Source organism: Notechis scutatus, chromosome 1, assembly GCF_049901735.1.
Source record: "Notechis scutatus isolate UNSWTSFEM ecotype Mainland chromosome 1, rNotScu1.2, whole genome shotgun sequence".
Taxonomy (NCBI): Eukaryota; Metazoa; Chordata; class Lepidosauria; order Squamata; family Elapidae; genus Notechis; species Notechis scutatus.
In genome coordinates this window covers 70737869-70959704 of record NC_142009.1, presented here as the reverse complement: position 1 = coordinate 70959704, position 221836 = coordinate 70737869, and the positions used below count along the sequence as shown (strand labels likewise).

Sequence of the window (221836 nt, the reverse complement as noted above, 5' to 3'; positions counted from 1 at the left end):
TAGAAAAGGAAAAGCTTACATTTAAAAGAAGTGTTGATTTTTTTTAAATTTTTTCATTCTAAACTGAATGGGATACTTTCTGCAATGACTCAGCATAAATTAGATTCTTTGCTAGCTAGAGGTTTATGGGAAGTATTTTAAAAATGTCATGCAATGAAATCCTTGAAGGTTCCCAGCTAAACTTGGCAAGGTTAATCTTCTCTAAAAAGTTTACTATCCCAATTTCATCATGGTCTACCCCAAAATGAAGCAGTTGGAATAAGATGTTATCCAGGTAGATCTCACTTACACAGCTTTCTTGCTCCAGAATAACAGATAAATAACAGATAATCAGAGTTGGAAGGGACCTTGTAGGTCATCTAGTCCAACCCCCCGCCCAAGCGGGAGACCCTACACCATTTCTGACAAATTCCCATCTAAGAGACTTCAAACTAATATGAATTCCTCCTAAATATCAGGACAGTTGTCCAAGCTGACAAGATACCTCAGATGTTTTAGCCAGAACTTGGACTGCAACTGCACTGACGGGGATTTGTGAAGGATCAGTTATATAAACTTTTCCTAAGTCAAAAGGCAATAAAGAAATCAGGCAAGCTTCCCTTGGTATACAAGAACCCATTGGTATTTCAGTCTGAAGCAGCCAGCATATCGTGTCCAGACAACCTTACGAAACCTGTTACACTCAAGAAATAGTATTGAAAACATATTGACTTAGAATATGATTTTGCATTTTATAGATATACCAGACAGCATTTCCTAAGTAGACAATACCAGATCCTTGAATCATTTATTCCACCCAGATCATAGTGAACCTAACTTATGACATTAACCCAGGTGTCTTTCTTGTCTAAAGTTTTCCGTAAGATATCTTTGGCTTTGAAAGCCAAAACAAGCAAACCAACACACACAAACACATGTCAGAACTCAAGTAATTAGACCAAAATATATCCTAATCAGAGAGCCTCCTATTGTTTTTAGGAACATCCACAAGCACCTCAGTGATAATAACACTCCTTTGCATTGGTTCCAACTAGTATCTAAGGGTCCAGCTGCTTTTCAGACTGAATCAGTATATAGCCCTTGTGATTAATATTTATAAAAAATAAAGATGCCGGGCTTGAAATATTAGGCAGAATCATTAAAACAACACCCTAAGAAAGTTTCTCACCAAGTCAGCCTCAGATGACCAAATGAACTTTTTACAGTACATTATATTTGTGGAAATACCTCTGTTATCTTCCAGATGCTTTCCCCCCATGTTCCACGCCAATTTACAGACTCTGGGATTACTTGCTACTCCAGGAAGTTCTAACTAGAGTTTGGTTTAGTTTAGTTTAGTTTAGTTTAGTTTAGTTTAGTTTAGTTTAGTTTAGTTTAGTTTAGTTTAGTTTAGGTTTAGGTTTAGGTTTAGGTTTAGGTTTAGGTTTAGGATTACTTTACTTTTTACTTCACTTTACTTTACTTTAGTGTCACACTCCTAAGTCACTAAGAACTAAACTGTTCTTAAGTAATATTCTAGATATTACAATCTTTATCTCTTTATAGGAGATGATTGAACTATGCTATGTTATCTACAATATTTCCTAGCAACTTGGTATTTGTTTTTGCTCTTTGATCCAGAATGAGGAAGCACCAATACAGTGATTATTGGCAGATTTTGATATGTTTATGTAATATTGTTTCTCCACAAGCTACCTGGTTAGGTATGTAATTCAAGATGCGAGTTGCGAGTTATAAAACCCTTCATGGCAGAAGGCTCAGATGTTTACTGAACTGCCTCTCTCCCTTTACTTCTGAAAACATCTGACTGGGTGGGCATATTACAGGTCCTGTCAGTTATGCAGTGCCATTTAGTGGGACCCAAGAGATTCATCCTTTTGGGATGGCAATCTTTTTCCTCTTTTTCCCCCTTCCCCTCTCCTTTCCCCCCCCCCTTTTTATTTCTAGCTTCTTCCGCACATCTTCATGCCACTTGCCTACTACTTTGTCAGCTGGAATAAAGGCAAATATGGGAACAGGTAATCTTCTTCAGCAGTAGCTCCTGTCACATAGTTCAAAGAATGTCTGTCAACTTGCGCTGTCTTTGGGGAAAATTTTAAGATACTGTATTCCTGATGAAGTCAAACCCAATGCTGCCATCTGCTGGAGTGATATGCTTCTGGCAAAGGCTACAGCAGTGTATACTTCAAAGAACTCTGGTTTACCATTATTTGTTGTTTCTCCAACCCTCATGTGAATGCAACAGAGCCTCTCCATTTATGAAAACAGCTTTTTTTTCAAGACTTCCCTATGTGGCTGCATTAAGAGTTTCTTTCAGTGCCTTTTCTTTTTACATGTGGAAGTTTGCATAGAATTGGGCTGTTTTAATGAAGAGTAGACATTAACTTGGGAGTCATTTCTGAATAATCACAAAAATTTAAAAATCATGCTGAAGTGCACAAATGGAAAGGAAGTTATCCAAGCAAACTCCATTTTCTCTTCTCAAACTTGTGCGTCACACTTGACTTTTTACCTTTTTCCCAGTTATGAATGGGAAAGGATATCTGAATTCCCTATTTGGTGAATAAACATTCAACTTGATAAGCTGAATGTGGGAACTAATTTCCACAACAGCTTCAATAAGTAATTTCAAGGCTTAAAATGAGCCACAGTTACCATGGGAAGAGACCTCCTAGGGTTGAATTCTAAAGCGTGCCACCAAGCATATGCAGTGCCTGTCCTTAAGCAGTGATTGAATCCCATACCACTTTATTTTGTGTAGAATTTATAGCTGCTTCAGCAACTCCACTTGTGTGAAAATCAGTGTGTGACTTCTAACTCTATTCCACATACAGACGAAAGTGGAAGGCAGGAAAATAACATGTATTTTTATTTACTGTATTCCCTTTTATAATTTTTACAAACCACTCAAGGTGGTGAAAATTTCTAATATTCCTTCTTTCTCCTATTTCCCACAAAGCAACAACCATGTTGGTGAGTTGGGCTGAGAGAGAGTGACCAACTTAAAGATAACCAGCTGGTTTTCATATTTAAGGTAGGATTAGAACTGACAGTCTCCTAGTTTACAGCCTGATGCCCTAACCACTAGACCAGGGGTGTCAAACACATGGCCTGTGGGCTGGATGCGTCACATGCTGGCCACACCCACACCCAGTTTAGCAAAGGGGGGAAAGTCCTGATACATCCCATGATGACAAAGTGACGCCTCAAGTTTGACACCCCTGCACTAGACCAAAATACATATAAACACACACACACTCACACACTCCCTCCATTCCTCCCTCTCCCCAACTCTCTTTCTCGCTCTCCCTTTGCATCATCCCTTAACATCTTCAAAAAAGAAGTCCAACTCCCAGAATTCCAGGAGTTGAAGTCCACACTTCTTAAAGTTGTCAAAGTTGAAAAACATTGATTTATACCATAGAATTGGCTTACATAATGTGCTGAGCCACACACCCCTCTCCCCCGTAAATCCAAAACAATGATTTGCAACTGTGGAGGCCAAGTTTATTCCACATGCTAAAGCCAAACCCACGTTATGCTTTAATAATGTGGGAATCCTGCCATAATGAGGTTGCCTTGATTTAGGGCTTAATAAGTTATGTGATCTCAGCCTCTTGGATTTCTACATTAGAGGCTATGGCAGAGTACAAAAAAGTAGATCCAAGCCCAGGGCAGACTTCCCTTATGTCTTTGGTAGCAAGATATGCAGGAGGCTGTAACATTTAAAATATTTGGAGGGTAACTGTTTACCAGCATCAGTTTATCTCCTGCAACCATTGAGTTCTGTCTCTGAATGTTTCCATCTTGTTACTTGAATCTCCATCGGTTCCTTCACATGTATATGTACACTCTGCTTGCAGGAGGTTAAAAGGAAGCTGCAGTATTTCTGAGTTGGCTTTCACAATTTCACAGTGGGAGTCATTACAGGAACTTCGCTATGAGTTGTGAACACAGAGATTGATCCCAGTAGGACAGTGATATTAATCAGCAGAGCAGCTTGCTGATGATTGAGAAGGTGCAACATTAGTCCAAGAGAGAGCCCACCACATGCGGAGAGGATGATTTTGTGCCTTCCTTAGATGATAGAGAGAAGAGTCCATGGGGGAAAGAAAAATAATACCTGTTTTGAGTTAACCCTCACTGGATATTGATTCAAAATGGTTTTAAAGTGGGAGGCCAGAAATAGCAATTTACTGGTCAGAGGTCCTCAAAAAGTTTATTCACCATTGTGTAAATTTGTGTACCAGTGTGTATATTTATGTCTGAAAACCCCCCCTGAAGCTGTGATTTTGCAACCAAAGGCTGAATGCGTTTGAAATAATCTGAATTTCAAATTGATGACCGAAAGTTGTACTGTAGCTTTTGAAAAATAAAATGTTTTCTATTAAAACTACAATAATTTCTCCAGGAGATAAAGTAATTAAATCACAATAGCCAATGTGCTAGGAATAAAATATTGACCTGTCCTGATAGAACCCCACACAGTTGGGTTGGCTGGTGCCATGAGAGCCCTCCGTTTGATTTTGTCAACTAATTTTAAGAGGGTGTCATTATTCTTGCCTCTTGGAAAATATTTACAATTCTATAATTTTTAACAGTTTTAATTCTAAATTTTCAACATTTTAATGTGTATATATTGTTTTTATTTACACAGCCCCGAATCCCTCTTTGAGTGAGATGTGAAATATAAATACATAAGAAAAAGAGAGGAGAAACTAATACACTTTATCTTTGATTAAGAATGGTTTATTAGTTAAATTTGTTTCTGAGCATACATATATGAATGCATTGCAATTTGGGTAAATCTAACTTCATTTTAAAGAATCCCTGTCTTTCTTCCACCTCAGGCAAATAAAAATGGAAAAAAATGGAATGGAATGTACTGTATGTTGTACAGGAAACAAATTAATTATTAAAGAATAGATTAATAATGTGAGCAAATTCAGAACGATCTGGCAAAAGGATCAGAGGATGGCAGAAATGGCAGCGTTTGCATTTTCACAAATTACTTTCTCTGACAGGAGGATAAAAACAAGATAGCCAAACTGTTAGGGAGAAAGTTTTGACTACAAAACTGGTCTGATATAAAAATCTGGTTTCTATAGAAATAAAAACTTAATGAGCCTCCAAAACTGCTTTTCTGCTATCAGGCAAGGGAAAAGGAGAGGTTGATCAACAGCAGGAAAGCCCAAAAGGGAGAGAGAAACCTGTGAGGGTTAGACACACTATCAGTGGATTTCCTATAAAACCAAGAACTCTACAATGTTTGAGGAATAGGAGCCCATTTTGGTGGACATTGTCCTTGGCCATGTTGTGGCACCAACCAGGTCAGGTGAACATGGTCTTTTCTTTGTGACTGCCATACATTCTCTTGTCTCATAACAGCAGCATTCAGAGCCTGCTGTTTCTTCTCATTACATGAAGGTCAGGGAGAAAATTGAAGGTGTAGGCCAAGATGAACAGGCAAACCAGATTGTTTCACATTCTTTGGCTGTTAGATTTTGACATGTGATTGGAAAAGTGAAAATCTAGGACTACAAAAATGTTTACAAACTGGGAAAGAAGAGGTGGAGGAGACCCCCATTAGACTGCAAAAAGTCCTTTTGACTGTAATTCTATCAGGTGAAGGTGTTAACAATAAAGGAGAATACTTGTAGCTCAGGATTGAAATGAAGAGTCCTTGGTGCTCTCTGAGCTTGGTTTTTGTCTTGCTGATGTTTCATTACCAAAACTAGATTACCATCATCAGTGTTAGTTCTTTCACACCCAGATGAAGGTATAATGTGTTAGCAAATATAGGTATGTGTCGTAAGTCAGAGTAATTGGGGGGCACATAAAACATTCCTTTAGTATGTTGTTTAAATTCATTCTCTACCTGCTGATAATTACCTGTAACTTTCTCCTAGATTGTTTTTAATTTGGTTAATGTAATTGTTGGCTTCTTAACTGGAGAAAAAAATAAAACTAGCAAAAAAAGAAGAATCAGCTGATGGGAAGAGACAGGTTAAGCATTTTATCTATGTTGAAAATATTAGGCTGCACAATACTTTATTTATATCCCGCTTGTATTATTTTTACAAATAATTCAATTTGCACCATCAACAGAGTTTTGGAATCCCATGTTCCTTGATTAATCTTTAGCTTTGCCCTTATGCTCAGGCACCTAATGTTACTTCAGATGTATTCAATATATTTGGAAATTGTACAGCATATTCACAATAAAAGACTTCTCATTTTATGCATTATATACCAACTAATCTAAGATTGTTACTTTGGGTATATGGATGACCCCAATTGCTCTCTACTGAATGTCCATATCATGAACATTGTCCCAGATATGATTGTCACATTTATACATTATCTGAATATGAAACAATAATTGGAAGCAGCAACCTTGAATTTTGTTAGCAAAATTGGGGTGTGGAGTAAAATCAGTTTAGCAGTTTTGTCATGGATGGTTTTCTTTAAGCTTTTTCCTAATTATTTCTTGTTTTCTAACAACATGTCCCTCCACAATCTCCTAAGTGACCAACTCATACAATTTGTTTGCTAGCATTCTGAGAACTTCAGATTATACTGATTGTATGAACATCTGGAAATTATCACATACCATTGTTGGCAGAGAAGCTCTGTAGTTCATCCAGCAGGCTTTAAGAGACACAGCCTTCGTTAAGAAAAACATTTTCAAGACCATTTGGGAGAGATTAATGTAAAGACACCAGAAGGGGACATTATAAGGACACTAACAGAATATTTCCATTTGCGATTTGGGGTTGCAACCTCATGCTTTACATCTTGAACAAGATATTCCTGTTCTGCTCAGGACTGCAGTGGTCCAATTATAAGATGATCCTTGATATTGCTGTAGATGGTGTTGAAGCACAACTTTTGCATTGCTCAATTAACCACTTAAATTGCTTGTGCAATTGAACTGGCCTTGCTTTTAAGCAGTTGCTAAATCAATTCCTATCGCTATAATGGTTATAATAAAATTCTAGGAGCAGCAGCAGCTTTCCAAAGCAAATGAAATCAAGGAAGCAAAACTGATTTTGGCCTAATTCTGTGAACTGGTGGACTAAAATACAAGATGTTGATTCCAAACACATCTGATCCTAACCATATACTAGTAATGCGAAAAAGATGAAACAGGCATTGTGACATTATGACACATTTTCTACCCTTTCATATTTGCATGGATATTGTATGCAAGTACATAATGGATGGAGTTTGTGTTTCTATGTTGCAACACTCATTTTGTTACCTGTCTCTCCTCCCACCATGCTGGCAGATGCTTACAGTTCTAGAACCCCATAACTGTCACTACTTGTGTTTTTATCATATTGTTGACAACTGCCTTCCTTACTGTGATTCATTTCAGGAATGGGGTTTAGTGTGACCATCATTGAAGAAAATGAACGTATGGCCAAAAGTTATTGGGGTTAAACACCCCTACCGTACCCCCAAGTTAGCTTTTTTTTTTTCCAGTAGATGTTGCTAAAACTGTAACGGAGAATGTCAATACTACTGATGAAAAGAACCTTAACTAGGATTTTTCTGGTAACATACATATTTTTAAAAAGGAAGCAGAAGTGGGAAAAGACAATAAGTTACAGCACAGACACTGTGATGTCAAGCTCCTCTGTAAAATTCCATGGAAAGCCACACAGTAAGACATCATCTGGATTGTGACAGAAAGCCCAGTGTACAATGAATCTATTCTGTCTATTAATAAATTGAAGAACACAAACTGGATAACTTTGAGGGTTCTTAAATAAAACATTTGGATCTCAGCCTTCCAAGATTCGAGCAATGTTTTATATCAAGGTGATCCTACAGCATCCATATCTAAATCCTAAATCTAAGCATTTTTCTGTTCATTACAACATTTAACCTCATTGGAATGGATGACAATGAACATTACACTGGAATTCTAATGAAAATAGAAGTCCGATAATATGTGAATAATGGGGAAGGGGGAGGCCTTTAATGTAATTAATCAATCTCACTCTCCTCTTTCCCTGTTTATAAACAAAATATGTTCTTCGCAGTCTTCTTGTAATTCATGCATTTTAAGCATCACTGAAATAAATGAAATATTTTGAATTATTTCATTTGTGTTTCTATCAAGTCAAGAAGTTTAAGTCTACCAAACGGAAGAGATTCCGCATATTTTAATGAAAGATAAAACAACAATATAAACATACACAAATTTACAGAGAAAGGATCAGTTTTAATACATTTGGAATAAAAGGATTTCTTTTCCCCCCCTTAAAATATGGTATAAAAATAAATGCAAGAAACATTAACAGAATTTACAGACAACAGACAAAGACACAGACTTTCTTTCTTGATGTGAATACATCTGTGAGACAGAACCTTCTGTGCTAATTTATTGTGCAATAGCTGTGATGCCATATTAGGTATATTTATTAATATATTCTTTTTTTTTTTTTTACATGTCTTCCAGTTTGTGAATGACAGCACTGTGAATAAATTGTGCCTAACAGAAGCTTTAAAAAAACTGTACTGGAAATTGCAGAAAATAAATAGACACAGATCCAGCTTGATATGAAGGCGAAAGTGAGCAGAGAGTTTTCAAAATGGAGGCATCAAAAGGTTACAGTAGTGAGTTCCTTGGAGTCTGTAATGCCTTGATATACACAAAAGAAAACAAGTCAGGTCCTTGCTCATGCAACATCTTGTTCTATTGTCCTCTGATTTCAGGCAATTAGTGAGCTACGAAGTATGTATAATGACTGAGTCTGCTTCCATGCTACAAGATGATCCTTTTAGTAGGACTGCACTAGACTGGTTAATCTCTTTGATGTGAGCGATTTTCCCTGAGGAAAAGATAGAAACAAACAAACAAAAGAAAACAGAAGACAGAGGCATGTTCACTGAAAACCCAGTTCATTATCAAGCACCTTCTTGTCCGGCTAACGTTTTTCACACGACAACCTTAAATATAGGATGCCTGTCCTTGGGTTCTTTCAGATATGAAGAGTTTATCACTTGGTGGCTGCATCATCAAGCAACATATTCATATTATTTCATAGGTGGAACACTGGACCACTTCAAACGGACTGGACTTAGTTCACCAAACCAGCTTCCAATTATCATCAAAAGAATCAGAACCAAATGCAAATGCAGGGGAGATAGGCCTGTTTTGATCAATATTGGCTTGATCACTCTAAACCAGGGGTGTCAAACTCACGGCCTATGAGCCAGATGCATTACGTGCTGGCCAGGCCAACCCCATTTTAGTGAAAGGGAAAAAAGTTGTGATATGTCACGTGATGACAATGTGTCATCGCGAGTTTGACACCCCTGCTCTAAGCAAATCCAAGTCCAGTGATTGAAAAAGTGCCACTCTCTCAAAACACTCATATTTTATCTGGTGGAAGCCATTAAAATTACATTGCAAAAAAACCATCCAATTTCACCTGCACATTTTCAGATTTCTCATTATCTGATGTTAATGTCCAAATGTGCTGAAGGCAGCAATGGAGAATCTAAGCTTCATGATGAAACCCTGAATTTTAATGGAATGAGTTGAAACAGTCAAATGGCTAATTCATTATGCACTATTGCTAAGATGGTTTACATTTTAAATTCAAAACATCATTTATATTGCTGATGGTAATTAAATGCATATAATCCCCCCAACATCAATTCTGCATTGTTATAAAATCATCAGATCTGAACTTTCATTTTTTTTTGGTGATTACCACTTGTATATATTAACAATAATGGCAAGAGGCCATATATTAATGACACCTCAATGATGTAGCAAATGATTGTTATGAGGAGAAAAACAAAGTCATTTGAATTTCTCATATGATGTAGAATGTAGAGCTGAGGGCAGCACCAATCTAGATATTTGTACAATACCAGAGGTTTTGCCGTTCTAAAAATCAAAAGTTTCAGAGCCATTAATAGAAATTATCCAAGTAATTTCTATTTTTTCTAATTTCTACTCTAGGTGCATATATAATTACACTAAACAATACTTTCTTGACACTGAGATAACAAGGCAAGTGAAATATTTGAAGCTACCACACTCATTTTACAAATTCTGAAATAAACCATGTCCACACTCAAATTATCTTGTGATGACAAAAGGCAACTCTAGGGAGATTCCTTTGCTTAATTAGCATGTCATGTCAGCTGGTAATGATATCTCCCAAACTGCCTCACCAGATAAAGTTGTGTCTGGCTGTTATAATAGTAGCCAATTGGTACAGAAGCCCAGTAATCAGAGAATGGGCATCAGTATATATACAATGCAAATATCTGCAAAAGAAAGTAAACAATAGAAGGATAATTAGATGAAAATGGCATTAATTTCATTGAGCTGGATTGTTTTTATAAACCTAGTTAGTTATTTGAGATCTTCGTGTTTCTTAGCACTTCAGGATCAATAGATTGATTAAAGGAAGGAAACACTGTGTTAATTAAAAAGGACATAATTTCTACTGACATACATAGTATTAGAATGATCATTACCAACATCTTTTATACACCTTAATACTTTCTCTCTCAGTGAACATCTGCTGTTGATCCATGGCTGGAAACATTCTGTCAGGAAAACCTGCTGGAGCTTATGCATTTGATACATTGATTTTAATAAGTGGATGGAGTTAACATTTTAGAATTTTTCATTGCCTTAGTTCTTCCACTAGCATAAAGATACATAATTTACATTTGGTTCTCACATTCTGACAAGCACCACAACTGGCTAATATAAAACTCCCAGCTACCTACCCCTTCTTCTATCCTTACTGTCACATCTCATCAAATCCCAATTATACTTCTGCTGAGGAAACCGGACATCCAAACCCTGTTCTTAGTAGTTCCAGTAAGTCTCATCTGAATTAATAGCTATTTTGCAGATGGACTCAAGCCATGCCTGGAGTTTGTTGAAACTTGATCATCTATGCTAGCAAGAAAGGAAAAATAGAGGAAGTTTTTTTTTACAATGGTGCAGCGGATGTGTGGTTATGGCTTTGAAAACTCTCATAGCTATTGCCAGATGGGATATTTTTAGGAGTTCAGAGGTGATAATCTTCTATTTGAGACTTGGGCTTAATGATTTCGTGAGTTAGAAATTCTCAGCAGATGATAGCATTTGAACTTCTCAGGATTCAGAAGCTAAACCTGGTTAGTATTTAGAGATCTTCGGACAACACAAAGTTCCGTTACAGGCTGCTTTTTCTAGGTTACATTGAGGATTGAAACAAACAAACAAACAAATCCTTGAAATAGCCCATGGCAAGTTACTTCTGCACTACTGCCAATAAGCAAGCCACCCGGGGTTGAATTTGACCCGAAGGAGATCATTTTATAGTTATACGTAATAGAGAGTTCAGTTACACATCTACAAAATGTGCTAGGTCCTTTTTGCTCCCAAACAAAAACAGAATTCACAATATAACATGCTGTGGTGAAACCACCATGCAAAAATAGGGGTTTTTGTTTCAAACTCTCCACTATTTTTTGTTGTTATTTATTTGGCCGACAAGCAGGGATGCAATTCTGAAACAATTCTTAATGTCCAAAGTTATTTAAACATAACAGGATCTGGATGAGAGGATTACGAAGCCCCAAGTGCAGTAAATTCTTAAATTTATATTTCATTCTATTACTATTAGGTTTGATGCTTTCCCCCTAAGTATCCAATTTCTAAGTCCCATTCTTCAAATACCTAATTTTCCTTGCAAGCATTCAAAATACTCCAGATCATATTGCTCATGGTAGAGATATACTATGTCTGCTATGGGGTTCTTATCATTATATTAAAAACATTTAAAACCTTGCTCATTTAGATTTTTTTTTAAAGGGAATTGGTTTATGAAGACACAGAAAACAAAAACCATGATCTTTGCTGATGGTCTTCATAAATTATCACTTCAGTACACACGGATTTGTTAACTGACTGCAACAACAAAAGCCACAGTACAGCACACTTATGCACACTCACACACACACACGTGCGCACAGGAAACGCACACCACTCAGCGGAGGACAAGGTCAACAAACTGGAGTAGAAGCCAAGATCTTTCTACCTCTTTTTATAACAGGTTAGTGCTCGCTCTCAGTGTTGGTGTACAGTTTTTATGGCAGGGGAAAATTGGGATGTTTCTGGCCTACAAAAATAAATGTGTTGAATGCTTTAGTTTGAACTGGTGCAAAAGTTGAAAAGTGTGAATCCAAAGGCATTGGCACACATTCATTGTTAAACAAACCCAAAGACCCATGTCTATTTTTTTTTTTAAGGTGGCTTTGATAAGAAAATGTAGGGTGAAATGGATCCAGCCTAATAACATTCTATTTGTCATATTCTCTTAAAAGAAAAGGTTTCTGGGATAGCACCGAGGTGGCATCATTAAGCAGCTTCTTTGCACCTGCTGTTTAAATTATTCCCAGCAGGGCCTGACTTGTAACATTGTCTGGTAGCTTGAAGTCTGCATCAGCAAAACCCACATAATATCAGAGGACAGTCTGTCGGTCATAAGGCTCATGAGGTTATAAACTTACCACACTCCGTGTGAATTTCTCAAATGATGTTCGGCGATCCAGTGTATTTCCCAACTTGTGAAAGAAAAAAAAACATAAAAAGCAAAAGAAGCAAAAAAAAAAAAAAAAGACCATGAAAATAAAAGCACAATGAAGCAATGGGTTGCTAAAACACAAAAGTCATAAAAAGAAACCCACAACACAAAAGCAAGTGCAGAAGATGAAATGCTCGTAGAAATAGAAGGGGAAATATATTCCACCACCACCACCACCGTTTTCCCCTGATGCAGAGAGGTCCAAGTGCACAGAGGTATATAGGTCGCCCACCTGAATGTAGTTTTAGGCATGCAGAGGAGCACAGAGGAGCTGGAAGGGGCGGGGCAGAGAGAATAACACCTGGCAACCAAAGCAGTTGTCCCATGCTTCATCCATCCTCCCCCCCCACCCCTTTACATGGAGGTCTGCCTGGGTCAGCTTTGACAGTGCTGATTCACCGGGTGAAAAACAGCACTGACGTACAAGATCAGAGGTTTGCTTAGAATTAACTGCCAAGCCGATCAAACTGGGATAATACAAAACAAAACATTGAATTAAAACAGGACAAGGAGCCCTGAACATTCTGCCAATTACATGACCCCTTACACAATCGAAGAACATAAAGCTTTTTTTAAAAAAAGATTAACCCTCTTCTGTTTAAGAAAAATTTCCATTTATTTATTGCATTAATAGTATCTCAACAGCGAGGAGGAGTGTTGATTTTAAATAGTTTTCAAGGCACGCATGCCATTAAATGTTAGGGCAACTCATTACTTTAAGTTCTTCGTATCTTTTAAATGCTAAATAGCACAGGTCATACCCCTGATGTACAAGGAGTTGGTTAACTCTTTTGTCTGCTGCCACAGGCCCAATAAGATGCCCCACCATATTGTTATTAGTCCTCAGAATCAAGACAAGCTTTGGAAGGGAAATTATTTTTATTGTATGCCTAGGTCAGGGGTGTCAAACTCAAGGCCCGTGGGCCATATCCGGCTTCCAGGGTGCTTAGATCTGGCCCACGGGATCAGCCTGGAAATAGCAAAGGACCGGCCTACAGCCCCCTGTGCCCCATTTTGGCCAGCAGAGTGCTGCAGGAAGCCATCCAGGCTAAAACAGGATGTGGCGGGCTGCCCATGGCCCTCTCGGGCCCCATTTTGGCCGGCAGGGTACTTGCCAAGGCATCCGTCCCATCTGCTGTCTGTCTCATCTCACCACCCCCACCCCCACAGAGGACAACTACAATACTGATCCAGTCCTCCAAGAAATCCAGTTTGACACCCTTGTCCTAGGTGATGCCTTCTCACACTTGCCGTTTGGATTGTTTAAATTTTTTTTCTTAGTTTCCTATTGCTTTTTACCTTTGAAAGGGAACAACACTGGATTATGAATTTGCACTATTGATTTCCTTACGTTCTGTCTTTCTAATTTTGCAGACTGACACAACAAATCATTCCTATACAAGCATTATTCATTAAATTCTACATATAGCTGGCAAATCTGCTCTCTATTGTTTCTGCACTAATTTTTTTTTCCTACAGGATCTTTTTATATTCAACACAAGGATCAGAAACAAGCTACATAAGTACATTATGTTGAATCTAGAGATCTGATGATTATGAATTCTAAATCATCAGAGTAACTGAACCTCCTTTTAAGATCTCCATGTAGTGTGGACAGATGTGCAAGACCAGTGGAAGCAGGCTATCCATGCATACCCATTCTCCACACCCCAAGGAAGTTCTCTTTGTGCATCCATGTCATTGCATTATTTATTCGGGGGCTTACACAAATGAGTGTCCCAGTAGATGGATTTAGATCATCCAGTACTAGTAAAAGTAATAATTAGTAACACAGAGCCTGTATGTGCTATGGTGCTCATAACGCCCTGGAAGACATCCATGGACTTCCAAACTTAATAGTCATAGTATAATACATATTTTGAAGAAATATAAAAAGTCCAAACATTCCTAGCATCAAACTTCTCAGCCACGGAAGGTCTTGGTTTTCCATTAACACATATTGTGGGAAGATCAGAAGGAGGCAACAGCTTGTTTGGCTGTGTTCAGAAATTGCCCATGACTAGGAACTTTAAAATAGGGAATCTAATCCCAGATTCTTCTAAACTACATAGACTATTTTCAGAGTTTTCTTCTCAAAAAGGAAGCTCAAAGGTAGAGCGGGAATGGTGGCTCAGATTACCTACCCTTACCCCTAGAATTAGGGTAGCCAGTTATCTAGACTTATGCAGAACAATCTGGAGTTTTTGAAGTTTGCTCTCTGGACAATTCTTTTGTGTTTGATTTTGCTTCTGTAACCTTTCTGGTAGGGTTATTTAGTCTAAACTGCAAAAATCCAGACGATTTCTAGATGGTAGCAAAACCTTAGGGTTTTTCTCTGCCACCTATTGGTCTGTGTTTCTGCAGTCTGCATCTGCTAGACCTATTCTCCAGATGTCTAACAGGATGTGAGATAGAGGCAGTAAAAGTACAAGTCTCAGGCATGAGACTGATATGGTTGTCTCCAAGAAGTTTTTGCATTGGTGAGGCAGAATAGTCTGATCAAGACGAAGGTTAGTAAGGCAAAGAAAATGGCTGTATTAAGGCAACTCTTTCTTCTTTCTTTTGGTGGCCAAAACTCCCGCCAAGAATGAATAGGAAGAGGATAGAAAAAACATACAAGTAAGTGTATGGGTAAGAGTACATAGAGTCTAAGTAAGTGTGGTAAGTAAATTATTTGTTATTGCTATATTTTGGGAGTATTAAGCTCACTGTGTGTTCTTTCATTGTGTTCTCCTTCCTTACTGTCACTGTTTACCTTTCTAAGGATGTTTTAGTGGCCATCTTACTGGAACTCTTTTTTTCAGACACAGATCCTGAACAAGACTAAGAAAATATAATTTCCAGTAACCAAGAATTTATCATTCTAAAGTTTTGTACCTTTATTAGTTATGAATTGAGTCCTGATTGAACTTAGTGGGACTTATCTTTGACTGCAAAAAACTTAGATGAAAGAAACTCGGTGTGGGTAGCTTTATACAATCAAATTATATCTGCTGAAAAGTAAGAATCATACTACATTGACTATACTTGTATATCTTTCTAAAATGTTTTGACCTGCTCTTATCTGTTTTCCTAAATTATAGTACTACAATTCCTTTTAGAATGATACAAAGTAAATGTCAACATGAAATTAATTTGCTCATGCAAAGATGCAAAATAAATATAGGCATGGATCCCACCAGCATTATGGGATGCTCAGATTGAACTAAACTCTTCACCTACCAGATATACAGCTCATTTATCCAAAGAGAGAAAGTACAGTAGATTGGAACGACTGCTGGAAGAATGGAAATACATAGAAAAGGTGGAATAATACCTTCTTCTTGGCCTGCAGTAATTCCTGATAGGCACTGGATCGTATAAAACGTGGATATGAATCACTTTTCATCAACTTGTAGATGTGCTCCTAATGTAAAAGAATATAGAAAAGTTTTTCACTTTTAAAATCTGATCTTTTGAAAGTAGGGGTTTCTTTTTAAAGAAGGATACAGGAAAAAATAATGCAGATTATTATGTATATGTAAAATTCATTCCTAGGGCAGCATAGAAATCTGGTTTTGTTAATACAGTGCTTACTAAATGATTTCTAATAAAGTTGCAAACTTTAGGGTTTTCAGTTAAAGAAATTAGCAAGAATTGGCATCAATCCAAGCATTATGAGGGTCTTCTGCACAAGCTAGTTTACAAGGATTCTGTTTCAGCAAAAAGAGGCTTTGAATGACCATTTATCTAATTTGCCTGAATTAGTCCATTTTACACCAGTGTAAAATTTAGTGCAAAAATGTCAGGAATACCCAGAACTTTGGCTATGTGATATTCTTAAAATAATGACTGCTTAAAGAAAATCTACAAACAAAAGAGATTCTTTCCAGATCACTGAGTTTGGGATCATGACAATCGGTTTGGTCTGATGCCATATTGCATTGTGAATGAAAGGTTCATAATGCTGAATATTTTATTGAAATCTTTGTCACGTCTACAGGAACAACTATATGGGTCCTTCCCAAACAAAGAAAAGGAGGGAAGTGAGTGTTTTCTGAAAGCAGACTGAGAGACAACACAATGTGACACAGAAGACCAAGTCAGAGCAGAAGTTTGATCGAAAATTGGCTAATCAGAAACCTCTCTTGGGCAACCCTATTGCAGGACATTGAGCTGTTACATGTTTTCAGTGTTCTGTGTTTCACTTATCAATAAACCAAGCCTCTTCTAACATAGGTGAAGAGTTTTTGTTCCTAGAACTTTTCACTGCTCAGGAAGGTGAGAACGTGGCTGGCAACAGTGGCATTTTTTTTAATTTGGTTTGTCAATTACTTACAAGATAATAAGTATATGTAAAAACGTAGTTATGAATACATGGATACATATAAGAAAAATAAAAGAAACAATAGGACAGGGATGGTAGGCACGTTGGTGCCCCCCCTACAGACCTCTTACAAAAGGGGTGAAGTCAATAGGAGACAGTCTAAGGTTAAAGTTTTTGGGGTTTGGGGAAAAAAACCACAGAGTCAGGTAGAGTATTCCAGACATTGACCACTCTGTTGCTGAAGTCGTATTTCCTGCAATCAAGTTTGGTGCGGTTTACCTTGAGTTTGTATCTATTGTGTGCTCTTGTGTTATTATGGTTGAAGCTGAAGTATTCATTGACAGGTAAGTCATTGCAATGTATGATTTTATATACCATACTTAGATCAGACTGAAAACGGCGTAATTAAAGGTTTTCTAGGTCTAGAATTTCAAGTCTGGTGGCATAAGGTATTCTGCAACGAATAGAGGAGTGGAGAACTCTTCGTGTGAAATATTTCTGGACTTACTCAACTGATACATAATGTGGGTTCCAGACTGATGAGCTGTATTCGAGTATTGGTCTAGCAAATGTTTTGTATGCTCTAGTTAATAGTGTAAAATATTACCAGAGAAAAAGCTACGTAAGATTAGGTTAACAACTCTTAATACCTTTTTGGCTATGTAGTTGTAGTGGGCTCTAGCACTTAGATCATTAGAGATGAGTACTCCAAGATCCTTGACAGAGTTTGGATCATCAACAAGGTCTTGACTATTCAGCCTGTATTTTATTTTCTGATTATTATTTTTTGCCAATATGTAAGACAGAGCATTTATTTGTTGAGATTTGAAGTTGCCATTTGTTTGACCATTCTGATACATAGTCGAGGTCTTTTTGAAGGGTAGCAGTATTGTCTGTGGTGTTGAATAGCTTTACATCGTCAGCGAAGAGGACGCAGTTGCTCTTAATATGACCACAGAGGTCATTTATGTAGAGTATGAAGAGAGTTGGTCCTAGAACACTGCCTTGGGGAACACCACTGTTGACAGGTACAGAATTTGATAGGACGCTCCCAATTTTGACCATTTGTTCTCTGTTTGACAGGAATGCTTCTATCCAGTTATGCAGGTGTCCAGAGATACCATAAGATTTTAGTTTTAGGAGTAGGTTGTCATGTACCACTGAATCAAAGGCTTTACAGAAGCCTTAAATTGAGTCTATTGCTTTGCCCTGATCGAATTGTGTAGTCCATATGTTTTTACAGTGTAAGAGTTGCAGATTACAGGATAATTTTTTCCTGAAGCCAAATTGTTTATTAGAGAGTAGGTTGTTTGTCTCTAAGTGGAGGATGATGGATTGGTTAATAATTGATTCCATGACTTTACAGGTGATGCAACATAAAGAGATTGGTCTGTAATTTTCAACTAGGCTGGGGTCTCCCTTTTTGAAGATGGGGATGACCATGGCTAGTAACCATAGGTTTGGCAAGGAGCTGGTCCTGAAAGATTTTTCAAAGATTATGCTTAGAGGTTCAGCAATGGCAGTGGATAGCTTTTTTAAGAAGTAGGCACATATTCCATCCGGTCCAATAGATAGAGATGGTTTTAGATTGGGTAGTGCTTTTTCAACATTGTCTTCTGTAAAATCGATATGTATTAGATAATTGTAGTTGTCTGTGGTTCGACTAGGAAATACTGGGCATGATCCATTGCTGTTTACAAATACTGAGCCAAAGAATGTGTTAAAGAGGTTGGCTTTAATGGTATCATTGTTGCAGTCTTTACCATTAGGTCCTTTAAGGGGTGGGATGGACCTTGAGTCTTTTAATTTGTTTACAAAGTTGTAGAAAGTGCAGGCGGAATTGGTGCATAGAAAGTTTTCCTCTTGTTTAATGTGATAATTGGTGCATTCAGTCTTTATCTGGTGACATAAATTTTTGTATCAGATTTTGAAGTTGGCAACGTGACCAGATTTGTTTTTCCTCCAAAGAGATTTCTTTTTGGATTGAAGCTTCCTTATTGTTATGGGTAATTTGTTTTTTTCTAGTTTTGGGAGTTGTTATTGGTACATATAGTTTGATGACTCCTTTGACTTCAAGTAAAAATATGTTGTAATGATCTTCAACAGTATTGCATCCAGTGAATAAAAATTGCCAATCAAGGGATGAGAGATCATTGTCTATAAGATCATAGTTGCCTTTTTTGAAGTTATGATTGGGGATCCTGTCATTGTGATGATTTTTGTGTGGACGTATGTTGAGACAAAAGTCAATCATGCTGTAGTCACTGTTGGAAAAGGGTTCTTTAATTTGTATTCCATAAATTGAATTCAAACTATTGCAGAAGATGAGATCGAGGCAGTTGTTAAGTCTAGTATTGTTGGTTACTAGTTGTTCCAGTCCCAGGTTTGTTACAGCATTGTAGAAGGTTGCATGTATGGGTTCAGTTTTACATTCGTTTAGGGTCCAGTTAATGTCAGGTAGATTGAAGTCACAAAGAAAGATAAAAGTGTGTGGGCAGGATGTTGCCCGTGTTAGTAGTGAATTTAGCTTGTTTACATGTTCGATGTCATAATCAGGGGCTCTGTAATCATGTTACTCTGTAACATAGTAAGAATCGAAATGTGATATTTAAGGACAGTTCACAGACAATGGTCTCAGGAAGAGCAAGTTCTTAGGGTAACTTGGATGTTTTTTAGATGTAAGGACTTTTTATAGAAGATAGCAACACTACCTCCTCTATGGATTTCACGGTCTGATTGGTAAACATGATAGTCTCTTACTGTGGAAATGAAGTCAGGGAAAGATGCATTGAACCATGTTTCACAGACAAATATCATGTCGAATTTAGCCATATTTGTAAGAGGAGAAATTCAGATATTTTATTCACAAGGCTTCTTGCATTGAGTAGCTTGCATTTAAGGCCAGCTATAGTTGGAATTGAGGTAGTTAGGGGCATGCATGCCTAGTTTTGAGTGATGGTGGGCTGGATGAGGTAGGGTTGGATGTGGAGTTGTGGGTTGTGTGATTTACTTTTTATACAATCAGCGCAGTAGTCAATGTAAAGATCCTTCTCTCCATTATCTAGATGTCTTTTGAGTTCATTGCAGAGTTCACGGGAGCAGATTCTTTGCGGTATGGATTTTATATTGGACTTTATATTAGCTTATTTAGGTTTTTAATTTATATAGCTTTATAATTGTAAACCACCTAGAATTATCATGAGGTAAGATGGGCGGCCTATACATTTTATAAATAAATAAAATAAACACTGTTCATTTGGCTTATAAAAACATTTATTTATTTCTAAGATTACTTATTTGTCCTACGGCTAATGTTATCCTGAGTGATACACATAGTAAAAATATAAATATAAAATATATAAAAATATAAATCAAATTCCATATAAATCAAAAACTAATAATCTTTGATGGCAGGACAGTTTTCTCAACCACATATCCCTGGTGTTTATCCCCACAGGGATAAACCCATGTGGGCTGAAGGAAACAAAGTTATTCTCCTCTATGGCTGACCCCAAAGTACTTGTTTCACACACCCCGCCCCCCCAAAAAAACTTAGCCTTTTTCAAATGGATGAAAACAATTTTATTTTGTAGAGGTTTTGAATGATGGTACATTTGGGTTTCTAGTTCTATGGTTCTAATGTCATTGTATTATAAATTTCTTGGAGTCTCTGAAATGAGTAAGTATACAGAGTTTTGTATAATTGTAAAATAAATAAAATAATCCAGTAACAGAAACAGAGGATAAAAGAGACATCATATAATAAAATGGAAGTAAAGACTGAGCAGCAGGATAAAGATACAAAACATTAAAAGAGATTTTTTAAAGTATTTCCCTGATGCTGAAAAGATAACACATGATAGTGTAATTTGTAAAATGGCTACTGAAAAGTCTTGCTTCCAAGAAGTCACCTGCTAAGTTAATATTTGAGGATTTCTATAATTTTTAAAGGTGCAACAGGATAAAAAGTACATAAAAGACCTCTTCATTTTTAAACAGTCGCACTTCTGTTTAGACAACTGTCAGCTGATGTTTTTTCATATAACACAGCTTCTAAAACAAGTGTGCTCAAGCACACAGCTCACATCAGCCCACAGCCTTAAACACAAGCTGTACCTCAGAAAAACAAAGATAGAGCAGTGTTTCTCAAACTTGACAACTTGACAACTTGACATGCTGGCTGAGGAATTCCAAGAGTTGAAGTTCCCACATCTTAAAGTTCTCAGGTAGAGAAACACTGCACTTTCCAATCACTTCCACTACTGCAAACCTACCTAGAAACCAACAAAGCACTGGTATAGAAAATACGTATATAGACAGCCATCTAGTGGCATGAAAAATTATTAGTATTTTCTGTATAGATTTTTAGCAAGTAGAAAAGTTCAGATGCATTTTTAAATAATCTGTGTCACCCTGCATTTCTGGCCCTTGTCAGTAAGTTGCAGATAGCTGCAGCCGATGTCTCTGGCCAATTTACTATGAGTTGAAGATAATGTTCAAGACATTGGACAGCTGTCTAACATTCAAGTACTATTAAGTTGATTTAGCTTATACACTTGAAGAAGACTGAATTTGGGTATGATTCTCCAATTCATTTGAGGAAATAAATATTTTTTAGTGAAAGTGATTTAGGGTGATTTGGATTAATTAAGTAGCTTGTTTATAATTGTTATAAAACAGCTATTCGGTTTGTATCTGAAAACTATGTGAGTAATCCCAGTGCCAAATAAACATACCGAATCCAAAGCAATATATCACAATTCACAGAACAATTTGCTATTGCAAAGCTCAATAACATGTAATATTTTGGATGAAAGAACATCTATGAAAATTGAACTTTTGTAGAAAATTTGTTTCAATGCACATTAATACATTGTCAAGTTTGGCAGGCTCAGCTTGGCACCTCACAGGCATCCTGCCACCAAAAGCTAGAATGGGGGAGGATAGATGGGCAATAAAGCCCAACAGGGAGATGGGGAGGATGGGAGATGATAAAGACCCGAGAAGCTCAGAACCAGTATGAATCAAAATCCAAGGTCAGGCACCCCGAGAAAGAATGTCAATCACCCCAAAACATCTCAATTGGCTGAAGATTGACTGGCCATTGGGTGAGGGCTGAGATGAGGGAAACCTTTCTGAATCCTTTGAGCATGAGAAACCCAGAGCTAGCCTGATTTTACTGTAGCCAATATCTTTTTAGTAAAAGAACCTTTCAGTTCAACCAAATGGAGTCAAGGGTCTTTCTTTCCGAAGGGATAAGATTAGGGCAGGTCTGACATATGTAATGTTGAGTGAAAGAGATAATTTGTCAAGATAAAAGGAAAGTGCTATTTCATTTTAAATTAAATTGAATTATTTCAGTTTAATCAAATTCTTCCCTAGCCAGAGGGATTCTCAGAGGAGATGAGGCAAGCAAGTGACAAAAACAGCACTGTGGCATCTTGACACAAGCTTCATCATATGTACAAAAGAGGTATGGCTTCAACTACTATAATACAAGTCTGCCTTTATCATACTTTCACCTTCTGTTGCATTAAAAGATACAGTTTGGAGTAGCTCTGTGGCCATTCCCAAAACTTTAGGAGCTGACTTGCTGCTTAAGATCAATGTGCATCTCTAGGTGCAGTGGAGGGGGGGAGTTATAGTATATTTCCATTACTTACATAGTATTTCTAGAATGTAAAGTAACTTGATTAGCCTATAAACCATAGCACATTATATGCTTATTAAGAAACTTTATTATTACAAATAAAAATTTGTTGATTCGGGGAAATTATATCTAGGCTTTATTGGCGGGTGCCTATTTTTAATTAGTGGACAAGTTATTAAAACAGAATGTCAGCTGAATTTCTAGCATATTGCATGCATATATGGTAATGCTCTTTATTAAATACAGATCGGGAATATATTGGAAAAGGAATGGTAAAGCCAGAAACAGTTTTTCATAGCTATATTTCTCCATCAAGACATCAAGACACTGGTACACCAACCTGAGCATCGTCAAATGTATATCGCCCTGGTTCCTTCACATTCTGTGTGGTTTTGTCATAACTTTTTGAGTCTAGATTAATGGCACTTGGTGCTCCAGGGGCAAGGAATTCTTGCCAGATTTCTTGTACTCTGACAGGAACCTCTCGGATGGGTCTCTTCTTTAGATCTTCTACTGCTAACCAGAACCTGTATAAGAAAATGGGCAAACAGCAGTAATGGACTGGATACTGAATTATCTTGAAAGGTTGGTTTGATTTTTAAAACATCCCTTTAAAAATACATGTAGAATCCTGAAAGCATTTCATCATCTCTCTAGGGTCTCATTTCACTTTAATGTGAAGTAGATGAATCCATTTCTCATCCATATTTGTGGTTTGTTTTTTTCCTCTTTCATAGTTCTTGTCCGTATTCACATTACTTTTGAGATGTTTCAAAAATAACTCCAAGCATTAACTTAAATACAGATTTAAAGTATTTTTTTCCTCAAAAATTGGATAAATAAATAACTTCAGAGTAAGGACCTAGTAAATTTTGTATAGACATTTCAGAATTTGCAGTGACTGATCTCTGCAACTATCTTACTGTAGTTGGGAGTTCAAAGCCGCTGAACATGGATCTCCAATACAGGGCAACTGTATTTAAGGCACTGTTATTTTAATTATTAGACATATCTTGTGGACAGAGACAATTCAGGAGAAGTAGACAAATGATTTTAAAAAGCTGCATTGTTGTGATTAAAGCTCTGCCACTTTTATATGTGCATCATGGTGCCACATGTTGGTTTTACCATTTTGACCACCAGAACCTATCAGTGCTATGGTTATAGATAGGGGAACTAAAGGCAATATTGGCTCATTTTGTATTGAGTGACTCCTTTCAGCAATCTATAATCATACTTTAAAACTAATGACCATATGTCATATAAAAATGGAGAGATTGCAGTATTATAATCATGGTGGCATTTTAAATAGCCCTGGTTTTAATTAAATCCATAATTAATCAACATTAAACATAGAATTTATCAGTATAAGAGAGGTACTGAGTTTGATTTGAGAGGAAAAACAATCCTCTCTCTAGAGTTTTCTTTAGGATTCTAATTTGATTGGCCAAGAAAAGAAAACATCAGAGTCAGATGGGAACAAGTGGGTTCTATCTAGCGATGGGTTTGCCTTCTTTCCTCATTGAATACTTCTGTTCATGGAAGGCAGTATGCTCAATTTTCATCATCCCTTTGGTCTTTTGCAGCCTTCTGTGATAGATGTCATTTCAACCCCTAGATAAGTACATCCTACATTCTATGTGTAAGTGAGCAAGGTGAGATCCAGTTTGGTGTAGTGGTTAAAACACCAGCTGGAAACCAGAACCTGCATTTGTGGGAAGAACATGAAGGAGGAGGGGGAGGGGGAGGAGGAGGAGGAGGAGGAGGAGGAGGAAGAGGAAGAGGAAGAGGAAGAAAATCCTTGACTCTGTGGTCAGTGGGACATGAGGTGCTAAGAATCAATGTGCCTGGATTTATACCTTTAAAACTCTAAGCCAGGAGTGGGAAAATATGGCAACTTTATGACCTGTCAATCTCATGACTGGCTGAGGAATTCTGGTAGTTAAAGTCCACAGGTCATGATTGCCCACCCCATCCAAATAATCTTCAATACTTCAGAAAGTAGAAGAAGCCATGAAAAATAAAGCTTGTCCTCTTGATTATTCCATTAAACCAATGCACTGACTGTAAGGAGTATGTCACTGAATTAAAATTCTTTGGACAGTTTGGTTTAGAAGAATATAATTACTCTTGTTTATACACAGTATAAATAAGTCAATATTTAAATATCTATTTAAATTACATAACAGAATATTTCACACCAAAGAACAATTTCTTTCACATAATCAACCTTAAATAACCTCCTCAGTTCACAAGGATATGTCAGTAACAATATCCAGTTGAGGCCTCTGATCCCTCTTCTAACATGGAGTATTCATCAAGCAAAAGATCTCTTGCATCTTCATCCAGCTGGCCTTTCAATAAGGTCACAATATGGTACTCCTTTCAATATGGTACTCCCAGTCAGGAAGGCAAGATGGCTACAAATGCCCTCTGTGCTTTCAGCAATGCTGTCCTAAGAAGAGTTGTCAGGTGTGTGGGACGGGTTTCGCCTTTTTTGATTTTACATTTTAAGAAATAGATACCCACCTATAAACAAAATCCACGCCTAACAAAAATTGATACCAAGAAAAATTCAGCAGTAGTGAATGCAGAATGGGGTCCTAACATTCATGGTTAAAGAAATGCAGTAAAATAACAGTGAGGAAATGAGAGCTGCATTTCACTATATATGAACCTGTACCCAATATCTATCAAAATTATAAGAAAAAAGGCAGACAGCTAACAGATATCTAAGGGTACCACTTCTAAGCTTTCTATGTTTTTTTCCCCATGTCTGCTTGATTTCAGAGTATTTTGTAGCAAGAAAATCAATGTTTATTTATTTTTCTGCAGAGAAGAGCAAACAAGAATGATTAGAGGCTGGAGGCTAAAACATACAAAGAACAGTTACAGGAAGTCTACTGTGTAGTCTAATGAAAAGAAGGACTAGGGGAGACATGATAAGCAGAGTTCCAATATTTGAAAGGCTCCTACAAAGACAGGGTGTCAAACTATTTTCAAAAGCACCAATAAGCAAGTCGAGTAACTATGGATGGAAACTAACCAAGGAGAGAAGCAACCTAGAAATAAGGAGAAATTTCTTAAATGTGAGAGCAATCAAACAATGGAACAACTTGCCTTCAGAAGTGATGGGTGCCCCATCACTAGAGGCTTTCAACAAGAGATCGGATAACCATTTACCTGAAATGGTATAGGGGCGCCTGCTCAAATATAGAGTGTAGACTAGAAGAACTCAAAGTCCCCCCCAATTCTATTATTCTATATTCTATGTTCTTTCTCCTATGAGTTACATAGGAGGTAATCACATATTGGAATGAAAATGGACAATGCAAATAATAATGATAAATAACAACAAAGCTGAGGCCAAGAGTAAGAACAAGTCAAGGCAGCATTGGAAGAAGAGGTCTGAGTCTCAGAGGAACAACAGTTGCTGCAAACAACTCAAAATAGAGGAATTTTTGCTGCACAAAGAAATGGCAAGTGAGTCATGCATCTTCTTATTTTTCAATAAATATGCTGTTTTGGATTTGGATAAAGAGCTGTCATGCCTAGAGGATAAGGAACAGTTAGAAAATAGCAAATAACCTAAGGAAAAAAGGACCAAAGGGCAGAGGAAGATAAATTTATCTTGAGAAATACATGACATTGCAAGAAGCATTATCAAAAGATGAAGAAGAACCCAAGCTATAAGAAATATTATAGGAATGAAAATAAAACAGAAGAGAACTCATCAGAGTTCCTTTTTGATTTTTGGCTAAATTTTAGTGGGCTTTAATTTTATCCTGTGTGTATGAATATATGGCATTGATGCTGAGTGCAGAGAAGACTGACAAAGACAGTGAGATTTGAGGCTCAATCCTACAAACGACATCAGTTAAAGGAACTTGGTATGTTTACCCTAAAGAAGAGAAGGTTATGGAGAGACATATAGCCATTGTCCAATATATGAAGGGCTGCAACAAGGAAAAGGGTGTGGATTTATTTTCCATAGCTCCTGAAAATAAGATGAGAAGCAACAAGTGGAAGCTTTTCAGTGAAGATTTAGACTTGAAATAAGGAAAAATTTCCTGACTGGGAGAGCCATTAAACAAGTGAACAGTCTAGCTCCTGATGTAGGTGGAAGTAGTCAAGAAAAGATTGGAGAGCCATTTGTCTGGCTTGAAGATTCCTGCATTGGGCCGGGTTTGAACTAGAAGACCTCCAGTAACCCTTCAACCCTATGAATCTATAATAATGTGTTGCAGGCTCTGGTGCTGTATCCATGCAATTATCAGCAAATTTATAATGTGGATACAGCAAATTTCAAATCTTCTATGACTCCATTCTACAAACAAAACACCTGTATTTCTACAAATTTATGTGTCCTTAAGCTCAAAATTCAGCTCATTATTTTTCTTACCCTTAGGAATCTCTGACACTCAAAGTATATTTTAAATGTTACCTTATATTGACATCATGTTCCTGTATTGTTTGCTTGTTGGTGCAATAAAACTGTATCTCTATCCTTAAGAAAGTACTCTTCTATCGCTAACATCTTCAGAAAAAAAAACCACAAGGAAGTACCCAAACATGCATAGCCACATGGTTGATATCTTAATTCACCTACAGCTCCTTCTGCTACATTAAATGTTACTCCACTGTTCAGGATTAATCAGTGGGACAAAGTATACATTGAACAGCTTCACCCTAAGGAAATGTCCCAAAGGTGCGATTTAAAAGGCATTTTGCTTCTTATCCAAAAATCTTTTTATTCATTAAGCTTTGTAATGGATAAGAAGTGAAATGTTTTCAAGGAAAAAAAAACAAGGAAGTCCAGTTGCCTTTTTAATAGCACCTTTGGGACAACCATGACTTGGATGATTTGAGAATCTCCATAGATAGGAGATTCTAGGGAAATATTATTTCAACCCGATACTTAACTTTTCTCTAGAATGAGTAAATTTCTTTTAAACAGGGAACAGAAAGAAAATTGGCTTCACAAAGTAGGCAGAAACATTGATCTTAAATACATCTTTTATTTCTCCTGTTCTAGGCTTCAGAAAGAAAAATAATAATAATGCAGCAGAGATTATTAACATGATGATAATGATCACTGGCCAAATAATACATATTCTCAGGAAGGCTCAACAATTCCCCTCTGACAGATTACTTACTGGTTATACTCTCCTAACCAGGAAAAGAGAAGTGGAAACATCACCCAGGTCTTCCCAGAAGGATTATATAAGCTAGGCCAGATGTGAAATTGGACTCCTGCTATTGCCTCATTTAAAAGCTTCCATGGGTGGGAGTTGAGCACATTGAGGAGAAATAACAGATTCATCCCAGTTATACTATTTCCTTAGACAGCCCAGATATCAATGAGTGGAGGGAAAGGCTAACCTTAAATTCTCTGAACTAAATTCAGACTCCAGGAATTTGAGGAACTGTTCTCTTCCCACCGGGTCTTTCAGAGCTTCATCCATGCCAAAGCCCCATCGCTTTACTCTTTGCTGATGTGGCTCTTTGCTGAAAGGAAACAAACCAACCAACAATCCCTCAGACTTGTTGAAATAGCTCAATTGGCCATGTATCTGCCTCGCTATGGGGAGAAGATGATGCAGGCCATGCAGAGTAACCTAACCACATATAGGGCTACTTCAACTGCATATTACTTTAACAGCAGTAAATGTGTGCCGCACTACAACTATGGTAGAGACAGATAACTAAAGCTTTTTTTCATGCTAAAGTTCAAAGAATGTTAATCTCCTAAATAGCATCAGTTCAGTTCAGCATTTTGGCCAAGAAAAATAATCCTATTAGTGTATTTGGTTCCACTATTATTAGGCCTCTGTTGTTTGTACATTCATATGGGTGGTTATATGGAAACTGTACTATTTTCGGCATGGTGCAATTCCTCCAGCATCTCTCTCTCTCTCTCTCTCTCTCTCTCTGTGTGTGTGTGTGTGTGTGTGTTTTTTTTCCTTGCTTCACACTCGCAAGCAATTCTAGGGAGAGAGCACTGCTTGATAACACAGACAGAATTTAGAAACATAAAAACTGGGTCCCTGCTGAAGTCCTTGATTGTCCTTTACTAAGGAAAACCTTTAACAGCAAAACATTGTGAAAAATATTATTTCTTCTTCTTTCACGCAATCTGATTTTTTAAACTAATGCTGCTGAATATCTGTTAGTTATTTGGGAAAAAAAGAGCAAATTTACTCCTGACATACCTTATTTCTGTTTCCCAGAAAGTAGGATCATCTGACAGCCAAGGATTAGAGGGATCAGATGACTGCAGGAAAGGGTCATATTCCACATACTGCCCGGTATAAGTTAATAAACTAGAAAAACACAATCAGCTAACATTTTTACAATGCATTTATTACAAAGAGTGTTAAGAACCTATTTTTACAAAGGAAGGTCTAAATGTATTTTTCTCAGCTATGTTGGAATCATTCATTTAATAATTGCCCTCCCCTTCCCCTCCCATTTTTTTTTGTGAGTACAGAAAATGGCAGCTTTTTGACAAATTCATGGTAATATACATACCTTTCTGCAACTTTTGACATTTTTAACCGATGTCTGTCTAGCTGTATTTGCCAATATTTTATCTACAAAAGGCAAAAAAAAAACAACCTGATAAAAGTCTAAGGTTTGAGTAAGCAGAGATTAATTTGGCCTAAGAAAAATGGAGCATTTTATATGAACTCATGCTAAGCCATGAGATCTTTTGCATTGAGCTGTTTATAAATTAAGTCAAGAGAAAACACAATCCAGCTCAAGTAAAGATCTCATAACAGTGCAGTCATGGTCAGTAATATTGAAAGGACTTTTGCCATTAAATCTAAAGGGATGTGGATTTTTGCAGATCCACATCCTTAAAACTCCCATTAAAACTAAAAATATACAAACGCATGTAATTTTGGTAATTATTTTGTATTTAGAATGCAAATATATTTAGTTTTGGGTAATTAGATTATCATCAATCTAAGAGGACAACCCCACTTTCACTACCCCTATAGTCACACATACAGGTATGTTACACAATATTTATTAAAATCAAGATTCAAAGCAAGTCTGAGCATAAAAATCACTCCGAAGTTCAAGTATGTAAATATAGTTGGATCATACCCTAAAATAAGATCAACAGTCCACGTTACTTTGCAGCTCATGGAAAACTGTTCAACTATTGGGTTTGCAACAAAACGTGTATCGTTCGTTGGCCTAAGGATTGTTCCATGAGAATAACTGGGGCACATAGAATCCTCGTGGTTGGCAGGAACTGCAGTTTCGCCTCATCCTAAGCCCTCTGTAGCCACATACCTTGAAGTTAGGACTGCCAAGTATGAGAGAGGCAGAAATAAGTGAGGGGAGCACAGATTGGAACTTGAAGTATCTATCTAAAGAGCCCTGGTGGCCCCGTGGTTAGAATGCAGTATTGTTCAATCCTGACGTGGCTCAAGGTTGACTCAGCCTTCCATCCTTCTGAGGTTGGTAAAATGAGGACCCAGACTGTTGGGGGAAATATGCTGACATTATAAAACACCCAGAGAGTGCTATAAAGCACAATGGAGCGGTATAAATGTCTAAGTGCTTGTTGCTATCTGTTAGAGAATAGCATTATTTCCCAGGGATTGATTCTTGAAATGGAATAGATAGCTTGATAGCTAGATGACAAATAGCTAGATGATAGATAGCTAAATAGCTAGCTAGCTAGAATATGAATAGATAGATAGATAGATAGATAGATAGATAGATAGATAGAGAGAGAGAGAGAGAGAGAGAGATGTGGGTGTGTGGATGTGTGAGTGTGTAAAACACACAAATAAGCACACACACAGAGAAAGAGAGTCAGCTACCTCTATCATCCACTGAAATTCACTGAAATCTATAGAATATAATAAATCAAAATTATAACCTTTAATGTTTTTAGGAAAATGCATTTTAATATGAAATGGAAGCAACTGGTGATGGTGGTAAAATGTAGCCTCTTGTATTATATTTAAACATGTTATGAATCAAACCTTAAAAACAATGCTATTCCCAGATGGACATTCCCTTTTTCTCCCATCTATGTTTTCCTCACTTGCTTCCAACACTCTCAGCCACGACTCCCCTCCTATTAGCACAGAGCAACATCAGACTGAGAGCCTGGGAGCCCTCTGGGTTAGCCATTATGGAACTGGACCGCCATGTATTTTGACAGAATGGAGCATTTCATTCAGTTCTGACATTTTCAAAATATTCCAGGCATTCGTTTAAAGTAATACATAATATGTTTTATACTTTGATTTTTCAGAATGCAATAAGTTCAGTGTTTAGTTTTGCTATATGGGTGAGTAAATCAAATAAATATAGTCTCACAAACCTCTTGACACAATTGCTCTTCTGTGGGAGGTTTTGTTTCTGGCATTGGTGTGTGTGTAGGACTATGACTTCGAATATCATTCTGTAATCCATAAACAGACTGCATATAAAAGTAGAAGAGATGTTAATACAACAACAGAGTTCTGCTATTCCTATGCAATTCCCTCAGTGGTCATGGGGAGAAGCATTTAAGTCTATGGGTACTGCTATGAGGGGTTCCAGAAGGCTCAGTGCTCTTCTCTATATTGCTCAACATCTACTGAAAGAAGTCAAATGTCAGACTGGGGTGAACTCTTATCAATATAATAATGAAATTCAGGTGTACATTGCTACTTTGGACCAAATCAAAAATAGTGTAGAAGTCCTGAACATCCACATCAGATGAGGCAAAACATACCCTGGACAGAGTTGCTCTTCATCAGTAAAGAACTAGATAATTCAAAAACATTGACCTTGCATTATTCTTAATAGGGTTGTGCTTTCCCTGAAGAAGGTAGTTTGTGACTTGAGGCCTTCTTGTACTCTCATCTCCTGCTGAAGCAACTGGTGGAAGTATAGCCAAGGGCACTTTCATTCATGATGTTACCTAGTTTGGCTAATCAAACATCTGCTAGGAAACAACCAAGCTCAGAGAGCACCAAGGACCCCTCATTTCAACTCTGGGCTACAAACATTCTCCTTTATTGGAAAAAAACAAGTATATTACAAGGAGATACAAACCTATGTGAGAATTATATTAACATTGATTATTGATAGAATGGTAAAGTGAAAAAGTGAACACTCCAGTGTTTTATATGCTGGTCTATGAATAAAGATTTGGTTGATTTATAAAAGTAAATTGAATGGGTGTGTGTGTGGAGACATAACAAGAGAGGGGGTGAAGAATTAATGAGAGCTAAATGAATTCCAACTGAACAAAAACGTGAATGATCAGAAATCAAGAAGTATGTTGAGGTGGTTTGACCATATAAAGGCAATTAATGTGGATAGAAATGTAAACAAATGTTTAAAGATAAGGTGAATGGTTTGAATAAAGCCATAAATGAATGTAAGGGAAAGAAGTATAGTTTGCAGGTTTAGAAAGATATAGTGCAGGGTTGTCAAACTCCCAGCCCACGGGCCAGCTGTGTCATGTGTTAGCCACATCCACACTCAGTTTGCAAAGGGGGGGAAGTCCCAATATATCACGTGATGATGACGTGACAACCCTGGTATAACGAATGGTATTGGTATTAATAGGTTTAAGGGGACTTCCTTTCCCTATCTCACATCTTAAAGTTGTCTGGGTTGACTGTTTCTTACTCCTTTTCTGTGTTTTGTATAACATTACTTAAATCAGTAAAGAGAGGTTGATGGTTAGTGTGGGGGTGTTTCTATCTATCTAAAGATCCAGAAACAGCTGTGGTGCTTGTGGGCTAATTTTTTTTAAAGTTACGAATGCTGTGATGGCCTATTATTTGTACATATCTTCAGCGTATGCCAAACATTTGAGATGTGACTAATTCTTGGCACAACTCTTTTACACATACAGCAGCCAAAATGTCATTATAACCTACTGTAACAAAGCTGATTATTGGCTTAAACACTAATATTTTAACCGAACCACATTGCATTTTGGATTGCCATCTTATTTCATTCAAAAAGGTACAATACAGTGAAATTCTAATCCAGTATAACAAATATGTGGTTTTAATTCTAATATTTGAAAATGTCACCACTTTTTCATTCTCACATTGGATAGTTTTGTGGTCAGGACTGGGAACCTCTCTATGTCATTGCAGTTTCTAATTTAAAAGGGATGATTATTGTTCCTTCAAAGACTAAATCAAGGACCAGTTTCTCTACTGCAGTTATGTAGCCATACTGCTGGAACTCATGCCTGCTATAATATAATGCTGTTACAGTATAATTCTTTCAGATGTATAATTACTATTGCCAGAAAAATTTCATGAACACCATGACTAGAAATATCCATGCTCCAACATCTGACCAAGCAGTTACTAGCCATATCAGGACTTGCAATTCCTGAGTTTACAGCCGATGTTCATGATGGTGACATCCATCATTAAATAGATCTGTTCTTGATGAACAGGATAAAGGTAAAAGTTGAGTCATTACTGCAGAAACTATTTATTGAAAGGTCATGCACTAATGTTGCACTTGCTGTCACAGAAGAAGTGCATGGGAAGACTCCTACTGAGACCATCCGCAGAAGTTTATGTTATTTGCAAAAGAGTTGAGTTTGCTAAATAAAAATGAAGAACTGGCGAAGGGATGGAGAATATTTTTTCTAAATATAAAAAAAACTAAGCATTCATTCCATTGGGGAAAAAAATACTTGCTTCTAGAATAAACTTGTTTTCATTTTTTAAAGAATTGTATATACCCAGAATTATTATAATGGATTTCTTCACTATAAGGGAAAGCAAAATATGCTTATATGTAGATAATTACTAAAGATAAGAACATACCTTTCTTGTTTTGTGAGGATTTCTCATTCTTGAAGACTTTTTAATATCAACTTCCGTCGTATTTACACATCCAGGCTAAAACCAAAATATAGATAAACGTGATTGCTTTATGTTAGCATCTGAATCCACAACCAAATTAAGATATTCTGTTTGCTTCTGTAATGTGTTGGAAAGGTTTCAGCTAGTGAATGGTCTCATAAACTCAAGCTGTCTTCATACAAATATTCTTGGTGTTGTTAGATTTTGTTTCCCATGAGCCCCATACATGTAGCCTAGCAAACAGGCAATATAATATAATACCATCTTATGTGATTATCTGTATAAAATTACTCTTCGTGATGGCACCCAAATGTAAATAAAATTCCTAAACCAATTATCACTTATATTATAGGAACCCAATGTTTTTCCATGCTTGTTTGAAAAGTAACTATCCATCTATTGTAAAATAAGAAATACAGTTTATTTACTGGTTGAATGAATTGAGAACAGAAGTCCAACAGCAAAAGAGTTTAAGGGGAGAATCCCTTTCAAACTTCCCATCACTGGAAAACTTGAGAAGGGAACAAAAAGAAGGGAAGAAGAAGATGAACAAAAAAACAGACAAAGTAGGACACCTCCTACTGGTGGTTTTTACAATATAAAACTAAAGTTGTGGAGTCCTTGGTATTCTATGTTCATGCTCTTGCCTGGAAACAATCTGGCAAATGTTTGCAGAAAATATGAAATGTCAGTTGTACTTGAATAAGTAGTAAGAACTATAGCAACAAATGGGCATACTTCAGCTCATGAAGATAAAGTTTTATCAGACAGGCAAAGGAAGTACTAGAACATGAGTTGATAGAAGAAGCAACTCTCGACAGGGAAAAACAAGCAATGGAATTGTCCCTGTGGGTAAGCATTGTCACAAAAAGGAAGAAATTGCGAACATCCCTGAAGACAAACATACAATTTAAAATTATCTTGATAGGGTGGAGAAATAGATAAAAATGAAGAATGAAATTCAAAAAACTTGCAAGAAGCTCTTCACACAGAAATGAGATGCATAGGTGTAATTGGTAATAAAGTGCTTATAACAATTTTGGAATAATATTGTCTACAAACCAAATAAATGTCAACATCATGAGCTAGCTATAAAAAAGGCACATGGAATTTTAGGACACATGAAGAAGCTTCCAAAGCACAAGAAATAATCATTCCATTTTATTCTGCATTGATCAGAAACTCAACTTGAGTTTTATGTCTAGTTTTTAGCACCCTACTTTAAGAAGCATTCAGACTAATCGGAAGAGGTTCAGAGAAGATTGATTAATCAGGGAGCTAGAAATTAAGTTATTTGAGGAGAGTGAAAGAACTGGAATATTTAACTTTGAGGACAGAAGACTGATGAGGGACACAATAGCATTCCTTGTATATCTCAAGCGACATTACAGAAAAAGTAAAAATGCATCATTCTTCTAAATCCAAAACATGGAAAAATGGATTTCAGCTACGTGTAGATTCAGAATAGATTCAGATTGAATAGAGTCAGAGGTTTAAAAAATCCTGACAGTAAGAGCAGTCTGACAGTGGAACCAATTACCCAGCAACTGGCCTTATCTTCACTGGGTGTGTAGAAATAGAGGCTGGACAGCTTTTATTAAGAATCTTTCATTTAAGTTTTGGCATTGAGGAAGACGTTAGACCTGAAGGTCTAAAAAGCCCCTTCTAACTTCATGATTGCATGATTAAATATTATAATCGAATGGCAAATAAATATAGAGTTATTGATCCACTGCTCCCATCAGTAACCATAAAGCATCTGTTTTTCATTTTACAAGCATGGTTTTGTAATTACTTTATTGACTTTAATTAAATATTCTTGTTGCAACTGCTGCTTTATATGTCAGTGGCTCAGGGGAAGGTTTTGGAAAACAAATGTAGACACTCTGTGGGAGAATGTCACAGCCTGGATATGATATGATATGATTTTAAGTCAGCATTTCCTTTAGCATCATTGTAAGTTTTATGGTAAAATAATAAATATACACGCAACCAAGTTGCTGGTCCCAATTGTGGAGGATGATCTGTACAATGCAACAAGCACAATCGACCCCCTCTCCCACTTCCAATTTGGCTATACACATACACACATACACACAAAACTTCCATATTTATTCCCATATTTCTTCTTCTCATAAGACTTACATTCACATGGAAACACATAACCTCCATCCATACGAAAAATTATATGCAGATAAATAAACACACATCCTTGAACATAACCATCCCTGCTCATTCTCATTCATACTTGTTTTTATAAAAGTGAAAGATTTGAAAAGAGAGGTAACATATACAGGCCATTACTTTTTAATCTTTTAGTTATATTATTCTATTTTATTAGGATTGGCTTATTTTCTTTAACTAATGCTGTCTTACTCAATCAAATGAGTTTGTTAATTTTGTGTATGAATACAGAACAGGATGACTGGCATCAACCAGAGGGACTCTTTTAGTTCCAGCTAATATTGGAAATGGTGTCTAATAAAACAAACATGTTTGTAAACATGGAGGTCATGCAGTATAGCTCATTCAGGGCAATCCCATCTCCCCAATGCATGATTCAGGATACAACTTGGATAACTAAGAGCATTTCCTCAAAATCACAACCACTTCTGGTATTACTCAGGCCAGCTATTTTTAAAAGCCCAGGAACATGTCACAGTCCAGATAATGCAGAGGTCTCCAAACTTGACAACTTTAAGACTTGTGGACTTCAACTCCCATAATTCCCATAGTATAGCTGGCTGAGGAATTTTGGGAGTTGAAGTCCACAAGTCTTAAAGTTGCCAAGTTTGGGGATCCCTGAGATAATGTCACTGGGAGGACAAAGAATCCTACCCCTGCAGTGTATGTTTTCCTCAAACCCTTTACGCACTCCTAATTTTCTAATGCTGTAGTGTTCCAGAGCCATAGCATGAAGCATTTTCCTTCCTTTTCTCTAGCTGTTGTAACAATAGTTATGGAGAGAAAGGTAAAAGAAAGCTTTCCCTCCCCTCTTCCTGCCATTTCTTCAGTGACAGAGATCCTATAAATAGGTAAGTCTATTCCCCAAACAATTATACCACAAACAACTCTCAAAATCTCTCTGGAATATTTTAAGTCAAAAGATCCATCAGCCCAAGAAGAAAAACAGGAATGAACATAAGGTGTTAGGATCATAACAGCCACTAAATAGGCCAGACAGGCAGAAGATTAGTATAACATACCCATGAGCACCAACTAGCAGTCAGATGATGGGATGAAAACTTCTTAATCTTACGACACATGGACAGACTCAACCACTGTTTCAATTGGAAATGTGTGAGCATCCTAGACCAAGCCAAGTCAAAAATGCTAAGGAATTCCTGGAAGCTTGGCATTCAGATAAATCAGCCATCAATAGAAACATAAAAATAAACCATATTTACACATAATTCAAAAGAGATAACAAAAAAAAAAGCTAGGAAGGAAACAAACCCCTTCATCAGCCAACACCCAAATAAGGAGAATTAATGCCAGGTAAACAGTCAAGTGGAAAACAGGACACTAATCAAAGAACTAGCAAGGAGAAAACTACACTCCCACTAAAACTGACAAGTCAAGCTACTGTGTATAAACAAAGGGCAAATGCCAGACTCACTGGCAGGGATAATGCTACCTAATCTAAGCTATAAAACAATCGGTTCAAAATTAAGTATACCACTTAGTCTTTAACTCAGTATTGTGCAAACTTTGCCAGGAACAGTTGGAAGAATGAGTTCTTTTTCATTTCAGATTACAATTGAACTGAAGGAGAATTCAAGTGGGCAATATGCTTATTTTGGATTAGGTGTGAACATTGCAAGTTCCAAGCCAAGTAATTGGAAACAGTGATGTAATAATTATAAATAAACTTATAGATAATGAGTGCACTCGCTGTTGGGAATGCAGGTGGTATTTACTTAGAGAATTTGGTGTTAAATTAATCCTATGACACCCACATTAATCCATATATTTCCCATGTTCCTAGGCATCTACAGTGAACTGTGTTGGTAGAACTGTGAAAACATAAGCACAAACTATAAAAGCACAAACTCCATCCCTAAGTATTTACAGGCTGACAGCTGATGCAATAAATCATGTGGTATCCTTGTGCACCTTTTGGGGGTCAGTAACTGACTTGTGAGTGCTTGTGTCCTTCCTTCATTTTTTAAAATTAAATTAAATTAAATTTATTTCATTGATTTTATATCTCAACTTTTTTTGTCCAGTGGTAACTTAAATTAGTTATTTCCTATTTTAATCCAGAGATAAGATTCTTCCATCCCTAGGTTTGGATGGGGAGGCATTGCCCCAGAGAGACCATGGCTAGGAGAGAGTTCAGCCATTTTTAACTTCTGGGGGCCAGTATCACTGCATTTGTGAACCTACCTCATATAATCAGTCAATAGGGGGAGAGGAAGGAAGGAGGGAAGAATATATTTCCAAAACTGCACACTAACTACACAACCGTTTCTGAATGTAAGGGCTGACAATATTAATTTACAAACCACTGGCCGGTGTACATCCCAGAATGCTCTCTCTTGGCTGTCAAGGATTTTTCTTTCTATCTTGTCCCTTTTCTTGTCCACTCTGTAGATGATGAGGTAGATAAATAACATAAAAAGATAAATTGAAATGCCTCGAAAGACAGCAGATGACAAAGCAAGCAATAAAATGTCTGTGGCTACTCACTTGGCTTGCGCTTCTGCTTGCATAAAAATAAATTCCCACTTCCGTGCAAATGCTCGTTGCAACCTGGCCAAGCTTTCCTGAAAACACAATACATATTAGCAAGTTTCTTGAGTAGGAAGAACTTTGGAGAGTTCGAAATCTTCATTACATAAATGTAATTTGGATCCAAGTCATTGCAATTTTCTTCTGACATTTCAAGATTCCAAATAAGTATTACCTGAGCAGGTGGCAAGATTCTGGAATCCTAAGCAGGGTCTGATCTAGTTAGTACTTTAATGGGAGATCATCAGAAAACCTCACAATTATAGATTACACTGGAAAACTGGATGCCTCCTGAGAGAAGGCAACAGTCATCCATTTCAGTGCCAGTGTAAAGAAAACTAGATGGATATACCCATTATTTTAAAAATTAGAAGGTATGTCTTTGTTCACTGAAATGTTTCAGTTCACAGAACCTATATTCCCCAGGCATTCCTTTGTGCCTGTCAAATTTTGCCTTCTCTCCTCAGTCCTAAATGAGATGGGAACTTGTTTTGTTATTGGAAACATGGTTTATACTGCCTCCACATCCATGCTCTCAGAACAAAATGGATCAAGACAAATCTTTTTAAGCTACTAGTGGTTTTTGTCCCACAGATCAGACCTAGTTCTAAAAATTGCTACATCACTTTCTGTCACTTTACTTTATTGATTAGCCCTTGGACCTTACCAAAGTGCAGAATTCCAGACACAAATTATTACTAAAATCTGATTTAAAACAATTTAAAATGGAATTTGATAAAATACAATTTAAAATGAAATTGGAATAAAATACAATTTAAAATGAAATTGGAATAAAATACAGTTTAAAATGAAATTGGAATAAAATACAATAATTTAATATATAGATAAATAAAATATGATAAAATTATATTTCGGTATCACCCCTACAATTTACCCCAAACAGTCCCACATATGCCAATCTCAACTGAACCATTTTGCTAAAGTACTGTGCTATGTTACATGTAATTTTCAGATTCTGGCCGCACATAAGGTAAGTTGTATTGCTGTGTAAATAAGTAGATATTGTGTGCATGTAATGGTGTACTTCCAAGAAAGATGCAACAATTCTGTTTCTTATGTTCCATAGCAAATCAAGGCACTTTTACTCTCCTACAGTAGCATGCAATAAATATATAAGTTCTGAGCACTAACTGCATTCTTTTGGGATAGAAAAACACGCTGTCCCCTATTTGAAGTGTGGGTACAACCAGTAATCAGGTTGGCAGGAAATAAAATTGCACTGACTTCCCAATCTACATTCAGTGGAAAGGAAAGAAATCAGCCTCCATTTTAGACAGTGTAAGTAGAGCATTCAGAGTGAGCTTGAAGTCAACATAGACCAAAGCAGACATGGAACCCTTGGTTGTTACCAATGTTTCTGAACATTTTAGAGATCTTCATGGGGGCGACCATAAGTCTTCTGCAATTTAAGTGAAATGATCTCTATTTTTGCCATGATGCTCTTCAATCTTTTTAAAGGCAATGTTATTCCATTGGCTCTGCCATTCTTTTTAATGTGCTTGTTTCAAACCAAGAAGCTCCAATATCGACGCCTGCCCGCAAGTTGAAGCTCCCAAATATCTAATTTTCTTTTCCAAGACCAGGATTGTTTCAAGGCCTTTGCTTTTGTTTCTGGAAGTGTTCCAAGTCTCATGACCCAATTTTCAAGTCTCGCTTCTAGGAAAGGGTCCAGGTACTTACTGCTTCATAGTCTGCTAGCTCAAGCCGTGCTTTGTTTTGCATTGTTCGCTTGCAGAGGTAAACCGCTGGAACACAAAAAAGAATCAATCATTTCTTGCTATCTCAGATACTATATCAAAGGCCAGACATCAAGACCTAAAGATTTAATATATGTTTCATTGAGTAAAAAGGTTCTGACCATCACAGCTCTGCCTGTGTTTCTTTTCAAGACATGAAGATCTGCCCAAAAGCATTAAAATGCAGTAGGTGTCAAAAGCAACTAGCCATTGTCTAGCAGTTTGTCTATAAACTAGTGAAAAACTAAATTTTGCTTGTTTGCTTTTGTGTTTTACTTAAGAAAGAATGTACTGCTACTAAACAAAAAAGAATTATTGGTGGCCTATGCCTAGATCTTTGGCTCAGCACAGCCGAACCTCCCTTAGGACTGAAGGTTTGCTTGCAAGCAAATTCAGTGCAGACTCACGGCAAGCAAATTTGAGATGGCAGATAGATAGATCACTGAATGATTCTGTGAGCAACTCAATCTGCCTGCTTTGCCTGATTTTGGGTAAAAGTTGCTCTTTTTATATATAAAAAAATCAATATTTACATGCATGGTTTGTTGTGAGTTAATTTTGTGAGTTTGCTTGCAAGCAAATTTTATGTGACAGACTGAGCTAGTCAATGGCAGATAGTTTTCTGAATGAATCTGTGATTCTGTGAGCAACTCAATCTGCCTGCTTTGCCTGATTTTGGGTAAAAGTTGTTCTTTTTTATAAAAAAAATCAATATTTATATAAATATTTATAATATTTACATACAAGCCATGCCCAGCCAGTCATATGACCACCAAGCCACACCTACAAATTAGGCCATGCCCACAGAACCAGTTAGTGGTCTCTGGGATGTAAAATTATGAGTTTGGTGGTCTCTAAGATCCAAAAGGTTGGCGACCCCTGTTCTAGTCCAACCCCCTACCTAGGCAGGAAACCCTACACCACTTCAGACAAATGGTTATCCAACATCTTTTTAAAAAATTCCAGTGTTGGAGCATTTACAACTTCTGGAGGCAAGTTGTTCAACTGATTAATTGTTCTAACTATCAGGAAATTTCTCCTTAGTTCTAGGTTGCTTCTCTCCTTGATTAGTTTCCATCCATTGCTTCTTGTCCTGCCTTCAGGTGCTTTGGAAAATAGATGATAGATAAAATGATGAAAGAGAGAGAGAGAGAGAGAGAGGATAGATAGATAGATAGATAGATAGATAGATAGATAGATAGATAGATAGATAGATAGATAGATATGATTGACAGATACATAGATACTGTACATAGATAGATAATCAATTGATAATCAAAACCCAATTGATAATCAAAACCCAAGGACTGCAAGGGTGGAAATGCTTTTGCCACCTGGAGTGTACGGATTCAAACTGTTTAAGATATAAGTGAATGCTATTGTTTATGATGTTCTTGTAAAAGAATTTATGTTTGGTGCTCCTTCAGCCTATTACCTTTCAATGTATACTATTTTGTGGTGTAAAGCTCCCACAGACCAGTAAACCTCAGAGTGGGGAGGAATATGCTTACATTTTGAAACAGGACATTAGTAAGTACTTCACATAGACAACCTTGTCCACAAAAATAATTCTGGGCCCTTTGACAACGTATTTTTTTACATGAGGCTCCAAATCAATGTTCTTCAAACTTGGCAACTTTAAGATGTGAGGACTTTAGCTGCCAGCATTTCCAAGCTGGCTGGAGAATTCTGGCAGTTGAAGTCCACACATTTCAAGGTTGACCGGTTTGAAAAACACTGCTCTAAATGCTTATCTACGAAATGTAGTCAGGATAATTTAGCAACCTGTTTCAGCCAAGAACAGATTTTTTTGGGGAAAAAAAGCACGTACATCAAGGTGGGGCGGGGGGAACCTGCAATTTCTCTGTAAGTAAATACAAACTTCTGCCTGTTTTCTTATCTGGTAACTCAAGCTTAAAGGCAGACAAAAATCAGCCTGCTGAAACAGCCCTATGACGTTTTCTATATTCTTGGCAAATATTCAAAATGTACTAAGTTTAGTTATATTTTCTGTGTTGAGCTAAGTCTTATTTTCTCTACCTTTTGTACAGGTTTTGATACAGAGTGAGTTCCACCTTCATGTATACCTCAGCCTGTGTACATGAACTTACATTTCTTTCTTTATAAGCTTCTTGGGATACGTAATATTTTGAATTGTCTTTTCATAACCTGTACTATTTCAGGCAGAAAGCTATTCTCCTTTCGCTCAAACTGTCCAGAATATTGTTTGTAATCTGGATTTGTTAAAAATTAATTTGCAAGCTGCTGTGTTCTAGGCAGCTTTGTAATTATCTCCTTTCACATGGAAGGTGTGCATGTTAATACTTATAGTTTTTAAAAAAGCGGGATTACATTTTACCTTTTTGTCACTTTATAAGAAAGTTTTGTTTTGTTTATCTCTTATGAGGAAAGAGATGACAAAAGAAAGAGCTGAGTCCTCTAGTTACCACATCTATATGTCACATGGCTGGGAAGTGGCACTGTTTCTATTATTTCATTTTCTGTGTTTTAACTTTTAATCCTTAGAATGAAACAGGAATCCTACCTCTTATTGATACTAGAAATTGGGTGCGGGTACTAGATAAAATGCCCCTCTAGAACAGGTACCGGTCCGTGGAACAACTCCTACCGGGCAGCGGCTTGCTGAGCGCCGCCATCTTTTTGATGAAAAAGTGCTTCCGGTGAGCTTTTCCGGTAGAAAGCTCACCGGAAGCACTTTTTCATCAAAAAAAGATGGCGGCGCCCAGCTGATGCCGGTACCGGGCCGCGGCATCAAAAAGGTTGGGGATCACTGCTCTAGAAGATGGGGTAGCAGCAAGAATTCCAAAGCAGGTGAGGTATCAAATGTGAAGATCAGAGAACCTCTGAGAGAGGTGGTTTGGGACCTCCAGTCTTTCACCTTGCAAGCCTTAGCATTCATTACAGAAATGTACAGGTACTCCTCATTCAACGACTGCCCTGTTTAGTGACTGCTTGAAATTACTACTGAAAAAGTAACTTTATGACCAATTCTTGGTGTAGCATCCCTGTACCCTCATGTGATCATCATTCAGGGGCTTTACAATCACTGGGCATTTATGACTGTTGCAATCATCATCCCAAAGTCACATGATCACCATATGTAAGCTTCATAGTTGGCTTCCAACAAGCAGAGTCAATGGAGAAGCAGCAATAAAATTGCAGTTGTGATCCTTTGATGTCTCAATTAATGATAATGGGGAAAATGACATTTTATGTCAGGTGTGATCACATGATGCCACACTTATTGTGTCATTTAGGCATTTTGGTCCTATATTTCCCAATCAATTGCGTCCAGTGATGTTCCTTAATTTAGAAGTATTTTAATCAGTGGTGGGATTCAAATAATTTAACAACCGGACCTCTGCCCTAATGATTTCTTCCAACAATCAGTTCACCAAACTGCTCAGAAAGTTCTCCTGAAGTGGTGCAAACTGGCTGAATCCCACCACTGATTTTAATATTGTCAACCAAATTAATCACCAATCTAGAAAAAATAAAAATATCACATTGCAGGTTGAACATCCTTGCTCAAGCTCAGAAAACCAGCATTTCTAAAGCAAGAGTTGATTCCAATACTATGATTAAAATAAAATTAAAACTTAATATGTAGGCATACCAGAAGTATTCTGGCTTGGTCTCTTGGCCTGGCATGAATAAGATCTTTTTTTTTCTACCTCATCCACCTCTTCTCTTCCTACTACCACCCCATTTAAAACTGAACACAAATACAACCTCCACTATGGTATTCTGACATCTACTGTGGAACTGTGATGGGATAACAAAAGTCATTGCATTTGTGTATCAGAGGAAACACTGGAGGAACATCACAAGTAAAACCAGTTAAGTGCTTGGTGCACTTACGAGTTGGTGGGATCCAGTTCATTTTTGTGCTGATGGCCTTCTTTTCAACTATACTTGAAAAGGTACTCCTTTTCAGCTATATTCTCTTGCAATCTTTTAGTTTTAGTCTATATATAGATCATTTCCTTTTATCACTGGCCTCCTAGCTAGAATTGGAGACTACTGAGGTGCACATTGACCATCCTTGACTTAATATTTTCTGATTTTCAAAGAAATTAAACAAAAATATACAACTCGTAACAAGGTGGAAGGAGGAAAAAGATGTCTGAACTGCAAAGCATTCCCTATGAATGGGCAGCCCTGAAATGTTAATAAACCAAAAAAATGAAGTGTGCCTTCTTTCTATTCATGGAATGTTAGTATTTACAGTAAAAGAACAAATGTAAAGCAACTTGCTTGCAATAGGGAATTATTATAATATTTAATATAATTAAACAGATAAAAACTACATAAAATAAAATAATAAAAATTAGAAAGTGCATAAAATATTAGACAGAAAAACAGAAAAGAGAAGAAAAAAGAAAAAAAGAAGTATATAAAGAAATTACTTCCCCCGTCATCACAAGTACAAAAACTTTTATCAATTGATCACCTTCTCTTAAAATATAAGAAAACAATCTCTGAATCCCATATGTCCTTTCTTATCTATAAGTAGATCCTTATAATCTTATCGTTCAGTCCTGATCAGAAGTGGATTACCAGAAATAACACCATTTCTCTTTTAACCTTTATTAAATAAACGCACCTTTATTCCTTCTTTTTACTCTTAACAATCTTGATCTTTAATCTTTTCAAATAAAGCCCTTGAACTTGTTTGCTTTTTCATTCTTCTTTGTCCCTTCTCACAAAATCCGTCAGAACTCTACCAGATCTCTTTTGCAAATCCAACATGAAAAATTATTTGAGTTATCTTTTGGTTTGCTATTTGTTCACCCCTTTTAATTATTAAAACATCAGCTGATTTCTTTTATACATCCAGTTTAACATCATTTTCCATATCATTCTTGTAGCTTGTCATTTTTAAATCTAATTTCCGATCAACCTTATCTGGTAAGAAATTGTACCTCTTCCAAGACATCTTTTAAAAGCAATCCATCTATAATGGCAGACACGTTAAAATTAAATTGTGGATCCATTCCTTAGAAATATCCTCCAATATGTCCAGGATTAAAATATTTTGCTCCATTCTGTATTAGTAAATCAAATTTAAATTTTCCTTTAATTGTAATCTTTAGTTCCTTCTGGTTTCCTCTAGTATCCAATATTCAGCGTTCTATGCTATAGAATGCTTTCTTTTAGGAATTCAAAACATTTTCTGACAGGAAGGTTTGTTATGATTAGTTTCAAAATCTTATCAAATCTTATCTGGATCCTTAGCCCATTTATAACTTTCCAAAATCAACATTCTAATCATTCTTTTGCTGTTTATTACAAAAATGAGGGTTTCTTGTGTCCTTAAACTGTTATTTAAAACTTCTTTTGTTAAAGATTAAAGGAAACACACATTATAAAATTTGTTGACTGATGGGTTCTTAATAATTGAAAAGCAGCTAATAAGCATTTTCCAAAATTGATTAAAATAGTTAGGAAGAACTTTGTGTCCATAAGGGTAGATTGCAGGTATGAGCTTGACAAAAATCTCTCCACTCAGACCCGCACAATTCATGGTGAGAGTTCACGGTAAACTAGGTGCCTTCAACGGATCAAAGATGAAATTGCAGTGAGATTGGTGGCTAAGCAAACTTCTGGCCAGTCAAACCTCTCTGGATAAAGGAGAGATCATGAGATTGCCCACTTGCATTCTGAATAGCTGCTGCTCCTGAGTAAACTACAGGAACTGAGGTTTCCCCTTCCTATAGAAATATAGGCCTATTTAATGTCGGCTAAACTAGAATGAACTTCAATGAAGTCTTCCTGGAGTGCCACAATAGACTATAACTCCTGTAACTCACACCTGCATGACTATTGGATTATATTTAAGAGAAAGAATCACTTTATTCAAATGAGACAGGGAAAGTGCTAAACTCTCTGCTAAAGCTTCATCTACCATTGTTACTGCAGATATAGTTGTTGCTGAGATATTTTTCTCGATACCACAATTGACAATAGGGAAAAGAACATCATGCAATAAGAAGGGAAGGGAAGGGAAGGGAAGGGAAGGGAAGGGAAGGGAAGGGAAGACAAGACAAGACAAGACAAGACAAGACAAGACAAGACAAGACAAGACAAGACAAGACAAGACTTTATTTGGCCAAGTAGGATTAAATACACAAACAATTTGTCTCTGGTGTAGAAGGCCTTAGTGTATATGCAAAACAACCAAGTAATAATAACTATAATAATACCAATAAGAGGAGGTAGTAGGGATCAGAAGGATCAGGGGTGGGATGCTACCGGTTCTGCCTGGTTCTATAGAACCGGTAGCTCTGAAGAGCAGCAGACGCTGAACCGGTTCTGTGTTTGCTTCTGTTTGGCCCATCCGCCTGCCTAGACTATTACCTGTCCTTTATTTCCTGCTTTTTCAACCTCAGCTGCTTTGTGCGGCACAGCTGAGGTTGAAAAAGCAGGAAAAAAAGAGGCTTTTCAAATGCTGCGCACCTGCGCACAGCACTTTTCAGCTGCCCGGGTGGCAAAGCTGATGTTTTTTTTACATATGTGCGCAGCAAAACATAGTCACTGAACCGGTCGTAACACCGGTTGAATCCTGAGAAGGATAATAATACTATAGCCATACTAGATGGGTAAATATGCTTAGACATAAAAACAGTACTCTGGGAATTAGATGATCAGCAGAGTGATGGCATGAGGAGGAAAATTGTCTCTGTATCTAGTTGTTTTAGCATTCAATGCCTTGTAGCAGTATCCCGAGGGGAAGAGTTGAAACAGTTTATTTCAAGGATGTGAGGAGTCTATAGATATTTTCTCAGCCCTCCTTCTGATCTATGCAATATACAGGTCCTTAACTTTTGCCTCAGAAAACAGTGACAGGAAAAGCAACAGAGATGAAGAGTGAAACATTTGTCAAATTCATCAGGCAGAAAATAAAATTAACATCCAGCATGCCAACATCAGTGGCAGTTCTGCACACTCCTGTTGTTTTCTGATGATTAGTTGAAAACCTTCTTGTTCTGGCAATTATTACATATACAAAAATGTGAAATCACAGCTGCCAGTTCTTAGCTGGTGTTGGCTTTTATGTGCATTGAGTTCTTCCCAAGAACCTAGGATGTCATAATGTATCAGTATAGTACAGTATATATGCAGATCTAAGCAGAGGGACCTTTTATAATAAAGAGATGGAAATGTTGTCAATTCATATGGCATCCAAGAGTTTTTGCTATGACACCTAGTGCATTGATAATCACTGGGACCACCATATTATTATTTCTTAATTTTGCTGATTAGCTCATGTCTCACATGGTAAATTCTGAACTAAATATATTTCAATCTACTGAGCTGTCTTTGTTTTTATAATTTTTTAAAATATTTTTTATTTCATACTGTTTTATTATAGTATTGGGAAAGTTTAAATGTTAGAAACTTTTTTGAATGTGTTCTATCATGTAAGAGCTGGCTATAAATCTCTTAAATAAACAAACAATTCAATTTTTTAAATTGAAAGTTGTAATTTTTCTTCTTGCATTCTGCATCTCTATCATTCTTTAAGAGCTAATTGGACAAAATTGCCATTGCTGAACTTATTGCTTTAAAATTTTTACAGAACTCATTACATTGTAAGTTTCAGACACTGCTGTAAATAAAGTTATGAAATTAATCTTAAAACTACATAACTCCAAGTTCTTGAGGGAAAACATTTTAGGGAAAATTGGCTTTTTCTCTACTCTTTTATTATATTTAAGATGTGTGGTTTTCAGCTCCCCAGAATTGGGAACATGCAAACACATCTCCAGACCAAATGATATAAACGTGCTACCAGGAGTCAGATTTTTGCCAACAGATCTGGTAGACAGCATTTAAGGGAATAGAAACAGCAATAGCACTTATAGACTTATATACCACTTCACATGCTTTACAGCCCTCTCTAAGCAGTTTACAATGTCAGCATATTTTCCCCAACAATCTGGGTCAATGTTGGAGTAGAAGGTTGAGCAGGGCATTTATAATAGCCATGACGGTATGGATCAAACATTTTTTAAATTTTGTTTTCAGTTAAAACATGCATTTAAAAAAAGGATACTGATTTGTATACTGCTGTAAACATGAACTTTCCCTATGCGTTGCCCTGAAGCTGATGGCGGGATTTGGGAAATTAAAATGTGGTTGACTGGGTAGAGGTTCATTTGTTGTGCAAATCCTATCAACCTGGAATCCTCTAGATGCGTGGACAGAAACTTTCAGAATTTCCCAGCTAAAGGTTCTGGGAATAAACATTTATACTTTTTATACATTTATACTTTGGATGGTATCAAGTTGGATATGTACGGACATGGGCAATGAAACTGATAAAGGGGGAGACCTTGCAATGGTGTATGGGAATGATCGTTGGAGACAGAATGAAGAAACTCAGACTGGCCTGTCGTCAGATAAGAAGCAGATAAGCCTGCAGAAGAAAGGAGTACATGGCAGAAAGGATACACCAAATTTCTAGGGATTGCAAAGCTACACTTGACATACAAGTTTGCCATACTTCCTTAAGTGTATCCTTAATGAAATAATGAAATGCCTACTAGAGTTTAGTCTGGATGACAGATAAATACTGAAGGGAAGAGCCACTAAACTTTTTATTTTCCTAGTCTATGCTATGGGATGGGGGAACCGCAGTGCAATTTTCCATGGACATGGGACAAAGAAGGAAAAACTTCTCATTTCAAGGAGAAATGATTTGCAATTGTCTTAAGAGGAAACCCTCATGGCTAAAGGTGAGGTGGCCCAAAGATGCTTCTTTTTCAGGAGGCAACTGGGTTTTCTTGTTTTTTCTTTGAAGACTTTTTGCTTTTCATCCAAGAAGCTTTTTCAGCTCTGACAGGATAGTGGGGAATGGAAGGATTTATACTCCTTGCAGGCAGATGGACATTTGCATCCTTTTAGAGGGTCGTTGAAGCATTTGGAGGTTTATCTGTGAGCTCAGGGTCACCCAAGTAGTGCTCCTGGTTCCTGTAGTCTGCATTTTTTTCTCTGGAAATCCATTCCTACTTCCTCACCATTCAAACAGTGTTCATCCCAAACATCTATAGAAATTCTCAGTCATCCAGGTCATGGTTGTCCCAAAAGTGCTTTTTCAGGAGGCAACTGGACTTTCTTTTCTTTTTTCTTTGAGCTGAAGAAGTTTCTTGGATGAGAAGCGAAACATCTCCAAAGGGGAAAAAAAAAAAACAAGTCCAGTTGCCTCCTGAAAAAGCACCTTTGGGACAACCATGACCTGGATGACTGAGAATCTCTACAGACCTCATGGCTAAGAAGGACAGGACCACAAGTAGTTCCTCCTAGACACAGAGCTAAAATTATGCAACTCAGTATTAATCCTGTTTCATGGAATTGAATGATACAGTAAAATGAGAATTATTAAACATAAATACCCAATATAAAGTTAACTTTGCTTTGTTGCGAAAATATAGTATGAGTCTTGAAATAGCAACTGAGATCTGCATGCCAATATGCCGTGCTTAAGGGTACACTGAACTTGGCCAGATATATTTTTATTTAAATACAGATTGAGTTGCACATGGAGTGCCACAGGGTATTCATCATTACATGGAATTCAGTCACTGGTCTGAAGCCAGAAAACGTCATATTCTGAACAATTCCTTATAATGTTAGCTACCCAGAGCCTGATTTGTTGTTGCATTTTTCTAATTAGTATATTTGCCTTCTGGTAAAAGGCAAAGTATATAGCTTGGTTTATAAATAATTACAGCTGATCAGAGCCATAAAAAACAAAGATTGATCTTACTTGAAAGGTTATATAAGCCAATGCCGATGTGTATATACATTATCCAAGCTAGGGGGGAGACAGTCCCACAGCTATGCAAAAGTCACAGTGAATTGTAACTTTAATGTGACATAATGGAAAAATATTGATTATAGAGAGAGTTAAATGGAATAACTATACTGGATTTAGTCTGAATTACCTTTAATTTAGAACAAATGTAGTTGTCCTCACTCCATGTCTTTGTCCTCGTCATATTAGCTTTTTGAAGTATGGCCCCTGACACATCCCTTTATTTATTTATTTATTTATTTATTTTTAATTTCATGTATTTATTGGTGCCTGACACATTTCTCAAAATTAAGGGGTCTCTCTCAAACCCTGAAAAATAATTGACTCCTGATATGAATGAAAAGAGGGCCCAGCTTGGGATCCTCTGCTCACACATACCTACCTTGAACTCTTATAATAGAAGCCCATGGAGAATGGAACACCTCCTGGGTTTTTTTGGCAGGTCTTGAAAGCATCCAAATGTGATAGCAATCTGCAGAATTGTACTCGCCTCAATGTTTCATTGTTTTCAGAGGAAGAATGCAAGAATGCTTTTCTTTAACAGATTTTACACATTAGCTATAAAGAAGAGAAATAAGCAGAACAATGCAAAGGGAGAGGAGGGCTTTGGGAATTCCATTTTACTCTTTCTATTGAAATTACTACATCATTGCCATAACTTTGCAGCCCTTTGAGGAGGAAAACAATAGCTTTGAAAAATAAAAAATCAATAACCACAGAGGTTATCTGCCCTCAGATATCAGCAAATTATATCAATAATTAAACAAATAAATAGGTAATGCTGGATGTTATTATGTACAGCTAAGAAAGGCTGCTTCTAAAGAAACAGGTGATGTATAGATCAATTGATGGAAAAGATGCACTCTGTGCATTGCCCAATGAAATCTTGTCATCCCAAATCATGATATGCCGATATATATTTTCACCTTGCACTAAGATATTAAATCGGCTTCTAACTCTATACTAGACATGAGATTAGGAGACATGAATTAACTTCTGCCATCTTTTGATCAGTATGTACTACTTTACAAGCTTTCTGGCTAACAGCATCCACTTTTGTAAATAGTATGCAGCATTTGTTGGATTTTCTAGTAAAGTTACATGGATGCACATACACACAGTATTCCTGCTGCATACTGAACATGTGCACTAAATTAGGAGAAAAAATGCATATGGAAAAACAAGATCACACTGTAGTGTGTTAGAGATTACTCTCATATTAAGAAGTTCTACAAAGAAATATATTTTAGATTCTGCACTTTTACTTTCCTAGCAACAGATTATACAGTAAATACATTCCAACACAACAATTGCTTTTTAGATTTATTTGGAGATGTTTTGCTTTCTCCCTCTGCTCTGCTGTCAGCGACTTAATTGTACCTTCAAGCTCATCAAAGCCATATGTTTGTTTTTATTTTAGCATGTCTTTTTGGCCAGGAGAGACCAGATAATTATGAGATTCCAAACTATGAGCAAACAAGTGGACTAATTATACTTTATCTGCATTTACTTTGCAGGAAACCCACAGCTTTCTATATATAGTGGAAGCTGAGTCAGTGATTGAAGTAGAGTACTAGATGTTACTTCCATTAAAACAATTATATCCTACTAAATTTTAATATCTATTTGACCAGATCTCTGCTCCATCTTGTTATCATTATCTTCAAATGTGCATCAAAGAACAAGAGGGTATATTATTTTGAAGAATAAAAGATCAACCAATCCAAGGAAGTTGAAATTTTCTAATAATCCCCAGGAGCTGTAAATGTTAAGAAGACTTCCTTGAGGAAATTGAAAGCTTGTTCTAATGAGAAAGACCCAAAAGAAGCATAGAAAAAGTGTCAGGGAGAGAGACAGAAACAGAGACAGAGAGAAAGAAACACACAGAGAGAGTGAGGCTGAGGAATGTGTGGTTAAAAAAACATAAAAGGGAACAGTAAGGACTTCCTTAAATACATACCAAACAGAAAACCACTTCTTTACATGGTGCATTAATTAATTTATGGCATGGCCACTTAATATGGATGATGTTAAAAGAAACTGGATAAATTCATAGAAAACCAAGTCTATTGAGAGCCATTGATCTTGAAGATTCACTGTGTTACATTGGGATTGGAGACAGCATGTCTTCAAAATAACAGCCTCAAAGGAATGACTGTGGGAGATGAGTGATGTCTCTGTGTAATGGAACACACCCAAGTATGGGCTATGGTAGATTGGGCCCCACTACGGTGGGAGAGGCATGTGTTATAGACTTTCCCAGAATGAGCATCACAGGCTTATTGAGCGTATTAAATGCCTATTATATATAGCAAGAAGAAGTTGAAGAAAAAAAAGAAAATGGGAGAACTGGAGAAGCCAGTTTAGTGTAGTGGTTAAGTAATCAAGCTAGAAACCAAGAGACTGTGAGTTCTGGTCTCATCTTGGGCACAAAACCAACCATGACTTTGAGGTAGTAACTCTTTCTCAGTCTTAGAAAAGAAGCAAGGGCAAACGACTTCTAAAATTTCATCAAGAAAACTGCAGGGATTTGTCCAAGCAGTGAATAGGAGTCAACACTGACTGGAAGGCAACAATCTTCTGGAAGGCATTCAACTGAAAAGTTGACTGTTGGACAACCAGGCACAAAAACAGCCAGGGAAATGATTGAAGCCTGGGAAATGGGCCCCATGTCAGTCAACAGCAGTGCTGATTTACCCCCAGCCTATCAAGTACTCAGAAGGTGAGGGCTGGGCAGCACAAGCAAATGACAGCTAATGACTTAAAAGCCAGCCATCAACACACCCCCAGCCACTTACAACAGGCACTATAAATACTACACACAAATCAGCACACATTCTCCTACAGAGAGAAGTTTCCTGAAGAATGACTCCAGCATGAGTCTAAAAGCTCAGAAGACAAAACATCTGGTCCCAATGATCGACCCAGATTGGATCCTGCAATATTGTCCTTGGACACATATATTCATCTTCATTCATAAGAATAAAATATGACTAAGTTGCAAAAAAAATTGTACCCACACAAGCCAAAACACCTTCACCAAGGGCCTAGGCAAAGCAACCCCAATCTAGCCCATAAAATAAAACAGAATCTATTTCATAACTAGTTCCACTGACCCTACCTTTCTATCTAAATGCAAGTTGCCAGAACAGCTACTTTAAGCTGCACATTCCTATTCTTTGGTTTGTAGCCAGCTTTGACATTAACAAATATTCTTCCCCAAACCCCAAAATTAACCTTAGACTGTCTACTATTGACCCCACCCCTTTCCTAAGAGGTCTGTAGGGGGCGTGCATAAGCGCACCAACGTGCCTACTGTCCCTGTCCTATTGTTTCTTTTTTATTCATATCCATTTCATGTATTCATAATCATGCTTATACTTATACCTGTTATCTAATACTTGCTTGACAGATAAATAAATAAGTAAGTAAGTAAGTAAGTAAGTAAGTAAGTGAGTAAATAAACAAACAAATAAATAAATAAATAAATAAAACAATGGTAAAGGAGAGAGAGACTTCCTGCCTGTGAGTTTCTGAATTTCTCTTCACCACTTGATTTTCCCTGCCTTCAGTTTGATCCACCGATTAATCCTTAGAGAGCTTGGACATCTGAAAGTACATGTTAGGTAGAATTCCTCTACCTTAATCTGATCCAGAAGGGTGGCTTATCTGGGACTGTTGTGATAATAATCAGTTCCAGAGTGCCCACGCAGAACTATCTTGCTTCATACACAGATATTAATCAAAGCAGCATTAAATGATGTGTTTCAAGGAATGCAACACTTGATATCACCTCAGACATAGCTTGTTCATAACTTTGAGGTGAAAATTAAAGAATGACTCACAAAAGGGATGAGGGACTATTTCCAAATCAGTTCTAAGCAGTTTGAGAGCAAGAAAGAATTCCTTGAATTACAGTTGTTAAAAAAACAGAAAGATAAAGGCGAGTTTGACCTTCCAGTTTCTGTAAAAGTGGGTCCTCTTGGAATTAACATTTCATTACGATGGGCTAGCTTCCAAAGAATGCAATCCTATGCTATGCTCCCTACTTTGAAATCTGAGTCCTGGTGGAAACAGGCCCATAGCATTGTCATTCAATCTCATTTTTACTGCTTCATCCTTTAAAGGACTAAAACGGCTCTAAAGTATCTGTGCGGCTAGCAACATTAATTCCTTCCCTGTAACTTTATTCCGCGTTATTCAGAATATGCTTTTCAGTGATTAATTCTTGAAGACAAGGAAACACTACCTTATGTTAAACAGTTGGGTTCCTTTCTACATAACAAAAACAACCAGAATGTGCCATTCTTAATGTAGTCACGTCTAATAATAGTTAACATGTGAATCTTTTCATGGTGTGGAAGTCAGTTTCAGTATATTCTTAAAAACACAGGAACAATTGATTGAAGGATTATTCAGGCTGTGCAATCTAGAAAAATTAATTTACTAAATTGAAATATTATATCCCATGGAAAACAGAATGTACATGTGTTTTGCATACCACTGGATGCCATATGTTTTGATGCATTATTCGCTAGCAGACTGTAAAAATATTGTAAGTTTTACTGAATGAACATTTTTATGGTTTTCTGTAACTAAAAACTTATCTAAATAACTATTAATGCCTAAATAATATAAGTAAGATATTACCACATGGGGACTGTACTATCCATTACTACATTCATATAACTTCTTGTTTGACTGGCTCTGAATTAGTTTTCAGCTTTGGACCTATGTTGCCTACCATAATATTAATGTCAGGTTTGCAGTCTCTGAATCTTCTTCTAAAATGTCTGTAGCTTTGCAAAAGGAGATGCATTTTTTAATATTCCCAGTCTATGCACAGATTTGACCTCTGCCTTAGTAAACTTTGTAAACCAAAGCCAATCTTGAGCTCAGCATTAGTAGTTCTCTCCCTAGCTTTGAAAAATACAGCTAAGAGTTGCTTAATTATAAAGTGTAAATTAACAGATTAGTCCATTCACTGCAAGACTCCAGACTGAAAGAAATGAGAGGCACACTGACCATAATCTGTATTTTCCGGCTCCCAACAATTAGATGGCCAAAAATAGGGTGTCTGCAAAACAAAACAAAGAAAAAAATTAGACAATGCAACACATGATACATATTCTGAATGTCAATTTTTGAGTCACTGTGAGATGGGAAGCTGTAAAATATGATAAAATTAGCTATTCTTGGGAATTATTGATTGAATTCATTTGCATACTTGAATAGCTGTGTTGATTAATCAATTAATTTCATTCAATTGAAATACCCAACAACTCTTATTATGTGATAATGCTAAGGCTATGAGTTTTTGATATTATTGTCGTTGTGTTTGAGAGTGTTGTATTGAGAGTTGAGACACTGTGGGTGGGGCATTAAATGCCAAAAAAGCCTCTTCTATTAGCACTCCCCAATCTGAAATTGTGTAAGTAACCCAATATTAAGCTGAAATCAGTTTCTTCTATAAACAGGGATTCTTGATCTTTTCTAAATATTTTATACTGTTCTTCAATGCAAGGACTTACCTGACTGTAATGAATAGCTTGAAACCAGGTTTTAATTGCATAACTAAACCCTGTGGCTCACCTGTTTGTCAAAAGGCCCTAGCCTATGCCTAGAACTTGAGTCATGCCAAGTTTTGGTTTGAAACCAAAAAAGAAAGAAATCTAGTTTCCTTGAATCAAATTCCAGACAACTCTTGCTGGCTGACTGAGAATCTTCACTCACATATCGCCCTAGTGCTAGTCTATGCTTTTTTCATACAATTAATCCAGCTAAGGATTAGAAGACAAAAGCTGTTTAATAATCTGTACATGGGATGAAAGAGATAACCATCTTTCTACTGTTCTTCTTATTAATGTTTGGATGGCATAAAGCAGACAGAGTAACTCCACAAAGCATCCATACAAAGTCTTTTTTATTGGTTCATCAGGCATCCTATCAACTCACATTTATGACGAGGTTCTTCTTAATGTCCAATCCTTTACATATCTGAATTGTGGTGTAGAAAGATGGTTATCTCTTTCGTCCCATATTGTAGAGACAGGGGATAGAGCTGCTACCACGACGCTGTGTTCAGGCAAGAGTGAGGGAGTCTCCCCCAACCCAACAAGGGTCAATTTAGTGACCAATCAGGATTACAGATGTGGCCACATGAAATGAACTACATTTCCCAGGATACCTTAACTACATTTACCATGATGCATTCCCTTAAGGGAACAGCTCTTAAATCCTAACTAACTATCCCAAATCTCATTAACTCTAAACTGTCTGGACAGCACAATCAGTGGTGCTGATTATGAACAGCCAAATGTATAGACTTTCCCAATAGTATTATTTCCATAATTCACATCCACTGGTCATATTTTCTAGGAGTTCTAGTTATTATAGATCACATCGTTTAGGAAGCATAAAGTGAAGGAAGAGTATTGCCTTAACAAAATATTAAGAGACTCTCTGTGGGGAAAAGAAAAGTATCTCTATCTGACAGAACGGGGTACATGTTGATTAAACTATCACTTTATGAATGGAATTGCTTATTGTTTGGGGTGAATAACTGCTCTTCTAATAATTAGTTAAAGTTTTAAAAAAAAACAATGCTGTAAAAACTTACTTGGAACCGATAAAAAGTACCATCATCCTTCAGGGTTAGAACATGGTCTGAGATAGGAAAGAAATAACCATGGGCTGCCATAAGTGTTCCCAAATGAAGGGCTTCCACTATATCAGAAGGAGACAAAAACATTGTAATGTTTTATGTTATGCATTTTTTTTTCTACTTGAACGATGTTAGAACCCTTCCTATGGTAGAATTTTCATGAGTCAGTGACAATTTGGCTGATGAAATATCAGTCATAGGAATTATAGGGAAAAATCATTCTTACAATTGATAGCAATCATAATAATATTAAAATAAGAATGTTTACCACCACTGTGCATAAGCAGTAATGATACAATGATGTCTCATGTAAGGACATTCTCATGATGACATCATAAAGCATGTGTTGTCATTTGCCCATGATCTCATGTCAACACCCACAATCATGAAATGTTTTTTAATTATTATTAGTAGTATCCTTGTATTTACCGCTTATTAAGAACAGGAGGCAACAAGAGAAATCAAACACTACATTGTATTGAATTTAGATTGGAAAAACTCTATTAAAGAATGCTCCTGTTTTTTATTTTTCTGCATTAAAAAAAAACCTGGACATCCTAACACAGATAATGGAATGTTTATTTACAGTCAGAACATTAAACACATTATAAAATCAAACATTGGTATTCCACAGAAATAAAGTGCTCTAAGAATATATTTATATGCACAAAGCCCTTTCTGCAGTCCATTAATTGGTTTGATATTCTTTGAATTTGTGTCTGTTGGGATAATCCATTATAATGTTCATTACCACATAGTTGCTCTTTGTAGGATATTTAAAAAAATCCCTCATGGATGACCTTCACTGTTATAACCCTGCTGCAAATCACAAATACAAGGCAGCTTCATACATTACCCCCTTATGAAGACACAGTCATATAATAGTGAAGAGATGGAACTTGGACTGAAGAGATGCATTTTCAAGTCCCTCGTCAACTACAAAGCTTACAGGGTGACATTAGGCCAGTTATTTTTTTTTTCCAAGGTTGTCCTTGTAGGGATAACATTAGTGCATATTGCCATGTGTACTTCCAAAGGGGGAAAAATGAATGGTGATGACAAGGAGGATACAAAAACATTAATAAGGAAGCTCCATGCAAAAGACTTTGTGGTGATAAAAGAGTAATTCAAAGGAGTTACATGAGGCTTCTTCAGCAGTCTTTTATAGTAAGACCATGTTTTTATAAAAATTACTATCAGAAAATAAGTTGATCATAAGGTATTTCAACTATTCTGGCCAGTAATCTTGGGGACACACATCTTTTTAATAGCAAGCTTCAATTCTCCCACTTAATGAAGCTAATGCATATTCAAGAAACTTATTCTTTTTAGTTACTACTCCCAAATTAAAACTGAGTCTCAAGAAATGTGGAAATATGCCACAGGGACACTCTACTCTGTGTCCAGTTGTGTCTCGTCCAGTCTGACCTTAAGCACAAGGGAAGGAAAGCTATGAGTAACTGCTTTCTTCTAAAGATGAGATAGTCAAAGCCGGCTGGCATGCACTGCATGGGACAGGAGCTCCTCCCCCACTTCTACTGTCTCTCCCTCCCTTATTTAGAGTCCCATCTGTTTTGTCACGGCTTGTAAGAAGAGGAGATTGGGAAAAGAATTGTCATCTCCTCCTCCACCACCTCCTCTTCTCCAAACCTGTCTGGGCATATGGAGAGAGTCTTGCAGAGTTTAGTTGTCAACCCCTTTTGAGGAGGCTTAGAGTGGGAAAAGAGATGAGGCACTGGAGGCGTATTGCTGTTACCATTAAGACGTTACAGTGAATTAAGCAAGCAAGCAAGCAAATAAAACATAGCACTGAAATTATAAATGCATTCAGCCAAGGTGGAGAATCTGTTGTCTTTCTTCTCGAGGGATGGAAAGGTTAGTTTTCCTACTGCCAATTTCAGCTCCACCACTCAATATTGGGAAATTTCTACCAGAAGGAGGCTATGACCCATCTCCATTGTTCCAGAGGGCTGAACATGAAATTTGCAGGAAGGCAGATTCTGACTCAATGCTAGGGGGAAAAAATCCTAACAATACAAGAATGGAATCAATTATTGTTAATTGATTCAACCATATACATATACAGCTTCAACCATAACAACACAAGAGCACACAATAGATACAAACTCAAAGTAAACCGCACCAAACTTGATTGCAGGAAATACGACTTCAGCAATAGAGTGGTCAATGTCTGGAATACTCTACCCGACTCTGTAGTTTCTTCCCCAAACCCCAAAAACTTTAACCTTAGACTGTCTACTATTGACCTCACCCCTTTCCTAAGAGGTCTGTAGGGGCGTGCATAAGCGCACCAACGTGCCTACCGTCCCTGTCCTATTGTTTCTCCTATCCTTTTATTTTTCTTATATGTAACCATTTCATGTATTCACAACTATGTATACATTTATACTTATTATCTTGTAAACAATTGGCAAATCAAATAAATAAATAAATAAATAAATAAATAAATAAATAAATAAATAAATAAATAAATAAATAAAATAAAATAAATTATACGATGAGCTCCCCTTCACTGGATAGTGAAACTAGATTTATTCCAGAGATGCCTTAAGTGAAGTCTCTGCATTAAGCAGCAGGATAGACTGAGGAGCCTAATGGCTTCTCCCCTTTAGGATTCTGTGACTTATCATCATAATGATAACAAAAATGATTCAGGTTTGATCCCAGATATCTCAGGTAAAGAAGGCAGTTCACTATTAGACTTCTTTTGATGTTGGTAAAGCAGCTTTTCTCAACTTCATGATCTTCAGCGAACATAAGTCAACAGGGAAAAATAAAAATTATTGTTAACAAACCTCAAAGGATGGATAGTCCTAAAACAACCTAATACAATTTTCAAATTCCTTTTTTTAAATTTCTTTTCCAGATTATAGATAGTCTTTATTTACTGGCTGCTTCATTTAAAGTTAAAGTTATAGTAATGTAAAAAAAAAGAAAAACCCACCAAGCTTTGCAACCAATTTTATTACCATTGCAGATCAACATCCAAGGGCTTTGCAACTGACGCACATTTACAGTCTGTGCAGTATCCTGTGATCATACAATCAATTGTATGCTTGACAACTGGCTTGTAAGAAGTAAAGTGTCAAGGCTCCAACTAATGAACCCAAGCAAATCAGAACTCTGAGACTTGGTTTCTTCTCAAAGATCTTCTTTATTAAGTACATCATATTGGCACAGCTTCAATGGAAAATCAATTCTAAATCTTTTCTGTGGTTTCAGTATAATTAAACTAGGAAGTAACCCCATGCCCAAGTGTCACAGGTCATGTTGCCCAATTGGGTTAATTGGTGGGCTCTTCAGGCACTCCTTCCCCAACCTTATCAGTTGCCAGTAGAGATTATCTTGGTTCTCACAAGAAAGCTCTTTGTTGGGTCTAGTAATGCAATCCAACCTCACTCCCCCCTTCCTCCTCTGTGTGGCAACTGAGGAATAGAAAGATGGCTGTGGCCAGGTTCAGTTCGAAGTTGACACAAAGGTAATGGAGGACACCTAAGTAAAATTGCAAGTCACTGTCATATGATGTTTCACTTAATGACCAAATGGGAAGTGATGTCATAGCAGATTATTTTCCACTTAGCAACTGTGGCACTTAGTAACAGAGCCAGTGATCCCAGTCATTGTCGCTAACAGAGGACTATCTGTATTTCTTCAATTTCATTTATAGTCCCTCTTGTTTGGGGATTTATTTATTTATTTTTATTTTTATTACTTTAATAATTTTTTATTGTATATAAATAAAAAGAAAGAGCAATGTTTTCAAAATCCATACATAGAGTGTGCTGCCTGGTTACATTTCTTGGAGTAATATTCATCATAATCATAGTAATAGTCTTCTCTAATGATAATTTCATAGTGACAGTGCTTTTCCCTCATAACATTGATACATATTAATTTGTAAAACTAATCAAAATTAATCACAATTAATAACTTACAATAAACAACCCTGATCGTGAGATTAATCTTTCTCTTGTAATCTTCGAATTTCTAACTCCTGTTTCTCTTATTTAACCAATTATAGAACAGATCCCATACCTCAAAATATTCAGTGTCTTCCTTTTCTTTAATTTCAAATGTTAGTTTATTCATTTCTGCACATTCTAAAATATTTGTTATTATCTTTTCTTCTGTGGGAATCTTCTCGCCCTTCCAAAGTTTTGCAAACACGATTCTGGCCACTGTTAACACATGTACTATTAAATATTCATTTCTTTTACAATATTTATCCAGTATGATGCCCAACAGGAATATTTCTGGTTTTAAATCTATATGTTCCCTTATTGTTTTTTCTAGCCAGGTGTATATTTTCGTCCAGTATTTTTTTTGCTTTTGAACATGTCCACCACATGTGATAATACATGTCTCTTGTTTGGGGATTTATAATGTCTTTCCACAACTTTATCCAGTCTCGTAGGAAAGTTATCAAAGGATCATTTCCCCCCAGAATTATAATTTAGAAATTTTTGACATGGTTCTTGGTAATTTATTAATTCTTTAGCCATTCATTTTATTTATTATCAGAAATCAATTTATGATCTTTATTAGTAACTTTTTAATGTGTTTCCTAAGCAGTGCACATAATGCTATTAGTCATCATATAAATTACTAAAATAACTGTATGCTGTAGAGAATAGTCTGTTTTCCTAATTCAAACACAAGTACCTCTCTCTTTCTAAGGCATCACAGAAGGAACACCTGGAACAGGAGATAGAATAGGCTCTTTTCATATTGAAATTCAGCTAATAAACACTTGAACTGAAGCCCACAATTACAGTTCCAGAATGATATTCTGAATATAATAGAACATATTTCAAATAATGATTTTTCAGAAATATAAATATAGCTTTCATTTCCAAAATACAAATATAGCTTTTGCTTCATGGTTACTATAGCAGTTAAAAGTTCAATATTTTATGTGCAGTGCATTTTGTGAACAGAAAGTTTCAATCTTTCTGGAACACATTGAAGCAGATTTTTAATTAAAGTGCTCCTCCAATCAACCAAGCAATGTTACTTGGCATTTATTTACCTGGATGATGCACGTAGAGTACACATACCCATAACAGAGGCATATTATTTTATTTTACTTTTTTAAAGATTAGATTTATTATTTATTAAAATATTTCTACTCCGCTCACAATCCTAAGATCCTCAGAGCAAGTTGCAACCCTTAAATATATTAGATGAAAATTAAACTGAAGTAAAAACAATAAATTGTTAGAATAATACCCAACAATTAAAAAAAAAATCAATGGGATAACAGCCAGGTTCAACTGCCAGCTAAAAAGCAGTCACCCCTGACACCAGTCTAGCTTTCAGAGAAAATTTTCCAAAACCAGGGATTTTTAAATAGAGTAACCCTCACTTGTAGCTTTACCAACTGTGGGAACTGTTCCCTCAACCAAAATTAATATAATACACACTAAATCCATCTCAAGCATCAAGATGCATCAATACACTCTCAAGCATCAAGATGCTAAATCATTACAACTTTTAATCTCATTACTAAAGCTTGAAGTCCAATTTTCAGGATAAGTATTTTTGAGATTTGGCAGCTGGCAACAGGATGTGTTCTTTATTTGTGGAAAAATACCCTAAAAATGTCAGGAATAATTCAATTTTATTATATATGATTTGCATGGTTGCACTTATGCTCAAGGTTTATTTCTTAGCCAGAGAGTGGTGCATTGTAAAAGACTGCAACATCAGAAGGCCTATAAGGTTTCTAAAACAATGAAATTACTATTACTGTGTATTATTGTGTTTATAAAGCTAGATATGTAAAATAGCCAGAAAAAGCCATGACAGTGGTTAAAGGTCCCCAGATCAAATTTAAGTAGGGTAGTGGAATTTCTTCAAAGATGACCAAGCAAAAATGGTGGGAGTTCTTACACATAATGAAGAGGGAAAGATAAAGAACATTTTTTCAGGCCCTAAACCAAGGGCCCTGTTCACTCTGCTTTGGAGCAGAATATTGTTATTACTGAATTTGCCAAGATTGGGTGTCTGGATGGGAACCAAACAGGATAGGATGAAGATGAAGCCAAGAATGAATAAAATGAACTCTGAATACTGAGCTTCCACTCTACTGTTATTCCATATTTGTGAACTGTTTGAATACAATTTTCATTTGTCCTTGGGCTTCTTTAAAAATACCTCTGGAATAACTGCAAAGGTGGGATAGTTGAAGGATATTTGTGCTTTAATAATGGGTGGCTCAGTGGCTAAGATGCTGAGCTTGTCGATCAGAAAAGTGAACAGTTCGGCAGTTTGAATCCCTAGCACCGTGTAACGGAGTGAGATCCTGTTCCTTGTCCCAGCTTCTGCCAATCTAGCAGTTCAAAAGCATGTAAAAATGCAAGTAGGAAAATAGGGACCACTTTGGTGGGAAGGTAACAGGGTTCTGTGCACCTTCGGCATTTAGTCATGCCGGCCACATGACCACAGAGACGTCTTCAGACAATGCTGGCTCTTTGGCTTGGTAACAGAGATGAGCACCGCCCCCTAGAGCCAGAAATAACTAGCACGTATGTGTGAGGGGAATCTTTACCTTTACCTTTAATGAGGAATAGTTTGCTAATTATGAAGCTGATTTCTAAAATGTAACTATTACTACTGTGTATTCATCCATCATTTCAATTTTTCTTCTAGTTAATCTCAAGGAACAATAGAAACCTGAGTCTAACATGAAAACCCAGATGTCTGCTTTTATCCCACATTTACCCCAACATCACTATCACAGACCCCCCCCCAACAACTTTGCACACAGGATTAGAGGTAATTTTGTCTGCTCTTCCTTTTAAGTCATCATGATTTACAAAGTCAAAGTAGTATCAGAACATGTTAACTGCCAAGGATGCTCAATTATAGATCTAAAGGTATCATTTTGGAACAGCAAAACTATAGTGTAAGAGACTGTGGAACTCACACACGTCAAAAGGTTTCAGGCTGTCCCAGAACACACAATTAACCAACACAATGGGAATTTAATACCTTACAATTACTAATTAATGAGGCATTTGTAATCTGCATTTCGTGTAGCCTACTACCCTTTCTCCCCCTGTCCCTTGCTTCAACTAAATTTAAATCCTACATCAGTTTAATAGTCCATGGATCTGATGATATGAGCCCAGGTCTCAAAAGCTTACGTGTTTTTTTTTAAAAAAGTCAGTTAGTTTGAACAGGTGTCAAAACTTTTTCTGATTTTAGGCATTTTATCAAGTTATTTAATCTGGATTGTTATTATTTTACTTTGGGTGAGCCACCTTTTTGTGTTATTAGAAAATTTGTGTTTATTTTCAAGATTTTTTTCTCCAAGAAAATCACCTGCCTTGTTAATTTACCTGTACTGTTGATACAGTATAAGACATATATTTTAATGTTGGCCTTTCATCTTTCCTGTGATGTTTTTTGCCTCTAACTGATCAACAGGAGGCAGCATATGAATGCTTTCATTCTTACTGAATTTCATCAGATACATATAGACTCTGTAATCAGTTTTAGACATCATATAGTCCAACTTCTTTTATCAAAAAGCAAGTGGCAAAAATACCACAGAAGCATATACAGTAAATCTACCCACATCCCTGTGAGGGAGGTGGGTGGGTGACAAGATTCAAAAAATGCATAGCTTGAGTTCATGACATGTATCAACTTGTTTTTCTAGATTGACAGCTTAAAATAAAGAAGGCATACTTCCTTACCTCCATCCTTCCCCACTTATAAAGTCAATTATAAATTTGACACATACATATTTGTAGAGTGCCCGACAGAAGTGCTCTGTATTTTTAATATGCAAATGGAAGAGTTTAAATTTCACCTCTTGTAATGTTTTTACAATTTTTGATATGTGGAATCGATCTTAAAATCAAAAGTCAACATAATAGAACATAGAATAATAGAGTTGGAAGGGATCTCTGAAGTCTTCTTGTCCAACCTACTGCTCAAGCAGGAGATCCTATACCATTTCAGACCAATGATTGTCCATTCTCTTTTTGAAAACTTCCAATGATGGAAGCTTATAATAATAATGAAAATTAAAATATCACAATGCCCCAAAAAACCCAGGTCATAATTGTACGCAAAGGGAAGTTTGAAAACCGAAATTTTACTACAATGTGAGTAGAGCAAGAGTCTTGAGCTGGGCTAAGGTGGGTGAGTTGCAGGAAATCACAACTGGAGGGATGTAGCTACCTTGCTATTATCACGGAACATTGTTTGATATCAATGTGAGGAACTAACTGCTTTTTCTGGAGAACTGGGATCAAAGCGCCTTCTACTTGTTACATAAGATGCACAGAATCATTTTCCTGGAAGCAACTCCAGTGCAGTTGGCATTTTTAATGAAGTAACCTTAAGGTAGTAAATAATCATCCATGTGAGTCGTTTTAACAGAACACCAGGTTTAAGGATTTTCATCCTTCTTCTGCTACAGGAACCTATGAACATATGAAGCTATGTGCAGCTTGAGAAAACGTATATGACAGCATAATCCCCATTTTCTTACCCAAGGAAGAGTTTGAGAATAGGCACTAACTCTCCTGTATATCTTTATTAATTTATTCACTTTAAAATATTTGAAACTAAGGCATCTGTTCACGTCATATTATGACACACGGCTCAAGACAATAGAACTAAAAAATCAAAGCAACCAAATTTGAAAAGTAAAGTTGAGGAAGTTTTGAGGGCATAGGTAAGACAACCTACATCTGAGCTATATAAATCTTTTATACCTGCTAAATTAGAAATTCATTCCCTTTATACCCTTGATACTTAATACAGAATACTCATTGAACTGCATAAATCATTGCTATTGCAGTAGGAAAAAGAGGGACTGGCCTGATACATAATTGGCCTTTAGAATGGAAGAATAAACCAGTATTATTTCCATGACTCCAATTTTAAAAATCATCATGTTTATATACATGATATTGAATAGATCGGCTAACAGGGGCGTTAATATTATCCTGGCTGGAGAATAGCTCCAGTTTGAAAATTGCAGGTAATATGTTTTTCATGCATTGTTAGCATTAATAACAATAATTAATAATTGCATTAAGTGGTGATGGGAAATAGATCAATTGCATGGCCACAAGAGATTCCAATTTCAAATTAAATGAGCTATCATGATACATGGAAGTGAAGTATGCACTTTTAAAATAGTATATTCTTGAAAAAGTTTCCTAGCTCTGAAATTTTCAGTCCTTGTTCCAATTCTGTCATAAACTGACATAAGAACATTTAGCATTAGCCTATAATTAGAAGTATAAGATTAATTGAATGATATTTTTAAAATGATTAATATCACAATCCGTACAGTCGATGTCCCAGATGGTGCTTCTGGTCAGAGAGGTTTTTAGGACTTTGTTCACCTGTACCATTGATGTATTGGTACATGTGTGGAAGATAAATGCAAGATTACCAGCTAAAGTATTGAAAACTGAATATACAAGCACAGTTACAGGAACTACTGTGTGCATTAACAAGTGCGAACTATCTATGCCATTTCAGAGAATAACAAACGAATATCACAATAGTTAAACACTGATACTAACATCCAATATAGACATATTCTACTATGTTTATGTAGATTTTGCAATTCCCTTGCAGTGAGTTCTTAGAGGAGTTAAGACAAATGCTCTAACACTACTTTTTTGTGTTTGCCCTGCATTTGCCATACACTGTCGCCAATAATAAATAAACATTGGGATAAATATCAACATTTAGAAAGGTGGAGAGAAGCCCAACATTGGTGGAAAGGTGGAATATCCCAACATTATCCAGCTATGAAGCTTAAACAAAGGAGCCAATGGTTTATTCTTGCTCTCCACTGTGCATGGCAACAATCCTGTCTGAGTTTGCTCACTTCCTCTCTTAATCACTTCTGCAAATGGCATGTAAGTTGCTTTAAGGATACAAAGAACCTTCAGAAGGACAAGTTTCATTATGCTGAGTGGTTCACCTTCAATATTCAGTAATAGAAGTTTCCTGTAACTTTAAGAACTTAATGAAAAGGTTTTTTGTTAATAAATAAGCAGCAAAAGGGTGATTAAAACATTGATTTTGGACAGTTAATCAATGGACAAAGGGCCCAGACTGAATGGAAATAAGATTTTGGAACTAATTATAAGAATCCTTCCTTTTGTTTGTCTAAAATCCTATTAAAACATATTAAGATTACATGTAAAGGAGAAGACCCACTAATATAGAATATAAGTGTTTTAATTCTGGAAGAATTCAAGGATATTGTTTCTGGTAACTCTTAATGGAAGTTTCATGATTAAGTTTGAATGACAAACTTTAAAGATTTGCTTATAGATTTATGATGTGGAATGAAGCTATTTTTACTGTACCTTTTAAAAACAGCTAAGTTATGACTTTTTAATATAAAGGGATATGAAAGATACAACATATATATTATCATAAAATATACATTATGTATTATATATAATATTTTGATAATATTTAAATGACTTTTGGTGATTAAGATTGAATGATATAAAAGCAACATAAATTATCACAATAAACTTAACTTTCCAACTTTCTTAATTTCATATGAAAACAACTAACAGTGCTAAGGAACATTATTGCACAATAACAGAAATTCATTTACACAATTGTCATTAGTGCACTTCGCCCACAACAATGAAATACTTCTCATCATTCTTAAATGATCTTTTAATGTAACCATTTGTGACTGGATAAAATGGGTGATGAGTAAGACATAGCCACGTACTTCTGCTGAAGATGGAGCATAAGAGATTTAAGGCCTAAAAAGAAAACACGAGAGTTTTTCACTTGGACTACCGTACTTCTCTCCTAAAAGAATGCAAAAGGCTTCTTCTGGTTCTAATGCAAAAAAGAGCAGCATCTCGTTAAATTAAATGTAAAAAAATTCAAGCTATATGAATAACGAGAGCTATATGTGCTGCTAACACATTCACACCATACAACGGCATTTTAACACTGTGAAGATGAGATCTCTCAGTTCTGTGCCCTAAAAAGCAGCAAGCTGTGAGGTACTTTCACCCGTGACATTAAAAGCACCCTTGCTGCTCAACTGATAGGTGCTTCGGCAGAGGACTTGAAAACACATATCTCCATAGCCAAAGGAAGCAGCAGAACTGATGGTGCCAGACACTGTGTGGAATTCACACCAATATCTATATCCACATCTATATCTACATCTACATTTATATCCTGTGTGTGTGAGAGAGAAAGAGAGACAGAGAAAAAGAGTGTATGTATTTTTACAAAGGAGTTTGCAATCTTTCTCTCAATAGCCAGAGCAAATTTTACAGAGGCCCAAAAGTTGCTGCTAGTTCTCTAACCTCAAAAACAGCAAAACAGTATTGACCCTGTATCTGTGAGAGAGCTGGAATTATAGAAATATTAGCATGCTCAATGCCTGAAAGAGTAATACTATTTAATAAGATGGATCTTGACAGACTAGAACACTGGGCCATATCTAATAAAATGAAATTCAATATAGAGAAAAGTAAAGTCCTACACTTAGGCAAGAAAAACCAAAAGTACACATACAGACTGGGTGAAACTAGGCTCAATAGCAGTAACTGTGAGAGGGATCTTAGTGGACAACCAGCTAAATATGAGCCAGCAGTGTGCAGCCGCAGCCAAAAAAGCTAATGCAATCCTAAATTGTATTAACAGAGGGATACAATCAAGATCAAGGAAAGTACTAATACCACTCTATAAAGCCTTAGTAAGACCATACCTAGTAAGACCATACCTGCATCCAGTTTTGATCACCACATTATAAAAAAAGATGCTGAGACTCTAGAAAAAGTACAGAGAAGAGCAACCAGGATGATTAGGTGACTGGAGGTTAAAACATACAACGAACAGTTGCAGGAACTGGGCTTGGCTAATCTAGTAAAGAGAAGGACCAGGGGAGACATGATAGCGGTCTTCCAATATTTGAGGGGCTGCCACAGGGAGGAAGGGGTCAAGCTATTTTCTAAAGCTCCTGTAGGCCAGACAAGGAATAATGGATGGAAACTGAACAAGGAGAGATTTAACCTGGAAACAAGGAGAAACTTTATGACAGTGAGAACAATCAACCAATGGAACAGCTTGCCCTCGGAAGTTGTGGGAGCGCCATCACTTGAGACCTTCAAGAAGAGATTGGACTGCCATTTGTCAGAAATGGTGTAGGGTCTCCCGCTTGGGCGGGGGGTTGGACTAGATGACCTACAAGGTCCCTTCCAACTCTGATTAACTGTTATCTGTTAATATTACAGCTTGGATTCAAAGTCCTCTACATTCAAAAATGCTGCAGAGAAGAAATATGAAGAAGAAATTAGATAACCTTTTGCCCGGAAGGTATAGTCTCCTGCCTGAGTAGGGGGGTGGACTAGAAGGCCTCCAAGGTCCCTTGCAACCCTGTTATTCTATGGTCTACATTCTGTGTTCTACCACAACATGCTGTCAGGTCGGGGGTAGAGTTTAAATTCAGCTCAGTTTTCTTGCCTTCCTCAGTCTTTTCCCCCCTCCTCTCTCTGCACACCGCATATTTTCTGAACTCAGAAAACCATTTTCTGCATTTGGGGGGGCGGGGGGGGGGAATCACTGAGAGCTGAAAAATGACAACACATGTATATTCTTCAAAATCCCAATAGAACAACATTTTTTTATCACTTCCTTAAAACAGGGCAAGTCAATCTCACCTCCTCTGCAACAATCAGGATGCCGCTTATCAAAGATGTCCCATTTCTAATTCCCAACAATCTAGCCTAATTATAGATTTTTCCAGTGAGGTTTGTAAATTATGGAGCATTCCTGAAGTTAATCCTGTGCATCCTACATACAACCTAGGAATATGTGGATCCAACCTAAACCTTTGATTTGTGCCAAAAATGAACCACAAGTTTCAAACTGTGGCTGCAGAAGTTTAGTTACTGCAATTTCTATGAGGTGTAGTTTCATAATGTTTTCAAGGGCAATCCCATGCCCTACGTTATTCTAAATAAGAGGGGATTAAGGTATGAGTCATTGTAACCAGATCCTTTTTCCCCAAATAGTGTGCAGCTGGCAAATAAAGCTATGCAAAGGCGTTTTCAACTATTCTTGCTGTCTGAGTCCCTGCAGACTGGCAGAATCCAAAGTCATGTGCAAATTGGAAACCTGACCTTTCAGAGATACTGCTGCCTAACTTGAATGGGTTGGATTCCTCACTACCCTGTTAGATTGTCTACTGATCAAGAGAATTTCCTCCATGCTGGGGTGAACTTCACTTTCTTCCCCCTGTCGAATCCCTCACTGCATTGAAGGTACAGTTCAAACACTCCACCTTAGGCTCCTTAGCATCATTTCAGATGATACAGAATTTGCTGTTGTTCAGTGCATTGTTATGATTTAGTCCCTGATCTATGGATAACATTCCATAGAATCTTAATGTACATATTTTAAAAAAAGAGTACAATGTACACTGTAGATCTAAGAAAACCTATAGGATAAAAGCAAAAGTTTTTATTGCATCATCTCGAAAAACTGAAAAATAGTGTAAGACCACCCTTAAATAGTATCCACATCTAGTATCAATAAGAATTCTCAAAAAGTTTCTAGTCACTGATTTTGTGAATTGCTGTTGAAAATTCCATTAAAAATGTGCCCGGTTCCCAGAACATTCAGTTGGTAAAATATCTATGGTTCTTTTTACTCTGCTAGCTGAACCGACATATTGTGTGACATATTGGGAATTTTTTCCCCTTCACTAAACTGGGCGTGGGCATGGCCAACATGTGACACAACCCATGGGCCACATGTTTGACAGCCCTGTCTTAGCTCATCTCACTTCACAGGATTGTGGTTGTGGAGGAAATAGGAGAAGGAAGGAATATTAGCAGGGGTGAGATTCTACCAGTTCTGTCCGGTTCTATAGAACCCCTTGTTAACTTTCTAAGCAGTTCGGAGAACCAGTAGTTAGAAGCAATCTCCTTTTGTTTTTTTTCCACCCTTATTACATTCTTGCCAGAATGCCTAGATTTCCTGTTTCCGGAGCTCCTGAGGCTTGGCTTTCTTAAAGGGGAAGGGTTGCTTTCAGATTTTTACACTGCTGTTGGGAGGAAATCAGTAGTGGGATTCAAATTTTTTTACTACCAGTTCTGTGGGCGTGGCTTGGTGGGCATGGCAGAGGAAGGATACTGTAAAATCTCCAGTCAGAGGTGGTATTTGCCAATTCTCCAAACTACTTAAAATTTTCACTACCGGTTCTCCAGAACTGGTCAGAACCTGCTCAATACCACCTGTGATGTAAATAAAAGGACTTGACTCTCAATTCTTGCTTCTTTGAACTTGTGTAATTGGTTTTTTTTCCCACCCTTATTACATTCTTGGCAGAAAGCCTAGACTTCCTGTCTCCGGATCTTCTGAGGCTTTCTTAAAGGGGAAGGGTTGTTTAAAGATTTTTACACTGCTGTTGGGAGGAAATAGTTCCCTGGACAATCAGCACTTTGAAGAAATAATTGAATAACTGGAAAGGAGCTTTTAATGACAAGGAACCAAGATGAGTGACATTCAGCAAGGCATCTTGGCTAGCTAGAAAGATTGACATTCAAACATGAGTTTGCATACCCTTTCTGAGTTTTGGTCTAAAACTGGTTTTTGGTGAAGGTTAATTCTGTGCTTGGTGACAATTAATTCTGTGTTTATTGATGGGATAATTTTCCCTATTCAGCTTCAACAAGGAACAGCTACTGTTATGATTTAATTATTTGTATTGTGTTTGAATTTTTTCTTGCATCATGGTTTCTTTTTCTATCTGGGGAGGGGGTCTTCCTCACTGCTTTAGTACCATCTGGCACTGTCTTTTTGGGGTATACTTCCAAGAGGCAGGATGCAAGCTTGGCACTGATTTTTTTACTGCCTTTCTGGGGGTCATGTGACCTTTCCTTAAATCTGGATAATTTCCTTAGGATATCTTGTGAGGTGAGTGAGACCAGCTGGTATCTTTAATGGATCTAAGGATTGCTTTTCCTGGATGTGCTTTTTCTGGAGAGCTTAAATGACCTCTCTGCTATAGGGTTTCACTTTATGAGCAAGAGATGACTACTTGATAGTTATCACTGCATTTTAACTATTTTCATTCCTCAATGTGCTCTGGCACCCTGCCTGATTTGTAACTCTGGCTTGCAGGTATTTTTAATCTAATGATTGGTATTTAGCGCAGCTTTTTGCAAGCAAAGAAGCTTTTTGTATTTTTGTACAGGTAATCCTTGATTTACAACAGTTCATTCAGTGACCATTCAAAGTTACAGTGGAACTGAAAAAAGTGACTTATGACCATTTTTCACACTTATGACAGTTGCAGCATCCCCACTGTCGTGAGAGGCCAGGCGAGGAGAAGCTCCCCTTGAAATGAGTGATGTCGAGTTGGCCACGCCCACCCAGTCACATGACCACAAGCCACACCCATCAACTAAGCAGAACCAGTTGTTAAAAATGAATCCCACCCCTGAATATTAGGTATGTCCTCATAAAACTAATAAAGGCATGGCATAAATAAATGAGAAGATTAAGATACAGAATGATTCAATATAAGACAATATAGTGAGAGAAATTGGAATGGAAATAAGCAGTGGCAAAAAGAGTACAGAAACAATATTTTCATCTTTTTGCTAATGATCTCTAGGAATGGACTTTGGAGACTGGATAGAGGCATATCTCAAATAATATTTATAAATTTCTAGTTTTCTTTTAAATTATAGACCTGTAGTATATATAACAGAATTTTCTCTTTAAAAATGTTTGTTTATTCTTTCCATTAGCAGAGATCTTTGATGAATGGATTGGAAACTCTTTGGATCTCAATTTTATCTTTAAGGGACTTTTCCCCCAAACATATAAGAGTTTTTACATTTTACAGCATTATTACATTTTACAAGTTAGCTACAGTGTTGCTATTTTTTATATTGAATATTTTTCTCGTCCCTATTTTAATCATGACATCATAAAAAAATCCCAAAGTACTTTAAATTATTAATGTAATATGCATCAGTAATCTTTATCTAACCCAGCATCACTAGGTGATGGGATAGGATGGGAAGACATGCTAGTAAGATTTTCTCTGTTCCTTCTGCTATCACCCTGAATTGACGGTGGGACAGAGTTGTAGAAAACCATTAAAAAATGTTTCTCTATTTTGATCTTTTCATAAATTTTGTCCTTTGGTATGGAATGTCATATAAAAGAGAGGGCTAATTTAATTGACATAATCCATGAGTGGGGAGCATTTTTTAAGCCACAAACTTTCATTATGAGCAAGCTCTAATGGACCACACTTTGGGGACTGGAAGATCTGAAGGCAAAAAATGGTACGTTTCTTAATCTGGAGTCAACCCAAAATCCAGAATCTTCAAACTCTCTGAAACAATATTCCATGCCATGACTAAAAAATCATAAAGAACAAGTTTAAAAGGTTTGCAGAGACAAAGTGGAAGGTGATAGATAAATAAAAATGATCCATTTACCTTGATCTTCTATCGACAAATTCTTTGTTAACCACTGAACAATGTCTGAACCTAGGAAGAAAATTATAATATAATTAAAATGCACTTGCTATAAATTCACCACATTTTACTGTCATTTTAAAAGCAAACCAAAAGTTGGTTTTCCCGATAGATTTGTTTTTTAATATATAATATAAAGATGCAACAAGTGGAATCTAATAGCAGTTTAAGAAATTCTACAAGTATTAGTATTTTTTAAATAATAATTTTATTTATTTTATTTTTTATTTATTTGATTTGTCAATCGCTTACAAGATAATAAGTATAAGGACAAACATAGTTATGAATACATGAAATGAATACATATAAGAAAAATAAAAGGAACAATAGGACAGGGATGATAGGCATGTTGGTGCACTTATGCATGACCCCTACAGACCTCTTAGGAAAGGGGTGAGGTCAATAGTAGACAGTCTAAGGTTAAAGTTTTTGGGGTTGGGGAAGAAACCACAGACTCAGGTAGAGTACTCCAGACATTGACCACTCTGTTGCTGAAGCCGTATTTCCTGCAATCAAGTTTGGTGCAGTTAACCTTGAGTTTGTATCTATTGTGTGCTCTTGTATTGTTCTGGTTGAAGCTGAAGTATTCATTGACCAGTAGGACATTGCAATGTATGATTTTATATACTAAGATTGGATCGAAGACACCATAATTCTAATTTTTCTAGATCTAGAATTTCAAGTCTGGTGGCATAAGGTATTCTGCAACGAGTAGAGGAGAACTCTTCTTGTGAAATATTTCTGGACTTTCTCAACTATGTTAATATCAGATACGTGATGTGGGTTCCAGACTGATGAGCTGTATTCAAATATTGGTCTAGCAAATGTTTTGTATGCCCTAGTTAGTAGTGTGATATTACCAGAGAAAAAGCTACGTTGGATTAGGTTAACAACTCTTAATGCCTTTTTGGCTATGTAGTTACAGTGGGCTCTAGCACTTAGATCATTAGAGATGAGTATTCCAAGGTCCTTGACGGAGTTTGGATCATCAACAAGGTCTTGACTATTCAACTTGTATTTTATTTTCTGATATATTTTTTTGCCGATATGTAAGACAAAGCATTTATTTGTTGAGATTTGAAATTGCCATTTGTTTGACCATTCTGATACATATTCAAGGTCTTTTTGAAGGGTAGCAGTATTGTCTGTGGTGTTGAATAGCTTTACATCCTCAGCGAAGAGTACATAGTTGCTCTTAATATGATCACAGAAGTCATTTATGTAGAGTATTAAGAGAGTTGGTCCTAGAACACTGCCTTGGGGGACACCGCTGTTGACAGGTACAGAAGACGCTCCCAATTTTGACCATTTGTTGTCTGTTTGACAGAAATGCTTCTATCCAGTTATGCAGTTGTCCAGAGATACCTTCCTGAATTTGCTAGCTGCTGCCCTGAAAAGCATAGTCTCCTGTAGATTGAACAGTTTATCACTATGACATAGGGAAAGGCCCAGCCAGTCTTCTGAATTTCTCCAGGCTGCTGGGGACACATCAGTGTTGATTTTGGAGGTGGGGGGCTGCATCAGAGATCAGAAGGGAAAATCCCTTTAACTGTGGAAGCACAGTTAAAAACTGAAGAACAAACTTTACATATTATTGAACCCCTTAGAGATGGAACAGTTCAAACAAATAAATAAGGGAAGCCAACCTCACTTTGCTCAGAAAGGATTAATAATGATAAAACTCCTTCTGAAAAAACCCTGTTTTCCAATAATCTAACTTTTCTAGTGAATCATATAACGATGTCTTTGATCATGATGATTAATTATTAGCAGCAATCTGTAGAAAAGGACAGTCTTTAATTTATCCAATTCCTAAACTGTTTCAGGGTATCAATCCAGATCATGTTTTACCTTATTTTACTGGAGTGCAATTCTTGTCTCCTGTAATGAAGGCTATATTGTAAAAATGTGAAAAAGATGAATTCACTATAACAAATAAGGTCACCTTTGAGTTGTCCTCAACTCCTAGTGATAAAGAGGTTGTAACATTAACAGAAGGCTATATTAGGTTACATTAACAGAATTGTGCCAGTACATCTCTTCCCCCTCACATTTACAGGCCAAGAAATTAGAAACAGTCCCGTCTGAGACATTTGCCATGGCTCCATTCCTTTGCATCTTTTACACTGGAGAACTCTCATTTCACAGATGTCATGAAATATTCTAGTCTCTTTTTCTCATATATCTGAGATTTTTATCTATGTATTAGCAAACCATGTAGCCTGTTGTTTTTTTTAAAAAAAGCTCACTGTCAAAATATGTAACACAAACTTGGCTAAAAAAGTTTCCCACAAATTTTCAAGTCTTCTTTCAAAACCCTGATTATGTAACAACACTATAAATAAGGAATATAAAGCAAGAAAATGAAGCATTATTACTAAATTGTTGCAAAAGAGCCTACCATTTCAATGAAGATAAGATAAACCTTTCCTTCAAGGCACATACTTGAAAGTTATGATTTATTTTTACAACTATAATTTCTGTGATAGCCAGGGAATCAACTTAAGGTTTTTTTTTCCACAACAATGAGGAAGCAGAAAAATAAATGTATTTCCTGCCCATTCATTTGAAATAGTGTATCAGCACACCCTAACATTTGTCCCTACATACTTGAGGATGTATCACAAACTGAGTGGTTGGTTGCTTTCCATCATCTCACTAGTATCTGATTAGAAAGGATGCTTGAACTAAACTTATCTTGCTGTTGTCTAAACTCTCCTTCAGTATTTATTTTAAAGGCATCAACTTGATTATTGGAGATGCTGAGAACACTGAAGGAGAAAAATCATTTTTTATGAACAGGTACAATGTTTCTGCACCCTTAAAGAAAGATTTTTTTAGTTCAGTATTTTTTAAATAACTCCTTGTTTTTGGCTAGATTTAAAGTGCTAAGACACTTCAATTAGTCCAGAGTTTGCATGTGTACTTTTAGAATATGTGCTATAATTTCTTTTTTCTCCAGAGGCGGTCCAACTCTTAGGTGCTAACTGAGTGCAATTTTTCACAGCTAAGTTGCAAAGAACTCAGCAAAGGAGAGGTGGGGGTAGCCAGGGAACCACAATAACTAAGTTGCAGAGGCTATTCTATCATCCTTCATTAACTGTGTCAAAACAGTGCCATGTTTTCACATTTTCTTCTGTCTTCTCAAGTTGTATCCCACACATAAACTAAACTAAAAAGTATTAGTAACACTCTATAATTTGCACAACAGTAACCTCTTCCATAACACGCTAACAGCTGCTTGTGATTGTTAATGTTCCCAAAACAGGGAGTTTTAATCATTCAAAGATAACTTATCAAGTGGCATTTGCACTGATAGCTCATCTTAGGCCAGAGCAACTTCCAAATGACACGATATAAAAGCCAACCATCATAAAGGAAGATACATCATTGAAGAAAAACTTGATTAATAATCAAATATTCAAACATATCACAGAGTATCTAATAATTAGGATTGAGAATATCTGGGATAATTTCAGCATGACTTCTTTGACTCTCTAAGTCACTAAAGGCTGAATCTGTCAGGCCAAAAATCTGTTCATCTACTCTGCTCTGATGACTAGCAGTTCTGAGAAGGTCTCAGAAACTTACATATTAAAAGTCTGTGTTCTATTACTGAGTTATGGCTTACATATTACTAAACATCTTTTAATTATCTCTTACAGTTATGTTTTTATGTACCGGTATCTTCATTTATATTTCTCTTTTGGCACTTGCATTTCATCCCAGATAAATCCAGAGCATCCAAAGGGCCATTTGGTCTCACTACAGAATCACCAATCTCAATAGCATGCAGGTTCTAGGTGCTTTACAGCTATGGCAGAGCCCTCAATGATTATATTTGCTAACTGGATTTGCATAAAAGGTTGCACCATCTTTGGAAATGAATTTTTTCATTGGAACAGAAGAACAGTTTTATAATTATTGCTATTTTCTTGACTATTAAATTTAAGAAAAGGTGATAAGTATAACAAAGATAGGAAATTTTAAAAACAGAATGAATCTGGTCAATTAGTCAATTTTCTTGTGCATACATTTTTGAATGGTGTATAAAGGTTGTTTATCTCTATGTCCCTGTTGATGTCTTATTTGTTAGAATGCCAAGCTTCCAGGGATTATCTAGTGTTTTTAGATTTAGCTTAGTTTCCCAGGTAAAATTATGGTTGACTCTGTCCATGTATTGTGAAGTTAAGGCATTTTCATTGCTTTTTCATTATTGATGTTTATTGAATGTGCTCTGCTAGTTTTCTGCAACTTGTTATAGTGGCTGTTACAGTCCTGTAGATAATTCATGTTTTTGCTTCTTGGGCTGCTGGGTCTCTTGGTTTACTTAAAATGTTTTGGAGGGCTACAGTTAGTTTATGTGCTACAGTGATACCATCTGGTTGTAACAATCTGTTGTTTCTGAGAGGTAATTGATGTATGATGATGTTAACTTTTTCATAGCTTGTATTGGTTGTGCTGTAGTGCATTGAATATGAGGCACTTTTTCATGAAGAATCTATTGGGCCTGAAATGTATTAAGGAATATTTGTGTAAAAGCACTGAAATTGGATCTTTGGATCAGTTTGTTTTGTTTTCTGCAACCAATGATATACTTGTTCCCCCCTTTGCCCCCCCCATAAGACAAGACAGACAAGGTTTCCAACACTGCATGCCATTGAGTTCAGTGCATTGAAAATATGATGAGTATAGAGCAACAGGTATGTGTATGTTAAGAAGTACAACTTTACAGAATGGCTATGTTGACTGTAGTTGTAACTATTCAGTTGTGTCTGACTCTTGACAACTTTATAGGCAAGTGTTCTCCATGCTACCCTGTCAAGCCTCTTTGTGTCAAGCCAACATGCTTTTTGCTTGCTTTTTCTTCTTGTTCCAGTAACCATTCCTAACATCATGTACTTCTCCAAAGAATTTGAACACATGACATGGCTAAAGTAAATCAGACATAATCTTGTGATGTTGGCTTCTAGTGATATGTCTGGTTTTATATGATTTAGCACCTCTCTGTTGATTGTTCTGACTGTCCATGGTATACACAATAATTCACACAAGCACCACAGCTCAAAGGAATCAATTCTTCTTCTATCAGCCATTCTTAGTGTCCAACTCGCACACCCATACATCATTATAGGGAAGGCTTTTGTTCTTACTTGCCTGCATTTTGTATTAATATCAAGATATCTGTTTTCCAGATCTTATTCTTGTTAACCATTGCAGTGCGACCTAAGGTAATCTTGCATTTGATTGCAGGATAAAAGTGCCATTGTGAACAATTTTAACTTTAAGAAGTTAAAATTCTTAAAGTAATTCAATTTCCTCCTTAGGCTAGGTTAACACAGCATGATAAATTGTAGTTTGCTTACACATTTTCTACAACAGGTAAAACTGGCTAGATTTACAAATCATGTTAAGCTCTAACACGCAAATAGCTGGATTTACTCACTTATTTTACTTCCAGTATTTCTATACTGCAGTGTTGTTGTTTTTTTAAAAAAAAGTAAAACAGTTTATATCAGGTGAAATGACAAGCTTAAGAAAACATAAAAACAAGACAATTGTTGAAATAATAAACATTTCAACCAACAACTTCAGTAATTAATAAAGAAAAATAATGAGAGCCTGGTTAAATGAATGGATGCATGGAAAAAGAAACACTTCATTTTTCACTTTGTTTCATGCACAACAGTTGAAGGCAAATCACATTCTGGCTTCCACTATTAGCTGGACTGAAAGAGAACTACAGTTTGACTAATTCATTTTCAGGAAACTTTATCTGATTTCCAATTTTCTAGTGCCTGACTGAGACTTGCTTGGCTTCTTAAGATAATGCCTAGAAATCAATACAACCTTTTGCACTTTTTCTGTTTGGGAAACTGGTATATTTTCCATCTCCCATCTTCATTAAAAAAAATGTCATGACCTCCTTTTATTTAGGACCGGAGTATTCTTGGCTAGATATTTAACACTGCGAGAGCATTTCAGCACTAGCAATATATAATGTCACTCTACCATCACTGGGGCAACATATCAGAAATTAAGATTTATGTTGCTTTAATAATAGCTGAATGCTGCCATAAAACCCTCATGCAGAAATGCTATACCATGGCCAGTTCCATATGAGTAATTTATAGCATCCTATAGTATCACTGATAGGACTATCAATTCTAAATTGCTGAAGTTCAGATTACCATCAGATAGCAGCAATTTAATATAGAAGGGTTTTTTGCTGCCATTGAGCAGCCAATTGAGTGACTGCATTTAAGATTTGGTAACCTTAATGATCCAGCTATATATCATTAATAAAGACAAAATTTATATAGCCACCATAATGATAGAGTGACTTACTAAGATGTTGTAACACATTAATGAACAAATTGCCCAACTACCATACCATATCCGGTTCTGGAAATGTGTAAGGACAGTTACTGCAATTGACTATATTATCATGAGTCATTTTTTTCTCTCTTTAATTTAGCATTTACAAAAGCAGACTGCCATTTTTTAAAAAAATAAGGCTCTCCAAAGCTTCTGATATTTTGAGATAAATGCCTTTCAAGGATGATTAATGATGATGATGATGATGGTGGTGGTGGTAATAATAATAATAATAATAATAATAATAATAATAATAATAATAATAATAATAATAACAACAACAACTTCTATGTCACACATCTCTCCAAAATCTTTTCACTATCCACCCCATCTCAGTACTACAGTTTTGTCTGCTTCTCTGAATTGCATTTTGATTGTTTGCTGGTAAACAAAGCATTGTGTATGAATATATGGAGTAGAAAAGAAGACCAGAACACAAACTATTCAGCCTTTTGACTTTTAGATATATGAAATAAAGTGAAATATGTTTGAAATACTGCCATATATTGTCAGAACATATGCTGTTGCATCTAGCACTGGATGTCAGCTTTCATGCATGGTATGTGCATGCAGAGTATATTTACATACTATGCAACATCATGGTTTGTAAATCATGGTTTATGACTTAGCATAATGTGTGAACCCAGACAAGTTTTGTTTACTTAACAGCTACTCAATAAGAAAACTGTGGTTTCATGCAAGATTTGTTGTGTTTCGTGGGGGCTGGTTTTTTTCCCCATCTACAACTTTCATCTGTTGAGTCAGTCCAAGAGAACAACTTTTTTCCAGCTTAGTATTTTGAATAAAACTATAAAAAAAACTGGGATTTGGGATTGCTTCATGATCTTCTGAGCTCCAGGTCCTAGCTTTGTGTTTGTTTACTCTGAAGTAAGAGTAAGAAGCAGCTTCATATCTACCCCATTCTTTGTATTCTTACTTAAATGCCTCTGTGGTTATCTAAAACTCGCTGAAATTAATGACACTCAGTGGATTGACAAATATTTCTGAAGTGTTGCATGTGTTTTGTCAAGCATTTGGAAATAACTCCAAGTTCAGGGAAAGACAAAACAAAAGCACTGAGATCTACTGTACACCTTGGAAGAGATATGAGGGCATTGTACTTTGTCTTATTTTTTGACTGTTTTAGTTAGCCCATCTCTGCAGAAATGCCATACACAGAGGTTTGTAATTTCAAATCTAAAGGAGGCATCCACCAGAAAGTTGCCGTCAAAAAAGCCAAGGTGGTTGCAGCAACCATGGACGACTCAAATAAAAATAATGATTGTAAAGTCACAATCTTGATTTTTTTTAACCCCCCTCCCCTTCCCACTGGATGGCAAACCCTTAAAGTCAGTCATGGGGGACTCTCTTCACATTACCACTTGCTCATTGATTTTATTCCAGATATATTTTGTACAGCTTCCCTGTAATTGAAAAATTATTAAAGTGCAACAAGAGGAGTGCAAAAGATTCGAAGAGTTTGTATAAAGAGGTATCTTCAAATTGGAGTGGAATTTTTAAAAGCCTTCCTCAATAACATTCTTCAGGGGAATGGTTTCAATCAGCACCTAAAAGTATGATAGTAGACACTGCACTAATATGGGGTTGAGGAGTCTTCCAAAGAGAAATGAATCCTGGGAAAGTCCACCAACAAGTGCATGCAACTTAACACTTCGTATGAGTTATCATACACATAATAGCAACCCACTTTGATAATCTCATTGACTGCTCTTGATTATAACAATTGAAGCAACCTCAAAGATTGCCTGTTGTTCAAAGCTTCATGTGCCCAAAATAAAACTTTCAACTAGGCTTGATAACTAAGTCTGCCAGTCTGGTGTAAGACGTACAGTCATTGCTTACTCAAATAACTCAATTTCCTAGGCTCACACAACATATCGGATCATAAAGTAACTAAAAGGCTGGGACTATGCAATATTTCAGAGTTACTCAAAATAAGCAACAAGGCCCCAAGATTGCTCAAAAGCACAAAATAGTTCCCTTTTAACCACAGTGAAGTCCCACAAACAAAAAGGTAGCATAAGCACAGAGTGAAATGTCAACACTGATTATATCCTGATAGCTACTTCTCTTAGATAGATAAAAAAAATTGTAGCAAGGAAAGAACAGGTTTTCAAATTATCCCATCATACATAAACAGATACTCAACCACAGTTACAAAAATTTCATTTAAGTACATATTATGCCAATTACATAACCAGTCAAAATTAAAAGTTTGATAGAATAAATACATAATGGGAACGAACTAGAATACTCTCTGGGAAATATAATTAAGATCTATCTATTCAATTATTTTTAATTCTATTCTGTTGGTAAGAAGAAATCTTATACACTCAGAATTGAAACCAGGACGCATTGGATGCTATGGAAGATTCACATATTGCCCTCAGGCACAATATTATGGGCTTGGTTTTGTTTATTCAGTTATGAATAAGAAAGCTAGTTTAATATGATGTATAAATCAGTTCAGTAACAGTATTCACTTATCGCAGTATAATGCTTTAATTAGTTTTTATTTTTTAAAAAAATATATTGAGTTACGTTAGGGCAGGGGTGTCAAACTTGTATCAATCATGGCGACATCATGTGACATAGTGGAACTTTCCCCCCTTCGCTAAACTGGAAGGGGTTGGAGCCAATATGAAACACATCCGGCCCGTGGGCCACGAGTTTGACACCCCTGCGTTAGGGTATGCTGAGCCATAATCCTTACTTTATAAACCATCACAATATGCTTCACACAACACACTAAACCACAAGTAAGCAAAGCACATTCTGCTTTAACATACTATGTGTTGAGTGTATCCTGCTAAATAAATATTCACTGGAAGATTTATTTGCTTCTATTCTAATCACTAATATCCATTGCCCCATGTTGCTATTTTTTTTTTTTTTTTTTGCTTATTTTTGTTCTACCTCATCAAAATCATTGATGGTTTTACTCTGTTAATTCTTATTAGAAGCAGGGCAAAAACAACCTAGCTGACTGAAATCTTTTGTTCTGTCACCACGTTCCTATTTTTAACAAATGTTTACACCACTGTTTGCTTTTCATTAATTGAGAATAAGCGAACAATACATCTGCCTGTTCTTTTCATACACCTATATACAAGCATACCCCTCTACTTTTCAGGAACAGATCAGGAAAGAAGTGGTTTTCACTCAAGTCTAAATGGTTTTAGATTCATTTCCCATTAAACAGAGGACATAGCTATCAACTAGTCCTTGAACCAGCAGAAAAGGGCATTGTAATAAAATCTGCTAATTGGATTGCCAATCCCTATTTGGCCACAATAATGAAACTAGTGATAGGAATTGTCCATACTTTTAAAATGTAGGACAATTTAAGGACAGCAATTGGTGGATTCCCCCAACTTTGTTTTCTCTCCTATTAAGCACTGTCTATTGGTACAAATTAAGCAACCGACAATAACGTTTCTTAGCATCAAATGAGATGCAAGCAAGAGCAGTTAAGTGCTTGAAACTAAGTGTTGAAACTAAACTACCTGTTCAGGTGCTCAACGAAGAGTGGCAAATGCAAAGATGCTCAGTGTCCACAACTGAGCTACTTCTGAGCACAGCAGTAAATCCCAAATAGGCCTGCTGGCAGGGGCAAAGGAGGATGAAAGTGAAAGGAAGAGAGCATCAGTAATTGGGCTGCATTCTTAAATAATGCTGGGGAAAAATGGTAAGGTTGGCAGCAAGTCTAGTCTTTGTAGCTAAGAGCATCCCAAAGCAGACTGTGGATAGCCATGGTATCAGAATGCACTAGGTAAAACATCACTCTCTCAAAGTCATAAAAACATAAAGCCTTTGTTGGTAGAAGCAGGGTTTTTTTTTCATCATGGTGCACATTTTATTGCAATGCACTCAATGTGACAGTATGAGTGACATTCAGTTGGCAGAATCCATTTGTTATTTCCTAGCTACTGCACATAGCTAGTTGTCTCTTGAGGCACTCTTTCAAAAGATCGCTTGTTTATAAGATACTCACATCAAACCTGGCAAGCATTTTGGAAAGCACTGGTCAGGTATTATGTGAGAAGATGCCTCTGTGGAACCCAAGGGTCCATCTGTCCTTCAGCCAAATTAAAATGGCCAATCTCTGGCCCTAAGCTATCAGCTGCTGAGGAAGATCCATAATAATTCAAAGTGACCAGTAGGAGCCAGAAATGTTTGAGACTGTATCAGCAAGAGCATAATTGATAATGCATTCTAATTTCTTCATATCAACCAGAAAAAAATTATATCAGGAGAAAGGGAAAACACTATTTAAAAATTGAAACAGCTAAAGATAAATGGTAGTTGCTTCAGCTGTAAGTTTGTGCTGAATTAGACTGAATGAGAAAGTGTGACTCTAATCACAACTGAGATAATGTTATTTAAGTAGGCAATGTTTACTAATGTACATGGTCATTTGGCTTTTCTTAAATTTTACATGGAACTGTTCTTTTTCATTTAAGGATAATTTGGCCATATCTATTGTTTATATTCACACACATATACATCAGATCCATAATGGAAAAGAAAATGTTTCTTTGAGACAAGTTTAACTCTAGATGATTCCATGGGCATCACTCTACAATTCTTTGGCAACAGCTTCGAAGTGGTTTTCTATTGCTCTAGTTTTTACACCATAAATATATAAATTTGTATCTTTTCTGCTAAAAAGAAGAAGAATCTTTCTACCCATGCATATGGAGATATTTAAAATCTTAATATCTATAGATTGCTTACAGTCCAAAATCTAGAGTTCCTTTTGGCATTACTGATTTCAACTATGCTGACATTCCTTTCCAAATTGCATTAAGCAGTCTTAATGTTAGCCCAATCACCGATCAAGAAATCTCACATATTATTCCCCCAAAAAATGAATAATTGCTCTAAAGGAGCAAGTCTCCCCTAATAGAGAGTTCTCCTGATGGTTATTATAGGGTATTGCAGTACATCTTAATTCCTTATTTTAAAGCTGTCTTCTATATATTATTCCGCTAGTTAGCATCTCTTTCCTGTATAACAGAGCTGGAAGGGACCTTGGAGCAGAAGACCTTATACTATTTCTGACAAGTGATTGTCCCATCTCTTCATAAAAACCTCAGGTGATGGAGGACCCACAACTTCTGAAGAAAAGTTGCTCCACTGGTTGATTCTCATTGTCAGGAAATTTCTTGTTGGATCTCTCTTTGATTAGTTTTCATCCACTATTTCTTATCTTGCCTTCAGGTGCTTTGGAAAATAGTTTGTGGTAACTTAGTAAGCGTTTAACCCAAATCTGGAGAAGCTCCAAGGTCATATTTCGAAACTGTATGATTATAGGAGGACATGACAGTGACCCTACTGTCCTTTTCCACCAAATTAACTTATATGGAGATGACTACATATCTTCTGCCCAATATGATTGCATGCCAGGTTGTTACAGCATGGATTAAATTATACAGGAATTAAATATAATTCATCCCTGCAGTACCATTCTCTGTTTCTTTATTGGCTTTTAATAATCATAAACACTTTGATAATTTGGCATGGTCTAATTTATTCCATGTTATATATAAAATATAAAATAGAAGTCTTCACTGCAATCCTGGAATGCCTTTCTACAACTCCCTGGCTATCCTCCAAATTAATGATGCAATTCAGTTATTATTGGCTCCATAAAAGGAACCAGATAGTGTTATCTGCTCCAGGATTGCTATGCTGATAGAGAGAGGCTGGGGGTTTGTCAACTGAAGGACAAATTTAATTTGTTTATGATGATATCGACTTCTCACCAAGACAAGATTTATTTCAGTTTTATATAACTATTTCTTTTCCTAGGGCATTCAGGATTCTCTATTTCTGAAAATAATTTGTTTGCTTGTTAGCTACACCATGATCTTGCTCAAAACATTTGAAGGCTAATGACCAAGAATTAGATTCTGGAGATCTCAAATATCATCTTCTAAAAGACCTATGCTGACCAGTAACCTTAAGCTATATTTCATTGGAAAAGAAATAGATTGAAATATTCCGGGAAAAGCTGAGCTTGTCCCTCCTGGGTATGAAGCTTTAATTAAAATAACAATCTTCCTACTTTGTTTGTTTCCTCATTACCCATGTTTCCATCAAATACCAATTCAAGTCTTAGCATTTCTTCTAAAACTAGGCTAATCGGAAGAATTGCCTCGACATTCTAGCTCAGAGAAATGTTTTTTAAATATTTTATTATGCATAAGAAAATCAATAAAGTACATTTATAGAGCAGTTTTCTACATGTCTTCAAAGATTTATAAGAAAATGAGGAAAGGGAGTCTTGTTATCCCAAGTGGTGTATGTCTTGTCTTTGTTTTGATCAACTGAGGATTTCACATTATGTTTTTTAATCATTTAAAGAGGAGTAAAGTAGATTTGTGACAAATATAGCATCTAATTTAGCTGTTCAGTAGATACATACTGATTGGCTTCATATATTACATTAAGCCATAGTCTATTTATTACAAATGGCTGGGTTTACCCAATGCAGTAACAACTTGTGAATATAGCACTACCCAGTAGTTGACATGTTTTGGCATGTTTGTTGTATGAATCCAACCTTTTCTATTTATAAATCATGGTTTAATTTAGGGCAATATGTAAACATAATCAGCCACATAATCACACTATTTAATAACTTGACCTCTGGTATACAAAAGTTTATGTTGTAATGTATTATTCAATCTCAAACATACTTAGAAAATTTTAAAATGCATATAAAGAGGCCCATACAGTTATTCCTGTGGAATTGTTCTCATCCTAAAATCTTATATTTGTTTAATCATTTGATTTTCCTGAATCTTACAATGAAGCAATTACAGCCAATGGAATGTGAGGGTTTTTTTTTAATCACTTGTAATTTCTCCTTTCCTATTTATCAGCATGCCATCCTTCTGAGGTGGGTAAAATGAGGACCCAGATTGTTGCAGGCAATATGCTGATTCTGTCAACCACTTAGAAAGGGCTGCAAAGCACTGTAAAGCGGTATGTAAATCTAAGTGCTATTGCTATTGCTATCCCCTTCTCCTCCTCATTCTTCTTCTTTTATTCTTTAAAAATAGTCACTAAAATATACTAAATAAAAAAGAATTTATTTTCCTGTAGAATGAGAAGTTGAAAAAAATAACCCAGATGTAAGGAAATGAAACAGCTTCCATTTAGTTGAGAAGAAAATATAGATATGTCTGTCACCAGGATTAAGTTTGTAGGGTGAAGCCTTTTCTTTTTCAGAGTAGAATCTACTGATGCTCCTCTATATTTATAGCTACCACAGAAGGATTTTATGTCAGAGCTTAGGAAAGGACTGAGCAGGGGACAAATCACATATACCTGACTGCCAGAATGAGATCTTCCCACTGATCTTCCTTTCCCTTTCATCCAGAATGATTACTTAAAACTCTCCAAATGAGTTACCTTCACAGTAACAGAGAATTACATTTGTCTATTATTCATTCCAGAAATAAAACTAGATGGAGCCACAAGCCATGTCATGAAGCATAAATCCTTCCAAATACATACCATAAATTGCCAGTCAGCATATGAAAAATGACTGCACTAAATACTATTTCTGAAATATATCTATTTGTAATCCAATGAAAGTCCAAACTCTTTTATATAACACAAAGTAGAAAAAAAGATTTAGTTACATTCCATTGCAACTAATTCCTACAATAATGGTAAATTATAACCAGTAATAAAATAGCACTAGTTGCAGCAACATAAAATAAATAGAAGATTGTGTATATGTTTTTTTTAATGTTATCTCTGCACTTATCAGCTTGCCTAAAGTAGCAGACTGAAATCAGTTATGCCTGCATTTGAACTGTTTTGCAATTTATATGCATTCAGGTTTTACAAATTCATTGGAAGTAATGGGAAAATAGATAAGAATAAGGACAGGATTTTTCTTGTCTGAAGAGAAACAAGGGGAAACGGTATAGGTTTAATTTTACATGGCAAATTATGGCTGGCTTTTTTCATTTATATGTGACTTATTTTTCTTTTTCTGCTGAAGACTTTGTTGTAAAAGTTGTATTCCATATTTTCTAGGATTTGCTCTACAATTTTCAAGGCTGCCAGCTAAAGGCCTGTTTGACAACAAAAGTTAAGAGATTTGATTTTCCAGTCCCCATCCCCACAATCTTAAATTCAAGACCAGATCTTTAAAGGGCAAATTGATAACATGAGAAGAGATGGGGCAGCACTGACATTTGTGGGAATAGCACAGTCTTGAACTATTCTTCCACATATGACAATGTTTAAATTTAAAGAATGATTCAAAGCTTATTAGTGCCCTTCAATGACACTAGAGAAACTAGTGCTGCATAGTTTGTGACCAGAAAATCCAGGCATAGCACACTTTTTATCTAGCCTACCAAGAGTTTAATAAAACTGCCTAAGTCTGAAAAAAATAGCAGAGAGGATACTATATCTGCAGGCAAGGTTTACACAATGACTTTATCTTGGTAGGTCACAAACTGTCTTAGCTAAAAGCAGGTTATTCCATTATAGCATGTCATTCTACTGATGTTTTGGTTGAATTCTGAGTTCTTAATAACCAGCTGATAAGTCAAACCTCCTCCCTCAGACCTCAGACCTTCTTGGTTTGCAGGTGAGGAGGCAATGAATGAGGACTAGAGGGTAATATTAAGTACTGGGAGAACAGCAAAACACAAACCAGAGAGCAACATAACAAAGTGGAGGACTCTTCTGAAAACAAAACCAGAATGGGAGAGGAGGAGAAACAGAATGGTTTCAGAAGCATAAGTCATTAAAAAAATGAGAATTCACTCTCTCTTTTCTAAATGATAAAAAGGGGATTAGATTTTCATTATGCTTCTCTATTGAAGAACCTAATAGAGGTCCTCCCCAGCAGGTCCTCTCCTGCATACACTGCCATTAAACCCCACAGTTTTGTCAACTAGCCCAAGGATACCCAGCAGGTTTTATAGGGAAAGAGGTCTTGAATGTGGATCACTCGAGTCAGAAGCCCTAAATCTCTGAAGTCTCGTTCTGGTGAAAAGGCAGAACAGATATCCTAGAGGGATTAGGTTTGGAGAAACATTACTTTCAAGTTACATAACAAATTCTTGTTATGGGGGCAATATCTACCATCTATAGGTAGATACTGCCCCATAAAACATTTAAGCAGACTTATGGGGACTGCCAGCTCTCTTCAGCTTTTCAGCACACTGGCTTGCCACCATCACTCGTGACTTACTCGTGATCTTAGCTTCCATCTGCATTTTTCTAATCTCTTTTGTTCACCTGTTCACTTCTCACTGCCTGTCAGAAACCCATCAGCTTATCTCCCCAATGCTTTTGCAATTGTCTTCCTTTGCTTACTAATGTTTGGGAGCAGCTAAGTATCAATGAGCTACAGTTCATAATCTGATCCAACATGCTGCTGCCCCTTGTCCTTGCCTGAAGTAGTAGTCTCATTCCTTCTAACACTCAGACTGACTATTCATTCATGCATTGCTATAAGAGCAATCTAAAGTGGCAACACCCTGTAATAGTTTCAAGAAAAAGTGGCTTGAAATGTTAGCTAGAACATTGAAATAACATCTACACCTCTAATTACATGGTCTAATCCCTGGCTAAATTTGAAAGCAAGGCTGATTTTCTGCTTGCTTGCCTGCTTGCTTTGACAGGTTTCTACAGCTTCATGGCCTGTGCTTCCTCTGAAGCTAATTTTATATGCTCTCATAGGGAAAGGGCTGATGAGCAGCAGGCCCACATGCTTTTTTTTGCACAGGACACTATTTGGGGTTTCTCTGAGATGCTTCAGATGGACCCTATGAGGACCCTCTGAAATAAATGCCCTCTGCCATCTGGGTATGAAGCAATAAGATCCCTGATTCTGGAGGCTAGATGGACAGAAGCAACCAAGTCCCAAGAGTATGAGCCGCCATCATGAAATAATTTTTTCATAATGAAGGAGAATACGTGTCTCCCAGGATAATGTTGCAGGATCCAATTTGACTGGGACCAGAGGTTTTGTTTTCTGAACTTTCAGACTCATGCTGGAGCCCATCTTCAGGAAACTTCTCTCTAGAGAAGATAGACTCCAGCATGAGTCCGAAAGTTTGGAAGATGAAACTCTGGTCCTGGTCACCGACCCAGATTGGATCCTCCAGTCCAAATCATTTTTTTCTCTAAGCTTGAAGCCTGCAATCTAATACTTCTGAAAGAAGGTGAAGGAGACACATAATGTAAGAAATGAGCCCAAATAATGTAGGAAGAATTGGGGAGCAGAAAGGAAATACAGATAAGTGACATAAACCAGGGCAAATGACCAGGAGGGATAGGGTACAGGTAGTGCCAGAGGGACACACAGAACAAAGTGATGCAATCCTGTGCAAATTAAAGACTTGTGTTTTTTAAAAATATATATACTTGGATGATCCTTAAATTATTGGGAATATTAACTGAAAGAGGTAATGTATAACCAAAACTTCTGGGAAAGTTTCTCTGCATTTATTCATTTCCACAATCATTCTGAGCAGGAGCAGTTTATCTGAATAGTGAGTGCTTAAAATTTCAGAGTATTCTGAAAGCATCTTTATTGTCCTAATGCTAGATTCTTAGGTGAGGAAGCCTTCCTGAGTTACTGAAATAACAACTTAACAATGTCACATCATTATTTATTTATGTATTATCAAGTCAGTGTCAACTCTTAGTGACTAGATATAGTCCACATAGACTACTGCACCACATGCCTGTAGTTTAATGTGTGGAAAGCACTTACCAAATTGAAACAACTGGGAACTGCAAAATCAACAGGATGACTCAGCCTTGTACATGTCATGAGATAGGGAACAGATGGCAGAGAGAGCAAGATACACCCTTTACCTAGAAACACTGAATGTGTTTCTATATCTGTGGCTGACTCACAAATTCCTTGTGTTTTGATATTCTTCAAAGGACAGAGCAAGCATAAGTTTGTAGTGATTTTAGATATGGCCAGAAAGCTAGCTTAAATGTAGCAATTCTCATGTATTCTTACTAGATTAGAAGCATGAAGGTTTGCAGTAGATCCTTCCTTCCTTTCCTTTCCTTCTTTCCTTTCCTTTCCTTTCCTTTCCTTTCCTTTCCTTTCCTTTCCTTTCCTTTCCTTTCCTTTCCTTTCCTTCCTTCCTTCCTTCCTTCCTTCCTCCCTCCCTCCCTCAGAAACCCTCAAGAACCTAAACAAATATCTACATCATTGTATATTTTCATGGTCCACTTTCCCTCAAGGTAAAACTAAAATGAAAATCAAATGATTTTTTTTATTGTTCATGATGTTGCAAGCACTGCACCCATTTCCATGGGAACAAGCTGAGCTAAAGGTTCTCATTCAGGAAAAAGACAGGAAATGTGACTCAAACTTAATCTCTCCATCAATGAAAGAAAAAGCCCGTTGTACACACACTCGATCTCTTTGTCTTTAGATTTGAGCCAATAACAGTTCAGAACACCTTCCAAAATCCTCTTTGCCATCTACCAGCCATGATTTGCTGCAACTCAAAAAAACCACTTGAAAGATAGCAAAATCAGGGTAAGATTCAGGGTAGGATTCAATGGGAGAAGAAATTTGAAGGTTTGTTTATACTCAGTGAGGCTCAGGTAGATGCCTGAAAGAAACAAAGGTCCAGAGAAAATATTTAATACAATAACATAGTTGGAAGGGATGTCAAGTTTTGGGGCCTAATTCAAGACAGCATGGCTGGCTCAGGAATTCTGGAAGTCCACAAGTCATAAAAGGGACATTGTTCCCCAGCCCTGGGAAACAGATCCCTCAAACAGAGTATGAATGGAGATGAATGTCATCTCAAATGTGATAGGCATTTCCTCTATGTCTTCATAATTTGTTGAAGAGTAATGGGTCAAGGACTGAATCCTGAGGTTCATTTTGATTTAACATAATTTGGCAACTATATGGTGAGATACTATCCTGAGATCAAGAGAGGTAAAGTAACTTTAGGTATCAGACATCATTGAAGGGAAAGCTTCAGTCCTTCTAGTTAAGCTAGATCAAGAAACAGGCACTGCAGGGAATCCAGAAATGCTACTCTATAGTTGTAGGATATCATAGTATAATCTTGGAACTTGATGGAATTACGTTGAGCTTCTTTCTACACTTGCTTCCATTTCAGAACTGTGAAATTTCCAGTCCAAGTCCTCCCTTATGCCTCCCCCAAGGTCATTCCTAAATTTCTTTACAGAAAGGTTGTTACTGACTTATCAAAGAAATGGATTAATAGCCCATCTTGGGGACATCCTGTGAAAAAGGGAATTTCAAAAGCTTCAAAGAAATCCCACGTAAATAATTCACTAATAAAGAGGACTGGAGGATTCTTATCTCGGTTCTCAATTTTCTGTACTAATTTTTAGCATTAAAACCCATTAAACAATGTCTGTCTGAAACTTGCTTCCTTGATTGTGCTTTTCAGTTGAAGGGCTTGACACATAATCAATGTGACTTAATTAAGAAATCATGGTCAAAATGAACCATTGCTTATCACAACACAGAAAGATATCAAAAGGAAGTGGAGGAACATATTGGTAGCAAAACTGGTTTGTGTAAAAAGATACAACAAGTGAACAAGGCCCTGTAAGCAGATAAGATAACAAATAATGTAAAGACAGAGTTGGCAAATTATTTTTATTTATTTATTAAATTTATATGTTGCCCATTTCTCTATCCAAAAAGACTGATGGCTTACTTAGGACCTAAATATGTGAAAAAGTCATGGCATTATTTGTCCCCTAAGGTGCTATTTGCCATAAATTGGAATGTTGTACTTCATAAGTGATAAATGTAGTGTTGCCTCATTACAACAAATGTGATTTATAAAATGTCACAAATCTGACAGCACAAATGACTTTATTAAAACATGCAGAGAGGAATTTCAACCAATCAAGACATTAGTTGCATCACACTAAATTATAATGAGAATTTGTTTAGCTTTTGATTAGCCAAACTGTGAACAGTTCAACAAACCATGGTTTTAAAAAATGGCTTGGTAGGATGCAATTAACACACTGCCACTGATCATGAAGTAAACCATTGTAGAACAACATAATTTTAAATAGGTTTTTAATGGGAAACAGTTAAATACATATTCATCAAGTTCAAGTTGATTCAAGTTTCTCACCTAGAAGTAAGTCACAATGTTACATTGAGATTAAGGAGATCCATGTTCAAGTCTCCAGCCAGCTACAGGATTCATTAGGAAATTTTGTAGTACAGGTGAAACTCGAAAAATTAGAATATTGTGCAAAAGTTCATTTATTTCAGTAATGCAACTTAAAAGGTGAGACTAATATATGAGATAGACTCATTACATCCAAAGCAAGATAGTTCCAGCTGTGATTTGTCATAATTGAGATGATTATGGCTTACAGCTCATGAAAACCTCAAATCCACAATCTCACAAAATTAGAATATTACATGCATTCGATAAAACAAGGATTGTACATAGAACAATATCGGACCTCTGAAAAGTATAAGCATGCATATGTACTCAGTACTTGGTTTGGGCCCCTTTTGCAGCAATTACTGCCTCAATGCGGCGTGGCATGGAAGCTATCAGCCTGTGGCACTGCTGAGGTGTTATGGAAGACCAGGATGCTTCAATAGCGGCCTTCAGCTCTTCTGCATTGTTCGGTCTCATGTCTCTCATCTTTCTCTTGGCAATGCCCCGTAGATTCTCTATGGGGTTCAGGTCAGGCGAGTTTGCTGGCCAAACAAGCACAGGAATCCCACGGTCATTGAACCAGGTTTTGGTGCTTTTGGCAGTATGGGCAGGTGCCAAGTCCTGCTGGAAAATGAAGTCAGCATCCCCATAAAGCTCGTCTGCAGAAGGAAGCATGAAGACGGCTGTGTTGACCCTGGACTTAATAAAGTACAGTGGACCAACACTAGCAGATGACATGGCTCCCCAAATCAGCATAGACTGTGGAAACTTCACACTGGACTTCAAGCATCTTGCAGTGTGTGCCTCTCCATTCTTCCTCCAGACTCTGGGTCCTTGGTTTCCAAATGAGATGCAAAAGTTGCTCTCATCAGAAAAAAGGACTTTGGACCACTGAGCAACAGACCAGTTCTGTTTTTCTTTAGCCCAGGTAAGATGCTTCTGACATTGTTTGTTGTTCAGGAGCGGCTTGACAAGAGGAATACGACATTTGAAGCCCATGTCCAGGATCCGTCTGTGTGTGTGGTGGCTCTTTTTTTTTTTTTTTTGATTTTTTTTTTATTGTTTTAACAACAAACAAAAACACATAAAACATAAGACATAAAACATAAAAGCATCATCATCCTTCATAAATTTACAAACAGTGTATCGGTTGGTTTACCACTTTTTTTGTGCATCCATTTCATAGTCTCCATTGTAGTTGTGTTACAAAATAGCTCATATTAAATCAACAATTATATAGCCTGATATCATTATTAAACAATCATTCGACTATAATTTTATTAATTCATACTTTAACGAGATAACTATGGTTTACTTAATTTATTTTATAGCAAATCATAAAGTCATACCAAGTCTATCTTAATAAAATTTTATAAAGATACTATCAAAGAAAAAAAAAAGTTTATATTCATTATTTCCTAAGTTTCTAAATATTCTATTATTATATTTTATTATCTAACCATTGATAGAAAAGGTCCCAAACTTCATAGAATTGTTTATCTTCTTGTTCTCTAATTTCAAATGTCAATCTACTCATTTCAGCACATTCCAATATTTTCTTGATAATTTCTTCCTCTGATGGTATTTTCTCACTCTTCCAATTTTTAGCAAATACAATCCTAGCCGCTGTTAATACATTTACAATCAAATACTTCAAATTTTTATTATATGTATCAAGTAAGATTCCCAATAAAAAGATCTCTGGTTTCAAATCTTGGTGGCTCTTGATGTACTGACTCCAGCCTCTGTCCACTCCTTGTAAATGTCCCCAACACTTTTGAATGGTGTTTTCCTGACAATCCTCTCCAGGCTACGGTCATCCCTGCTGTTTGTGCATCTTTTTCTTCCACACTTTTCCCTTCCACATAACTTTCTATTAATGTGCTTTGATTGGGAACATCCAACTTCTTTTCCAATTACCTTTTGAGGCTTTTCCTCCTTATGGAGTGTGTCAATGATGGTTTTCTGCACAACTGTCAGGTCAGCAGTTTTCCCCATGATTGTGATTCCTACTGAATCAGACTGAGAGACCATGTAAAGGCTCAGGAACCCTTTGCCTTTGCAGGTGTTATGGCTTAATTAGCTGATTAGAGTGGGACACTTTGAGCCTAGCATATTGAACCTTTGAGCCTAGCATATTCACAATATTCTAATTTTCTGAGATTGTGGATTTGGGGTTTTCATGAGCTGTAAGCCAAAATCATCTGAATTATGGCACATCGTGGCTTCAACTATCTTGCTTTGCATGTAATGAGTCTATCTCATATATTAGTTTCACCCTTTAAGTTGCATTACTGAAATAAATGAACTTTTGCACGATATTCTAATTTTTCGAGTTTCACCTGTATCTCAACCTGATAAAATGAGGGATGACTTATGCATGCCACTTTGGGTTTTCAGAAAAAAGGCAGCATGTAAACAATATGGGTAGAGAGAGAAAAAAACACATGCACGTGCACATACACACACACACACACACACACATGCACACTTAAAATGTAGAGATAGAACTAATTAATTAATAAAGACAGCTGTAAGAAATGAAAGGTAAGGATAGTTTATCTTTTAAAAAACAGTCTTGGATACAATGTTTAAATTAGAACAATTCATATGCAAAAAAAAAAAAAAATCTCTCTTAAACAACTATTGAATGAAGATCACAGATCTGCATGAATTACACATACTGTATGCCTTTACAAGATCTGAACTACACCATGCAACATATGTTTTCCATAAGTATTACTGTAAAAATGTCAGTACACATTTTGACATCTGTTTTTTTCCCCCAAAAGCATTTCATGATGGATGGAGTTTGCAATTCCAATATGTAAGAAGCCAAAGGCTACATCAGAATCAAATCCATCACCATCTATTGGATTATATTGACATTTGACTGGAAATCTGAAACTCTACCAAAGTCTTTTACCATATATCAAGAATTACTAATACTTTAGCTATTGTCTTCCTGCTGTTCTGAGCCATTCAAGCAACAGCACTGACCCCCAAATAAGCTTAGCCAAAATGCCCAACGCTATGCTTGAAATCAGAATCCCAAAATATTTCTGTCAATCTAACAAGTATCTATCTCAAATCAACAGTAGTTACATCTATTAATAAATGTGTGAGAAGAATCTTATACATTAAACTATTTTTAAATGTGATGTGTTTTAAGTGATTTTTATATAATTAAAACTCCAATTCTCTCCTCAGGTGATTTTGGGACAGTCACATTCTCTCAGCCCAACTCACCTCACAGGTTGTTGTTGTGAGGAAAATAGAGGGGAGGAAGGGGGTAATCAGGTATGTCCGCTGCCTTGAGTTATTTATAAAATTAATAAAAGCAGGAAAAAATTTGAAGTGAGTAGAGCAATGATTTCCACAGGTGGTGGATAACTTTCTCAAAAGTTAACTCTGAGACATTGCTGCCCCTAGCAAATCCATGTCTGTCCTCTTTAGCCTGTCCCATTTAGTGATCTGAATCTTTTATTAAGAATCCTCCCTTAATCCCAGCTCTTGAATAACTTAAAAACAAAAGCCTGAAGCTTAGAAAAGCAGAGAACGAAACTGTCTTCACCCCACCAAAACATAAAGGACAACCTCAAATATTTTCAGTTCTTAAGTGAAAAAAATTAAATTTCAAAACTAAAAATAATATAAAAAGTGTTGATTTGAAAAATGGAAAAATAAGAAAAACAATGAAAGGCTGTAATCTTTATTTGCATTTTATTCAAGCAAATAAAATCATTCAGTTGTATGTCGCTTCTTTGAATAAAATATAAGGTAACTTAGAAAAATATTGCAGAAAGAAAAATCTGAAAATTTATGCTGATCACCTTAATAAATGTTGGTAGGCAGACAGCAGTGCGACCAATATAACACTTTTATGGGAATGAGTTCAATAAAAGCCAGTCTCTTAGAGTCTGTAATAGCACAGCATTCTCCATTATTGCGAATAGTCTAGCCAGGAAATTAATTTGTGGCTACACTTACCTTCTTAACAATACTAATCTTAACATTTCAAGAAAGTCAATACATTCCAACTTGGTGGACTTGCATTAAAAATGCATCCAATAACAAGACTGTGAAATGATTTATAAAAAAAAAAAAAAGACTGGAGGAATATTGAGATGTATGCAACCTGACTGGATTCAGTATTTTACTCTATTCGAGGCTTACCCACAGAAGTGGTGAAATGCTTGACTAGAATCCTAGTCCTGAAATTACAGAGTTTATTTGACAATATGAGGCCTTCTTGTCCCTGAATTGTACTGACAGCAGAAAGAGGAATCTGGACAACTTCCAGCATGTGCTTAGAGAAGCTTTTCCCAAAGGTCAAACTATTTGAAAGATTGTAGGAGTCAAAGTCAACAAACCTGCAAAACAGCAGGTTAAATGTTGACATAACACAAAAAAGGGTTGATTACCACAAATAATTTTCATAGTATAATTCTTAGAAGTGATATCCAAAGCTATTGTATCTTGCAGAATGCAATTTGAATTAACCAAAGATAACCAAAGATGTGATGTTATTATAGATAGTTTAATCAATACTGAAGGTGTCTCAATGATTTAATTCAAATGTAGACTTTTCCATCTTCAAACCATTAAGCTGAAAAAAAAACCATTAAGTTTCCTGATCTTTTATCATCTATAAAAATCATTCACTAAAATTCACCTCACTCACTAAATATGGGGATAAAATAAATTAGGATATATGACTTGTTTAACAAAACAGACTATGCAAAAACATCTGACAAGTCAGCCATGTTATAACGGTTGTCTCTTTCCCCCACATTCTTTGGTCAATTTTTCAATATTTAGGGCCAGCTATGAAAACTCAAGTAAGCAAGAGGAAATAGAAAGTTTACTCTTTGGAAACATGTTTATACAACTGTTCTTTATCACATTTTAAACATTCAAAAATTGTGCATCCTTCCACACTATTTGTATAATTAATAGATCTGACTTTCTTACCTTATCATTAGTTTAGACAATTCTCTCTGTAATCACCACCTTTGAGAATGTAAATCAACTTGCTTTCCTTATTACTGATACTCATTTTCAATCAGTGCCAGACAAGAACACATCTAATCTGCAATATGATTATATCTGGTTATGTCAAATGATGAAGAATATGAATGGCAGATAGCTATCAGGGAGCTTCTGTACTACAATTATACCAACCCACTAGATACTTTATATTTTCAGATTTGCTACTCATTTTTTGGCAAAAATAAAACAGTCTAAAATAAAGGCATGCAATATTGAATACCTTTCAGTTGTTTAATATCAAAATTAGCCAAAAACAAGGTAAAGTTATTACATTTGCATTTAATTTCAATTCTGATTCAACAAAAATAGAAATTGTTCCAGCAAACACATACCAACTGCTTAAATTCGAGCTCCCATGAAAAAAATGGCACATTATAATAATCATTTTGCATAATAAGGCTGGGCAAAGGCAGCTATTTGGGTTAAAATCAAGTGCCATGAATACATGCCATGAAACTTTCCATAGACAATTTGGTTTCTTTGTTTGTGTGTATGTGTGTGCATGCATATATATGATTAAGTATGACTATGACCAAGTCTGAAATACACTCCTCTCCCAAGTGCTTAGTTTTTCCTATCTCCTTGGAAAATGAACTCTGATTTTGATGTACAATACATGACAAAAGGCTCATTCATTAAACCCAATCAACCAATAACTCCATTCTCATTTTTCTATAAAAAATCATTACTCTGCACAAACCATCACATAATAAAATTCTGGGTTTAGAAACGATAACTGATTTGTACAAAGTTCTTCCTCTGGTGTTGCCTAGTTTTCCACCTCTCTTCCAGCACTCATATATTAAATGGAAATATGTGTTTAGACTTCTACAGGAACTGCACTCTACCACCCATAATAATCATCATGCAGTTAATACATGAAGAATGAGATTTTAGACATCATGTATTATCTGTTTGGCTCCTTTCATTTTGTTCCTCAATCAAATTGTCTATTCTACTCTTACCCTTATGTAATCTATTCCATGAAAAGATAAAAAGTGAAGGGATAGAATCAGAAGACATCTCACCATCTGTATAAACTGCCAATTATGACCCCAACTTTCCCACGTCATTATAGTTGTGCTTTTAAAGTTGTAGCAACGTTTCGGCAGAATCTCATCTGCCATCATCAGGCTTCTGTATTGTGTTTGTCTGGCCCTCGTGGGTGTGGGTCTGGTGTCATTCTTCATGTTAGGTACTCGTTTGTTAATGAGGGCAGGTTTCCAAATGGCTGGTAGGCGGGAGGTATCATCTCGTTTATTCTAAACCCAGAATTTTATTATGCCGTGTGGGCGTTTTTCTATCTCTATGGCTTCTCTGATTATTCTGTTGTTGAAGTGTTCAGTTTTGGCGATAGTTCTGGTATTTTTAAAGTCAATCTCATGTCCTGTGGCTTTGAGGTGTTGGACCAGGGAAGAGGTCGGTTCTTCTTTTTTGATTGACTTCTTGTGTTCTTCAATGCAGGCACTTATTCTTCTGTTGGTTTGTCCGATGTATGTGGTGGGACAGGCGGTATACAAAAGGAGTATACGAAATCCCATGCACCGCCTGCCCCACCACATACATCGGACAAACCATGACTCCAGACCCACACCCACGAGGGCCACACAAGATGCTACCACCACACTTCCACATAGAAAGCAGACTCACACCCACACAGATGATGAGACATGACCACAGACCAGAAGCTGTACTGCAGCCACATCACTACCTGCTTCAAACCCCTCTGACCCATACATGAAGCGAACGGACGCCCACCATGAGGATGTGGCATGACCATGAACGCGAAGCCAAACAACAGGATCACAGCTCACCAGCTCAAATCCCCCAGCAACTAAGACTAACCTGAGCACAACCAAGCCCCCACCTGAACAGAACACACCCCCAGCCAATCAGAACACAGCCAACCCCCCCAACCAATGAGAACACACCCCCACCTAATCAGAACACAGCCAAGCCCCCACCCAATCAAGTCACACCCCCACTAGCAGTTAAAAGAAAGAAGCAGCTGCAAGCTCACATTACTCTGAGAAGCACAAAGCTGAAGACACAAGCCTGAAGATGACAAATGAGATTTCTGCGAAACGTCGCCAAGATACTTCCAATTTTACGCGGGAGAAAACCCGAATAACCAAAGATCCATATACATACATACATGCAAACATACATACATATATATATATATCATATTCGTAGATTTTCACGGGTACAGGTATGCAGGTCTTGGCGTGTTTGGGTCTTTTCCTGTGTAAGATTGAGAGCATCTTGGCAACGTTTCAACGAGGTCCCACTCGCCATCTTCAGGCTGGTGCTTTAGGCTTCATGTTTGTGCGAGCAAAGCGTCCCCACCAGTATATATAGGGAGACGGCAGCTCCGATCACGCTTTTCTCGCACAAGCACGAAGCCGAAAGCAGCCTGAAGATGGCGAGTGGGACCTTGTCAAAACGTTGCCAAGATGCTCTCAATTTTACACGGGAAAAGACCCAAACATGCCAAGACCTGCGTGTGTGTGTGTGTGTGTGTGTGTGTGTGTGTTGGGATTGAAGCTATTTAGCATGGGGCCAGGACTTTGATAATAGGAATATATGCTCCAGGAGGAACAACAAGGAATTATGGATTAATTCCTTAATTATACTAATACTATTAGTTGTATTAGTTAGTTAACCATTTGGAAATTGGGGTTTAATGGAAGATTGGAAAAGAATAATTTTTCCACAAAAAAGATAAAACTTCTGATAATGATATTAAAATGACTCAAGTTAAATTAGCAAAAAAAAATTTTTTTAATATGATGGGAAGTTACTTTTCTGAAAGCCATAGATCTTTTTTAAAAATCTGTATGTTTTAGATAACCAAGAACTTGCTTATTAGTGTTTACAAAGTAGAGATATACTGCCAACAGTAAGAGAAATGGAAAAATAACAAAAGTGAAACTTCTTATGAACTTTTTCATGAAAAAATAAATAAATTTGCAATGATAGGTTTGACAGTTAGTAACAATAGAAATGGAAGAAAGAAATTATGATGTAACTTTAAAGAAAGAAGGTAAAATCTAAATGCATTTTAATCCATTGTCAAAAACATCAGAAACTCCTTCTTTGTACTTGTCTTTTTTATTTATTTTTATTTTTCTATTTTCTGAGGAAAAGACACTTGTCAGTATTAATGTTCCAGGAACACATAGCTTCTTGAGAAGCTCCAGATCTTCTTCCAAAGAAGAAACTGCTGGAGGCAGGGGAAACATAGAATACAGTCCAAATGCTTACACAAAATAATGTGCTAACACAGCATGGAGCTTACAGTATACACGACCAATGAAACTTCATTGTAAATTACTAAAGACTTATAGTCATTATTTTTAATTTTGTCTGTACTAATTTTCTAGTTTATCATTGTTCTCATGTATTTTTTCCAGTACTCAATGAAGCACACGCTGTATTTTGAATCTTACCAGAGAAAACACTGGGAATCTTGGAGAGAAAGCTTTTGACTGTACGAATAGGAATCCCATTTTTCTCATCTTGCATACGAGCTATGACATCTTCCATCTGGACAAAAAAGGAACAAATAAATATATTATGTTCTTGAGTAGTAAGCAGACTGGATGTGTCTTGAGTTGATCTAGTACCATGTTGCCACAGTGACCAAACTAAATGCCTAAGTGAGGACAATAACCTCTGATATTGCAATTATATATAGCTTTCATAAACAATAACTAATAATAGCTAAATTAAGACCATCTAAGTTAGAGGCCATTACCACATCTTGTGGCATCAATTCTAAGATAACTATTTTTTGTATCAAGAAACAGATTTTTATCTGTCCTGAATCTTAATTATTCTGATAGATTGACTGACTGATAATAACTACATTTATATCCTACATTTTCTCTTGAGAGCTTAAAACAACATACGCAGGAATCTCCACTAAAGTGAATCATCATGCTATTAATGAAGAAAGCTATGGAGAAAGCTGTAAAAAAATCTAGATAAGAAGTCAGTAACTTGGCCAAAGCCAAGTAACCTCCACAGTCAGGTGCTGACTTGAATCAGTATTTTTCCAATACAAGATCTTAATGACTATATTGAGCCAAATCCAAGACTTTAAACACTATACTGGCAATTAACACTCAAGGTCAAAGCTCTCATGAGAATTGTCCATAAATACAGCTTTGATGATATTGTAAACTGAAGAGACAGGAATGAAGCTAAGAAAAAAAGTTTATTTACCAAGCTAATAATGTTATTTAATGCTATTAAAAACTATTCTGTACCCAACATTGTTTTCTGCGTCTCCACAATGAATAACAATTTCAAATAATAGCACTTAAACATACATACATTTTTCTTTAAAGATCAATTTATTGAATATAGTAGTAAGCATTTGTTTGATTACTTAACAAAAAAAAATCTCAATTAATAATTTTGAGTACCACTTTGTTGAATTCTTAAATGATTTGCTCATTCATACATAACTATGGCACCGGATGTCATACATGTGGTTCTATTTCTATGATATCACAGGCTGGGGGAGTTGATTATGTAATGCTACATTTTTTTTCATTTAAACATAGCATTTTTGATACTTGAAACCTGGAAAATTAAAATTTCTCATTAAAGGTCTGGGTTAACTAGGTTGGGGGGAAATTCTCAGATAAGCCCTTTGACACTAAAAATGTAGACGTTATACCAAAAACTGTCAGCTTTCAATGTACATTTAAAAAATGCCAAGGATTAAAAAAAAATGAAACATGACTCATCTTTGAAGAGATTTTAATTTGAATGACAGCTTCCCAGAAAGTATTCCAAACTCTATTGCATGTTATTTATATGTGTATTTTTTGCAGAAATGCTACTGTGATATAGTTCAGTCTTCCTTTCTGATCAAGACAAAGCAGTCTTCTTTCAAATATAAGAGAACAAAGGATGTTCCCTTTTCACACACTCACACATCCATAATGACTGATGATATTTCAATGTATTTTTGATATCAATATACGTGGGAGTCAAATGCCAACTGAAACTACGTTTGCACACTTTGCAAATAATTTTGAATCAAGTTGTAAAACCCTGCCCATCTCCTTTCCAAAGGAAAGATTGTAACCTTGAGCAATAAAACTCTCTCTTCTCATATTCTTTAGTCTCTAGTTGCCATTTTTCACACTTGGTCAAAGAATTCGCTTATTTATAGTTTCCTGTAACAAATTGTTCTCCAAGTGAGGCATACAAGGGAACAAACCAAAATAAAACAAACTTAACCCATTAATACAACAGCTAATTAAAAAACAATGCAGAGCTAAGACCATTAAAAGCATCAATATTATGTATTCATTCAGCTTAAGAATAATTCTATAAACCTGAGGATAATGCAGATAAAAGATACTATACCATAATAATATCAATTAAACACAGAATGCTGCATAAATTGCAATTTACAAAGCAGAGACTAACGGTAACAAACATCTAAAATATTCAGGCCGGTTAGAAGCAGACTAAAACTACAGATAAAAGAAAAACCCAGTTCAGCAAGAAGTAAAATGTATTTCCTTATAAAATAAGTATTCTTAAACCAAATGCTGGGAAGGAACATAAATATGCAGTGATTTAAAAGTGTGAATTTCCACACCAATGTCTCATCTTGGAGAATGTATCCTCCACAAGGTGATTTCATAAGAAATTAATTCAGGACTGCACAGCATGAGGCCCAAAAGCGGCCCTGTGCAACCCGTCAGTATATTTTTAAACCTCAATGAATCCGGTACCACAAATACCACTACCACCATCATTGGCACCTCAAAGGGCATTCTGTCAAACACCACCAATGGCTACAGAACACAAACCGAGACACCATTCTGACAGGTGTGCAAACTATTCTCTTCTCTTTTTCTTAAACTCCTTCAAATATATAGACTCTCAGTAAACAAGCACTTCATCTATAAATGCTACTAGATAACCTGAAGGATGATCATTTCATAGATATTTCCTTACCTAAACCGAGAAACAAAATGATTTAAGGGCAGGCAAAAAAAAAATGGCAGGAGGAGCAAGGAAACTGCCAGTTTCCTCATTGAGTTTACTTGTGGGGATTTGGTAGGAAGCATTGGAAATCTTCCTTCCTTTCCCTTTTCTTCCCAACAGTAAATGACTACCGCTGGGTGGGAAATGGAATGAGGAATTACAAGAGAGGCTGGGAAACTATCACAGAATATTAACAGATAACAGACAATCAGAGTTGGAAGGGACCTTGTAGGTCATCTAGCCCAACCCCCCACCCAAGCGGGAGACCCTACACCATTTCTGACAAATGGCAGTCCAATCTCTTCTTGAAAGTCTCAAGTGATGGCGCTTCCACAACTTCCGAGGGCAAGGTCTTCCATTGGTTGATTGTTCTCACTGTCAGAAAGTTTCTCCTTATTTCCAGGTTAACTCTCTCCTTGTTCAGTTTCCATCCATTATTCCTTGTCTGGCCTACAGGAGCTTTAGAAAATAGACTGATCCCTTCCTCCCTGTGGCAGCCTCTCAAATATTAGAAGACTGCTATCATGTCTCCCCTGGTCCTTCTCTTTACTAGACTAGCCAAGCCCAGTTCCTGCACCGGTCATCTTATGTTTTAGCCTCCAGTCCTCTAATCATCCTGGTTGCTCTTCTCTGTACTTTTTCTAGAGTCTCAACATCTTTTTTATAATGTGATGCACAAAACTTGAATTGAAATATTGAAAATGTTGAGGTAATTCCCCGTTAGGAGAATGAGTGCACACAGGGAGACATAATGAGAATGGTGAGGAATAACACACAACCAGCACACAGATACACTGTATAGTAAAATGTAGGTTTTTACTTCCAGTAAACGGTTAAGCAAAGTCCAACAAACAGTCCAAGTCATACACGGTTATAGCGGTCAGTATTCAGTCTAGGGATAATCCAAAAACAAAGTCCAGTATCATAAACAATTCAGTAACAGACTTACATCAAATCCAAGAAAACTATGATCAGCAACAGTCAATAGGGAAAAAAATTCAGGAACCAAAAACAGCAAACATCAGAACATCGACCAACCAGCAACTAGCAACAACAGGACATACAAACCAAGTTTCTGGCTCCATATTATGGCCGTTTGGGGAACCACACCCAATTACAATTTCAGCATTCCCTTAAAGAGACAGTATTAAAATGTCTATACTGGTTTATATATTTCCAACCCAACTGTTAGGTGACTTACATTTCTAACAGAAAATGAAGATCCTGTGATCACAGAAGCAGCCCAGCAATTCAGCAGCAACCAGTAGCACTGAAACAGTTACAACTTCCCCTAATTCCTTCCAGAATCATGGGTCCCAGATTTTAGACATATTCTGTAAATTGAGGTACCTTGGTTAAAACACTGATGCCTATGATACACTGTTTCACACAGTTAAAGGTCATAATGAGAGCATAATTCTATATAGATATATCTTTCTTGAATTTATTCCGCATTGCAAAATTAAATCTGAGTTCACAGAAACCCACAACTGTATTACCAATGAATTTAATCTCAATTTTTCCTGTTTTATTCTACGTACTCGAAAGGAATATTATTTTCCCTTTAAAAAAGTTGGCTTCCTAAAGAAACAATTAGCATCTTTAGATTAAATGAATATGTAGTAACAGGGGCCACATTCTCTTCTATGAAAAAATATCTAAACATTTTTTTCCAGATCAATATGGTGCCAAAATTGTCCTAAATTCAGATAAATTCAGTATCTCCGACAAAGGTATGTTTATTCAAATGCAAATCATTATGTTCTCACTAAATAATGTACTAAAGCCATAATGTGCTGAAGCCAAACTATGTACTAAAGCCATTTTCTGTTCTGATTGCCTAGAATCTGCTACAGCTGTATTACGATAAAAGATTAAGAGTAGGAATACTGTAATCTATGCTGTACAAGGTGAAATGCTTGTCAAGCTTTGACTGAACAGGCATATCAGAAAAGTGTTGTTGTTTTTAGCATGGTTGCCTCTCTCTCCCTGAATGGTCATTGCTGAGTTCTGAAATTGCAGAGTAAAAAATTAGCTCCTTAGCTTTGCCTCAGCATTTCCTGTCTACTGGTCTGTTTATCTCTTATCAGTTTCATCCAGACCCTTTCTGACAATGCAATATTGCACTCTGTCTTTTTAAAAGACAACAAATCCTACCTGTACAGAAGGTGCAAAAGATCTGCCGTGGAGAAGAAAAAGAAAACCATAGTTCTGAAACCAATAAGGGAATTTGACATTTTCAAAATGGGGGGAGGGGAGAATCACTGAGGAAACAGCAGTTGCAGAGATGCCACAATACGAGCCAAGGAGATGCTCTAGCAGAGATCCAAAATTTGTCATGCTCGAATTTGTAACATTTGTGAGAGATGGGGAATTGAATTGAAAAATCCTAGCATTTATTAGCAAGCTAACCAAATGCTTTGTAAATGACCAGATTTAATTTGAATTTCTCTCATTCATTGCTAAATGTACACATTTACCAGGATACACTTATAGATATTGTGTTTAAGAAGAAACTAATTGGATCTCAAGGTATTCATGTTTGATTAACTGCATATTGTAAACAAATGATGAAAGGGGTGGTGAGCCTTTCTAAGAATGTCTCAAATATGTTTGGTTTCAGGGAATAAATTCTTCTGATACTATTCAGGGATTCTGTTTTCAGATTTGCACTGCTATTTGTTCAATAAACCTGAAAATAACTCTGAAACAAAACACAAGGGACCCTGGCTTACATAACTTCTTTTTTTGATAAAGGTGGCTTAAGGTCCACATAACATTTCAAAACTTTTTCCATAAAAAAAAAAAAAAAATTTGAGAAAGTATCCCTCTCTGCTCGAAAAAGCATCTAAGTGGATTAATCATTTTTTTTAGGAAGTGGAAGATTAAGAATAAGAACACTGTAATCTATGCTATACAAGGTAACTTGGGCCCAAGAGGGGAAAAAAACCCAAGGTACATAGTTTGAACAATACATGAAGACACCTCAAAAGAAAATGAGAAAGATACTTCTCCTATACTTCTTCTAGCTAGGGGTTGGCATAATTTTGAGGTGTGATGCATCTAAGGTGTCCCATGAAAATTTTAATAATTGTTGAAAACCAAAGGTCCCATTAAGTCTTACCTGAAAGCAGTAGAGATTACAGCATTTTCACCTGAAATCTCCATGTGAAATTACCACATATATATATATATATATATATATGGTAGGTTTCATCTGGGTGCCTGGTTGGGGTGTGTTTATATGTATGTATGTATGTATGTATGTATGTATGTATGTATGCATGCATGTATGTATGTATGTATGTATGTATGTATGTATGTATATTTTCTTAAGTTTTTGCGGGTACTTACATGTATGGTATTCAGCTTTGTTCGGGTATTTTCCCCTGTCATTATAGTTGTGCTTTTAAAGTTGTAGCAACGTTTCGGCAAAATCTCATCTGCCATCATCAGGCTTCTGTATAGTGTTTGTCTGTGAGTCGGACTTTCACAGCCATTTCTGTTTTAAATTTGGTGCTAGCCTACTGCTTTGCCAGAATGGTTTTTTCTTCATCCTGATTGGTTGGGAGTCTTGGTCTGTGTTTATTGGTCTTGGAGTTTGCTGTGTTCTGCTTGATTGGTGTTAATAATATCTTCTGTCTGTTTTGTAGCTTTTTTTGTCTTGATTGGCTGGCAACATTGTGTTTCCTGTATTGGAGGCTTTGGACTCAAGTTTGAAAAAAATATGAATTGGCATCAGCCGTACTATGTATTACTGTGGTCCATCAGTTGCTTTGCAAGTGTATTATCAGACTTTTGTTTATATTTTGATAAGTACTTACTCATTAATGCTACTATTTCTGCTTCCTTCATAACTTTAAGACACAACTAGTGCAACATTATGCAGAAAAAATGGTTAATCTAGGAGGCTGAAAAGATACCTAAATCAGAATTACAAAATGGATCTAAGAACTGAAAATTTTTTTCTTCAGTAAGTTGATTCAAGAGCCTGCCTTAATATGAGAAAATTTTCTGCTTTTTATAGCACCAATTGTACGTCTTGTATTTCCTTTCTACTCTTCCAAAAGATATACTTGATTTCTCTATTCATAAGCAAGAACAAAACTGCCATGTGCATGAACTTCTCTAGCCACATTTTGGGGATGAAGCCAGTTTCTCTTCTAGATACTCCTCTAGGCTATGTGAATATGTTATTCCTGAATGAATTGAATTGGCTTGAACAGACACCTCAGAAAAGGCTTCCTGCCAAACTCCAAAGGAAAACAAGTCTGATTTTACCCATTTTCAGAAGCAAAACTTTACTTCCTGATCCCTACTGTTTTCAGTCCTGATCCAAAGGCAATTACCATGACTTTGCCTAGAGTTGCAATTACAGTGCTTAAAATGGCTCAGCTGAGTTATCATATCAGTGCAGGCTTCCCATTCTAGGCAAACAGATGCTAGGGATTTGTCATACAAATTAATCCTTGGCTAGTGTTGTAATATGCAAGACGAGAAATTTATTATAGTTGGCAATTCTTTGGAGTTGTGAATTCTCCACATACATTTCTCCCTTTAATTGTGCAGCTGTCTGTATTTTTTATTTAATTTTAATAATTTGAATAAGGCAAAATTCAAGTTATTCATATTCCCAGTTAAAACCTGGAGAAGTACTAGAATTGTAAAAGAAAAGAAGAGTAAAGACCAAGACCTGGTAAAAGAAGAGCTCATTTGAAGAAGACCTTTTTGATACAGTCTCCCACTGTCAATACAGGTAATCCTCAACTTACAACCATTCATTCAGTGACTTTTCCAATTACATGGATCAAGGGGAACTTATTCAAGGAAGACTAAAGGAATATAAGGAGGTTGAAATGTATTTGAATATAAGTATCTTGGGTTGGTAGTTGGGCTGTTGGTCTGAGCTCCGAACTTGGCAATTTGGTTGCAAGCGTTTCAAAGCACATTGACGATGTCTCCTCAAATGGTGACAAAACATTTGTACCGAATTGCCAAGCTTGGAGCTCAGACCAACAACCCGAATATAAGGAGATTTACAGATAAATTGAATGGACTTGTATTTTCACGAAGGAAAAAGGAGAATTTCTACACCATAGTGTAGAAAATCCAAGAAAGAAAACCTTAGGCTCCACTGATTTAGAGAAAAGGACTTTTAATGAAAATTGATATGGTAGCATCAGAAGAATACAAGATCCGAGGCAATAGGCGCAAAAATCACATATAGAAAATTATGCCAATGTTCCCACCCCCAATAGTTCAAATTGGGGCATGTGGGGCATCTTCAGGTGGTGTTTGAGAAATCTGGATCGCCAGGACGGTTGACCTTGGCCTGGATAAATAAGAGGCTACAGCTGCGCAGTAAGCAAGTAAGCATAATCAAGAAAGTTTTCCCAAGTTTTACAGTGCACCCTCTCAAGCCTCCAGCACTCTCCCCCCCACCAAAGTCTAATTAATCTTCCCTCCCTCAGTTTCTATGGCAGCTGGAAAGACAAGCAGAAGGATTCTTGAAGGCTGACAGATGAGTTGAAAGACTCAAATACTGAACTGCACTTTTTAAAAACTCTCCCTCACTTCCTAGACCAGACATTTTATTCATTTATGCCAATCTAAAGGAAGACTTTAGGTCCCACAATACTCTTAAAAACATAGTCTACAAAAGAGCTCCATTCCTCAGTAAACACTCAATTCAAAAGTACTCGGAGATTTCCGATTCTTCCCATCCTTGACCAGCACGCCAGAAAAGAACTCATTCCTCAGTAAGTGCTAAGTTCAAAAGCGCTCTATTCAAAAGCGCTCAATGATCTGCGATTCGACCCATCCTTACTAGAAGGTAAGGCGGTGGGGCTCGCTAGTACTGGGGGCTCTATGATTATCCTTGCAGAGCAGTGAGACGGTGAGATTCATCCCATCCTTGCAGGGCGGTGAGTACCGGGAGCTGTGAGTCAGTCTGCAGAAGTTTGCAGCCAGGGTGTGAAGCAGACTGCTCCCCCCCCCCCCCCCGCCGCCCACTCTTCCCTCTTCACCAAATTGCTAATCTGGATGCCCTCTTTAAAAGGACAGTAACTTTGGACTCCCAATAAGTAGGGAAGTATTGTTATAACTGAACTCCTGTGATGATTGGAAACAATTTTATTTCCTGTGAAAGAAGCAGAAGTATATTGAAGCCAGGAGTGAATGCTCAATACAAAACTGAGTCTACATAGTAAAAATATAAACTGTTCAAATTGCCAGTGCAAGTCTATCTACTTGCCTCTTTCTCTTAAAAGCAACAAGCTTTGAAAGTATATTTAAATTGACTAGGAGGGGGCCAGAAATCCCATTCATCAAGGGAAAACAAAAACAGAAAGTTTCCTGTTGCCTCCCTGTGAATTGTTCTGTTTATCTCTGCTGAAGCAGGGGCCAGAGATCCCCCCCTTCAGCATCTTTGCATCTTTACTATCTCAAAAACTCAATCTACAAAACAAGAAAGAGAATGTAAACCCTTACTCACTGATTGTTTTCAAGAGTAAAGAGGAAAACAGCTTCAGTAGGTTAAAACCTGTTTGACACAAAGAAACTGCTGTTTCTCCAGCCCAGGAAAAGAGGCCTCCTGCCAGTTTATTAGGGGTTATAAACCTATTCTCAGATATCAGCAACAGCTAAGCAAAGCAATAACCCTTTACTTACTGACTCTCAATACTACTTCATTACTTTTATTATCTCAAAACTTATAACTTTCTACCTCAAGACCTATATCAAAGATTAGATAATGATATCTCCAAATCAATTTCTTTAAAACAATTATTTTTTATCAAATGATTAATTGATTTATTGTTTTATTGATTAGTATGATTGAGTGTTTAGTGCATATAGTGTAATTACTGAATATCTGATTAGTAAAATCAGTGATTTGGTGAATTTAATTGACCAGTGTGTTTAGTAATTACTGTAATAAATTAGGCTGTTTGTTGCTTAGCAAAATTATTTGATTAGAGTGATTTGAATAACTAATTGATTGATTGATTGATTGATTTTTAGTAATAAGTAACCTTACTTTTGATTTGTTCTCTAACATATCAATTAACATGTATTAATTACCAATATTCATTAAGTAACTGTCTACCTATCACATTAACTAGCTATTGTAATTGTTTACAATTACAATACTATTGCCATTGACCATGCCAGCCAAAAACTCCAAACCAAAACAAAAGAAAAATATCTCTACCAATGACCTTCCAGACTCCTGCACATGTTTCAGATGTCTTGAAACTATCAATGAAAGCGAAATTTACATTAAATGCCACCTATGTGACAACTCTGCCTGCTTAAACGCAAACAAAAGCCTAGCTGATATGGTTAAAAATTCAGATACATTCTTTTATCTATGTCCATCATGTTCTCCTAAGCTAAACAAACTGAGTACCCTACCTGAGTTGAAAGCATAGAATCACTCATTCACTCAATAGAAGAATGCTTAGCAACACGTTTTGAAACAACTATACAAGCAAGCCTAATCTCTCTTGAAAAAAAAACCCAGCACAGATAAGTGAGTACTTATCAGCTCAAAATCAAATCCCACAACAACCACAACCACTACCTCAACTACAATCACAACTACAACCAAAAATAACCACCAAACCACAGCCACAAACAATTACTATCCCTTCAAATAATTCCACAAATAATATCCCCTTACTCATCAAAGACATCATGGAACGTAAACAGAAACGTCCAAATGCCATCTTATTTGGTCTCAAAGACACCAACGAATCAGAAGTCATCACCAAAGTTCGCGATATAATAAGCAACTCAAATACAACAAACATCTCTCCTGAAGATATCATTGAAATAACCAGAGATGGCCCTGGGTGCAAATACAATGACGGCTCTATGGCCCCAAGATTTTGTAGAGTTGTATGCAAAAATGAGTTCAGCAAATGCATATTCATTCATACAATAAACGCCATTGCAAAAACCAGTCCCGACCACAAAAAACTTCGCTCAAGACCAGACTTATCCATACTGCAAAGAATTCGCTCCTGTTAACTCCACGCAGAACTCAAAAACCGTCTAGACAATGGAGAAAAGGACCTATACATTGACTACCAAGCTGATTGCATCAAAAGAAAGTCACATAACCCACAACTCCACATCCAACCCCACCCCATCCAATCCAACATCACTCAAAACTTGGCACGCATGCCCCTAACTACCTTTACTCCAACCACAACTGGCCTTAAATGCAAGCTACTCAATGCAAAAAGCCTTGTGAATAAAATACCTGAATTTCTCCTCTTACTAAATATGGCTAAATTCGACATTATATTTGTCTGTGAAACATGGCTCAATGCATATCTCCCTGACTCCATTACCACAGTAAAAGACTATCATGTTTACTGATCAGATTGTGAAATCCATAGAGGAGGTGGTGTTACTATCTTCTATAAAAAGTCCCTACATCTCAAAACATCCAAGTTACCCAGGAGCTTGTTCTTCCTGAGACCATCATCTGTGAACTGTCCTTAAATATCACATTTTGGTTCTTACTATGTTACAGAGCCCCTGATTATGACATCGAACATGCAAACAAGCTAAATACACAACTAACATGAGCAGCATCCTGCCCACATGCTTTTATCTTTCTTGGTGACTCCAATCTACCTCATATTAATTGGACCCTTAACGAATGTACAACTGAACCCACACATGCAACCTTCTACAATGCAGTAACAAATCTGGGACTAGAACAACTAGTAACCAACAACACTAGACTTAACAACTGCCTCGATCTCATCTTCTGCAATAGTTTGAATTTATTTTACAGAATACAAACTAAAGAACTCTTTTCCAGCAGTAACCACAATATGATTTACTTTTGTCTCAACATACGCCCACACAAAAATCATCACAATGACAGGATCCCCAATCATAACTTCAAAAAAGGCAACTATGATCTTATAGACAATGATCTCTCATCCCTTGATTGGCAATCTCTATTCACTGGATGCAATACTGTTGAAGACCATTACAAACTATATGTATCAAACAAGTCATCAAACTATATGTATCATTAACAACTCCCAAAACCAGAAAAACAGATTACCCATAACAATAAGGAAGCTTCAATCCAAAAAGAAATCACTTTGGCAGAAAAACAAATCTGGTCACGTTACCAACTTCAAAAGCTGATACAAAAATTTATGCCACCAGATAAAAACTGAATGCATCAATTATCACATTAAACAAGAAGAAAACCTTCTACACACCAATTCCACCTGCGCTTTCTACAATTTTGTAAACAACAAACTAAAAGACTCAAAGTCCATCCCACCCCTGAAAGGACCTAATGGTAAAGACTGCAATGATGACACTATTAAAGCCAACCTTTTTAACACATTCTTTGGCTCAGTATTTGTAAACAGCAATGGATCATGCCCAGTATTTCCTAGTTGTACCACAGACAACTACAATGATCTAACACATAACGATTTCACAGAAGACAATGTTGAAAAAGCAGTACGTAATCTAAAACCATCTCTATCTATTGGACCGGACGGAATATGTGACTACTTCTTTAAAAAGCTATCCACTGCCATAGCCAAACCTCTAAGCATACTCTTTGAAAAATCTTTCAGGACCAGCTCCTTGCCGAAACTGTGATCACTAGCCACGGTCCTCCCCATCTTCAAAAAGGGAGACCCCAGCCTAGTTGAAAATTACAGACCAATCTCTTTATGCTGCGTCACCTGTGAAGTCATGGAATCAATTATTAACCAATCCATCATTTTCCACTTAGAAACAAACAACCTACTCTCTAATAAACAATTTGGTTTCAGGAAAAAACTATCCTGTAATCTGCAACTCTTACACCACAAAAACATATGGACTACACAACTCGATCAGGGCAAAGCAATAGACGCAATCTACATAGACTTCTGTAAAGCCTTTGATTCAGTGGTACACGACAACCTACTCCTAAAACTAAAATCTTATGGTATCTCTGGACACCTGCATAACTGGATAGAAGCATTCCTGTCAAACAGACAACAAATGGTCAAAATTGGGAGTGTCCTATCAAATTCTGTACCTGTCAATAGTAGTGTCCCCCAAGGGAGTGTTCTAGGACCAACTCTCTTCATACTCTACATAAATGACCTCTGTGATCATATCAAGAGCAACTGTGTTCTCTTCGCTGAGGATGTAAAGCTATTCAACACCACAGACAATACTGCTACCCTTCAAAAAGACCTTGACTATGTATCAGAAAGGTCAAACAAATGGCAATTTCAAATCTCAACAAATAAATGCTCTGTCGTACATATTGGCAAAAAAAAATTAGAAAATAAAATACAGGCTGAATAGTCAAAACCTTGTTGATGATCCAAACTCTGTCAAGGATCTTGGAGTACTCATCTCTAATTATCTAAGTGCTAGAGCCCACCGTAACTACATAGCCAAAAAGGTGTTAAGAGTAATCTTACGTAGCTTTTTCTCTGGTAATATTACACTAAGAACTAGAGCATACAAAACATTTGCTAGACCAATACTTGAATACAGTTCATCAGTCTGGAACCCACATCATGTATCTGATATTAACACAGTTGAGAAAGTCCAGAAATATTTCACAAGAAGAGTTCTCCACTCCTCTATTCGTTGCAGAATACCTTATGCCACCAGACTTGAAATTCTAGACCTAGAAAATCTAGAACTATGCCGCTTTCAGTCTGATCTAAATATAGTATATAAAATCATACATTGCAATGTCCTACCTGTCAATGAATACTTCAGCTTCAACCATAACAACACAAGAGCAAAAAATAGATACAAACTCAAGGTAAACTGCACCAAACTTGATTGCAGGAAATATGACTTCAGTAACAGAGTGGTCAATGTCTGGAACACTCTGCCTGACTCTGTGGTTTCTTCCCCAAACCCCAAAAACTTTAACCTTAGACTGTCTACTATTGACCTCACCCCTTTCCTAAGAGGTCTGTAGGGGGCGTGCATAAGTGCACCAATGTGCCTACCGTCCCTGTCTTATTGTTTCTTTTATTTTATTTTTTTATATTTCTTATATGTATCCATGTATTCATAACTATGTTTTTACTTATACCTATTATCTTGTAAGCAATTGACAAAAATAAATAAATCAATAAAAAATAAATAAAATAATGCAACAAGTTGTTTTAAAAAATAACTTTAAGGAGTTTTGGATAACAGTTAGGAAAAGATTAAATAAAATAAAACAAAAAACAAGACAAACAGCTTTTGGATGAATTTGTTAATGTTGCCATGGCCTGCAGGAAATTCAAGGGCTGGAGGGCTCCCAATAAACAAATATGTAAACTCTAGAACAAGGTTGTCAAACTCACAACAGCCCATTGTCATCACATGATGTATCACAACTTTTTCCTCCTTTGCTAAACCAGGGATGGAGCATGGCCAGTGGGTGATGCATCTGGCCCATGGGCCGCAAGTTTGACAGCCCTGTTCTAGAAGATGGCAAATAAGGATCAGAAGTGGTTGATAACTCATATATTTTAATCGTTTGAGAAATGTGTTTAGGATGGTAGCTTTTGTCTTTTTTCTTAATAACTGGTTACAATATTCTCAGTGCAATATAATCATGTGGTATAATGCTTCTATCCTAATACTGTATGAAGATTAGCACAAAAATCAGGGTAAACAGATCTTGGCCAGATTGAGGTCAAATTCTTGTTTCAGATGACCTAATTTTCACCAATATAATCCTGAAATTTCCGAAAGAATGGTGCCATATGTTGATCAAGCCATGCAAATTTGTTTGTCATTTGTGCTGTCTAATAGCATTATTTGAGCCGGATGGAGGGATGAGAAGTTCGCACCTGTTTCATAGAATTGATGGAGACTATTTTTAAATAAAAAATATTAACACTGAAAATGTTCAATATTAATACTGAAAATACTCAATATAAACCATTTAACAGGTAATTTCCGATCAATCTTCCCTTTCCAGTTTGTTTTGTTGTGTAACTGATCAACTGCTTGCTTGCTTTTTATGATCCAGTTCAGCATTAAACCCTCAGTGGTGTGCACTTTTTTGAACAAGGTGATTATTATACCTAAAATTCCTTTAAAAGTAGATATTTGCTACAAGAATTCAATCATAGCTAGATACATATTTTCAATGTCAGCCATACTTTTTTGGAATCTGCTATTAGTGTTCTGAATGATCTCCACTCCTTAAAACAGATAAAACACCCCATCTCATTAGAATAGAATAGAATAGAATAGAATAGAATAGAATAGAATAGAATAGAATAGAATAGAATAGAATAGAATAACATTAATGCCATTTTTAATGTACACTAATCAGCATACATTAAAATGAAATAAATAAAATGAGCACTAGGGACTTTAGTGTATTTTTAGTTTTTTGCTAAGTTAGTTTAAACTTGTTATAATTTATTGTCTGAAATGCAGCTTGTTTAAAACAAAAACAGCTTTCTCCATAGATATATAAAAAAATAAGTTCCTTCATATTTCTCAAGCAAAATACTGTATAATTTTTATTACTGGTTTCCAGGTTAAAAATATTTCTCTATAATGCCTGCTTTACACAACCTTTTTAGGACTGTTTTGGGATAATCTGTTCTTCTCAGACTAACGTTTTGCTTTTGTTATTGTAGACAGGTTGAAAAGATTAAATCTTTTCAACATTAAACTGTTGTTATACTTCCAAAAACAAATGTTTTGCATTCAAAAAGTAGAAAAATAAATACTGAATGTACTCTCTTTCAAGTACATATTAGAAGCATTAATACAGTGCAGTCTTTCAAGTACATATCAGAAGCATTAATACAGTGCAGTGTGCTGCATCTATCAGTAAATTATTTTATACCCAGAGGCTTGCTTTCAGGTAAACAAGCAGAGATTTGCATGTTTGCAAGAAACAGATAAAAAAGTAGGGTTTTTTAAAAAATATATGGAATTATACAATTCTAATTGTATAGCTCTTCCAAAGGTCAGTACTCTTCCAAGTTCTTTATGTATCTAATGCTATTCAGACAGTGCAAGAGGGTGGGAATCTTTCTTAATGTGCTTGCTGAGATTGTAGGGGTCATTTCACAAAATCTACCACTGCCCCTACAGAAAAGATGTGTGCTTTTTCCATTTGTATTTCCCACAGAAGTGTAGTAACAGGAAACCATAATTCATTAGTGCTTTCTCTCTCAGCACTTCACAAGCTATGTAAAGGCATTTTCAGATTGTGTTTCTTCGATTGAGACAGATATCCTCATTAGACATATATGTCTTGGATCCTTTTGTGGAGCATCAAGTTTACTAAAAAATGTCACGTAAAAAGGGTCAGTTTCCACTGTATCATTCCCCTGGACTATGTAGCATTTTGCTATCTCCCAGATAGCAGTTTTCCAGTGTTTTATATAGAGACCTGTTCTACTACCTTATATCTTTGACTGAACTTGCAGAATGTGCTCTGACACTAAACTCCCTCCCCATATGAGGAAGCAGGAAATCTGATAAATTATAAATTATGGACCTTGGAGTACTCATCTCTAATGATCTAAGTGCTAGAGCCCATTGTAACTACATAGCCAAAAAGGCATTAAGAGTTGTTAACCTAATCCTACGTAGCTTTTTCTCTGGTAATATCACACTACTAATTAGAGCATACAAAACATTTGCTAGACCAATACTTGAATACAGCTCATCAGTCTGGAACCCACATTACATATCTGATATTAACACAGTTGAGAAAGTCCAGAAATATTTCACAAGAAGAGTTCTCCACTCCTCTACACGTTGTAGAATACCTTATGCCACCAGACTTGAAATTCTAGACCTAGAAAACCTAGAACTACGCCACCTTTGGTCCGATCTAAGTATAGTATATAAAATCATACATTGCAATGTCCTACCTGTCAATGAATACTTCAGCTTCAACCATAACAACACAAGAGCAAACAATAGATACAAACTCAAGGTTAATTGCACCAAACTTGATTGCAGGAAATACGACTTCAGCAACAGAGTGGTCAATATCTGGAATACTCTACCTGATTCTGTGGTTTCTTCCCCAAACCCCAAAAACTTTAACCTTAGACTGTCTACTATTGACCTCACCTCTTTCCTAAGAGGTCTATAGGGGGTGTACATAAGCGCACCAATGTGCCTCCCATCCCTGTCCTATTGTTTCTTTTTACTTTTCTTATATGTATCCATTTCATGTATTCATAATTAAGTTTATACTTATACCTATTATCTTGTAAGCGATTGACAAATCAAATAAATAAATAAATAAATATCCACTAAACTAGGGCAAAAATCACAGTACAGTGGGCAACGGATATCCCCACCCAAAGAAGCACAAAGAAAAAAATCCAATCAATCAGAACAGAGCTGGAATGGATCTTGGAGGTCTTCTAGTCCAACCCCCTGCTCAAGCAGGAGACCCTATACCATTTCAGATAGGTGGCTGTCCAGTCTCATCTTAAAAATCTCTAGTGATGAAGCATCCACAATTTCTGGAGGCAAGCTGTTCCACTCGTTATTTGTCCTTACTGTTAAGAAGTTTCTCCTTAATTCCAGGTTGATTCTCTCCTTAGTTGTTTCTTTTCCTGCCCTCTGGTGCTTTGGAAAATAGGTTGACACCCCCCCCTCCTCTTTGTGGCAACCTCTAATATACTGGAATATTGCTATCATGTCCCCACCCCTCCAGTCCTTCTTTTCTCTAGGCTAGCCAAATCCAAATCTTACAATTGTTCTTCATATGTTTTAGTCTCCAAGCCTTTAATCGTCTTAGTTGCTCTTCTTTGCGTTTTTTTTCCCCCAAAGTCTCAACATTTTGTAATGTGATGGCCAAAATTGAATGCAGTATTCCAAGTGCGGCCTTACTAAAGCTTTATAAAATAATACTAATACTTCATGTGATTTTGTTCTAAGTTCTGTTTGTACTGTTTATACTTATATAGCTTTTTCGTTGGCGGCTGCACATTGCTGGCTCATATTTAAATGATTGTCTACTAGGACCAAAGTCCCTTTCTCTCTACTGTTTTTGAGCCAGGTTTCACCTAAACTGTACTTGTACCTTTCATTTTTCCTGCCCAGATGTAAAATATTGCTTTTCTGTACATTAAATTTCATTTTGTTGGATAGGGCCCATTGTTCAAGTCTGTCAATATCTTTTTGGATCCCGAGCTTGTCTTCCAGGGCGTTGGGTATTCCTGCCAGCTTAGTGTCATCTGCAAATCTGATGAGTTCTGCTTCTATTCCCTCATCTAAGCTATTTATGAAGATATTGAAGAGTACTGGGCCTAAGAAGAACCTTGTGGTACCTCATTGCTTACTTCCCTCCATGTAGATGTAGTACTATTAAGGAAATCTCATTGAGTAGTTTATCAGCCAGTAATAAATCCATGCGGTGGTGATGCTATCTAGCCCACATTTTTCTAGCTTACCAAGAAGTAGGTTGTGATCGAATGCCTTGCTGAAGTCTAAATATACTATATCCACAGCATTTTGCTGGTCTACTAATTTAGTCACTTTGTCAAAGAATGAAATAAGATTAGTTTGTCATGATCTGTTTTTAACAAACCCATGCTGGTTTTTAATTTTTAATTTAATTTTTAAATACCCTTTGTTATTAATTTAAGGCCTACTCAGAACAAGATAAATTGGTTTAGGTAAATCATGCTCCATAATCTTGTGCTTGGATTATTGCAATGCCTTGTAGCTGCTGCTTTTGGAAACAGTCCAGAAAAGCTGGTTTGCTCGAAACAGAACTGCAAGTTGAGAAAACAGATCTGGACATTTCAGTCTAACAATACACATACTTTGTCAGATAGCAGCCTATTTCCAGACCAAATTCAAAATACTGATTTTAAAATATCAATTTCTAAATGGTTTAGATCCAGTTATTAAGGAAATATGGGAAACTCTCTTATATAGATCAAGGCTGTTGGTCTAATTGGTCCCTATCTCCAGGATTTCAGAAGAGAAACCTTCAAAGCTATACCTGGAAAACCATGAATGAAACCTGGCACTCAAAAAGATGTGTTCTGAAAAATAGGTTTGTTGTTTTTTTATATTGCCTCTCTCTGCTCAAAAAGATTTGCTTGCAACTTCATTGTACTCTTTTCCTACAGCAGTAAAATTCTTTTTTTTATTTTCCAAGACATTATAACATCTGCATTTTTAAATCTAGAAATCTGTTTATATCTTGGTTATGTTTCATTACTTGCTGTGGTACTTTTTGATGCAATTATAACCCATCCAGATAACATTATTATTGGTTCATAAAAACATTTATAATTGAGAAAATAAGTTCTGTATATGGAATATTGAAAGTCAGGATAGGAGATTCTAATAATGTTTTTCCATCCCAATAATTGATGGAGGGGAGTACAGCTTTAGGTAGAAATAATGATTCACTCATCCAGATTCAGTCACAAGCAAACCCACTACAGAAAAGCTCAAAAAGGGATGCTGGATTCTTTCCAAACTGATGGCTTCTTTTAATGACTGTTCTAAGGATTTGTGGAAGCCATTGGAGAGATTTAGCTTGGGAAGGTTTAAGGACAATTATATTTAAATTTAAGAAAATAATCATGAATTTGATCCAAATAGATTGAAAGGAGAGGAAATAAAAAGAACCAAATAGTGATGCTTCATGACCCCCAAAAAGTATTAAAATAAATAAGAAGATATGAGAAAAAAATAAGATCCTGGGCAAAACTCATCATGAGCTTAATGAACAAGATGTCCAATCAGCTTAAGTGCCTTTTATGATGAAGCAACTGAACCTCTTAAACACGTTAAGTTAAAGGTATGGTATTCACTGATAAGTCATTACATTCTGTCCTGCATAGCTTGCTCCCCTAAGAATGACCTTTTCTTCCGCAGGGATACGCAAAATAATTTTGATGTTTCATTCTACAAAAAAACCTGAAATAGCACTCTTCAACTTTGTGTCTTCCAGATATGTTGAATGTCAGTCAAATCCCCAACCAACAAGTGGAATGACATAGATAGCTTCATCTAATAAGATTGGTGGTTGCCACTTAGGGAAGGCAAAGTAGAATATTCCACTATTATTTTTTCTCATTTTAGATAGTGAAGTCTCTGTCTATTTCACGTCTTCTTTTTCACCTACTTAAATACGAACAGGATGATCTTCCAATTGCTAAGTGGCAGAAGGCCTCTTGGAATAGTTGGTCAGATATTAAAAGAATAGCCACAATTCATTCAAAAGACACTTACATCTTTCTTAGCTGAAAAGTGGCTAAGATGCTGAAAAGTGGTTAAGATGCTGATAAGTCCTAGCCCATTGAAGTCTACAGCTCGAAAGATTGAGACCTGAGTGCTACAAGATGGAATGAACTCCAGTCACTTGTCCCAGCTCCTAAAAACTTAGCCATTCGAAAACATGTAAATGCAAGTAGATGAACAGTTACAGCGTATAAGTATGCGGGCAAATAACAGCCTTCCGTGTTTCTCTGTAAGCTCTGTGCTGCGGTGTGATGTTATGCTGGCCACATGACCACGGAAACATCTCCAAACAATGCTGGCTCTTTGGCTTAAGAAATTTTACCCTAGTATAGTAAAATCTGCAGGGACATCTTTATCTTCTACCTTTCACTGATAAGGCTTCTAACCAAATATAGTATGAAGCCAATGTGATGTTGATGTTACCAAGTTAAAAATAGGAAGACTATGAGTAACATCAACATCACATTGGCTTCATGCTGCTGATTCCTATAAATATGAGGTGATGGTTAATAAAGATATTCAGATCCCCATCGTACACACGTACCTTTCATTTTTCCCATCCAGATGCATAACTTTAACTTTTCTTCCTCTAAAGCTCCATCCCACTCATTTCAGCTCACTTATCTACAGCTCTAAATTATTTTTAGGCACAAAGCCAGTTAGAAGATCTTGGGCCTCTCTCTCTCTCTCTCTCTCTCTTTCCCTCCCTCCCTCCCTCTCTGCCCTAGAAAGTAGGCAAGGACAAATCAATTTCAAAAATGTTGCCAAAAAATCCCAGGGACTTGCCAGGCCATTGCTAGGAGGCAAGACTTATTTGAAGGCATACGTTTCTTCTTTTTTGCTTGCATTAACAGTCCAACTCAAAAGAAATAAATGTACCACTCTGGATATGATTGGACATAATATTAGCATTCTGATGGTAAGATCCCATTTGGAATATTATGTCCAGTTATGGACACTACAGTTTTAAAGGGACAGGGGCAAATTTTTCAGAGGAGCACTAACAAGCTAGTATAGAGTTTGTAAATCACGGCCTATGGATCTGGATTTGTTTGACCTACAAAAGAGAGATGAATGAGAAGAGTTGAAGTCTCATCTCAAATTCATTTATCTAATGAGTTGTCTTACCCTTCAGGGAGAATTGACATTTTCTCCCTACCCCAAAGGTCAGAAACAGAACTACTGGGTTAAAAATGTAAGAGTGGTTCCCTCCTAAACATCAGGAGGAATTTTCCTATCTGTACAAGCTGTTGGCTAGTGAAATAATCTGTCATATGAAATGGCCAATTTCATTTAAAATGTCTTTTTTTAGTACATTTAAAGACTATCAAGTGGCCAAAGCTCATTTGTTCTCCTCTCTTCCCACTCTGGAGTCACCGATTCTCATTTTCGGAAATGAGATTAGATTTTCCCCTTTCCAGATGGAACAGTCAAGTAGCTAATATAACCTTATGGCATCCTAAGCAGCAAAGCCATGGAGATGGTCAGTCAATTATTGTTGCCATTTTTTCCAAAGTAATTGTGCACTCATGTGTAGCCTTGAATATGCACATCTACCATTATTAGCACAAAAGTATTAGAAAAGCAGAGAGGTTTCCTAGAAATAACTCACCTGCTGCTGCATGGACAACATGGGCAGATGTGATTGCTTGCTTTCACCCAACTTACTTATTCCCATCCAACATGAACAGTAAACTGCAGCTGGTGATAAATAGACAACTTATATAGTGGTTAAATATATGGGAAACAAACCAAATATGGCAGGTATTTAGGCCATTGATTCAGTTTGGGTTCAATCAGAGTAATCATGTGCAGCCTATGTACTCTGAAATGTTTGATATGATTCATTCATGCAATTCTCTTCTTCGCTTAGTGATTGCAGGTATCATTATAATGGCCAACTAGCATGTGTAAACCCAAAGAGAGACCATCAACAATGAAGGGAAAAGAGAAAATGAAATCAACAATCTGTAAAGAAATCAAACCAGGTTTAAATCTATTATTCTGAGTGATCCACTGAACAAAATCTGGCTTGCACATATTTCCTTAGTAATGCACATTAAAGAGACTAGGGAATCTTGTGTTTTGTTTTTCATTTCATACATATTATGAACTAAGACTTGCTCTCTGGATGAGGCTATGCTGGGAGAGATAGAAAGAGCTGATCAGCAGCAAGGTGGATGGACTCAGTTACAATGATGATGATTATATCACTGAAGACCTGAAAAACCAGGTTAGAGATATACATCATGGAGAAAAAAAAACCATCTGTGTAATTGCTTACCTCAACTGGATGGCACATAATCAATCACCCTGTAATCTCTAGATTGGGAGCAGTTGCTTCCAAATACCAGTTGTATGGAAATGATATGAGAAGAAGGGTATGTTTCCTTTTCCTGTTTGCAAGGTAACTCAGGCATCTGGTTGGCCAATGTGAGAGACAGAATACTAGAGTAAATAAGTCTTGTTTCAGATAGCATAATACTGCTAGTACTAATAATACTTTGGTTGCTCTGGTGGATGATCAACACCAGAAAGTAAATAGGGTACACAATCCTGCCAGTTCTCTTTGAGGCTTTCTCAATATCCTTCTGTGCCTCTGAGGCACTGACTTGCAGTGATTGTAATCCTTCCTATTGAAATATTTTTGCAGGGTTGTGCAAAAAGAACTATATTAAATGCTTAGATCATGGGGCATGGGATTTTTTTTCTTTTCCTTTGCTAATATCCTCATGAAATGAAAAGAAGGACGTTGGGTGTCATGATAGCATTGTTCCAATATCTAAGGGGCTGCCACACAGAAGAGGGAATTAACCTACTCTCCAGAACACCTGAAAGCAGGACAAAAAGCAATGGGTGGAAACTAATCAAGGAGAGAAGCAACTTAGAACTAAGGAGAAATTTCCTGACAGTTAGAACAATTAATCAATGGAACAGCTTGCCTCCAGAAGTTGTGAATGCTCCAACACTGGAGATTTTTAAGAAGAGATTGGACAACCTTTTGTCTGAAATGGTTGTCCCTACTCCCAATAATGAGTTGGATGACTAAAAGTAAATTTAAATTCTATGAAAATGCCACCTATAAAAAGAAAAGTGGAGTTGAGGATTGAGGTGAAGCCTGCTTTTAGAAGGGTCCTGCAACTGTCATTACTTTTGCAAATAAAAATTCATAAGGAGCATGTTTCTATAGCTATATCTAGCATACCTGTAACTCTTTTACAGCCAGTTTGATTTGGTAATGATTTCACCATCCCCAAGCTTTAGTCACCACCCATGTTTTTTGTTGTTCCACACCCACTTCACTGAAGCCGCTTTGACTGACTACACTTCTTCATGTGATTCTTTCATAATGCCCTACCTTTGAATTTGAATGGAAGTCAGAAAGGCTACAACCTACCAGAGAAATCAATGTACAATGAACAAGAGGAAGTCTACACACAGCCTTGGCTGCCTCATAACCAAAGAGACGCAAGAATAGCACATACCTCTCATGAAAGGGTATTAGAAATGCTTTTCTTTTTTAAAAAAATGGAAATGAATTGGAAATCAAATTCCTGTTCTTTAAATTCAATGAGAATTGAAGGAAGTTTGCAGATTTTTTAAAATTATTATTATTATTACTATTACTATTTTTCTGGTGGCAGATTATACCAGAAATCCCTACCTTTCTCAAGACATTCAGTTTAATTTCCTACTTACCCTCTTGCTTCAGCACTGATGGCCAGGATAGAAACCTGAATTAGCTCCATGAATTCTTCCATATATACAATTAGCAATGTATGAACATATACCCTTGACTGTCATACATCTACAGTAACTTTCACATACCTGTCAATATTAGATGCATTTCAGATCTGAACAATAAGATAATACACACTGCACAAGCTGTTAGTGAAATACTGAGAAAATCCAGCAGATGGTTAAAATTATTAATTATACTATTAGCATTTGAGTGCAAGGACATAACAATTTATGTAACATTATATAAGATTTATGTAACATTAATACTCCCTTGGTTACGACTGCTGTGATATAGTAGTTAAATTGCTGCCTAAGTACAGGGATAGTTCCAAGTTTATGTTTCCAGCAGACCTGGTAGTTACTAACTAATTCTTCTAATTTCAGCTGAATAACTGAATAGAAAGATAAAATAAAAATCAGTGTCTTCAGTACTCAAGACAACTTTAGTTAAGTATTATCCTCCATTTCAGTTGACCTCCAAGAGTTATTAAGATAATACAAAGGAGACCTTAGCATGCGCTGCCTTAGCCTCCTATTTTAAAAAAGGTGGTATTCATATAGGTAAATAGATCCTTTTGGAAAATAATCCCTCCTATGTTTCAATCAGTGTAAGAGAAGAGGTAGAACTTGGAGGCAGAGTCAAGAGAGGACTCAGCCTAGAATCATCATGGCATGTTCACAAAAGATCCAACTCCAGTCACCCCTTGAATTCTGTTGACTGTTGTCTAGCACCAATTTAGTGCTGGTTGTTAGTTGACTAGATCGTTGTGGGAATAGCTTAGGGAATAAATCTGAATTGAAACTGACTCTTCACACCTGATAATTAGCCCCTAAGGATCAATCAGTTCTAGATCTAATTCAATCAAAAGTTAGGCCTCAATTTGACAGTGTAAGTGTATTATGTTAATTTTTCTTGACCTGCAGGAACAAGGGAAGAGTGATCAGTTGGATTCTCCTGAAGTTCTTGAAAGATGTCACTACTATTAAGTTTGGGATTGTTCTGGATGAGTGTCTTGGTTGGGTATGGATGGTTCCACTCATTGTAGCAAAGAAGCATTCTGAATAGTACTACCAAAAGTATTTCAGAATTTATGAAAAAATACAGGGAATAGCTACTTAACATTTAAATATTTCCCATGCCAGAGTTAACTATTTTGTTTTGACTCCAACCATAATGCAGTGTGGCCAAATATAACAGTTTTCAAAACACCGTATAACTCTAAAAGGTTTAGAAATAATTTAAAATGTAACTATATAAAATTACCACACATATTAAAACTATGATGTATTGTATGGGGGGGAAATTCTATTGGTTCGATTGATTGATGGCATTCTGCTGAAAAGACTAGAAGATGGCTTGAGTGAAGCAATCTCTTAAATCACATCTTTTTCACACAAACAGTTCTGATTTATAAACTGCTCCTTCATACGCCGATTTACTGTTAGCAAGTTGACATAATTTAGCTTTTTCATTCCTTCAGAGGAAATTATTATTCAGAAAAGGCAAATTATTTTCAGAGGTCTGGACGCTAAATAACTTCTGCCTGTAGAAAATGATTAGCAAGAAGGCTGGTATATTATCTGAAGACAATAGGGCTGGACATTAGCACATAAACAGAATTACATAGAGGGTACTAGTAAAATATTGAAAGCATGATTTAATTTCAGTAATGTCCCATGCCAAATCATTTTGTATGGATATTAGAAATGCCCCTTTTTTCAAGTTGATTATCAGCAATGCATGCGTACCTCTCTTAGAACAGTGTATGTAAGTACCACCTCTTGATTCCAGGAAACAAGAAGAACATTATGAGAGATTGTGATCTGAATATTTTTAAGGCACTCTGAAAATGTAAAATTAAATGTCTGTTGCTCTTTATTTTGATATTATTTATTAATGTTAATTATATTGCCATTACAAATGGTACATACCAGATCACAACATCTTGCAACGGTGAAATAGCATATCTCCATGAAAAATTATACTAATTTAATTATAGAGAGAAGTTCCTTTTAATGCCCATGTTCCCAAGACAGATATCTTACAAATGAATATTTAAATGCTAATCAAAACCCTGAGCCATCCCCATTCCTACAGGCGTGCAGTCTTAGTCCGCTTGGAAAGAACAAAGACGGAAAGGCTGAGAGACTGTGGACTTTTACTGTCATGCACAATAGCACATCATCCATAATGACTACTGGAGTCCATTGGTCTCTTCAAGACCAAAATTTTATTTTCAAGGTAGGCAAAGTGCACTAATTTGTTTCTAGCCATTTAAATCAAGAACTGGTGACATTTTTTCAGACCCATTGACTAGAACAGGGGTCTCCAACCTTGGCAACTTTAAGACTTGTGGACTTCAACTCCCAGAATTCCTCAGCCAGCTGGGAGTTGAAGTCCACAAGTCTTAAAGTTGCCAAGGTTGGAGACCCTGGACTAGAAAGCCTGGACCATATTTTTAGAGTAGGCAGGTCCATATTGAAGAACTGCATTGAATAAGGATTTAAAAATGACTTGTATTTAACTTCCTTTACATATAATTAAAAGTATAAATAAAAATTAAATAATGTCAATACAATTTTGCCTCTCCTCTTTGTGTCACCTTCAAAGTTTCAGTTTAATGATAAATTAGAAAGTAATGTTCTAATTAGTATAATATGTACTGAAAGAAGATAAATGGGGAAAACATTTAGGCTGAAGAGTGAGGAGTGGTTGACTTGCTGGGGCTGTATGTCACATATGTACGTGGGAAGTGAAATGAAGGAACAAAATAAATAACAATTAATTGTAGTTTTTATGTATTGATATTGTAGTTTTTGCAGCATATAGTATCAAAGCATGAGAGCATTCCAGATAACCTTTATGGTATGCTTTGAAACTGTCACAAGTATTTAATATCATAGATATATGTGGGTGGTACTAATTAATTTAGTATAAAAGGAAATCCCTTAATTGCAACAGGTATTTACAAGAATTTACATTTGCTAGGCATGCAATTTTGAATACAATTCAGTTACTTAAATAGAAGCTCAATGGTTGTTTTTAATTTCTCCTATTGTCTTCACACTTACCTTATTGCTTAAATTATTTTATTTTTCATAAAAAAAAAATCTTGTATATATTTACCAATTATTTTGACCAATTGTTTTTGTTAGAATTATTGCAAAGTGCTTTTTTTAAACTGGAAGTGATATATAAATAATTTAAATAAACATTATTAAGATTCAACAAGAGGTAAACCTTATGATTTTTAATGCACAGATCAGTTTTTATTTTGCAACCTGAACTACTTATGTTTTTTTTGTACAGCGTTGAAAATATGTTGTAGAACATAACCTAACAAACAATATTTTTGGAAACTGTTCAAGGAGAGATCTGTCCTACAGAATCATATGATTCTTTACTTATTTATTTTACAATATTATACACTTTCCCAATCACACAGTGTTATAATTTAAAAAAACACATTAAGACTTAATTTATTAAAGCACAGAAACAAAAAGAAGAGGAATGAAGATAGAAAAATATGTTCAGATGATGCTATTTCTGTTATAGTAACTCTGCTTTGGATATAAGTTTCCTATATTAATGTTATTATGGAAATCTCTATTTCTCTTTTGGTAGCCGATCATATTCTGTTATATTATATATCAATGGTAGGAAACTAACAGGGGATCAGTATCAGTTGAAAAGACTCCTTGTTTATTTTTTTTATCACAAAAAACCTGATGCTCAAAGAATATTCAATGGTTGGAAAAAATTACCTCATTTTCAATTTGATCATTGCTAGAAGTCTTAATTGCAGACTGTTTAGAACTTTGAAATGTATATTTATTTATACATTTCCTTTTTTCATAACAATCAAAGTTCATTATTAGTAATTGAATCATATGACACAACATGAATATGTTTTCATCAGAATTCAAGAAAAGTATCTTCTTTTGGGTAAATTCTTTTTTATCTCATTTTTTTCTTTTTGCACATAAAATATAATTTAATAAAGGAAACAACAAGAAAGAAATCCTGAACAGATTATAGAAAAGGGATGCTTGAATTAAATATCCAAATTATTCCAGCAAGCATATGTGATTTTTGCTTCCAGTGTTTTGTTTTTTTATTTAAGGTAAGGAATTATAATTTAGTGCATGCAAATTGTCATAATGATACCAGTTGGGGGTTTACAATTACTTATAAATGTGCAAGAAAGAAGCAAAATGTGCTAAATAAACAATGGGAAAATTAAATGAGCTTTTAAAATAGGTTTCTATGTCTCTGTGTATAAAATATCATTTCTTAATTTTGAAAGTCATGCTGGTATCGTCATTCAAAAACCCCATAAAAAACAAAAGATGCTAAAACTTTGCTTTTTAGAAAGCCATTTCACTAAAACATTTTCATGGGATTGAACAGCTATGCAGATCATCCGAGTCTAATGGAAGTTGCAAAAAAAAAAAAAAATCATTAACCTAAGCAGACTGCACAGGTAGACCAGCACAAAATACCATTTATGTAACTCATTAAAAATGATCAGTGAAGCATTCTAGAGCCACTGAGATTAAGAAAATGCTTGACTGTCTGTTCATAGCTGGCTGCATCTTATGCATCATAAATCTTTGGGGGCTCATTTGTCAGAAGTGCTCCAAGAGCGACAATGTTTAGGAGAGGCAGCCGAGTTGGAAGTTTGCAGTTATATTCAACTCTTGTTCTGCAGCATTTAGATGACAAAGTTTGGTTTGCTGTAGATTCAACAGCAAATCTCAGATGTGAAGCTTCATGAGGATGCAATCATGCTTATGATCTCTTGGGTGGCACTAATTAAGTTAAGCTAATGATTTATTAGCTACCTCTTACAGATTATTTGTTATAGGAATCCTTATGTGGACTCTCGGGTCTTGTGAAAGTATGTGAATAATGTGTTTGTGCAACAAAAAGTTCAGCTTTACACTCTGATATGCCATAATTTGTTTAACCACAATTTGACTAAGACATGGTTGGCTGGATCAACATCAGGGTAGGCCAAAACCAAATTAATTAGATTGTGGCTTGGCCTGACAGGAAAACAAAACAATTATCTAGAATCATCATTCACATTGAACCAAACATGTTTATTTGCAGCTTAGATTGTTGAACAAATCCAGTTGCAGTACTTGTGCAGACCATGGATTATGGTTTAGCTTGATGTGCAAACACAATCAATCATGGTGTATGCCATGATTACCATGAAATTTAAACCTTGTTCTATTACATGACATGTTTTACCTTACAGCATTTAGATGTTAAAATGGGGGTTAAATACAGTACTTTGTTCTTTACTCCCTGGAGAAATAATTATAACTGTTCCTATTATTAATTTATGTTTGGAGCAATAAACCACAGTTTATGGCAGGTCTCTTAGAATGGAATCTGCTTAAATCATTCTATTTGCTCATGCTCTGACCTACACATTATAAAGGTTAGACATCTAAAACTGCATGTATTTCACCACTTGTTCAAATCAATATCTTTAACACATCCTCATGAGATATTAAGTTTGCAACTCCTTGAATTCCCAGCCAGGCTAACTATCATACCAGGAAGAAACCAAGTTAGTTGAAAAGTTTGTATTAATTTTGTTTAAAGCCTTAGTTTGTATAGCAACCATGTCATGTCAATAAAAACAGAAACTCAGGACTAACGAGAAAGCTGGTTCAGCCAAGCCATCAATGACAGTATTGCCCGCAGTTTTTCAGGGAAGCCAGAAAAGCACTTCTTTTTTTTAATTAACCAATTTTGCTTTTTGCATCAATAGAGGCTGAACTTATGGCATGTAATTAGAGCAATAAATCTTGCAATTCACATTTTAAAAAACAGTGTAAAGAATGCCATGATAATAAAACAATGACAACAATAATGTGTTGAAGCAGCAATCTATTCATGTTTACTGATCCACTTGCAACACTGTTGTTTAGAAGAGCAAGAAGTAGGCTTCATTGGCTGCCCAGCACCAACAGTACCTGCAGTTGCCAGACTGAAATCCTTCCTTGTTCCATAAACTCAGAGGAGTAGGAAGAAAAGAGAGAGAAGCAGAAACAGGATACACCATAAATCTATCTTATGATAATGTGGTTCCCATTGAAAAAGTGCCAGTGTTACATTCTGAATTAATCAGAATCGCTCATCTGGTACAAACAGCACAATGGTCATAAATCTGAATCTGCACTGTTCCTATGAATTATTTGTTGATTCTTCTGTCACAGAAGCTTTTTATGTTAACCACCCCATGCAAGAAATGTGAAAGCTTGCAATAGTACTTGTAAGAGGAAATTACCTTTATTTTTCCTGGGTAAGCAAATCAGTCTAGAATCAGTGTGAATTCCTACTAATTTTGAAGAGTAAATTGATTCGATGGAGAATTTCAAGCTGATTTGATTAATGATCTAATTCAGATTTCCAAATAATTATGGGAAAATTAATCTGTACAAATGAAAAAAAAAAAAAAAGCTACCAGATCTCAGCTTTTTAATCCATTTGGCACTTTCCTATACAATTGAAAAGACTGTGTCAATTCAAAGGGATCCCTTTGAACTGATTATTTGAATTACAGTACATATTCATTTAGACCAGGGCTGTCAAACTCCTGCCCCATGGGCTGGATGCGTCATGTGCTGGCCACACCCCCGCCCGGTTTAGTGAAGTGGGGAAAAGTCCCGATACGTCACGTGATGCTGCCATGATGACATGAGTTTGACACCTCTGATTTAGACTTACTTTGCTTGCCTGGTAATTGGCTATTCCAACAAGTTGAAAAATAGATTGTTTAATAGTTAATTTACATCTAAATACATTGCACAGCATTGTGGCATTAATTTCAGTGACATTTACTACCCTATATCATAGTTAAGATATGTATGGTACAATATTAATCCAAATTCTTAATCTCAAACTATTTAGATTTTCTGACATTTCCTCATAAATAATCCATAGATCTGCTCTGAGTGTATGTGTGAGTGGGTTTTACTCTCAGATCATCAGATATTTTCTTTTATCATAGGAATGAGCAAGCTAGTCCATCAGGTCCCCTATCCTTCCCATTCCCATTTTCGTAGTCATTATATCCTCCTTGGATTACACCCTCAATATTTGGCACCTCCATATTTATTTTAAGAGCAAAAACTAGGCATGACATGCTCCCATGGGGCTTTTAAAACTGCACCCACTTCCATGGAATTTTAATTTTTTTTTCCAAACCATCATAAGAGGACCCGCTTTAAAAAAAATGTCCAAACAACACCACCACCACCCCACAAGTAATATATATTCAACACTTGTTCCACCCTCTTCAGCTCTTGCAGGTAAAAATAGCATAGCATTGCAAAGCACAACATATAAATAGCAAAAAATGTATCACCCACTAGGAAAAAAAGTCATATATTCTAAGACAGTGGTGGCTAACCTTTTTGGACTCCCGTGGTGAAAACTGCATGCAGAAGGCAATGTGTGTGGGTCCTCCTCCGCCCCCTGTGCATGCGTGCACAATATCCCCTGCCCCTTACCTGCACTGTGCATCCATGTGCCTCCCAGCTAATTTTTTTGACCCGTTTGAGGCCTTTTTCAGCCTCCCAGAGGCTCGAGGGAAGCCTCTGCAGCATTTGGAGGTTGAAAAATGGGCCTATTTCGTCACTTCCGGTATTTCTGGAAATACAGGAAGTGACAAAACGGGTCTACTTTTCGGCCTCCAAAGGCTGCAGAGGCTTCCCTCGAGCCTCAGAAAGGCCGAAAAAGGCCTCAAATTGGCTGAAAATCAGCTGGGAGGTGCTCCATACGCAGTGAGGTAAGTTTGGCTGGGGCTCATATGCCCGCACAAATGGTTCTGCGTGCCACCTGTGGATGCTATAGGTTCGCCATCATGGTTCTAAGAGCTCAATTTTTTTTCCAGTTAGCAGGGAATTTAAAATGCCTTGTACAAAGGATATGTCTGTTTTTATACTCCTTAGCAAATTGCAAGCAAAGATACAAAGGATTGTATTGGTAATTCTGAGAATATTTGCTGGACATTCTCAAAAATGCCGTTAGACCGGAGGTGGTATTCAGCAGTTTCTGACCAGTTCTGGAGAACCAGTAGTGAAATTTTGAGTAGTTTGGAGAACTGGCAAATACCACCTCTGACTGGCCCTGCCCCCATCTATTCACTGCCTCCCGAGTCCCAGCTGATGGGCTGGGTCGTCTTTTGTTGCCCTGCACAGGAGAATAGAGCTGGAAATCAGATTAGTGGGGTGGGGAGGGAATGTGATTTTGCAGTAACCTTCCCCCAGGAGTGGGGAGGGAATGGAGATCTTACAGTATCCTTCCCCTGCCACGCTCACCAAACCACACCACGCCCACCAAGCCACGCCCACAGAACTAGTAGTAAAAAAAAAATGAATCCCATCACTGTGTTAGATGCACAACATGATTGCCACAAAGGATAGCCAAACATCCATTTTACAAATGTTAAACCAGCTTCAAGATGTTCTCTATCACCCATGTGGGATCCAGAGGCCTTCCTATAGATAAATATGGTTCTAGTGTCTCAACTGGGCATGGTTACCAGACATCCGATATAAGGAGAACGTGTCCTCCTTTTTGTCCTCACATCCTCCGTCCAGCAGGCATAGCCTTAAAATTTATTATTATCTGATTTTTTTAATATTTACTCAGTTTCTCTTCCTGATTAGCTTTCGTGACATAGTGCTTCTCTAATAAATATTACATACAGCTGGAGCTCAGCTGTGAAACCTTAATTAGTATTGTCACACACACACACACACACACACACACACACACACACACATGCCCTACTGCCTGCCAGCAACAAGACTTTAATCAGTTACACATTGAAGGCTTTTTTTTTTTTACCATTTCAGCATATTCCTGAATTGGAGAAATTAGCCTTCCTGATGCTGTAAAATAATTTCATATGCATACTGATATTTTTTTTGCCACTAATTCACCGTAATTTTTGTTGCAATTGCCAAGAAAGTTAGTTAGTTCCTCGATTTAAAGAATTCCCTACTTTTCACTGAAATGAGATAGTCCGTACCTGAGGACTTGAGCACCGTGTTCTGTTGATGCAGCCCACAAATGGGCGAAGTGCCACTCCCTCCCAGTAGGAGGAAGATCATGCAATATAAATTCAGTACAAAATAACTCATTTTCCAATGTTCTTTGTTTCACCAACAAAAAAGGTGGAATTGGATGAATGAAGCCTTTGGGAGACACACCATTTCCCAAATGATCCTGCTGAAATTCAACAATTTTGCTTTTTAGGAGGTTAATGTGTGGAAATGGAAAGGCTTGCTTCCTAGAAGCCTCTGACTCATTCCCGCCATTCAATCACTCCAAAACTGCAAAGAAATTGGCAAAAATCACACCACTGCTTGAAGTGATGTCGCAACACCAGAAGGCCGTGTGTCTCTCTCCTTTCAGCTTCAGAGAATTTGCAACTCCTGGCCAGCAAACAGTTCGCCACCCCTGCCAGTATAGTGTTCATGTTTTCTGAATGTGCTTGGTCTTCAGCAAGATATCCTTGCATCTCCACAGCAAAGTGCTAACTCAGAAACCACAAGTCAGCTCTTTTTCATCAGAATGTCACTCTATAATCAAAATACAGCCAGTCCTCAGGTCAAGAATGCCCCAGTTTATGGGAGGACCCATAAAGAATGTAGTTTAAGAAAACGTTTAAGATAAAAAACAACAACTTAAGAATGGAGCCTTAATGCTGCAAAATTTGAGTTAAATACATAATGATACAAATACATAATGATTCGAGTTAAATACACAAAAGAAATGTTTCTTTTTGTGCAGGTCAAACTAGAAATTTTGCTAACTTCTCCCAACCAAATCAAAAGGTCAGAATAGTTATGGTATAGCGTACTCTCTATTTTTTAATCAGACCATGGCATACATATGGAAATCTCAACATGGATTAGGACTGTTATATAATGATATTTGAGTTATTATAGGGCTATCATATTTTGGACTGCAAAATTCAGATGACCAATAAAAGGGAAATGAAGAATAGGGTTTTCTCCATCTCCTTGCTGTCATATAGTGGTAATTTGGAGTTTTTCAGCCTAGCAGTGGTGGGATTTTAAAAAAATTACTACCAGTTCTGTGGGCGTGGCTTGATGGGCGTGGCAGGGGAAGGGTACTGTAAAATCCCCATTCCCTCCCCACTCCTGGGGGAAGGTTACTACAAAATCCCATGCCTTCCCCAGCCAATCAGCTGGGACTCGGGATGCAGAGAATAGATAAGGGCGGGGCCAGTCAGAGGTGGTATTTGCTGGTTCTCCGAACTATTCAAAATTTCCACTACCAGTTCTCCAGAACTGGTCAGAACCTGCTGAATACCACCTCTGCAGCCTACAGAGAAAGCCCTCATTATTCATTATATCTTGTTCCCTCATTCTTTTTCTTCTCTCCAGGTACTGCATTATATTCTGAAACATTCGAATTATATAAATCCTCAGATCTTAAATCTCAATAATCTCCGTGAAGAAACAAAAAAGAAAATTTGTTGATTTTATCACAAGAGAAAGATGCAAACTTCATCTTGCCAAGAGAAAGCTCCTTAATTAGTGCTACTGTTGGTGAGATGAAGAGTATTGCAAAGAGAGTCAATGTCTAATGTCTAATTCTATCAATAGGTGTTTCATATGTTTCATATGTCCCAGTTTTCAACCCGGTGTTTTTTTCCTAATTTTTAAATCCAACTTCTCATAATTATATACCTCAAAGCAGGAGAAGCAATTTTCTGCTGAAAACCTATGATTATTAGGTAATTTACTAGACTTCTATGTTCTCTTCAGCTGTGCAAACTTGCAAATTCCTTGATTCCGCTAAAGAAACCTTGGGAGCTAGACTGGTGTCTTGGTTAAGGCATCAGACTAGAACCTGTGAATTCTAATCTTGCCTTAAGTTAGCTAAATGGCTTTGGGCCAAACCTAGGATGAAGGCAGTAGCAAATCACTTTGAAAATGTTGCCAAGAAAATTCAATGACAAGAACAAGATAAAATCAAACACATGCACACACAAACACACACACACACACACACAGAGGTTTGCCTCTTTTTCTAAACTATTTAGAATCTTTCAAAATTTTAAATATTAGCCATATGACTAAAGCAACACCACTACCTTGAAGACCAATACACATTCTTTTAAGGCAGAAGTTAATAAACCTTTCAGGATCTGGATAACAGTGTTCTTCTAGCTATGTCGCCTTCCTCAGGAGAACCAAGAGGCCCACCAAGAGGCTCATAACATCAGCAACCCAAAGAAATAAACCCTATTAACTAGCAGAGAAAGAACCTTGCTACCTTGTCCCTGATATAAAAGTTTTCAACCTGAGACATTGAGTTAAGGTTCCTTAGTCCTGAGGAACACCAGCAGCAGCTAGACAATAACAAGGGAAGTACAATAATACTTGCTTGCTAGAAGAGGCACCTCAAAAAAACAGATCCAGGAAACTACAGATCAATCAGTCTGACATAAATACTTGGGAAGATTGTGGAAAAGATGATCAAGCAACAGATCTGTGAACACCAGAAGCAAGCAAACAGAAGCCCGTAAAGATTTGTCAAAAACAGATTAAATTTCTTATTTCATTCTTTGACAAAGTGATTAAATTAGTGGACCAGTGAAATGCAGCAGACATCGTATACACTTGGATTTCAGTAAGGTATTTGACAAAGTAGACCACAACCTACTTCTTGATAAGCTAAAAAAAAAATGTGGGGTAGATGGCATTACCACCAGACGGATTTGTAACTGGCTGACAAACTGTACCCACTGTGTAGTCCTTAATGGAATTATATCTATGTGGAGGGAAGTAAGTAAGTGGGGTACCCCAAGTTTCTGTTTTAGACCCAATATTCGTCAACACTTCATAAACAATGTAAATGAGGGAATAGGAGAACTCATCAAATTTGCAGATGACACTAAACTGGCAGGAATATCAACACTCCAGAAGATAGGTTCAAGATCTAGATGGATCTTGATAACCTTGAACACTGGGCCCTATCTAAGAAAATGAAATTCAATGTAGAGAAAACTGAGGTTTTATGCTTAGGTAAGAAAAATCAAATGTACAGATACAGATTAGGTGAAACCTGACTCAATAGCAGTAACTGTGAGAGGGATCTGGGAGTCAATCACTTAAATATGAGCCAGCAGTATGTGTCAGCAGCGAAAAAAGCCAATTAACAGAGGGCTAGAATCAAGGATCACATGAACTATTAGTACCTCTTTACAAAGCCTTAGAAAGACTACACCTAGAATACTGCATACTTAGAATGACCAATTTTGGTCATCATATTATAAAAAAAAAGATTCTGGAAAGAGTGCAGAAAAGAGCAACAAAGATGATTAGGGAGATAGAGGCTAAAACAAATGTGGAACGGTCCAGGGTGAGCTTCAAAAAATTTAGCAACCGGTTCTCTGCCCGGTTGCTGGGTGGGTGTGGGCATGGTGAGCATGGCCTAGTCAGCCTCCTGTACCACCCTGGCCTGGAAGCAAAAACAGGCTGCGGGGGGGGGTGTTTTCACCCTCCCTGGGCTCCGGAGGCTTTCTTTGAGCCTCCAGGAGGGTGAAAATGGCCTCCCTGGGCTCCAGAGGTCTTCCTCAAGCTTCCAGGAGGGCAAAAATAGCCCCCCCAGGTTCCAGAGGCTCTCCAGAGGCCAGAAATGGCCTGTTTCTGGCCTTTTGTAACTTCCGGGAGGCCTGTTTTTCACTCTCCCCGAGCCTCCACCCTTACCTGCGATCCAAAACGAGATGTGTGAGGACTCCTGGGAGGGGTGGGGCTGGGTGGCCAGGGCCAGCCAGAGATGGGATTTGCCAGTTCACTGAACTGACCATAAAATTAGCTACTGGTTCACACGAACTGGTGCGAACAGGTAGCAGCCCACCCCTGGGAACAGTTGCAGGAATAGGATATGTCTAGTCTAGTGATAAAAAGGACTAGGGGGTGACGTGATAGCAGTGTTCCAATATCTGAGGGGCTGCCACAAAGAAGAGAAAGTCAATCTATTTTCCAGGGCACCAGAAGTCAAGGCAAGACAAGACAATGGATGGAAACTAAAAAACGAGAAAAGCAACCTAGAACTAAATTTCTAGATAAATTTCCTAACAGTGAGAACAATTAACCAATGGAATGGCTTGCCTTAAGAAGTTGTGGATGCTCCATCATTGGAGGTTTTTAAGAAGAGACTGAACAGCCACTTGTCTGGAATGGAATAGGGTCTCCTGCCTGAGCAGGGGATTTCCAAGACCCTTTCAACTCAGTTATTCTATTATTCCAGTAAATCAGAACAACTAAAGTTGTGCCTAGGTGGGAAGTGAAGAAGCCTCACACTACAGAGGGGAGATTGTTTTTTTTATTATTATTATAGTGGCCTTAATTTAAAAGCAGCCTTTTAAAAAACCATAGTTTTTTCAGTGTAGCCTGAAGAGTTGCATTACATTTTTACAGGGGTGGCATTTCTTTCTCAGGCTCACATAGAAATCTAGCAAAGTGGCCTGCTTAAATGAATAACTGAGACGTTCTGGGTTTGCATCAAGTCTGCAGTCTGTTTTCCAAGTCATTTTTGAACTGTCCATAGTTGTATTAATGAGGCTATATTTTATTGATGGCCTGGTGCAATTGCTCAACTCTCAAGATCAGATTTCAGCATTCTGACATAAGATTACATGACAAATTGTTCTAGCCTCTAGAAGCTAGGCTAGGCTAGAGAGCAAAGCAATCTTCACTGTATATATTGCAAGTAGAATTCTTAATACATATACTGTAATACACAGGAGTGTATCTTGCTTCAAATTTGCAAAGCAAAATAGTTGTGCATATAGAGACAACTGGGAGTATTTTATGGAGCAGCTTCATAAACCTGGAAAAATATATGATGTGAATCTTTGGAATCTCCAGCTTAAATGAATGGATTAGCCATTAAAACCATAAATATAAAAGATCCCTATGGAAAACTGGAGTTTTTACAAAAGAAACTGGAAATCCAAGCTGACTAATCAATAGCCTGAGATTATCTGCTTATGCATGCTCCATATGATTCCCCCACATCCTATTTAATATAAATCTGACCCACAGGTACTCCTAGCTTCCAATGTGAAGTAACACTAAGCATAAATTTTTGGCATACCCTTTGCATGAAAATATACTATGGGATGAGGAAAAGTTTTCATGAGGGCCACATTGATGATTTGCAAAAGATGCTGGGGAAACCAAGATTCAAATCCACCCTCAACTTCAGAAGCTCTCTGCATTCCTTTAGTCTAGTCACTTTCTCTTAAACCAGACTTGTTGATGTGGTAAAAAAAAAAAAAACAGAGGGAATGCCATATATGCCTTTCTTGAACTCCTGAATGATGGGTGTTATAAATCTATCCATGAAATAAATAACAAAAGGGTTAAGTAGTTGAGGAAATCAGGGAGCCACACGTACCTCCAAGATGCCATTTTCTATATATGGCATTTCATTCCAAGCTTTGCTAGTAGAAAGTCAGGGGGAAGTGCTCATCACAATCACGAACTCCTTAAGGGCATAAGAGCCTAGATAAATCGTATATGATATAACCACTAACAGTTTCTCATTTAGAACTTTTAAGCTTTTTTTATCTCTGCACTGACCCTTCTGTTCCTCTATACATAAGTCACTGTGTCATACTACCCCATGTTGTAGTAGTAATTGCACTCATGAATAAAGTATGTACAGCCACCATGAGAATAAACATTAATGTGCTTAGTTGGCTACGTAAAAGGCTGCAATTACTGTGCTGACAATAAATACACACCCCACATCATCTTGTTTCTTAATACTCTAAGGATGCCAAATATAGGAAAAGGCTTCAATGACCCATACAAAGAGTATCGCTCCATTTTGGCTTTTGTTTCTTGAACTATAGCTTCGACTGCTGAGCAAACTGTTTTTAAATTGAAGAAGTTTCCAAAAACCATCCTGAATCTGTGGTTGACCTGCTGAAATAGGAGAATAACGGAATCATTTCTGGATGGGACACAAAAGCTTCTCCCATAAGGCATAGCACTATGGATGCTCTTCACCATTCCAGAAGTAGCTCCACGGCTGGATGGTCTCATGCCTTTCTTTTTGTTCATCAATTAAGCTGATTTATTTCTCATTCAGCTGCAATATACAGTATCTAGAATCATATAAAAATCTCTTCAGAGTTTGTGATATATTCTTTTGCTGTTTCATTGTGCTACCTGGCCTCTAGCACCCATTACTCTATCCCTCTTCTCCCCAGAGTTTTACTATTGTTTTCCTGGTGTCTCCAAACATTCTAAGTAACACCTCCCTGCCCCCTCCTGCAGTCGTTTCAGCAACACATGTTGAGGAAACTACCTGGTTGCAAAAATACTATTATCTATCCTTTATGGCAGGGGTGTCAAACTCACGTCATCACGGCGGTGTGACATTATGTATCAGAACTTTTTTTCCTTTTACTAAACTGGGCGTGGGTGTGGCCAGCGCATGATGCCTCCGTCCCATTGGCCGAAAGTTTGACAACCCTGCTTCATGGTAAGCACAATTTTTAAATGTGCATAGGCCTAGCTTGTTCACAGTCTGGAGGTTTCTCACCGCTCAGAAAAGTCTGGAAACCACTAAATGAATTGCTATGGGGCATGCTGCTTGAAAGCATGCCTAGGAATGTACTGGTTTCCACTCCCTAGTTCTGCAAGGCAGTCTTTAGATCAGTATCTAGATCCCAGCATCTTGGCAGAAGAATTCTGGGAATTGAAGTCCACACACCTTGAAGTTGCTGAAGTGGAGAAACACTGACCTAGATCCTCCTCCCACATTACTGGAGAGCGCTTGTTTGATATGCTGCCACCATTTCACTTTGATTCTACAGAAAGTCCATCTGTGCACATTGCTTCTGCAAAGGAAGAAGTGGGGGCAGTTTAGCAACATGGAGTTTTCCTGTCAGAATGCAAGTAGTGCTTCTACAAGGAGATACAAGGCTTTTATTATGCAGATTAAGGCAGTGGTGGGATTCAATTTTTGTTTTTACTATGGTTCTGTTGGCATGGCTTGGTGGGCGTGGCAGGGAAAGGATACTGTAAAATCTCCAGTCAGAGGTGGTATTTGCTGGTTCTCTGAACTACTCAAAATTTCCACTACCGGTTCTTCAGAACTGGTAAGAACCTGCTGAATACCACCTCTGGATTAAGGCCCAGGAACTAAATGAAAGTTGGTACAAAAGGAAAAAGAAATAACATGGCTCCTGTAGCTTTAACTCAGTGACACTCTTCCAGGAAGGAATACATATTCTCCACACATAGTTCAGGCGGGGAAAAAAGAAGAATCAGGATACAAACTTTGATCAATCCATAAAATTACTCAACAGACTCTTAATCAACTATTTCCTAGATGGCTATTTTCTTCTAATTCTTCAACTACTTTTGAGTTGGGGCTTTTTTTTTTCTTACCTGACTAAGAGGTGATGAAAAACAAAAGAGTGGAACGGACTCATTCCCCTTTCAAAGATTGCCTGAGACAGAAATTGTTCTGTTCCTTACTCATTGCAGGACTTAGACTTCCCCGACGTAGGGTGAGGCCTGCCTACTTTCTAGACCAGCCATGCTGACTCAGGAATTCTGGGAATTGAAGTGCACAAGTCATAAAAGGGGCCATAGTTCCCCACTCCTGCTCCAGACTGACAGGACCAGATATAAATGTCCTTTAATTCATTTGTGTCTGGATTTTCAAGCATAGGATTTTATACTCTTCATTATACTAATGTAGAAACATGACAATGGGGGTGGGCATTCACAATTTACCTAGTTTATATTCCTCACCCCTTGGAGGGATTTTTTTTGTATACCATTATCTACAATAGCTTAAAGGTCAGGATGCAGATTGGTTAACATTTTTTTCACTCTCCTGTTTGTCAGCTGAGAGTGAACATTAATTGACTGTTTTCAGCGGTGTAAGGACAGCTGGAGATTGCTACTAACTGCTGTGGGGAATACAAATGGTTTGGTGTGAAGGTACCTACAGACAAATGGGTTATTTCTGGCTATAGGTCATTGCTGATCTGATGGATGCATCTGCTGGTAGAAAGAACATAGATAGATCTGAGTCCATTCTTTTCATTGCAGCCCCCACATCTGATTAGTTTTGGAGGAAAGCAACAAAAGCGGTTGTAGAAGAAGAGAGGAGCAATGGATATTACTTCATCCTTTCTGTTTTGAGTGGAACTGGATAAAAAGAAGATGGAATCAACAGATTGGAAAACAGATTGGACACACACACAAACAAGAAAAATGGGGTAGAAATGAGAAGAAGTGAATGTAAAAAAAAGTTGGAAAATTACAGACCAATCTCTTTATGCTGCGTCACCTGTAAAGTCATGGAATCAATTATTAACCAATCCATTATCCTCCACTTAGAGACAAACAACCTACTCGCTAATAAACAATTTGGTTTCAGAAAAAAACTATCCTGTAATCTGCAACTCTTACACTGCAAAAACATATGGACTACACAATTCGATCAGGGCAAAGCAACAGACGCAATCTACATAGACTTCTGTAAAGCCTTTGATTCAGTGGTACACAACAAACTACTCCTAAAACTAAAATTTTATGGTATCTCTGGACACCTGCATAACTGGATAGAAGCATTCCTGTCAAACAGACAACAAATGGTCAAAATTGGGAGCGTCCTATCAAATTCTATACCTGTCAATAGTGGTGTCCCCCAAGGCAGTGTTCTAGGACCAACTCTCTTCATACTCTACATAAATGACCTCTGTGATCACATTAAGAGCAACTGCGTTCTCTTCGCTGATGATGTAAAGCTGTTCAACACCACAGACAATACTGCTTCCCTTCAAAAAGACCTTGACTATGTATCAAAATGGTCAAACAGATAGCAACTTCAAATCTCAACAAATAAATGCTCTGTCTTACATATTGGCAAAAAAATATATATCAGAAAATAAAATACAGGCTGAATAGTCAAGACCTTGTTGATGATCCAAACTCTGTCAAGGATCCTGAAGTACTCATCTCTAATGATCTAAGTGCTAGAGCCCACTGTAACTACATAGCCAAAAAGGCATTAAGAGTTGTTAACCTCATCCAACGTAGCTTTTACTCTGGTAATATCACACTACTAACTAGGGCATACAACACATTTGCTAGACCAATATTCGAATACAGCTTATCAGTCTGGAACCCACATCACGTATCTGATATTAACACAGTTGAGAAAGTCCAGAAATATTTCATGAGAAAAGTTCTCTACTCCTCTACTCGTTGCAGAATACCTTATGCCACCAGACTTGAAATTCTAGACCTAGACAACCTAGAACTACGCCACCTTCGGTCCGATCTAAGTATAGTATATAAAATCATACATTGCAATGTCCTACCTGTCAATGAATACTTCAACTTCAACCATAACAATACAAGAGCACACAATAGATACAAACTCAAGGTTAACCGCACCAAACTTGATTGCAGGAAATATGACTTCAGCAATAAAGTGGTCAATGTCTGGAATATTCTACCTGACTCTGTGGTTTCTTCCCCAAACCACAAAAACTTTATCCTTAGACTGTCTACTATTGACCTCACCCCTTTCCTAAGAGGTCTGTAGGGGGTGTGCATAAGCGCACAACGTGCCTACCACCCCTGTCCTATTGTTTCTTTTTTATTTTTCTTATATGTATCCATTTCATGTATCCATAACTATGTTTATACTTGTACCTATTATCTTGTAAGCAATTGACAAATCAAATAAATAAATAAATAAATAGTAAACTTGGTTTCATGATGGCTAGAGAAACATTTTAAAAAGTGTCACTCACTATAGCTTTGCACACTTTTTGACCCCTGTTCTATGTGCACATCAGGTTGAGATAAAGAATAACAAATTCTATTCTATTCTATATGTTATAGTTGCTATAACAGACCAGTTATAACAGACCAGTTCTTCAAAATAACTGATTTAATCTACATTTCCCCCAGAATTTTCACTATTTGAAAGAAATCTAGTGAACAAAAAGGGAAGATATGTGAAACGTTCTAAAAATATATTTTATATTGAAGATTTTATTTCTATTTGAAACTTCCTCCACCTAATCCCATTTTCTCCAGCCAATATAATCACAGGACTGAGGATCACACTATTAAAGTTCACCATGCTGAGGTTGGCTGCCATAAAAGTGGCTCTTTTCTCTCTATTGCACCTCTGGATGTACAGCTTCAATCTTTTGGTTCTTAAATTTTGCATAATGAGCTGTTTTGTAGGTGAGCTGAGAACAAGCTGATAAACTTGACCATTTTTCAATGACTTTCCAGCAAATTTTCTCACTTAGTGCTTTGCATGTAAATGTCATCATCAGCACTTGGTGCTATAGCAACAGGAATATTTAGGAAATGATTTCAACTGAATATTACAGGCATCTATTAACTATAAGGGGCTATTTATAATAAGAGGACAGATAGAACTATTTAATTTTGTTAAAGCCATGCTTTTTCTTGTTATGATAGCTCATCATATTTTCACATCAATAAATAACCATGTGCTGTGATTAGCTCTGAGCAATATCAAAGACCCTTTATCTCACTTGATTAAACTTTATTTAAGTGCTCTGACCTTTGATTTATTTATATTGCTTTCACTACTCTGATATATGTTAGCCGTTGTACATGATGATTCATGGCTGATTACAGACTGAAAACAGCATGAATATCACCCCTATCCCTGCCATAATAAAGGAAGAGGCTACTGACTTCAACTCAGCAATTCCAGATCCCTGGCTTTCTCACTGTTTAAATCTATTTGCCTTTTTTTTCCACAAGGGAACAAACATACAACTCACAATGCAGGCAAATGGGATTTGCAATTAGTGGTTGCCATGTGAAGGGCTTTCAGCCAGGGGTGGGCTTCAAATAATTTAACCAGTTATCTCCCTGGTTGCTGGGTGGATGTAGCCATGGTGGATGTGGCCTAGTCAGCCTCGTGCACCACTCTGGGAGCAAAAAGGGCCACGGGGGGCATTTTCACCCTCTCTGGACACCGGAGGCTCATTTCTGGCCTTCCGGAAGTTCCGGAAGGCCCATTTTTCACCCTCTCCAGGCTCCAGAGGCTTTCCTCAAGCATCCAGGAAGCTGTTTTTGCCCTCCCCAGGCTCTGGAAGTTCTCTGCCCATTTCCGGCCTTCCAGAACTTCTGGGAGGCCCGTTTTTCACCCTCCCCGAGCCTCCACTGGGGCCTTGCACTCCAAAATGGATCACATGGGGGTGGGTTGGGCAGGGCTAGCCAGAGGTGGGATTTGTCGGTTCACCGAACTGGCCATAAAATTAACAACCAGTTCACTCGAACCGGTGCGAACTAATTGCTACCCCTGCTTTCAGCCATTGTCTCCTGCTTCCTTAAGGTCAATAACTTCCCAAGACTCTGTGTTCCCAAATGGTTAATTACTATTTTAGAATCACCAGACATTCTCATCAGACTGTTTTGCCCTCTTACAAACCTAGGCATACTCTATCCATAGTTTGCTTTCTCCTATGGCTGGCTTTATGCTGATAAACATAGAGCAAAGAGGATATAAATCCAATGTCTTAGCAACATTCTGTTAGCAAATCCAGTGAGGAGGCCCTTTGTAGCTCTGGTCCTGACAGCCTGGAAGAATCTCACTGAGATTTCAAAAGTTCCCCTTCTAAGTGTCAACACTGACAATTAAAGATTTTTCAACCTCAACATTTTCCTAATTGCCTGGGCAATCATCTGCTCTCCTAAGAATGGTTGATGTAGTATTTTAACATTAATTTCATTTCCTTATTGAAAAATGTAGACTATGTTTTAGTAAATTTCTTCGATATTTTAGATAAAATTAAGTCAGGAATATAATTTTTAAAAATTGAACACAGAATTTGAGTTGAAATCATGAAAGGAAAAAATGGAAGTATATTTGAGACGACAATGTTTTATTAATGTAAAACCATTGACTTCAAAGGAAAGGGGAAAGTAAAGGGAAAGAAGTAGAATGGAAACAAGAAAGAAGATATTGTTAAGCAGAAATTTCCTTAACTATCAAGACTCTTGAAAAATGACAGATGAATTCAAGTAATCAAACTTGATATAGTCCATTTCAGTTATTTGGAAAGCATTGGAAGTTCCAAACCAATAAAACCTCAAAGGTTTTGAGGCCTCATGGAAAGGAACAAAAATCTAGGGATCTCATTATTTTAAGATAAGTAACCTTGGTGATTACTCTTTAGAGGAAGACTTTTCCAAAGGAAAGATCTTTTGTAGGAATTTTTCCTCAGCATAAATGTGGTAATATGTGCTAGTCACATAGAAACCATTATTATATGGACAAACTCTGTTTCCATAGAAAGGAAAACAGCAATAAGACATGTTGCAATGTTTTCATTTTTTTTACAAATATACCAGCTGAGAAAATGACACTTTGCATCATTATTTCAATATATGTCCCTAAATCCATGCTTCCAATGAAGTAGATATTTAGTTTCTTTACAGGCTAAAATGAAACCACTTTCTTTAGCTAAATATAGATGTGTGTTTTCTTGGCATTTTATTATTGATTTTCTGTTTTATCCTGCATGTGGAACTGCGAATGAACCTATAAAGGAAAAAAATACTATTAGATATATAAATGTCCATAAGAGAGCAATGTTTTGGACATTATGCAAGTGATAATTGCATTCTGCATTTATTTCTTCTCCTCATATTCAATGTTGGCAGAGAGGCCTCTACAAATGAAAGGAAATATGACTTTATTTTTTGCTGATAGACCATCTAGACTACCTACTTCTGTAATACAGAGGTTTTTTTTTTCATTTTTGAAGTCTGAATACAAAAGGTAAAAGATAGCAGCCAGACACAGAATGACTTTCAAAATTAAAACGGCAAAGTTTTAACTCAAAGTTCCTGATCCCAGTGTTCAAAAATATAGGTGTATCAGTATACAAAAAATCCATTCACAGATTAACAACAGCAAGGATGTTCAAGGGAATTAACAAAACATGTGTCAGGATGCTGTCAAGATGGCTTCAGTCAGGTCAGCTTCAGGGTTGACAGCATGTATAGGAAGAAGGAGAATGGATGGAAGGGAGGGACACATTTAGGGCAGTGATGGGATTCAAAAAATTTTACTATCGGTTCTGTGGGAGTGGCTTGGTGGGCATGGCATGGCTTGGTGGGCGTGGCAGGGAAAGGATACTGCAAAATCTCCATCCCCCCCTCCACTCCTGGGAGAAGGTTACTGCAAAATCCCTATTCCCTCCCCACCCCACTAACCTGCTTTCCAGCTCCGTTCTCCTGTGCAGGACAACAAAAGAAGACCTAGCCAATCAGCTGGGACTCTGGAGGCAGAGAATAGATGGGGGTGGGGCCAGTCAGAGGTGGTATTTGCGGATTTTCCGAACTACTCAAAATTTCTGCTACTGGCTCCCCAGAACTGGTCAGAACCTGCTGAATACCACCTCTGCATTAGGGAATGTTTAATGTTTGGAGAATTGAGTTGCTGATCCCATTTAAGAGAACAGAGAGAAAAATGGACTAATAAGTTTGGTTATCCTGAGAAATTACTAATTATGTATACTGGACCACCTGGAAACAGCCTATGTTTCATTCAGACTGGCTCCAAAACCTGAAGATTCTTCCACTGTCTCTTTCTTATACCACATCTTATTTCCATCTCTTCTTTATTGTGAAGCAATAAGGTTGAGTTATTGTGGCTTATATTACACATTTTAGAGCCAGCCTAGCTCCCTTTATCACACTATTGCTGACTGTCAAGAGTCCTTCAATAGGTTTGAGATTTCATTAGAGTGACTCATGCTAACACCAACCACAAAAAGAATTGAGAGTTCAAAAGCTCAAAGGACTTTCACATCAACCTCAAACTTTTACCAATATAAAATTCAGTCAAGAATTCAAAATATTAAAAAACATAACTTACTGTAAGGTTGCAATGGGATGTTTACCATTTCAAATAATAAGGGCATTCCCTTGAATTATCACCCTATCAACTTGCTAAGAATTATATGCAAACTGTACATGAGATAGCTTAATAGAGAATTGATTATTGCAGAATAATATCACGTTATAGGAATGAGCTGGCTGGAGTGGTGATCTATATTAGATTTTTGTCTGGTCTCCCAGCACTTAGCTGAAAAGTACCCTTCATATTCAGGGACAAACTGTATGTGGCTTTCACAAATCTAAACGTAATATTCAAGTTAACCTCCAGAAATAGGTTTTGGGAAAAATGGCTGCCACATCTATCAACTAGCATCATCTCACGTAATTTGGAAGCTGTGTAAGGAAACCACCAGACAGGTTCAATGGATTATATGCTCTTCCCATATTAGAGAGTAAGAAATGTATTTTGCCTTCCCCCCTCAATATTCAATTTTATAAACTAATAATGAGTTATCATCCACCTACAGTGTATTTATTTATTTTATTAATTTATATTGTTGCCTATTCGCCCATGGCGACTCGAGGTGGCTTACACAATGTAAAATCATATTTAAAACAAAAAATAAAAAACAATACAAACTAACAAAAAGAATCAAATAAATTAGTAAAGTACAATAGAACAAAATTTGGAGGGAAAAAACAACTCCCCCCCCCCGCCCTGATCACAGCAGATCACAATAGCCATTTGATGGGCCCCATCCCTCTCTGGGTTCCCCAAGCCCGCTGGCAAAACCAGGTCTTCAGTGCCTTTCAGAAGAGTGCTACAGTGGGGGCCATTCTAATCTCTGGGGGAATGATATTCCAGAGAGAGGGAGCCACCACAGAGAAGGCCCTTCTTCTGGGTCCCACCAGGTGTATCTCCCTCAGGGGTAGGACATTCCCTGCCTCCTCGCTCTAATGGGTTGGGTAGGTGTGACTGGCAAGAAACATTCCCTCAGATAACCTGGTCCCAAGCCAGAAAGGGCTTTAAAGGTAACAACCAGCACCTTGAATTTAGATAGATAGATAGATAGATAGATAGATAGATAGATAGATAGATAGATAGATAGATAGATAGATAGATGGATGGATGGATGGATGGATGGATGGATGGATGGAAAGAGAGAGAGAGATATTGAATTGAAATATTGGCCAGTAGACCAATCGTAGTGCTTATGTATATAAATAACTTTGTTATTCTTTTTACTTCTCAGGTGAGCTTGAGGTAATGAAGCTCTCACACTGTATTATAGAGGAGACAATCTAACCATCATTTGTTGTGGGGAGGGGGGGAAGTCATGAGGTTCCTAATCCAATAGCCTATATACAATGGCACACTACATACCTTTTCAACTTGTTCCTCAGTTTATATTAATATATTGTGTTCAACTGAGTAATAAATTCATATTGCCTTGCAATTATTTTTTTTAAATTAAGCTTAACTTATTTTAATAAGACACAGCCACAAATTGTTTCTCGAATACACTTACAACCATTCATTTAGCAACTATCTGAAGTTACGATGGCCTGAATGCTGGTTACCACCGATCTTTCTAATTACCTTCCTGACTGGTGCTTCTTGCACACTCTTATTTTACAACCACATCACTTAGCGATGGAAATCCTGGTCTCGATTGTTGTTGTAACTTTTAATTGCATCTCTATATAATGAAAATTCAGCAATTTTTCTTCAGGGCTGTCGATTCAATCTCTAAGCAATGAAACAGCTCAAAAGAAAAGAAAGAAATGTCCTTCCTAAGCAATAAAAGCATCTGATCAGACATCATGAGTATTCAGGGCATTGCTAGGGTGGAATTGCTCAAGTTTCAATGCAAAAAGCAAACACAAGCGGGAAAAGGCTGGCTGCAGTTTCACAGTGTCCTGAATCATGATTTTGTATCAATGCAACACAGCATCAGGATACTGAACTGGTATAGCTATCAAAGATACATAAGCAATTGTTTCAAAAGATAGTCCACCTTGAATCAAGGGAAATATTTAGAAACAGAAGAAGAGCACAGATTTGCTAAGTGGACCATCTTGCTCTGTATTGATTGGCCTCAGCATTTCAGGCCTTTTCAGATCTTCCTGAATATTTGAACGTTTTGCATGCAAGGCATCTGCTCTTCCACTTAAGCTCTTATTTTTTCCCTCCCCACCCCCAAATAAGGATGAGAAAATATGTCATAGCACAAGTGAGAACTGTAAATATGGCCCAAAAAGTGCTTATAAAGTGGCAGTCATTTAGTCATTAGATTTAAAATGAAGTGGAAAGTAGATTTATGAGTCATGCATCAGAAGTCAAAGAAGCATTGCTGCATATAACTCAGACACGGTTGAAAATGCTATGCTTTGTTCCCCTCTGTGACACACCAATAGAATCAAGCAAGTGTTATTCCCAATGTTTAGGTGCTCTCGAAAAAAAAAGAAGTATTGTGTATTTGAAATTTAATTAAAGGTAGTCTTTGTGCTTCTCTTTGGTACCTAAAGTAAAGGTTTCTCTGCCCAGTCATGTCTCATGTCTGTTTCTTAGCAGAGGGAACCAGCGTTGTCTGAGGACACTTCCATGGTCATGTCACCAGCATGACTATACACTGAGGTGCACAGAACACTGTTACCTTCCCACCGAAGTGGTACCTATTTATCTCCCTGCATTTGCATGTTTTCAAACTGCTAGGTGGGCATGTGCTGGGGGCAAGTAATGGGAGTTGTCTCCATTGTGTAGAGCTTGGGTCTCGAACCCAGACTGTCAGCTTTTCAGCTGACAAGCTCAGTGTTTTTACCATTGAGCCATCTCAGCCCCCTTTGCTATCTACCGTATACCATTCCACCTATGTCTGGGGAATTAAGCATTTTTATTATTCAGACATAACTGTTTTGTTTCTTCCTTCCCAAATATTATTTTCATCACATTTCAGCTACACATTGTTGGAGTCAATTTGAAATGTATACAGTATGTGGCCTGTTTTATGCACCTTCAGAATAATACAAGATACATGGCTACAAGAGCTGTGGTTAAAATGCAGTATTGCGTATTAATTCTGCTAACTGCCAGCAGTTTGGCAGTTCAAGTCTCACCAGACTCAAGGTTGATTCAGCCTTCCCTCCTTCTAAGGTCAGTAAAATGAGGACCCAGACTTTTGGGGGCAATATGCAGACTCTGTAAGCCACTTAGAGCAAGGATCTTCAAATTTAGCAAGTTTAAGACTTGTGGACTTCAACTCCCAGAATTCCTGAGCTAACATGACTGGAGGAGGAATTCTGGGAGATGAAGTCCACAAGTCTTAAAGCTGTCAAGTTTGAAGACCCCAGACTTAGAGAGAGCTATAAAACCTTGTGAAGTGGTATATAAGTCTAAGTGCTATTGCTATTGCTACAAGCTGTGATTTAGATCACTAAAGGGTGTAAAAGGAGCAATACAATTCAATTGGGATACATTTTAACTCTAGATCAACTTAAAATATCCTACACTCAAAGATAATTATTCTCACACTATGAACAATTTTATCTATATTGGCAGACGCATGATGTTTTAGAACTGGTAAGATGTGGAAATGACTTATAACTTTATCATCATTGTAAAGCTGGAATTATTGATATCTGGCCAAGGAAAGTCATGCTGACAGGAGAACTCTGGAAATTGAAGTCCAAACATCTTAAAGTTCCCAAGAGTGAAAAACACGTAATATACCAAAGTTGAGAGTGGAGGCGGCTGGGAGATATGTGCATAGCATGGAGATGTCCAATATCTCTTAGGCTGGGACCTCATTAATGACATTTGCTCACCTGATGGTCTGTTGTGGACTGTTTCTTACCCCCTCAAATCCCACCTTCAATCTTTCTCCTACAGTTTTTTTTTTAAATTTTACAAGATAAGAGTAATTACAATGAAAAGGAGCTAGCAGGAAAACAGTAAAAAGGAAAGGGAGGGGAAACTTTATATAAATATTTTTAAAAATCAAGGTTCCATAAATTTATTTTCAAATGGTTAATTCTAATGTGCACATCAACCACTAGAAGATAACATTTGCCAAATGGGCACTGAACCTGGAGAATGTCATTGCAACCATATCTATGTTTGTTCACCTGCTGCAGAACTTTTGTTTAAAGAGGTATTATTAAAATACTGCTTCTTAGATTTGATAATGTTCTTAGGATACACATAAACTGGGAGAACAAATGAGCCAATTTGTGTGGGCTAGATTGTATATTATATTTATATTTTGGGAGGAATAGCCTTTATAAGACATGTGCAGTTTGAAGTCATTTTGCCCCAAGTAAAATGCATTTACTAGGCCAAGCTTGCACAGTCAAATTTCATCTGGCTGGCCCAAACTGTAATATGATATTACCCGTAATATCATAAAAGTCTCATCACAATTTACTACTTAGGAGGAGAGAAGGGCAGAATGTATAATTATTCAGAATGCATTAAGCAGAGTTTCTAATTACAATTCTTATTCACAGTGGTCAACTATTGCCTGTTATCTGTTTGCATATATTTTAATATATTAGCTAGCATCTCTTTTAAGAAGAAATGAACTTACAGAGTCTTGAATAACTTGGTGTTTTCTTTTGTTACAAACCCATTTGAAAAAGGAATTCTCATGAGCATCCATGAGCCAGGCAAACGACATCTTGTGTGCCATAATGTAATTGTGCAAATGACACAAATGAAATAATGTGTATCATTTACACATAATTCTGGAGCACAAAGAAAGACTTTGCATGCTCAAGAGGCACTGCTTGGTTTAACATCTGCCCTTCTATCCAAAAATAGAAAGAAAATGGACTTTGCCAGAGTTACACAAAACAATGGCTTCCATCTGTCATCAAACAAATGATGGGGTTAATTTAGAAGTCAAAGCCTAAAAGATAAAATAGTAATTACAATAGATCATGTGAACACCTATTGACTATTGTGAACTTCTGACAAGCAAAGTCAATGGGGAAATCAGATTCACTTAACAATCATGTTATTAACTTAACAACTGCAGTAATTCACTTAACAACTGTGGCAAGAAAGGTTGAAAAATGGGTCCAAATTGACTTAACAACTGTTTCACTTAGCAACAGAAATGTTGGGCTCAATTGTGATCATAAGTCTGTATTAGAAATCCATCCATCCATTCACCCAACTATTTGTTTACTTGTTTGTTTATTTATTTATTACTCCTCACTTTTCAGGATGATAATTGTAGCCAAGTAGATCAGTGTATAGAAAGAAAGAAAAAGCCAACAAGTAAAGTTTTAAGGCCCATGGTGAAGTTGGAAGAATGTGAGGAGAGAACAGCCAGCTGAACACGCTTCTAAAACGGTAGTAATTGTCACCTGCATTCTGATCTTTCCCATAGAGATTCTTCCCAAGAGTCTGTAGAGGATAACAAGCCAAAAGAGGAGGGAAGGAGGGATGGAAGAATCCAGCTAAGTGGTCTTTTGGGATGCTTGTCATTTGCCTTTTAAATGCTACAGCAATTATTCTCTATCACAAGGAATTCACCTGAAGAAAAGGAACATTTGTAGCAAGTAACAGTCTTTTATATTGCTATTAAGAAACTCAGGTATTTGGGAATTTAGTTAACAGAAAACATTTATTTAAGAATAAATAATTAACTTCCTAGTTCATGTTATTCTAATGAACAGTAAAGGTGGCATATCAAATAGTGGGAGAGACAAATAATTAACTTTGCATGGTCCGATAAAGGACTGAGAATCAGATTTAAGATTTTACAAACTTTGAAAGTATATGGTAGATTAACTGTACCAAATTTCAAAGCCAATTATCAAGATAATTGCTTCATCTGGAGTGCAGATTGGACTGAATCACTTTGTTATTGGGTTATTTCTATTGAGATAATTTGCAGAAATATCTTTGGTTTGGTAGAAATGGAAACTTCTGGTTTTTATAAGAGATCATTTGTCAGGCTCAAGGAACCAAAACAACTTCATGAATAGGCCAAAGCAGTTTCTTTACTGTTGATCACTTATATTACATTAATCTTGTCAGACCAGTTGTATCCAGGGGTGGGATCCGATCGGTGTAACTAGCAGTTCAGTGATTTTACGCTGTGCATGAGTGTATAACATCATCAGCTTGCTGCCTGGACAGCTGAGCAGCGCTGCGCGCAGGTGTGCAGCGTTTGAAAAAGCACTTTTTTCCTGCTTTTTCAACCGCAGCTGTGCCGCGCACAGGTAAGAGCCTGGGCAGGTGGGTGGGCCAAAACAGCAGCAGACATAGAACCGGTTCTATGTCTGCTGCTCTTCAGAGCTACCGGTTCTACAAAGATGGACAGAACCGGTAGAATCCCACCCCTGGTTGCATCCACTAGGAAATCACAAGGCTTCACTAGTCTGGTCTATGGTGTTTCTTCCTCCAGAATAACTCCACACTGGCACACCTCTTAACTCCCCTTTCCCCTTTGGCTGGTGATTCCATCTCATCATCTGATAATAAGTAGCATATTAAAAACTTGCATGAACATAGAAAAAGAATTAGCATGAAAATGTACAAAGAAATTTGACTGCTGGAAAGACAACTTGTACAAGATCTAATTAAATGTGAAAACACAAGATCTAATTATGTGTGAAAACACCAATGAAAACTTTTGAGAGTTTCTCAATATTTCAGTGACCAATAATTGGTTTCAGTTTCTTCCAATAAGTGAGAATTACACAAACAAAGAAAAATACTACCATATTCTGAATTTGAGAAACTTAGAAGACAAAATTAAGAACATTGGGGGAGATTTAATTTACAGCTTGTTGGTGAAATATGATTAGAAACTAAAGATTTTTTCTTTTTCTTTTCTTTTCTTTCTTTTTTTTTGAATCTCTCAAAGTTTGATTAGTTCTCTATTAACAATTATTTGTACTTCCTGTCAAATATAAATTAATCTTACACACTTAATAAAATTATCTCCATGGTTCATATGCTCCAGTCCAAATTATCAAAAATCTTCTCCCCCTCTAAGATCAATGCAGTTTGTTATTCATTATGTTTCTCCAAGTACTCCAGAATATGCAACGCATTTCTAATATTATCTCATAGTTAACTTTTAGGTAAAAACCCACATTGATTTTCTTGAGTTAAGTCCTGCAAAATTATTTCCAATCTTTTAGCCAAATAGTGATAAACAATTTATACTCTTCACTGCATTGAGTAGAAATATTGGTTGATAATTTCTTATTAAAGTCAAGTCCCAGCCTCTTAGGTATTAATACTTTATTAGCCTCTTTCCAACTATCAAGAATCTTCCCATTCTGCAAAATAATATTCATTGTTTGTTATAAAGGTTGTAAAAGTTCATTCTCAAAACATTGATAGTAAGAGACCAGCACACCATCTGGACCATGTGCTTTCCTATTTTAGTATTTTTATTGGCATCACAAATGTCCCTTGTTCTTATAAGTCCATTCAAAATATCTCTCCGATTCTTTTTTCATTTTGGGTAAATTCGATTTATGTAAAATATTCATCTACTTTTTTCTAAGTAATATCTTGAACTTTATATAGAATAGAATAAAATACCTTTAACATATTTGCGTTAACAGCATTTTCTTTATGGAACTTTAATATCACTTTCTTTTTTTCTTTTTGAAATGTACATATATATTTCTACTTGATTTGCAAATTCAAAATTTCTTTGCTTTACATAATTCATCTTTATTTGCATGTCTTCCCTGTTACCTGTGCAGAAATTTAATTTAGTGGGAAATAGTTATCGTCTCTTTTTAACTCTTCCTGTTTTAATCTCAAATAATATCATATGTATTCTTGTATTCTCTTTTGCCTTTTCTTATTAAATTCACTGTTACATTGCATAAAATATACTCTCATAAAAGGTTTTGGTTTTTTTGTATTTCAAACTGTTCTTACTTTTTTATCCTTTATGAAGGTTATTCTCAAAAAAAATCATTTCAACTTGTTTTGGCAATCTTCCACTGTGGTTTCCTTTTGCAACAACATCTATTAACGTAACATGTTACATTATAAGGAATTACGTTTTATTATCGTATTCATCGTCTCTTTAATATTACATTATTTAATGTAATGTAACATTACTTTAATGTTACATTCTTTGGATATACATACCAAGTTATTTAATGGGTTTGTTACAAATGTGGAATGCTCTGCAAGCATCTTTGGATGTCTGAGTTACTGGTATAGAAATTGAAAGTTTTCCTTCTATGAACTTTATTAAGTGAATTACTTTCCATTTAAACCTACCTATGGATCACTTACTTCCCTACAAACAGTCCAATGCAACATTCCACATCCACATCATTCCATTTTAATGGTTATTTTTAAAAAAATCAAGATGACTGTCAATAATGGTTGTATGATGGGTGAAGTACTTAGATGAAACCAGAAAAGCTTCAGAATAGATATAATAGAACTGTGCAGCATTTTTCATTCAGTTTCAAAAAGATGCCTCAAAGTATGTGGGAGCATAAATGTAGCACCTCTCTATAACTCTTTAGAGCAGCTGCATCTTTTCCCAGGACTGGGCAACTACCCACTGCAATTGTCACAAGATCTCTGTAAAGACATGGGTGTTTTGAAGGATTGCAGGAAAGTGCTTTAGCCATAGCACTTAGACTTATATACCACTTCACAGTGCTATACAGCCCTGTCTAAGTGCTTTACAGATACAGCATATTGCCCACAACTAACCTTGGAAGGATGGAAAACTAAGTCAAACTTGATCCGGTGAGGATCAAACTCCTGCAGTTGTCAGAATTAGCCTGGAATATTGCATTTTAACCATTCCGCCACCATGGCTCTTATCAGTACTCTTTGTGTTCTAAAGGATTTTAATCAAAGCCCAAGCATTGCATAAAATATATCTACTTGAGAGATCATAGCTATTATCTTGATTAGCTCACTTGGTAGAAATAATCCATTATCCTAGAATGTGCATTTCTATGATTTTGATGATTTTGTTTTCAAATTATTAGTTCATAATCTTTGCCACCAACATCATCTAATATTAGAGTGGTAAGCATCTACCATTTAAATGTATTAGCTTAAAAGTAGAATCCATTTATCTTCCAGAAAAATGTAGAGCTTTGTTAAATATAGTTCAGGATAGGTTTCCCACCTCAATAAACTCCTGGTTTCAACATTGGATATTTCAGCATATAATTTGACTTTTCCTGATTAAAGTGAGGAAAATAAATCAAGATCATTAAAGTTAATTTTATCTAAGCTCTTTGAATGGAAAATAAAAACTCAAAATTGCTTCAAATATTTATATATTTCTTTTCAAGGAAAACATTTGAGCACAGCCACAATTCCAGGTGAGCAGTGATTGTCAGTGTGACTTTAGACAGATATGCAGCATATCTTAGGCAATCGTTGTGGTTTCACTTAAATAGATAGAATAGAATAGAATAGAATAGAATAGAATAGAATAGAATAGAATAGAATAGAATAGAATAGAATAGAATAGCTTTATTGGCCAAGTGTGATTGGACACACGAGGAATTTGTCTTGGTGCATATGCTCTCAGTGTACATAAAAGAAAAGATCCATGCATCAGGAGTCAAGAATCATAAGGTACAACACTTAATGATAGTCATAGGGTACAAGAAGCAATCAATCATACTAGGAAACAGTCATGTTTGATTACTTACAAGTAGATCTTTTGAGAAGAAAGCTATTATAAAAAAAAACCAAGGAGCAATCAAGTAACCCAAGAGTGTCAAACTTGCAGGCCACAGGCCTGATGCGTCACATGCTGGCCCCGCTCCCACCCGGTTTAGTGAAGGGGGGGAAAGTCCCAATACGTCAGGTGACACCACTGTGACGACGCGAGTTTGACACCCCTGAAGTAACCTGTCAACTTCAAGGATTTTAAACCTCTCAACCCCACAGGAATCATCAATAATCTGGTCATCTGGAAACAGTGGCTGGAGGGTTCAATTACAGGTCTTTTTTTTTTTTTTGCTTCAACAACTTTTCCTTCAAAGGAATAAACATTTTGAAATGGACATTCTATCATATTCTGTGTAGAATCTTTATTATTGATAAGTTTGTAAAAAATGGCAAAGGCTAAATTTTAAGCATGATGTCTTTCACAATAAATTATACCTTTATTTAGTTCCATTTTGAGAGCCAGCATGGGGTGCGAAAACCCAGATTCTAGTTCTCCTTTAAGAACAGAAGATGGCTGCATGAGGTTGGGCCAGTCACTCCTTCTCATCTCTAATCAGCATCAGGCTCTGGGACAAGCCAGCTCAACTAGATCCCCTCATTGCATCATGCCTTGATAGTTTCATTGTAAGAAGTAGACAAATGCTCTGCAAAACTAAATGGGTTATGCAGTCATACAGGACAAATGCTAAGAAAAGCAACTAACAACACTGAAAATCACATTTTCTATATAGAAAACTAGATTCCACACTACTTCAAATTTCACCTATAAGAATGAAGTGCAGGGATCTAATTAATCCTGCTGTCAAAAAGTCAACAGCAGTTGTAAAGCAACACTTTGTACTATTAGCCCATATATATATAACTTGATGGTGTCAGTTATATTCAGATAACATTTTCTTCCTAATCTATTTTCATTCCATTCTCTCTTTTTCAATTATGTTCCACTTTTAGATCAAACAATAACAGAACTAAAAATAAAAATAAAAACTGTTCCTTGGTGCAGTTGGTACAGAACGCCAAGAAAGCAAAACTCAGAACACCGATGCAAAAATACAGCATGGCTAACACAAATCTTTTTGTTCAAAATATAGTAAATTCCAAAATTGGCACTAAGCCGGCACATATAGAATGATCATGAGAAAAGGGATGATGAAAATGATGGGGGAAAAAAATCTTTTGAGACATACAAATAAATGTAATTCCTTACAATGTAATATGTTATGTTAAATTAACTTCTTATGCTCATCCACTTGTGTGGTCTAATATTTATCTCATTAAGTTCCTATTCTACATAGACATGTAATATATAATGAATCTATATACATTGTGAGTAACAATATCTATTTGGATTGCCTTCCATTATGGTTCTCAACTATACGAGATTGCATCAAATTGACACTGAATGTACTGCAAAATTGAACACAGGTCCCTTTTGGGAAGGGTTTGTTGTAGGAAGGGGTGTTTCCAAGCTAGCTACAGAAACTCACGTGGCAACAATTTCCTACAATAAACACACGCAGAGCTCAGAGGGTCATGTTCATTCCTGCCTATAGCTATGATATATAATAATTAAGCTTGTTCCCCTCACTACTCAACCTTATATATGCTGCACATTCTTAGATATGCAATTCAAACATCCTGTGTTTTTCCCCAAAATGTAGCATCATGAAAAGGAAACTCCTGCCAGTTTCCATCGACAGTGGCAGCTGCATACTGAAGACTGCCAAAGCCTTCGGCTTCCCTGGAGCCCTATGGAGCTTCCTCTAGCTTAACCAGATGAGATTCTACTGCAATGTTAATAGGAACACGGGCAGACGGTACCAAGAAGAAGAGAATTATAATCATCCAAAGAAATGGCCTTTTCTGTTAAATCAATCAAGTCCACATTTTAACATCACTCAGAATGGTGACTACAAAAAAAACCCATTTAAGAAAAAGGCTGGTTATAATAGTACTCTTTCTCTCTAAAACTATGTAAAAAGAAAGCTCTCAAGCTTTTCTGGGGAGTGGGGGATCATCCAGATTTTTGCTGCCAGATTTGAATGCTACATTAGTGGTAGGTACTTAGCTAACTATCACACTAGTCCATCCACCTTTTAGACTGTGTGCTGCAAAAATATAGATGACCACTAGATGGCAAAAGTGTTTGGGGAAATCTCTTTGCTACCATCTTGTGGGTGTCCAGATGTTTGTAACCCAGTTATGGTGGCACTATATTAATGAAAACTATCCCTATATTCTGCGGTCCTTATCTTTTCTGTTCAAAACAATTCCATTTTATAAGTTGAAGGAGACACTGAGGGATGAGAGATAAAACCAGTGGTGGGATTCAAAAAAATTTACTACCAGTTCTGTGGCCATGACTTGGTAGGCATGGCGTGGCTTGGTGGGCGTGGCTTGGTGAGTGTGGCAGGGAAAGGATACTGCAAAATCCATTCCCTCCCCACCCCACTAACCTGCTTTCCAGCTCTGTTCTCCTGTGCAAGGTAACAAAAGAAGACCCAGCCAATCAGCTGGGACTCGGGAGGCAGAGAATAGATGGGGGCAGGGCCAGTCAGAGGTGGTATTTGCCATTTCTCTGAACTACTCAAAATTTCCGCTACCGGTTCTCCAGAATTGGTCAGAACCTGCTGAATACCACCTCTGGGTAAAACTATAAGGTAAAGGTTCCCTTTGCACATACATACTAGTCACTTCCGGCTATAGGGGGCAGTGCTCATCTCCGTTACAAAGCCAAAGAGCCAGCACTGTCTCCATGGTCATGTAGCTGGCATGATTAAATGCCGAAGGCGCATGGAACGGTGTTACCTTCCCACCAAAGTGGTCCCTATTTTTCTACTTGCATTTTTACAGGCTTTCGAACTGCTAGGTTGGCAGAAGCTGGGACAGGTAATGCGAGCTCCCTCTGTTATCTGGTGCTAGGGAGTTGAACCGTCGAACTGCCAACCTTTCTGATTGACAGGCTCAGCGTCTTAGCCACTGAGCCACCACATCCCTTATAGTAAAACTATAGATAAGATTAAATTCTTCTTCCAGATGTTTTCAAAAGCAAATTGCAAAGAAGTATTGATAATGAACTGATCTCAAGCAGGTATATGGAAGGAATAGCAATAACAACTTCACTTAGACTTATATACTGCTTCACAGTGCTTTTACACCCCTCTCTAAGCAGTTTACAGAGTCAGCATATGGCCACCAACAATCTGGGTCCTCATTTTGCCCACCTCAGAAGGATGGAAGGCTGAGTCAACCTTGAGCCGGAGAGGATCGAACTCATGACAATGAGCTGAATTAGCCCACAGTACTACATTCTAACTAATGCTCCACCACGATTCTTGAATGCAGTTTAAAAGAATGTAATCCTTTTCTCTCCTACTGTGAAGAATCCCGCCTCTAAAGCTAAAATATTTGCTAATATTAGTGAAGGATTTTCCCCACAAAAGAACCTATCCCCTCCAAAGGAGCGGTAAAAGGCAGATCCTCAAAACAACATCTGCAAACCAATACAAGTGTATTTCCTGCACCTATTTCATAACAGAGTATCAAACCCCATGTTGTAAGGACTGATTAAGAATGACTATATATCTTTAAAAATATAGTGGCATATCCAATTAGGAACTCAAGTTTTGCTTTGGTTTTTTTTTACTTACGGATCAAGGGATCTGAAAGAATAAATGAATATTCAATTTCATGTGAAATAAAGAACTGCTTCACATCTTACTACCACCTTCTTTCTACTCTGCCGTGATGAAAGTATTTCAGGAAACTCACGTAGCCAGCATTTATTCACATGCTTGTGCATAGTCTCCTTAATGCCTCCAATTGTCACTCAGTAAACATTTTCAGTTCTGTGTCAAGACAACTCCAATATATAAAGCAGCAGGTTAGCAGAATCACAATATCTTACTCCTTCTGTCATCTCTTAACAGCATCAGCTACTGCAGGAAGCCAGCTTTAATTTGATTTGTTATATATATTTGTGTACAGGTAACAATTGTATAAGAAAATCAGATTATCCTTTAGTACACTTCAGAACCACTTGACCTGCCACCCTTCAGAGAGCTACAATGCCTGGGCTTCAGAAATCTGAACAATAACCAGATGACGGAAAAGAGCCGTACAGAATTACAGATCCATGCTCAGTTTCACACTATTTAAAATGTTTTTCAACTATTCACAATCTGACCTTAAGAAGCTGTATTAATTATGACCAGCGTGTTTATGCTACCACAGATCAATCACCATCCTGTTTATTCTTGCAAATTTTGATTTATTTGGGCCAGCATTCTGCCTTTAAAAAAAAACTGCATATGCTGAAAGGGTGGCCTATATCACATTTTCTTGCAGCTTTTTCACTTTTTGATAACTTTCATGCACCTGAAAAAGTATTAAATAATTAAATAAAATAATGAATTAGAAATGAAGAAGTACACAACTGTAATATCATAGAAAACAGTACTCCATTGTGCCACTTAATTTTTTCCCTAAGCTTTCCTGCACCATACTTGGGAAAAATAATGCAAACATTTCTGAAAGCACTCTTTGAATGAAAAAAAAAAACATTGGCTAATAAACCAATATTAAACTCACTTGCTTTTCCTAACTGATGGAACCCACAGTGAGAACTGGCCTTCTCCTTGCTCTTCTCTGTATTTTGCATGGTTCTCTAAGTATTCCTAAATTAGGATATATAATGTTGTCAATATTTATTAATCCAACTTCCTCCACAGTCTTGTAACTGGAAACTGCTAGTTTTCAAAGGCAGATTTTGGCAGCAAAAGCTATATAATGTAATTCAGTATATTACTTTTTCCCCAAAGAGGCCAAAAATAGATATAGGGCATTAAGAAGACATCAAAGTGTATTCTTATACTTTGACTAATGCTGGGAACTGAAAGCACTCAGCAAAGGAAATCATTTCATAAGGCTGTAAGATAAAAAGTCATTCTATTTCTTTTCCTGGAATTCTGGACTATAATTTAACTACAAAAGCTGATGTCTCTTGTAAGTTAAAAAATGGAAAAAGGACCTAGAAATGAAATATTATATTTATAAAAACAAGTTTTGTGGAAGATGAGCTCTGTTGCTTTGTGCTTATTTGTCCTTTGTGCCTATTGTCCCAGTTCAAAGAACTACCAAAAGTGTTCATTTCAAATATAAAAGTAGAACTGAGTAGGCTTGTTTGGGAGAATTGTGTCAGTCTCTTCATGTTAAAGTTGACTAATAAACATTACCTTCAAATAAGGTTTAGTTGTCCTTAAATTTATCAAATCACAGATAGGATATGTGTCATTAAAAAGGTAAAGGTTCCCTTCGCAGATACATGCTAGTAATTTCCGGCTCTAGGAGGTGGTGCTTATCTCTGTTACAAAACCGAAGAGCCAGGGCTGTCTGAAGATGTCTCCGTGGTCATGTGGCTGTCATGATTAAATGCCAAAGGTGCATAGAACGCTGTTACCTTCCCACCAAAGTGGTCCCTATTTTTCTACTTGCATTTTTGCATGCTTTCAAACTGCTGAGAGCTCAATCCATTACGCGGTACTAGGGATTCAAACCGCCAAACTGCTGACCTTTCTGATCGACAAGCTCAGTGTCTTAGCCACTACCAAATATTCATTGGCAAAGCAAGAAACAAATTCCAGTTATATTTTAGACCTACCTTTCTCTACCAAGTGCTGTTCATATGTCTTAATCCTCAGTTCTCCTAAGTCGTATTCAACACATGGAGTGTGAGAAATATGGATTCGTGTTACTGTTGTGATGTTTCTGAAACAGTATCTTGTAATTTTTTAACAAATATTCTTTACTATTAATTCCTGCTTGCAGTGGCAGCTTGGGAGCTTTTACAAAATAATTTTCTTTGGTTTATAATAACACTTTATCCATCTTTTAAAAATAATGACACTTACATTGAGGTTGTACTCAAACCAGCACAAAAGTATGAGACCAAAAACAGGCTTTCCTGCTTCAACATTTTCTGATACCAAAAAATTCTGATCTAAATTTATATTTTCATGAGTGAGAACAGCATTTTGTCACCATTACTCACAATTGTTGTCTACATGCAAAAGATGCTGAAATTTCAAGCAAGTAAGTACAGGTAAGTATTTATCACAATCATGATGTTACAACAGTCAATGTTAAAAAAAACTATAAAATTCACCCCTAGAACTATATGGGATCTACCTCAACTTGTTAAACTGTTTTAGGGGCACTAAATTATGTGGAAAACTGCCTTCCCTCAAAGATGGCATTTAAACTTATGACCAGATAAGACATCTTTACCTTCTTTTTTATAAGAATGGAATAAGAACTTTCACAAGCACAGGGTTTGAAAACTAATTCTTCCATCAACATCTTTGTCCTTCAGTAGATGTATCTTTAACCCAAAAAATATGCAGAAGAGATGAGAAGATACTTCAGCAATAATTCTATGGTACAACTACTTCAGACTGACACCTCTTTTTTTCTGAATGGACTAATGGCTGCTTAGTCTGGATTTACATGTCACAATAGGTTTGAGACTTCTGTATGCAATAGGGTGCTTAACTAAGAGATAGGGACAATTTAAACAATTCAACTTCAGCAGCATACGATATTGGGTGTCAATAGGATTTCCTCAGTATAGTCTTTCAACTTGCAATATATATTGCAAAATTATGTATGTATGTATGTATGTATGTATGTATGTATGTATGTATATATGTATGTATGCATGCATCTATGTATGTTATTCTTGAACTCAGCTGTAGTATCAACAGAACCAAAAGATAAACCATGAAGTCATCATCAGTGCCTTTGCAAGGTTCAGCCCAATATCTAAAAAGCAGTTGTACCTAATGGTACAATATTGTATGATTGTATGATTGCTGAACTTTATTCAGAATTGATCTTCAACACTAGCTGTGAAGTCACTCACTGTGAACTAGACTAGTTTCCTGAAGTCATTCAAAATTACAGACCATTCTGGCCTGCTACCTGAGAACAGTGTATTGCATTTGGTCTGAAATTTGTCCCATGCAAAAGCTGTTTTGTATAGGATATCTAGGATCATCCCAAAGCCAGCTTGAATCTAATGGTTAAGGCAACACTAGAAATCAGGATACTGTGAGTTATACTACTCCTATCTTAATCATCTGGGTGACTTTAGGCTAATCGTCTCTCAGCCCTACTCATCTCAAAAGGTTGTAGTTATGGGGAAAATACGAAAAGGATGAAGTATTAGGTATGTTTGCCACCTTGAATTATTGTACTGTACACTTCTAGCTATTTATTGTTTAAGAAGTGAAGAGACATGCCATTTTATCAGTTATTTTTTACATTAATGAAATATCAGATACTTGGACAATTATGATAAGCACACAAAAAGCATAATAGTTTGGGCATTTCCATCTCTTTAGTTTATTATTTATATTTGCAAGACCCCTATTTAAAAAGTTTCCAGGTGTTGAATAATTATTTAAAAACAGAGTGACAACAAACCTTTTCATTTAATGAAGCAGAAAAAATTAGCAAGAGAATTGTTATGTTTCTCTGATTTGTTGGCTCAAAAATGCTTACTTGGAAGTCTTTTGCCATTGTTTTACCTATTTTGTACACAAAACTTTGATGCTGAATAACTTGCACTGTATGAAAAAGACACAAGTTGGGTCAGCAAGGAGCAAAATAGCAAAATGCCAATGCAGACATTTCAGGGTGAAGAGAACTTCACTGCACTGTGTTCCTCCTGAAATGCCTTTCGCTGCTTTAGAAAAAACATAGCTGAAAAAGTATATAAATAGAATTCAGAAGGTTTTAGTTTCATCAAAATAGATAGCTAGAAAAAAATCATAACATGACAGAAATGTTATCACCTTCCTAGCTGAAATAATTACACAAGCAACATATCACTATGCAGAAGGATTTTGTTTTTAAAAGCTGGCATACAATAAATCTAGAATTGCAAATGCAGAATACAGCTTGAGAAACAGCACAAGATGCTTTATATGAGGTTATTTGATATTAAACTGTCTTGTGCAAGACTGCATGGGTCTTTTTATTGAAAATCCAAATGTTAAAAAAACCTACTGAATTTTGGAACATTCCATTTCAAAGCCTTGAGGAAATTCAGTTAGTATAGAAAATCAAAACATCAACTGTTGGATTCAGTTCCAATGATCCTGATGAGACTTAATTCCTAAAGTGTTCAGACTAAACAAGTCTGTAGGGTCCTTGGTGCTCTCTGTGCTTGGTGGTTTTCTTGCAAATGTTTCATTACCAAACTAGGTAACATCATCAATGCATAAAACCACTGAGTTCACCGAGCACCTAGGATCCCACAGTGGAACCCTGAATTATAAGTATTCTCTTCTATTGGCTAAACAAGTCTATGAGGGAATAATATCCACTGAACTCAGTCAGGATTAAACTAAGTAAACATTGTTAGAATTATACCATAAATATCTACTTATTTATTTACTTGTATTGCTCCTTTATTATTTTTACAAATAACTCATGGTGACAACTGAGAAATAGTGACTGACCCAAAGTCACCCAGCTGGCTTTCATAGTTAAGGAGGGACTTATTATAACTTTAAAAAATTAATAAAATATCTGCTAGGATTTCTTTGGAGAAACTATGGTACCATCATTATGTTCCACAACATTGGTCAAATATCCTGAATTCAGCTGCATACAAATTTCAACATAAATTTAAAAACATCAGGGATTAGCCACTTTTTCAGACAAAGAAATCATTTCATCACATTTTGTGGCAGCAACTTTTTTTTAAAATAATGCCTCAAACTTATGAGACAGTCAAGCCTTGCCAGAAATCTCTTCCCCCAAGTTTTTATGAACCCACAAACTATGTTAACATCTCATCAGATTGTGTCATTCAAATCTAAAATATCACATTTAATATCTCATTTAAGAAAAATATTACAGTAATAATAATTTGAAATGACTTTGCCATAAATAATACTGGATTTGATTGCTTGGAGGCATACATAAACTGAGGTAAATTGATTTTTAAAAAATTGTCATTTGAAATAACATAATAGTTCCAGCAAAATCAAGCCATGTGAATTAAAGGTAATTGTGTTTAATAATCTGTTAAATGTTTGTGAATAACATTTTTCAGGCTGATTTTTTTTTTACATTTAAAAAAAAAATATAATCAAATTTATGTAGCCACTCATCTCACCAAAGGTGACTCCGGTGGTACACAATAGATCTCATTTTCCTAAACGTCTTTTCCAATGTATCATATTTGGACTAAGTGTTCCTTATTTTTCAAGGATCTCTCATTTGCAAGGAAGGGGGAATTGTCTTAATGAAAATATTGTAGTTGCTGATAAAAGCATTTATGAGCATTAAGAAGGGGGGGGGAGGTCACCTTTATGAGAAACAAGATACTGACTTTCATTCTATCAGTAAGTCAGTATCTCCACTGTACTTGCTCATTTCAGCATATGAGTTTTCCACAGATTTTTTTTTAAGGAGATGAAAAGGTAAAAATTGCCAAATCATTGGGAAAATTGTTACAAATGACATCTGGCTTTTCCAAATGAGTTGTCCCAAGAGTCTTGTGTATTTCAGCTTTTTTGCATTATTCTTCACACAGAGAAATCTGTGATTAAACAGCAGCAGCCACAAATTCTATTTTTCTTCGCATCTTCAATTCATCACACCAATATCCACGAGTATTATAACGAAGATCATCATAGCCCACTGATATAGTAATAAGCTCATGCTGCTGTTCTTGCTGGACTGTGGAAATTTGCACTACAAGTGGAAGGTTGAGTTGGAATGGTGCTCCCCCTCCAAAAATTTACCAACAAAAACACTATTCATGTATCAGAGTATACCTGGCTTATATGCCTAACATACAGTAGCTTTCCTATGTGAAAAGCAGTCTTTGTACTTACAATAATATTATTGTCACTTTGAATGTACAATAATTGGCATACATTAAAATGAAATTTCATTGCATATAGCTCTCAAAGAGTCACCACCTCCAATATACGCTACATAATCATGACAGAATAAATAAATACAAAATTATGCATATACCCCCATATATTATATGACACGGAGAAACAACACAGTCTAGTTCAGTTGTATACATCTATATGGGCGAGAAAAATGAATCTCGTGAGTTTACCAGGCGGATGGCATAGGGAAGATGTTACCTGGTAGTTATGCTAGAAATATTTTGAAACCTCCTCCCAGAGGGGAGCAACAGAAACAGAGGTAAAATGGGTGTGTGGAGTCTCTAACAATGCTTTGAGCTCTAAGCACATAGTGCTTATAAGCAGTATCCTGAATAACAGGAAGCAAGCTTCCTATCATTTTCTCGGCTGCCCTTACCACTCTCTGTATGGACTTCCTATCTGAGGCATTGCAGCCACCAAACCAAACAGTGATGCAGTTTGTTAAAACGCTCTCAATCGTGCCTCTGTAAAAAGTGGCCAGGACAGAAGGAGAAAGATGTGCTCTCCTCATCTGACACGTGAAATGCAGATGCTGGTTTGCATACTTCACTAAGGATGATGTATGGAGAGACCAGTTCAGATTGTTAGTTATCTGCACCCTCAGATACTTAATACTGTTGGCCACCTCCACAGCTGCATGCTTGATACTAAGTGGAGTATAACTATGCCAGCTCTTTCTACAATCTACAATGATCTCCTTTGTTTTATTAACATTTAGAACCAGGTAATTTTTACTGCACCAGTCCACCAGAGCCTTCACCTCTTCCCTATATGCAACTTCATTATCATGTATGATGATAATGACTTCTATCCTGTAATCTGCAACTCTTACACTGCAAAAACATATGGACTACACAACTCGATCAGGGCAAAGCAATAGACGCAATCTACATAGACTTCTGTAAAGCCTTTGATTCAGTAGTACACGACAAACTACTCCTAAAACTAAAATCTTATGGTATCTCTGGACAACTGCAGAACTGGATAGAAGCGTTCCTGTCAAATGGATAACAAATGGTCAAAATTGGGAGTGTCCTATCAAATTCTGTACCTGTCAACAGTGGTGTCCCCCAAGGCAGTGTTCTAGGACCAACTCTCTTCATCCTCTACATAAATTACCTCTGTGATCATATTAAGAGCAACTGCGCTCTTTTCGCTGATGATGTAAAGCTGTTCAATACCACAGACAATACTGCTACCCTTCAAAAAGATCTTGACTATGTATCAGAATGGTCAAACAAATGGCAACTTCAAATCTCAACAAATAAATGCTCTCTCTTACATATTGCCAAAAAAAATCAGAAAATAAAATACAAGATGAATAGTCAAGATCTTGTTGATGATCCAAGCTCTGTAAAGGACCTTGGAATACTCATCTCTAATGATCTAAGTGCTAGAGCCCACTGTAACTACATAGCCAAAAAGGCATTAAGAGTTGTTAACCTAATCCTACGTAGCTTTTTCTCTGGTAATATCACACTACTAACTAGAGCATAGAAAACATTTGCTAGACCAATACTCGAATACAGCTCATCAGTCTGGAACCCACATCACGTATCTGATATTAACACAGTTGAGAAAGTCCAGAAATGTTTCACAAGAAGAGTTCTCCACTCCTCTACTCGTTGTAGAATACCTTATGCCACCAGACTTGAAATTCTAGACCTAGAAAACCTTGAATTACGCCATCTTCGATCTGATCTAAGTGTGGTTTATAAAATCATACATCGCAATGTTCTACCTGTCAATGAATACTTCAGCTTCAACCATAACAACACAAGAGCACACAATAGATACAAACTCAAGGTTAACCGCACCAAACTTGATTGCAGGAAATATGACTTCAGCAACAGAGTGGTCAATGTCTGGAATACTCTACCTGACTCTGTGGTTTCTTCCCCAAACCCCAAAAACTTTAATCTTAGACTGTCTACTATTGACCTCAGCCCTTTCCTAAGAGGTCTGTAGGGGGCGTGCATAAGCGCACCAACGTGCCTACCGTCCCTGTCCTATTGTTTCTTTTATTTTTCTTATATGTACCCATTTCATGTAACCATAACTATGTATATACTTATACCTATTATCTTGTAAGCAATTGACAAATCAAATAAATAAATAAACATACCATACATTCAACATACCATGATTTCTTTGCAGCAATATAGGAATGGTTTGCTGAAGTCACCTTTGAGGATGGGTATTTTTCCCTACTTCCTTATCCAGTCTACAGCCCTGGCATTCCTTGGTAACCTCTCAGCCAAGTACTAACCAGGTTTAGCCTGACATTTGAGCTCAGACAAGATTAGCCAGGGTGCTGTCACCTATTAAAACAAGGTGATGTCTCCTTTTGAGGTGAGCTCAGCTCCAACGATTTCATGTAACTTTCTTGGCAACAGACCTCTCAGGATGCTTTCCTTTACTTTTATTTCTCAGTCTATCTTACAAGTTAAGGTTATGGTTATGGTTAAGGCATCCCCCGGCTGTCCCCATCCAAGTATTAACCAGCCAGGTCAGCTTGGATAAGTGTAGCACTTGCTAAATTATACCATGAGCATTTTTGGTACCCACAGTGGCCAGCTAGACACATTCAGGGAGCTCTTGGGCCAACTTTGAGGACAACATTCCTTAAGTAAACAATATCAGTTACTTCTGTTACTTAACAATTGTTATTCAAAAGATACAGCCTTTAATTCTGGAAATAAAGGGTAGAAAGCATGACTAATAGTCCTTCATTGCCTTATCATCTGTAAGTTTCCTCAGTTCCCTTTAAAGTGATTTAAATTGCTAACTACCATTATGTAGTACTGTATGTAGAATAAACCTCATACTGTTCTGTTTGTCTTCGTTCTCCCATCAGTCAGGTTATTTGAATGATCAAGGTTCTAGTAACATATGGAAAATATTATGCAAATATCTAAGGATTAAATTGTAATTTAAAAGTATAAACTAATCTTATTAAAAATTCAAAGGGATTGTCAAAGAATCATATGAACCTGAGTTCATATGGCCTTTATTTATTTAATTCTTTGCTGCCACGCCATTTGGAATTCTGCACGAAACCCTGTTTTTTAAGAATAATTACCACTCAACTGGAAAAGTACAGAACAGGACTGTCAAAATAATCCATCTATTCAAACACTGCTCTACAACAAGTATTTGTACCTGGGTAAATTGGGGATGGAGGAAACTACCAAAAACTGTGAAAATATATGAGATTATAGAGAAAATAGCAATATAAGAATTCAGATTTATTCAATTCCATTTATTGGCATTTACAATTTGGAAAAAAAGGGACAAGAAAACTGTTAGATCATCAGATAATGTACTAGATATAATGGTTGTCCCAAAGGTGCTTTTTCAAGAGGCAACTACGCTTCCTTGTTTTTCTTTGAAGACATTTTGCTTCTCATCCAAGAAGCTTCTTTATCTCTGAAGAAGCTTCTTGGATAAGAAGCGAAATGTCTTTAAAAAAAACAACCAGAAAGTCTGGTTGCCTCTTGAAAAAGCACCTTTGAGCCAACCATGGCCTTGATGACTGAGAATTTCCATAAACATTTAAAAACAATAGTGGACAATAACTTAAGAAATTACTCTTAAAAAGTTAAAAATTGAATGGTAAACATGCCTATTAATAACATTCAAAATACTACACTTTTTAAAATTGGTATACCAAACAAAATGGTCCAATATTCTCAAATCTGTTTTCTCATGTTCTTTGAAATTGGCTTTATCTACATACTAAATAATGGGGAAACAATTCTATCATATTGGTGATTAGTATTATTTCACTCAGACATAGAACTAAAATTCAAGGGAAGTAATATCCAAAAGTAGAACATTATTTTCCTAATAAAAACTGGCATGTCTGAGTGATTTCTAAGAATCTACAGTAAATGGAGAAAGTCTATTGAAAAAGCAAAAGATATTAGTTATTTTTGTTCCCTGCTTTAAAAAAACAATATTCTATATTCATTCTGCTTATACAATATGCATTGTGATTAGGGGGAAAAAAGTCCATACAATGAGATATATACCTGTGTACTTGACAGTATGTAGATATATGTATGCCTGTTAATATCTAGTTAAATTCTGCAAGTAAGTTTGCTCATGTTTTATGCTAAAAATGAAATCTCAGGGGTTCTAGGAACATCAGGTTATTTTTATCTTGCCTATATATTTTTATCTTGCCTTTTATATATATAAAAGAATACAATCAGGAGAATTTAACTTGTAAATGGCATACTTCACAATAACAAATGTCCTAACAAATTTCTCAGATAATTGGCTGAGAAAAAGATTTTATTATGAATGCAAATGCACTATAATGCAAGCATTTCTTTTCATGATGATTAAATTATGGCTAATTATGACTCATTCACAATCAGCATGCAAGGAAACTAGGTTTGCCAGATTTACGCAAGAATATATTTTGAATTGTAATTAATTTTGCATGTATGGATCATTCAAATTTCTGATTTTAAAAAAAGCAAGTATACACTGGGTAAATATAAATGCATGGTACCTGACAATGAACTGACAATGAACTGAAGCCATAGAAGAGAAATATCATTTTCTATGCAATAGGCTGAATATTGGCTATGAGTCAGTTCTCATTTATGCTTCTGTTGCCTAATGGCTAAACATGAATAACTTAAACAAGTGAATAGGGCAGTACATATACAAGATTTCTAATGAAACATTTATTGTAATCACAAGCACAGCAGTGAACATTGATAAAACACTAAGCCAGAAGTTTTAAACCAAGATTTGTTGAGTGAAAAAATAATTGCCTGGATTCAACTTGTGCAGAACACGACTCTGTGGTTGAATTCACATATTATGCTAAGGTGAGAGCAAAGAAACCAATTTTTGACCCAGTGTAATTAAATCCAGATAATGCTTTTCAGATGAAGTAATCATGATTCCATCACAGTAATTATAGCACAGAAAATCAATCACACATTTGTATATGGACATCAGGCCTATGATTTCTCTCCCTACTATCACTTGTTTTTTAATGGGTTGTTTTTTCTTTTTTGGCAGAGGAATGTTCAATACAGTCAGGAAATAAACATCTGATTCATTTGTTTCATTTAGTTCATTCTAGGACTGCCAATAGTACTGGCTTCCCCACGAGCTGAAGTTACTAATTTGAGGCACCCAGTCTTCCATCATATTATGGTTTTTGACATCTCAATCCAATGCCCTATTTCTAACAGATAGAAGCAAGTATATACAATGGAATAAAACATAGTTGCTAGGTCTCTAAGCCACCTCTGTTTCAATCTCTCTAGCAAGAGCTGTGAGCTGGAATCTGCTGCATTATATAACCAGTGTTTCTCAACTTTGGTGACTTTAAGATGGATTGTTTTCAGTTCCCCGTGCTGGCTGGGAAATTCTGGGAATGGAAATCCACCCATTTTACAGTCATCAAGGTGGAGAAGTAATGATCTAAACTATGCAAAAATGGCTGAGTACATTATATGGGCAAAACTCAAAAAAAACATGTGTTCTGCTATCTCTCAATGGAATGACATATTGATTGTTCACTAAACATTGAACACATTTATACAATCAAGAGAAGTCAGGAATAATTCATAGCTGATTTCTTAACCGTTTATGGAAATGTGTGCATATTGTACATGTAAGTACAAAGCTGTTAAATACTTCTTTCTTATCTTCATCTTTTTATCATCTTTAGGATGATAAATGTTATAGTCAACACATTTGAAGAGCACCAACTAGAGAAGACAGTTAAACATCACTCTGGTTGTAATTATTTCATATTCAACTGCAGAACCCATTCACCCAATTTCAATCTGATCAGTTAAACCCCACATGAACCCCTGTCCCAGTGATGGGATTCAAAAAAAATTACTACCAGTTCTGTGGGTGTGGCTTGGTGGGAGTGGCAGGGGAAGGATATTGTAAAATCTCCAATCAGAGGTGGCATTTGCCGGCTCTCTGAACTACTCAAAATTTCTGCTATCAGTTCTCCAGAACTGGTAAGAACCAGCTGAATACCACCTCTGCTCTGTCCTCATATTTCAGAGCCAGTAGAGGTCCCTTACTTGTACTTTCAAAGCCCTAGATGGCTTTGGCTCTTATTCCTCTGCTCTTATATCCCAAAATATGCCTTTGTATCATATTGCCTATGTAACTGTCTCCTGTACTATCAGAAAAACATTGCTCTTTTCCACTCTGCCTTGTAAGTTGGGGACTAGATGTTTGCATACAGTACTTCTATGATACCAGCTCAACTTCTCATTGACCCACCTTTCAATCAACCACATAAATCCCCATACTCCACTGCAACTAAATCTCCAAACCTAAGCAAGAGAAGCCAAAACAGCTGGAGTTTAGGGCTTGATGCACATTTCAAACATTATCTGAAAGAAATCTTTCAGACCTGGTATTAATTCAAAGTTTTATTAAGTGTAATGAATGGACTCTTTAAAGCAGCCATCTTGTTTGAGGTTCACATGGAAAAACAAGGGGCATTTTAATGAACAGCAGCAGAGTTGTCCAGTACTTTTACAAGGTCTGAAATACCAACTCCTCTTTCCAACTATGCACATGCATTCATTTCTTACATTTTCAAATCACCAGCAACCTAAGTCAGAATGGGACAGCATTTGTTTAATTAGAAACCTACAGATAAAACAGCAGCCAAACAAATAGCACAAAGTTCTACAAGTGCAAAATAAAATGTTTTTGGTGCTTAGAAAATCAATCACTTATGGTCAAGGAACTATTTTAACTATCTGGGGACAGATACCTTTCACAGAAAGAACCTCACTGCTCCAAAAGTCCTATTCTTTTCTTGCTTATGCTTAGCTCTATCTCCTTTGTATTGAAGTATCATGGTTGTTCTGTGTACATTTATAAACCACGTAAGATTGTGCATTAATAAATAAGGCAACATCTGAAATAATGTGAACTGAAAGAAATAATTATGAACAGGGGAACTATTGACAATTAAATGCAAATGGGATTTGAGAATTCTTCCATGTTTAGGCAACGCTTACAAGAAAAAGTAGAAAATTAGGTATGCTTTTTTTCTTTTAAGAGGAAAGTACAATTTAGAACTACATATAATATACACACTTAGCTTCTCTCCATCTTCTAAGATTATTTTGTTGGATATGAAGTTGTAACCTCTGGGGGTAAAATTAGATATAAATTTTGAATACTAATATAAGTCTTAAAATATAGATAACCATGGCAGCATTCCAAAAAAACCACCGGTATGTCAGGGGCTAACTGCTAGAAATGAATTTCTCAGACTGTTTTATATGGAAAACTAAGCTTAAAAGCTATTTATGGAACAGATTAATGATCTTTCTTAAATATCAGATTGTTAGTATTTCCATTTTAGTGGTTAAACACTTTAATTGAAGAAAATAACTCTCTTCAGAAGTATGTTTTTGGGATGAGCATATTTATTAACATGGCACATTGGTAATTTTAGTTATCTTGCCCACACAAAATCTTTCAAACCAAATAGTGATCTCTAACTTCAAATAATTGATCACCCTTTTTTATTCCACCATTTCCGCACAAATCCCTGTAGAACTATGGAAATAATGATTATAATTTAAGTCTTAATTACATGAATTACTAGTATCATTTTTGTTTCCATAACATCAATTGCATCTGCATTCTGAAGGTGAACACACACATATAAACCTACTTTAAATACAATATATTAGACAAAGTACATGTAATATTGTTATAAATGCCAAAAATAGACACAATGACCAGAGAACTGTAAAAAGCTTAATTATTCAGAGATTTGCAAAAATCGGAATAGGACTCCATCTCCTTAACATTAGGAGCATGAAGACATCACACCTAGACTGGATATTTCATTCATAGGGCTTTGCAACAGGCTACGTTCACGTCATCCTTCCTGTTATTCTCTCTTGGTAAGTCCCTAGACTTTCTCTGGATATTTTTCCGCTAACTCCTCCCAGAGCCTCATCTCTTGGAAATCACTCCACCCCACCCCACCCCTGTTCTCAAGGCTTAGGGTTTTCCTGTTTTGTACTTCAGCAGGTTTTTAATACAATAGTTCATTAACCAATTCCATTTAGGTCAGGATGACCCAAAACCATTTCATATATAATGTTTGCCAAAAATATGACATTTCCATGTTCTAGCCAAAAAGTTGACATTTCTACAGAACACAATAAACTTATTTTGATAGGTATATAACAGGCCAGTAATATTCCAGTAATTATTGCATAGGTCAGAAATTGGAGGCGGTGGAGCGGCGGTCAGCAATGGCCACCACAAAGAAGCCTGCAGCTGGACAAGATTGCGCAGGAGGAAGAAAGTGAAAGTTTTTCTCTGGCTGAACCGGGACAAAGAGGAGCCTTTAAAACCTGGAAACTTGCCCTTTTTATTGCTACATTGTTTTCCCAGAAAGACTGTGCAAGCGGCGGAAGAAAGTTGTGAAAGGGAAAGTTATTTTTTCTCACTCTCCTTCCCTACGGAAGTAGCTGATGGAAATTTGGAAAACCTGCTTGGGCAAAGAAGGTAAATAAACCTAAAAATTAAAGCCAAGGGGATAAAAGATTTTGGAACATTGGAATTAAAAATTAAAAGTTTATTGCTATAAGTGGGAAGGAAGAGGTAAAAAACTTATTCTAAGATTCTATTGAAGAAGACTGCTTGAAGTTTATAAGATTAGAAATTAATGACAATAAGGCTTCTAAAAATCATTTTGAAACTGTTTAATTGAATCTCACCCCAGGAGGAGGAAAAAAAAAAGAAGAAGAAGAAGAAGAAGAAGAAGAAGAAGAAGAAGAAGAAGAAGAAGAAGAAGAAGAAGAAGAAGAAGAAGAAGAAGAAGAAGAAGAAGAAGAAGAAGAAGAAGAAGAAGAAGAAGAAGAAGAAGAAGAAGAAGAAGAAGAAGAAGAAGAAGAAGAAGAAGAAGAAGAAGAAGAAGAAGAAGAAGAAAGTGTGACTTTGTGACTTTTGGGGAACTATTTCTTGAAAGACTAAAAACATTTGGGTTGCTCTTTTAAAAATAAAAAAAATAAAAAATGGCATTATCTGGGCAAGAATTACAAATGGAATTTCAAAAGCTACAAGAAGAGGAACAAGAAGGCAAGGGCTCTTTTGGATCTATCTTTCGTTTTTTGGAAATGGCAATTTCCACTTACCAAGAAATACAAGAACAAGAGGACTGGGATGAAGAAGGAGAAGCCATCTTTAATGGACAAAAAGTTATAGCTGAAAAGAACAAGGGGGGAAAGAAAATTGAGAATTCAGAACTTAAAAAAGCAACCAAGAAAGGGGAAAATAAGATGAAAAATCGATACAATGCCAGAAAGCAACAGAAAAGAGAAACATAACAGAGAGGGAAGATCAAAAAAGTGGAATTTGAGAGATGGGGGGGGGGGCAAAAAGACCAGAATTGATAAGAAAGGAAGGGAAAAAGGAAAGAGAAGCCATAAAAGTTTAAAACAAGATGCTAAAAAAAGGTTTTTTTCAGAGATAAAGGGTAAAATTTAAATTAAAAAAAATATATGATTCTGCAAAAGTACATAAGATGGTATTGTAGATATTAGTATTTGAAATTGAGTTAGAAAACTGAAATATTATGAGTTAATAATGTATTAAAGGGAATATATAAAATGTTTAAGAGTAAATAATAGAGTTTAATTTTCTATGGAATATTGTTTTGATCATACTATAAACTCAATCCCTTTTTTATTTTTGTTTTATTATTTTAAAACGTAGTACTTTGTGCTAAGCAGAATCAGTATGGAAAGTATGTATTATTTCAAGTGTCAAATCTAGGGGAAAGATAAAAAGTTGTCATACTTCAACCAGTGATTACAGGAGAAATATTGTATTAGAAAGAAAAGATAAATAGATAATTGAAGAGAACAGACAAAAGATACAAGTATAATTATTTAAAATGAGATGAAATAAATATAATAGAATTATGAGAGTGAATAAAGGAGAGAAAACATATAGAAAATACAGAATGTTAATTAAGATATGAAACAGCATATTAAGTGAGTATGAATTTGATTTATGTCTGTATAAAAAGAGGTAACCCGGGGTAAGCCGCTTTCCAAAAAGAAGTTTTAGGTATTTATGTTTTGTGTTTTGTATGTCCATGTTTGAATTAATAAAATCTTAGAAGAATGTAAGAAGAACGTTGGAAGAGAATAATGAAATTGTAAATAAGACAGATGGATATAAAGAATGTATACAATCTAAAGTAAAAGAAATATAATTTGAATAATAGAAGGAAAGGGAGAAATAAAGAGAAGCTGGGATAAGATATGAAGTTGAACAGATAAGGTAAATATATATATTAAATTGTGCTTGTATGGAAATGTGATAATTTGGAATTATTCTGTCTTTAAATAAGATGTTTTATTGTTTTTTTCAGAAAAGATCTCTTATGTTATTACATTCTATGCTTTGTTTGTTTGTGTATTGTTTTGTAAAAATTAATAAAATTTGTTTAAAAAAAAAGAAATTGGATAAATATGGCGTTACTTATGTTCCTCATTTTCACAGGTGTATTCCTTAATATGTAATTCTTACACATCACAAATATTATTATGAGATGTAATGGTGCAATATTTTGAGTCTCCTTTATTTTTGCTACAATAAAATTGTCATGCAAAATTACACATCTACATGTATATAAATTCAAAATGCATGGATGTGGTTGGTCATGTGACCTATTCTGAAATAACATATAGAGATCCATTTTCTAATGTTACTTGCTAATGGATATTACCTGTTGGTTTTCATATAGTGCCAATATCAATAGTTTTGTGGTCAAAAAACCACCCAGGTGGCACACATAAGAGATTCAGATCCCATCCATCTATCACCATCTTGTTTCTATTTCAGAATAATATTTATTTGCACAACACATTAACTAGGTCATGGATGTGAAGAACACTGAATCAGTTGACCAAGTCAATTAAACCTAAAGGAGTCAGAGTTAGCCTTAAACAGATTTGTCTGTTTGGGATTAAACTAATCCCATCAACTGTGCCAACTGAATGCTGATTAGGTTAATTAATTTCTCCTGATCAATAATCAAAATGTAGCTCTAGAGAGAGCCCATAAAAATGCAGCTCTTTTAGGCATGCCATCTCTGTACCTAGTTTGGTTTTTACTGCCCTTTCAGGAATATGTAAAAAATGAGAGGAGGGGCAGAAATATGTGTATTCAATATGGCCTGTATAATGACCTACATTTGTTTTATCTATTTTAAATAAAAAAAAGATGTCCAACAATAGATAGGAAAATGAATCTCTTAACCTTCTTTGTAACATTTGGGGAGACTGTTAATGCAACAACCACTGGTTTTCAGCACATTCCTGATTCTGTGTTCTTGGCACATGGAGAGGTGATCTTTGGGTGAACCATCTTATAGCTGGCAGCTATTTACATTTGTTTGTCCGGATATTGTATGTATGGTGGCACACTGACATACATCACCAGATTACACAATAACTTAAGATGTCCCAAAGGTGCTCTTTTCAAGAAGCAATTGGACTTTCTGGTACTTTACCCTCTTTACTTTACTCTCTTAACCAGAAAGTCCAGTTGCCTTTAAAAAAAACAAACACCTTTGGGACCACCACGATCTGGATGACTGAGAATCTCCTTTGACAATAACTTAAGATGCATCATCTAATATTACAGATTATGACACTGTACTTCCATAACAATTCTAATAACTTGTATTCTCTCTTTTTTTTTTGCCAATGTTAAGGATTCACAGGATCAATATCAGAGTCAATAACCACAGATGACTCAGCCTCCCATCTCCCATTCATTTCTTAATTATCTATTATTAAGTTAAACTATAAGAATAATCAAGCTTGATAATAATAGAAAGGTACTTTTAGGTCTGGATATGTAATATGGAGTAACACAACAGAAATTATTAAAGAATGGAGAGAATCACATTAATTATATATCAATGAGTTTTGATATATAATTAATTATATATCAAAACAATTTTGTTTTGAAGGAAAATTACAAGGTCAAAAGGTGACCTATGTTCCAGGAAGTTTCTCCTAAATCATTGTTATTCATAGATCATAGGTCCTAATTAAATAACCCAATCTCACACACATTCAATATGGTGGGTCTTTGGGATCTTTGTATGTGTATATAAATGTTTGTATATACAAATACATAGAATTAGATGTTTAATTCTGTAAAATGGTAAATTGAATTGCAATGTTGTTGTTTTGAAGATGAAAATGCAGCCCTGAAAACCTAGATTGAAACAGAAGTGCTAAATTAAAACAGGAAATAGACAATGGAAACATATTGGAATTCATGTACGTGACAACAAAAGAAAAGATATGTTTGGTTGTGGCACCCCATTTGTGGAATTCATTTGTCACTCGTAAAGATATTTCATTTCCCCCTCCTTGTTATATTCTTGCTGAGACACTTTTTAGCTATGTCTTTTATTATTTTATTTTTAACAATTTAGTAATTACAGTACACATCTCAACAAGCAACTCTTGAGTGGTAAACAATATTAAAAATAATAATATGACAATAAAAAATATAAAACTGTAATGGTATATAGCAGAGGTATCAAACTGGCGGCCCACAGCCCACATGCATCATGTGTAGACCACGCCCACCCTGGCTCCGCAAAAGCAAAAAGTCACAATAATCACATGACATGACTGAGTTTGAGACCCATGGTTTGTGGGAACAATCTTGAGAGACAGGAGAAAAAGATGCTGCGTAGGGAATGATCATACTGTAAGAGAAGGCAGAGCCTGTAGTTGAATAACAGACAAAAAAAAAAAAAAAACCTCAGAAGGGAACGTCTCTAATTTCTAAGGCTGCAAAAAAAGATGGCAGGAAATCTGTATAGTTACACTTGCAAGATTAATGTCAGCCTTCCCAGAATCATGACCAGCTGAGCTAATTCTACTTTACTGTAAGATTACATTAACAGAATCTTCCAAATCAGGAAATGTTACAGCAATTGGAACAACAGTTCTCAGAATTCCTAGTCAAGTAGTTTTAACTCTCAATAGAAGAGAACAGCAACAGCTGAGGGTTGAATTGTGAAATCCTTAGTGCTTTGTGAGCTTTCAGATGTTTTATTATGCAAGGTCAACATAATCATTATGAGTTATCATCAGAGAGTGCACTGATGATGTTATCTAGCTGGGTAATGCAATGTCTCCAAGCAAACACCAAGATCAGACAGCATCCAAGACTCCACAGTTTTTGCTGTACTGGCAGATAACACATATTAATATGTTTAGCTATTGTATTTCCTATTCTTGGCATGGATTTAAGAAACCACTAAAGGACTGGGAATTAAAATATATTTAAGTTGATTGATTTCTATAGGTTTATGGTTTCTGTAATGTTGTTGCCTACATATGCAATGGCAGCAAATTCTGTTTGAACCAGAATTGACAATGAAGCTATTGATGAAACAAATAAGGACAACATTGCCATTAAATAACTAGACTTAGTTGAAAGTCTGAACAACTGATAGAATAGCAAACAAAATCATAAATCAGATCTCATAATTTTCAGGGGAGTAAAAGGTCACTATAAATCTATACTATAAGAAGAAAAGACAGTAAAAAATGCTTTCTTGTTATCTCAAAATACCAGTCCAAAACTCCTAACATGTAGGAATTATAGTTTGCCTGCCAATATTCAGTTCTGCAATATCTGCAAGTACTATATACAGTATGGATGGAAAAAATGAGATTTCCATGCAAATAGTCCTAGCATTCAGCAACATCATGTTTCCTATAAGTCAGATCATTTTTAAATACTCAAAAGAATTTAATATAAAATGAAAGAAATAGTCTTAGGATGTTTATGTCCTTCCAAGTTATAAGCAAAGAAATAAAGATGTTTTTGGAAAGACAGAACAGCATTATTTTATCAGCTTGGTAACATTTTATCAGAGTAACGCAACTGTTGTTCTTCCCTTTAAAAGAAAAACTTATCCTCCAGGCACAATCCTCCTTGCATCCAAACATCCTCAGCTTTGAAATAAAAGTTTATCTAATGTGACATATACCAAAATGAGGCTCTTGTGTGCCTCAACAGGGATTCAGGAAGATTGGTTAATGCAAGTAAGAAAGCCCTTTGGAAAGAATTCCAGCTGCTGCAGTGCTACAAACCCAGTTGAAAGCCTCTGAGAAAATAGCAGAAGCAATGGATTGCAAATCAGGGCTAATTCTGGCAAGGCCCCATTACAAGTGGCAATGTGATTCTCAATGTTCAATAAAGAATGGAAGAGAAAGAACAAGCAGGGGCTTTTGCCATTAGATAGCTCCACAATGCTATAGCTTAATTGGAACCATTTACCTGAAGGAGCAACTCCTCACATCACAGCCTGATATGCTTTATTATATTATTATATTAATGTATTATATGATTCTACCATATAATACTACTGTATTGGGTCTCATTACAGATGGAGACAAAACAGGGTACGGGGGAGGTGGGGAGATTCAGAAAGTATCCTCATGGTGCCTAGAAAACAACCTGCACCTAAACATCAGCAAGACAAAGGAGATGGTGTTAGACTTCCGGAAGAAGAGAGAGGAACCTGCCCCACTTTACATCGAGGGGGGCTGTGTGGAAAGAGTTTCCTCCTTTAAATTCCTGGGAGTCTACCTCAGCGAAGATCTTACCTGGAAAATCAACACAACCCAGGTGGCCAGAAAGGCCCAACAGAGACTCCATTTCCTTAGGGTCTTGCGAAAGAATAAAGTGGAATGACTGATGACCTCCTTTTACCGGTCCACAATAGAAAGCGTCCTCACATATTGCATTACGGTGTGGTATTCTGGCTTGACAGCCGTGGATAGAAAGACATTACAGAGGGTGGTGAGCACAGCACAAAACACAGGCATGACAGTTTTTCTATCTGGAGATCCTCTAAGGTGATTTGATTCCAGGGGTGGGATTCTACCAGTTCACACCTATTCACTAGAACCGGTTGTTAACATTCTAAGCAGTTTGGAGAACCATTTGTTAGAAGAAATTAGTGGCCTAATCCTGTAAGGAAGGCAGGAAGGAAACATTCTGGTGTTGCTTACAAAAACTGCTTCTCCGTTAACCCTTATTACATTCTTGGCAGGACTAGACTTTCTGTCTTTGGAACTTTGCTGTACTTTGCTTGTGTGGAGTGACCATTCAAAGTTACAATGGCACTGAAAAAAGTGACTTATGACCATTTTTCACACTTACGACTGCTGCAGCATCCCCACAGTCATGAAAGGCCAGGCGAGAAGATGCATGCCTCGATGTGAGTGATGTTGAGTTGGCCACGCGCAACCAATAACATGATCACCAAGCCACGCCTACCACCTAAGCCACACCCACAGAACCGGTTGTTAAAAATTTGAATCCCACCCCTATTTGATTCCTTGTTGGAATTCCTTTCTCTTTCCAGAACAACATTTTCATATCTGCCTTCCAGTTGTCTACTAGCTGCCTCTGAGAAGAGTGAAGTTAGAATTGAAGGAGACTACTTTGGACAGAGTTTTTTTAAATCTACCCATTCATACTATTAGCAATAATAATTTATACTTGGCACAAACAAAAGTACAATTAACAAAATAATGTCCACCAAACTCAAATACATATCTCTCTTAGATCTTGAAGGAGCCAAGGCATATCAAAATACTATACATGTTTGCAAAACAGTCAAAATGCAGGCACCAAAGTCACAATAAATACAGTACCATCATCTATCTATTTAAATGTATATTTGTGCATTTCATACAACTTTTGTTTGGCTGAGCATATAAGGATGTGCAAATCTAGGCATATTTATAGGTAAGTCCATGTGGATTCTCTGTGTATTTCTTAGGTTTGTGATAACTGTGTTCATGGATAAAAATTACAGTTACATAATATAGTTACACATCAATAGCACTTCCACTGTTAATTTTAGCTACCTTTTTGTTTTATTTTGCTTAATGTAAGCACAACTCTGTTAGCCTTTTTATAACAATTACATAACAGTATGATCAGTGATATTTTAATTGTGCTGGGAATGTTTTTGTAGCAACATATTTCAGTAAAATCCTGTGCAAACATTATAGAGAAAGCTTTATCAACTGAGTAAGTTAAACAAGCTATTGTGGAGTGTATGACACTTCATAACATACAGTCTGGTCAACCAGATGAATTGGTTCTAATAATATAGTTTCTGGCTCCAAAAGACAATTTTCTCAGGCATAGTTGTTGGAACACAGCAACAACTAGCACAAGCATCCCATGAAAGTTTATCAAAACAAAATACTGGTGAAAGAGGATCAACAGACAGTATTTGGGATGCCAAGGACTGCAATACGTAGAAAAGCTTTTGGAAATCAGGTGCCCTGGCATTAGTAAAAGACTTTTCATTAAGAAAGCCCTAGTTATATGTAATCAGCTTAAAAGTTTGATTATTAAATATAATTCTTATTGCAATACTATAAAAATCCTATCTATAAAAATAGGACACAGGCTATTTCAGATATTTTCTCTGCATTAACAAAATATACTTAACTTTTTTCTAACCGATTGTTGCTGATGAGATATTTTTTTTGTACATAAGCTAAACAAACAAGCTAAATTTACATATTAGTCTAATCCCTCCACCCCACAAAATGAAATTTAACACAATCTAATAAAAATGTTGTGCTAATGTAGTCATTGTGGTTTTTTAAAGCACAGTTTTATGGGTATAGGGCTCAGTAAAAATGAGTGGCATTAGCACAACAATCTTGAACATGCACAAATTGTTTTTAAAAATAATATATTTTAATCCTTTTTTCAAAAAATGTTAGATTGAAAATCTATCATCAGCCATAGACACATTTTAATGCCATATATCTTCCTCTATTTAATATATTACATCATTTCCCAACAAAAGGAATTACATTTGAGTGATGATTTTAAAAGTTCAGTTGAAGAATACAAGGGTTTACTGAAGCTGAAACTGTTAAGATGTTCCACCTCTTCTAACAAATTGAATCTTGTATGCAAAAAAAAAAAAAAAAAAGCTTTTGTATTTCCACATAATTTGTAGATGAAGAGTGAATGAAGTCAAGAATTTCAACAATGCTATTTTCTCCCTTTCCACTATATGCACCACTCCGATAAGCTAAGCAACGTAGATGTAAGATTAGGATTTTAGCTTTCTTGATTGAAATGTGGAGTGACTGATTGAAATATGATATGTTTCATACTTGCTATATGCCAGTCTCTCCAATCTACCTACTCACAGCATTGTTGCTGTGGCATTGGGGGTGGGGGGGGGAAGAGACCTCTATGTACTTGTACTGAGTTCTCAAAACAAAGGCAGCTGAACAATGTAACAGATAAATTAATCATTGTTATACCATATCCAGTTGCCTACCTTTCTGTACACCAACATATTTGGGGATTCATCGGCTACCCCATTGCTGCTCTGTCCATAGTTATTTCCTTGTGCCATGTCTTAAGGCCTGGGGGTTCTGGTAACTATTTTTGCAGAGCAGTTAGCCTCTGTGAAGAATGAAAGTTATCTCAGTCAGATATTTTTTGGTAAGCAGCTCCTCATGTCCACAGTAGACAGCTCTAACTTTCTCCCAGTTCCTTAACAGGAAGTATCCTTTTCACTCAGCCCTGTGGCCCTGCCCCAATTCCAGCCTTAAACCAAAGCAGTACTTTTCCTTCCAGCACCATCCAGCGGCCACTGGAAGTTTCATCTTGTCACCCTATTCTTGGCTAAGCCAGCAGAGTTTGCTTGAATGGCCATTCAGGAGGCTTTAGCACCAACATCCTAGAACCAGCATCACAGTGATGTAAGCATCTTTTCTAGCAATGGTTGCTTCCTCCCCCCTCAAAACAAAACTGGCCATTGGACTGCAAAATTCGCCCTAAGTTTCAACCACTTCCCTGCAGCTTTGTTCAAAGTGGACCTCCTTCTGTACCACGTTAAACAAGAAAGCAAAAAAACAACAACAAAGAAACGATCCAACGCCTTTGACTCTGCGACAGTCAGCCACGTGCCTGCTTTCAAATCCACGTCCTTCCCTCCCAGGATCAATCTAAGGACCTGTTCTCTTCCTCCTCGCCTCTTCCTCTTCTACCACACTCTTCCACGACCCGGCCGCCTCACCAAGGCGAAGCAGCACTGTGCGCCTCGTTCTTCTCATGTGAGTTGGAGGACCCGATTCGACTCTGAGGGCGGCCCTGGCCCCTCTAAGCCCGAACAGTCACAAACACAAAGGTTGCTTAGCAAACCCTGGCTCGCCGGCTCGGTTCTATAGTGGTTCTCTCCACTGCTATTCCCTTCTCCTCCCTTTCTCCCGCCTCCGCCTCCTCCTCCTCCTGGGAGCAGGCTTCTTAGGCGGGCGTCTGCCTTGTGCCTTTCGATAGCAAATGAGAAGCTGCCTGAGATTTCAGCACCGAGGACAGCGCCTCGGGCACCTCCTCCTCCCCTCCTCCTCCTCCTCCTCCCGCCCGCGGCTGGTTTCACCCAAGCCCCGCGCCGAGCCAGCCAGGCAAAATTCCCCCACTTCCCACCGCCTGGCGTTATTTACCTCCTGGGCCAAGGTCACCCGACGCACGGCGGGGCAGCTCTCTTCTCCTCGCCTGCTCGGACCACCCACCCAAAGCCCTGTGCAATAGGTCTCAGCCGGCAGAAGACGGCAGGAAGCGAGGCTCGTTCATCACACAAGCAGCGCTCACACACACACACACACGCTGCACTGCTTTCTCCCGCCGCCGCCGCCGCCGCTCCTCCGGCGTTTGCAACTCCCTCAAAGCTTTGCTGAAGCGGAGCCAGCGGCGAGAGCGTTTCCCTCCCTCCCTCCCTGGAATGGAGCGAGCCTGTCTGTCACGTGGGAAAGTGGAACGTCAAAGGTGCCGCCGCCGCCGCCGCCACATGGCAACTGCGAAAAAAGCTCCCTTCGCGCTCGACTTTCCCGCGGGGGTGGTGGGATTGGACGGAGAGGGCGGACGGCAAAAAATGACTGACACCGACTGCGGGTTGGGCGATTTCGGCACAATGAAGGCTTCGGGGGAAGAAAGCGAGAGGAGCCTCTATTTGGCCACCCGCCTTCCTTTGAAAAGAAGCCGAGTCTGCGCGCGGAAACGCGACGGGAAATTAAGTCAATCTGCATCAAACCGCCTTTGAAAAAGGAGACCAAACGGCCGCTTGAGCCCGATTAGAAAGCCCGTTCAGAAAGCCCTCCACATGCATCGATTTTCTCGAACTGCGGCGAACAGGAATTGCGAAGTTCACTTTGGCAGGAAGGGTGAGGGGTGGAGAGCTGGAAAGAGCGAAGCGTGGAGATAGGCTGGAAAGAGCTATGGATGGACACAAACGAATAAAATCTAGGATTCCGAGAAAACTTGGGAAAGTGGCTGAGCCGGATTAGAATCGAGAATAAAATCAAAACATTTTTTATTGCAAAATAAACGTGTGGCAGAGGAGGGGATTTATCGTGTAATAACACAGAATTCCTTGCTATGATAAGGGTCTGGTGGTCTACCCCCTCCCCGTTTCAAATCCTTTGGGCAAAGGGCATTGTGATAATATCACAACTTTCCTCTAAAATTAAGAATCTGGACATTCCAGAGATTAATGTGGGTCTTTATCCCATAAGCTTCCATAATGGATCAGTGTCCATTATATTAAATGCATGCAATGTTATGTTGAGGAATGAATAGTAAAAGCTCTCAAAATGTGGCTTACAAAACAACTAAGTGGGGTTTGAATGTTGTATGCTTAGTGAACCTGATCACCTCCCCTCTCCTCAGGGATGAGGCAATCTTGACCCCTGCCTGGTTTTCAAATACAGTTAGTGAGGTTCTGGCCCATAATTCATGACTTTCATAATAAAACATTGAGACGATATATTATTTACTGAGGCCTTTCCCGGTAGCCTAAATTAAGTTGCACTTTTTAAAACATTTTGGGTGATTGTTGAATTATATTCACAAACATTGGAATCTGTTTTTTTTATGAGTTATGGTTATTTCAGGCTGGGGATGTCACTAAGACAATTATATTGAGAAATTAGAATAATAATGATACTCTTGATATTAAGGATTGGATTCAATATGTATGTAATTTATCTTGAAAAAAGATATCTTAAACTATGACTCAGTATGATGTTCTTTGACATAGTTATTATGACTTTTTGAACATTAGCATGCCATCTTTTTAAACAAAATGTATAATTAGAAACTGCTTAGATGTCTGATGAAAATATTTGATGGAAGATGGATGATGATGATAGATAGATAGATAGATAGATAGATAGATAGATAGATAGATAGATAGATAGATAGATAGATAGATAGATAGATAGATAGATAGATAGATAGATAGATGGATAGATAGATGATAGATAGATAGATAGACAGAAGTTGTTGGTAGTTTTTTTGTTTTTCATGATTTATCTTTTTGTTTCCCTCTCTCATTTTTATTGTATTTATTAAGATAATTAAAAAGCCCTACCCCACACAACAATTTGTGCAATTATGTTATATGAATGATGTGCTCTACTTTATAAACAACAAAAGAGTAAGGCCATGAGACTTTTTCAATTATCAAATTGGGAGACCAGTTTGAGAACCTTTTATTTAAATCAGGTTCACTTATTGTTTTAAGCCATGGTTTCTTTCAAGAAAGTTAGTTAATGACAAAGATCAACGGTTGGTTAAGAAAAAAGATATGTGATGCTGTAACAAGTTTGGGACAATTAGATGCTGTGTTATTAAAAACAAAGCATAATAAAACAAAGGACATATACATAATTCATGGCATATACATTTATGATTATGAGATAAAAATACAGTACCTTACAGGATTCATTTCCATTTGTTGTCCTTGCCACCAAATAAGCAGAAATGCAAAGTCAGTTGTGGAATAGTGGCTAGGCAGTCTGACCTCTGATTCACTTCTCATTCTCCTTCAATCTAAAACAGGGGTCTCCAACCTTGGCCACTTTAAGACTTGTGGACTTCAACTCCCAGAGTTCCTCAGCCAGCTTTGAAGTCCATAAGTCTTAAAGTGGCCAAGGTTGGAGCCCCGTGGTCTAAAATATCTCAAAAGGGTGATACGTCACACTACCTTAATTCCTGTGAGGCCAGATATACTTCATAGCCTTCTTCAGTAAGGCATTGGCTTCTGTACCAGCTGAGATGCATCTAGAACTGTTTTTCCCCCCATGTTAAATAATATTATAGATTTCCAATATAGCCATTCTGTACAAAGTGATTCCTTACTCCTCCCAAAGTGTGGACTGGGGACCCACCTATTCTTGAACAAGAACTGGACTTTGTGATGACATTGTACCAATTTCAAAAAAGAAAGTTGATCTCATTTGTAAGGATCCTTCGCTGGGAGTCAGCAAATAGCTAAGATAGGCATTTTCCAGTTTAAACTTCAGTCTGATTACTTACAAATAAGGTCAATTGAATTCAATGAGATTTAACTTATCCCATTAACTTATCCTCTCTGTAGGATGATAGTGTGGGATGCTTCATATACAATTTCCTGGGAGTAAGCTTACTGGACACAAAGCTAAGAATTTCATAAGGAAACTGGTAGAGCTGCAACAAAAGGGGCAGCTCAAGGTTTTTATGTATTTATGAAATTAAATGTAAGATGTTAAGCAACATTTCAAAGTGATGCCTCTAATGTCTCTTTTTTATATAATAATTTTCAAGAGGTAGAAATTTTCAAGAGGTAGAAACAATTCCAGTCCTTCTATTTTAGTATTTAGTAAACACAGCTTCCATATGCTTATTGATAATACATCCAAAGGTAGAGGTCTTATTAAATGTTTAAAATAAACACATTCTTCCACAATAGATTTTGTTTTCAAAGACCAGCTATCTTTATTATTTTAAATGTTTCTGCAACTGGTTTTCTCCAATGCAGCAAAAGAAAAACAAAATAAACCTCTTTAATGTATTCCCAGAAACCCTGATTAAATGCTTAAGATCTCCATGTCTCTGGCTGAACCAGCAGCAATAGCAAAATTATCATTATTGTTATTAGTTAATGCCTTGATTTAGATCCAGGCAATGCAAGCAGGGATATGTTATTACTTGCACTGCATGCTTAAAACAGTAATTATTCATGCTGCTAAAAATTACTGTTTCCAAAACCAATCAGGATTTTAGTTACATTATGAGATTTGATTCCAAAACTAATTAACCCCTTTCAGCCCCTCCTCCCATCACAAAATATTTATGTTTACAAAAACTCTTTATTTTTCTTCAATCAGTCTCTGCAGGAACGTTTCTTGTTGAGTCAAGACAGACTACAATAGCAAAAGAGAAAAACACTGTTACAGAAAGATTTTGGAGGGTGGATTTCTTCCTCTAATGTGATCAGCATGCGTGCAAAAGTGTCCTGGCTGCTGCTGTGCGTATAAATGTGTATATATAATTAAATGCAACTTAAATATAGGCAATGGGGGCTTGAAATATCATAATCTTATTTTCAGATGGCTTACAGTAGCAGAGTTTTCTTTTTCATGTTATTTCCATATGATGCAATTATGGGATTGTTACTCATGGAACCATCAGTATTGGTAGAGAAGACCTTAAGAAAATAGAGCAATTCAAGTATCTCTGCTCTCGTATTCAGCAACGGTGATAGCTTTTTGGATGTCAGAGCCTGTGTCAACGCCGCCTGGATGAAGTGGCACCAGGTCAATGGAATCCCTTGGTTGCTTCTACACCTCAAGTCAAAGACTTACAGAATGGTAGTGCATCCAGTCACCCTCTATGGATCAGAGTGTCAATCCTGAAGCGAACCTGGCTGAGGCCATCTTTGAGGCTTCAGGGTTGCCACAAGGAAGAAGAAGGGACGGGGGCGGGGAGATAGATATCTGGAGGTGAGTTGTAGTCAATACAAAAAGTTTTCCTGTGGAAGCCAAGGACATTCTAACAGGTGGATGGATGGGAAGGGGGAGTATCCAAGCAACCGGCCAGCACCTCTATTGGACAATGTGACTGATGACTTGGGAGAAGGGGAAACTTTCATTTTTTCATCTGGTGAAAACCTTGGGAACTTTCAGAGTTGGTTTCCACCAGTTGTGCCAATATGATGTATCCAATAAATCATTCCTTGAGGAATTTACCTGCCTCAGAGTCCTCTCTTTCTACGGGTGCATTGCTTGGAATGCTGACACAGAGTGCTGGCCAGCGATGGCAAAGCATGAGCAGTTATCCATGTGATGGAAATGTGACTGCTCCATTGGTGTTAACTTGGACTAATGCAATTCGACCACACTGTGAACAATGACATCCGATGTTGACCGGGAGTCATGACAATCATAGCAAAGATGCAAGAAGGAAGACTTAGATGGTATAGTACATTGTAAGTTGTAAAGAAGACTAAGTGGCAAGGACATGGGTCTGGACTCTGATGGCTAGCGACTCCATGGTAGACCCCCCAAAAAGGTGGATGGATTGCATCAAGGAGGACATGAAATATGTGGGTGTTGCCCCTAAAAATGCTCTAGCTCAACCCAAATGGCTTTGCTGACAAGTGGAACCTGCCATAGTGCAGGAATAATGCTAGGAAGAAAACGACGACTCTTGGATCTCTCACAAGACAGATTCTTCTTTAATCCATTTGGTCTTGAACAGGTGATTAAAAATAACTGTTAAAGTCTCCTGAATGGCTATATGGATATTTGGCTACCCTACAGAGTCCCGTAAACTTTAAGGTGTTCCCCAGCCAGCATGTAAAACATATCAATATGGATTTGCTTTGCATCATTCCCCTCCATCCTGAAACCCTTGCTCTCACAAAAGATGAAAGGCACATCTTGGCCAACAAAGAATGCTGCTCTTTTTCCTAAATAAATATATAATACCTAAATATCCACCATTATATGATTTTCCCTTCCAGGATAAATAAACAGGAGTCAGAAACAGTAAATCAAAGAAATTAAAGGAATGACATTAGGAAAGGAAGCATAGTTAAATTTAAGGTTATGCCAACACAATTAACTAAGTCTCTCCATACCTTTCGCTTTTTGGAAATCAACCACTACATCCACCTACTGTTTCATAATTTACCCCCCTTTTTTTTTCTTTTGCCCTTTTTCCTTTTTGAGAATCAATTTTTGAATTTCATCCAAGCATAACTTTCTTGGACTTTGCCTTGCATTCATTCTTCATCTATATTTTTGCTTTGCAATTTGACTCACATTCACTTTCTCTATATGACCTCCCTCCCTCAAATGTTCATCCTGCTCTTCTAGTTTTGTATACATATAAATGCTGCTAAGAGATCCTACTGAATTTACTTTGGTTTCTGCTGAATACATTCCACTTTCACTTCCCTATATCTGGCTTCCCCATTGACTTTGCTTGTCAGAAGATCGTAAAAGGTGATCACATGACCACTGAGCACTGCAACCCTCATAAATATGAGTCAATTGCCAATCATCTGGATTTTTATCATGTGACCACAGGGATGCTATCATGATTAAAACTGAAATACAGTCCTAAGTCATTTTTTCAGTGTCCTTTTAACTTTGAATGGCCACTAAATAAACTGTTGTAAATCAAGCATTACCTGTACATTATGGCTGTGAACTTGGTTGAAATCCCTTGACTCCTAGCCACTCAACTCACAGGTCAATTGAAAAAAAATCTCAATTCCTGTGGTCTCCTCAGGAGTAGCAGTTGTCTCGAGTGTAATATAGGTGATCTCACTACCTCTGTTCAGAAAGATTATGCCAAGCAAAATTTGGTGTCTGTCCACTGATCTGCTCCAAAATCCAATCCCCCCAGCCTTCAGGGGCATCTTGTGTGCTATAGTTTCTCACCCAGAAGCCTATTTTTTCCTGGCAATCTGATATATTCATTGTCAGATCCATAATCTCATTGTATTATGCAACCTACTTAATATTTGTTGTAATCAGTGGTGCGATTCAACTGGTTTGGTGATTGTGCACTTTGCATGCATGCACACATCTAACATGCGCTTTGCATGCATGCTCACCCTTTAAAAAAGCCCATTTTCAGCTCTAATACTTACCTTGTGCTGCAGCCCCAGTGAGTAAACCAGCTGAGACGCAGCAAAACCGCTCTGCCGCGCGAATCAGCTGTGCTCCAAAACAAGAAATCAAGCACTGGAAAGAGCAGGAGTGAGTGGGCGGGGCCAAATGATCACTCAAACCTGTCCGAACTGGTAGAAACCCACCCCTGGTGGTAATTTAGTTGAGTTCCCTTGCCTACCATATGACATGAACTGCATACAAAAGTACATTTACATCCCAATCAATATACATTTGACATCATCATAAACATTCTTGTATATTTGTCCATAATGACATTTTAATTATCCATATTAAACATCTAAACAAATATTGCACACCTTGACTTATTCACTGCTTAGTATTGAACGTACTTTCAGTTTATTCCTGTGATTACTTTATGTACATCAAATACCCCAGTGTTCCGTCACCATCTAACAACTTTATAAGGGTGGAGCCTTTTATCAAGAAAATAGAAAACAGCTGAAAAACCTAACCCTGATCTTTTCTCATTCTTCATATAAACTGCCAGTCTGAGCAATCTCTAAAAGTAAAGAAATGGAGTAAGGAGATGGAATTTGAATAAGATAATAGGTTGGATGAAAACTTTTAAAATTCCTAACTCCCCCCAGCTGTTACAAAATCCACCTTGTTCACTTTCTGAGCTGGAAAAAAAACACACCTCAGGACATGTGGAAGCTTAAAGAGGATAGGAATGTGGGTTCAGCAACTACGAGGGCTATCCACAAAATAGATTACATTTTCGTCTGTAGCAAGAAGGGGCGGGGCTAGTGCGGCCATCTTTGGTCTGTGCGTCTGCCGCTCAGTCTGCATCTAGTCGTGCTAGTGGGAGGTTCGTATCGTTGCCCGTTATTTCACAGCAAATGTTTGAAATGTGTGCTGCAATTGAAAATCCCGCGAGTTGTGAGGTGCGATCAGTGATAAGGTTTCTGTTGGCAAAAAACCATAAACCGATTGAAATTTTTCGGCAACTGTGTGAAGTGTACGGGGACAACATCATCACTGAAGGTGGAGTGCGCCAATGGTGCATTAAGTTTAAAAATGGCCGAACTATAGCACTTGAGAAGTCCTGAATGCTTTCGCTTGGTGCAAGATCGGGGCTGTAGGGCGGATGAGGAAAAATCTCCCACTTGAAAGCATTCAGGACGATACGAACCTCCCACTAGCACGACTAGATGCAGACTGAGCGGTGGACGCACAGACCAAAGATGGCCACGCTAGCTCCACCCTTTCTTGCTACAGACAAAAACGTAATCTATTTTGTGGATAGCCTTCGTATATGTAGACATTGATCCACTAATGAAAATTGGAAATTCTTTCAAGAGCATCCTTACAATATTTTGAGGAGAGATGATCATGGTATCCAGACAGAGAGAAACTATATAACCTCCCTTTTTAGAATCAATGACTTTCTATATGCTGGTTATTTTCAACCCCAGGGTCAAATTCTAAAATATGTAAACTATGAATAATAAACGCCTGTTGTTGGTTATATAAACATTTGGTTTATACACCTCTTGACTCTGTTGTTACATCCTCTAACCCCCACTCCTTTGACCTCAAACTATCCACTATTGACCTCACCCCATTCCTAAGAGGTCTGTAAGGGGCCTGCATAAGTGCACCATTGTGCCTACCGTCCCTGTCCCACTGTCCCCATTTATTCTTACCTATTTCCTGCATTCTTACTCATGTTTATACTTATACCTATTATCTTGTAAGCGATTGACAAATAAAATAAAATAAATAAAAATAAAATCCTGTCTTTGGATCCTTGAATTTGCTGCGCTTCTCTTGCAGAGAAAAGTCCATTAATTAGGTGCTTCCAAATTTCTCCCCAGGAGAGTTAATGGGCAACAGCTTTGGTTTCAGTCCTTATAACACACAGCTGCTGCTTCAACTCATTTTTACCTTCCTGCCCTTTGCTGATTGGATGGCATCCCTTTCAATCTCGAAGCTGTCTACCATTCAGATAGTTATAAAGAGAGGTAGACTAGAGCTATTATATTAATGTCCTGCCCCCACATAGTGGGGCTTTACATAATATCCTTCCCCTTTTGTGGAGCATGGGGAATTAATTTCTTATTACGTAGTGTGTGTCCTCCATGAATTTTCAGCTACATTAATTACCAGGAAGCACACGGCGATCAATGTAGCACCCCACCTCTGCGGCCGGTTCCGACCAGGGGGCCAGCCCGGTACCGGGCGCAACGGGCGCCGCCACTTTTATGATGAAAGGCACTTCGGTGACGTCACGGCGCGTTTCATAAAAGATGGGGCTTGTGAGCTTTGGAGAAAGGCTTTCGGGCGCAAAGCGGGGCTGCGCCGCCATTTTTGACGAACAGCCCCGGATTTAAAAAAATGGCGGCGCCGCAACCAGGCCCGGTAAGGTTGTCCGTCCGTCCAGGACCGGCAGTGGGGACCCTGATAGCATTTCAATCCTAAAGAAATTCTTCAGAAGTCACAGATCCTTCAAACTCCGCTTTTCTCTTTCTGGAAAACTAACTTGCTCCAGGAAGAATTGGGAAACAAGTTCTTCCCCCGCGCCCCGAAAGAATGTTAAGTGATATTATTTTAAAATAATATTAAAAGGGTATTATTCAAAAGAAGAGCGACGATGCTGCAGAAAATAGTAGAGCTCCTTAAAAAGCCCTTTGGAAATCACATTTGTTGGCAAGACTAGTTATGATTGAGCTGGAACGAGCAAAGCAAACTCAAACATGAATTAGTTATAAAACGCAGAATAGCTCTTGCAGGTAAATTGAATATACTAAAGAAACTGAAATATTTTATGTTGTTTCTCACATTGTTTTGTTTTATTAAATGCTGTGAAATACAAAGCTAGACCAAGAAGCGTTTATTATTAAAATGATAAATTCCTTCTCTTTTCTTCTTTTTTCCTAGTTTGGATTCTACCTTTCATTTAAGATGCTCTGATTTGTGGGTTGGTATATTAACCCACTAAGGAAGAAACAGCTTGGTATGGCACTTAAGAGACAGAACCATGGAGACTGTGAGTTCTGGTTCTCTTTAGGCACAAAGCCAGCTGGATAACCTTGGGCCAGTCACTTTCTCTCACCCCTCAGGAAAGCAACTTCTGCAATTTCACCAAGAAAACTATGGGGCCAAATCCAAGCAATCACCAGGAATCAAGGCTAACTCAAAAGCACACACACAGACACACACACAAAGTTAACTCACTGCTTGTTCAGGGCTATTCAGCTTTGTATTTATGGTGGCATGTCATCCTTAGCCTTTAAAAACTATAAGTCAACTCTGACTCCAAACCTTTTCATTTTCTCCTTACTCTTCTTTCTAAAACTACACAAGTACTAAATTTTAAAAACATGAAAATTGCACACCCCTTTCAAAGCTCTTAGTTGGGCAGGTGAGGATATGCTACTGGGTAACATTCATGTCCTGCTGCTTTTAGGCAGAGAAGAATTGTGCACTATTCAGATATAGCTGGGCTGCAAGTATTTTTTAATCTTTAAATTCCTTGGGAGGAGACTGCATGACAATAGTTTCTAGTAGGTTTTGAGTAATGAAAGACAAAAGAATAGCCATCTTGCTCAAACTCTAGTCAGTGCCTTTAAAAGTGTTGGAAGAATTATCCTTCTGGATTCAGTTCCAAGTGGGGAAAAAGACACTGGAAACATGGAGGCTGTTTGGAAAGATGGTTTAATGGTGGACAGAACAACATGGCTTGGAGCTCCAAAGAAGGAAGGGATGATCACATGCTTCAAGGTGAAGGAAAAGAGAGAAAGCTGAGATGCTGGGAGTCCCTCTGTTGGGATTTGAATTTGAGCTTGTATTCTGATTGGTTGTCAGGTTCCCATTACCTACCTGATAATAGATAATCAGACTTGGAAGGGACCTTGTAGGTCATCTAGTCCAATCCCCCACCCAAGCGGGAGACCCTACACCATTTCTGACAAATGGCAGTCCAATCTCTTCTTGAAAGTCTCAAGTGATGGCACTCCTACAACTTCCGGGGGCAAGCTGTTCCATTGGTTGATTGTTCTCACTGTCAGAAAGTTTCTCCTTGTTTCCAGGTTAAATCTCTCCTTGTTCAGTTTCCATCCATTATTCCTTGTCTTCATCATGCCTGCCTTCCCTCCTTCTGTCCCTCCTACCTTGCTCTTTCCATCCTTCCCTCCTCCCTCCATCTTCCTTCTCCTTGTACCTTCCTTCATTCCTTTCTCCCTTTTTTCCTCCCATCTCTCCCTCTTTTCTCCTCCTCCTTCCTTTTTATTCATTCTCTCCTTTGCATAAGCCAAGGATTGTGTAGGCCTTTTTTAATTAGTTTGCTACAAATTGAAGAAGTCCTTGAGAGATGAATTGTGTTGGATTGTAAGCACTACAAAGTATTAGGCTCACATTAAGGGATGTTGTGACTACCAATCAGTAGCTATAAACTAAAGCAATCTCATATTTTTTGAATTTTCATATATAAAAATCCAGATCCATTGTGTTAACCCCACCACCACCACCAAAAAAGGCAAATAGAGGAATGAGTAAAGCTTTCCCAACTTGATGTCTCTGGACATTCTTGCTGCAGAAGATTATGGCTTTAGTTCAATACTGCTGGTACAATATTTTGTGCCACTTATACAAAGAAATAAGCACATTTCCTAAGGTGAGGATTCAGCAAGAAGGTTCTGAATCTTGTCTATGTCCAGCTGAAGTAAGTGGAAGTTGTGTTATAGCTCAGTTGTGTTCCTGGCAATTCACTTTACTAGATTTATTCTGAATTTCTGCCTAAAATAAAGTACTGTGGTTAGTTTTGTCTTTTGAGGAGAAAAAACACACACACTATATGAGTATGATTTAGGAACTTTAATACTAATGGCAATAAGTTGTACTAAATCAAGATTTTCAAGCTTGGCAGGTTTAAGACTTGTAGACTTCAACTCCCAGAATTCCTGAGCTAACATGACTGGAGGAAGAATTCTGGGAGTTGAAGTCCACAAGTCTTAAAGCTGTCATGTTTGAAGACCCTGTACTAAATTAATACTGTATAATTGTAAGCTGAATGCTACAGGATGGTAATTCTATAGTTAGTTGTGATCTCTTTGATATTTCAAAGACAAACTTGAAGTATTGTCTTGAATAAATAGAAAATCATCATAATGGCTTTTGTTTCTTTTTGGCTAAGCAAAACTACACATGATAAATCACTTTTAAATTTCAGTATTGTCAGTAAAATCCTGTAAGCCCATCTTTTAAAGCCCTTTTATTGTTTATTGTATGCATTTTATAGAGAAGGAAACAATACGTTTCATTCAGCATTTATACTAAAGACAGGGGCTCTTTATAAAATGACTTTGCAAACTTTATAGTATGTACAAAACAATACTTTTTTTTGCAGCCTAAACACTTCTTATTCAAAGTAAGTTCTACAGAATTGCGAAGCAATTCATAAGTAAGAATACTGGAGCTTTGCAGAACAATCCTGCATATGCTTAAGTGGCTCTAAGTCTCATAGAATTCAGAGGCATTAAAAGCCCATTTGTTTGTTTGTTTAAACAAAAAGACCTCTAATTTAAATTGTATCCCCTTTTTGTTAACATTTTCCTATATTAAGCTGTTTGATAAAGAGAAACAAGACTGAATAGCTATTGGTGCTTATGGGGATCTTCAATCTCTAGTCCAGAATGGACCCTCATTCCTCCACCTGGGGCCTGGGGGTGATGTGGATGGAAGCGTCTTCCTACACCATGAGTCTCCAAACTTGGTAACTTTAAGACTTGTGGACTTTAACTCCCAGAATTCTGGGAGTTAAAGTCCACAAGTCTTAAAGTTGACAATTTGGGGCCTGTCCAGCACTCTCTACTCTTGTTCAGGACACAAGTGACAGCTCTGTTCAGGAAGGCCTTACGTAGATTCAGCTGCTGTACTAGGTGCTCACATTTCTGAATCAAGTGTTCTCCTCCCTTGTGGTTATACAGAGCTTGGCTATCTCACAGCCGGACTACTTTAATGAATTCTACATGGGATTGCCCTTAAGCATCATTCTAGAGATAAGTCTACAAGAAACGTGTAAAAAATTTTTTCGAGAATGTCCTTGAGAGAGGAGGAGAAGGATAGCAACAGACTAAGCAACGGTCAGGTAAAAGGCAGCTTAGCCTGCAGAAGCAAGAAGCGACCTTTCCTAGTTCTTTGGATTGTAAAGGCAAGGGGAAATAAATGTACTTTCAGACTTACAAGATTCTATTATTGAAACCTTACAATAAAGTTTTTTTTCCCAATGAGACAAGAGTTTTGTTAGCTATAGCTTCAGCTTCTTCATCTGCATCAGTCACAAGTTTTCCTGCAAATATATACTCAGGACATGGGATATCTGTCGAGTATGAGAAGAGAGGTGGAGCTTGGCTCATCTGTTGCTGAACCTACTATTAGAAAGGAGAACAAGAAGTTTTTAACATTTCTTCATTCATACTATAGACCAAGGGTCTCCAACTACCATCCATGGACTGTCAGGAACCGGGCCATACAGCTGGAGATCAGCTGCAGGCAAGTGAGCAAAACTGAAACCATTCTCCTCTCTGTGGAAAAAAAAATTGTCTTTCATGAAACCAGTCCCTGGTGCCAAGTTCTGTAAAATAACAACAATAATAATAATACTTTATTGTCATTGTACGTATATACACAGTATACACATACAACGAAATTCACGTAACACCGGGAGACCAGACCCAATACATACACACACGACAATCCCAACACACCCCCGCCCGTGAAAATTTCCCGCCCCTAAAAACACACAAGCATCCACACAACAGACCAGGTAATACTGTCCAACAACTCACTGATGGTGGTCCTTAAGTTCATTGTTAAGTGCAATTATAGCTCTGGGATAAAAACTGCTCAGAAAACGTGTGGCCTGAGTTTTAATTGTTCTGTATCTTCTGCCAGAAGGCAACAGTTCACAAAGATTATAAGCAGGATGGGAAGAGTCTCTGAGAATGTTGTGCGACTTCCTCAAACAGCGAGATGTGAAGATGTGGTCCAGGGCTGGTAGCTGGACCCTGATGATATTCTGGGCAGTTTTGATGATTCTCTGTAGAGCTTTTTTGTCTGCTACAGAGCTGCTCCCATACCATGCAAGAATGCCATATGTCACGACACTCTCAATGGTGCTGGCAATAGTAGGACAGAAGTAGATGCTGAGATAGATTAATCTTCCTGTGCATTTTCAGGAAGTACAGCCTGTTCTGTGCCTTCTTCACAAGCATGTTAGCATTCATAGTCCATGAGAGGTCCTCCAAGATATAAGTGCCCAGAAATTTAAAACTACCAATCCTCTCTACCTCCTCGCCATTTATGTACAATGCACATCAAGTTGATCTGATCTTGTGATCTTTTCCTGACCACAATAGTAGATGGACATCTAACTCTGTTTACGCTATTTATGTTGGCTGTTCAGTGGCCGCATAGATGATAATAGTGCTTGGTCTCCTGGAGAGGATCATCAGGAGTGGTTTGGAAATCCAGAAAACAGGAAATCTCAGAAAATAACTTAGAACAGTAAGTTACGATAAGCACTTCAAGCACATACACTTTAATTATCTTAAGATCTTTGAATTGTATTCTTTTCTACTTCTTGCTTTTTCTTTTCGAGTAGATTTTTAAAAGCATTGCCTGATCCCCCCTTGAAATACAGTATGGCAGTTCACATGATTAACACTTCCTGCCATGCTCAAAACTGTGAAACATATCTGAAAATAGATTTTAATTAACATTAGCACTTTCGCAATTAGTGCTGGCAATAAACTGCCTCTTGGCTGACTCAAGAAAATTCTAATTATTTTCAATGGGCTCTTTTCACTATTGTGTTGGTTGAAAAGTTAGATGGAAAAAGTAGCACAATTGTACATATAAGGTAGAAAGATAGCTGTGAAAAGAAAATGGCACGTTCTAGGGTCCCAAGTTTTCTCCACTACGTCTGTACAGGAATGAATAGTTGACTTGTTGTAATGGCTTTCAGGGTAATGTGGTTTTAAAAGATGATAGGTTTGAGTTGCTCTGGACAAGATACTGGTAGGCCCATTAGGGGCATCACAGACTTTATCTTGGCTTTGCTGTCTAGGGAGACAAGAAGCAGACAGGGTACTCTAGTTGCCTTTACATGTTATTTCTGTGTAAGATGCTCATACGGTATCTGCAGCAAAAGCTGTGCTAAATAAAGATAATGTATTATGAGCAAACACTCCAAGAAGTTTATACCCCACATTCAAAATAGAAATCATTATAAAATATTGTTTTCCCTGACAGAGAGGGAATTGCTTATATATTAAGATCCAGATATCAAGGCCGAAATCTGGCATGTCTAACTCTTAACTTTGCTCTCTAAAAATGTAAACAACCTTCCTACTAAGCCACAATGTTTGGTTGGTGGGTTGTGTTTTCCATAGTCAGTTATTACTAGTGCATACCTGAATTAAAGTGATTTTTCAAACTGGGAGAGGGAAAAATTGCAATAATTGCTTCCTTGACTTGTTGAAATTTCAAGCTTCTCAGTTATTAGTGAATAGGTCTGCCTTCCTGCCAGGTAACAGCAAAGCTGATGGAAAAAAGTCTAATCTAGTAGAGAATAAATTGGTTATAAGTGGAAAATATTCAAATGCTGGTATTTCTATCCACACATTTCAATAAATTTTGCTAAAGAAAACTCTGTGAGAATCTTGCTTGGCTTTAATCACTTTCTGTTGGGAGCAGTAATACAGTAAAGCCCTCAGAAGCCATTTAGGAAAATAGGTATTGCTTGACCAGGTAGGTCACTCAATGTCTGAGATTGTTCCTACTTTATAACATTAGCCTTTAATTAACCTTGATGAAAAGTCTGAAAAGAAAAATTGGAGCACTGGGCAGAGCATAGCCTCCTTCTAATAGGCTTCTTACACTGTAGGCTAAATGCATTGCTTGTCATCTCAATATGCCAAGGCCTTAAATCAAAGCCTCTTAATAGGAAGGCAAAAATAATAATGACATATCATTTTATCCTTAAAGTGTTTGTCAGTAGTTGACATTTTGCCTAATCCTAATCCTCTGGAGTGGTATAACATATCTTATCTGGGGACCAAGCTATTTGGCATTCAAGCATCATCTGAGACTAAATAAAAGCATATTTGCACAAAAGCAAGCCTCCACACATTTTACACCGGGAATGGAATTGGTTCACTAGCTTACAAGGGAAAGATTAGAATTAAAAATATTGCAGAAAGAGCTTGTTCATAATTTCCTGTGCATTCTGGCTCTTTAGTCTCTTAAAGGCCAGGATGTTTTTGGAAATGTGCATTTCTGCAGGGTTTTTTTTTTGGAAGAGCCTGGTGAAAAGAGGGGAATTCAAGACAGGATCTTGGAAAGAAGAGCAAGCTCATTCAGATGGCATGTGAGGAAATAATAAAAGAGGCCCTAGACCAAAGAACTTAAGATCTTCTTGCCATGAAAGAAAAGATTATTTGCAAAGAGAACTAAGCACATCAAATAAGAAGGGCTGGGCCAGATGTTTTCTGGACATCCTTTCCCACATTTTGTTTCAGAGATGAGTCTTCAGTCAAGTCATCCTTTCTTACAGGGTTATTATCAGGGGTGGGATTCAAATTTTTTAACAACTGGTTCTGTGGGCGTGGCTTAGTTGGTGGGCATGGCTTGGTGGTCATGTTATTGGCTGGGCGTGGCCAACTCAATGTCACTCACATCGAGGCACGCATCTCCTCTCCTGGCCTCTCGTAACTATGGGGATGCTGCAACAGTTGTAAGTGTGAAAAATGGTCATAAGTCACTTTTTTCAGTGCCATTGTAACTTTGAATGGTCACTCCACACAAGCAAAGTATCAGCAAAGGAGAGGAAAAAAACTCCAGAGAAGTTCCTGAGACAGGAAGTCTAGTCCTGCCAAGAATGTAATAAGGGTTAATGGAGAGGCAGTTTCTGTAAGCAACACCAGAATGTTTCCTTCCTGCCTTCCTTACAGGATTAGGCCAGTAATTTCTTCTAACAACCGGTTCTCCGAACTGCTTAGAATGTTCTAGCAAATAGGTGCGAACTGGTAGAATCCCACCCCTGGTTACTATCTTGGAACAAATCTATAATTTCAGTTGTTTTTTGTATGTCTTTGGCATTAGGGCATGGAAGTACATTTCTTTTCCGGAACTGCCAACATACACATTTCAAAATAATTGTAGCCAAATACTATATCCAAGCCAATAGAAAATTGTCAGAAGAGTTTGTAGGATTATGTCTGTACAGAAATTTTCGCAAGCTCATGGAAAATGAATTAGAATGAAACTCTTTCAAACCTAGTCTGCCCTATATGATCATCTTTGAAAGTGATCATCTACAATGAACGTATCTTATCTAATGCAGGGACGATGTTCTACAAAAAATTGCCCATCCTCAGGCACTCATGCAAATTATTGGTTCATCATTTTGAGGATCTTTCCTTTTAAACTGGGCTATTGGAAATTAAAACCCAGACTGCAGAAGGATCTGGAAGATACATAGGTTTGTCTGCATGAGTGTCTTTCCCGGGCATCTAAATATCTTTATAAGGAGCGTGTATCTTTGACATACAACCATTTGTTTTAACACTGAAGAAAAAAGTGAATTTTGGCCTGTCCTTAAAATTGGAACTGGCAGACCACCCTCATGGTTACATGATCAAAATTAGGACACTTGACAGCCAGCTCACGTTTATGAAAATTGCAACATCTTGTCATCACATGGTCATGTTTCACGACCTTCCCAGCTGGCTCCTAACAAGCAAAATCAATCAATGGGGGAAGCCAGATTTGTTTAATGACTATGTGATTTGCTTAATGACCAAAGTAAAATGGTTGTAAAATCAGGTCCAGCAACATGATGACTTCCTTAACGACTGCATTGCTTAGCAGCCAAAATTCCAGACCTATCTGTAAGAAGTAAAATTGGGAATTTTATATTGAAAAGTGAGATGACCTCTTTCAGTGAATATTTAATTATACTGAAGACTTTAAATATATCTCTTCTTATCCCCTTCCAGGTAAAATTTGTGTTTGAGGGAAAAACTGTATAATAATCCCTGGAAAAACATTGATGTGCTGAGAATCATAACAAATTCTATAGATTAAAAAATAATCTGCCTCCAGTCATAATGTGATTTGCCCTAGAGTTTCCTGCTCTCAAACAGTTCAATATTTTTACTGTTTGTCTTGGCATCATCATTTTTCTGGATGTCTAAACAATCAGATAAAATATTGAAGGACAAATTGAAAATGTGCTATAAGCAGCCAAACAGGTGGTTGATTTATGTAAATGTCTTAGTTTTCACAATTTGCTCATCATTAAAAACAAATTTCTTTATCATCTTATGCATGTTTCTGTCAAGGGTATTTGAGATTTAATGGCTATTGGAATAGCCATTCCAATAGTTTAATTTTGCTAACTGATAATAAAATATACAGTTCATCAAGTTTTGCTCTACTGGGTTAGAGAGGTTAATGGAAAACACTGAATCAATCACTCTGATTCACCTAGGCTCATCCACATGGCTTGTTTGCCGCAGTATGAAAACATCCACCAACCATTTATACAAAAGATACCCTTGCGACATTGCCTCTGTCTCATCATCAGCTCACTGCTTAGACAGCCGCCTAAGAGGGCATGAAAGTGATGTTCTTCTTCATATCCCAACACAGAATCTCTCGTAGAACTTTAAGGACAGGTAGTGGAGGAGCCTTGGAGGCTGGTGATTCTGCTAATCCAGTTAGCCCGGCAGTTTGCTGTAGTCTCTAGACTCTGATATCTAGTCTCTAGACTCTGTGCTTACATAGTCAATTTGACTGTGACATTGTAGAGCAGGAGTCTCCAAACTTGGCAACTTTAAGACTTGTGGACTTCAACTCCCAGAATTCCCCAGCCAGCCAGGCTAGCTGGGGAATTCTGGAAGTTGAAGTTCTCAAGTCTTAAAGTTGCCAAGCTTGGAAACCCCTGTTGTAGAGAGTAGGGAAGGCAATTTTTGATGGAAATATGCAGGAATCTACCTAGCCAAAAGAAACTGAAATATTTTTAAAATCTGGAATTAAATAATATTTGGAAGCAGCTCTAGCAGATGTCTCTCTACTTCACCAGAGTATAAAAAGGTGGAAGGAGTATAGCATAATCAGACTTCAAAGAGTCTGTTATTATAGTGATAGCTAACTTCAATAAAAATAGGTGTAGCTTTCCAATAGAGTTAATTTCCTGCCCTTGTTACTATAGGCAACCTACAGATTCAGACATATGTACATATTGTGGTTCTTGAAGATTCCCCTGATCATGATTGATGAAAACGAAGGGTTTACCTGACAGACTCAAAGTTGACTCAGCCTTCCATTCTTCTGAGGTCTGTAAAATGAGGATTCAGATTGTTGAAGGCAATATGCTGTCTCTGTAAACCACATTGAGAGGCCTGTAAAGTACTATGAAGTGGTCTATAAGTCTAAGAGCTATTTATTTATTTAATTTATATTGCCTCCTATTTGCCGATGGCTACTCGAGGTGGCTTACACAATGTAAAACCATATTTAAAACAAAAAAATAAAAATAAAAACAATAAAAACTAACAAAAAGAATCAAATAAATTAGTAAAGTACAATAGAACAAAAAATTGGGGAGGGGGGGACAACTCCCACCCCCCGCCCTGATGACAGCAGATCACACTAGCCATTTGATGGGTTCCATCCCTCTCTGGGTTTCCCAGGCCCACTGGCAAAACCAGGTCTTCAGTGCCTTTCGGAAGAGTGCTACAGTGGGGGCCATTCTAATCTCTGAGGGAATGATATTCCAGAGAGAGGGAGCCACCACAGAGAAGGCCCTTCTCCTGGGTCCCACCAGATGTATCTCCCTCAGGGGTGGGACCCACAACATTCCCTGCCTCCTCGCTCTCATGGGTCGGGTAGATGTGACTGGCAAGAGACATTCCCTCAGATAACCTCAGACAATATTGCTATCTTAGTGCACTTCAAAAATTTTACTACAAGTCCTAGAACAGCTACAGTACATCACATAAAAGAACAGATCCAAAATACTTGAAAGAAATATGCTTATCCCACATTTGATGTTTTCACCTACATTAATAGCCCCCCCCCCCAAAAAAAGTTATCTTCTTGCCCTAAAATATTTATGAGTGAGGATGCTTTGAGGTAAATCAGAAGAATTGTAAATATACAATGGATTTCAGTGCTTCTGCAGTATCTCAGTCTCTTCTGCTAGAAAAATTGAAGACTAGTAATTATATCTTTCAGTTTAGCTGCCTGATCAAACTGTTCTAATGTAAGCATTCCAAACAGCAGCTGCTTTTCAATGCTTTCCTGTGTGTCTGGCGTTTAGGACATCCGGCTAAACCTTCTGATATTCTGTTCAAAATATCAAGGAGAGAAACATGGGATTAATCATGATTGAGCGATAGTCAAGAGTTAGGAGGATGGAAGAAGTTTGCCATATGTGCCTACAATGCTTTGTAGCTATCATATCAAACTTGATCTATATTTGAGTGAAGCATAGCAAAGCTCTCAGCTTTTTTAATAAACCAGAAACCCTAAGAATGTATTAACCAACCAATGGCCTGATACTCTGGCCAGATGTTTAGTTTAAGTTATATGTTCCCTTTGTAAAGGCTGCTATGCAGGATAGAGAGAAGATAACAGAATAAAGAATGACACAGAAAAAAGGGTTCAGTGTCCCCACTCACTTTTAATTATGGCCACTGCCTACATTGGCATATCACCATCAAAGAAACTTCCCTCCAGTCCAGAGCAAAAAAAATAAAATAAATGCTCATCCCTGCTTTAAAACATAATAATAATTTCCTGAGTACAGCTACATATTTTCATTGTAGAACATTTTAATTTCTTTTGATATTGGATAAGTCTACTTGTTACTGTGGCAATATAACTTCCTTTTAACATTTTTATGTGCCAATATTAAAGCAGCTAAACATCATAAAAGAGACTACCATAAAATCATTGCTTTGGGAAAGACCATTTAAATCATCAACCCCATTCTTAGCACAGACATTCTACTCAAAGCACTAATCTAGCATCTGCTTGAACATATCCAGCGTTGGGAGCCATCATTTCTCTGGATAATTAGTTTTAATTTTAATTGTCCCTACTATGGTGAGTTTTTCTTAGGAATCTGACTTTGAAAAATATATAAAGGGTGGAAGGCACCTTGGAGATCCACATAGTCTAACCCTTGCCACTGCAGAAATATACTATTAAAACACCAACAACAGAAACCACGTTTCTCAAAAAAAAGCCCTGCCCTGAAAATAAGCCCTACCCTGATTTTAAAGATGTGCCATATATATAAGCCCTACCCCAAAAATAAGCCTTAGTGAAGGGGTTGGGGGTGGCCAACACAAGAGGCAACGAGCACACATGGGCCATCAGTGTCCATCAGCAGCCGCAACTCTTGCAGTACAGATAAGTTGATTACCTGTCTAAGCAGCAGGCAGGTGCAGGGAAGGCATGCGATCTGAAGGTGCTGCATGGGCTGCAGGAAAGCTGAGAGTCGGTGGGCAGGAGCAGCAAGTGGCCACGGGAAGCTCGTCTTCACGTGGCAGCACCGGCAACAGATGGAGGCAGGCAATCAGGACATGCATGGGCAGCGGGAAAGCCAAGAGTTGGTGGACCAGAGCGTTGGCCAGCCATGGGAGGCTCATCTTCGTGTCTCAGCTTGCCTGCGGCCAGCATGGCACATCCAGATCGCCTGCCTATGGTAGTCTGCATCACTGTTGCAAATGGGCTATTTTCCTTCCTGAGTTGCCCAATTTACAAGCAACAAGGAAGACATTCCTCTGGATAAATCCGTGTGTCATTCTTGGTTCCTTGCACTTGACACTCATGTTTTTCCTTCCAGAACTCTTATTGATCTCTTCTGGACATAACTCCAGTTCACCATTACCTAAAATGCAGTAATCAGAATTGGGCATGGTATTTGTACATGCACTCTGAGCAGTGCAGGATGAATATTGCTGTTTATCTTGATGTTGTACTTCTGTTGGTGACGGCCAAGGGTATACCTGTTTTGTAGCTTTTTCTTACTTTTGTTTAACATTCAGTTTGTGATTCAAATACTTTTTTGCATATACTGCTTCTGAATATGGTCTCCCAGCTACTATAATTATGCCTTAGACCAGCTTTGCTGGCTGGGGAATTCTGGGAGTTGAAGTCCTCCAGGCTTAAAGTTGCCAAGGTTGGACACCCCTGCCTTAGATGTTTCCTACCCAAATGTGAGAAATGCTGAATGCTGAAATTCACCTTGCCATTTCTGAATATTTTTCCAACTTGGAAGAATCCTCTAGGTTAGGCCCACCAAACGTCTACTGCAGTCTGCCAGCATTTTTAAAAACTCAATAAATTCACTGATACCATCCCAAAAGACTCATTGCCATCACCTCCAGACTTAATTGCTACTGCCAGTTCCATTCTATCACCATTCTACCAACCATCAAGTAACTGATGGGTGCACCAGACATTCCCTTGTGGCTTGCAATTACTTTTTCTTTTTGATGTGGCCCTTTTTTCTCTACAAGCTTTTCAGACTTGCTCTAAAATTGTAATACTTTCCCCTATGTGATTCTTGATATTTTCCACTAGAGTGTTAGCTACTTTTGTGCTCTCCACAGATTTGATAATCATATTTTCTACCTCCTCATCCAAGATGTTTACAAATATGTTCAACAGTACCAGTTGTAGCCTTGTAGTATGCACTCAGCACTTTCTCCTGGCTTAATGCACTGTCATGTATGTACATGTATTCTCCAACCAGTTCTCCAGACATCTTAAATCTAAGCCACATTTTGCCATTTTCTTTGCTAGAATCTTATGGGGAAGATTAAATGTATTACTGAAATCAAGATAGTGTCCATGTCACATTCCTGTGGCTAACTAAACTAGTCACTCTATCAAAAATAGATCGGTTTGATTTAGCATGACTTAGTCTTCATGATGTCATACTGCTTCCTGCCCAACAAAGCATTCTTTTTCCAAGTACTCACAGACTGACTGCTTAATCATCTGTTCCAGAATTTTGCTTGAAATTGATATTAAGCTAGCTAGTCTGTAACACCTTTTTCCTCCCTTCTGGTTTCAAAACAGAAAAAAGTGTTTGCTTTGCCAGTCTTCTGATACTTGAGTTGTGACTGTAGTTCCCTTGAAAAAAGGTGTTTACTCCAACCTAATATAATTTTCTTCCCTGGCACTTGGGACTCTATTCCTTCTCCCCTCTGCAGTTGAGGTGTTTGAAAAGGGCAGCCATGTTGCCTTTCATCTTCTCATTTCAAGGCATACCAGTGCTCTCCATCTCTCCTCCCTGGGTCATGCCATTTCATAGCTAATTATTAACAATGCTTTTTGATGCTGAACAACTTTATTCTGGAAAGAATAATAAGGCCTTTTCTCTAGAAATACTTGAAAAGTATTATCATTTTTTAGCTGGTCCAGTGGATTTTCCAGATTATCTCTTTCCTATTGTAGTCTCTCTCAATATACCAGGGAAGATTTGGGAAATGCAAGATGAGGAAAAAATAATTATTCAAATTGATTCATTTCTTCAGCCAATAGTTAATTATTGGATAGGATCCATAATTTATTTCTACCATCTCTTATAATATGCATTTTTCTAACTTGTCCAGAAGGAATTTGACAACATATTTTAAAATTTTGGCAGTCAATCTCCTCATCAGCTTTCTCTTAGGTCTTTTGTTCTCTAAGATTCGAACAGGAATATTGATGGACCTTTGTTACAGTCTGAACAGCAAGTACATTTTGATTATTCATAGATATTTTTGGAAACTACAGAATCACAGCCTTTTAGGTGTGATCATACCTCTAGAAGTTTTTGAAGTTTACTAACAATGTCAGCACACACAAAAATCTGGCAATCCTTTAGAAGAATGGTCAACAAATTGCAGCCCCATGGCCTATACAGTTCCTAAACTGGGAATTTATAAGCCTGGCATCCTCTCTAAATGCACCACTGAATTTCAGTTGTCTGACATTTTAAATTAAGAAAGACACAAAGCTATGATGTAAAACTATGGCAGATTTTACAAATTTAAAAACAAAGGAAAAAGCCAAAGCACCCCCCAGGCCTAAAACAGCAGGAAATACCCTCCCAAGGTTCCAGCCCTACTAATAAATCAGGTACATGATTTCTTTCTTTACAAGATTTACTTGCAGGGGTCGGATTCTACCAATTCAGACCAGTTGTATAAAACCAGTTGTTATGATTTTGCGCATTTCGGAGAACCGGCAAATCGTGCCCCTGGCTGGCCCCTCTCTGCCCACCCCTCCCCTCCCTGCTCAGTCAGTCCTTATCGTGCATGCGCGACATCGCGCACATATGTGACATTGCTGTGTTTTCCCCTGCCCAGTCATTCCTTAAGTATTTCTCTTTTTTTCTCCCCCTGATGATCAGCTGTTCCGGCCATCAGCTGTGCCGGGGTCCCCCTCTCTGTTTTATTGCTTCACCCAGGAGGCTTCCCTGAGGCCTAGGAGGCAAAAGGGGGCATGTGGGGCGGCGAAGGTGGCTGTGCCTCACTCCTCCATGCTGTTTTTTGCCTTCCTGGGCCCCAGGGAAGCCTTCTGGGAGCAAAAACATCTCCCAGAAGGCTTCCCTGAGGCCCAGAAGGCCCAAAAATGGAGCACAGGGGGTGCTGCCCCCCTTTCTGGGCCCCTGGGAAGCTTCCTGGGAGCAAAAAATGCCCCCCAGAAGCTTCCCTGAGGCCCAGGAGGCAAAAAAATGGGGGGTTTGCTGCAAAAAAAAAAAAAACAAAGACCATGCCCACCAGACATGCCATGCCCTCCTAGCCATGCCCACAGAACCAGTTTTTTAAAAATTTGAATCCCACCAGTTTACCTCCTACTTTTTGCAATGAGCTCAAGCCAAGAATTACACATTGTAGTACACAGTGCTTCCTCCTTCTTTTTCCCGGAAGAATCCTGTAAAGTAGGTTAAGCTGAAAGAGAGAGCAATTGGCTGATAATCTCCCAGTGAGCTTCTGTGATTCACACGGTGTTAGGATATAAAATGTGTACAATTTGAAAGAAATGATTCAGTTTTGGAAATGTGTCCACGAAGAGATTTCATAATGGGTGCGCTTCATTCAGGATTAATGAAAGCTGCCCCTATATTTGTCCCAGTGAAAAAACTCTGCAGATGAAAGTTGAGTCCCTAAAATTCCAAAATATTGTTCAGTGCCTCTATCTATACAATGAATTCCTGTTGTCTTCTGATTCTACACTGTCCTCCCTTTGAGGGAAAAGAATTAGCATTCTTTTCTAATCTCTCATCCACTTAAAACAGTTTAAGATTGTCAAAATGCAACATTGCAGTGTTTGTGGAATATGACAATCAATAGCCTTGTAATTAATTTCTTCCTTCAAAACTCTTGATAAATCAGCATATAATGAAAACTCTGTTTAATTGAAAAGCAGGTTATAAACCTGATGTATCTCTTCTCTGTCATTTTGATGCAAATGCTGCCTACAATGAAACGCACAAAGCTGACTTCAACGATTTCTGTGCTTTAAGCCAGAGGATTTTTTCTTTTAAAAAAAAGTATATAAGTGGTGAAAAATGGAATACTACAGCTCTTTCAGCTTGAATAATTCACAGAGAGGCAGCTTAATATTAGAAGTGGATTTTTAAAAAGTGTTTTCCACAAAGTCTTTATCAGAGTTTCCCAAGCTAATACCCTCCAGATATTTTGGAACTGTATTTCCCAGAACTCATAATCAATGTGACCTTGGTCAAGGCCACAAGAATATATTTGGAACTCTAGCACTTTTTTCATATCAATATTATTGAATTGCTGCCATCTGTCCTGCAGAAATGTGTGTATCAATTGGAAAAATTTGTTGATAGGCATTGGACACCTTATATCAGGGGTCCTCAACCACCGGGCCGCGGACCGGTACCGGGCCATGGAGCACTCTGTACCGGGCCGCAAAGAAAAAAAATGGCGGCTTTCTTCGCCTTCGGTGAATGCTGCTGGGATCGGGGATCAAGGACACAAATGAAAGAAGGGGAGGGAGGAAGCAACCGAAGCCTGTCCTGCTCTCTGGCTCAGCAGCTTGGTTTCCTCCCGCCTCGTTCCTCTCTCAGTGCTCTCTCGCTGCTCCACCAGCCCAGGAAGAAACTGCTTCAAAGAAGCCGGGGTGTGTGGCTTTTCCTGTCGCCGCAGCTCCTCCAAGCGCCCGTTTACCCCATCCCGCCCGCCCGCCCGCGCTTCAATTCAGTGCTCCGTTCTGCCTGCCTGCCTGTCTGGTTGTTTGGGAAGCAGCTTGGCTGAGAATAATAACTATTCGCCTCTTTTTATCAGCCGAAGCTGCTCCGAAACGAAGGCAGGCAGGCAGGCAGGCAGGCAGAATGGAGCACTGGGTTGAACCGCGCGCGGGCGGGCGGGGTGGGGGTAAACGGGCGCTTCGGAGGAGCTCCGGCAACAGGAAAAGCCACCACCCCCGGCTTCTTTGAAGCAGTTTCTTCCTGGGCTGGTGGAGCAGCGAGAGAGCGACTGAGAGATGAACGAGGCAGACACCTGAGGGCGGGAGGGAGACACCTGAGGGAGGGAGGGAGACACCTGAGGGATGGGGCTGAGGGAGGCAGGGCCGAGGCGCTCCCTGAACTTGGTGGTTTGCTGGCAGACGTTTTATTACCCGACTAGGTAACAACATCAGATGTTACCTAGTCAGGTAATGAAACGTCTGCAAGCAAACCACCAAACTCGGATTCTCCCCCCGGTCCTTGAAAAAGTGTTTGTGCTTGAAACTGGTCCCTGGTACAAAAAAGGTTGGGGACCACTGCCTTATATCACTTACTGCTTTAATTTTCCATGCTTGGTCCATAAAGCCAAATTTCTTTCAGAGGCAATTTTTTTGGAAGTGTTTTTGCAATGATTTCCATGAAAGCACATAGGAAAATGTTATTCTTGCATGCTAGGTGAGAAATTGTTAACCAACTGCTGGATCCTGTTCAAAGACTTTTCTCTGAATGGTTGAAGGACTCTGACGCACAAAACATTTTACACATTCATGCTTTTTAAAGTTTTTTCCAGAGTCTCTGTTATAGACATAATTATATTTGAAGTAGTCCTTAGACCAGGGGTGTCAAACTCGCTGAGTCACCTTGTCACGTGACGTATCGTGACTTTTTCCTCCTTTGCTAAATTGGGGTGGGCGTGGCCAGCGTATGACGCATCCAGCCCGCAGGCCGTGAGTTTGACACCCCTGCCTTAGACCCATAGCTCACACAGACTTACAGAAGAATCCAAGGGGAAGAATAAATGCTTCCCCCACCCCCTTTCATCACTATATCTGAATAGCATATTGTTTACATTCTAATTTTCTTTTGAAAACTGAAAACAGAGGTGAAATCATTTTCCCAAGCAAAGTGGTATCAGGTTAATTAGAATTCATCAAAAGCTAAAATCAATGAGCACAGTCTACCACTTGCTGACGTTGTAGTGCTGTTGACTTCAAGATTTAGTACAGAAAATGAAAACATGCATCAGTAAAAAATCAATGGCAGTAAACAAGAAAAAGCATGGATAATTGTTTTCAAAATGAATTGCTCCAGTCTGAGGAATAAAATCAAACAAAGTACATCATCATCAGAGCCTAAAAGTCCTATTATGTTTAAGAGATTTCTGTATATAATTTCAGATAGAAACTGAACTGGTGCTGTCTCTAGGATTCGATTTTTAAATAGAAGCCACATTTTCAGCTGTATTCATCCTTACAAAAGTGGTAATTGGAATGATCTGAGAGGTGCAGAGAAAATATTTAAATAACATTAAGTATAATTTGACATAATTACTGCAATGGTCTGCAATGCTGCACTCTAAGGTCAACCCAGGGGGGGGGGGGGGGGGTGTTGGGGGGGTGGGATTTAATAATTTTGGGAGGGGATAGTCTGGAGGAGAAGTTTTCTTTTTTGCACTTTAACCTGAGCCACCAAGGCTCTTCCTAGGCCAGTGCTTGGTTAAACTTGTAGGAACTCATGCTCCAATGAGAACTGAAGCTTTGAAAGATCAAGATGTATTTTCCTCCCATTGCTGATAAAAAGGAGTATTGTGTCCTTAATTCCATATGGGCAGAAGACTACAGTTAAAAGTAAAAGAAAGGATGTAGAAGAATATCCATTTGAATTTAACTATGTCTTTGTTTAAAAGATTGGGCTCTTTTGTGTGTGTCAAAACTATGTTTCTATCTCTCTCTAGCTAAAGGACAATCATTGTATTGTTTTTAATTCTTGCAAGATGCCTAGAGTCATGTATGTGTTGGTGGCCATAGAAACTAAAATAAATAAATAAATAACAATGGAAGAATTGATTCATGGATAGCTTGAGAACAGTGTGAAGCTATGGATTCGGTAACTATGTAGATGAAAACATAATCTGTTGCTAGAGCTGCATGCGCATATTCATGTAAGCAGTGGCATTTATGTCATTCATCTAAGATGGACATTAGACCTCAAGTTGATGAAAGACACCATAAGCTTATTTCTGGATTTAGTTTCTCTCTTTCACTTATTATGCTGTGATGTCTAAATCTATGGAAGAAACTAACAACATATATTATTAACAGGAAAGATGTAAGAAGTTACCATATATGCCACTTTCAACAGTTGTCCTAGAATCCTCTAGTTGTAAGGGGCCATAAAGGCCACTGAATCTAATCTGCTGTTCCATCTGTCTAATCCACCATTTTTCTGGGATACTGGCTCTAGGACTGTGCACTGTTTTGGATTTTAATGGAAACAGATGCTCCAAGAGCACAGGTGTCAAACTTGATCGTGTCCTGTGGTGTATTGTGACATATTACAATGTTTTTTACCTTTGCGGAGCTGGGGGTGGGCGTGGCCTGCCGGGACACATCAGGCCTGCGGGCTGCCAGTTTGACAGGCCTGCCCTGGTAATTAGAATAATCTGATCTGCACATCTTATGTTTGCATCTTTGCATGTTCTGAATCATTTTTGGATATCATATACCGAATGCCCCACATTGATGGCACAGTTGATCTGTTCTTACCATTAGGAATTTTTTCCCCTGCCTTTCTAATGAAATTTATCTTTCTGTGCTATAAATCTATTATACCATGTTCTGCACTTTGGAATGATAGATAAAAGGTTTTGACCTGCTATATACTATCCCTCCAATTGTTTGAAGAGTGCTATCATATGACCACTCAGCCTTCCCAAAGGTATACATTCCCAGTTGTTCTTATATCTTTTATCAGGACTTAAATCATCCTTGCTATTCATCTCCCAGGCTTTCCCTTCTCTGAATCTTTCCTAAAGTGGGATCTAGCTAAAGCAGAACAAAGCACACTATAGTTCTTGCCAGATAAGTTATTGGGGAACAAATTGAATATTCCTTGCATGATTTGTAATCATGTAAAGAATAGCAAAGCTTTGCCTTAGTCATGATTCACAATATAAAATGATTTTAAACAACTTTTCCTTCCATTGTTTTAAAAAAAATAGCTAATCTTAATCTCCTGAGAATAATTTATGAGCTTTTTTTCCACTTGCATCTAACCACAATATTGACAAGTCCTGGAACTCTTTATTTCACTGGTTTCTATGGAACTTGCCATCATTTTGTCCTCATCCTATGTGTGAGACAAGTTTAAGACATCTTTAGTAATTCCAGTTTTAAAGTAGGTTTATTCTTAGGAGGATAGCAACAATCAACAGTTTAAAGGTGGGGACAGTCTGCACTTCCTCATCCAGAGTGCTAGGTGGCATGGTCAGTTGACTGATAAGGAGAAGATGCTGCCTGTAGGTCAGTTTGGTATCTCCAACTTTCTAAGTCCAGAGCTCTCTCCTCTAAGTCCATTATTTTTTCTTTCCACAATCTGAAACATGATTGTCAGGATGAAGATGAGAGCCGAAGGGCAAATAATTTTATTGTACTAAAACTCTTATCTCAAAACAGGCCAACAAGCAACTCTGATATTAGATCCACAAGGGGAAGCTCTCACTCCAACCAATCAATGCTAAAACCAATGCCCAATTCACAAGATGATGGAAATCTGCCAACCATTTCTCAGATTAACTATGTTGGTCCAAGTTTTGACAAACCCACAGGTCTAATATCTGTCAAAATCATATAGCAAACGACAGCAATAATGTGATTAATGGACTTCCTGATAACACTAATAAAAGGGAAAAGCAGGAAAGCCAAAGGATATAACCAATGGCTGTGTTTAACATGGTCTGCAAAACCTGGATTAGTCTATTACCATCCAATGGTAAGCCAAGACAGAAGCTTTAGAGACAAGATAAACATTGACATTGAGGACAGCAAACTTTAGGCCAATAAAGGTTTCTGACAACCCGAAGATGGATGGAGAGTACTATGTATTACTATGTAGTATTTTCACACAAGCAACTTACAGTTTCTCTCAGAGTCATCTAGCTATTACTGCCAGAATAAAAGTAATGAGTGTAGGCTTCAAATCACTTCAGTGATATTTGGATGATGTTATGAAGACATGACAAGTTACCAATGAGAAAATGATATTTAACTCAGCAGTGGAGAAATGCCTTATCTCACAACTTAGACTTAGACTAACTTTATTGTCACTTTGAGTGTACGCTAATTGGCATACGTTAAAATGAAATTTCATTGCATACAGCTCTCAAAGGGTTACCACCTCCAATTTTCCCCAACAATATGATTAAATAATAAATAAATGAATGAATAAATGACAAAATTATAAATGTACCCACATATATTATATGACATGGAGAAACAACAGTCTTGTATACATGTACATGGCGAGAGAAACAAATCATGCAAGTTTTCCAGACAGATGGCATAGGGAACAAAGCTGTTACAGAATCTGCTAGTCCTGCTAGAAATATTTTGAAACCTCCTCCCAGAGGGGAGGAACAGAAACAGAGATAAAGTGGGTGTGTGGGATCTCTAACAATGCTTTAAGCTCTACGCACGTAGTGCTTATAAGCAGTATCCTGAATAACAGGAAGCAACTTCCTATCATCTTCTCAGCTGTCCTTACCACTCTCTGTATGGGCTTTCTATCTGAGGCACTGCTGCCACCAAACCAGTGATGCAGTTTGTCAAAATGCTGTCAATCGTGCCTCTGTAAAAAGCTAAATAGCTGCTGCAAAGAAGTTCAGGTTCAGCAAAGCCTGGGAAGGACACTGCACCCTTCAGTCTGGGCTCAGGCCAGAGCACAGCACTGAAATGACATTGGTCAAACGTGTTGGTGAGAGCTCAGGATGGGGATGGTGCAATCATTCTAGCTCTCCTGGCCCTCTCAGCATTTTCCAATATCATCAACCACAGCATTTTTCTGGACCAGCTTTGGGGGTTAATAAATAAATAAATAGATTCCCTATTGCACGAAGGTACACGTTCTGATAGATAACCCACCATACCTGCTCTTTTCAGATTAAAAAAAACCCCATGGTTTACTTCCAGCAGAAACACTTTGGTCTTGAGAACATTTGCTGTTCAATAGATCAGCCAGTTGAAGAAGATAAAGAGATGCTTTTAAAATATACAGAGGCTTTAAAGCAGGGGTGTCCAACTTTGGCAACTTTAAGACTTGTGGACTTCAACTCCCAGAATTCCTCAGCCAGCAAAGCTGGCTGAGGAATTCTGGGAGTTGAAGTCCACAAGTCTTAAAGTTGCCAAAGTTGGACACCCCTGCTTTAAAGGATTCGGGTATCTTCTATGTGTTTACAATTGTGTCTTTGTTGTATCTGGATTTACATATTTTGGTTTCTTGGTGTGTGCAAATTAATATTTACAGAAATATTTTTCATCTCCTGTGCCCAATTGTCTGGGACTGAAAATGGGGGGGAAACCAAAAGAAATAAAAAACGAACGTATGCACAGAAATCTTTAAATAATGTCAAGAAATGTGAAGTGTCTTCTAAAGGAATTGGTTTTTAGTCCCCAAAGGAAATAAAGAATAATATACTGACATTGATTTCCCTAGGGCTCAATTATATCGGACACATTTATCAACAGTTTTCCTGTTTGTTTGAGTGGGTGTTGCTTTTCATTATTGAGACAAGTTTTAATTTTTAAATGTTTAATTCCAGCTGGATTTAGCAACCTTTCATAATGAAAACACAGCTGTTTTAAAAAAAAAGGCTTTGTTTCCTTTTTATCTTCAGAGTTAGTCTCCCTTGATTTATTTAAAAGACCCATTGGATCCCAAGAAACATGGATTGTTATTCAGCAGTATTATTCAAAAACTTTACACTTCTAATGTTTGTAAACATGTTTATGTACCACAAGTGATGCTCTAATTCCAGCATACTGAGTGCCAAATGGACCGTTTTTAATAAAAGCTTACTGAAGACATGAGAGCGTGACAACAATTTCTCAGTGATAGACTATGTTTGACCAACTCTTTCCAACTGACTTACTCTAAAACTCTGCTTGGGGTGGGTAACACAAGAATAAAGGAACTTTAGAGGGTACTGAAACAAGATACAACTAAAATAAGGAGAGGGGTGTCATGAGCTTATTAGATTATAGCTATGTTGATTGTGTTTTAACAGGACCTAGATATAATGAAACAGCCTTTGCAAATGTCTCCAGAACATCAAGCTAGATAACATTAGCAATAGCAATAGCACTTAGGTTTTTATAGCAACCCATAGTGTTTCACATCACTCTCTGGGTAATTTACAATGTTTTGCATATTGCCCTCAACAATCTGGATCTTCATTTTACCAACCTTGGAAGGAAGGAAGGCTGAGTTAACCTTGAGCCAATGAAGATCCAGGCTGTGGGCAAAGTTTGCCTGCAATACTGCATTTTAACCACTGTGCCACCAGGGCTCTCTATCTAGATCAGGGCTGTCAAACTTGCAGCCCGCATGCCTCACGTGCTGGCCACGCCCATGCCCAGTTTAGCAAAGGGGGGAAAATCATGATACATCACATGACGATGCCATGATGATGCGAGTTTGACACCCTGATCTAGATTGTAAACAGAACCAGGGAACTGAGTAAAGTCCAAAATGCTACCTTTAGCTACAGTCTGAAGATGGAAATATGGGAGAATGTTTGCACCAAGGTTTTCTCTAGCACTGACAATATTTAAAAAAAAAAAAAATCCAGAGACTGTGTTCCTAAGCATTCTTTCTTGAGAATAAGCACACAGTATTCAGAATTCAGTGAGTTTCATTCTTTCAAATAAATATGCACAGAATTAGGTAGCATGAATAAATTTACATATTGGTAATTAGGTTTTTCTTTGGTATGAGTATTTTTCTGAGATATCATCTGATGCATTTCTTGTGAAAATTGCAATATTCAAGTACAAATGTGTATCTCCCACCACAAGAATCATCCTGGCCTCCAAGAGTTCTTATGCTAGGACAGGATGGCCTGGATGGATTTTGTTCTTTTGTGTGCTGTCTTCTATTCCAAAGACATAGAAAGAAACTAGAGTACATTGAATGTACACTTGAATTTCTTACAAAGAACACATAGCCTTCATCTTTTGAGAGCATGTTTGTTCTATTGAAACCTGGCTGCCAAGGCTGGGCAGATTCTCCTATTTACTAAAACAGCAATATTCTACCAATTGTGTAGAACAGTTCCTGCACCCTGTGTGATATTGTCCACTTAGAATGCTCTCTATCGCTCCTGCTTACCTTTGTCTTTTTTCGGGTTTGGCAGGCATACTTCTGAATAAAGCAGTGTAACACTGAGTTGGGAGGAACCTTGGAGGCCATCTATCTCAACCCTCTGCTCTTGCAGGAAACCTATACTATTTCTGATAGATGACTGTCCAGTCTCCTCTTAAAAGCCTCCAGTGTTGGGGCACCCACAATTTCTGAAGGCAATTTGTTCCACTGGTTAATTGTTCTGTTAGGAATTTCCTCTTTAATTCTAGGTTACTTCTCTCCTTGGTTAGTTTCCACCCATTGTTTCTTGTCCTGCCATGATGGTTGCAGCCACTAGTTACAACCGTCATGTTTATTTCCCCTAAGAAAGCATATTGAGGCCACTTAGGGCCCGGATCCATTCTGACAAATAAAGATGATGTGAAAGCAGTTGACACTTAGTTTTGCAGGATGCTAGCTTCCTAAAAAAAAAAAAAAAAGCAGGGAACCTGGCAGGAACCAAATAAGTGTCTATAGGCACAATCGTGTTGATAATCCAGGTAGATAGGAAATATAGCTATCTGTTTTTCAAGTTGTAAATATTGAGGAAAGTATTACCCAACTCTGTTGTCCATATACAGCACCCAAAATATGGAAATCTGAAAAGAAGAAAATTCATATGACTGCCTGGGGCTTGAATAAGAAAGCATGCATTTTACTGAGTGGAATTTTAATTAGAAACTTGATTTTTCCTCTCTTAAGTCTACATTTAAGTTACAGTTAATTTTTTTTAGCATTTGCATGTGACAAATGCTATTTCAAAAGGTATCTACCATTCAGATTCATTTGTAAGAAGATTCCATAATCAATTACTCCAATCTTCACTTAGTAGATGTTTGGTGACAAAGCTGAATTTTGTTCGGCATGATATATGTACTGTAAATATATTTTGCACTGTTCCATTTCTTTAAGAATGTTCAGGCATGAAAACTGTCTTCTTTTTACACAATTCATGAAATGCATTCCTTCCCTTATAAAAGAAAAAGGAAAACCATTTGTGTGCAAGGAAAAAAAACCAGGTAATTAATGAAGTTTCTCAACCAGAGAACCATGAAGTCAACATTCTTTTTTTAAGTCAGTTACAATCACTTACCATCTTTAGTTCTTGATGGAATTACACTGCTCCAAGAAGAATTTGTATGCAATTTGGGGAGGGATGTCCTTCTGGACACCCAGCAGTTGTCAATCAACAGGTGGCAACTGTAGTCAGGAATCCATCGTATACACCAACTGCATCCTTCCCTGGATCTGGGTGCTTTTCTGTTTCTCATGCCTTAGCCACTTCCTGTTGAGACTATTGCAAGGTAGTCTATCCAGAACTACCCTTGAAGACTACAAGGAAGCCACAACTAGTCCAGAATGCAGCCATGTGAGTAATTATGGCACTTCCCATTTTGACCATGTAACTATTCCACTATCTGACTTCTCCAGGGAAACCTGAAGTAAAAACTACGTATTTCTTTGCAAACTCTAACATGGTTTTGTCAGAACTGAGCAGCAATAAATTGGTATGGATAAATTCCCTTAGATAGAAACGGTGGTATAGTAGTTTTCCACACATCTCTGTTCATATTGTTTTTGTCGGAAATGAAGGCCTAATTTAAGCTACTTCCTTCTTGTTTTCCTTAATGCATATTGCTTTCTGTGAGAGCCTTTCACAGTACCACTAGAGGGAGACCCTGCACTTCAGTATATATTGAAAGTATACCATAAGGCTTAAGTCAGGAATCTTCAAACTTGACAGCTTTAAGACTTGTGGACTTCAACTCCCAGAATTCCTCCTCCAGTCATGTTAGCTCAGGAATTCTGGGAGTTGAAGTCCACAAGTCTTAAACTTGCCAAGTTTGAAGACCTTTGGCTTAAGTATTCAAATTTATCAACACCTTTGTAGTAATCACCACCTCTAAATAAGCTTTTTACAAACTGGTATCCTCTAACTAGATGGTGAGAATTGTAGTTCAATTCTGGCAGAAAATGCTACCCATAATCTCATGTCAGAAGAAACAGGAAAACTGAACAATATCTAGAAAGCAATTGGTTGGAAAAGGATGAAGGTACGTTGACAATTTTTTAAGTAAATGCCAAATATTCCATTCCTATTAAGATGATTATCCCATTAACCTGGAAGACTTTGAAGGAGAAACATCAGGTGCTATGCTGATGGCACTATTCTGATACCCCAAAAATGCAAAGAATCTGCAAACCCTAGTAATAAAAGGCTTGTGGTGTTCTGGGGTAGATAAACAGCCTTTACATCTGGTGGAAATTGCCCAGAGAAGGAAGATGTCCAGATATGTTGTCAAGGACCAGGATAATTTTAAAAGGAATTCTTTTCCCCCCAAACACATTCCTTTATTAAGAATATGAAACAACTCTTAATCTAATCATTGAAGAGGACTTAAATCCTCCATGCCTTCTGAAGGGATAGGCGAGTATGCTTCCTTATATTTTTGAATGAATGTTTCTACTCTGCTTTGTGGATCAGAAGTGGCTTCAGCTTGAATCTGGAGATATTTCTGTCCAACAGAAAAGTTATTCTATCCTTGAATGCTTTCCTAAAGAACCCACCAAGTATGGTTTGCAGGCATTGCTTTGGCCTCTTTGTGTATATAGGTCAACTCTGGAATATCAGGACAACTTGGTACAGCCAGCTCACCACTAAGTTGCCTCTGTCAACTCACTGTCAAATTGTAGGACAACGCAACATGGTGGTAACTTGCCACTGGCAGCCAGAGACAGCAAGGCAGGCATACACGAGTGAGCAAGTGGGAACAGTGCAGAGTGGCGACTGAGGACTTTCCATTTGCACACTCCCCACCACTGTCACC

At 37.2% G+C, this 221836-nt stretch overlaps 1 protein-coding gene across 10 annotated transcripts; it reads right to left on the bottom strand.

The window, feature by feature from the left end:
* Window positions 1–8159: 8159 nt before the first annotated feature.
* RGS7 (regulator of G protein signaling 7) lies at window positions 8160–186047 on the bottom strand. 10 transcript variants are annotated; one of them, XM_087967382.1, is made up of 20 exons: window positions 185825–186047; window positions 184657–184784; window positions 140422–140548; window positions 101066–101162; window positions 72934–72984; window positions 56381–56487; window positions 54787–54838; window positions 39865–39929; window positions 38122–38198; window positions 37938–38019; window positions 33391–33465; window positions 30921–31019; window positions 29102–29163; window positions 28783–28893; window positions 27953–28078; window positions 22911–23097; window positions 15931–16020; window positions 12541–12594; window positions 12069–12149; window positions 8160–8843 (listed from the first exon to the last, which is right to left on the bottom strand). In XM_087967382.1, the coding sequence occupies exons 2-19, from the start codon at window positions 184686–184688 to the stop codon at window positions 12075–12077; spliced, it is 1569 nt and encodes a 522-aa protein (XP_087823508.1). In that variant the 5' UTR covers window positions 184689–184784; window positions 185825–186047; the 3' UTR covers window positions 8160–8843; window positions 12069–12074. The 10 variants fall into 10 exon arrangements, with proteins under 10 accessions (XP_087823508.1, XP_087823521.1, XP_026525106.1 ...); XM_087967395.1 differs by lacking the exon at window positions 12541–12594 and having other exon boundaries at window positions 185825–186046; XM_026669321.2 differs by lacking the exon at window positions 140422–140548 and having other exon boundaries at window positions 185825–186046.
* Window positions 186048–221836: the final 35789 nt, after the last annotated feature.

Bases quoted from the DNA above. Each gene is read 5' to 3' on its own strand.
- RGS7 (XM_087967382.1), bottom strand. From the start codon at position 184,688: ATGAATCCCCAAATATGTTGGTGTACAGAAAG. The intron at 38,020-38,121 runs GTGAGTAGCCAC...CATCATCTACAG, and splicing joins CAAGCAGAAGCGCAAGCCAA to AGTGGACAAGAAAAGGGACA. The intron at 28,894-29,101 runs GTATGTATATTA...GTGTTTTTCTAG, and splicing joins ATGTCAAAAGTTGCAGAAAG to TTTATTAACTTATACCGGGC.